Here is a 268,992-nt window from a genome sequence, read left to right on the forward strand (position 1 = left end):
GCAAACAACGTGGGCTACATAGATAATTGGCAATCTTTCTGGAGAAAACCTGGTCTGATGAGGAGAGACGGCATCCATCCCACTTTGGAAGGAGCAGCTCTCATTTCTAGAAATATGGATGAATTTATTTGCCACCCTAAAACATGACAACCCAGGGTTCAGACCAGGATGCAGAGTTGTAGTCTTACACACTTCTCTGCAGCTTCCCACCTGCTGCTACCCACCCAGTCAATTAACACAAAAGGAGCAAATCCTCTTGTGCAAAAAGAAATTATTAAAACAAAAACTTTAACTGAACAAAAACATCAAACTATTAAATGTGGTTTGCTGAATATCAGATCTCTCCTTTCGAAGTCTCTGTTAGTGAATGAGTTGATTTGTGATCATCATATTGATATATTTTGTCTTACAGAAACCTGGCTGCAGCAGGAGGATCATGTTAGCATCATGTTAGCATCATGTTAGCATCATGTTAGCATTAATGAAGCAACTCCCTCTGACTGTTTAAATGTTCACGTTCCTGGAACCACAGGCAGAGGAGGAGGAGTGGCAGCTATCTTCAGATCAGGGTTACTCATCAGTCCCAGACCCAAGATTAGTTTGAGCTCTTTTGAATCTCTGATTCTCAGTTTTTCCCACGCAAAGTGGAAATCCCAGAAACCTCTTGTGTTTGTTGTTGTGTGTCGTCCACCTGGCCCTTATTCTGAGTTTCTGTCTGAATTCTCAGAGTTTTTATCCCAGTTAGTGCTGAGTACAGATAAAGTCATTGTAGTGGGTGACTTTAATATTCATGTAGATGTTGAAAATGACAGCCTGAATATGAACTTTAATTCTATATTGGACTCTATTGGATTTTCTCTGAGTGTACACAGACCGACTCACTGCCTTAATCACACCCTTGATCTTGTGCTGACTTATGGCATTGAGAGTGAACAGTTAACAGTGTTCCCTCATAACCCTGTCTTATCTGACCATTTTCTGTTAACCTTTGAGTTTACATTACTTGACTATACAGTTTCTGAGAAGAAATTTACGTATAGAAGGTGTCTATCAGAGGATGCTGTAACCAGATTTAAAGAATTAATTCCATCATCCTTTTCTTCACTGCCATGTGCAGATATGACAGAGGACGACTACCTAAACTTTACTCCAGCAGCACTTGACTCTCTTGTTGACAGCACTATAGTTTCAATGCGTACAGCACTGGACAATGTTGCCCCTCTGAAAAGGAAGGTAATCAGTCAGAAGAGGCTGGCTCCTTGGTATAACTCACAGCTGCGTGCTTTAAAGCAGACTGCAAGAAAGCTGGAGAGACAGTGGCGTTCCTCTAATTTAGAAGAGTCTCAGTTAGTCTGGAAAGATAGTTTAATTAATAACATATAAGAAAGCCCTTCGTGAAGCTAGAACTGCTTATTATTCATCATTGATAGAAGAGAATAAGAATAATCCCAGGTTTCTTTTCAGCACTGTAGCCAGTCTGACTAAGAGTCCGAGCTCTGCTGAGCCAGGTATTCCTTTAACTCTCAGCAGTGATGATTTCATGAGCTTCTTTATTAATAAAATTGTTTCTATCAGAGAGAAGATTGATGGAGTCCTTCCCACTATTATCAGTGATGTATCATCAAGTACAGCAGCTTTAGAAGTATCTTTAGAACCTGATTTATATTTAGACGGCTTCTGCCCAGTTGATCTCTCTGAACTAACAACAGCAATAGTCTCTTTTAAACCATCAACTTGTGTTTTAGACCCAATCCCAACCAGACTGTTCAAGGAGGTTTTCCCATTAATTGACACTTCCATATTGGATTTGATCAATCTGTCTTTGTTGACAGGATATGTACCTCAGACTTTTAAGGTTGCTGTAATTAAACCTTTACTTAAAAAACCTACTCTTGATTCAGAAGTGTTGTCATTCCGCATCAGATGTGCCAGCCTCTGCTGATGTGACACCACAGGTGGCATTGTGTATGCTTTCTTCGTATGCTTTTCAGCTTGTTTCCTCAACAGTGATGCTCGCTGGTCTGGAGAGAACTGCAAATGTGATGCATTCTTGGCGCAAACTGCGCTTATGAGCTGAAGGAACTGTGAAGGGGCTGGCGCTTTCGATGACGTCATTAATGGTTCTCGAGCAGGAAGAGTTGCGCGGTTGCGCCGAATATGAATCAGCCTTAAAGAGCTCACTGCTGTCCTTGAAATGTTTGGTCTAACTCAGCATGTGACTGAGCCCACCCACAGCAGGGGGCACACTCTAGATGTGCTCATTTCAAGGGGTGTTGTTATTTCAAACGTGAATGTCGTTGATGTTGCTTTATCTGATCATTTCTGTGTTTTCTTCGACCTATCTACTTTACCCAAAACACCAGCCGGGTCTGCAGTTGTTCAGGGAAGACTCATAAATGACAGAACAGGGACACAGTTTATGGAAATGATTAGGTTTGAGAACACCCTGTGTTCTGATGTTGATGATCTGTTGAACTCTTACACATCAAGTCTCTTAAATGTTTTGGATACCATTGCTCCTGTCAAGGTTAGAATGGTTAAAAGTAGGCAAAGGGCGCCATGGAGGAAAGAAGAGTCGGTCAGGGCACAGAAAAAGGAGTGCCGGAGAGCCGAGTCAAAGCTCCAGGTTCATTATGAGACTTACAAAGAAAAGCTATGTGTGTTCAACCAGACTTTGCGTAGAACGAGGGAGAGTTATTTTTCTGAAATCATCAAAAACTGCAGTAACAACTCTCGTGTCCTGTTTGCTACAGTAAACAGATTAACAAACCCTCCAGTTTCACTGCCTTTAGAACTCATTTCTACATCCAAGTGTAATGAGTTTGCAATATTCTTTAATGACAAAGTTCAAGGCATTAAAAATGCAATAATTTCCACAACACAAATAACTACTCTGCAGCCAGCTAGACACCTAGAGCTGACACATTTCACACCTGTTACTGACAAAACAGTCGAAGAGACCATCTGCAGTCTGAGTTCATCAACGTGCTGCCTTGATGAGTTGCCCACTAGATTCCTAAAGTCTGTGCTGAGCAGTTTGTTACCACAACTCGCTCATCTAGTCAACATCTCACTCCAGACTGGAACATTTCCAAAGGCCTTAAAAACTGCTGTCATTAAGCCTCTTCTAAAGAAGAGCAATCTTGATGCCACAGTACTGAACAACTACCGGCCCATATCACACCTGCCATTCTTAGGCAAAGGCCTAGAAAAAGTTGTATACCAACAGCTTAGTGACTTTCTCCTGTCTAACAATGCTTTTGATACTTTCCAATCAGGCTTTAGGCCCCACCACAGCACTGAGACAGCTCTGATCAAGGTGACAAATGACATCCGCCTGAACACAGATGCAAGTAGAGTCACAGTCTTAGTTCTGCTGGACCTGAGTGCTGCCTTTGACACAGTTGACCATGCGATCTTATTACAGAGGTTAGAAGACTGGGTGGGAATCTCTGGTCGTGCTTTTAACTGGTTCCAGTCCTATCTGGAGGACAGGAAATATTTTGTTTAAATTGGTAACTGTGTCTCAGACCAAATAGTTATGACCTGTGGGGTTCCCCAGGGGTCAATCCAGGGACCCGTGTTGTTCAATCTGTACATGCTTCCACTAGGCCAGCTAATACACAGCTATAATGTGTCCTACCACAATTATGCAGATGACACTCAGATCTACGTGTCACTGACGGCAGGAGAACACGGGCCTGTAGATACACTGTGTCGCTGCATCGAACAGATCAGTGTGTGGATGCAAAACAATTTCCTCCAGCTAAACTCAGACAAAACTGAAATGATTGTCTGTGGCCCACAGAAACAAAGAAAGTGTTATCAGTCACCTTACACTTCATGCTGGAGGCTTTGCTGACGCTGTCCCGCTTTGCGGTAAGACGTGTTGCATCACTTCCTGTTACCTTGCTTGTGCACTGTGGAATTTCTTGCTCTGCTTGGAGTACTGATAATCACTTTATTTCGATCTATAATTTACACAATTTTGCATAGTTAAACTCTTTAGCTTACCGTTCTGTTCTAACACACTCCTACAGATCTTTATTGTCACTTTTTAGCGGTGTGTCTGGTTCTCTAGCGTAGCATGGCTACCGGTTCTCTTCCTCCTTCTCCTGCTTTCACCTGCTCCGTGTGTCAGATGTTTAGTTACTCCTCTGCCTCCTTTAGCAATAATGGTACATGTAACAAATGTAGTCTTTTTGTAGTTTTGGAGGCGAGGTTATCTGAATTGGAAGCTCGGCTCTGCACTGTTGAAAATCAACCGATAGCGAGCCAGGTCCCTTTAGCCAGTGTGGAGCCACCTAGCGTAGCTAGCTCAATTAGCCTCCCCCTAGCAGAACCTGAGCAGCCAGGATTACATCGTGGCTGGGTGACTGTCAGGAAGAGGCATAGCTCTAAAGTCAAGCCCGTTGTTCACCATCGACCTGTCCACGCTTCTAACAGATTTTCCCCATTCAGCGACACACCCGCTGAGGACAAAACCCTGGTAACTGGCAGCTCTATAGTCAGAAACGTGGCATTAGAGACACCAGCGGCCATAGTCAAATGCATTCCAGGGGCCAGAGCGGGCGACATGGAATCCTATTTAAAACTGCTGGCTAAGGATAAACGTAAATATGGTAAAATAGTTATTCACGTCGGCGTTAATGACACCCGGTTACGCCAATCGGAGGTCACTAAAATTAATGTTGCATCGGTGTGTGATTTTGCCAAAACAATGTCGGACTCCGTAGTTTTCTCTGGACCCCTGCCAAATCTGACCAGTGATGACATGTTTAGCCGCAAGTCGTCCTACAATCGCTGGTTGTCTAGATGGTGTCCAGCAAACAACGTGGGCTACATAGATAATTGGCAATCTTTCTGGAGAAAACCTGGTCTGATGAGGAGAGACGGCATCCATCCCACTTTGGAAGGAGCAGCTCTCATTTCTAGAAATATGGATGAATTTATTTGCCACCCTAAAACATGACAACCCAGGGTTCAGACCAGGATGCAGAGTTGTAGTCTTACACACTTCTCTGCAGCTTCCCACCTGCTGCTACCCACCCAGTCAATTAACACAAAAGGAGCAAATCCTCTTGTGCAAAAAGAAATTATTAAAACAAAAACTTTAACTGAACAAAAACATCAAACTATTAAATGTGGTTTGCTGAATATCAGATCTCTCCTTTCGAAGTCTCTGTTAGTGAATGAGTTGATTTGTGATCATCATATTGATATATTTTGTCTTACAGAAACCTGGCTGCAGCAGGAGGATCATGTTAGCATCATGTTAGCATCATGTTAGCATCATGTTAGCATTAATGAAGCAACTCCCTCTGACTGTTTAAATGTTCACGTTCCTGGAACCACAGGCAGAGGAGGAGGAGTGGCAGCTATCTTCAGATCAGGGTTACTCATCAGTCCCAGACCCAAGATTAGTTTGAGCTCTTTTGAATCTCTGATTCTCAGTTTTTCCCACGCAAAGTGGAAATCCCAGAAACCTCTTGTGTTTGTTGTTGTGTGTCGTCCACCTGGCCCTTATTCTGAGTTTCTGTCTGAATTCTCAGAGTTTTTATCCCAGTTAGTGCTGAGTACAGATAAAGTCATTGTAGTGGGTGACTTTAATATTCATGTAGATGTTGAAAATGACAGCCTGAATATGAACTTTAATTCTATATTGGACTCTATTGGATTTTCTCTGAGTGTACACAGACCGACTCACTGCCTTAATCACACCCTTGATCTTGTGCTGACTTATGGCATTGAGAGTGAACAGTTAACAGTGTTCCCTCATAACCCTGTCTTATCTGACCATTTTCTGTTAACCTTTGAGTTTACATTACTTGACTATACAGTTTCTGAGAAGAAATTTACGTATAGAAGGTGTCTATCAGAGGATGCTGTAACCAGATTTAAAGAATTAATTCCATCATCCTTTTCTTCACTGCCATGTGCAGATATGACAGAGGACGACTACCTAAACTTTACTCCAGCAGCACTTGACTCTCTTGTTGACAGCACTATAGTTTCAATGCGTACAGCACTGGACAATGTTGCCCCTCTGAAAAGGAAGGTAATCAGTCAGAAGAGGCTGGCTCCTTGGTATAACTCACAGCTGCGTGCTTTAAAGCAGACTGCAAGAAAGCTGGAGAGACAGTGGCGTTCCTCTAATTTAGAAGAGTCTCAGTTAGTCTGGAAAGATAGTTTAATTAATAACATATAAGAAAGCCCTTTGTGAAGCTAGAACTGCTTATTATTCATCATTGATAGAAGAGAATAAGAATAATCCCAGGTTTCTTTTCAGCACTGTAGCCAGTCTGACTAAGAGTCCGAGCTCTGCTGAGCCAGGTATTCCTTTAACTCTCAGCAGTGATGATTTCATGAGCTTCTTTATTAATAAAATTGTTTCTATCAGAGAGAAGATTGATGGAGTCCTTCCCACTATTATCAGTGATGTATCATCAAGTACAGCAGCTTTAGAAGTATCTTTAGAACCTGATTTATATTTAGACGGCTTCTGCCCAGTTGATCTCTCTGAACTAACAACAGCAATAGTCTCTTTTAAACCATCAACTTGTGTTTTAGACCCAATCCCAACCAGACTGTTCAAGGAGGTTTTCCCATTAATTGACACTTCCATATTGGATTTGATCAATCTGTCTTTGTTGACAGGATATGTACCTCAGACTTTTAAGGTTGCTGTAATTAAACCTTTACTTAAAAAACCTACTCTTGATTCAGAAGTGTTGGCTCATTATAGACCTATATCCAATCTCCCTTTTATGTCTAAAGTTCTTGGAAAAATAGTTGCAGCTCAGCTTTGTGATCATTTACACAGAAATAATCTGTTTGAAGAGTTTCAGTCAGGATTCAGAGTGCATCATAGCACAGAAACTGCACTGCTGAAAGTTACCAATGATCTCCTCTTAGCCTCTGATAGCGGACTTGTGTCTGTGCTTGTCCTGTTGGATCTCAGTGCTGCATTTGATACGGTCGATTACAGTATCTTATTACAGAGACTTTGAACATGTTATTGGGATTAAAGGAACTGCATTAGGCTGGTTTAAGTCATATTTATCTGATAGATTTCAGTTTGTTCTTGTAAATGAAGAATCTTCCTCACACACCACAGTAAGTCATGGAGTTCCCCAGGGTTCTGTGCTTGGACCGATTCTTTTTACTTTATACATGCTTCCATTAGGTAACATTATTAGACAGCATGGCATAAATTTCCATTGCTATGCTGATGATACTCAGCTGTACTTATCTATAAAACCAGATGAACCCAATAGGTTGGTCAGACTACAAGCATGTCTTAAAGACATAAAGACCTGGATGACTCAGAACTGTCTGCTGCTAAATTCAGACAAAACTGAAGTCGTTATCTTTGGACCTGAGCGCTTCAGGGGGAAACTGTCTAGCTATATAGTTACTCTCGATGGTATTTCCTTGGCTTCTAGTTCTACAGTGAGGAACCTTGGAGTTATTTTTGACCAGAATTTATCATTTGACTCGCATCTTGTCTCAGAGTGATGCAGAAAAACTAGTCCATGCATTTGTTACTTCAAGATTGGACTACTGTAATTCTTTATTATTGGGCTGTCCAACATATTCTCTGAAAAGCCTTCAGTTGATCCAAAATGCTGCAGCCAGAGTTCTGATGAGAACTAACAGGAGAGATCATATTTCTCCAGTTTTAGCTTCTCTTCATTGGCTCCCTGTTAAATTCAGAATAGAATTTAAGATTCTTCTCCTTACATATAAAGCTCTTAATGACCGAGCTCCATCATATCTTAAAGATCTCATTGTAAGATATTTTCCTAACAGAGCACTTCGTTCCCAAACTGCAGGTTTACTTGAGGTTCCCAGAGTTTCTAAAAGTAGAATGGGAGGCAGAGCCTTCAGTTATCAGGCCCCTCTATTGTGGAATAAGCTGCCAGTAAATGTCCGGGAAGCAGACACCCTTTCCACTTTTAAGACCAGGCTTAAAACTTTCCTTTTTGATAAAGCTTATAGTTAGGGATGGCTCAGGTGATCCTGAAACATCCCATAGTTAAGCTGCTATAGGCCCAGACTGCTGGGGGGCCTCATCTGACACACCTTTCCTCACTTTACTCTCTTTATGTATTTGTGATATTATTGTGGTCATTAACTCGTGTTTCTCTGTTCCAACAGATATCCTTTGAATGGTGTTACAGTGCCGCCGCTGCGCCCCCCCCCCCCCCTTCTGTCTTCTCAAACCCCAGCTGGTGGAGGCGGATGGCCACCCTTCCTGAGTCTGGTTCTGCCAGAGGTTTCTTCCTGTTAAAAGGGAGTCGTTTCTCTCCACAGTCGCCTCAGGCACGCCGCTCAGGCCGGGAGATTGGACCGAAAAACAAAAAGTTTTCAGTGCAGTCAGTTGGTTTTCTTAGCTAGGAAATTGTTTTTGAATTGGCTCTATATGAACGAATTGGATTATTTTATGAATTATGATTATTATTAATTAATTAATTGAATTCCAATTGGCTTGAATTGGACTTACTATCTAAGTGCCTTGAGATGACATTTGTTGTATTTGGCGCTATATAAATAAAAATGAATTGAATTGAATTGAACCTTGACACTCTCTCTCTGAAACCTAACTATCAAGTTAGAAATCTCGGGGTAATATTGGACTCAGACCTGAACTTTAACAGCCACATTAAATCTGTAACATCAGCAGCTTTTTACCATCTAAAAAACATTGCCAGAATCAAAGGAATAGTGTCTAAAGCAGACTTAGAGAGACTGATCCATGCGTTTGTCTCCAGCAGGTTAGACTACTGTAACGGCCTGCTCACTGGGCTCTAAACGGGCTGTAAGACAGCTGCAGTACATCCAGAACGCTGCTGCTCGAGTCCTGACTAGAACCAGGAAATACGACCATATTAGTCCAGTGCTCAGGTCTCTGCACTGGCTTCCTGTCGCTCAGAGAATAGACTTTAAAACAGCTCTGCTTGTGTACAAGTCTCTTCACGGTCAAGCGCCAAAGTACATCTCTGACATGTTAGAGCCATATGAACCAACTCGGGCTCTGAGAACCTCAGGGAGGGGTCTTCTGCTGGGGCCCAGAGTCAGGACTAAACAAGGTGAGGCTGCGTTTCAGTTTTATGCTCCTAAAATCTGGAACAGTCTTCCAGAAGATGTGAGACAGGCCTCAACTCTGACAATGTTTAAATCCAGGCTGAAAACAGTTCTATTTAGCTGTGCATATGACACCTGAAAGTATTTTATCTGCACTCTTCACTTTTTAATGAATTAATGATTATTTTAATGGGTTTTAAATTTCTTTCTTTTTTAATTTCTTTCTTTTATTTTTTTTATTCCTTTTTAATGGTTTTATTGCCTTCTTGTGATTTAATGTAGCTGTAAAGCACTTTGAATTGCCCTGTGTATGAATTGTGCTTTATAAATAAAATTGCCTTGCCTTGCCTGATCAGTGCGGGGCTCTCCCGTATGTGCAGAGGAAGACTGTTCCAGATGTGCGTGGCCCTCACAGAGAGAGTGTTCTGTCCAAAAGTGGTTTTCCTGTGGGGTACCTCATAGTCTCCTCTGGAGGAGGCCCTTGTTCTCAGGACACTTGAATTCCTAGCTTTGAACAAGGTAAACACTGGTGGTGGGGCTAGTCCATGTAGCGCTTTATAAATGAAGCATACATACTTAAAATTAATAAAATTTTCAAAATTTAAAAGATTGTACTTGTTTAAAACATTGCATACATGAAATGAATTGGGTTTTTGGTCAAAAACTTTAAGAGATATTTTGTACAGTGATTCAATTAATTTCAGATTGCTAGCTGTGGTGAGAGACCAACTTGGGATGCAGTATTCACTGTGAGATAAAATCATTGAATGGAGAAACATTCTGGCAGCACCAAGTGTTAAAGAAGACCTGATTTGTTTAAAATTTTTAAGGTTAAATTAGACAGTATTGGCCAGTTTTTTAATATGATTTTTGAAGGTCAAAGTGGAATCGAGTATCACGCCGAGGTACTTCTACTGCCTCCCATTCTACTTTTAGAAACTCTGGGAACCTCAAGTAAACCTGCAGTTTGGGAACGAAGTGCTCTGTTAGGAAAATATCTTACAATGAGATCTTTAAGATATGATGGAGCTCGGTCATTAAGAGCTTTATATGTAAGGAGAAGAATCTTAAATTCTATTCTGAATTTAACAGGGAGCCAATGAAGAGAAGCTAAAACTGGAGAAATATGATCTCTCCTGTTAGTTCTCATCAAAACTCTGGCTGCAGCATTTTGGATCAGCTGGAGGCTTTTTAGAGAATATGTGGGACAGCCCAATAATAAAGAATTACAGCAGTCCAATCCTGAAGTAACAAATGCATGAATTAGTTTTTCTGCATCACTCTGAGACAAGATGTTCCTGATTTTAACAATATTACGAAGGTGAAAGAAGGCAGTCCTAGAAACCTGTTTTATATGCGAGTCAAATGATAAGTTCTGGTCAAAAATAACTCCAAGGTTCCTCACTGTAGAACTAGAAGCCAAGGATATACCATCTAGATTAACTATATAGCTAGACAATTTCTCCCTGAAACGCTCAGGTCCAAAGATAACGACTTCACTTTTGTCTGAATTTAGAAGCAGACAGTTCTGAGTCATCCAGGTCTTTATGTCTTTACTCTTCACACAAATGTTCTTCTCTGTCTGCTGTTACGGTGGTAAATCCAGGTACATCCACATTAGCATTCAGCATATTGCCAGTGCACCAAGTCTCGGTAAAGCACAACCAACTAGACTCCTAAAATCTTAGATCTTCAGGTTCCTTACCAAGGCAGCCAATTTATCAGTCTTGCCAGTCGAGTTTACATTTCCTATCACGGCCTGTGACTAACAGCAGGTTTTACAATGAGGCAAATGGCGCTAACATGATAGGCAGTGTTTGTTAGTTAGTTAGTTACTGCAGTGTTAGCCGAGGACATGCTAACGTTGCTGGGTTCAGATTCACCAACGTTAATCATTCATTCATAGTTATTGCATGTTGGTAGTATTTCCTCCCTTTGGTGAAATATTCACTTTGCAAGTTGCCCTGTTGTCGTCTTTTTTAGAGATGTGTAATCAAACTTTTGAGCGTTTGTACCGCTCGGGCGCCATGTTTACTGTTGGCTGCTGGCTGCGCTGGACTCGCTGCGCAACGTTACGTGGTGATGTCATTCGTGCCCACTGGAATCGATAAGGGAATCGTTTGCAAAATGGCAAAACGATTCCAAGGAATTGAAACACTGGGAACCAGTTCTCAACAAGAACCGGTTTTCGATTCCTATCCCTAAATGATGAGGCCTTTATTACTCTTGAATTTCATGAAGCTGGCTGGTAACCAGTAACTTTATCTGCAGCAAAGAAAACCTTTGTGTTTTTTTTCCCAGTGGCAATCTTAATTAATACTAGTTCAACCAGGTGAATACATAATGAAACCAGTTGATAAATTACCAGAGTGAAAACCTGTCATCAATACAAACAGTAGCAACTTTGATTCATCTAAAATACAGAATGAAACTTTGTTTTAACCTTAACATACAGCTCCATATATTATGGCTTTATGTCATAGTAGTTTTATAGAAAAATCATTGGATTGGATCTTCTAACTTGTGTGAGATTAAAGAAAGCTTGCAACCATAAAAATTTTGAAATGTGTATGCAAAAGTACAGTAATGTTATCCATACAACTTTACTTTTTAATTCCTAATTACTCATTGCAAATTTTGTTAATAAGAAAATAAGTGAACATGAGATAACCAAGTTACACACCTTAAGAGTTTTAATTGTCACCCTCCCAAAAAAAATAAATAAATAAAAATCTGCTTTTGATTTTAACAGCTATTAGGATACAGAGCTCAGTCTTTTCAAGTTAAGCACAGACTTAGTTTTATTGTCCAAACAGAAATACGTTGTATACAGTTATACAGTTTCTACACAGACACAAATTGGTACAAAATATGACAAGAGTGATGCATATTTTTCTCTTTCCTAAAGTACAAGAGATACAAATCTGTGACAAGCTTTGTGGGTCCAAGTGCCACAATAAAAGATTAACCAAAGACTCAGCATCATATAGCGATGGGTTCACCTTCAACCATTTCCAGGGAACCTTAGTCTACCTTTGTTTTTTTGAAAACTGAAAATCAATTTATTTGTTGTCTACAAGTTATGACACAGATTCTAAAAAGCATTTATCATTTCCCCAAAGACAAAACATATATATATATATATATATATATATATATATATATATATATATACATACATACATACATACATACACACACACGCACATACATACACATGCTTAACATACATATAAAATGGATCGTATTGGAACATTTGAAGGTCTGCAAATCTCTTTAGTTGGTTTCCTTTTCAACAAAAAAAGAAATAGCTTTGTAGAAAGTTCTGTCAGTAGTGAATACTGTAATGGTCAGTCCGAAAAAACAAAACAAAACAAAAAAATAACACATTATCCCTCTTCCAATAGCAAACCGTTTCCTCTCCATGTTCTAAAAGACATTGAAGAACGCCACAGAGAACAGAATAGAGTTTGTTCCTACAGGTAACAGATCAGAACAACAGAGCAAAGATTCTCTGGAACAAGTGGGTGATTCCAAATGACCACCCTGTCTGATCCATCCAAAGGTGTTGCCTTACGGGTATGCGTATACTCTAAGCTGAGTCCTGTTGATCGCATGACTGGATTGTACTCAATCAATGCCCAGCAGCTTGCAGGCATCTGTGGTTTTAAGACTACAGAGCAATGTAAGAACTGTCCGCTGCACTGGGGGCTGCAGTTCAAAGCGGCCATATTCTCAGTGTGAACGCACCTTTTCCTTATTCAACATATTGTGGAATAAATTCCCCTTTGGAGACCATGCAACACTTTGCAGCAAGTGAGACCAATCAAATCCCAAAAATCTGTCCAATTCAACCGCTGATACGGTTAAGGCCACTGAACACCTCTGGTTTAAGTTTAGAATAAAAAAAGTTACAGATTTAACTGCTTTTCAGATGGAAACTTAAGTGAATTCTAAGCATCTCCAATATTGATTTCTTTAGACAAGAATAGCCAAATTCAAACAACAAAATCCACCATGAACGTTTTTAACTTAAGCGTTCGTATTACTCAAATAATCAACTGGTGCTGAGGATTTGCATTCTCTTCGTCATGTGATCAAAGAATTATCTGATTAGGTGTAAATGACAGTAGTGTCTGCCTGTTATCTTTTTAACCAAAGCACATCACAGACATCTAATGCAGAACCCAGCAAAATGTGGCAGCTTGGGAAAAGGGTACGTGTCTACTTTAAAGTTCAAATCATGCATCTTCTTTCCATCATGTGGTTCAGATGCAGATGTTTGAAACATGTGGATCGTGTCCATGGGCAGCCTCTGTCTGCCACTGCATTCTGCATTCTGCATTCTTTTAATTGTTGTTGGAACTTTATTTGGTCATTATAATACATAATTCCTGCTAATCAATATGTTCAGACATTGGTGGACAAAGTTTGTCCAAAAAGCATCATGTTACATAGTGAGATGAGGACCCACAGGTTACCACGGGTTCCCACGTCAGGGACAGAGCACGACACACACCTCACACCAGATGCACCACAGAACTGTTCTGTTGATCCATTTTCTGTCTGGAAAGCAGCTAATTCTCTACACTCACTGTGCAACCTGCTGAACTGATCTGCTACCGCCTACAAAAAGAAAGAAAGAGACGGAGAAAGGGAGAGGAACTACAAAAAGTTTTTTCTTTTTACAGGAGTCCTTTCGGGGTTGAAGTGAACCCCATTTCTGCCACACACACGTGCTCCTCTCCTCTGGCTTGTGTGCAGTTTTTGTGCAGAGGTGTAGCCGAGTTCATCCGTTTGCTTTCGGGTGGTGAGTGTCTGATGCGTGTGTGTGAACGAGTGTGTTCTTATCCAGCTTACTTGTGTTCTTTAGTGGGGGCAAAGTACAGCTCCATGGGTTTGTTGACCTTCCAATACTTTTCGCTGACCAGCTCCAGGGAGAATGAACCGTTCAAAACCTACGAACAGAGTTCAACAGTGGAATCAGATACTTCTACGTTATTCTTAGATTTTCTCATCATCATCAGTTTTGCTTTTTGCCGTTTCAAAGACTTTAAAGGATATACTACCTGTTCAGTCACATGGTAATACTAGTAGGAAAAGATTTTCTGCTGGAATGTTATCCTGCATATGATTCAGTGCATGAGTTGATGTAAGTAAATCAATATAAATATTAGGGGTGGGCGAAAAAAAAAAAAAAAATCGATTCATGTACATATCGCGATTTTTAATGGGATGATTTTAAAAATTGATTTTTCTCCCTGGAATCAATTATATTACGTCATATCCATGTCCAGAAACACTTCATCATTTCATTACATTAAGTTACGTTAAAACTAGCCCACATTTGTGCTGTGTGGATATTTCAATTCATTTTGTAACTGTAAACTTTAAGAAATGCTGTACATGTTAAGTAGCTCTTTTTGTCTGAGTTGAAATAAATGTCAGCTGCTGGACTGACTGACACAGACTGATGTGCGTTGTTTGTGGGAACGACATTCATTCTAGAAGTGTATGATTCAACTTGTTTGTTTTTTAAGAAGGAAAAGAAAATTGCAATTACTGATTATATCGAATTGCAATACTTGTAGAATCGCAATTATCAAGAATCGTGATACAATCGAATTGCGACCAAAGCATAGTAGTAAATATCAAACTTTGGTTTGTGTTTGGTAGTTTTCAGTCTTTTGTGCTTAGATTTAAATGTAACTAAAGCTTTTTGAGGACTTGTCTTCATATGACTGTCAGATATGGTGCACATTTCTCTCTTTAGCAAAGAGCAGGTGATTATTGTGGCTCTGTGGATACTCACGGTGAACTGGTTTCCAGCAGTAGGTATGTAGATGGTGTACTGTTTCTCCGATGCTGCCTCCACGTTAACAGGACTGGCCTCAGCATTTCTCCTGAGCTCCTCCAGAGCCAGTCGGACTGCCAAGTATTTAGACAAATGATCCACCGTAGCGTTACCCGATGTCTTAATGTAGCGGGGGACAAACTCCACACTGCATGGATAGAGTCCCGGAACAGGAGCGTAAATTAAAATACATACTAGCCAGATGTGGTTGCATGTTCACGGCTAATTTCAACAACTGTGTTTTAGCAAATGGTCTCCAAGCTTGCAATGTATTTTGAAGAATTGTATTTATTCAGGTGATGTAGAGCAGCAGAAGTGTTTAGTACTGATATTCGGTGTTGGAACTTGAAATAATACAGATGACTCAGGTGTGGTGTTAGATTTTAGCATTTTGTGGATACCTGTTGTGATCATCCTTCTCCATCAAGGTTGGATGAGGCCTAAACACCAGTTCTATTTCGCTGGCACCCACATCCATCATGGAGTCCCCACCCCCGTTCTCAGCAGCGTTATCCATGTCCAGACCGCTGTCATCGCTCATCTTGGTGCGCTTGATGCTGGGGCCTGCCTCCTGGGGAACCACAGCAAAGTATAGAACTGCTGGAGATCCTGAATGTCTTTGCTGTTCAGACTGCAATCATTATGCTACAGTACTCATCATCTTTCTATTCGTCAATCCAGGCGATTCCCGGGTGGAAACGTAAACTTTGCCTTTTGCTTTGCCACTTTTGTGTTCAGATTAAAAACATGTTAGAATAATTCGATTTAGAATGTAGTAACTGACAGGATGGGTAATATGACTGAATGGTAACAGAAGGTATATCCTGGTGTTCTGGTGCTGGTTATCCCCTCTGCCCCGTCCTCTCAGCCCCAGCTCATCCATCTGCGTCTGCCTGGGGTTTCTCCCTGTGAAAGGGAGTTTTTTTCTCTCCACAGTGCACGCTCAGGATGGAAGATTGGATCAAAAAGAAGTTTTGATGCAATGTGTTGGTTTTTGTAACTGGCTTTGTATTAAGGATAGTTTAAGTTGCTTTTAAGGATAGTCACTGAACAATAAGGAATCAAACAGTCGTTGAGATCTTGTTGCTATGGAGATACTGTGATTTAACCTGATGCGTTCCCACCACCACAAGGTGGCAGTAATGTGTTCCACCAGCTCTGCCAGGTTCCAGCACAACAGATCTGGCATAATATGAGCCGAGGCAGTAACGCTTCTCAAACAAAGCAAAACAACACTTCTGTGTACAACTCCATCCAAATTAAACAAGAATGATGAGCACAAACTCTACCATGTAAAGCTAGCAAGTCATCAGTGTACCATGAAAATGATTGAATAATTCCACTCATTTCAAACGGTACTTTTCTTTACATATATAGCTGCATAATATATTTACAGCATACATTTTTAAGTATTAAATGCCTGTACTAAATGTAAACAGCTGTGCAATAAACAAAAATAGAAAGAACATAAACAACAAGTCTTCCCTGTTTAAATAGCAAAATCGTAAAATAATTCAATGAAATTTATAGCGTCTGATGAGCAGTATGGATTTAAAAGGTCAGTGTACCGTCAGCTGGAGTCAGAACTTACCTGGTTACTGTGGACAGAAGCATTGCTACAGTGGGAGGAGTCTCCATTGTCCTCGGCTCCGCTGCCGTTCTCCACCGTGTGTCTCTTCCCACGCTGCAGTCTGACACAGAGAGGAGAAGTCATGTCTTCTGTCTTCTGTCATGTCTCAGCCACTTCCAACTGTGTGTTGGCAATGTTTGTGTCTGTGTGTGCGTGCTCACCTGGTCATAGCCTGGATCTTCAAGCCCTCTTCAATGCTATGGGAAAGGGCTTGCTGATTATTGTGTTTGCTAATACGGGCCAAAACTCTCTCCTGGTGGGCTTCATACTCGTCCCGGCTGGGATAAATTTTACCTGGAAGTGGATGAATGCATCATACGTCTTTACACATAGCAGTTCTCTGCTACTCTTTGCCTGCCAAAAAGTCACAATTTAACATGTGGGTGTTGTCTCACATTAAGGCGAGACACTACAGGTGAAAAGGGTAATATTTTATAGATATCACCATGAAACTTCCTCAGTTTCCTTCCTCAAAAATGTATTGAGAATTGAGAAATTTGTATGTTTAATTATGCAAATGAGGCATTATCTCATTAAATATGCAAACATTTGCATATATTTCCGGAAGATAGATCTGAACATATGATAAAGCCAGGTGCAAAATTCTTTTTTCATTTTGTTTAGACACAGAATGAAAAGAAAATTACAGAGGGATTTCAGGATATCTGCTTCCATTTCCTAGGAAATCAAAATATACTGTCCATAGCCTAAAAAACATCAATTTTCGCCATATTGTTTTTATTATAATGTCACATAAATCAGGCCAGGAATGTTTTATCAACAAGTCCTTCTGTAAATATCTTCAGAATACTGCTCAGTGTATAACTGGAACGTTTGGTGTTAGTAGATGCTCCATAGGCTGAGATATTGATACTGGAAAAATACAAAAAAACTGATTTTGAGAAAACGGCATTTAAAGATTTAAATAGGGGAATTCATTTTGGTACATTTGGGCGAAATGTACTGCCACAATTAAACAAAATGTGATGAAATAAACATTTTAATTTATGTTTTGAAATAACACATATTGAAGGAGTAGACTGGCCCAAAATCTAGAAATTGACCACTGCATGAAAAATCCCTGTTTTTGCCCGCCGTGTCTCGCCTTAAGGCACTAAACTGATGTATTTGCATTAAATCACACATGCTTTGAAATGGAGAGATTTCAGGTACAACTACAGGATGTTGCTCTAGCTGCTGCACCATGGAACTTATGCTGCGTGGTTAGAACAGCGTTTCAGTCAAAAGGCTTTGGGATTGTTTGGTATAACCAGCAGAAGTTTCACTGCCACAGAAGGAATAAATCCAGGCACTGCTCGTCATCTAAACTGCAGAGACGAGGCACAGCATGCCTCACAGCTGTGACACATGAAATGCATCGCTACAGCAACTCAGTCAGGCGGCTGGTGGCCATAAACAGTTAAAAAGTGAACTGCTGACAGACATCCAACAGTGCAGAAACCTCAGAAAGTAGCCAGAAGCTTTTACACTGAAATGTTGGAAAACCACAGTAAATACTGACTTCTTATTTTTTCAACATGTTTGTTTAGAATGCTCCAACATGAAATGTCAACATCAAATATTCAAACATATCAAATTTCAATCATAGAGAATTCCCTTAATAAAGGTCCAAAAAACAACTAAAGAAACCTCCTGTATATAACAATGCATTCTGAATGATTACAATTAAACAATTGTTCAATATTGATTCAGCATACTTTATCCCATTTGTAGTTACTTACTAATTAGAGCATCAAAATTTGGGTCTGGGCGCAGGGACCTCTTAGACACAAGCTTCTTACGACAGGTGGGACACTCTTTATTACTGCAAGGACAGGAAGGAGAACAGACAGTAAAACAATACAATCATCTCAAAGAAGAAGAAGAAGAAGAGTGATCCGACAGTCAAGTGTTGACAGGAAAGTCGCTGGATGAAAATGCTTTGATAGAAACAGGCACAGCTCTGTGTTCATGAACTGATGAGTAAGAAACACCCTGCAAAGAGCGTCAAATCCAGCCAGTTTAACAACAATCATCCACCAATCTCCATTTAAAGATCTCATTGTAGGATATTTTCCTAACAGAGCACTTCGTTCCCAAACTGCAGGTTTACTTGAGGTTCCCAGAGTTTCTAAAAGTAGAATGGGAGGCAGAGCCTTCAGTTATCAGGCCCCTCTCTTGTGGAATAAGCTGCCAGTAAATGTGCGGGAAGCAGACACCCTTTCCACTTTTAAGACCAGGCTTAAAACTTTCCTTTCTGATAAAGCTTATAGTTAGGGATGGCTCAGGTGATCCTGAAACATCCCATAGTTAAGCTGCTCTAGGCCCAGACTGCTGGGGGGCCTCATCTATCACACCTTTCCTCACTTTACTCTCTTTATGTATATGTGATATTATTGTGGTCATTAACTCGTGTTTCCCTGTTCCAACAGGTATCCTTTGAATGGTGTTAAAAAAAAACTCAGATACAGTATTAGGGGACCACTAAAGCCTATAAAAATATATAAAAGCCATAGCACCTTTAATGTTAAACATTCCAAATGCATTGTAAGCTCAGTATGGGAGGATTATAACAGCAACACAATCCGCTCCATTCTAATCCCTGAAAGCCTGACGCTTGGTGTATTCATCCTGTTGTGGCACAGCGCCTCACGCCATAATGGAGGTCCCAAAAGCTGGTGCTCTGTGGGCTTTGGTGTCTTTTGAAATTTTAGTAGCCTGGCAGATGCTGAGTAAGGGCTGGGTTTGGCAAACAGGGAAAGCTGCAGGGAAGAGTGTGATCAGATCCAAGCAGATCCACTGAAACCCAACAAGTTCAAACCATTATGACCAGAGGTCGACCTTTTAATCGGCGGCCCATTTTGGTCTCTTTTCACCTGATGGGCTGATTATTAGCACGCTAAGCAGAATAAAGCTGCTGGTCATGTTTACTGGACTCGCTGCAGCCTTTCACTGCAAAAACATTTCATCAACACAGGCTCTTAAAAAGTTCAAATGCTGGCCAGTTACAATGTCTGCAAACAAATGAGAAGAAAATGCAGAGAGGCCGTTTCCTGCAGCTTTAAACAGGGAGAGCCACCTGAAGATAAGGTGCACTTTATTTAGATTGTATTGTTTACAGATGGTAAAGACAGTTACCCAATGCTGCTGAGTCCAGTTACACAAAACTTTACATTTCTTGTTTATTCTTTTGGTTACTTGAGGTTTATTTTATTTCAAATCAGTCAAATGCAGACTAACAGCCAGTTTAACGTGAGAATGCACCCATAGCTGTGCAAATTCTGGGCTTATTTTCTACTCAGACAAAACAATACACAAAATGCTGCTTGATGCTGCTGCTCGACTATTGTTTATTTCATTCATGTAAGCGACAAAGCACTTTTTACATGTCAATTCCCGTATTTTCCAGAGTAGAAGTCGCACCGTTTTTTCATTTCGTTTGGCCGGCCATGCAACTTATTTATCAAAATACATATAATTTAACATGTCTTTAAAAGTAAAATTCATACGACTGACATGAACCAAGGAGTAAACTTTGCCATCATGAATAATTATGATTACGATGAATGGAATTCCAATTGGCTTGAATTGGACTTATTATCTAAGTGCCTTGAGATGACATTTGTTGTATTTGGCGCTATATAAATAAAAATGAATTGAATCGACAGCCGCGAGGGGACACTCTATGCAAACAAAGAAAGCTAACCGTGGGCTGAAATTATAGCTTGTAACACACACACAAAAAAAAGAAAAGCCAACTTGGGGTGAATACTTCTGCAAGCCCATAGAAGCATACAAGATGACACTCTGACTTTGGATTTTTAGCATGGCGCTCACAAAGATTGTGTTCCCAGACCCGAGCCTAAGCTTTTCTCTGCTCCAGCTTTGTAGTACTGAAGCCGCTATGGTGTAAAAAAAAAAAAAAAAAAAAAGAGACCACTTGGCCTCTTCTTCATGTGTAAAACTCACCCAGATCTCAAGGCTGTGATGATGCAATCAGCGCAGAAGCGGTGGAGACATTCTTTGGTTGTCATTGTGTTCTTCAACATGTCGAGACAGATGGGACACATAAGTTCGCTGTGCAAGGACCTGGGAGACACGGCTATTTCCAGTCCGTCCGTTATAGCTTCCTGTGAGCATGAAACAGATCAAGATGTGGGTTAGCACACGCTGAAGTATCTGTACGAAGGGTACATAAATGAACAAGAGCAGTTCACAGGTGTGGGTGACACAGTACGTTCCTAAAAATCATGTGGGAGCACAACAGTGGGAGAGCAGCAATTTTGGATATTGTTAATATTTATGTTACCTCATCAGTACACATAAGAGGCTAATAAACGTGTTTTGTGAAAAATGTGCCGATGGTCATCAAGTTTCAGAAAATTCAGCTTGGTAGTATTAATGTAATCTTGCAAACAAAGAGAGTTTATCCCTGCAGCTGATTTGACGGAGCTGTATCTCCACACCGTGCTGCTATTCAAAAATCACTTTTGTTCACCTTAAGTCAAAAATAAAAACTAGAAAGCTGCAAGCAGCTGTGAGCGGGACCGAGATGGAGTACGTTGGGATGTGCGTATGTTGGGGCATGCGCTGCATGCTGTAGCTGCAGCTCTGCCCACACGCACGATACCCTCTGCGTATGTACAAGCACATGATAACCCCAATGCGGAGGGGTTTTTGAAAATTTCTAGGGGGCACCAATGAGCCATTTATCTCCGCCCACACACGATACCCTTTACATACGTACGAGGTCGACAGGGTGGACGTGTGTGCCAAGTTTCATTACTTTGCGATGATGATAAGGCTTTCAAATCACAAACGCCATCACATGATTTTCACCGCCTGGCCACGCCCACACCGTTCAGAGTTTTCAAAAGTTTCTCAAGAGTTTTCTTTCCCCATAGCTTAAGAGTAACCTGGCCGAGTTTGAAGATTTTAGCATTAAATATGTAGGAGGAGTTTGATCAAATCCGAGGTGTGGAAAAAAAAAAAGACATTTCCGACCACCATTAGGTGGCGCTATAGGTGGATGTCACTATTTTATATGTGCGCGTTCAGGCTGGTTCCAGCATTCATCGTATGAAGTTTGGGACAGAGAGGATAATGTATGTGGGAGTTATAAGTGACTTAATTTTTTGTGGCGAGTGATGGCAAGTCATCAAACTTTGAGGCGTCGCCCCCCGTCTTAAGAGTAACCTGGCCAAGTTTGAAGTCTGTAGCAAAAAATCTGTCGGACGAGTTCGATGATATGCAGGCGTGAAATCGGGCAACTTCCATCCAAAATGGCCGCCTTCCTGTGAATGTGTGACCATGGCGACCTGAGACTTTTTTGTGCGTCTGGTCATGCTGAACGAGTGTACCAAATTTGGTTGTCCCACGCTAAACTATTCCTATTAAGGGCACAATTTTTAAGCATCGTAGGGGGCACTACAGAATCAATGAGCGACTCCCAAAAATATAAAATTTAGATTCTTTCATGTCGTCGACTGGCAGGTGGTGCTTGAGTTTTCGCATACCTTTTGCAAAGAATCAGAACAATAATAATAATAATAATAATAATAAACCTTACGGATACAATAGGGTCCTTGCAGTTTCACTGCTCGGTCCCTAATGACTCGTGTATTTGAGCTGATGATTATGAGTCTTATATTAGAAATTTGTGAGTGTTTAAATGTGTTTTACGAATGAATGAAATCACAGCGATGGTGGTAAGAGCCTGATGCGACCCAACTGTTACCTGTGGTGTTCTCTGGAGTTCATAGAGACTGAGTTCCCAGGTCTTACTGAGGGGCTGAACCCCGTTGGTCTGAACCGTCTGAGTCATCACTGCAATACTGAAACAGAAAAAACGAAACATTCTCACAGGAAGGGAAATAGAATGCAGTTATTACCTCGGCCAATTATTAGCAGAAATCTTTGGTTGAAAAGTACATTTTAAATGGGCTGCATTTTTGCACCTTTGCAGCCAAAGCACTTTACTATAAAGCTTCGTTCCCACTATGCAGTACGGTACGGGTCGGGTCTCTTTGGGGTCAGCTTGCGTTCCCACTGTACAAAGGGGACCCTCAGGGGTGGGCGGAGTGCGTGCCGAAGCGTAAATAGCAAATAACAGCAAATAACAAATAACATCCATAATTTGGAACCACCTCCCAGCTTCTTCAGCTTAATGCCACACTGGCTCGTGGTCCGGTTGAAACCACTCTCTGACATTTTTGCCATCAGCTGGAAAACTTTTTGGTTTGGCACAGCGCCATCGAGCTCCTGCTGCACAGCCTCCTCACCAACACCGGAGAGCAGAGCCTGGAACCGGTCCTGTGTGCTCGGTACCCCGAGCAGAAGGGTTACAGACATGGTAACGGGTTCCATGGTAACGGGTACCATGGGACCGGTACGCTTTGGTGGTAGTGGAAACACTGAAATAATGCCCCTTTTCCACCGCCAAGCTAGCCCTCCTCTACTCGGTTCGATATAGCGCGACACTACACTACACGACACGGCACCAGTAACATTTCCTTTTCCACCCAAACTGTGACTTGGAAGTGGGCGGAGTCGGCCCGGTCACCACTAACGTGACGTCGGTTTCAGGTGACTACAAAGTGTCACGCCGCGTTTAGTCAAAAGTAAACACAACGATGGAGTGTAATGTGTAATGCAGTTGACAATCCATATTGTTTAGTTAAACCAAGCTCTTTATTAAAAAAAGACAGCACAAAAGTAAACAGCAGGAGTTGTCTCAGATACAGGCGTTGACGCCAGTGTTGGTGCCGGTGGAATGCAGATAGCAGCTGATGCCTCAGCTGCAGATTGCGATGCCAGTGTCAGTTCTGAAGCCTGCAGGATTGAAGGATCTCTTCGCTGACCTCAGCAACCGAACACTCATCGGTTGCACAAACCGAGTCTTGAGGGAAAAAGAATAAAAAGTGTGAACATACGAAACGCATAGGTGAGACACTGTGCTAGCCTTCCAAAACAGCGTTGTTTGCTAGCTCACTCAGAACAACTTACATGAGACACCTGTGTAACTTTTTACACAAGTTAAAGACTGAACATGTTTTTGTTACGATATAAAACATGCATTTGTTAAGATATGAGCGTTGCATCAAGGGGATAAGAACAACACTTACCATTTTCCATCGCCTCCAACAAAGACGTCGCCGAATCCGTCCGAAATCCCGTCCATTTGGTCAAACCACTTCCATGTCTTTCGGTTTGACCCACTCCGGCTGTTGTGGTCCTTTACCTGCCGGTAATCACTCTTCAGCTTGTCTCAGCACTGCTGAGAATTCCGGTGATAGCCATGGTTAGCCATTAGCTGTTTACTCTCTGTTGCTCTCGCAGGTGTGTTTTCATACAGCGGGTGAATATTTAAAGCTCCCCGAGCTTCGTTGCGTGTATGACATAATTTCACCTGACCAATCAGTGGACAGCACCGATCACGTGACGTTTTAGCACCGACTAGACCCACCTCTGAAGCAGGTACTAGCCGGGGCTAAAAATTGTAACGGGTCCCACCTTCAACCCGCGGTGGAAAAGCTCCCAATCAGGGTAGAGTCGTACCGTGTAGAGCCGTACTGTTACGAAAATGTTCGGTGGAAAAGGGGCATTAGAGAACCGTTCTGACCCGACCCGTACCGGACTGCATAGTGGAAACACGCCAAATGTATCTCATTTATGCAAGTTACTGCATAAATAGACTAGCTGAACAACACATATACACAGACACACACATACATATGTATATATATATATATATATATACACATACATACATACATACATACACACACACACACACACACAAACATAGATACATACACACAGCTCAAAAACATAAAGTGAACGCCTAAACAACACAATGTAACACCATAATCCCAGTTGTGTGAAATCAACCTGTCCAGTTAGGAAGCTACATTTGTTGTTGTGCAAATGCATGGAGGAGTTACCAGGAGACCACCAGGAGGCGTGCAGGGGGCCATAGGAGGGCAACCACCCAGCAGCAGGACCCCTACCTCCTCCTTTGGGCGAGGGGCTTGTGCTCACAGCCCAACAGCGTGCAGGGAGATTAGCATTTACCAAAGAACTGAGCACATGTGACAGACGTGACAAGTCTGGAGACGGCGTGGAGAACGTCCTGCTGCCTGCAGCACCCTCCAGCAGGACCGGGTGGTGGGGGGTCAGTGATGGTGAGGGGAGGCATTTCTTTGGAGGGCCGCACAGCCCTCCATGTGCCAGCCAGAGGTACCCTGACTGCCATTAGGTTCCGAGATGAGACCCTCAGACCCAGTGTGAGACCACATGCTGGTGCAGTGGGCCCTGGGGTCCTTCTGATGCATGACAACGCTCGGCCTCATGTGGCTGAAGTGAGTCAGCAGCTCCCCTAACCCTAACCCTAACCCATGATGAAGGCATTGATGCTACGGACCGGCCCGCCCGCTCCCCAGACCTGAATCCCGCCCGTTCCCCAGACCTGAATCCCGCCCGTTCCCCAGACCTGAATCCCGCCCGCTCCCCAGACCACCTGAATCCTGCCCGCTCCCCAGACCTGAATCCTGCCCGCTCCCCAGACCTGAATCCTGCCCGCTCCCCAGACCTGAATCCTGCCCGCTCCCCAGATCTGAATCCTGCCCGCTCCCCAGATCTGAATCCAGTCCAGCACATCTGGGACATCGTGTCTGGTTCCATCCACCAACACCACGTTGCACCAGGAGCTGACTGAAGGTTTAATCCAGCTCTGAGAGGAGATCCCTCAGGAGAAGATCCGCCTCCTCATCAGGAGCCCAGGCAGGTGGAGGCCACACAGGCAGGTGGAGGCCACACAGGCAGGTGGAGGCCACACAGGCAGGTGGAGGCCACACAGGCAGGTGGAGGCCACACAGGCAGGAGGAGGCCACACAGGCAGGTGGAGGCCACACACACTGCTGAGCCTCGTTTTAACTTCATTTCCACTGAAGTTGGATCAGCCTGTCATGTGATTTTCCACTTTCATTTGGAGTAAGATTCCAAATCCAGAGCTCCATGGATAATACTTTAGATTCACATTGATCATTTTTATTTTATTTTGTTCTCAAAGCATTCCACTTATGTGATGAATAACGATTTTCAACTGGAATATTTCATTCATTGAGATCTAGGAAGTGTTCCCATTATGTTTGAGCAGTGTACATATATATACTCCATAATACAGCCCATTCCCAGCAACGATCACTCCAGTCTACCAATGGTACATTGTGTTTGCTAATCGCCTCAGAAGACTAACGGATGATTAGAAAACCCTCGTGCATTATGTTAGCACAACTGCAAACTGTTTTGCTGGTGAGAGAAGCTATAAAACTGGCCTTCCTCTGAGCTAGTTGAGTATCTGGAGCATCCCATTTGTGGGTTCGATTATACTCTCAAAATGGCCAGAAAAAGAGAACTTTCATGTGAAACTCACCAGTCTATGGTTGTTCTTAGAAATGAAGGCTATTCCATGCCAGAAATTGCGAAGAAACTGAAAATTTCCTAAAACAGTGTGTATTACTCCCTTCAGAGAACAGCACAAACAGGCTCTAACAAGAGTAGAAAGAGAAGTGGGAGGCCCCGGTGCACAACTCAGCAAGAAGACAAGGATATTAGAGTCTCTAATTTGAGAAACAGACGCCTCACAGGTCCTCAACAAGCTTCTTTAAATGGTACCGGCAAAACGTCAGTGTCAACGTCTACAATGAAGAGGCGACTCCGGGATGCTGGGCTTCTAGGCAGAGTGGCAAAGGAAAAGCCATATCTGAGACTGGCCAATAAAAAGAAAAGATTGATATGGGCAAAAGAACACAGACATTGGACAGAGGAAGATTGGAAAAAAGTGTTATGGACAGACGAAACAAAGTTTAGATCACACAGAAGAACATCTGTGAGACGCAGAACAGGTGAAAAGATGCTGGAAGAGTGCCTGATGCCATCTGTCAAGCATGGTGGAGGTAATGTGATGGTCTGGGGCTGCTCTGGTGCTTTGGTGCTGGTAAAGTGGGAGATTTGTACAAGTTAAAAGGGATTTTAAATAAGGAAGGCTATCACTCCATCCTGCTACGCCATGCCATACCCTGTGGACAGCGCTTTATTGGAGCAAATTTCCTCCTACAACAGGACAATGACCCAAAGCACACCTCCAAATTATGCAAGAACTATTTAGTGAAGCAGCAGGCAGCTGGTATGCTGTCTGTAATGGAGTGGGCAGCGCAGTCACCAGATCTCAACCCCATCGAGCTGCTGTGGGAGCAGCTTGGCCGTACGGTACGCAAGAAGAGCCCATCAAGCCAATCCAACTTGTGGGAGGTGCTTCAGGAAGGGTGGGGGGAAATTTCTACAGATTACCTCAACAAATTAACAGCTAGAATGCCAAAGGTCTGCAATGCTGTAATTGCTGCAAACGGAGCATTCTTTGACCAAAGCAAAGTTTGAAGAACAAAATTAATATTAAAAAAAAAAATCATTATATCTAACCATGTCAATGTGTTGACTATATTTTCTATTCATTTTGCAACTCATTTGATAAATAAAAGTGTGAGTTTTCATGGAAAACCAACACACACACACATATACACACATATATCAGGGTTGCCAACTCTCACACATCTGCCGTGACACTCACTCTTTCAGACTTAGTGTCACACTCTCGCACTTAACAAAGAAATCTCACGCTAGATCATTTCTGTGTTGATTTTTTTCGCTCTCGTTCTATAATTTCCAAATGCTTAAACTCATGATTGGACCACAGCAGAGTGTCTAATCCTTCTCTGATTGTTGATTTGCTGGAAACGGCTTGTCATTACGTCAGTCTGCCAAGGCGAAATCTGATTGGTAACAGCGCTGTCTCACTACAGCAATGTAGTGTTATTTGATTCATGTGAGCGCGGCCAGTTCAGTCTGAGTGGAAGGACAGAATTTGCCCCCGGCTCAGATAGTGAAATACGCAAAGTCTGCCACAACCCGCTAGATTAGATATGCACACAGATATCTTCTAGGGGTTTTTTGTGCCTGGTGGTGTCTGTCTGTCTGTCTGTCTGTGTCTGTGTGCCTGGTAGCCTTTTGGAGGGGACTGTACTGTATGAGTTGGAAATTGATGAGAGACACTTTGGATATGGACATTAAAGGCAAAAAAAAAAAAAAAGACCAAGAAAAGGCAAACATGAAAATGTTTGCCTTTTCTTGGTCTTTTTTTGAATGAATGAATCAGCAACCCTGATGAATGGTTATTTTTTGATGGTCGAAATTGTTACAGAATGTTAATGTTTATATTAATATTATTAATATTTTGATTTCTGATTTAAGTTTATATATTAATATTTGTAATATATTATATTGTATATATTAAGTTATTTTAAGAGGGGCCGTTAAATTCTGAATTGATCTATGACTATGGCATGAAACTTCCTGAAATTTGAAATTGAAATTTCCTTTAAATTTTTCCTAATTTTAAAAAATTTCCTTCGGGATCAATAAAATATCTATCCATCTATATACCATCTCACCTTTGCCTTGAAATTTGTTGAACCAGCCTAGACTACTTTCTCTCTGTTAAACAACATTGTCTTTTGAAGGGCAGCTGAGGATGTAGGCTATGAATGAGATGTGGATTTAGGATTTGTGGAACTAGTCACCCTTAAAAAAGACTAGAATGGAAGAAATTGCATTTTAGAAATGCAAATATTTCTACATCATATCTACACACACACACACATATATATATATATATATATATATATGTACTGTGTAACAACTTCTGAGATGCGTGTCACAAACCGACCCGCTGAAATCTCACTCCAAGGTTTTTGGGAAAAGTTGGCAACCCTGCATATACACACACACACACACACACACACACACACACACACACACACACACACACACACACATTTGTCCATCTTTGACAAATTTGCATATCTTTTTCAAAAGATTTACAATTGTCAATGACAACCAAAGCTGGAGTTATGAACATGTTTTCTTACTCTTTATCTAAATATATCAATAATCAACCAAAACAAAATGTGCTCTGAAGACGGATTCTAACTCCAACGTTCACTTCCACCCTTCACATCTAAATAGCTTCACTCACTCACAAAGACGGGTGTACAAACAGATCATTTCAGATAATGTTCCGGGCCATGGTATTAGTATTTGCTTTTTAACAGATTTTAAAGGGGAACCCTGTGGGTTTAAGCTAATGCTAATGCTACCTTTCTACCACAAATGCGACTGAAGCTATTCTTCTCAACGCTAACACTAAGGGCATAATAAGTCCGTGATATAACATGGAAGTAGCCAACAAAGAATGCAGAGACCAGGGAATTACGTGACTCGGTTCCAAGAAGATAGTACACATCAAGACACAATGACCAAAGGATCTTGAATAGTGTGAAGCAGACGTAAATGTACTTTGTTGCTAACAGGAAACAAACAACAACAGATAAAGAGCCGAAGCGCAGATCCTTCGACGGAAGCAACTGGCCTTTTCAGCCTTAATTTCTACATCTAAACGAATGTAATTAACTGTAAATGATAAAATTATTGAGGCACAAAAATAAAACCCGAAGCTTGCATCAAATATTATTGTATCTGTACTTACATGTTCAGTTGTTAGTAGTGGGCCCACCTAGCCAACGCGTTTAGGTGAAAGCAATATGGCTGACGCAATGAAAGCGATGCAATCTGGGACATTGAGGCGTAGGGTAGGGTGGGGAGATGCACCTAAAACATTGCACCAGTATAAATTACTTTTTAAAAATGACTAACTTGTTTTGATCAGCAAATTTGAGGAAGAAGAGGAGCGCTATAAAAAAACTATAAATGCATTGTTTTACATTGTTTTACAGTGATTTACAGTGATTTACATTGTTTTACATTGTTTTACAGTGATTTACATTGTTTTACATTGTTTTACATTGTTTCACATTGTGCCAAATACAGCACGTTTACATGTATGATAGTTTCTTTGAAGAAAAATTTGGAACAGGTTTTTAACATTTAATCGATAAAACAAACGGGAAGACAGTGTGTAGATTACGTTGATTGTTGTCCTGGCAACCACCCCCATCTTCCTATAAAAAGGACATGACATTGAGGGGCCTGGGAAATGCTGGTTATTACATATTGTTGTCAAGGAGCCAAGAGGAATAACGTTTTTTGGACTGTTTACAAGAGCCGGTCGTCTTTACACACTTCCACATGGTGTCAGAAGTCAGCCTCTGTGGAATATGGCTCAAGCACTTCGCGGATAGATCCCCTCGTTTTCGACGAAAATGTTGCCGACAACTGGATGAAGTATAAACGTGAGTGGCGCATATACAGCAATGCCGGTCTATCGACAGCCAGCAAGAAAGTGAAGGCATACACGTTCCTCAACCTGGCCGGACCCGATGCTCAAGATAAGTTTGACACTTTCATGTTCGAAGGGAACGAGGATGTGGAGGATCCCGACACACTGGTAAAGAAATTCGAAGAGATTTGCCTGCCCGTAAAAAATGTTATCATGGATAGCCACGCATTTAACTCTGCTAATCAGAACTGCACAAGACTGTACAATCATATGTTGCCACGTTGAAAACTCTCGCCAAGAAATGTGAATTTGGCACTTTGCATGATGAACTGATAAGAGATAGATTAGTGTGTGGTATCCAAAATGACACTCTCCGTGCACTGCTGCTAAAAGAAAAGGGACTGACATTGAACTTAGCAATTGAAATATGCATCCTTCACGAACAATCTGAAAAGAGTAACAGAGAACTGAGACAAGGTGCCAGCTCCAAAGACACAAGGAAGGATGAGGAGGTTTGTGTCATGCAGTATCGCCCCTGCTCTAACTGTGGTGGACAGCCCCGTCTGAACGCAGCAGTTGCCCGGCTTTTAACAAGCGTTGCAACACTTGTGGCAAATGGAACCATTTTTCAAAATGCTGCAGATCAGGCAAACCACGCACGTACAGCAGACCTGGACAAGGACCATCACAGGCAAGTGGACCTACTGCTTATCGCACGGGGGGAAACACACACAGGATAAATGAGCTCAACACACAATTTGCAGGAGAGCCAGCAGATTTGTTTTATTGTGAAAGTGTGGAAACATAAACTGAGAGGGGTGAGATATTTGCCGTCCTGTCAACATTGCACTCTGAAAAGCAACTCAATGTGAAGAGAGACACAGGTGCGCGTTGTAATGTACTATCCATGGCCACTCTCCTGCGCATCAACCCAAATGCCCACATTGACAGTAGCCATGTGATCAATCTCGTGGCCTATGGAGGTCAGGTCATAAAGACTGTTGGCATCACTAATGTTGATTTTATGTGTGGGACACTTCAGTTTCACGTTGTGGACAGCAATGTGAAACCATTATTAGGTCTCATTGACAGCGTAAAGTTTGGCTTCGTGCACCTGGGGTCAAAGGTACACTCTCTCCAACAGGAGGCGCCAGAGCTCACAGAATACAACGATCTGTTTGACTGTTGTACCGTAGGCAAGCTACCAGTAGTGTATCAAATGCGCCTGGACAGCTCTGTACACCCCACAATATGCGCCCCCAGACGGGTGCCACTGGCTATGAGAGACAAAATAATTGAAGAGCTTAACAGAATGACTAGATTGGGGGTCATAACGCCTGTTCAGGAGCCAACTGAGTGGGTATCCGCTATGGTCGCGGCATGCAAAAAAGATAATAGCATAAGGCTGTGTATTGATCCTGTTCACCTTAAAGTGATACTCCGGAGTAGATTCACCCTGGGGTCATTTGAATTGTCATATCCAGCCAAGTAGCCCACCCGCAGTTTTTTCGATATTGGCTGAACATCAGCTGAGTTACTGAGTTATCCCGAATAGCTTCGTACAAGGGTTAATGGATCCTGGTCCGTATCTCCAAAATTACCACACTAAAATCACATGCCATGACACCAAACTTCTACAGTAGTACAAATATGGTCTGTACTCACAAAACGATGCATTTGGAAGTTTGTACATAGTCCAGGAGTTTATTATTATCAACACAAGCCTGATAGCTTCTCTGCAGCTAAAGCTGCGTCGACGTCACTTCAGAGAGCTGGGAGCTTCAAAGTAAGATGAGGGTTGATCTACTACGAAGAAGTGGAGGTGGTTGAGGAATATAAATACCTTGGTGTTCATGTGGACAACAGACTGGACTGGAGACACAACAGTGAAGTCATCTACAAGAAAGGACATTGCAGACTGTACTTCTTGAGGAAGCTAAGGTCCTTCAAGGTTTGCAACAACATGTTGCAGATCTTCTACAAGTCTGTTGTTGAGAGCGTCATTTCCTCTTGCGTCATCTGTTGGGGCAGCAGCATCAGAACCAGGGACCTAAAAAGACTCAACAACCTGATAAGGAAGGCTGGTTCTCTTCTGGGCACGACTGTGGAACCTCTGGAGACAACAATGCAAAGAAGGATTTTGCATAAAATCAAGAGAATTATGGACAACCCTGAACATCCTCTCCATGAGACTGTTATCAGAAAACAGAGTCTCTTCAGTCAAAGGCTTCTTCAGTTTGGATGCAAAATGGACCGCGACAGGAAATCTTTCCTGCGCACAGCCATCAGCATCTATAATAACTCCTTGATTTAATTGAGCTACATCAACATTTAATTTCCCTCTGGGATAAATAAAGTATTTTTGAATTGAATTGAATTAAAGACATAAAGACCTGGATGACTCAGAACTGTCTGCTGCTAAATTCAGACAAAACTGAAGTCGTTATCTTTGGACCTGAGCGTTTCAGGGAGAAATTGTCTAGCTATATAGTTACTCTAGATGGTATTTCCTTGGCTTCTAGTTCTACAGTGAGGAACCTTGGAGTTATTTTTGACCAGAACTTATCATTTGACTCGCATATAAAACAGGTTTCTAGGACTGCCTTCTTTCACCTTCGTAATATTGTTAAAATCAGGAACATCTTGTCTCAGAGTGATGCAGAAAAACTAATTCATGCATTTGTTACTTCAGGATTGGACTACTGTAATTCTTTATTATTGGGCTGTCCCACATATTCTCTGAAAAGCCTTCAGTTGATCCAAAATGCTGCAGCCAGAGTTCTGATGAGAACTAACAGGAGAGATCATATTTCTCCAGTTTTAGCTTCTCTTCATTGGCTCCCTGTTAAATTCAGAATAGAATTTAAGATTCTTCTCCTTACATATAAAGCTTTTAATGACCGAGCTCCATCATATCTTAAAGATCTCATTATAAGATATTTTCCTAACAGAGCACTTCGTTCCCAAACTGCAGGTTTACTTGAGGTTCCCAGAGTTTCTAAAAGTAGAATGGGAGGCAGAGCCTTCAGTTATCAGGCCCCTCTATTGTGGAATAAGCTGCCAGTAAATGTCCGGGAAGCAGACACCCTTTCCACTTTTAAGAGCAGGATTAACCCCTTAATGCCTGAATTTATATAGCTGTATGAAAAAAAAAAACGTTTTGTGTGTGTTTTAGCCTTTAAGTAGATGGTAAATAATGCTGAGATTATTAATTTCACTTTTGCACAAAAAATATATAGAATTTTTGGTATGTTTGCAACAACAGGCATCCTGGTCAATTTGGAGTCAACGGTTACTCCGGCTACAGTTTGTAGCATATATGCGACAATAGGCGTTAAGGGGTTAAAACTTTCCTTTTTGTTAAAGCTTATAGTTAGGGATGGCTCAGGTGATCCTGAAACATCCCATAGTCAAGCTGCTATAGGCCTAGACTGCTGGGGGGCCTCATCTGTCACACCTTTCCTCACTTTACTCTCTTTATGTATATGTGACATTATTGTGGTCATTAACTCGTGTTTCCCTGTTCCAACAGATATACTTTAAATGGTGTTACTGTGTTTTTTCCCTCTTTTCTGTCTTCTCAAACCCCAGCTGGTCGAGACGGATGGCCACCCTTCCTGGTTCTGGTTCTGCCAGAGGTTTCTTCCTGTTAAAAGGGAGTCGTTTCTCTCCACAGTCGCCTCAGGCACGCTCAGGCCGGGAGATTGGACCGAAAAACAAAAAGTTTTCAGTGCAATCTATTGGTTTTCTTAGCTAGGAAATTGTTTTTGAATTGGCTCTATATGAACGAATTGGATTATTTTATGAATAATTATGATTACAATGAATTGAATTCCAATTGGCTTGAATTGGACTTTATTATCTAAGTGCCTTGAGATGACATTTGTTGTATTTGGCGCAATATAAATAAAAATGAATTGAATTGAATTTAATCAAACTGACTGAAGTCTGGACAGAGCCAATGAATGCAATATGTTTTGCATTGAACTAAACTCAGAATTATTCTCCCCTGATTCCAGCCACATAGACCTTATGTCCCCTGCACCCACAGTTTCCTTGTCACACCTTCAGCACCTCAGTCCTGGACCATAATACAAGCCTCACTAACAACTAAGGACACACTGAATTCTGCTCTTCTTTCCCCTTCAGCTTGCCTGTCAGGTAAAGAAGCTACTTGAGAGACTGATGGCTTGAACAATGTTCAACGTACAGATTTGTTCTTAAGTCGTGCGTACGAGTGATTTAAGAGAATTGGCGCATTCACCAATCTTTTCATATTTTCAATCTTTTCTATTCACATAGAAATACAGATCTTTATTCAAACTTAGCTGATGAGGAGTTGGACCGGATTGAAGTCCACATAAGTCATCCAAACTCCGAACACTAGATGATGGCCTACTGGAATTTCTGAAAGCAAGAGGTGTAACGTGTTCCTGGTGAGTAAATTATGGAGGGTTTAAAGCTTTACTGAACGAGCCTTGTTGTTTTTCAAAGCACTGTGGATGTCAATTAAGTAAACCCATTATTAGTTAGGGTATTGGGTTTTGATGTACGTTTCATAATTAAAATTTATTACACTGTCGGTGTTTAAGTTCCCCCTTTTAGAAATGTTTAAGTACCTATGTTACTTGAAGAGGTCTTTTCAATAAAGTGGCTATTTTTTATTATTTCCAACCCAGCATCAAGACAACGTGACGTGAGCATGGGCGCAGACGGCACTGGGGACGGGGGACATGACCGTCCCCCCCGTCCCGTCCGTATTTAAGGTACAGCGCCAATTAAAAACAGATGATTAATGTCCCGTTACTTTGACTAATTTACATTGCAGCGTGCATTGAAAGTCCAGCGTTTATGTGCTAAAACTGATGCGTTCCAGTTGTACACAGATGTCGGAATTTCCTAGCTCTAAGTTAGATTTTCAATCTGAACCCCATGTGAAGTCGGATCCGGCTCGGAAAGACCCCCAGAAATCTCTACTTCGAGCTCTGGAGGCAGCATCTCCCAACCCACCCAGAATGTCTGGAGCTGGACCAGTGTAGCCGATGAAGGTAAAGGCAAGAGGCATTAAAAAAAAAAAACTTTATTGGTTAAAATGCCGTATTACATCTGTTTAAATTGACATGCACGTAATTTGTTTATAGTTTAACTGTCATAATGGCTCTCAAAAGTCTAAAACTTTAAAATGCCAAGTTTTTGGGACTTAAAAAAAACCCATAATACATAATTTCCAAACTCTTTTCCCATCTTTAATGTGACTTATATTCTGTACAATTTAACTGAAAAACCCCAAATCTGTTACAGGGAAAATAAATAATAATAAAAATGAAAAAGATGCAATAACCAGGGGTCCGTTGCACAAAACTAGGATAAGGGATTAAGCCGGGATACCTAGGTTATCCTGGTTCAACTTATCCGAGATCCGGTTGAACAAAAGCGGGATAGGGGGCAGTAGGATATGTTCTGGTATAAGTTACCATGGAGATTTATTCTGTGGAGCTAGCCTGCTTCAGACCAGGCTAATTTCCAGGATCTATTTAATCTCATCCTTTATCTCAGTCAGCAGTCACCACAAACAGAAACCAATAGTTATTCCACTACCCACTGCACATTGTAATCACATATAACTAGACCCACTGTCATTATTTAAACGTTTGTGATCATTCATTTCAATCATTTTAGATAAATGATGATTTTAGATGATGTTGCAATCATTATATCAGTTACAGTTTCCCATAGACTATAAGGCTATATATAAATTGATGAAATATTAGGGCCACAGAGAGAAAAAAAAAAAATCACAGACTTCGAGAATAAAGTCCTAAATTTACGAGAATAAAGTCAGAGGAGGAGAGTTGTTCAAATTAGGACCGTGGAGCATTTTGTGGAATTGTACTTTAGGATAGGTTTCACAAACAAGGAGATACTTAATCTTTTGGCACATCAGCATCACATGGTCATAAGTATCAGGACTTTAAAAAGAATATGCATGAAAATGCATCTTTTCCGCCGGACTGGTTCTCAGCCGCGCTTTTTGTTTGAACTTTGTTATTTTTGTGAAATAAACCAAGTTTTCTTTTATAAGTCCGCATTCGTGTCCTACATCACCACCCCACCCTGACAAGCTGCACCTTCTGGGTACAGCTTGTGCGTTGTTAAGTATTACTCGGGCCCTTACCATTCTGCCGAATGTTCTTGTATTTGATTTTGACCTTCTGCCATGTCAGTTTTGGCCCGGTCACGTTAAATCTCCATCTCTCTCTCACACACACACACACACACACACACACACACACACACACACACACACACACACACACACACACACACACACACACACACACACACACACACACGTAGAGCAAACATAAGAAAAGAGAAACTTCCCTTTTTCCCAAAAGGAAATTCAAAGAGTCGCCTCACAGCGAGAAGGTTCCAGGTTCAACTCCCAGCTGGTCCTTTCTGTGTGGAGTCTGCATGTTCTCCCCGTGTATGGGTGGGTTCTCTCCGGTACTCCAGCTTCCTCCCACTGTCCAAAAACATGCATGTTAGGTTAACTGGTGTCTCTAAAATTGTCCCTAGGTGTGGTGGTTTGTCTCTGTGATGGACTGACGACTTGTCCAGGGTGTACCCCGCTCTGAGAGCAGAAAATGTATAGAAAAAGAAAATAACTGAACAGGAAATGCTGCTTTAACGTGGTGAACAGGAGACCAGGCAGAAGCAGAGATGGCCCTTCTAGGCATGAGAAGGGACCCCACTGCACAAATACAGCGAGGTTCTGGCAAGGAACACGGGACAACTGGGTGTAACCTACATGTACAAAGAGAAGTAATGGCTGAAGCGTTACAGGGGTAGTATTAAGAAACTTAGGGCGCATTCGCACTGTAGGAACCTTTGGCAGTTCCTATAACCTTTTCAGGAACGGGGCCGTTTTTTCCGCATACAGGAACTCGGGACCATCGCCCTCAGTTCCTGGAACCATTTCAGCTCCTTCTCCTCAGCTGGGTCTGTTCTGGGTTCTATAGGAACACATCTCAGGTGTTTTGTGGTCGGTAGCTCCGCCCCTTGTCAGATTTCTGCGTCTTCATGTTCCTAATGTTCATTAGGAACACAAACAGTAGAATAACAGCTGAAATGTTTCCTCATACGACACGGACACAACCTTGGCGTGTTTAATAAGTTAAACCTCCACGTGGTCTCCTTTGTCTGCGGCGCTCTGCTCTCCTTCCTTCATGAAACCAAGAAGTATGGCCTGCGCTCCATCCTGCGTCTCCTGACTCTCTCTGTGAGCTCTTCCAGCCTCCATGTTAGACGCCTGATGTGATCGTCCATGATTAATATCACCATCATGCAGACCATGAACACGGTGGCCTCCCCGCTCTCCATGTTAGCTTCTTTGTGGTGTTTTTTTTTCTTCTCTCCTTACCGGGTTCTGTTTTGTTGTTGAATGTGGCGCTAAAGTAACACGTCGCTGTTGCAGACTTTTCGCAGGTGCTTGTGTCCGTTGTTTTCTTTTCCTCCACAGATGCAGCAGCTGGTCGTCTGTTTTATGGTTCCATCTCATTTCAATTCAAATTGGAAAAAACCCTGCTCTGAATGCATGTGCAGAATTGAACTGTCAGCTGTGTGCTTTTCTCTTTTCACCTCCCCAGCTCTGATCTTCATCACCCTGCAGATTAGCACAGTTCCTCTTCCTTTTAGTTTTCATGTGAAAACAAACCTCAGGAACTCATCATTAAAGATCCAAAGTTTCTCTTCAGGATGGTTTTGCTTGTGTTCGTGATCAGTTTGTCTTAGTGATAATAAACTGCTTACCACAGCACAACGGTGGGACTAAAACACTGTACACGCAAATAAAAGAGAAGGCAACATTCTAGTCATGTAACAGTTTATTAAGCATACTTTAGTCTGTGGTTAAAAGTGTAACACAGTAAGACCAGACAGACGGATGGCAGGACATGGATATGACAGAACCAGTGTAGTGGAAGGTGCACCTGTGAGGCAGTATATCTTCTTTGTCCAGCGTTTCCAAGCAGTAACAATCACTCTTCCTCAGGAAACCGAACCGTTACTGCACTCTGAATAACACTGGCACCAGTTACGAGCACAAACATGATCATGAACACACAATAAAACTAGGAACTACATAACAAGGTTTGGAGGAGAACTGCAGCGATGTGGAAGACCCGTTTCTGGCAGGAAAACTACTTACTGACAGGTGTTTCGAGGCATGGGATAAAGAGTGAGCTACTTTATAGACCAGTCCCTGTGGCCTCAGATGAATCTACAAACACAAAACAACTGGAACTGGTGATGCGCATTAATGCTGTTACATCACAGTTCAGGATCACCCAATTAACCAGGCGACAGAAGGCCGTGACCGTCGGATTTAAATGCACAGAATCACAGAAAATTCTAAATCTATGTTGAATTAAAGAACACTAAGATACATCTACCTTTTCCCTTTTTTGTTAAATGACTTGTTCTTCAAAGCCCATTTGATCACATTTATTATGGATTCCGAAATAACCCCATGTGGCTGATTTCAAGTAAATAATAATTGAGTTACTTTAAAATATGAAGGCAGAGAACCAACCAGATGAACCCATCATTACATGGATCATTCAATTCAGACTTATCAATTATTGATTATTTTAATGTATATCAGAAATATATTGCTATATGACTTGCAGCATGTGCATGTTCAAGATGATTGACACCATATAAATCCGACTGTGTTCAAACAGATATAACAGGGTACCAGTGCAGGTATAGATTCAGACAAGTGTCAGCATGATTCGCCTAAATATCTCAAAAAATCCACAACACTCACTGAAGCTATACACTGTCAAAAGTAAAATACTTAAAGCTACAAACAATTCATTTGTCTAACAATACGTTGTTCCAAACAGCCATTGTTAGTTTGCAATTATGTTGCAATATTTACCAAATGATCAGGCCTCTAATGATTAAAAAAAAACAAAAAAACAGCCTGATAGTGTGCAAAGTGTTCCTAAGGACCAGTACTCTTATTTTGGCTTTACTCCATGACTGAGACCAAATATAATAATTGTAGTTTTTAATCCAGAGAGGCGAAATTAGACAAAATAAGCAGAAAAATATCAAAATGAGAGTAGCTTCCCTGGAAAGTTCCTCCACTGGTAGCATAGAAACGGTGAAGGATCCCTCACTTACTGGCCAGTGGTGGCACCTGCCACTGCAAGGAATATGTATCAGAACAAACAAATCTAGGTAGCACAGATTTAAGGGCTGAGTTTTAGGGGAACAGTACACCAACAAAGTGTAAAAATACGAGTTTTACCTTAGAAATGAGACAGTAGTGCTTCAGTGAGTGAAATTAGAAATTTTGTTTGACATGTTGGAAATATGCTGCATGTAGAACAATTAATACATTCAAATACTGTGATAGGACAAAGTGTTTTAACTGAGCTCCCAGTGCAAGGAGAAAACTGTAATTCAAATGGCACGTATGTTACTACTCTTTCCCTACTCAAAGAACATGACTAAATGGCATAGAGAGCACTGTGATCACAGGATAGGGTTACGGAGGTGGGCAGTGAGTGATTCAGTTTCACTGAGTTGCCCCTGTTCTTTCACCTCTACAGATCATAAAGAACCTCCAGCACAGTGGCCAGAGACCAGGCCTGAGTCTCACAGCTGAAATGGCAATGCTGGCCATTCTCATTGGTGAGCTCTGGCAAGCCCTTCCATGGAGACCTGAGGAGGCAGATGTTTAGAGTCATCAAAAATGATCTGAAGCACTAAAACTGGTCAATTCCATAATGTAGGCGACATTAGAGCATTTTTTTTTCAAAATAGAGATAGAAGGTAACAGTCCTACCTCTCCAGGTGAGTGTAATGTCGTGACAGAACATTTTTCACCAGCATGACTGTCTTGGCATAGGTCTCCTCCCCTAACTTCTTGGCAAAGTAGAGTTTAGCACGCAGGAAGTAGCCCACTGGCCACAGCCACTCCTTTTCACAAAGAAAGAAAAATAATTGGTTATTAAGATCAGATTTATTGTCATGCATACACAAGAAATTTGTCCTCCACTTTTAACCCATCCAGGTTGGCACCTGTTTGACACACACATGCAAAGGGTCACACACTCAGAGACAGCTGCCAACCTGGAGCGGTGGGCAGCCATTCACAGCGCCCAGGGAGCATGGGGGTACAGTGCCTTGCTCAAGGGCACCTCGGCCATGACACCCCTCCAGCTGTCAGTTCCACCAATCTTTTTGAGTGGCGAGATTATTGGATCCGATTATTGGACGACTGACTCTAACCACTGAGCCACGGCTCATGTATTTGGTGCCTCCGGAGGAATTTCATCCCCGGTAGAAAAACGAGTACTGTCATGTTTTTAGAATCGTGGCATCGACACCACCGCTATTTTAGCTTTTTACTTCAACTAATCGTTAAGCTAAAAGCTTAAGTGTTAGCCCTGCTTCAGGTCTCTGCAGCCTGATTAAGTTTTCACAACGTGATGATAACCACGACCATGCTTGACTTTTGGGTTTGTATTAGCAGGCGATTAGCTTTTTCTAAACAGAAAAGAGAATCTTTTGTTTGCGCTTTCAGTATTGTTTGATCATTTCCAACCTCTATGTTGTTTAGCTGTTACTCTGAACACCTTCTGCCATCCTCCAAACCAAATATTAATTTGCCCAGTTAATTGAATTTGGCTGGATGGCCAAGTCAAGGAAGAGTCCTGGTGTTTCCGAACCTATTCTTTCCAATGATCAAGGCCACCGTCTAAGAACACTTGAAGCTTCAGAGGTGGTTTCAAACCCTCATCCTAATCTAAGACTCACTTTGTTTCATCACAGAGGACTACATAGTTAGCTGAGCTTCACATTGTAGATTTAGACTGTGGGACATATATATACAAAGATGTATGCCATTTTTCAATTAATCACGACTTTAGACAACTTAGACAAGACAATTAAAGCAATTGCCACAGCAAAAAAGTAAATACTTCTGTAAGTGGGAGATAAGGGTTTTTCATATTGAGTGTAGCTCTATTAAAGACTAAAATTATTACACATTCAAGTGTACAAACTAATGCTGTGCAACCAAGTATCCCTTGAGCAGCATCATGGTCACTGGCACCATCCAAAGCTCATGGCATTGTAGCTTTGTAAGCAGGACGGTGGGACTCATCTGCACCATAACAGCAGTGCCAGAGGCCATGTGTGACTCACCGGTCCCTGGTGGTAGTTGAAGCCTTTTGCAAGGTTGTAGTTGTCGTTGTCCAGTGCATTATCATAGACACCGCAGTACACCATGTCACTAAGATAACAGAAAGACTATCAAATTCCATTTCTAATAGAAACACTGTACCTGTTTTTGTAGGTATCATATTTTACAACTATTCTATCTGCTAACTTCAACTAAAACAAATACAAAAATAAGCAATTCATTCACTGTCTTTCCAACTAAACGTGAGTATAGTTGAAAGCACAGATGCTAATTGTGTGTTTGAAAGCAGTGTGATGAAGCATTACTCAGGGTCGAGAGTTTTCATTCCCAGTGGTCCCAGTAGATTCTTCTCAGCCATCTCCAAAGCCTTCCAAGCTCTCTCCACTGTGAACAGCTCTGGAGCCTGTCATTCAAACACAGCTGACATTTATTCAACCCAGACTTCTGTTCATCCAGGGTTAAAAGCCAATAATCAGTAACATGTAGAAACTTTAAGTTGCTTTCTGCCTACCACCACCATGGCAACAGTAAAGTTGGGTCTCAGCTGGTAGTCACACCAGGGACTGGAAGCTCCATAGGTGTCTTTGTAAATGCCCTTTTTATGCACCAGATCAGGGTGTTTCTCGTTGGGATCATGTGGGTCCCCAGACACCCAGAATCCTGCTTCAAAGGACTGCTGGAGCTGCTGGTTCCACTGGGAATACGAGATAAACACTTCTTTACCTGAAACATTATAGAAGTGTTTTATTTTGGTCAGTCAGGGTAAACGTAAGACATTTTTAGGACATTTGTAATATCATGTGTGCTATTAATACCATCTCTCTGGAATTTAACACCATCATAAGGGAAAAGTCCTTCGGCATGTAGCTCCACAATCCAACGAAGAGTTGATTTACTGAGACCAACTATCTCCACTGCTGCTCCATCTCTAGACAGAAAAAATAATACACGAACAAAAACTTATTTTTATTGACTTGTCACTCAACTCAGTTTTCAATCTCTTGATGACAAAACATTTGAAATTTTATAAGCAATGTAATGCTGTGCTTTTTTGTAATGTTGCATAAAACTCAAAGATTGTCTATCAAAAAGAAGACATTCTCTGTCTTCTTGCATTTTCTAATAGCACAGCCCCCTAAAGTCAAAAGTAGCAAAGTACATTTTAGGAACTATAAGACCATTTTGAGGCCCTCCTGTTTTGTTCAAGAATTATTTATTATGCTATATACTTCTCTACATATGAGACTGACTTCCATCCATTCGTTAGGTTCTGCTTATCCAAGGTCAGATCGCAGAGGCAACAGGTCCAGGAGGGAACCCCAGACATCCCTCACCCAGCAACACTCTCTAGCCCCTGCTTGGGGATCCCCAGAAAAAACTTCCAAGGGTAGGCAACCAGGAGAAATCCTTATCAGATGTCCGCACCACCTCAGTTAGCTCCTTTCGATGTGGAGGAGCAGCGGTTCTACTGCAAGCTCCCTCTGTATGGCAGAGCCCCTCACCCTATGGCTATTCAATTTAATCAAATTCAATTCAGTTTGATCTATAAAGCCATGTGACAACAAATGTCAGCTCAAGGCACTTCAAAGATGCAGTCCACTTCAAGCAAATTACTAACCAGTTCATTGTAATACAATCAAATCCAATTCGTTAAATTCCAAATTAGTCCAATTTGTACATACAAAGCCAACCGGAAAAAAAAGTGGCCTCGCTGACGAAACCAACAGATTGATTTTCCCCAGAAAATGTGGAATGCTCTTTCTGGGTTGGGGATGAGTCCCTGCTTCAGGTGGAGGGGTTTAAGTATCTTGGGATCTTCTTCAAGATCGATCACAGGTTGGAGTGAGATGGACAGACGGATTGGGGCTTTGTCGGCTGTATTGAGGGCGCTGATCCAGTCCATTGTAGTAAAGAAAATTCTACTGGTCCATCCTTGTTTCTACCCTTACCTATGGTCACGAGATCCGGTTAGTGACTGAAAAAAAAACAAATTGTGAATACAAGCGGCTGAAACGGGTTTCCTTCGGAGGATGGTGGAGCTCAGCCTGAGAGATGAGGTAAGGAGCTCGGCCATCTGGAAGGAGCTCGGAATGGAGCTGCTGCTCCTCCACATCAAAAGGAGTCAGCTGAGGTGGTTCAAGCATCTGGTTCGGATGCCTCACCGGGGCAGACCCAGAACTCGCTGGAGGGATCATATGTCCTTTCTGGTCTGGGAACGCCTTGGGATCCCCCAGCAAGAGCTGGAGAGTGTCTCTGGGGAGAGGGATGATTGGGTTTCTCTCCTGAACCGTGAGGCGACTTCAGATAAGCGGAAGACAATGGATGGATGGATGGATGGATGGATGAATGGATGGATGGATGGATGGATGGATAGCTTTGTGGCTCAGCTCCCTCTTTTTAAAAAAATCTTTTTTCCCCCCTTTGTCCTGACCTGAATCATGGGAGCAGAATTGTAATCAGAATACCATGTTATGCCAAACAAATTTGTTTTGCTAAGCAAAGCTTTATGAATGTAAAGCTCCCCTTGATTCCCAAGTACTGCTTATTAACTTATTGTTACAATACTTCATGTATAATAGTGCCGAACCTGACAGGGGGACAGGGAAAGAGGGAGAGCAATGAAAAACAAGACAAAAACAGACAACTAGCTATATCTGTAGAAACCAAACAGAAAACATCCTAAAACAAAAAAACAATCACAAGCAGCAACAACACCAGGAGCAAGTACATATAACATAACTGTGGATACGGACGGTTTGAAACCACAGGACGACACAGCAACTGTATGATGAGCATGTGACTGGGTGAATGAATGTGTGTGTGTATGAACATGCTAAATATATGGTACATGTTTTACATGAATTGTGCTCAGTTATGAGTGCAGAGGGAATCAGAAGCAGGGAGAGAGGGTCCCAAGACCCAGGCCACCAGCAGTCCCCACAGAGCACAGAACCTGGGCAGCCCACCGCAGGGACAACAGCGCATCCACCCAGAAGACAGCAGAGGAAGCCCCCAGGCAAAGATGGTTTTATGGACATTATTGAAAACAAGTAGTTAACTTTTGCTGGCACCATCATTTTAATGGTTGCAACTCTCCCCATAAGTGATATTGAATGAATTGAATTGAATTGATACGGCTAAGGACTAAGAAGTTTTCAGTCCAAAAGTTTTAGTTATACTGATGTGTTTTAATTTTGTTGTATATACAAATATAGTAAATGCTATACTGTTGCCTTTTACTTAAGTAGAGGAACTGGATCATTTGCTCCAACACTGAAATCCTCATCTTGTAATCGGAGAATCTTTTTCTTTCTGTCTTGTTGAAAAACTTAAGAAATAATCAATCTTTCTAGTGACTGATATAGCAATCCCTTCAATACTAAATCTAATTAGTTTTAAACTAAAAAGTGAATTATGTTTTGATAGCTGCTTAAAAAGTGCCTAAATTTACAGGTATGATGAGTGTGGGCGTCTTACCTTGGAGTAGCTGGCATGCCTTTGTTTCTTGCTCTGTCGCTCTCCCCCATTTTGTCCATCCAAGTGCCACAATTAAAGCGGTTTCCTCCTGTCACAAATCCTGTGGCCGGGTCCACTTTAACAGCCACAATGAACCCTGGAAAGAAAAGCAAAGTTTCAGTGACTAAAAGACCACTATTAAAAGACAAGTTAACTGAAAACCTTCACAGCTATAAAGGCTGTACACGTATACTACAGGGAAAACGGAAGGTGACGTCACACTGAAGTGAATACTGTGAAATGCGTCATTTTAGAGGCCATGTGTTTTGTTCGGCCCATTCTTCATCTACATCTGTTTTATATGGAAATGTAGTTCTGGTAAGATTTTGTGTGGCGAGTGCAGCACTGCCTCACGGTGGTAACAGAAGAAACATTTACAGCTTTCCTGCCCGTGTGGAGCAAACGTGAAAGATTGCCCATCTCTAAGTCTCTGTGGAAAGAGTGATTACTAGGGTTGGGTGATGTCTTCTTAATTGGCAGAAGACGATGTTTACAGTGAAACATCGTGATGGACGATGATATCGTCGTCGGGGGGGGGGGGGGGGTTGGCTACGACTTATTAATAATAATAAAACGGTAGTATATAAGCTACATGGTGATGATTCTACACAGAATCCCCAGGCTTTAGCTGTAAGGGGGGAAAAAACATCCTTCCATTGCGTTTGAATGGCCCGTGCCAGAATGTCACTAACCCATAGATAGCCTACTTATTTAACCTACTTAATTGTAACAATAAATAAATATTTAGGCCATCATAAAATATATAATAATAATCTACTAACGGCAATTTAATGGTAATACATTTAAAACTATATATTTTGTTTTATTAATGCGCTTTGGCGCGCTGCGCGTTATAAAAAGCTGCCGTTCCATTCCTGAATTTTAACGGTTAAAAGCATCCGTTTTATTCCGTTAGAGAGGCTCATTTCATTTCAACAGCTGGCAACCTACCATGACGCAGGAGTTGGTTGGAAAGAAGGGCACCACTTCGCCTATTTGGAATTTCTTTGGTTTTGAACCAAATGAGCGTGGGCTGCCAAAAGATTTAAATAAATGTGTCTGTAAGATTTGCGCATCTATGGTCCGTGCCAAAGATGAACAGACAACAAATCTATGCGATCACCTGCGTGTTCACCATCCAGAAGAATATGCAACGATCAACGTGTCCGTGCGCTCAGGGCTTGCCAAAAAAACGCAAAAAAATCGTATAAGAATAAGCCAATTAGGCATATTTGTAGCATAGGCTATTTTAATTTTCATGCCTGACTAATTCATATTAGTTATATATATTCCTAAAAAAAAAAAAAAAAAAAAAAAGAAAAAGTGGGCGTGGCATCACGATGGTTACCATCCATGATGATGGACGATGATATCGTCCATCGGCACAACCCTAGTGATTACCATTTGTTTTTAGTTGCCTTTGTCTTTAATTTGAAAATCTGAATAATACTTTAGCTGCTGTTAAACCACTGATAGCCTGTCCACTAATATAAAATTAAAATGACCCATCACAGCTTTCACATACAGCCACAGCTTTCACATACAGCCTAACAGACGACCTTGTGCTTGTCAACTACAACCATATGGGCTTTCATGATGTCCTCGTATTCCCCATCTGTTCTCATCATGATATTACACATAATATGTGGTAGCCAGTCATGAGTCAAAATCATGTCTCAGGTTCCCTAAACCACTATTTCATAATTGGATTAATCCTGGTATTATTTAGGAATATGACCATACCATCAGCGATGGAAAAACCTGGTTTCAACACTGTACATTCAGCAAATTTTTGTGCACATGACATTCTTGAATCAAGAGGTGGCCAACTAAAGGAACCCTGGATCATAACGCTTCCACTATAGGCGTGTAAATTAAGCATGAGGTGTGATGGTTGCAGCATTTCACATGGCACGTTTTTTTTAATCCTGATCAGCCAATCACTGGAGAACAAAACAAATCTGAAATCATCTGACCAAATTTATTTTTTTCCCATTGCTTCAGAGTCCAATATTTATGCTCCCTTGCCAATAGCAGCCTTTTCTTTTGATTAGGTTCAATGATAAGTGAATTTATCAAGGCTGCACAGCTGTTTAGTCCTAATACGTTTTAGTTTTACTTCTTAGTTTAAATGGTGTGTGTTGAAATCCTTACTTTCATCATTAAGCATTGCAGTAAAAATAAATATCTCCAATCAAAGTCATTTAAGACTTTCTTCTGACCAAATGTCTTGCTTTGGTGATGGTGCACTACTTTCCTTCAAGGTTTAAATTAGAGGTTGGACAGTTGTTAACTCAATTTTAGTAGTTTATGCAATCTCCTTATTGCTTTTGCCTGTTGCAGACCAAAAATGTGACCCCTCTGAAGCAGAGTAACATCTTTCCAACAACCACAGGACGTGGACTCCAAAATGTTTATTTCAGGAATGAACAGTTACTCACTGTGTCACTTAGGGTTAGATAACAGCTGAAACTTTAGTCATGGCAGTACTAGGGCTGGGCGATTTTTTTTCGGTTTAAATATTAAACCGCAATTTTATTTTCCTACGTTTTTTTAAATGGTTGAACCGAAAAATCGCGATTTAAAAACATTTCTAGACTCCGCAGATTTGTTTTGCTTTAAGGGACTCCGTGGTAGCCTACTCTCTCCCTTTCCAGAATGCGCACAAAACTCAGCCACTACGATCACATTCCCCGCGGCACCGACAGACGTAGCATGCAATAAAAATGTCAACAAACAGAGCTGAAGAAGAACTTCTTCCTAAAAATGGTTCTACTTCAGTTGTATGGAAGTGGTTCGGGTACAAGCGGTCAGACATAGAACAAACAACTGTTCTGTGTAAAGTTTGTAGAAAGTCGATCGCTGCAAAACATGGGATAACAAACTTATTCCAGCACCTCCGACAGAGACGTGCAGTGGAATGGCAGGAGTGTGCAGCACTAAGAGATGCAGATGCTAGCTCAAGCCACAAAGTGCCTGCAAAAAAGCAGGTAACCATGGTAGCAGCATTTTCAACAGCCATTCCTTATGACAAGAAAGGGCCCCGGTGGCAGGCCATCACAGATGAGGTGACATATTACATAGCAAAGATATGGTCCCCATCTATACCGTAGAAAAAATGGATTCATTAAGATGCTGCAAACGCTAAACCCGAAGTATCAACTGCCCAGCCGCAAGCATTTCACCACAGTTGCATTAATTTATATAACAAAACTAGAGCTACAGTCGCAGAGCAGCTGCAAAACATAGTTTATTATTCCACCACTTTCAGGGATGGCCTACAAGAGATTTTTTTTTTCAGTTTGAAATTTTTGCACATTAATGGTGCTGTTTTTATTTCATTTTTTATTCTTGAACTGATTTGTTCACATAGGCCTAGACTACTTGGTAATCTCATTTGTCATTTGGTAATTCTCAATTGTGTCAAAGAAAATATGTATTTAAATTTTGCCTTAGTCTGGTTTCTTAAGAGAAAAACAGAAAAAAATCGAGGTTTAAATCGAAAATTGTCCATCAGTTTGAGAAAGGGGAAAAAAAAAAAAAAAAAAAAAAAATCAAGATTTTATTTTTAGGCCAAATCGCCCAGCCCTAGCCAGTACTTTCCTATGTTCACTTAGTTAAGTCCAGGTGGTTACTTTTCCTATGGCCTTGCTGTGTATTTCTTATACTGGGTGTTATCACTATGGATGCCTATTTACTTCCACACGACTGGGTAGGGACTGGATAGTGTAGTGGTAAGATTGCTGCCCTTAATGTGGGTGACTGGAATCATGCCCCCCATCACGCATGAAAGGTACTACCTCCAGCAGGGGTCCTTGGGAAAGAGCCCCTTACTCTACCTGCCTACCTGGGATATCAGTGTAAGTCGCTTTGGATAAAAGCGTCTGCCAAATGCATAAACATAAACACACAAACTTGTTTATCGATCTTAGCAAAGTCTTAAAGATCTTAGCAAAGTCCAATACCATAACCATCACAAGCATCACAACCATCATAACCCTAAACCTAACCACGACCTGTTGAATGTCTAAATATCCAACATAATTTCGAAGAGCAACACCATAACAACCCCCCAAAAGAAGAATAAAAATGAAAAAAATATCAAACCTTTTGGTTTAGAGCAAAAGACTTCCTCAAACCATTGTGTAACTACACCTATATCACCATGCTATCTATGCAGCCACACTGGTGAGCGCCTCAAACCTGGACAATGTGGTGAGAATTGAAAAACACCAACACGGAAGGGGGAACCTGACCATACCCCCAAACCTGCAAGATAGAAAAAACTCTTCCAAGAGCTACCTACAGAGACCAATGAAAAGCACTGTCTATACTTTCCTGAGAATGCAGTTTCCTACAAGAATCAATGAAAAACACAACAAGCAACTGGGCTAAACCTCAACAATCAGTTTTAACCTGTGATTTTGTATGCAACCGCCCATGTTACGCCTACAGAACATCACTGAGGAACCGGTGATTTAGGGCAGGGGTTCCCAACCCAACCACCGGGTTGCGGATCGGTACCGGTCATTCCAAACCGGGCCGTGAGATTGGGAAAAAAAAAAAAAAAAAAAAAAAAAAAAATAAAATATATATATATATATATATATATATATATATATATATATATATATATATATATATATATATATTTTATTTTTTTAAATTTTTTTTTAAAAAGACATGGAAATCGGGAATTCTTTCATGTCACTCGCTAGATTCTATACTTGGAAACTGCATAGTTTGCATTATAGGAGGCCGATTGTGCACGTTTATTTTTTTCAATGATGACTGTCTGTCTGTCATCATATCCTAATTATCCTAATTTGTAAAAGCGTCTGCTAAATGTAATGTCTGTTGAACGTAAATAAAAAATAAATTAATTAATTAACCCCCCCCCCGACCGGGCCGCAGGAACAAATTGCAGAACCAAACCGGTCCTTGGTGCTGAAAAGATTGGGGAACCCTGATTTAGGGCATCAGAATCCTAATTACAGCCCAGTCTCCTTAAAGGATTACACCCCAAACTTGATAAAAGCAGTCCACCTGAAAGCACACCAACAGGGACACAATTTTGCAACAATAAATAAAAATTTTCACCAATCCAAGCAATTGGACAATTTCTCATTGATGACCCTGAAGGCCTCCACAGGCAAAAATGTCTGGTGATCAAGGCCTGTTGATAGTGTGGTACGCCACTGGTGACTTGTTCTAAAATTTGAAACTTCTTTTTAGCTACGAAATAGTGTGCGGATGCTCCTGAGTTTTCCTCACATTTGCTAAGCAAAAATAAACTTGGGCACAAGTAAACAAAACCACAGGGCTAGAATGACTCCTCCACATTCTAAACCCTCAAAATGGCGAACACTTCCCTTTCTGATTGGAGCTGCCAGCAACAGAACTCCAACAACTAATGAAACATGTCCCCCACAAGCGCCTAGATTGGATCTTAGGATTCACTACCCATGATGTGTTGTCATCTCACAGTTGCAATTTCCATGGCATCACATGCGGCGCTGTGTCACCTGGAGCTACGGGACACTTATGTGAGGATGCTATTCATCGACTACAGCTCCACCTTCAGTACCATCCTGCCAGACATCTTGACCAACAAGCTGCACCTTTTTTGGAGCAGAGCCGGAAGGCAAAGCTTTCAATCTACAGGGCCATCTTTGTTCCAACCCTCACCTACGGTCACGAGATCTGGGTAGTGATCGAAAGAATGAGGTCACGGACAAGCAGCTGAAATGAGCTTCCTTTGGAGGTGGCAGGGCTCAGCCTTGGAAACGTGAAACAGCAGAGGTCTAAACTTTACTCCCACACAACTTGATTGTCTTGTTGGCAGCGCTACAACTTCAATGCGTGTAAGATTGGACAATGTTGCATGCTTTAAAGCAGACTGCAAGAAAGACGATTTTCCGTATCACCTCAGCCCTGGTTCCAAGCGGGCCGAAGCGTTACTAAAACGTGACGTCAGCCAACTGCCTTCCACTGATTGGGCGATGAGTGTCGTCACTGGAAGCCTAATAACGTGGGTAATAAAAGCTAGCGTTAACAGCTGTTAGCTTACCTCCAAACGTTGTCTTTTTGAAGCTCGTAACAAAACTCTACGGTACTTTTAAATACTGTTTTGTCTGGCGACCAGGAGTCTTCTCTGGCTCTCTTCTCTTGAGTTCTGTGCGATAAAAAGCCACAGGGTGAGCAGCAACACGTGCAGCCGTTTTATGACGACCCCACCCATGTCGAGGAGGCACAAAGTATACTCGTTTGTAATGGAAAAACGCAACCAAACCGAGCCGTGGCGAGCTAGTGGAAATGCGCCATTTGTCTGAAAAGGAGTTTGATAACATAGGAAAGCCCTTTGCATAGCTATCCATCCATCCATCCATCCATCCATCCATTGTCTTCCGCTTATCTGAAGTCGCCTCACGGTTCAGGAGAGAAACCCAATCATCCCTCTCCCCAGAGACACTCTCCAGCTCTTGCTGGGGGATCCCAAGGCGTTCCCAGACAAGAAAGGACATATGATCCCTCCAGCGAGTTCTGGGTCTGCCCCGGGAGGCATCCGAACCAGATGCTTGAACCACCTCAGCTGACTCCTTTTGATGCGGAGGAGCAGCAGCTCCATTCCGAGCTCCTTCCAGATGGCCGAGCTCCTTACCTCATCTCTCAGGCTGAGCTCCACCATCCTCCGAAGGAAACCCGTTTCAGCCGCTTTTATTCACAATTTGTTTTTTTTTCAGTCACTAACCGGATCTCGTGACCATAGGTAAGGGTAGAAACAAGGATGGACCAGTAGAATTTTCTTTGCTACAATGGACTAGAGCAGCGCCCTCAATATAGCCGACAAAGCCCCAATCCGTCTGTTTCCTCAGGCTGCTGAGGAGGAACAACCTGGAGGAGAAGCTGCTTAAGACCTTCTCCCGTTCAGCCATGAAAACATCTTTACATACAACATCACAGTTTGGTATGCAGGCAGCACAGCTGCAGATAAGAAATCTCTTCAGTGGATCACTCGCACTGCTGCTCACTTCAAGATATTGCCACTGCTTGCTATCTCAATTTCTTATGTTGTTTGTGGATGTGAGTGTGCGCAGTGAGTGTTTGCTTTTATGATTTTAGTTTTTATGCGGAATGTTGTTGTGCACCAAGAGGAGCAGCATCTCTAAAATATAAAGTGGTGGTGCACATAGCTGCCACTGGGCGAGATTCATTGTGAAGCAGAATTCACCAAGCGTTGGATTGTTCACCCACCAGTAGGGAACGTCAGCTGGGTTTATACCGTCATAAGACAGGTTAGTTTTACCCTTCTGATGATGTGTTGTGTAATGTAGGGAGTAGCAGGGCCTTGACACTGCTCGAGCCACATATTGTTTAGGACCAGAATGAACTCTGTGTACACAATGACGAAGGTGTAGTAGGCGCCAGATAGAGATTGGGTTTGGGCCACATACACACAGAATGATATCAAGAGGTATAAGAAGATCTCACAAACTAAGGTTATTGGGAATTTCCGTGCATGCTGCCATGTTCATGTCTCTATGTCGTTCTGATCAATAAATTCCACATAAGAGGCTGCAAAGGTGAGTCCGACTCTTTTCTCCACAACAGTAATATTAATCCTGCTCAGTACGAGAGGAAGCGCAGGTTCAGACATTTGGTGTATGTGCTTGGCTGAGGAGCCAATGGTGTGAAGCTACTGTGGGTTTATGATTGAACGCCTCTAAGTCAGAATCCCGCCTAGATGTAACTATACTGTAGCATTGCAAATCTTCCATTAGTCTTGGATAGTTGGCACTGGCCGGTGCAAAGAGCTATTTGGGAGGCAACTGGGGTGCATTATCACTGTCTTATTATCTTTGTAGAGAACCTGGTGCTAAATCCCTTGTAGACAACCTACTCCTCCTTCTTTCAACTCACAGAAAACCACCACGACATCCTTTTAAAAACCCTCTCAATCATACTGAGCACAATACTAATCCCCAATGTGAGAAGGTTATATAAAATGCATGTCCAACAATAGCAGCGTGAACTGAAATTGGCAATCTACTTCAAGGGTGACAACAACAACACAGCAAAACCATTGGCATTCAAACCCACCTGGGAACATTTACCCACAGACAACCACCCAGACATACCACATCCGATCGAAACCAAAAGACACAAGTTAACACAATCTGTCCCGTGAATGATCACCTCACCCCATGAGATAAAGACGCATATAGCAGTGGTTTTCAAAGTGGGGGCCAGGGGGCGCTAGGGGGGCCTCAGAAAATTGGAGTGAAGATAAGAAAAAAATCCAAAAATGCAAAAATAGAATTACATTTTTTTTTAAACATCATTATGAAAAATTTTCACATTTTTTTAATCAGTATTGTAAAATACAATTTATAATAATATATCATATTGAAATGTTATTTGCCATGCTTGTCTTTCTGATTGGCTGCCAGTCAAAACATCGTAGACCTGGCGGTTTGCGCCTGTTCTCAAGCTAGCGTGTAGGTAGCTTAGCCAAAATGGACGGATTTTGACTTGGAAGAGACCGAAAGAACTGGCCGACTAAAATCAGAAAGTATGAGGCAGCAGACATTAAGTTTGGCTTTACAGCCTTACAGAAAAATGGCCACGATTGCCCGAAATGCGTCCTCTGTCTGGAGACCCTCTCAAATGAGTGTTTAAAACCTTCGAAACTTCAGCGTCACTTGATACAAAAACATCCGTCAAAGTCCGAAAAAATGGTCGACTTCTTCAGACGTAAAGAAGAGCATTTAGTCAGGCTGCATTCACACAGTGAGCTGCTGTCCGTGAAGAAAAGAAAGAAAATGTAAAAGTTGAAGTTTCTTTACATATTTTGTAGCATTGTCTGTGATTTGCAAAGGGGGTCCCCAGCCAGAAGCTAATACTGTTTGGGGGGCCTTGGCATGGAAAAGTTTGGGAACCCCTGGCATAGAGGACAAACACTCTACTTAGTCATCAAATGGGCCAATAAGGGCTCCGTTGTGCTCATCATCAACAAGACTGACGACAATCTAGAAGCACAAAGACAACAAAGAATGAACCAATTTACTTCTGAATAATAATTAAAATTGAACATGTCTTCAAAAACATACAAAAACAAAACCTGCTCAAAATTGACAAGGATATAGATAAATTGAGTGTGGGGGAGACCACTGGGACTTTGTCTTGAACTGAGGCAGGGAATCTACAGACTGATTTTCACCTCAATCCATTCACCACCTTACACCCGAGCTACATTAAAGACATGAAAGATTCCCAACTCAAAGTTGCATTCCACACTGAACCCAAACTGCTCCCCGTCCACCATGGATGTTGAAAGCTTTTAAACATCCTTAAATTACCCTAATCCAAGTCACCACCTCCTTGGATCCAGTCCTTAATCGGTCTCCACTCCCACCTCATAAGTAAAGTGGGCTCTCAGCTTTGGACCCCAGTAATGCAGAAAAACAAGAACACACACACAGCTTACTTCAGCTTACCTTCATCTCTCATGTGCATGTCTATCTTGGGTCCAGCATTCCTCTCTCTGTAGGAAATTCCCACTAGGTGGCGTTGCAGAGCCTCCTGGATCACATCATGCAGAGGCTGCTCCTGCACATGTGCATACACACATTTTTAGTGCGTGTCAATGGACATATTTTAAACATTCGGGCGTGTGTGACAGTACTGTACGAAGCCTGTTGTCAACCCATCCCTTCCTGAGCTAACTTCCAGCCAATCTGCATTCAACCAACATGTAGCGTCATATCCAAAGCCTTGGCACTGTTTTTGAAGGACTGTGTTGTGTTGAAAGATACAGGGGATGAGATAAGAAAAGATAAGATAACCACTTAAGCTGTTTTCACATTTTGCAGCCCTGAAATATGCTGAGGATGTTCTGGAGAAATGGCATTTGAAGGCACAAATGTCCAGTGTGTCCCGTAGTAAAATATCTGATGATCAGCAGGTGTAACGATGTGTGAATGGAGCAGCAAATCTTCCTTTCTGATTAACTGCTGAATGAAAGCAGTGAGTGTGCAAGTCTGCACTGTTTTCTGCTGCTCTTTATGCTGCTCTTTATGCTGCTCTCCACTCAGTAGTCAATACTGTGGATATATTCAAATGCATGTGGTACTGATAAAAAAAAAAAAATGAAAGTAGCCACTTTCTCAAAGTGGTGTAAAGGAAACAGTAATTCCTAAGTTTTTGCATCCACCTCCTGTGTATTCTGCTCTGATTGCTAATTATCCTGAACATCTCTAGTGTTCCTCAGCGCAAACATCTTTATTATGTGTATATGTGTGATTGATGCACACACCTCTCCAGGGCTGCAGGGTTCGGAGTCATCAGTCGGGTACATGCGTGTGACGGGGTAGCGAAGGATTTCATGCCCCTGAGGAATGTGGTTAGTATAATCCTGTGGAGAGACAAAAAGAAGTGAAACATTATCAATGCATCAGTTGCAGAACTCTGCGACCATCAAAGGAACATATGGAAATAATCCCTTTTTCCTTTTCTTCAGAGCATATATATTAAGGTGTCTGAAGTAAGTACGTAAAAAGATTCCCCAAAAACACAACCATTTTCTTCAGAGGATATAAGTGGATAAACTCTATCTGAGGCTAATGTTCCAGCAGTTAGCTAAAGACTGTGGATGTGCAGCAACCACTTTTACCAGTTCCAACTCTCAGAGCCTGAACCTCAGAGCAGGGAAATGGAAGCATCTGAGAAATAATTCCTCATAGTTTATTTATTTATATTTTTTGTTAGCAGTAGCTAACGTTCCCGACTAAGATAATGTTGATGACGTACAACAACTTCTAAGCAATAATTGCTGTTACTTTTTGAAAGCGTAACATTGTTGTTACGACATTACGTTAATTTAATGCTTTCTAGCTGAATGGTTAAGTTCTGTAATTTGGACAAATGGTGTGCATAAGCTGTAGCTGTGTTTTTGGCACTACAACACTGAATGCGAGTGAGAAGCTGCAGACATCACCAGAAGGGAGGGCTCGAGCACTCACTCAACTCTAAAACCTAAAACCTCAAAACCTTCTTTACACATTCAAGCCCATCCATAACCTTGCTCCTCCATATCCTTCAGACCTTATCCACATTGCTCCCTGCTTCCTCAAACCCTCCTCCTTTCTTCACCTCACTGTCCTTTCTGCCGGCCTCGCCACCATGGGAAGCAGCGTCTTAAATTGTTCTGCTCCCCAACTCTGGAACTCCTTACCACTGGATGTCAGAAATATTAACCCTTGGGGTGGTCGGTGGCGTAGTGGGTACAGCAGCCACCCCATGTACAGAGGCTGCAGTCCTCGCTGCAGCTGGCCCTGGTTCGACTCCCGCACCGAGCGGCCCTGTGCTGCGTGTCTTTGCCCTCTCTCTGCCCCCTGCTTCCTGTCTCTCTCCAACTGTCCTAACATTAAAGGCATAAAAAGCCCCAAAAAATACTTTAAAAAACGAAATATGAACTCTTGCTTATTCTATTTTCAAGTCCAAACTAAAGATGCCTCTGTTCAAATGAGCATTCTCCACTTACATTCTACTGCACTGTCCCATTTCACATTGTTTTTAGTTTGTTGTAAATTGTTTTTATCTCGTTTGTTTCTCATTTGATTGGTTGCCGACCCCTGGTCTAATGCATCTGCAATCTGAATTAAAGATGTGGTCATGAAAAGCGTGAATTGGAATGAGTGGGCATTCTGTGGGATTGACTGGTAGGCATGGTATATATCTTATCACATCATATAACAATCTTAGATTTTCAGAAAAGGGCAAACCAAGGATAAGGGTTTCTCCTTTAAGAAAAGCCAGTTAGGGTCAAGGACCCTAATTATTACTCTGCTTAAACTAATGTACTGCCTTGTAACAGTACACCAAAATTCCTATCTCCTTTGCTTCAAAATAACTAACATTTATATGTACTCCATGTGCGGCTTTCAAAATTCTAGCTAATTTCTCAACCGTTTCTATTTTACAGTGTTCGTCTCCGACTACCTGGATACACTGCAGCCACCACCATACAGCATCCCGGCAGTTGTATCTGGCACAGCGACCCTCTCCAAGCAGATTGGGGATCAAACCATGGCGCAAAGTCCCCGCAAAAGCCAGAATGATGTTACTATGGATACCATGACAGAGAAAAACTCATTTCAGATATGTCCTTTCTTTAAATCAGCTGACAAATTTGATTAACACTGACACTAAATTAACCTAAAACAAACAACGACAGCATATGTTAGATAAAGTCCAGCGATCATACTGTCATGCACGCATACCGTGCATCATCGTATCTCCCTGTGATAAGCATCAGTCCTCTGAGCGCGATGAAAGTGTCTCTGCCCCAACATCGGAAAATCCCCGCGGAAAAATGAGGAAGACCTTAAGAAACCTCAGTCCATTAAAACAGCAAATAAGGGTAGTTCTAAATTCTTTTACATTGTCCATTTCTATGTTTATTTAGCGACATTTCCAAATCAAGACTAGGATAAGAAAAAAAACAGCTTACATTTATACACAGATACAGCATTAGGTTTTGATAACTAGGGTACCTGCAGCCAGTGACACACAGCACTGCTCTTTCTCGCCAGTGATTGGACTAATGCGGTATGGGACATTCTCAATTTTTGCTGAAATGGGAGAGAGCGCAGGGAAGCGTCCAACACCACACATCTGAACTGAGCCCAGTGCCAGATGATGAACAAAGGTAGAACCCTTCTGAATGAAACTGTTTTAAGGCAGACAGAAAGATGCTAGGTCAAGATTTCACGACAAACTCAATCAAAACTGAATTATAACTGAATTGACAAATCCATATAACTGAATTGTAAAAGTGCATAAAAAACATTAATTCATCCATCCAGCCACATAATGTCAAAGATAAACAGATCTTACCTTGACATGAGCTTGAAAGTTGCATCCAGGGCTGTGGTGTAGGCTGACACCATGATGGCATCAAAGTAACAAGGGATGAGGTAGCGTGGGATGTGTTTCAGGTAGTTGAACATAGCTCCCAACCACTCACCCACCTGCAAGCACAATTTTACAAAGTGCAGAGATGTCAGAACCTATATGTAGAAGTTACCCTGATGCAAGAGAGAAGGCAGGCTGTCGTTGTAAAGTTTTGTAACGTTATGAACTTCCTCTACAAAGCTGGTAAACCCTCACCTGTGCAAGTGGTCCCTCTCGATGTATCAGCCTGTTGGAGATGAAGTCCATGAGCCAGTCTCCATGTCTGAGATTAGCACAGAGGGGATGGCCCAGGTCATTGTTGGGACGGATATCAGCCAACACTGACATCAAACCTGAAGAGACAACACTTACTTTGTAGAAGCTTTTTTTCAGGTGATTATGTGCACTTGATAAACTACAATTGGAAAATGAAAAAAAAAAAACTGCACAGCTCCTTAGTAATAACCTTGTAGTCCAGCATATTTCAGGCTCTCCCACCCTGGGACACCAAAACAGCCTCCACCATCCTCTTGTTCCTCTGACTCGCAGCGAAACAACAAGGTATTCATATCTGTCAAAGTCAGCTTAGCCATCAATCTGTGAACAATTTTCAAACCAATAGGTCACTTCTGCAGCATCTCCAAATCATAGTGTACTGTATATTTGACAGTGTTTTCTCACTGCCTGGTTGAATTAGATTGCTGACTTTATAGGTGTTCTGAATGCAAGCCCAGACTAAAAACTCCTCTGACAGGTTTGCATATGACAAACTACGGAAGAGTATTAGGGCCAGGCATAAGAAAAAATAATAATATTTTGCCTGTCGAGATTAAAGTCCACATTTCGAGAATAAAGTCAAAATGTCGAGAATAAAGTCGAATTTTTGAGAAAAAAGTCAACTCCTCTGGTCCATCATCTAATTACTTTATTTTCGACATTTCGACTTTATTCTCAACATGTCGACTTTATTCTCGACAGGCAAAATATAAATATTTTTTCTTATGCCTGGCCATAATACTCTTCTGTAACAAACAACTTTAAAGAACTTGCCAGCAAAATATTTTAGTATTCCTCCATTAAATGTTAACACTCACTACTGATGGATATAAAGAATAAAAAAAAGAACATAAGAATTGTTACACAAATTGTCTGACATTTGCATGGACCAAACTAAAACACTTTCTTTAAAGAGATGCAGACTTTAGAACTAATTTACACAAACACAAGTGACAGGAGCAGAAAGAATTTAGCAGAATCTGTGCAGCTGCTTTAAAGCTTAACTGCTGAATGCAACTCTGTGCCAGTTCCAACACCTTCTAAAACTGGGGAATTCAATCACAATTTGTTGCATCCTTACATGTCCATTGTAGAGTAAAAAGACTTAACTGCAGTATACCTTAAGACTGACAACACTTCACTATAGTATGAGCAGTGGGTGAACAGGTGTACGTACTGTGCCAGGGGTTTCTGCAGAGCTTCTGGTGGGTTTTCATCTGGAACGCTGCCTCTGCGGTATTTAGGACTAAATTGGGACAGGTAAAATCTCAATGCCCCCACCACCTTCTGGGCTTTGGGGTCTAAACTAACTCTGTCAAGTGGAGAGAAAGCACATACTTACTGTCAACTGTGGACAAAAAACACTGATGGGACACAACACTGGTGTATAGCAATTTAATGCTGTTATGTGTATACACTTGTTTTCAGATGGGGACTAAACCTGACTGGATGCCAAAGGCATGGGGACTTCCTGTAAACATGGGGACCGCAATTCTGTTTCCATGGGTACAAAGGGATTTTTGAGGGTGAATACTTGGTTTTATGGTCAGGTTTACGATTAAGTTTTGGTTACATATTTATGGGTGCCAATGTCCCAGTTTAAGTTTTAGGAAAACTCACTCTGCTGTCCTGGGGTCTCACACTATTTTGACGAGCTTGAAATTAATACCAAAAATCACTCAAACAAATGCTTCTCACGTCCAAAATGTCTTCTGCCCCTAGACAAATTGTACTGCAAAACGTAGGTCACCTCACGTAGGTCACCGTCATTGTCACCTCACGGTTTTCGCTCAAATCACCTCTGAGCGCAGAGAGCGACCACTCGGGCTAGCCTTGACGGCCACTATAGCCAGGTCGCCTCATGTCCTTATCAAATCAATGTGAAGGTTGTTCTTAAAAATGCCATAAAAAAAATACCGTACAAAGTAGAAGAATAAAAATTACACCAGTGGCGCTCACGGTTCAAGAATTTTTCAGATATGACTTATCGTTTTCCAACAGCGACCATTTGTTCAAGGCATACGTATCAGTATTGAACACCAAGGCCATCTGTCAGCTGGCCTTAGTGAGGGTGTAGGTACCAGATCGGCTCGGGGTCCGTCGTCTGCTGATTACGTCACACAATATGGCTGTACGCTTGAATGGGAGTACATTGCGATTGGCAGTAGTAGCCATCGGAGAGTTTTTTCGCGGTGTTTCCGTGATCAGCAAAATCTAGTTTGTTTTGTTTAATTATTTTGGCCTTGGTTCACTCTGAAGAGAAGCTTCATTTTCAGTTTTGTGTATTGTTTGTGTGCTGAGCAGCAATAACCTCTTTGACTATGTGTGTGGACTCCTGCACATAAATGTACATAAAACTTGTAAAATTGTTCTGTTGGATATGTGTGTATATACAGTACATACACTACATATATATATATATATATATATACACCTACATACATACAGTCTAAGTAAATAAGACAAATACACACACTGAAAAATTAGCTTAAAGAAATGGCATCTATCCATCTATCTATCTATCTATCTATCTATCTATCTATCTATCTATCTATCTATCTATCTGTCGTGAAAGTCGAACACAACTTCATACTGCTCATACTGCTGATGAGACCCAAGATGGCTGACCTGTTATAACAGCTTTATGCCAGCCACTCACAACACACATACTCACATTTTCCCATTATTTGGAATTCATCAACTGGGCCATATGTGTTCTAACAGGTTTATGCCAGCCACTGTGTTATGTCTGCTACCAATACATTATGACTATATCATGACAGCCTCCGTCTGAGGATTTCACCTCTGATAGGTTAGTTAAGTACACTATGACCTCTGATTCTCTCCCACTGCTTATTTATGCCATTGAGCCAAGCAGCATGTGTCTAGTAAGGGACTTCTTTCTCAGTGAAGTCACAATATAATACAATATATATACAATATAACATGACAGCCCTCGTCTCTCAGCGGGCAGTAGCTCCATTGGCACCCATCAAAGTTTCTTTCTAGTCAGTTTTATTGTTTCAGGTTAGGGGAAGGAGCTCGGGAATGCACTGCATCAATGGAGAAACCCCACTGGCAATATAAACCAGATGTGTGTGTGTGTGTGTGTGTGTGTGTGGAGGGGGGTGGGGTGTTACCTGAAGGCAATGACACTGCCAGGTGTGAGCTTTTGGAACTGGATTTCCTGCACAAACTCTGATCGCTCTTTAGATGTTACTCCAGCATGTTTCACCACCGTACTCTCCTCCACCTGTTTTCATATCAGGGTCATTTCATTGATATGGTAACTTACGTTACCCATAGGCCAGTCACAGTAACTAGAGCTGTTAAAGAAATACCGTAATTATAATAAACAGTATACCAAATGTCTACCAAACAGGCCAAGTTGGAGGAGTTTGGTGAGGTTATGGAAACAAGACTTGACACCTGTCAGCAAGGCTGAGGTTGCTGAGGTGGCTAAAAAACTAACAATCGGATTTGGATGTGGAGGCTTCCAGCGAGCGCTGGGGCGGTTTCAAGCCAACTGCGAAGATATTAGGATGAGAATTGTCCTCATTCGAAAAAGGGATGGATTGCCCTCTCCAGGTTGGGAGTGAGTTGCTGCCCCAAGTGGGGCAGTTTAAGTTAGTCAGGGTCTTATTCACGTGTAGGGGGAGAATGAAGCAGGATTTTTATAGGCAGATTGGGCAAGCATCGGCAGCGATGCAGAAGCTGTACCAATCTGCTGTGGTGAAGAGAGCTAAAAGGCAAAGCTGTTGACTTCCCTTCACCTATGGTCATGGTCATGGTCATGGTCATGAGCTTTTAGTGACTCAAAGAAAAAGGTTGCACATACAAGCGTTTCTTGGCACACCCTTAGAGACAGGGTGGGAAGCCTAGTCCTATGGGAGGTGCTTAGTGTAGAGTTACTACTAATCTGCATCGAAAAGAGCCAGTTGAGGTGGTCGTGATGCCCTCAGGATGCCTCTCCATAGGAGGGGTTTAGACGTGTACTATTGGGAGGAGGCCTTGGGGCAGACCCAGGATTTGCCAGATTATATACCCTCAACAGGAGGATGTGGCTGGGGAGATGCAGGTAAGCAGCAAAGGGATCTTTGCTCAGACTGCTGTCCCCAGGATGCAGTCATACATACAACCAAATAAATCCACTGGTCCTCTACCTGAAATAAACTCCATATCATCAATGACTGATTCTGCAGGCCATCATCTTTGTATGTTTTAATGGACCTGCACCAAAAACAATCATTGAAAACCCCTTTCATCCAATCATCCACAGTCCACAACTGTTTCTTTATAGCCCACTGGATCCTTGTTTAGGTGTTATTGCTGGTATACATTTAGCTTTTCTAGTTATAAATCCCTTTTCCTTGAGCTGGTTTCTAATAGTTATTGTACAAAAATGTACTCCTGCCTATTTATTGAACATTTTTTCCTTATTATGATTGTTCTATTTTGAAACGTATTGCTTTGAAATGTCTGTCCTGATGCTTTGACATCTTCGTTGGTCTATCTGTATATTTCCTTTTTACAATCTTCCCATTTAGTACTTCCTTCAAATTCAGTCCCAAATGCCTGGAATAACTATCATTATTTGCCATTCTCCCTGGTGATTTACCATCTTAAAGAAGCTGATAATCTAGTCCACTGTTTTATCTGACGGTTCTCTTGTTGGGGACATGTTTTCTGTCAATTAGCCAGGTGCAACAGATTGTAAAGACTCATTTGCCTCATTTGTTCAGCTGTTTGTTTTAGAAATACAAATGAAGTAAGATGATTCTCTAACTTTTTAAAAATATTTCTTTATGAAATGATTTATTCATTTTCAAGTATGTTTTTAAAATCTTGAATTCTAAGCTGAGTTTTCTGTTACCTATGTGACTGGTTTATTCATTCCCAAAATAAAACAGCTAAATGAACATCCTCCGATAGTTCAGATACATTCTAAAAAACAGATGGCAGGAATATTGTGTAAAAATAATTAGAATTATTATGCCAGGCCTAGTCAACTAACACAAAAAATTCAAAAGCGATCATGACATTGTTTACCGGTATATGCTCTTTTATTTCCACTGTGTATTCTGGCATGCCGTTGATGTATTTATCATCCTTCTTATAACTTCCACCTTGCCTTTCCACTGTTCTTGCCTCCAGTAGAATTTCCTCTATCTTACCTGTAGAGAGAAACAGTGGCACAAAGGTTTACCAACACAGAGATATCTTCATTAGGACACCTATTTAACTCTTAAAAATCATGCAGAAAGAAAATGCAACAAAAACATTTAGAAACACACTATTTTGCCAAAAGTATTCACTCATCTGCTTTTACACGCATATGAACTTAAGTAACATCCCATTCTTAATTCATAGGGTTTAATATGACGTCAGCCCACCCTTTGCAGCTATAACAGCTTCAACTCTTCTGGCCAAGCTTTCCACAAGCTTTAGGAGTGTTTATGGGAGTTTTTGACCATTCTTCCTGAAGCTCATCTGTGAGGTCAGACACTGATGTTGGACAGAAGGCCTGGCTCACAGTCTCTGCTCTAATTCATCCCAAAGGTGTTCTATCGGGTTGAGGTCAGGACTCTGTGCAGGCCAGTCAAGTTCTTCCACACCAAACTGGCTCCTCCATGTCTTTATGGACCTTGCTTTGTGCACTGGTGCGCAGTCATGTTGGAACAGGAAGGGGCCGTCCCCAAACTGTTTCCACAAAGTTAGGAGCATGAAATGGTCCAAAATCTCTTGATCTGCTGAAGCATTCAGAGTTCCTTTCACTGGAACTAAGGGGCCAAGCCCAGCTCCTGGAGAACAACCCCACACCATAATCCCCCCTCCACCAAACTTTACACTTGAACGCGTCTCCACTGCTGTAGAGTCCAGCGGCGGCGTGCTTTACACCGCTGCATCCGACGCTTTGCATTGCACTTGGTGATGTATGGCTTGGATGCAGTTGCCATGGAAACCCATTCCATGAAGCTCTCTACGCACTGTTCCTGAGCTAATCTGAAGGCCACATGAAGGTTGGAGGTCTGTAGCGACTGACTGCAGAAAGTTGAGACCTCTGAGCACTATGAGCCTCAGCATCCTCTGACCCGCTCTGTCATTTTACCTGGCCGACCACTTCCTGGCTGAGCTGCTGTCGTTCCCAATCACTTCCACTTTGTTATAACACCACTGACAGCTGACTGTGGGATATTTAGCAGAGAGGAAACTTTACAACTGGACTTGTTGCACAGGTGGCATCCTATCATGGTACCATGGTGGAACTCACTGAGCTCCTGAGAGAGAAAATTCTTTCACAGATGTTTGTAGAAGCAGTCTGCATGCTGAGGTGTTTGACTTTATACACCTGTGGCCATGGAAGTGACTGGAACACCTGAATTTAATTATTTGGATGAGTGAGTGAATACTTTTGGCAGAAAAGTGTACATCTTTGAAATCTAACATAAAGTGATAACATTGTTTCCATACCAGGTATGAACATGGGTGGGATGTTGTTGTTATACTGGTGGGTTTTGGGGTTCCAGAAGGCCGTCCTGCTCACTGTTACCACAGACTGGTGCGTACTGGGACAATGACGAGTAACTGCAACAATATCTGCATCAACCTGGTCCACATAGACCTGAAGCCAGTGACAAGATATTAAAGTTGGACAAGCTTCACCTTTCCTGAGCCTCCACAGTTTTAACAGAGTGACAAGTATCTATTTCCCACCTCAAATGTCTTCAGAAACTAATTTTGCTCTATCGATAAGATGAAATCAGCAAAATATGGAAAAACTCATGCTCAAACTCGATTGTCTCAAAACAAAGTTGAAGGTAAAGCATTGAGAATAAAATAAACACATAAATGAAAAAAAGAATAAGGAAAAATAAAGTAGAAATATAAATTAATTACATGAAAAATAAAAAGAACTATTTAAACACAAGAAATAAAGACATTTATATTTAGATAAAAGCATACATACGTAAAGAAAAGCTTCATATTGTTCTTTTTTGTTTGACATTTGTCTTTATATTTTAACAACTATCTTTTTTTCAAATGTATATTTCCTTATTTCTTTACCAATGTATAGCTTTTTGTGGAACTCAGTCATTCTGACTCTACATAGTGACCCCCCCAAAGGCCTTTCCTTCACCCTGTGCAATACTCCAGTACCGTCCTGTTATGTGCAATATTCTGTTATGTGCAATTACCCACACTGGAATGCATATTCATTCATATATACATATATATATATATATACATATATATATATATATATATATATAGTAATATCTCTGTGCACCTACCCCCCACCACCCCTTTTGTACTATATTTTATTCTTTTATGTCTAAGATTGTTATATTTTTTATATGCTTATGTCTGCACTGAGAAAGGAGATGCTTTTAATCTCATTGTACTTGTATAGTGACAATAAAAGGCATTCTATTCTATTCTATTCTATTCTATTCGTGCTTCAGTAGCAATGGAGCAGAAACAAAACCATTAGCATGCAACATCTACAGAGATATAGCCCTTTCTGGGGCACAAACAGTGTGTCATGCATACACTTCACATTTCACCGTGGTGTTGTACCTGCATGAATCCCTGGGCAGCCAGTTCCTGGTGAAGTTTATTAAGTGACAGCTTCCCAGCTATGATGCCACTCTCCAATCCAACCTCACCAGTGGAGGATGGGGCAGCTGAGGGATTCCACTTGGGGTAAAATCGCTCCTCCTTCACCACAGATATCTGCTCTTACACACACACACACACACACACACACGTAAATAGGCAACTGAGCATACTGATGGATTTGTTAGAAACTTCTTCTTTTTTTTTGTATGAGCAGGGTACTGAATGTATCATGTGCTATAGTTATAAGTACATCAGTCAGACTTTACAGTTACAGCCACAGAATCCCACTTTAAATAAAGTAAAGCTTTTTAAATCGACTGTTTTACAGATAAAGGAGCATATCAGTAAAAATGATCATGAAACTTCAGATGTAAACATGTTCAGTGTTACAGGCCACAGAGCTTTTTCTCCATCACACGAACACTCTTCCTCCTGAGCAACAGCTGGCCTCTGGCTGCTCCTTCACAATATAATGTGGCTTGTAGAGTAAAAGAGCTTTGAGAGGCCAAATATAACCATTTATTCATTCATTCATCATTTAGGAACTAAATAAAAACACTGTCTGGCAAATGATCTAAAATAGAAGACACATCTTTCTTTTGTGTTCTTATAAATAACCTGATGTGGTACTAATTCATCGTATCCTCTGGTGGAGCCAGTAGCACAGCAGGCCATGGAAACCATAGCAGAACTGGGCAGAGAGTCCAGTGCTGAACGGAGCTGGAAAAATAGGAGTCCAACAAGCAGCAGTTAAAAACAGTTACAAACATCTCTCACATCCTCACTCGTGGTCTCATCTTAAAGTGAACACATAAACACCAACCTGAATGGGGCACTCGTTGTCATGGGTCACATCAAGGAACATGGCATGGGCAATGGAGGGCATCAGAGGGCGCAGACTGGACTGAACAAAGGCTCCGACTGGCTCACCCCCGTAACGATAGACCAGTCGACCCTCTTCGTGGCTGTCACCAGCTGACATGGCCTCTATGAATCAGGTGAAGGGGGTAAGCTTGTGAACCAGGGAAAGAGTTATCACAGTGTAAAAGGCATAAAGGCAGGGGAGAAAACACGTTTTAGCTTTGTGCACTTCGGGCTCATTCCAAACAAGCAAAGCAGGTTTTCCTCTGCAAGCAGTTGGACAACACAAATTCACCAACTTAAAAAAAAAAAAAAGATGCAAAAAGATTGATTACAGATTATTTCATAATGTGACAAACGATAAGGACAATATTTCAGGGTTACGGGGGAGCCTATCCCAGCTGTCATTGGGCGAGAGACGGGATACACCCTGGACAGGTCGCCAGTCCATCAGAGACAAGGGCGAGACAAACGACCATCCACACTCAGTCCTATGGTCAGTTCAGAGCCACCAATTAACCCAACATGCATGTTTTTGGATGGTGGGAGGGAGCTGGAGTACCCTGAGAGAACAACAGAAAGGCCACCGCTGGGATTCCAACAGTGCCGTTCACCACACCACCCAGCAACAATAAAAATACAGTTAAATTACACTGAATTCAATTCAGTCAGATTTTATTAATGCAGTCCTATTTATCATAATTGTATTTACTTAATGTATCAACTGTGATGGACTGGCAGCCTGTCCAGGGTGTAGCCAGCCTCATGCCCATGGGAGCTGGGATAAGCTTCAAGCCCTCTCAACTGTGAATTTGATTAAGGGAGTATAGAAAATGGATGAATGTAGGATGGATAATGTAATGCATAAAACGCTAGCATTAAAAACATCAGTATGACTTTTGATCTAGTGCAGAAATTGAAAATTTTCTTCATTTTTTTGTAAAAATATCTCACAGGTATTGTATGTCAGAGAGTAGGGCTGGGCGATGAAACGATAGTGATATCTATCGAAGGATACCTTTTCATCATCAGAGATGTGAAACATGGTCGATATACTTTTTGATAGATTACATTCGCCCATCTTTTGACAGACAGTACGAATAGCCAATGACAACGAGAGTTGCGCCGCACTGAACCAACCACGTGGCTGGAATAGAGCCATGCCAGCAGCTAAGTCTGTTTGTTTGTGCTGCTGCAGCCGTATAAAAAAAGAAAATGAGTGCTCCCTCGGAAGAAACGACGGAAGACACAGTCCTGCGCATTTGTGAATCTTATCCTGCGCATTTGTGAAACTTGTCCTGCGCATTTGTGAAACTTGTCCTGTGCATTTGTGAATCTTGTCCTGTACATTTGTGAATCTTATCCTGTGCATTTGTGAATCTTATCCTGTACATTTGTGAATCTTGTCCTGTACATTTGTGAATCTTATCCTGTGCATTTGTGAATCTTATCCTGTACATTTGTGAATCTTGTCCTGTACATTTGTGAATCTTATCCTGTGCATTTGTGAATCTTATCCTGTACATTTGTGAATCTTGTCCTGTACATTTGTGAATCTTATCCTGTGCATTTGTGAATCTTATCCTGTACATTTGTGAATCTTGTCCTGTACATTTGTGAATCTTGTCCTGTGCATTTGTGAAACTTGTCCTGCGCATTTGTGAATCTTATCCTGTACATTTGTGAATCTTATCCTGTGCATTTGTGAATCTTGTCCTGTGCATTTGTGAATCTTGTCCTGTGCATTTGTGAAACTTGTCCTGTGCATTTGTGAATCTTATCCTGTGCATTTGTGAATCTTGTCCTGTGCATTTGTGAATCTTGTCCTGCGCATTTGTGAATCTTGTCCTGTGCATTTGTGAAACTTGTCCTGTACATTTGTGAATCTTATCCTGTGCATTTGTGAATCTTGTCCTGTGAATTTGTGAATCTTGTCCTGTACATTTGTGAATCTTATCCTGTGCATTTGTGAATCTTGTCCTGTACATTTGTGAATCTTATCCTGTGCATTTGTGAAACTTGTCCTGCGCATTTGTGAATCTTGTTCTGTGCATTTGTGAAACTTGTCCTGTGCATTTGTGAATCTTATCCTGTGCATTTGTGAATCTTGTCCTGTGCATTTGTGAATCTTATCCTGTGCATTTGTGAAACTTGTCCTGTGCATTTGTGAATCTTATCCTGTGCATTTGTGAATCTTATCCTGCGCATTTGTGAATCTTATCCTGCGCATTTGTGAAACTTGTCCTGTGCATTTGTGAAACTTGTCCTGTGCATTTGTGAATCTTATCCTGTGCATTTGTGAATCTTATCCTGTGCATTTGTGAATCTTATCCTGTGCATTTGTGAAACTTGTCCTGTGCATTTATGAATCTTATCCTGTGCATTTGTGAATCTTGTCCTGCGCATTTATGATTCTTATCCTGCGCATTTGTGAATCTTATCCTGCGCATTTGTGAAACTTGTCCTGTGCATTTGTGAATCTTAGCCTGCGCATTTGTGAAACTTGTCCTGTGCATTTGTGAAACTTGTCCTGTGCATTTGTGAAACTTGTCCTGTGCATTTGTGAATCTTATCCTGTGCATTTGTGAATCTTGTCCTGTACATTTGTGAATCTTATCCTGTGCATTTGTGAAACTTGTCCTGTGCATTTGTGAATCTTGTCCTGTGCATTTGTGAATCTTATCCTGTGCATTTGTGAATCTTGTCCTGTGCATTTGTGAAACTTGTCCTGTGCATTTGTGAATCTTATCCTGCGCATTTGTGAATCTTGTCCTGTGCATTTGTGAATCTTATCCTGCGCATTTGTGAATCTTGTCCTGTGCATTTGTGAATCTTGTCCTCCGCATTTGTGAATCTTGTCCTGTGCATTTGTGAATCTTATCCTGCGCATTTGTGAATCTTATCCTGTGCATTTGTGAATCTTGTCCTGCGCATTTATGATTCTTATCCTGCGCATTTGTGAATCTTGTCCTGTGCATTTGTGAATCTTGTCCTGCGCATTTATGATTCTTATCCTGCGCATTTGTGAATCTTATCCTGTGCATTTGTGAATCTTGTCCTGCGCATTTATGATTCTTATCCTGCGCATTTGTGAATCTTGTCCTGCGCATTTGTGAATCTTGTCCTGTGCATTTGTGAATCTTGTCCTGCGCATTTGTGAATCTTGTCCTGTGCATTTGTGAATCTTGTCCTGCGCATTTGTGAATCTTGTCCTGTGAATTTGTGATAATTGAGACTGATTTAGCTCCATAGACACGGCCCAAGGAGTACGGGATGACATAGTTGATGACATTTTTGAAGAAGGGCCCGAAAGTTCAGTGATGTGGAGGTAAGTCCAACACGAAACAGAGTAGTGTGCACGGCAAATTATGTCGAGCACATGTTCCGACAAAGACAGAGAATACCACTAATCTGTTTCATCAGCTGAAGCAGCGCCACCCGTTTGAGCACGGAGAATGCAAACTTTTTTGATTAGTTGATGATAGAGCGCGATGTCTGTCACTATAGACAATCTTTACACGCACATGTGTCGTAGTTGTGTTCCCAGTCAATGTTTAATAAAGAGAGCGGCACCTCCTCACTGACGCAACAGAAAGCGCAGCGCACCGCGTTCAGAGCAACACGTTTCCTGTGTGTTTCTTACACGAGTAGCTGAGTGACTTTCCTACGTGTGAGGGATGTGTAGATCAGCTGAGACGTCAGGAGAGAGCTCCCGAACAGCAAGAGAGACCACCGCTGCTGGAGAGCAAACGGTTGACCGGTCAGTTATAGGATTTTTATTTAAAATACCTGTTCTGTATTTGTCTGAAACAGTCGTATATGTCACATTCAACTTTGACAGAAAATAAATATTTAATTAAAAATCAACCTTCTGATATCTTCAAATCTCAGTTAAGAGTAACAGGGAACATTTAAAATTCACAAAATAGTGATTTGTTTTATATTGTGATATATATCGATATTGACTGTAATATATGGTGATGTGACTTTAGCCATATCGCCCAGCCCTTTTAGAGAATTCTGATGAGTGCTTGTTGTGCTGTGTGGATGAATACCTGCTGATGCATGATTAGGGATATACTGTGTATGTAGATGTGTGTACTGAGAACATACCTCGTATAAGCGATGTAATCCCTAGCTTGGTAACAAAGATATTATCCAGCTCCTCACTGCCAGTAAACAGTTCAGCCACCACATACAGGTTAGGACATACTCTTCTGGCAACACCCAGCATGAACTGCTCAGCCACAGCATAACAAAGCATCACAGGAAGTGAATGAGGGAAAGGGAAGAGGAGAGTGGGGAGTGAATTTGAATGGGATACAGGGAGTTAGTGATATCAGGCCTCAAAGAAAGCACAACATGGAGTTAGAGGAGTTAAATAACACAGGGAGTGACAATAAAGAGAGAGAGGGGGGTGTTTGGGCATGGAAAGGGAAATTAAGAAAGATGCAGGGTAAACAAAAAGAAAGAGACAAATAAGAAAAAAAATTAGTTTCGAAATGCAAGTACCTCGTATAAGGCTGCTTATTCCCAGCCGGTTAACAAATACATTGTCTACGAGCTCGCTGCCAGTAAAGAGTTCAGCTATCACATACAGATTGGGTCTGACACCTCTGGCTGCGTCTAACATGGCCTTGAAAAGAAGATACAACAGCATCACAGACAGGAAGAGGCTGTTAACACGTCTGTAACACCAGGATGTACACATCACCAGCCAGCGTCTTCTCTTAAGGGACTATAGAAAATGATTCATCTAATTTGCCGTTTTGAGGATGGTGGTAAAAGTGCCATCGAACCTGTCCAAAAGCTCTGTGGCTGCATATAGTTTACATCATGTCCATGTGGCTATAACTGCATCTACAGTTTCCTCTAAATGTGTCTGTATTTCATTCTAAACTGTGTCACAAAACAAAGGTGGACAGTTTGGGCAAACACAACATGCACATTTTGATGAATTGATATGAGATGGTAACAAATTAAAAGGTTTATTTGACATCAGGTGGGGCTGTGGATGGACACCTGTGTACTATAGACTGTGAGGTCTACTTTTGGAGGACAAATTAATAAACTCCAACCAAAAAATGGTTGAAAGAAAAGCTCAGACGGCTTTAACAGTTTATTAACAGTGCCGGAGCCTGAGAAGAAGTTGAGCTCCACATTAAAGCAATACTATGTAACATTTCTACCTTAAAATAACAGCTTGAAAAAAATTGTGCGGCTAGAATGAGTTTTAATATTATGATTGGCCTGTCTCCTATGCCCTTCGGGGGTCTGAGTTGGAAAAACTGCACTATGTAACTTTGCTGGATCGGCCCGGGAGCTGAGCGGAAGTACTTCGACTTGCTTCCTGGCACACCTACCGCAAAAACAAATAGACCCCTCTCACGCTCCCAGGTACATTTGATTACTCTTACCTTCTCGGTCAACATAGCTTGTACCTTCTCACTCCTTGCCGGTTCGTCAACAAACGTGAAACGTGAAAGCGAAAGGGTGTTGTATTTACGACAGTGTAACCGTACATTACCTCCAAGCCTGTAGGGAGAGCTCCATAGTGGGCTTTTTGAGAAGTTACATTGTATTGCTTTAAGGTTTCACTTCTGGTCCTCCTCTTTATCCGACACACAGAGAGGACAGATAACGGACAGCAGAGAGACAGAAATGGATACAACTACGCATGGGTCTAAGGGTGCCTAAGAGGCACCTTTTTCAACTAAATTAGAGATGTTGAAAACAGACGCCTGGATGTTTTTGCTTGAATAAAAAAAACGAGTTTTCATTAGAAGTTGTGTTTACCAAGCTTGACTGGAAAGATCTGGCATATTTTGAAATCACACACAAACCAAAAAAGGTTTTAAAAGTAAAATAAAAAATGAATTCATACATGTTTATAATGACATGGGACAAAGTAATGTAACAAATATTATTCAGGACATTTCTGTATTCCTACATGTTTATTTAGTGAAATATTGATGTTTTTAGAAGTATGTAGAAAGAGGGTCCTAGCTTTGCTTAAAGCCACTGTGTGGGGGTTTTGAAAGGGTTGCTACAGAGAGCATTTGTCCCAGCTTACCTAGCCTGCTTTGGTCCCAGTTTGCTTTTACCTCAGTAATGTCTTTGGTGACCAAGTTAAGTGTCCTCACACTGCAAATGAGAGTGGCTTGGAGGTAGTATAACAAAGTAATGTGATTACTTTGCCTGGTTGCCGTTTTCCATCAGTCTGTGGGTGCAAAAAGCTCCACTCCTGGTAACTCATTTCTTGAAGATAAGGACATAATAATAGCAATTTTGTCAGTGAAAAAACACGTTTCACATTACGAGAGTGTGGGCGCAACACACGGGGACTCACAAGGATTTATGAGGCGATTAAGAATGGCTCACGACTATTACTGGACACCGGGTTAGAGATGGTTAGATATTGTGTTTTTGCACATTTCACAGCTCTGTGATAATTGAATAGACAGTCCCTCAGAATCCGCAGAGAGACTTGAAGTCCATCTTTTTTCCACTTTCTCTCAGTGCGCCTACACAGCTGTGTGATGGAGTCATCCTGCCATGGTTCATGCCCAGGTTTAGAGCGTCTGAACGTAGATGGAGAAATAAGAGTCCAAAATGCCTGTGCATGTATGATTAAAGAACTGACAGAACAACTAACAATCAGGCTGAGAAGTGCAGAGTCAGTAACAGCAGCAGAAAACTGTAACACTGCTGGAGGCTTTACTGTGTGCCGGGTAACCCGAACCCTTTCTGTTAGGGACGGAAGCCATAAGACAACCCAAGAGCTAATGTATGTCCCTTTTCATAAGTACTACCAGTTATAGATTGGGAAGTTAAAAGACTCAATAAAGGGTTTAGAGTCACAACAAACATGAATATTAAAATCCCCAACAATTAAATTAAATTAAATTAACAATTGCATTAAAAACAAGTCCAGCCAAGGTCTGAAAAGACTTGAATAAACGGTAAATCAATGCCCATCATACAGCTTGTGGAGCTGGAGTTCCAGGAGCTGCGATTCAAAACTGGGGTACATGAAGCCAAGTCTGTAAGAAACAGAAAATCCAACTCCCAGGACTCAAAGAAGTCTTTGACCAGGAAAGGTTTGCTTGTCAGCAACCTGGCTTTGACAAGTGACTGAGAGTCAGTCCCCCGTCGCTCCAGTACCCCATCATCATTCCTAACCAACCATTGAAAAAAAAAAAATATATATATATATATACACACATAAATTATGTATATTCATTTGTACTGTTGCACTTGTTTTTTCAATATGCTTTCTGTTACAAACAAGACTAAACTCACAAAAGTGAGGCAAAGGCAACACAGCTGCAGAAAAAAATATGTCTTCCCACACCAAACCTCTCTGAACTCAGTAACTCCAGAGAACGGGACTCCACTCATCCACTCATCCACTCAACGAACACCTCAGGGCACTGGTCCAGAGCCATGAGGTGCAGTGAGTCCAAACTGTTTTGTGTGCGTTTCTGTTGTTGCGCAGTGCTGTGAAAGAGAAGTTCCCCTTGGGAAAGTCGAAAGTGCGAGGTAGGGAATGAGCTCCTTTCTCTCTAATAAATTCACACAATCCAGTTCACAAAGGTTGGAAAGATCAACTTCACGCTTGCCAGGGCTGGCGGGGAGACAGGAGCCTCCATGGAAGGAGGCAGATGACTCACTGGCAGAGAATCAGGAACAAGAAGCAGGATCTAACCCGTCCAAGCTCATCTGGCCCAGAGGTGAGGTAGATATCATAAAACCGCCACGGGAGGACCGCAGGTAAGCCCCGAGGCTCACTAAAACACCACCCCCCGCTTTCCCCTTTTCCTGGAGCGCTTTCTGCGGGGAATGATGAAAAGTATGTGCTGCAGGTATGCAAGTACAGCTGATAGGAATGGAGGAGGAGTGGCTTGCAGTCATAGACCAGTCGAGCAGGGACACTATGACAACAAACAGACCAATAAGATGACCAATAGGCAAGAGAGAGAGTCTCATACTAATCAGGTCCTGTGGGCCATAGAAATCTCAGAACATCTCCGTCCTCTTCTACAATTAATATTAGTTGGAGAGCCTTAGTGATGTCAGCCATGAATGCAACTGGAGGCAACCTGAATTTTATGAAGACGGTTAGAAGATCAGGACAGTTGCTGAGAGGGGGACTTGGTTGTTGATTTGTCATCTCTGATTACAGCGTGGTAAGGCCAGCAGCACTTAATACTGCAGTCATAAACTCCATCTGTTTGAACTCACATGCCCTTTCACATATTCCTTGTTAGAGAGTCACAGCCTGGGTTAAATGACTTGTTCACAATGCTCACCTCAGGTCAAAGAGGCACGGATAGCTTACTGCAGAGGAAAAAGCAGAAGCTGAATGACATTAGATTGTAGGTGTGCAGGAGCAAACTTAAAGCTATGGTAGGTAATCCTAGAGAGCTAGCAAGAGAGCTAGCAAGATTCGAAAGTGTCCCCTCCTCTAAGCTCCAACCCCCCCTCCCCATTCCGTCAGTGCTTCATCCAAAGCCGGTAGAACCGCGTGCGCACACGGAGCAGGGAGCCGACAGAGGGGGGCGTAGGCAGAAAGCAGAGGCATCTGATTGTTTTTTTGTAGGCGCTCAGCTTTTTCTCAGTCCTGCAGCTGCCACAGAGGTCTGATTATTTTCGTCCCTTTTTCTAAATACATCTTGTATAGATTTCTCTCAGGATACACGGACCATTTCACCCAGTATACAAAATGTGTTTCTGAACAGGATTACCAACCATGTCTTTAACACAGAGAGATAATGGAAACTAAATTCACAGCTCCTCAAAGATCATAGGTCTTAAGCCATGGCTTGCTTTGTGTAGGGGGAAGGCTCCCACATTCAAACAGGAGTTTTAGTGAACAGCCTTATAATCCCAGACTGTCCGAGATCCTCATTCAACACAGTCATGAACAAGTTATGCATTCAGAAAATCTGAGAGACATCCAACTGCAACTGAGAGAAAAGTATTGGATTCCTCGAGCTGAACAAATGACAAAAAGAACTAGAAAGCTGCAAGCAGCTGTATGCGGGACCGAGATGTGCGCACGTTGGGGCATGCGCTGGACGCCGTAGTCACGCAGCTCTGCCCACACGCACGATACCCTCTGCGTACGTACGAGGTCGACAGGGTGGACGTGTGTGCCAAGTTTCATTACTTTGCGATGATGAGAAGGCTTTCATATCACAAACACCATCACACGATTTTTATAGCCTGGCCACGGCCACACCCTTTGAGGTTTGAAAAAGTTTCCCCATGATTTTTTCCTCCCATGTCTTAAGAGTAACCTGGCCAAGTTTGGAACTGTTACCATTAAATCTGTAGGACGAGTTTGTTCAAATGTGAGGTGTGGAAAAAACAAGACGTTCCAGCCCCCAGCAGGTGGCGCTATAGGTGGATGTCACTATGATAATATGTACACGTTCAGGCTGGGTCCAGCATTCACCGTATGAAGTTTGGGACAGATTGGATAATGTATGTGGAAGTTATAAGTGACTTAATTTTTTGTGGCAAGTGATGGCGAGTCATCGAACTTTGAGGCGTCGCCACGGCCACGCCCTTTAAGTTTTGAAAAAGTTGCCCAACGATTTTTTCCCCACATGTCTTAAGAGTAACCTGGCCAAGTTTGACGTCTGTAGCATTAAATCTGTAGGACAAGTTCGATCATATGCAAGGCGTGGAATCGTTCAAAAACGGCACGAAAATTCACTTTCCATCCAAAATGGCCGCCTTCCTGTGGGCGTGGGATCATAGCGGCAAGAGACTTTTTTGTGCGTCTGGGCAGTGTACCGAATTTCGTCATCCCACACGAAACTAATCCTATTGCGGGGACCATTTTTAAGCATCATAGGGGGCGCTACAGAGTCAATGAGCGACTCCCAAAAATATAAAGTTTAGAGTTTTTCATGTCGTCGACTGGCAGGTGGCGCTCACAAAAGTTTTCGAGTACCTTTTACAAAGAATAAGAAGACGGAAGACGGCGGAATAATAATAAACCTTACAGATACAATAGGGTCCACTGATCGGTCCCTATTAACTGCTGCTTTCCCTATACGCAAGAGCTAAACTGACACAAAGAAATAATATTTGAGTTTATGGAATGCCTGAAGACACTGAAAGGAACAACCTACGGGAGTTTTTACAAACTTTTACTAAACCGGAGTTGTTCCTAAGTGACACTGAGCTGGAAATACAAAGTTGTCACAATTCAGTGGAAAAGAAAGGCTTACACCACCATCAGGAAAGTTCTTCAGGAAAAAGGAACTCGCTTCCAGACCGCGCCACCAGCCAAACTCCATGTCTTCCTCAGTGACGGCACGGGAACTTTTAACAGTGCAACGGAGCCCATGGAGGATCTGAAGAAGATGAAGTTTTCTAAGCTTCACAGGAGAATCTACGGAATCAATGCGGGGAAAGCTAAACAGCTTCTCCTGGAAGGCAGCCGGGACCGCGACACGGAGCTGTGACGCAAATCAAAAGAGAGCAAGGCTAATGCTCCTGGGATGTCGTCATGAACCTGGAGACCTGAACACCCTCCAAACTCAGTTTTTCTGTCCATTTGACTGTCCTTGGGTGAGGATCGATATTTAAGTTTAACACTAAACAATAAGATAAGTTTTAAATATACACTGGAAGCTAAAATTTCTGCCTTAGAGAAGTTGAAAAAAGCAGCCACGGCTCAGGGAGCTTATTTTCTCCTTTATTTTGACTACGGCTACTACTTCTTTTGTACTACTTTGCCCATGCATTACTACTTTAGGAGACCTCCCTTTGCACAGGAGAGAGCCCTCGGAATCTGAGAGCTTTCCTCTCCAAAAGGTTTTTGGGACATTTTGTTTTTGAGTAGAAGCCATAGTTTCCTATTTTTTTCTGTTCCAGTTGAAGTTACAATGTAAATCCTGTGATTTACACAAGACAAGTCCTTTCAACTGTAAAGTTTAGTAATGCCAACGGGTTACAAACCACAGCTAAGAGGTAAAGTTATTAAAACGATAAAGGAAAACTATCAGATCATTTTCTTTGGCAGGAGAACCACTTATCTAAAAAAAAAGAGCATGAAAAATTGAAACACCTGGGATTTAAAAATGCATTTTTTCCCTCAAATGCAAAAGGACCCAATAGGGGAGTTGCAATTTTAATTTCAAATAAAGTTTGATTCCAATTGTCCTCTCAAATTGCAGATAAGGAAGGACGATATATTCTGACAAAAGGAATTATGAACTCTAAAGTAGTGACGCTACTTAACATTTACAGATATTGGACAAGACAAACCATTAATAAGGACCATATTTGACTTAATTGCTACAGAGACATCAGGTGTCCTGATATGTGGTGGAGACTGAAAAGTACAATTATACCCTACTTCGGACTCCTCAAAGCTGGATCCTGAATCTCTTTATGTAAGAAAGATGCTTAATGAGGCTGGTTTGATTGATGTGTGGAGGAACTCCATCCTCCTCTGAAAGCAAATCCATTCTTTTCCCATCCCCACACTGTCTACTCAAGAACTGACTATCTTTTATGTGCAAAGCACATATTATTATTATTATATATTATCTAGGATAATAGAATGTAACATCGGACCTAGAGATGTTTCTGATCACTCAGAGGTATATCTAAGGATGCACATGGATATCAAGCCTGAAGACACTGCATGGAGACTTAACACAATCACTAGAAATGTGAAGAATTTATTTAAAAAGAGGTTAAAGAATTTCTGGAGATTAACGATTATGGCAAAGTGTCACCGAGTATCCTGTGGGAGTGCTCAGAGGAAAATTATACTGTGGTCAGCCAGAAAGAACAGGGAAGGACTTTGCTGTCCCACAAGCTGAAAGCATTGGAACAAGCTCATATGGAATCAAATGACCGGGAAATTTCAGAACAAATTAAACATACTAAGGAGGAGCTAAACAACAAACAGAAGTCCAGCTTAGATACCTCAGACCGAACTACTAGGAAAATGGTCCCAAAGCTAAGAAAATGTTAGCATGGAAACTGTTCCCAACCCTAAGATAAAGCTTTATACCCAACCCAAAACTATTGATTCAATAATAGTAAAAGGATTTCTGGAGTCTCTAGATTTATAGATCTATAGGGCAGGAACAAAACTAAATACTAATTCAAAGATTACTAAGGCAGAAGTTGATAAAGCTGAAGACAAACAACGTGCCAGGAGGATATGGCTTTCTGCACAATGCTTTAAGCTGGATGGGGACAGCTTAAACCTGTTCAAATGCTGTTCAAATGTTGAATTATATCTCAAAGGGAGGAGAGACACCAGTATCCTGAAAACAAGCCATCAGAGCTCATAAAGGATCTCAGTTTTAATAGAATCTTCATCTCAGAATATTCACCTCAATCATTGCAAGAAGACTAGAAAATATTATTCCTGATAACAAGTTTAATTAAAAATAGACATGTAAGAGGAGCACTATACCTAATAAATATTATGAGTCAAAATCCATTTAAATCAGTTGCTTTGAGCCTTTGATATGGTGCAATGTACAGTCTTCCACCTGCCTGGATGAATCTTTGTAGGCCTATCACACTGGAGAGAGGATGTGGTCATGGGCGTCCCCTAAGCCCTACTTTGTTTGCACTCTTTATAGGGCCCCTGGCTCAGTGGGTTAGAGAAGACAAGGAAATGGAGGGCATTCAAGTTGAAGGAGTTCTATGCAGATGACATCCTTCTGACTTAATCCAGCCCAATCCAGACTCTAGCCTCCCCAAAGTGACGGCTCGTCTGGAACACGTCAGCCAATACTCGGGTTACGAATTAAACTCAAACTCTAACTTACAATTATGTAGCAAAGGAAAATATACGTAAAACTTCGGGGTTTCTTCAAGTACTGGATTGGATTTATTTTGGATTTAAATGATTCTATAAAAAAAATGTTAAATTCTTTTTTACTAACTGGTTGTTGATTTGTATCGACGGATTGTTCTGCATCTTCTGCAAAAAGAGGGTCACCCTACAACAACGTGCCCGTGTGTAAATGAGTGTGTTCACCAGATTCATGTGTGCTGAAAGGCAAAAACAGTTCAGGGCAGCAAATAGATACACACCAAGGCATACACTGGAAGAAAATAAACATTTAGTTACGGAAAATACTACCAAAGTTGAATAAATGCAGTAGGATTCAGTATTTGTAGTATTAGAGAGCTGCTGTACTGGATTGCATTGCATTTTTCTTCTCAGCTTTATGCTCACATAATAATGTGCAACTGTACCTCTGCAACATGTAATGGTGTAGAATGGCAGTTGTCCAGCCTCACTCCATGGAAATATTTGGCTGTAATTTCAGTGTATTTCTGCATGTGCTCCCACAGGTAGGGACAGTCTTCGGGTCCGTTACCATAACGGAGTTTGACACTGTCCCCCCAGCAGATCAGCTCCCGACGCATGTACACGTTGGAGCCTATCAGGAGAATAAAGCCACACACCAACACTGGTACAGTACACAAATCCTGCAGAAAACAAACTAAAGACCTTATACTGCAGCAGTAGATAGTGCATGTATCCCTCCGTTTATGCTGTTTCTGTTCTACCTGGCTCAGCAAAGTTGCGCAGTGGATCATCACTCATCACCCATCCATTATGAGCCAAGAAGTGGCATATCTTCTCTGGTTGGTTCAGCAGCTGCATCTCCTGCTCTAAAGTAATCTCCTCATAAGGGAAGGTAAAATACCTGAAACAGAAGGCAGAAAAGAAGGTGATGGACCAACCCCCAGCCTCCCTGGCATTAACGTCCTACAGTGTGTGCACATGGTGGAGCTTCACCACTTTTAGCTGTCATTACTGGATGTGCCGTCTTTGCATCTCACAAAGAAGAAACGGACAGTTAATACTAGATACATTACTTGTTTTTATGTTAATATTTTTAATAGCGCTGGGCAAGTTAATTAGTTATTATCGCATTAATGCATTAATTATTTAACGCCGATAAATATTTTATCGCGCATTAACGCATGTTATTTTTATTTTATTTTTTATTTTTTAAATTTGAGGGCTATTGTGCCTTTAATGGATAGGAAAGTTTAGAGAGACAGGAAGCAGGGGGCAGAGAGAGGGGGAACAACACGCAGCACAGGGCCGTCCGATGTGGGACTCGAACCGGGGCCAGCTGCATCGAGGACTATAGCCTCTGTACATGGGGCGCATGCTCAACCCACTACACCACGGACCACCCCTGTTTTATTATTTATTTATTTTTGTAAAAGTCGTTGCTCACAGGATTTTATTTTGTAAAAGTCTCTCGCTATCTGCTGCAGAACCGGAAAAGAAAGTAATCGGTGGATCCACCAAACATGGAGAAGGGTACAAAACTTTTATTCGGCCATTTTCATTATAAAGTTCTTCCAGACGGCGGAGTCGACAGAACCAAAGTCACACTGCCAAGTTGAATTGTCTTCTCAGCGTAGTAGTTCCAGTCTAAAATATCACTAAAAGGCAAAACACACAACTGATAGCAGCAAGTCATTCAAGGAAACAGACAGTGGAGCGAGGCTTCTACATAAAAACTACAGAAAGATGCTGATGTTAAAAGTGTGTTTGCATAACAAATGTTATGGCACTTTCATTCATATGGCAGCACATTTAAATTAAAGCTAAATGCTAAAAGCTATACACTACTTTAGGATTCATTTTTGGATTTTGCGTACAAATGTGATTCATTGCGATTAATCAGGGAAATCATGTCATTAATTAGATTAAACATTTTAATCGTTGCCCAGCCCTAATTTTTAACAATTGGAATGATTGGAATTCAGTTGAAAAAAATAAAACCAGAATTCCAGAATGATCTATTTTAACCACCATAAAGCTACATTTCAACTGCACAAGATATGCACATTGTTGTGAAATAAGGAGAGAAAATACAGGAAGTTGCTTGGATTTGGTGTATTTACTTTATGTCCATCTAGACCCACGATATTTGACATTTCAATGTTAATGTAACACTCTTCTTCTTCCGCTCCACCTTTCTCCTTTGTCTGCCAATAGATGGACAGACAGATGGATCCTTTGTTGTCATTGTGTTTAATAATTAAATGCAGTAAATGCATCATCTAGTAAGTTTTTTTTTTTGTTTGTTTGTTTTTTTTTAAGACAGCTATATAAAATAGAAATGATTAACATCTACTCTATTCATGCCCCTTCCCTTTTAATCCACCTCTTTAAAATGCATTACCTTGTGACAAGTGGATTCTTCCTGGTAACAGGACCCAGTTTGGGACCATGGTCAGCCAAACGTTCGTACACCACGTTTCCCACAACGCAGTTGATTGCCTGGTGGAAAAAACAAGAACATGATCAGAAAGGATGTCCCCTGGTTGTATGTTAACTGCACGATATTCAGCAAGTTACTGTAAAAGGACTAAATGATGAGCCAAAGGTATTTGGACATGTGAAGTAATCCCAGTATCCTCTTCCCCTCCAATAAGGGAGAAAAAAAGAGACACAAAACAAGAACCAGGTTGTTCCAAAACTGGTATATTTGGATACTGATCCTATTAACGTGTTTGTGAAAAAAACCTGAAAAGTTCACCATGGCTGGTTTGCGATGTCTCGTGGCCTCTGTAATTTGTAGGACTTCATGCTGTCATGTGCCAGACATAACACAGAAACAACTCTCTCCTCGTCTCCAACCCCATTCATTGTAAATCCAAGAGCAAGATGTATGTTGTCAAATTTTGTTGTCTTGAATTTTGGCTGGACATCCAGATTTGAATGTTTTTCCATGTCCCGCTTTAGTCTACATTCACGCACCCCACATGCAAAACCAATCCACAGAATCACCGCCTCCCCAGATTAACAAGAAGCAGACCCAGCTGCCCACGTTAAAGCTCTAAAAAAGCACCTTTCCTGGTCCCCCCCTGTTTTGACCAAAGGGACCAGGGCCTTAAGAGTTCAGGGGTAGAAATTTCAACACCATAAAGGCCCTGGTAGGGAGGAAGTACATCTGAGACGAGCCTGAGCCTTTGGGACAGGGGTGGCAGAGCTGAACATTTCTGTTTGGTTGAGTATTTCCAGCATGTTGTTTTCACCTTTCTCATCTCAGGTTTAATAACCACAATAGATCATAAAGTCAATTTCAAGTGGTATGGCAGGAATAGTTTACATTTGTAAACGCGACATTTAAACTCCAGAATGAATGAGTAGACAGAGCTCAGGTCGCATAAATCAGAGCAATTAGACAAAATTCTTTCACAGAACTTCTGCTGTGCATTCTGTTTGGTAAACGAAAATTAAATCCAATTAATTCCATTCAAAATGAATCCAATTCATTCATACAGAGCCGATTCACAAACTATTCACTAGCTAAGGAAACCAGCAGATTGCACTGAAACTTGTCCAATCTCCCATCCTGAGTGCGCATGAGGCGTCTGTGGAGAGAAACGACTCCCTTTCACTCAAAGTTTCTGTCTTCTAACAGATTTTGATGTATACTTCTTCTTCTATCCACTGCTGAGTGGGAGACGGCAAACAAGTGACGGCTGCAGCGCGAGCTGTGGTGCTGTCACAAGAAAAAAATGTAGGGCACCACTGTAGGGCACCCCTGTAGGGAACCACTGTAGGGCACCCCTGTAGGGAACCACTGTAGGGCACCACTGTAGGGCACCCCTGTAGGGCACCACTGTAGGGCACCACTGTAGGGCACCACTGTAGGGCACCCCTGTAGGGCACCACTGTAGGGCACCCCTGTAGGGAACCACTGTAGGGCACCCCTGTAGGGCACCACTGTAGGGCACCACTGTAGGATACCACTGCATTTGCAGCAGGCAATCAAGGCAGCTGCGCTTGTGAGAACAAATATGTGATTTAAAGAAGTAACAGGTTATTTATTCTTTCTTTTACACCTTTTTATGATAGTCAGTATCAAGTTTTTTAGCGGCATTTCTACCTCATCCTCATCAATGAGCTTTGTGTGCCCATGACCCTGTAACCAACCGTATCAGTAGGTTCCAATGTTATTCACTTCACCCGTAACTGATGCTGTGTCACACTAAGTCCTATCTGCTCCTGATGCTGTGTCACACTAAGTCCTACCTGCTCCTGATGCTGTGTCACACTAAGTCCTACCTGCTCCTGATGCTGTGTAACACTAAGTCCTACCTGCTCCTGATGCTGTCACACTAAGTCCTACCTGCTCCTGATGCTGTGTCACACTAAGTCCTACCTGCTCCTGATGCTGTGTCACACTAAGTCCTACCTGCTCCTGATGCTGTCACACTAAGTCCTACCTGCTCCTGATGCTGTGTCACACTAAGTCCTACCTGCTCCTGATGCTGTGTCACACTAAGTCCTACCTGCTCCTGATGCTGTGTCACACTAAGTCCTACCTGCTCCTGATGCTGTGTCACACTAAGTCCTACCTGCTCCTGATGCTGTGTCACACTAAGTCCTACCTGCTCCTGATGCTGTGTCACACTAAGTCCTACCTGCTCCTGATGCTGTTTCACACTAAGTCCTACCTGCTCCTGATGCTGTGTCACACTAAGTCCTACCTGCTCCTGATGCTGTGTCACACTAAGTCCTACCTGCTCCTGATGCTGTGTCACACTAAGTCCTACCTGCTCCTGATGCTGTGTCACAGTAAGTCCTACCTGCTCCTGATGCTGTGTCACACTAAGTCCTACCTGCTCCTGATGCTGTGTCACACTAAGTCCTACCTGCTCCTGATGCTGTTTCACACTAAGTCCTACCTGCTCCTGATGCTGTCACACTAAGTCCTACCTGCTCCTGATGCTGTGTCACACTAAGTCCTACCTGCTCCTGATGCTGTGTCACACTAAGTCCTACCTGCTCCTGATGCTGTTTCACACTAAGTCCTACCTGCTCCTGATGCTGTTTCACAGTAAGTCCTACCTGCTCCTGATGCTGTGTCACACTAAGTCCTACCTGCTCCTGATGCTGTGTCACACTAAGTCCTACCTGCTCCTGATGCTGTGTCACACTAAGTCCTACCTGCTCCTGATGCTGTGTCACACTAAGTCCTACCTGCTCCTGATGCTGTGTCACACTAAGTCCTACCTGCTCCTGATGCTGTGTCACACTAAGTCCTACCTGCTCCTGATGCTGTGTCACACTAAGTCCTACCTGCTCCTGATGCTGTCACACTAAGTCCTACCTGCTCCTGATGCTGTGTCACAGTAAGTCCTACCTGCTCCTGATGCTGTGTCACACTAAGTCCTACCTGCTCCTGATGCTGTGTCACACTAAGTCCTACCTGCTCCTGATGCTGTGTCACAGTAAGTCCTACCTGCTCCTGATGCTGTGTAACACTAAGTCCTACCTGCTCCTGATGCTGTGTCACACTAAGTCCTACCTGCTCCTGATGCTGTGTCACACTAAGTCCTACCTGCTCCTGATGCTGTGTCACACTAAGTCCTACCTGCTCCTGATGCTGTGTCACACTAAGTCCTACCTGCTCCTGATGCTGTGTCACACTAAGTCCTACCTGCTCCTGATGCTGTGTAACACTAAGTCCTACCTGCTCCTGATGCTGTGTCACACTAAGTCCTACCTGCTCCTGATGCTGTGTCACACTAAGTCCTACCTGCTCCTGATGCTGTCACACTAAGTCCTACCTGCTCCTGATGCTGTGTCACACTAAGTCCTACCTGCTCCTGATGCTGTGTCACACTAAGTCCTACCTGCTCCTGATGCTGTGTCACATTAAGTCCTACCTGCTCCTGATGCTGTGTCACATTAAGTCCTACCTGCTCCTGATGCTGGTCTGCAATGTGTCGCTGTTCATCGTTCAGCTTGTTCAGGCTCTGTTCCAGCCAACCACAGCACTCTTCAACATGCTGTGGGGAGGAGCTGGAGAAAAGGCAAAGTGAAGAAAGAAAAAACTGCTGTGAATGCTGTCAAGAGGAAAAAAAAATTGTCGGCAACATACCCGTCACGATTCTGATGAGTAATGAACTTTTAAACTCAACATTTACTGTGGAAAAATAAAGCAGAAGCTTCCATTCAGGTTGTATGGATTTGACACTGGATCTCATTATTACAGAAAAACAAAAAGCTTTGATACGCATCTATCTGTGAGAGCGCTCTCAGACCTTTCCATGCATGTGTGTGCAGCCCAAAACCTGGGTTATATGCACTAAAGGTGCAGTGACAGAGTTCAAAGCAGGAAAACAGAAGAAGTAGTTTTAGATGTGAAGCCCAAAGTCTTTCCTCACGTGCATCTGCAGAACATGCTGCTGACTTCAGCAGATTTTCTCTTTAATGGAAACACGAGCACATCCACTGTCTATGTGCCCAATGTCTGCACGTCTTCTTTATTCTGTCAAAGCACTCTACTGAGATTACACCGTTTCAGTACTAACATACCAAACATACTGGTCCATTTGTGTCAAAGCTTAATACATGTGAAGATAAAGTAATATATTGTTGTTCACTCCCTCTGTGTTCTCATGAAATGGTCCGACAGCTTATAAAACCCCTCAGAGTGAGCAGAGTTCTGGGTTTTTTCTCCATTTAGCGGTTAAAGACTCGCAGCAGAGCAGGGATGCGACCCGGGTCTGAGATGGGAGGTTGATGAGCTGTGTTAAGGGTTAGGTTTCACCTTCAGACTGAGCTGTGTTTCCTCTGGTCTGAGCTGCTGGCGTTAAAAGTATTCACCTGCAGTCGTATCATACATACAATCAAAATGTTGAGTTTCACTGAATGACAACATGTGGAAGAAATGCAAGCTTAGCAGCGGGGCCACAAACAGGGAATGGCACTCGCTGGCCACTCCTTCCTGGTCTTACTGTTACAGTGGAACCCTTTTTTTTCCTCCATACATTGATGACCTCAAAGTGTCACTTCTGAAATGATGACACAAAGCTTTTACAGGATGCGGTTTTGGGCCCGACCTCTGAGGTGAAAATGTCTCCAAAGCAGAATCCATGTCCACCGTGTTGCCATAACGACGGTACAATGGGTCTTGTGTGATCTTCAGGCCCTTCTTCCGTCCAGTCTTATTATGGTCTGCCTTGGTGCCTATAAGCACAGCATAATAATCATTTGAAGTCTGTTAAACAGCAGATAAAGGCAGCCACAGTAATAACTTTTCATTCCTTTGATGAAAAATAAACAAACACATTTTTCAATTAACTAAAGAAAGAAAGAGAGAGAGAGAGAGGAAGAGAGAGGAGGAGATAAAGAGACAGAAGACCGATAGAGGGAGGGAGCAGACAGAGACAGGCAGATATGATCTGTATGATACGCAGTTGTTAAACATTTCAGATATCAGTCTGCTTTCCGTCATCGTGCCACAGATGCATCTCTATAGAAATCAGTCCAGATGTTAACAGAGGAGCACATGCTCAGCTGTAATGCACAGGCCTGTGCACTCAGTGCAGCTGCTCGGTTGGACAGACGCTTTGTGCCTTTCAAACATTTAAATCAGAATATTTATACTGTTGAGACCATTCAACTTTGATGAATTACACACCATTCTGTAGTAGGGTTCTGAACTGCTCCACGGCGCTTTCCACTTTGACCTGGAAGAACTCCCACAGTCTGATTTGAGGAAAAACATCCTCCCGAAGCACACTGCGGATCGCCTGACACGCAAAAGGGGAAAGATCAGTTTATTTCCCCGTGCCTGCAAAAAGCTGAAGAAGAACATTCACTCTTTCATCAGAGCGCGTGTCATTGGGATGATGTTGAGTGGAATCCAACAGGAGACTAATGATAAAAAGATGAACTGAGCTACACGCTCACACTTGTGTTTTTGGGAATTGGGATGGTATACCAGAACCAGCAGTGCTCTGGTCTCTGGGCACATGACAATGTTAAAAATAATGAATATCGTCCATGATCTCCAAATTCCACCGGATGTGAAATATACTCTGAAATGCCAGCCACGGCATGGGTCATATCCACTTCTCTATAGTATATATAGTGTGCAGCAGTGGAATGTGTGTGTGTTCAGCACTAACATTCAGATGGCTCTCATTGGTAATCTCAGCAGGAAGTCCTTTGTCCTTGTAGCGTCCCTCTGCGACTCTGGTGGTTAAATGCCAGATGGCTCTGTCTAAGACCCAGGCAGGGCGCAGATGAGGAGAGTTGACCAAGTTATAACCACACTCGGGATGTTCTCTTATCCAGGGACTGTTTGCAGCTGGAAGGGAAAACAGAGGCAGAATAAGCGGTGATTCCACTGCATCAGGGAGCTTTAATGCTGGGACACAGCGTTACAAACATCATCAGAAGACTTTTTGGACCTGCTGGGAGTCTGAACAGTAAATCACACACTCAGTCTGTATTTAGTCTTTCTGCCTGACTCATTTTACATCCTGACCTTTTCCACGAGAGAGGGGGAAGAAGATTCCAGAAGGGAAGAAAGGTTACATTCAAGAAGGCTGGAGGGTACACACTGTTAATACAGGGCACATACAACACTTACAGGAAGGGCACAGAAGGGCACAGCTTAACTTCACTTAGGACTATAAAAATGATGATGACAAAGACGTGATGATTGCAGCAACTAAAATATCAGGATAGACTCTAAATCAATGCTAGAAAAAGTAGACTTCCCGCTCACACTCCTCTCTTTGCCAGAAAGCATATCAGGTACATGTGAACAGACATGAAGGTCTTAAGGCTGATTTATGGTCGCCTACGGAGACCCTCCCGGAGACGGAGACCCTCCCAGAGACGCTCTCCGTGGCTTGCGTGCATCGGTAAAGTTCCTATCTCTCCGTCGAGGCGACGGAGACCGCAAAGGTTGTGATTGGTCGGCTAACAGCATCATTTCCTGAATCACTTTTCCGGTTTAGCTCCTTCCTCTCACAAAAACAACACAGCTATTTTTGAAAGAATTTACTGTGTGCCAATCAACATTTGGTCAAAATGATTTGCATTTCAACATCAACAAGCTCCAACTCCAACAACAGTCTTTCTCTCTCGGTCGGCATCGTTCACGTGAGGAGTGGAACGGAGCCGGAAGGTGAACAATCAATCAACCACTTTCACCATAGACGTCGCCAGATTGGGTCGTCTAACGTAGCGACACCTACTGATCGGGAGGTGAACTGCCTTGGGTATCCGACAGCCCGACGGAGACCTGACGGAGAGCTGACGGGGAAGCATACTGAGGCCTTTTAGGTGTTTCAGGTGTGATTAGATCAGCAGTTTCACCACATTCCTTCTCCATCACACCACAGGCCCAGGCCTGCTTTCCCTGAGTTTGGAGGCAAATTCTGAAAGCTCATGGGTATATATACATCTATACGTGTGTGTGTGTGTGTGTGTGTGTGTGTGTGTGTAAATATATATCTACACACACACACACACACAAATATATATTATACACATTGTGTATTGCTTTTTATGCATTTTTATAAATGTATTGATTTTAGTTCATTTTAATGTTGTTCAAGTTTTATTGTAATAAAAATTAAATTTTCTTATTTCATCACAATAGTTATTAAGTAAATAAGTAAGTTCATTTTTTCCACTCTGGCTTCCTGCTTGCTGGACTGACTGAGAGGGAAATCAGAATTCTACCTGTTGGAATGAACTAATAGTGTGTTTGTGTTGCATGCACTCACCAGTATGATTATACACCACATCGGTGATAGACAACATATTCCATTCAGTCCTTAGTTTCTCCACCAGAGCGCCCACATCTTCCCAGGTGTAGCTCTGGCTCTCTGGGCTGAACTCAGGGCTGAAGGTCAGCTGGTCAGCTAAGGAGTAACAGGACCTGGACTCCCCTAAAGTCTGCAGGGGAGTGAAGTGGATCATGTTGTATCCTGAAAGAGAAACCCATCAAAGTAAGGGTAAAGATTCTTCTGACTTTAACACAAGAGCTAAAGAATGCAGCGTCTGTGCCATCCAGTGGACTTCAGAAGCTCATGCAGGCTCACTTATATTTCCTCTTATCCAAAACTTTCAAAGGATCTCATTTCTGCCCTAACCAGTCTTATTCTGAAAGCAACAAGTTAATAATTATTCAAGAAGTATAGAAGTGAACTAAATAGCTAAACTTACTTAGAAAGTAACAGTGGGATTTATACTAAAGAATCAAACATACTTCAAAAGGTTCTCCGTGTTTAAAAGTTGACGTGGTGTGGCTTTCTGAGGTCCGTTTCACGTAGCAGGTTTAGTGAAAACTCTGAGTTGATTAACCCTGAAATGAGGGAAACTCTGAGTTTTCCGTTTCACAAAGGGAGGTAACTCAACCCCGAGAAAGAGGGGTAACTCTAGCCTGTTTCACAAAGAGAGTTAAGTTAACCTCTCGGTCAGTTACCGTAGTAACAGACTCTCTGAACCTAACTTGGTCGGGACCAGGTTTTCCTGAAGAAACCTCGAGTTTCTCTCTGTCTCCGCCCTCTTTCAGCCACACACGATATTTGATTTCCTCATTCATTCATTCAGTCAGCAGAGCGAGTTCTTCTACTTCTAGAAGTCCATTAGGCACATCAGGAGGCAACTTGTCCTTTTGACAACGATCCCGTGGATGAAGGTGCAGCATTATTGCGCAGAGAAATAAATTTTCGTCGGAGATGGTTATCAGACCGCGCATAGATTTTTGCATTTACAGACAATTATCTCTTTGAGCGGCACCATCAGAATGTGTTGGGACAAAAGAAAAAAAAGACATAAAAGACAAATAAATATTTGTATGAATAGGCTTAAAAAAGACATATATAGGCCTATTATATTTTATAAAGGCACTCGTGTCTTGGGGGTGGATTCCTTCAGCCACTGGCCTTCCGTTAGAGGTGGCGGTGCTGGCCACCACCCGTTTTACGGCTCAGTAGAAGTCTGTGTTAGTTTAAATAGGCTTAATTATTTAACAGAACATGATATAGATGAGAAGACATAGTTTATGTGTGTGAAAACAGCATTATGTTGGGAATAAAATAACTGCATAGTCAAATAGCCACTTAATATTTACTTTACAGTGTAAAACATGATCAAAATGAGCCTCCATGCCGAAGTCTCACCTGTTTGAACAATGTTTTTATATTTCATCTTAAATTGCTGCCAAGTGCACTTCTCCCCTGCGGGATTGCACCTAAATGAAATAAATGAATGGGCTACCATTCATGCAGTTTCCCTGTAATATTATTGTGATTGCAAAGGACTACATTTAAACTTACACTTTTGCTGCTGCAGCGGTGTTGCACTTATTTCTAAAAACGTATTGAAACTCGCCGTATGAGCGCATTAAGATTTCCAATTCCAGGTTGGTGAAAAAAGTAGCCCCTCCTCTTCCCTGTTGCCATGGTGACTCGTCGAATCGGGGCTCCATTGATGCTGGCTTTTTAAAGTTGTGGTGCACGCGCTAAACTCAAGGTGAACCTACTCAGAGTTGATTAACCTCACTCAAATCAGCGTTTCTGGAACCGAAAACTCAGAGTTTTCTGTCTAAGAGTAGATCAACTCAGAGATCAGGAATAGACTCAGAGTTGGTTGAACCTGCTTTGTGAAACGGACCCCTGCTCTCCTCTTTTGGCCTTACTTTTTTGGGAATATTTAGTGTTTTTATGTCTTTTTTCCGGTGTACTCTGCCATACAAGGATAACTAACAGCAGGCTTAGAAAGTAGCTCAGCCATTCCAAGCCACTTCCAACAGAAGCTTAGCGTGCCGGTCGACATAGCGAGGGCTCCAGGTCCCCCTGGATCGCTGTTCCCAAAGGAAACCAGCGCTCCCCACCCTCTTTCTGCCCAACACCAGATACATGACAAACAAGAGGATCCACCTGAAGCTGCGGATAACTTCCAACAATTCTGTCCGTGATCCTCACAGAAACCTGGCTTCATCCCGCGGCCTTGGACCGAGCTGTGCAGCTGGTGGGCCGCAGCTGGTGGGCCGCAGCGCATGTCTGCAGGATCGAAGTGGAGACTCGGGAAGAGCAGAGGAGGAGAGGTGCTCATCATAATTTCACCAGTTTGAAAAATGTGCCACCAGGGCAAAGCAGGCTTACAGAGCAGTGCCACCGCCTCATGTGGGACAGTCGGACCACCTTTCACCCCAGCCTAAATGCCCCTCAGTAAGAGATCTAAACCTCTCACAAAAAGATCGACACCTAGCCAGAGCAAGCTGCCTCTCAGTTACAGGACTGTTTTACGAGCACTGAGAGTGAGAAGGTTGAGGAATATGCACAAACCGTGCTGTCCTACACCTCTGCCACTGAAACCCTGGATGAGCAGCAACCTGTGACACCGCATACAGGTCAAAGGTCAAAGGTTAAAGTGCAGTACGGCAGTGCCAAAGCCAACCTGAATAGGGGCATCCCACAGACAGTAGCCCACAGCAGGAGTGGCAGGGTATCCAACATCTCCACCGCCAGCGCCAAAGCCTCGTGGGGGGAAGAACTTCACAACTTCTTTGCTTGTTTGGAGGCACACAGGCTAACAGCAGCACCTCACCGACTCTCCAACAACACGAGGTCGAGCGAGTACTACGTCAGGTGAGTCAGAGAAAAGCTGCTGGACCAGACGGAGTATCTGAAAAAGGACTTGCTCCTTCCTGCTATTTTTCATCTCTCCCTGACACAAGCCACCATTCCAACCTGCCTTAAATCAGCCACCATCATCCCCATGACCAAGATACCCGGCACCAGAGAACCCGGCAACTCCAGGCCCATCGTCCTCACATCAGTGGTGAACTGCTTCCAGAGGCTGGTCCAGCAGCATATCAAGGCCTGCCTCCCAGCAGCACTCGACCCCACGCAGAGCCACCTGGAACACCCCGGTAACTATGGATGGGAATCGAAAACAGGTTCTTGTTGAGAACCGGTTCCCAGTGTTTCAATTCCTTGGAATTGTTTGGCCATTTTGCAAACGATTCTGGATACTGGACCTAAAGCTCCCACCTTCAACTTGTGCCTGGATTAAAGAATTCCTTCTGAACAGATGAGCCCCCCCCCTCAGTCCCCTCCTATAGGCCCTGTACACCTCTTTCATTGTGCACCACAGTTCCAGGGCTTAAATCTGAGGGCAATGAGACTCCCTACAGGGCGGAGGTCCAGTTCCTGACAGACCAGCAAATTACTCCTGAACATCCCAAAGACTAAAGAGGCCGTCATCGCCTTCAGGAGGACCAGGGAGTACTGCGCCCTGCTGCACATCATCATGCACATCAGTGAAGGCCGGTCATCCTTCAGGTTCCTGTTATCACAGCTGTGATGACGAAGGCCCAGCAGCGGCGTCACTTCCTGAGCATCCTGAGGAAGAAGACTGGAGCAGAAGCTGCAGTCTTCTCCAGTCAGGAAGTTCAGCTGCCTACAGGAAGGCTCTGCAGGGAGTGATCAGCATGCTGCCCCCTGCCCCACCTGAGGGGATCACCACCTCACGCTGCCTCAATAAAGTCAGAGCCATCTTTCTGACCCCTCCCCTCCCCCACCACCTGTTCCACCTGCTCCCCTCTGATGGGAGATACAGGCCAATCACAGCCCGCTCAGCCAGGATGACCATCAGAACACGCATGAACTGCCTTTCGTTAATCCATCTGAAAATTCCATCACAACACATGCAATATTCTGTCTTCACAAGGTCAATACTCTGAAGCTGTGCATCTGTGTTTCTTTGTATGCACTTCAGGCCTCACATCATTTATTTGTTATTTCCATCTATATATCAGACCAATTTGAAGATGCACCTTCATTTCGTCATACTTCCGAGCAATGACAATAAAGCTTTCTATTCTATTGTATGCTTGGCCTTTGCAAACGCACATCCACATGTTCTGCATATTCTAAAATTCAGCTGCCTATTGGGCACAGTATTTGAAATGTGTGGGACAAAAGCACAAAAGCCCTGGATGTCTCAGATGCCTCAGGGGCAAAACGTGGTTGACAGTCATAGGATTGTAATCCATTTCTTTAAATCATTTTAAAGAGACTTTTGTTGTACCTGAATGATAAGACGAATGTCCTTGCTCAGAGTTTTAATGTAGACATGTGCGAACTGTGAGCTGGCAATGCTTCTGAATTGGCTTACCTGGTTTTCCAACACTGGCTGCATTTTTGCTCTCCTTATTTGTCAATGTCAGCAGGTTAGTGCTAATTTAGTTTGACTGAGCTTTGCAAAAAAACCTCAAAGCCCTGACCTGTAGGACAAGTGTCAGGGCAGGGCTCCAGACTAACTTTCTGCACCGGTTGCACTGGTGCGCACCAGCACAGCAGTTAGGTGCAGCCACGTTTTGGACCACATCGTGTTCAACACAAGTTTTACAGGTTCACTCTTTTTTAAAAATAGCTGCCTGTCTTTTTATTGACTGGTAAATGATTAACTAACAATCTGGCCAACATTAAGTTCTTTATTTGAAGCACAATTCCACAAGACGGGTAACGAACTGAAAAGTGCTTCACTGAGCTGAAATTTAAACTTAAAACGTCTCAAGATAAATTAAATGAAAACATCTCAATGTGTTTTAAGGACTCCAGCCAGTTACTACACTGGTTACCAAGAGCAGCTTATGCTTTCTTTGAGGCAGCAGACATTCCTAAAACACATCAAAAGATAAAAGCATTTACTTCCCACATTAAGAGTTTAGAATGGAATCCACTTTGGAAGTCTGTTGCTGTCAGGGCCTCCAGGCATGAGTCAGTTTTCAGCCCACAAGCATTCAATGTGCAGTAGCTCTCCTAAGTGCTGTTAGCTTTTTGGAAGACTGCACATCTGTCTGAATGTGTTGATAAAGTACATGTCTGAATAGGCTGAGAGCGATGCAAAAAAAACCAGTCATAAATCAACATACTCACCGGACTCCGAGGCTACTCTCAATCTATCTGGCCAGTCATCCAGGTGTCCCAAACATTTGGAGAGGTAGGTCTGGATGGTGATGCAGTCTAATGGGAGGACATGGTTGTCTGTTCCAACACGAAGGACTGGGTCAACGACGATGTAGCCTCCTCCTAACCTCTCTGTGCCTCTGTAGGAGGAACAGCAATGTTAGCACAGATACCCACTCCATAGTGTTAACTTTTATTCCAAACAAAAAGACTTCGAAAACTGTTGGAAACTGGGAGCTTGAACTATACGGTGGAATCTTGCATGAAATAAGTTTTCAGTTGCTGAAACCTTTTTACACCTGGAATGAAAATGCAAGGTGGAAACAAATAATGGATGTGGATTTTACAAAAAGCATGTTAACCTGCTGAGCCTGATCGGCCCGTCTGAAAAAACCACATACGTACTACATACCTGCTATAAAACAAATAAGGAAACATGTTTATTTTCAGATGTCCCTCGACACCAGGAACATACATGTGAACCTTCTTGTTGGGGAGTGTCTTTTCAGGCGTTTGTAGCTCATTAGATTAAGGGATAGTGTCTCCATTGAGCTTTTGGTTTTTCTAAAGCATCAGTGCCTTTTTTAAATTGTTCCCAATTACTAGTGAATATATACGGCCTACTTAAACCGAATAAAGCTCCAACCCGCACACAGATTTAAAAGTCTTTCAGCGGTTCAGAAAACCCCCGGTATCGTCACAGTTGCCTATTTCTCAGGCAAATAATAAAAGCCCCCGCTGTGGTGGACGTGACGCCAGCCATATCCAGTTAATACTACTCCATCTCACACATCGTTCAGCCTCCTTCCCTGCCAGTCAGGTGACATTCCACATCCAGAGCCAGTTTGTGACACCAGGGATCGGCACGGCCAGAACCACCTTTGCCCATCAACCAGCTTGCACTGCCCCTAACTTCAATAGGCGCATTCGCACTGTAGGAACCTTTGGCAGTTCCTATAACCTTTTCAGGAACGGGGCCGTTTTTTCCCGCATTCGCACATACAGGAACTCGGGACCATCGCCCTCAGTTCCTATAACCATTTTAGCTCCTTCTCCGAGGCTGGGTCTGTTCTGGGTTCTATAGGAACACATCTGAGGTGTTTGGTAGCTCCGTCCCTTGGTGGTCGGTAGCTCCGCCCCTTGGTGGTCGGTAGCTCCGTCCCTTGTCATGTTGTCAGGCTGAAATGTTTCCTCATACGACATGGACACGCGTGTTTAATAAGTTAAACCTCCACGTGGTCTCCTTTGTCTGCGGCGCTCTGCTCTCCTTCCTTCATGAAACCAAGAAGTATGGCCTGCGCTCCATCCTTCGTCTCCTGACTCTCTCTGTGAGCTCTTCCAGCCTCCGTGTTAGACGCCCCATGTGATCGTCCATGATTAATCTCACCATCATGCAGACCATGAACATGGTTTTGTTTTGTTGTTGAATGTGGCGCTAAAGTAACACGTCGCTGTTGCAGACGGTTGCGTCGCATCAGTCTCTATCAAGGTCCCGACTCATGTGGGAATGCAAACTGAAACAGTTCCACTGGGGAGGGGCAGTTTTTAGTTATTAGAACAAAATTCGAGGAGGACCGTTCTTAGAATGGCGTTCTTAGAACTGCTCTGTCCGAATTCGGCTACTGTCTCTCCCTGCAGGTGGTGTGCCCACAGGGAGGCCACCAGCCAGTTGCCTGTGACGCATAGTGGTTCCCCGGTTTCCCTATTCCAGTAAGGAATCTTCCCCTGCCTGGATTTGTCTCACAGAGGTCTTAGAACCGCCCTTTGTCTGAGCCCAATCCGTCCCAGGGGCTAATGCTGTAACCAACGCAGAAAACCTGACAAAACCAAACATGACATTCCAGTGCACTTCAAACCCAAGAACACCCACAGACAGAGGCTGCTTCACCCAAAGGACAGAACACCCAAACACAAACTGAGGCTTCATTTACACTGCAATTCTTGATGCCTAGATCCGATTTTTTTTGCCTAAATCCGATTTTTTTTAACGTGTGGTTACACGTACTTTAATAATGTGACTCATATCTGATTCACGCGATTACACTTGCCTATCACCTGAAACATCGCGCATGCCTACTTAAGTGTTCACCAAACTCTACTGCTGAGGCAAATGGACGACGTTGACATAGGTGTGATGCTAGTGTTGTGGTACATGAGAAGTTCGCCCAACATTTGCAGGATTTTAAGGCAGAGAAGGAGGAAAAGGGCCATTATTGCATCCTGTGCACACGCTGCAATTATTGCCTCCTCAGCTGTTCAGAGGAGTGTCTGGGTGCGAGACCGATCCCAGGACTGGTGGGAGAATGTTGTGGCGGGCTTTGATGAAGAGCAGTGGGTCAGCAATTTTAGAATGAGCCGACAAACTTTTGATATGCTGTGCGAGAGTTTGTCCCCATTCTTTGCCTACCAAGACACCACATTTCGTCGGGCGATTCCACTGAAAATGCGTGTCGGTGTCGCTCTTTGGTGGCTCGCAACAGGTGCAGACTGTCGCACATTAGCTCACCTATTTGGCATTAGCAACGCATCAGTGTGCCTGATTGTAAACAACTTCTGCCAAGTCGTGCAACCCGAGCTGTGGCTTTTTTTTTTCCAAAAAATCTAAATCGTCGCATATTTAATGACGTGTGGAACGCAATGTGTAAGAATATCCGATCTGCCTGTTTACACGGCGGTCGCATTGTCACATATCCGATTTGTATCTCATAAATTTCCACATATGAAGGAGGCCTGTATCCAATCTCAAAATATCCGAATGCATGCGTCCTTGTCCTATTTACATGGTCGAAAAACATATTCGATCTGTGTCACATGAGAGCAAAAAATCGGAATTGGGTAACATTTAACTGACAGTGTAAATGTAGCCTGAGTGGCGTCATGTCTGCACCACAGTGCAGCGAGGAGGGCGCAGGCATGGCACAACATAGGAGAGCCAGCTCTTCAGGTCCAGACTCAGCAGTGCACCCACATCTGAAGGCAAAGGGACACTCTGAGGACAGTCAAGTCCACATTCTGGACAGAGAAGATAGATGGTTTGAGAGAGGAGCCGAGGAAGCCATCTATGTTAAACTGGAGAAACCATCTCTGAACAGAGGTGGTCTCAGGTATCACCTTCCAGCACCTATAGTGCAGCATTATCTCTCCTCCCCAGCAGTTTCACAACAATTCACACCTTGGAAGCTGTGACTAAAGCTCGCTCTTTCATACAGGTAGACAATTTAAAAGTGTATGCGAGTGCTTTGCTGAACCGCTGCATCACTACTGCATCGCTGCTGCATCATGCTGCATCGTGACTGCGTCGCTGCTGCATCGCTGCTGCATCGTGACTGCATCGCTGCTGCATCGCTGCTGCATCGCGGCTGCATCGCGGCTGCATCGCGGCTGCATCACGGCTGCATCACGGCTGCATCACGGCTGCATCACGGCTGCATCTCTGTATCCACATCTCCGACCCTCTGTCGTAGTGCTGCTGCTACAGCACAACTGTTTATATACACAGGACTGCCTCGGATATTGAGCAGAAATTCACATTTTGTGTATCCACGGTTTATATGACTCAAAAAGAGAAGACATAAAAGTTGTCAAGCTTTAATGTGAGAACAGTCACATTCAGCTGCTGAAATGAACTGAAAATAATTACGATGACCGATCAGCATCATCAAAGGCAAGCTGTATTTGGATGTCTGTCACATGTTAACAACACACTGAAAGTACAGTGGACGGTGTGTTGTTGCTGGTATGAAGTCAATATCATGAGCAATAAATCTATTTAGCTGAGAACGTAAAGTTACGTATGTAACTACGGTTCTATGAATCCCGGATGACCGCCAGAGGGTGGTGCTGAAAGCACTGAATGTCCCTTCACGCATGCGCCATTCGAGTAGTAATACCAACAGAGTCACACCTGTGACATGTCGGATGATCAGTCAGAGGCTATATAGCCTGACGTCATCCGTCACTCTGCTCCTACAGAATCTTCTCGCGGAATTGCAAGGATTCTGACAGTGACAGAGAAGCTCTGGCGGTCATCCGGGATTCATAGAACCGTAGTTACATACGTAACTTTACGTTCTATTTCATCCCTACTGACCGCCAGAGGGCGGTGCTGAAAGCACTGAATGACTAATACCAGCGGCGTCACGAGGAATCCAGAGCGAATACCTCATTGAGAAGGCTCAGAGGACCCTCGCCACAGATCCCGATCCAGAGGATGAGGGGAGGCCACATTAACCCTGTAGAACCGGGTGAACGTGCTCGGGGAAGCCCACGATGCAGCAGCACATAGTGCTTCCATCGGAACCCTTCTTAAGGCAGCCCAGGAAGCGGAGACGCTCCTGGTAGAGTGCGCCTTCACATCAACGGGTGGGGAGCGGCGTCCCGTAGCGTAGGCGTGAGAGATGACATCCACGATCCAGTGGGAGAGGCGCTGTTTGGAAAGGGGACAACCCAACCTAGGGCCTCCATAACAAAGGAAGAGCTAGTCCGAGCGTCGAATAGCAGCAGTGGCTGCAATGTATGCCTCCAGTGCCCTCACTGGGCACAACGACCGAGACCCATCAGCAGTTCCTTCCGACACAGGTTGAAATCGTGCCAACCTCAACGGCCGGTAGCAATGTGAACGAGACAACACCTTAGGCAGGAATGTAGGGTTTGGCCACAGAGTAACTCCAGAGTCATCAGTACCCCATCTGAGACAGGCAGGGCTGACAGAAAGAGCATGTAGCTCGCTGACCCTCCTGGCTGAGACAATAGCCAACAAAAAGGCAGTCTTACACGACAGCCACCTGAGGTCCGCCAGCTCCAAAGGCTCGAATGGAGAGTGGCACAGAGCTTCAAGCACCAATGGCAGGTCCCAAACTGGTGCCCGTGGGGCCATCGGCGGGTGCAGCCGACGAGCGCCCCGCATAATAAGAGGGAGACCAGTTCATGGCTCCCCACAGAACAGCCCTCAAAGCCAGCATGGCTAGATGAAATGGCTGCGACATACACCTTAAAGCGGAACTCACCCTTTAAACAACATCGTGCCCAATCACTATATTTGACCATAATATAATAGTGAATTGTGCTGCCACTGGGTATTATGTCTTCATATTAAATATAAAACCTTTGCATTTTTTAGAAATGGTGATTTGACGCGTCATGAAATCACCGGAAGAAAAAATAACAAACTACAACAATTCTAATAGAAGGGTTTCACTTGACGTCACTTCCGTATTTTTCTAAGCGCGCTAACCTAGGTGGTGGGCAACTGTGTTTTGTCTGCCACTTTTTGCCCAAAATGCCTCAGTTTTGTACCGTTTTTGGATGTAGCAATCGGTCTAACCGAGAGAAGGGAAAGGGTTACTATCGAGTACCGAAGGTAATCGCCCATAGAGGTGAGAAATGGAAAAAAACTCACAGAACAACGCCGCAAAAAGTGGATAGTTAACCTACGTTTACAGACTGGAGGAGCTCAATCTGCAAATGCTCGTGTCTGCGGTGACCACTTCGTCAAAGGTATGCGCGAAATCTAACTGTTTTGTAGTAGTGCAGTAAAGTATTATGTTGTTAAATGCCAATCAACAGTAATGTAATACGGGCTACGTTTGGGCTTTGTTTTGAAGGCTTCCCCAGCGCGTTGTTAGCTACTGAGTCAGTGGACTGGGCTCCGACGGTCAAGCTGGGTTACCCAGACACAGAGCTAAGACACCGTCATCGGTGTTTCATGCGATCTCTGAGAGTGGTTGATCTAAACAAAACAAATTTGTCACGTCGTCACAATCTTCACGTTTCTGTAGTATCCACGAAGTGCTTAAGTGCTAACAGCGCACATTAGCTCCCAAGTTCTTGACAACAGAATCACTCTCCCTCTCTCTGCCTTTTGCATTAGGCTAGCGACGCCAAGTTCCAGGATATTACTTGGTTGTTATAGCAGCTAGAACTACGTGCATGAAGTAGAACTATAACTAATTGGAATTGTTGTAGTTTGTTATTTTTTCTTCCGGTGATTTCATGACGCGTCAAATCACCATTTCTAAAAAATGCAAAGGTTTTATATTTAATATGAAGACATAATACCCAGTGGCAGCACAATTCACTATTATATTATGGTCAAATATAGTGATTGGGCACGATGTTGTTTAAAGGGTGAGTTCCGCTTTAAGTGTTGAGGGAGAGCGGCCCTTGTCAAGGAGAGACTGGAGAAACTCCAGCACAGTGGACACTGCACAGGTGACTGGGTCATCATTGCGGGCAAGGCACCACTGGGAAAAAAGCCGCCACCTGTTTTCATATTGCAGGCGAGTAGAGGGTGCCCTGGCACTCAAAAGGGTGCGTCTGACAGGATCTGAATACCGGTCATCAGTTGCTCAAGCCGCCCAGTGGCCATACCTACAGTCGGAGGCGTTGGGGATTGGGGTGCCACAGCAGTCCCCCCAACTGGGACAGCAAATCCCTCCTGGTCGGAAGACGCCATGGGATGTCGCGACACAGCCTCCGTAGAAGCGGGAACCACGGCCGTGCTGGCCAACACGGAGCCACCAGCAACAGTTTGTGGCCCTCCTCGGCAACCCGCCGAAGAGTAGGCCAAATCAGAGACAGGGGTGGAAACGCATACAGGAGGACCCTTGGCCAGGGATGAGCCAATGCGTCCTGGCCCAGTGCACCCGATGCACCCGTAATGGAAAACCATCGAGGGCATCGAGTCGACTCCTCTGTGGCGAAAAGATCTATCTCCGCCTGACCAAAAAGGTCCCAGATCCTGAGCACCACGTCGCCATGAAGGGACCACTCTCCCGGAGTAGTCGCCTGACAGGAAAGAGAGTCCGCGACATGGTTGTGCCGCCCTGGCAAGTACACTGCTTGCAGGGTGGACAGGCAAGGCGAGGCCCATTCTAGGAGGTCTGTGGACACTTCCAGCAGCTGCACTGACCTGGTGCCACCTTGATGGTTGATGTGGTAGACCGCGGAGGTGCTGTCCGACCGGATCAGAACATGTTTCCCCTCCAGATGAGGCATAAAGTGTCTGAGAGCCAAATGCACCGCACGCAGCTCCAGCACATTTATGTGCCTGGAGCGATCCCTTCGGCCCCAGCGGCCCTGAGCCGCTCTGTGTTGCCATACTGCACCCCATCCAGTAGAGCTGGCATCTGTCGTTACCACCTCTCTGCGACACACAACTATCCCCATGGGGACACCCGTGGACAAGTAGCTCCTGTCTCTCCATGGCCTCAGGGCACAAAGACAGGACCCCGTTACCATGAGTTGGCGATGCCTGTGCCGCCTGGAATCCAGGCGGAAGCTGTTGAGCCACCTCTGAAAGGGGCGCAGAGACAGCAGACCTAAGGGCACAACCCGGGTGACTGATGTCAGTTTGCCCAGCAGCCGCAGGAAGGTGACGTAAGACAACCGCTGGCTACGCCTGAATCGGCTGACCAACCGGAGTATGTCGTCCACCCGTTGAGCAGACTGGGTTGCTGCAGAGGATCCACTGCCTCGATCGCACCTTTGGCCAGGAGGGTGGAAAGCTCCTGGTCCAGTGCATGGGCTTTCACCGGGTCGGTGATCACGGTCACCCTGACCCGGCGTGACATGTGAGGCCGCCGTCGGAATTGTATCCGGTAACCATGGGTCAGGGTTGCAACCACCCATGGGTCCCCAGTATGAGCAGCCCAATGACTGAGCTGCTGATGTGAAAAACATCCAACGGTCGGCCTGGTGGCCTCACCGACCATCCCCACGACCCCTAGGGGCCCTGGTGGGGCGGCGGCCAGAGTTTGCGGCACGGGCCTGACTGGCTGGTTGGCGGACTGACTGACGAAAGTCCCTGCTTGGTCCCTGTCGTGCGACCTGGGGAACAAACCCACTAGGCCGAGCATAATCCCGAGGTGGCGGCCAAGTACTGCGGCCAGACGGCGGGTGCCATGGACACTGAGGAGGGGGCATACCCCTGCTCAGGCTTGAAAGCTGCCGCCTAGTGTCCCGCGCCTGAGCAGTCCGTTCCAGCGCTTCCAAGGCAGCCGGACCAAACAGTTCCCCTGGTACCACAGGAACCCCGCGGAGGGTCCGACGCCCTGTTTCAGCCAACGGAGACTGCGCCAGCCAGACCTGTCGACGAGCCTGCACAAGAAAAGAAATCACGCGCCCAAGCTCTCTAGTCATCAGCGCAAAAGCCTGAAGCGCTGCATCGCTAAAGCCACTTGCCGTAGAGGCCCCATCAGAGTATTGTAGGCACGAAGAGAGGGCAAACATGAGGTGCACCAAAGAATTGCCAAGCCGGCCAGCACGCGCCCCGGCGTTATATGCTTTACAGAGGAAGCCATCTGTAACACGGCATTGAGCCCGTGGGCACCGAACATCACGATGCATAGCCTCATCCAGTGACTCAATGAGTGAGGCTACAGCAGGCTCAACAGCAGGCATGCAATCCAAGCCTGCCTTAGCTGGCTCATGCATAGCTGCCAACACGCGACCATCTGGGGAGAGGCGTGAAAAGGCTCTAGGGTCCCGCCAACAAGTATGCAACTCCTTCAGGTACTCCTCTGATGGAGGGACAGAGAATGGAGAAGGGGCCTGGCTATGCCTGAAAAAGGCGCTACAAGGAGCGGACTCCTGCGCCTGCGGGACGGTCAACTGCAGCTGCCTCAAGGCCATCTGCATGATGTCCCGCATAGAGCCGTCGCTTGACCCACTAGCGGCATCCTGAGACGAAGAAAGTGAGCCAGACTCTGCACGAGACAACTGCGCCCCCTCCTCACTCCTAAAGTGAGAGGCAAAGGCAGCCAAGGACAACGCGTCCTCCTCGGGTGCCAATTCAGGCATGGGTGGAGAAGAGAAACCAGCCAACACGGGATCCAGCTGGCGAGCCTGAAAAAGTGATTTCATTTCCGCCAGCTCTGCAGACAAACATTCGACTCTCGTGGAAAGGCCCAGATCAGACTTGGCTCGACTCTTCTTAGGAGGAGCCACAGAGGCTGTGGTCTCATTCCGGCGCTTCGAACGCCTAGGGAGGGTCATATGCCCAGAAAGCGGAAGGTCATTGCTAACCTCGTGGCGCAATCGGGCCAGCCGAGTCACCCTCACAGCATGGGGCATGTAGCTGCAGTTCATGCAGGGATTTTCTGACAGGGCCTCCACCAGGTGATCATGCCCAAGGCAGGCAGGGCACCAATCGTGGCCATCATCTGCCTGAAGCACGGTCCCACAATCCGCACAACAGTGGGAGCCCTCCATGCTCGGAACTCACCCGAGTCCCATCGTGGGCAGAAAACCAGATAGGCGGCTGGCCAAAATTGGGAGAGGGGGCGAAAACGCTGCCTTCACCAATTAAAGCTCAGCCCAAGATAGCGTGAGACGTCAGCTAAGATCGGGAAAGGGGGCGAAAACGCAGCCGTCACCAATCAAAGCAAAACGGAATAAGCGGCTAGCAAAAACTGGGAGAGGGGGCGAAAACGCTGCCGTCACCAATTAAAGCAATTCAACGCAACCGAACTCAGATGCTACTGTAGATAGCTTAGTTCAAAACCAAACAGTCAGCTGTTTAATATAGGGAGAGGGGGCGAAACGCAACCGTCACCAATTAAAGAAATCAAACTGAGAAGCTACAACAGGTAGCTCAGCTCAGAACCAAACAAGCAGCTGTTCAATATAGGGAGAGGGGGCGAAATGCAACCGTCACCAATAAAATAAATCAAACTGAGAAGTAGGGATGGGCATTCGATGAAAATTTCTTCGTCGATCGTCGGGAGAATTAATGATTAATAATCGATTAATCATTAACATTTTTATATTAAAAAATAGCATAATTCGGCCCATGTTAACTTACTAGCCAGCTCCTGCGTCCGCTGTTTGTAATGAGTTTCGATCCGCCTCGTCACGGTGCGTCTTGACGGCATGGTGTATTCGGGTTCCAGAAACTGTACTAAGTCCTGAAAACCTTTGCCCTCCACGGCACCGATGGGGAGCATGTCAGTTTCAATCATCTTCGCCATCAGTTCGGTGATCTTCTCTGCTCGATGTGCGCTGCAGCTCCTTCTGCTCTGTGCTAACACCGAGTCAATGCTAGGCTGAGATAAAGATGAACCACCACCGTCTATCACAAGGCTTGGATGCGCATTGTTTAAGTGATACATCATTGTAGTAGTCGATGAATTGTATTTGTAATATGCATTGCAGTGAACTATGTCATTTTCCAAACGAAAATGTTCCCATGCCACACTTCGCCGCGACCTCTTCATGATTAGAACTAGATGATGATGTACGGAAGCTCGCATGTAACAATTAAAAAAAAAACAACAAAAAAAAAAACATTCGGTTCGTCGAACAAAGTGAATTTCGTCGACCAAATTCTTAATGATCAATCATCGATTAATCGATTAATTATGCCCATCCCTACTGAGAAGCTACAACAGGTAGCTCAGCTCAGAACCAAATAAGCAGCTGTTTAACTCTTTCGGTGCCATTGACGTCTATAGACGTCAATTAAAAAAAAAACGTTCACTGCCAAAGACGTCTATAGACGTCAATTGCGTTTTTTAACGGAGCAGGCTGGGGGACAATCTAGCGGAGTTCGTCACTAAATCTTAGGCTTGTAAACACTAAACAGAGAATATACTGGCAAAATTACCCGCTAGGTGGCAGCAGTGCCACTATGCACAAAAAAAAAAGAGCTGTTTTTGGTGAAACCAACCTATGTTCTACTGTCTATTACTAAAAGACTGAAAATGGAAGAAACAAACTTTTTTTTTCCTGATCAAAGAAGAGAGTCTACTCTTTCTTTTGGTAATTTCGGTGTGTACATAGTCATAAGACACACTTTTCTGTGGGTCTTGGAAAATCAGTAAAAATATTGAAAAACACTTGGCAGTATGGGTGGCTCTGAACTGAAAATGGCTGGCAGCCAATGAGTTAATATAGGGAGAGGGGGCGAAATGCAACCGTCACCAAAATAAGGAAATCAAACTGAGGAGCTACAGCAGGTAGCTCAGTTCAGGACCAAATGAGCAGCTGTTTAATATAGGGAGAGGGGGCGAAATGCAACCGTCACCAATTAAAGAAATCAAACTGAGAAGCTACAACAGGTAGCTCAGCTCAGAACCAAATAAGCAGCTGTTTAATATAGGGAGAGGGGGCGAAATGCAACCGTCACCAAAATAAGGAAATCAAACTGAGAAGCCACAGCAGGTAGCTCAGTTCAGAACCAAATAATCAGCTGTTCAGTATTGGGAGAGGGGGCGAAATGCAACCGTCACCAAAATAAGGAATTCAAACTGAGAAGCTACAGCAGGTAGCTCACTTCAGACAACAGTTAGCTCAGTCCGGAACTGAACTCAGGTAAAAGAAACTGAAAAGGCGGTAGGTTAAGTCGCTACCGTCACAAATCAAAGTGCAACAACAGCCGGAGAGGCTAAGCTTAAGTAGCCAAGCTGAAGTGTGCGTATCATACCACCAACCTGAAGGGGGGGGTGCAAACGCGACCAACACCAGCACACAGAAGATCGATCAGAGAATAACCCGTCGCAGCCCCTAGGAGGGCGAAATATCGCTGCTCCAGCCAGCAGGCAAATGGGGCGTCAAACGACGGTGAAATGAGCACGAAAGGTTGATGCTATGCAAGCGAACTGCACACGAGAAGAAAAAGGAGCAGAGTGACGGATGACGTCAGGCTATATAGCCTCTGACTGATCATCCGACATGTCACAGGTGTGACATTCAGTGCTTTCAGCACCGCCCTCTGGCGGTCAGTAGGGATGAAATAGAACCATCACTAACTCCAACCTGAGGTGTAAAGACATCACGGCCATACTCTGAGACGCCATGTGCACAGCTCAGCCACGGCTGAGAAATGCATCTCACACTGCAGATGTGGATGCTTTCATCTGTTAACGGAAAATCATCACGCTCTGCACACACCATGTCGTTGTGGATGTAAAAGTGCCATCAAATAACTAGAAGAAGGTGCTGGTTTGGAAGCAAAGCTAAAATCAAAACTTGGCACATGACGTTTAACTGTAATTGCCTCAGGCTGTGATATACATATGTATTATGGAAAGTATCCATTGTTTGATAAAAATACGAAATGTATCTGTTTCAGAATTTAATAAACACAATTAAGTGAGGAGTAAATTACTGGAAAAAAAACTTGCAGAATCCAGCATATATTTCCCTCCATCATTTAAAGCTGTCAAAATTTAAATTTCAGCAATTCTACTCTCAATTCCTCAATTGTAGATGACCAATATAAAAGGGCTCTTACGCATAGCCAAAGTAGTACTGATAGGATCCAGCAATCTTGAGATCTAGGGAGCAGTACTTGTCAGAGTCATCCTCCCTTCCTGTTGGGTAGTTCCATGCCAGAGCACGAAAGTTCTTTCGATTGAACTCTTGTTGTTCCAGTGGGTAGTTGGTGTGCACAATGACCCTCCTCCCTTGAAGGCTCGGACCCAGGCGGAACTGCAGCTCAAAACCTGAGGATACAAAAATGCTTTTACTATGACAAGTCCTTATGTCGTGCAATTCACTGTTTTAAGTGTTGAAATCTACTTTGTCCAAACATGTTTGCAGATGTTCTTTCACTCTGCAGATCTAAAATGTCTCAAGCACAAAAGCTGATATAGTGTTAATTCTGGAAAAAATAACAGTGCAATCCCACAAACTACTAAACCAAGTGCGCGCGCACACACACACACACACACACACACACACACACAGGGTGTCAGTAACAGAAAAAACGTGCTCATTCAGAGTCAGAACTATGGCAGGATCATCTATATATAGTCCAGTTTTGCAGAGAGCTCACGAGCCCCTATCATGTTCAGAGCAGTGCAAATGTCAAGTGGCACACTCTTCTCCTGACCTCCTTCAGCCAGCATATATATCTCACTGCATCATCACTGTATACTCCAGCTCTGAAGATGAGCATGTTTCAGATGGCGTTTCAGTTCAGAACATATCATCCCATTTGGAAGGTTTTCTTCTGAAAGTTGCACCATTTGACCAGAAGAATGTACCTCCCACTTTGATGTTACAAATATTAGAATAATGAAAAAATGATTTTAACCAGTAGAAGGTTATTGGGAAAATGGGGATTTTATTGTATCTCATGTATTGGTAGAATGTGACGCCCCAGTTAAAATTTGTTATTAATCTAATGAGCCCTCACAAACTGTAAAGACCATGACAACTGATGTTATCGAGAACAGTTGTGGGTCCAACCTAAATCAGTTCTGAAATAAAAGAGGAAGTCCTGCAGCTTCAACCCAACTCGTGTGAAATATTACTGCTGCAACGCCCATCTTCATGTTTTAAGAAGCTGTCGCAGGTGACTGCCCTCTGAGCATCATTCTCATTATTGTCGAAGTGTCTGCTCCTTTTTGTTAAGAACAAATTGTACTTCAGTTTCAACTTATCATATCCAAGTAGGGCTGGGCTATATGGGAAAAAGCCATATCACGATAAATTTTTTTTTTTTTCCTTCAGTCGATGTTGATATATATCACAATATAAAACAAAGCACTATTTTGTGAATTTTAAATGTTCTATGTTACTCTTAATTGAAATTTGAAGATATCAGAAGGTTAATTGCTCGACATAATTTGCAGTGCACACTACTCTGTTTCGTGTCAGACTTCAAAAAAACAAGATAGCTCCACACTCCCAAACTTTCTGGGCCCTTCTTATCAACAATGTCATCAACAATGTCGTCAACAATGTCATCAACAGTGTCGTCAACAATGTCGTCAACAGTGTCGTCAACAGTGTCGCCAACAATGTCGCCAACAGTTTCGTCACAGTGTCGTCACAGTGTCGTCAACGTGTCGTCAACAGTGTCACCAACAGTGTCGTCACAGTGTCGTCAACGTGTCGTCACAGTGTCGTCAACAGTGTCACCAACAGTGTCGTCAACAATGTCGTCAACAGTGTCGTCAACAGTGTCGTCAACAGTGTCGTCAACAATGTCGTCAACAGTGTCGCCAACAATGTCGCCAACAGTTTCGTCACAGTGTCGTCACAGTGTCGTCAACAGTGTCGCCAACAGTGTCACCAACAGTGTCGTCACAGTGTCGTCAACGTGTCGTCACAGTGTCGTCAACAGTGTCACCAACAGTGTCGCCAACAGTGTCGCCAACAGTGTCGTCACAGTGTCGCCAACAGTGTCGTCACAGTGTCGTCAACGTGTCGCCAACAGTGTCGTCAACAGTGTCGTCAACAGTGTCGCCAACAGTGTCGCCAACAACGTCATCCTTTCAGCTTGAGCTGTATCTTCTGTCGTTTCTTCCGAGGGAGCACTCATTTTCTTTTTTTATACGGCTGCAGCAGCACAAACAAACACGCTATGACTAGCTGCTGGCATGGCTCTATTCCAGCCACGTGATTGGTTCAGCACCGTAGAACTCTCGTTGTCATTGGCTATTCGTACTGTCTGTCAAAGATGGGCGAATGTAATCTATCGAAAAGTATATGGACCATGTTTCATTTCACTGTCGAGGAGAAGTTATTTCTCAGTAGCTAGCGTTATCATTTTATTGCCCAGCCGTATCATCCAAGTAATCATTTTATGTCTAACAAGTTAACAAGAAGTTAATCGGTAGTACCATAAATACACACCAACTCCCCACTGACTCCCTCGAGCTGGATTTACAGTTGATGCATCGCTCACAGCGCAGCCAAACCATGACGTCAAAATGACGTTTTAGACCTGGCGCTTGCCTTGAAAAGACGGCGCAGCGTGTTGTCGTGCACCAGTCGATTTTTGTAACTTGGTTGCGTCGAGAACGACGAACCGGATGGACCGATGTGAGACCAGGCTCAGTCAGGAGGTGCGTTTGTACAGGCACCTGTACGAAACTGCAGTGAAACAGCACAGGGACCACGTAAACTCCCAAAAGTGGTGGACAGAGGCGGGCGGCTATGGCTCATTGGTTAGAGTCGGTCGTCCAATAACCGGAACGTTGGCGGTTTGATTCCCACTCTCGCTTGGTGGAACTGATAGCTGGAGGGGTGTCAGTCCACCTCCTTGTCACGGCTGAGGTGCCCTTGAGCAAGGCACCGTACCCCCATGCTCCCCAGGCGCTTTCATGGCTGCCCACCGCTCAAGGTTGGCATCTGTCTCTGAGTGTGTGACCCTGTGTGTGTGTGTGTCAACAGGTGCCAACCTGGATGGGTTAAAAGCGGAGGACCAAATCTACCTTCGGGTATAAATAAAGTCACTTAACTTAACTAAGAGATTGGCAGAACTTTGGGGAAAGAGGGAGAGTTCTGTAAGAATGTGTGGAAGAAGCTACGGGACAGATACGTGAAGGCAAAGAAGAGGGTAGAGACTCCAAGTGGTGATGCCGGGGGCTTCAGACCTTCACCTCTATTGACTGAATTGTCTTGGCTCACGAACTTTGTGAAACACAGAAACACACAAATCATTTAATCTCTCAGATACTGCAACAGTATCATTGATGGCAGTGTTCCTGCTCTTGACAGTTGCATTGTTTTCTTCTCCACTTTCGTGGTTGTAGAGTAGCGGTAACCTTCACGGAGCAGCGACACCTCTGTGACGGAGAAAATTGCAACTACTGGCGCATCGACTTGCGCCACTGTATAAAGCCGGCACGAAATCGTGACGTCATCAACACTAAATGCAGCTGATGAAAATGAGTGCAGGTGACGTGAATGAAACTAATGACCTGAGTGAGGGGGAAAAACAATGACAAGACTGAAAAGCAAAACCTGGACATAAACTGAACATCAAAACGTAACCTAAAACAAAACTCAAGACATGAGTCCATGGCATGACAGAGCCCCCCCCTCAAGGGGCGGATCCCAGACGCCCCTAAAAAGTCTAAGGGTGGGAGGGAGGGGCTCGAAGCCGGTCAGACGGGGGACCAGAACCCCGTGGCGTGGCTGCAGCGGCCGACCAGGCACGCGGCCGACCAGGCACGCGGCAAGGGCACCGGCCTCGGGCGGCAGGAGACGGTGGTCTGGCGGACGCCCAGACCTCTGACGGCGTGGCAGGAAGAGGCAGTGGTCTGGTGGACGCCCAGACTTCCGTCGGTGTGGCGGCAGGAGACGATGGTCTGGTTGGCACCCAGACTTCCAATGGCATGGCGGCAGGAGACGATGGTCTGGCGGGCACCCAGACCCCCGACGACGTGGCAGCAGGAGGCGGTGGTCTGGCTGGCACCCAGACCCCCGACGACGTGGCAGCAGGAGGAGGTGGTCTGGCAGGCGGCCAGACATCCGTTCGATGGCGGCAGAAGCCGGACACGGTCCGGCAGGCGGCCGGACATCCGGCGACGTGGCAGGAGAAGGCGGTGGTCCAGACCTCCGACAGCGAGGGGGGAGCCGCCCCCCCCTTAAGGGATGGATCCCAGAAAATGTCCCTCTTTAGCCACCTTCAAGAGCCAGATTAAAACGTGGCTTCGAGCTCAACAAACATGTACACACCACTAGTTTGAACCCGCACACACGCACATCACTAATACATAACCCTATTTTGGGGTCTCTTTGTTTCTATTAACATGCTTATTGGTTTTGTATTTGTACCATTTCTTTTGTTACTAACAGTGTTCTTGTTTGTAATGCTTGTCTTTGATTTTAATTTCTTTGCTCCACCTAGCCTGTCTATTTGGACACCAGATGGAAATTAGCATTTGTGCTAAAATCTGGCACATTTACATGTACGTACACTATGTATATGTTCATTAATGTGCAATGTCCTGAAAATAAACAAACAAACAAACAAACAAAACAGGAGTCCATGGGCTGGGGCCCCATGGGCTCTGTGGCTTGGTCTGGCCCTGTGGCCTCTTGGTCTGGCCCTGTGGCCTCTTGGTCTGGCCCTGTGGCTGTGGTCTGCTCTGAAGCTGTGGCTGTGGTCTGCTCTGAAGCTGTGGCTGTGGTCTGGTCTGAGGCTGTGGTCTGCTCTAAGGCTGTGTCTGGGGCTGTAGTCTGCTCTGAGGCTGTGGTCTGCTCTAAGGCTGTGGCTGGGGCTGTAGTCTGCTCTGAGGCTGTGGCTGTGGTCTGCTCTAAGGCTGTGGCTGGGGCTGGGGCTGGGGCTGAGGCTGTGGTCTGCTCTTAGGCTGTGGTCTGCTCTTAGGCTGTGGTCTGCTCTTAGGCTGTGGTCTGCTCTAAGGCTGTGGCTGGGGCTGGGGCTGTGGCTGTGGTCTGCTCTTAGGCTGTGGTCTGCTCTTAGGCTGTGGTCTGCTCTAAGGCTGTGGCTGGGGCTGTGGCTGAGGCTGTGGTCTGCTCTTAGGCTGTGGTCTGCTCTGAGGCTTTGGCTGGGGCTGTGGTCTGCTCTGAGGCTGTGGCTGAGGCTGACGCAGGGGCCTGCTCTGTGGCAGGGGGCTCCCTGGACTCCTGGGTTGCTGGAGAGATGAGGGAGGAAGTGTACGGCACGCTTACCTCTTCTGGCTCCATGCCAAAAATGTCCAGCTCAGCAGCGCGCCGTACACTCCTCGCCTCTTCCCAGATGTGTGAAGTGGGCACAACCCAAGTCTCGCGAACTTGTTTTTTAACAAAAAATTCCAGGAGTTCCTTGGACACCAGCAATTTTTTTCATGAGCTGCAGTCCCCTGACGAGCAGCCCCAGAGCTTCATGGTTAAATCCCTTCAAGGCTTCAATGTCCGCTGTGTCCATTATTGGTGAGATCCTTCTGTCAGTAAGGTTGGTGTGAAAGGACACGGATGCGGAAATTCAAAAAAGGCAAACTAGATATATTTTTACAAAAAAACAAAGTAGCAACACAAAGCACGGCTGAGCCAGTTTCAAACCTAAACTGTGACAAAAACAAAAAAACATTAACAAGACTATGAGAAAACAAAGAACTTGGCATGGCGTGGATAAATACTTATCTTTGACTTGACGTGGCGTGAAGGTGTACGGTGCAAGGATCTCACAAAAACTGAAAGCAAACAGGGAACTTAAATACTGAAACTGAACATCAAAACGTAACCTAAAACAAAACTCAAGACATGAGTCCATGGCATGACAATAAGCAGTAAACATCCTCTTTCAAGCTCAGGTGCCCCACCAGAGGCTTGAGGGTTCTACGTGGGATCTTAGCTGTTCGTAGGACTGCTTTCTTCTGAACAGTGATCTCTGATGTTGTTCCTGAAAGTCAATCTGGTAGGACCACAGTTGCCTTAATTTCCGCATCTTTTCAACTTCCTCTTTCAGCCTTAGGTATTTGTCAAGCTTCTGGTGTTCCATCTTCTTGATATGCTGTCACTTGGTTTTGCAATATCCGTCAATACTGCCTTCTTTGCCTTCTTCTGGAATTTGTCAACCACCAGGTGAACATCTGCAGGTAGGGAGCTTTTTTGTTTTGTTTTTTTTTCTTTCCACCATTGCCTTGTGCATTCTCAGGATGGGGAACTGAATTAAAGAGCAGTTTTAATGTGATCTGCTGGTTTCCTTATCAGCCTACTTTGTTTGAAAGGGCATTGTATGAATCGGACCTATTTAAATTTTAAATAATTTAATTTGATTGGATTATGACTGGCTTGAATTGGACTGTGTCTTGGACTAGGTAAGACTTCAGTCCCTATGCTAAAGTCACTTTTAAGACACATATTTGGGAAGAAAAATTAGGGAGACATAAAAATCCATCTCTTTCAACGTATTCAAGCTCATATTACTCTGTGACAGTAGCACTTACAGATATTCTGGCTGTTGTGGGTGAAAATTCAGAGTGTTCCTGTCAAGTTGTGGAGTAGAAGGGGAGGACACGGATGCGGACTTATAAAGAAAAGGGTGATTTATTAACAAAAAACAAAGTACAACATAAAACGCGGCAGAGCCGGAGAAAAACTGAGCTATAAACAAAAACAAAAGAACAAGGACATGGCATGGAATAAATACTTAGCTTTGATGAAAACGTGGCGTGGAAACGTGGCATCACAATTAACAGCAACAACATGCAACAGTAACAAAGATCCAGCAAAACTGAAAGGGGAGGCAGGAAACTAAATAGGGAGTGAGTGATTAAGTGAGTGGGTGCAGCTGGTGGGGAATGAACAGGTGAGGGGAATGAACTAATGGCAAAACCTAAAACTCAAAACCTGGACATGAACTGAACACAAAAACATAACCTAAACATGAAAACTAAAAACATGAGTCTCGGGGCGTGACAGAGCCCCCCCCTCAAGGGGTGGATCCCAGACATCCCACAAAAGTCCAAGGGTGGGAGGGAGGGGCTCGAAGCCGGTCGGGGAACCAGAAACGGGCGTGGTACCGGCTTCGGGCAGCAGGAGGCAGTGGTCTGGCAGACGCCCAGACCGCAGACGGCGTAGCCGGAACAGGCGGTGGTCTGGCGGACGCCCAGACCGCAGACGGCGTAGCCGGAACAGGCGGTGGTCTGGCGGACGCCCAGACCGCAGACGGCGTAGCCGGAACAGGCGGTGGTCTGGCGGACGCCCAGACCGCAGACGGCGTAGCCGGAACAGGCGGTGGTCTGGCAGACGCCCAGACCGCAGACGGCGTAGCCGGAACAGGCGGTGGTCTGGCGGACGCCCAGACTTCCGTCGGCGTGGCGGCAGGAGACGGCGGTGGTCTGGCGGACGCCCAGACTTCCGTCGGCGTGGCGGCAGGAGACGGCGGTGGTCTGGCGGACGCCCAGACTTCCGTCGGCGTGGCGGCAGGAGACGGCGGTGGTCTGGCGGACGCCCAGACTTCCGTCGGCGTGGCGGCAGGAGACGGCGGTGGTCTGGCGGACGCCCAGACCCCCGATGACGTGGCAGCAGGAAGCGGTGGTCTGGCGGGCGGTCAGACATCTCGTGGCGTGGCAGCAGGAAGCGGTGGTCTGGCGGGCGGCCAGACATCCCGTGGCGTGGCAGCAGGAGGCGGTGGTCTGGCGGGCGGCCAGACATCCCGTGGCGTGGCAGCAGGAGGCGGTGGTCTGGCGGGCGGCCAGACATCCCGTGGCGTGGCAGCAGGAGGCGGTGGTCTGGCGGGCGGCCAGACATCCCGTGGCGTGGGATCAGGAGGCGGTGGTCTGGCGGGCGGCCAGACATCCCGTGGCGTGGCAGCAGGAGGCGGTGGTCTGGCGGGCGGCCAGACTTCCCTCTGCGTGGCGGCAGGAGACGGCCCGGCGGACGCCCGGACCCCCGATGACGTGGCTGGAGGAGGAGCCGGGGACCGTCCCACGGTCGGACGGACCTCCGACGGGGGGGGAGCCCCCCCTTTAAGGGATGGATCCCAGACATCCCCAAAGTCTGGGGGTGGGAGGGAGGGGCTCGAACTAGTGAGTCCATGTCGGGCTCTGCCGCCTTATGGTCAGGCCCTGTGGCCTCTTGGTCAGGCCCTGTGGCCTCGTGGACAGGCCCTAAAGCCTCGTGGACAGGCCCTAAAGCCTCGTGGTCAGGCCCTGTGGCCTCGTGGTCGTGGTCAGGCTCTAAAGCCTCGTGGTCAGGCTCTAAAGCCTCGTGGTCGTGGTCAGGCTCTAAAGCCTCGTGGTCAGGCTCTAAAGCCTCGTGGTCAGGCCCTGTGGCCTCGTGGTCAGGCCCTGTGGCCTCGTGGTCAGGCCCTGTGGCCTCGTGGTCAGGCCCTAAAGCCTCGTGGTCAGGCCCTAAAGCCTCGTGGTCAGGCCCTGTGGCCTCTTGGTCAGGCCCTGTGGCCTCTTGGTCAGGCCCTGTGGCCTCTTGGTCGTGGTCAGGCTCTGTGGCCTCTTGGTCGTGGTCAGGCTCTAAAGCCTCGTGGTCAGGCTCTAAAGCCTCGATAACGGCTGGGGCCGGGGCCAGCTCTGGAACCGCTGGGGCCGGGGCCAGCTCTGGAACCGCTGGGGCCGGGGCCAGCTCTGGAACCGCTGGGGCCGGGGCCAGCTCGGGAACCGCTGGGGCCGGGGCCAGCTCGGGAACCGCTGGGGCCGGGGCCAGCTCGGGAACGGCTGAGTCTCTGGTGACTGTGGCTGAGGAGAAGCTGTACAGCATGGTTACCTCGTGTGGCTCCAAGCCAAAAATGTCCTGGGTTGCTGAGCGCTGCACGCTCATGACCTCCACCCAGATGTCCGCCACATCCGGCAAGTGTCGGAGAACCTGTTTTTTTAAAAAGAAGTCCACCAGGTCATCAGCCACGTTTAATTGCTGCCAGGCGGTGCCGTCCCGGGCCAAGCAGCACCAGAATTTTGTGACCAGCCTCCAGAATGCGTTCTCGTCCGCCGCGTCCATTTCTGGCTGGATCTTTCTGTCAAGTTGTGGAGTAGAAGGGGAGGACACGGATGCGGACTTATAAAGAAAAGGGTGATTTATTAACAAAAAACAAAGTACAACATAAAACGCGGCAGAGCCGGAGAAAAACTGAGCTATAAACAAAAACAAAAGAACAAGGACATGGCATGGAATAAATACTTAGCTTTGATGAAAACGTGGCGTGGAAACGTGGCATCACAATTAACAGCAACAACATGCAACAGTAACAAAGATCCAGCAAAACTGAAAGGGGAGGCAGGAAACTAAATAGGGAGTGAGTGATTAAGTGAGTGGGTGCAGCTGGTGGGGAATGAACAGGTGAGGGGAATGAACTAATGGCAAAACCTAAAACTCAAAACCTGGACATGAACTGAACACAAAAACATAACCTAAACATGAAAACTAAAAACATGAGTCTCGGGGCGTGACAGTTCCCCTTCAAAAGAGACCTCAACCAGGCCTCTACTCAAAGTGGTTCAAGAACAGCTTTCAATTTACTTTGGGTATGCTTTTTTTTAGAAGTTCCAGGCAAAAATTGCCCAACTGTTAAGGGGTTAAACCACTTTTAAGCTGCAGTCTTTTGAAATGTTTGGAAGAGGTTACTCTAATCTTCTGCATGACTTTGTTCATGACATGTTTGGAAATGATTTCCTTACTTAGCTTTCACAACAACAGAGAGATTACATAACACTCCGATAGAGCCACAGATTTGAACTGACAACGGGCTCAGTATTTATGTGCATACTATTCAGTTTTAGATTCTCAAGACTTTTTTAAATAATAATTTCACTTCACCAATTTAGAATGTTCTAACATAAAACCTAAAAATTACAGGCCGTAATGCAAACTGTGTATACGTTTTATATTATTAAACTGTATACTACTTCTAACCATTTAAGCACCATGGTCGTACAATTGTGACGGATAAAATAAATAAAGTGGATTAAATGAAACAATCTATCATAACAGCCATAATGTCATGCGGTTATGTGGAAGTGTTTATATTGAAGATGTCTGGGTGAGATTTTGAGAAAATAAATACAAAACAATTAACAAGAAAATATGTTTTAATTCAAATATCTCCCGATGGAGACTAAGAGGGTAAGAATTTGCCTTTAGAGAGTGGCAGTTTGCTGTCAGAGTTAGAGTGAGAAGATGGATCAGAGGGCGGCAAGGGCTACAGGGGTGGGCTAAATGGCGCTGGAAACAAGTTAGAGATGGATGAAGTGTACCGGGGTGGAATAGGCACTTTGATGAGCCAGCTGGCTATTGAGTAAAGAAAAAAATTGACAAATAGTGAGCCCACTGAGTTTTTTGTTCCTCATCCTAAGTTTGGATTTCTGGACACTGAACACAAACCAAACAAACAGATATGAACCCCAGTTCTTGGCCACCCAAACACTGAAGCCAAAATTAAGATCTGATTGTAAAACATTCTACTGATTCTTACTGACATGCATTTAACCAATTTTCCAGCTGTTTTTATGTGGATAAAATGACCCAAAATAAGGAAGGATGTTTCATTCAGCATTCACTAAAAGTTGTATAATCCAAGACACTGAAACATACTGATGCAAATTTAAGGGATTACATTTATTATCTTCCTGAACTTTGGGTCACATTCAGTCTTTTCTATTTCTAACCACTTAAGCTGCAATCTTGCCGTCAAAATATAGTTTTCTTAAAAAATATTTAAAATCCCTGGAGCTTAAAGAGCTTAATTTTCTTAAATAAATACAATATGTTCAGTCATGCAGTAAAGTGGAAGACATTGAATTGAAAAAAGTCTTACCTTGTTCAAGTCTGAACAGGGTTCGATCTAAATTCTCCTTGTCGTTCAGCATAAGGACTCTGATCTGCTTCAGGTGCTGAGGTAACATCATGAGAAGATCTTCTCAAATTGAAGTGATACCTGGTCTCCTGTCAATAGAAAAAATGACAAGATGATACATAGATACTACATATAATAAAACCAACCATGCAAAAGGACTTGTTTTGTTGTCAGTGAATTTCCCCCCTGAAGTGGAGCAAAGCATTGGCACTGCGTTTTCAATATACAGTATGGATCTGCAGCACACCACCACTGGTGGCTCAATACTTCCAGAAGTCTCTTACTAACTACACAATATCTTAATGACAGATGGTAGGGTTAGAAATGATGTATACTAAAAATAAGCAAGTTAAATTTTACAACAGAGAGCTCTGAAAAATAACAGGACAGCAGCCCATGGTAGTTAGCTTTACTGTTACTATTGCTAAGTTACAAACGATAAGTGTTTTTGCAGCAATCTACAACACAAGAGTTATCTCCTCGGTCGGTGGTAACATCCTTAAGATACTATAAGCTACGTTTATTTCCACCATGTGAGCTGCCTTGTAACTGACCTTTTAAGATTTTTGTAGGTGTGAAAGCAGATCTCAAAACTCAGACTTAACCTACTTGATTTCCTCCTGCAACAAAACAGCTGATACCCTTGCAAGGTATTGAGATGACTGAGCATCAGCAATAATTTACCTTAGTGAAAACTGCCTTTTGTCCAGCTAGTTGTTACTTCAGTGATTAAACATGAGATAAGACGAGATTCGAATCAAGTTTGCTTGACTAATGGATTGTATATTTAATTACTTTGAAGCAAACAAATATACATATACATTTTTGTACCCCATAATGAGGCTGACATTCTGTTTGACTGAAATTATGCACTAATTGAAGGTTAATTTGACTCCGTATATAACAAGGTCAATGGGAAGCGTAACCAGCAGCTGACTTTCTGCTTTTGGATGTCTTAGCACGTCAGGTTCTTGGAAGAGAGCATGTGTTCCGAGACGTGTAGATATCCTTGCGGAGACAGACAAATGGCTGACATCGCGATTTGGATTCCCAAGGACTGTGCTGCTGCAAATATGCAGCTTGCTAGAGCCACAATTCTAGAGAGAAATACGCCGATCAAACCCAATTCCACTACACGTCCAGGTCCTCACCACCCTTGGATTTTTGGCCACGGGAACCTTTCAGCGGGAGATTGGAGACAGATCGGGGGTGTCCCAGTCCTCTGTGAGTCGTGCGCTCCCCTTGGTCATCAAAGCTTTTATCAGTTTATCACCCATGGTACATCAGATTCCCAAACACTGCTGTCCAACAAGTTCAAATTAGGAGGCTTTCATGCTGTGGCTGCCAAACATAATCAGAGCAATAGACTGCACACATATACGCATCAAAGCACCCGTGCTGTTGTGGAGCGCACTAATGACTTGAAGGCCAGGTGGGTGTGTCTCGATACAGCGGGGGGCTAACTGCTCTGTAGCCCAGAGAAGGCACGCAAGATTTGCACAATATTGCCATGAACGAGGGTCTCCTACTACCTGAACCAGCCCAGGCAGACCAGAAGGTCTGGTGCTAGGAGACCCCCCTCATGGACAGCCCTATCAAAGTGCCATCATGATGAGGCAACAACTGATTGCACGGCTTTAGTTGCAGTCATCGAGCGCCTGCCCATGCCGAGCCGTTTTTTTATTTCCTTTTATCAGGTGCAGTCATATACATTCATACATTCAGAGGTACATCACAGGTAGAGGTAGTCCATGGATTTTGGCATCCCAACAATGTCCAGATAGAGTCCGTATTTGAAGGTGGGCAATTTGAATGGCAGGGGTGGGGGGGGAATAAATAAATCAGACAAAAACACATGCATATAGAACACTGCAGTCACATCAAAGGTCATATCAATTAATAAAATGAGAGATAATTGGGGACCATTTAGTCAGGAATACATCAGTTTTCAAGTGCAACCTTGCAGTTATATTTTCCATATAGTAAACATCTTTAACTTTCTCTCTCCATTGTGCTACTGTGGGGGGCTGTGGTCTCAGCCAGGAAATTGTAATCATCTTCTTAGCAATTAGAAGAAGAATTCTCAGCAGTATTCTCTGATTATTATTTTCTAGATCTTCTGGCAATATTCCTAATACAAAACACACTGGATCTAATGGAAGATCTACATTTAAACACTTCTTTATTTCATTTTGTATGTTTAACCAGTATCTTAACAGTTTCGGGCAGTCCCAAAATATATGCGTGTGGTCTCCTATAATGCCACAGCCCCTCCAGCACTGATCTGAGATGTCCATAAATTTTGATGTGACAAGAGGAGTCCTGAAGAACCTCATCTTAATTTTCCATTCAAATTCCTTCCAGATGGGGCTATTTGTAGTTTTGTGTCCCTCTCTGCATGACAATTCCCAGTTACTATCTGGAATAATGGTGTTCATTTCCAGTTCCCATTTTTCTTTAATGTCGAAACTGTTATCTGTCAATTCTTCTTGTAGTATCTTATATAAGTGTGACATAATTTTCTTCTTAATAGTCCCTTTAATTATTAAAATAAAGAAGTGTTCTAGATTAGAGGGTGAAGTGCATATTTTTTCCCATTCTTTGTGCTTCTGTAAATAGTGTCTCAGTTGAAGATATTTAAAAAGATCATGGGCTGGAAGGTTATATTTGTGTCTAAGCTGCTCATAGGACATCAGGACTCCTCCGTCAAATAATTGGTCTAGCATAACTAAGCCATTCTGCTCCTATTTCTTAAACCCTGTTCTTAATTCGGATGGAAGAAAGTCTATATTATGCGCAATCTTCATTGCTCTGGATATTGATGCCGGGAGTCTTAATTTCTTTCTCACATTGGACCATATTTTTAAAGTGGTTTTCACCCACTGGTTATTAATTTTATTTATTTTCCAGGTGTCATGACTCATAAATGGGATAGTGTCTAGGGGTAAGTTTAGGCAGTCACTTTGCTCCATCTTAACCCAAATAGTATCATTGTCTTGAGAGATCCATGCAACCAATGATCTGAGCTGGGCCGCCCAGTAATATTTTTTCAAGTTAGGTAAATCGAGGCCCCCCCTTTCTTTTGTACATAGCATTTTTTTCAATCTAATTCTGGGCCTTTTGTTCTGCCAAATAAATTTAGATAGCCAATTATCGATTGTTTTGAATGTGGAAGTGGGGACCTCTATGGGTAGAGATTGGAACATAAAAAGCAACCTTGGTAATATATTCATTCTTATTGTTTCCACTCGTCCTATTAGGGATAAGGGGAGAACTTCCCATCTCGTGAGGTCATTTTTTATTTCGCCCACCAATTTACCATAGTTGGCCTTGTACAGCTGTGATGTATCAGGTGTTATAATGATACCCAAGTATCTGAACCCTTGATTAGACCAGTGGAATTTAATACTTCCTGTTAGTTGTACAGGCCAGTGCCCTACCAGCATCATTGCCTCTGACTTTGATTGATTAATTTGGTAGCCTGAGAGTTCTCCATATTCCTTTAAGTTTCTCATTAATGCTGGGACAGAGGAGACCGGATCACTAATATATGTCAGTATGTCATCTGCATAAAGAGAAATTTTGTGTTCTACTTGGCCTTGATCTTTTATGCCCTTAATGTCTTCATTTTGCCTGATTAATGCAGCTAGAGGTTCTATATTTATGGCGAAAAGCAAAGGGCTAAGACAGTCACCTTGTCGAACCCCCCTCTCCAAATAGAAAAATTGTGAACAACATCCATTCACTCTGACACGTGATTTTGGTTTTGTGTAAATAACCTTTATCCAGTCTAAAAATGTAGGATGGAACCCCATAGCAGCCAGTGTTTTATATAAAAATTGCCACTTCACTGTGTCAAAGGCTTTCCGAGCATCAAAACTAATAAGCATAGAGTTTTGTGTATTTTTTTTCTTGGCACATGTTATGATGTTTAATGTTCTTCTTATATTATTAGCTCCTTGTCGCCCAGGAATGAATCCTGTCTGGTCTGGATTAATCAATTTTCCTATAATTTTTTGCATTCTCTTCGCCAGGATATATGTCAGCAGCTTTTGGTCATTACATAGCAGGCTAATGGGTCTATATCCCTCACAAAATGCAGGGTCCTAACCCTCTTTATGGATCACTGATATAATAGCTTCCGACCATGTATTCGGTGGGTCGCCTTTAGTAAGAACATAGTTAAAAACTTTAGTTAGCACAGGTATTAAATCATCTATGAAGCATTTATAAAACTCTCCAGGTAGTCCGTCTGTTCCCGGAGATTTGTTGTTTTTCAGTGTTTTTATGGCTTCTCGTATTTCAAGTTCGGTAATATCTGATATCATTTGTAATGCTTCATCTTCAGACAATGAGGGAAGATGCAGGCTGGAGATGAAGGCCTCAGGATCGCCGTTTTTAGTTTTTGATCCAGTGTCCCCATACAGTTTTTCATAGAATGTTTCAAAAGCATCTGCTATTTCTTTTGGATGCGAGACTATTGTTTTAAATGTGGGGTGTACAACCTTAGAAACCACACGACTAGCCTGGGCCTTCCGAAGTTGAAAAGCTATCACGCGACTTGCTCTGTTTCCCATCTCATAATATCGTTGTTTGGAGAATCTTAAGGCTCCTTCTGCTTTATATGTAAGGAGTTTGTCCAGAGCTTTCCTAGTTTCTTTTAATTCTAACAAAATGTTATGTATTCCTGCAGATTTATATTCTGATTCCAACTGCTTTATCTTATTTTCTAATTGGTCACTCAGAGTTATTGGTTCAATATGGCAATCTGTTACTTTGTATGTATGCTGTTGAGATAGACAAAATAAGTCAATTCTAGAGTAGCTGCTGTGTACACTAGAGAAAAAACTAAAGTCTTTTCCTGAGGGGTTTCTAGATCTCCAGGGGTCAACAAGTCCTAATTCTGAAATCATACTGTTAAGTGTTTTGGTTTTTATAGTTTGGGGTCCTCCCTCTGCTGGCATTCTGTCTAGCCTTCCATCCTGTACAGCATTGAAATCTCCCCCAACTATTATGATGCCCTTAGCATTATCAGCAATAACATTTGCAATTTCCTTAAAGAAATTCTGGTCCGTTTTGTTTGGAGCATACAAATTCAATATAGACATTTCCACGTCTCCTATTGTACCAATGACCATAATAAACCTCCCCAACTTATCCTGAATAACGTTTTCAGAGGAGAAGGCCAATGTCCTGCTAATTAGGGTTGCAACTCCCCTTTTTTTACCAAACGATGCACTTAATACTTGACCCACCCATTCCCTCTTTAGTTTTTTATGTTCTCCTTCTGGTAAGTGGGTTTCCTGTAATAGGGCAATTGAACAATGTAATTTTTTTAATTGACTATATATTTTTTTCTTTTAATGGGATGATTCAGTCCACGGACATTATACGTAATTATGGTCAAATTATTCATACATGTAAAGCAAAAGCTTCATCTTGTCCTCAAACCCAGACCTCTGTTTCACTGTAATGCACCTGTTAAGTACCTGAGACATAACACATGACTGCACAACTGTCAGAATGATATGAACAAGTATTGAACGTGATGAGAAGAAAAAACTTCTACATAGGAACAAAGAACTAACTTCCAAGACCTGAGCTGGTTGCCCGAACATCTTACTAACCAGCTTCTGGAAAAACGGAGAGTTGTGACAAAAATCTCTCAGGGGGAGACACTTAGTGCTATGGCGACTATCAAGAGTCGCCCATAAGTGAAATAAAATACAATCAAAGAAATAAAAATAACCAAATAAAAATTACCTAACTAAAACCCTTCATCCTCTGAAGGAGAAACCCTGTTATTTTTCGTGTTTTTTTTTTTTTTAAATAAACCAGCCAAATTGGATTAAGTACAGATCAAGGAAACATTTAAGTCTGATCTCTTGGCAACGCTATTTAGCGACTTATTATCAGTCTATTTACCTCTCACGGTTGTTTAGTGTTCATTCATCACCTCGAACAAAAGTCTGCAAGTCCGCGTTGGTCATCGTTAAAAGTCCCGATCTGTTTGATGCCGATGCCGTGACCAGGGGGTTGTGTAGCAGCTCCTTCTGGAGGTCCTCCCGCTCATCAGCCTTCACGTTAATTCCCATCTTCTTGAGCGTGGGGGCCGCCTCCGAAAGGGTCGCAAAAGTCTTCACGCCAGATTCCAGGTGGATTCTCAGCTGGGCAGGGAACAGTTTTCGGCTTTCACTTTTTTCTCTTTAAGTTGTTTTATCACCTCCCGTACCTGTTTGCGTTTCTTCTGCACCTCCGATGTGCAGTCCTGGTCGAAAAAGATCCTCTGTCCTTGATGTGTCATTTCCCGTTTTTTCCAGGCTTGCTGGAGTATCCTGTCCTTTACTCTGTAGTTGGAGAACCGGACTATGATGGATCTAGGCGGGGCGGGTTCCTTCGGTTTCATAGTTAGTGAGCGGTGGGCTCTCTCCACGCACAGGTCCAAGTCATCCGGTAAGTCAAACGAGTTGCGCATTAAATTGGATATGAACTTAATCATATCGTTCATTTCCTCTCCCTCTTTTACCCCGTATATGCGCAGATTCTTCCGTCTCGCCCTGGACTCCAGATCTTCACACTTAGCGGATAGTTTAACTTCTCTCTGAAGTAGATAGCGAATGGCTCTCTCATGTCGGAGCGTTTTGTCTTCCGTGTCACTCACTCTCTGTTCCACGTTCGTTACTTGTTGTTCCAGTCTTGTCGTGCGACTCAGCACATCGTCGAGGGTGGATTCAACCCTCGACAGGGTAGCCTTCGTATCTTGAGAGGCCTCTGAATGTTCCCTCCGCAGGTCACGTAGCTCGGCGAGCACCGCCGCCATTTCTTCCACATCGCCCGCTTCAGTTTCTGTTCGTTTCTCGTCTTTTTTAGCCGTCTTTCCTTTTTTGTCTGTCTCCTTTCTTAGAGTGGACATTCTGACCTCAGTACGGAGCGACAAATTTTAATTAAACATGAATTTGGCTAGTTTTTAAGGGTTTCTTCCCGCAGCCGGAGAATCAGCCTGTTGCTCCTACCATGACGTCACCGGAAGTGAGCCGTTTTTTTAAAGCCATTTTCATATCAAACCATTTCTTTTTTACTTCGGTGACATTAGGAACTACAGGTGACACGGAATTAACAGCACTCATAATTGCGTCCCATTTCTTGGCTTTAGCAGGTCCCGTAATTCTGGATCTCTGAAAGCAGAACTTCAATCTCAGAGCCCGTAAAGTTCTTCTTTTTGCGCCCTGATGCCATTCTCGTGACTCAACACTTCCTGGCACAGGAGAGAGGAAGCGCAGCCTCATATGGTATTATTTAGGTCATGGAGAATGCAAATTTACTATCCTGCACTTAAATACGCACGGGTGGCATTCATCATTTACGCAGGTTGTTTACACACTTTTTCTGAAGTTAAGAGCGTTTGTTGAATCTGACGTACGAAAAAGGTACGAGAAATTTAGAATAAAAATACGAAAATGTTCTTGCATGAGGCCCATTGTGTCCAGTATGCTAGATTGGTAGTTACAGTCATTATTGTGTAGGAAAACAGAATTAGGCTATTTTGCATCTCGATTTGGAATCTCTATTTTTCATTTGATGGAAATAAAATATCTCAAAAATCTAATCCGTGCATACAGTTTTCATTTAAAAAGTTTGAATAAAATAAGAAGTTCGTATGAACCAGCAACCTTTAATCTAAGATGATATTCACTTGTTGTACACCCATACCTTAGAACTGGAGTTCCGTTGAGTTTGTCTACCATCACTCATTACATCAGTCACTCAATCATATATAAATTAAGTATGGGCATTTTAAGTGATTTTTGAGGTCGACTAATCAAGCCAACTGAAGCTGATTCATCATTAAACTAACATTAATCACCAAAGCAGTTATTTGTTCCTGTCGTCTGCTGCCAGCGCATACGACAAGATATGGTGGCCGACATGTGCAAAAGCGATGCAAACGGCTAACAAATCCAACAGTAAAACGCTGCAAGAGAAAAATGTGGCAATCACAAAAACGACCGGAGCACACGCGACTCAAACGGCAAACCGACTGCAAGAGAGAAACTCACTGCAAAATTCAAAACACATGCAAGAAAGAAACGTGCTGCACACTCCAAAACACATGCAAGAGAGAAAAACACAACGGAAGTTCGCGAGACCACTAGGGGGTCTCGACCTTTGGGAAAGGGGAAATGGGAGATGGGAGATGGGAGATCGGAGGAGTAACGAAGGAGAAGAAAGTATAAAGGTACTGTGGAGGGGGGCGTGGTGCATCAGCTGCAGAGGAGAGGTGGGAAGGGCTCAGAGGACAGTGGGAGGGGAGATGATTGGCACACCTGTACATCATCGGCTAATCATTCTCCCCTTTATCAGTAGCGTGCTGGTCCAGGCAGGGAAGGGGATGACAAGATCGAGAACCAGAGCCAGAGACGGAAGGACGAACCGAGCACAAGGAGAAGCTGGAGATCATCTTCTGCCGTTCTGGCTGTTAACCTCGATCAGTATAAAATAAACAAGTATAAGTCAACCACGGTCTCTGCTTGTGTGTTGGGTGAACCCACGGTGGCAACAGGATTTGCTACACTGGCGCCCAACTGATCCCAACAACACAGCAGGATGACAGAGCCACAACAACCAGTGAACGTGTTGGCAGGAATGCTGAACGAGATCGCTAAGATGAGCCAGGACCAAGCCGCCGCGAACAGGCAGCACCTGGCAGCGCTGCACACTCAGGCAGAGAAGCAGACGCGGCTGCTGGAGGCGATGCTGTCCCAGGCGGGGGCAAGCACACTGGGTCCCTCTTTTCCAGGAATGACTGTCCACAAAATGACGACAGAGGACGATCCGCAGTCATTCCTGGAAATGTTTGAGGCGACAGCGACGGTATGTGGCTGGCCCGCGGCGGAGTGGGCGGTACGGCTGCTGCCACTGCTGTCAGGGGAGGCGCAGACGGCGGCGCTCTGCCTACCGGCCTCCAGCCGAGGGCAGTACTGGGACGTGAGGCGGGCTGTCCTGGATCGCCTCGGCTTCTCCACGGAGGACCACCGACGGAGGTTCCGGGAGACAAAGCTGGGACCCAACGACCGCCCGTTTGTATACGCTCAGCAGCTGAAAGACGCTGCAACCAGGTGGCTGCAATCTGAGGGGTCGGCGGGGGAGGAGCGGATGCTGGAGACGGTGGTCATGGAACAGTTCACCGAGGGGCTCCCAAGCAGCACCTCGGCCTGGGTGCGGTGCCTGGCGACGGCCATCACGCTGGCGGAGGACCACCTGGCTGTCCACTCCCGTGACCTAGCGCCGGAGGTTCGGCCGACGCCGTTTGCCCGTCCCACACCGGCACCCCGCAGGAGGCCTCCACAGTCACCCGGTCCTCCGATCAGCACGGCCACCCGACCCACCCCGCTTCCCCGGTCTAACCAACTGTCTCTTTTTTCCCCGCCACAGGGCCTGCGCGCTGCGGACACTGTCCTCAGCCCACAGACGGTCCCTCAAGCGGCACTGCAGGAGTGCTGGAGGTGTGGACGGCCCGGACACTTTCGCCGGGAGTGCCCTCTCATGGAGGTCGGTCAGGTGATCAGCACCCTCCGCCGGTCCGGGAGGGACGTACAGCGTTCCGGTAAAGATTCAGGGGGGTACACATCAGGCGATGGTGGACTCGGGGTGCATGCAGTCCATGGTTCACCAGAATCTGATTCGACCCGGGGCTTTGATAGAAGCGAGCTGGGTGGATATTAAATGTGTGCACGGGGATATCCACAGATACCCTATTGCGTCAGTGGAAATTCGTTATAAGGGGAAAAAGCATAGTGTGAAGGCTGCGATTAGCTCCCGCCTGGCGCACCCTCTTATTCTGGGTACTGATTGGCCGGGGTTTGATAAACTAGTGGGGCAGTGTGTGGGGGTGCGCTCACGACCAACAGGGACATGGGATATGTGCGCTGTGCTCAGCGGTGACGCGAGGTTGTCCGACACTGATGACGGGGAGGGGGAGCCGGCAGCGCCTCCTCAGGAGGCTCCGCAGGTTCCCGCGTTTGACTCCATGGAAGATTTTCCACTTGAACAGTCTCGTGATGATACTCTACGCTTTGCCTTTGACCAATTGATACGAATTGATGGTCATATGGTGCGCCCTGACGCAGCGTTAACATATCCACACTTTTCATTACGGAGGGACAGGTTGTACCGAGTGAGTCGTGACACTCAGACGGAGGAGATAATTACCCAGTTGCTGGTACCGAAAAGCCGCCGGGAAATGGTTTTCCAGGCGGCTCACTACAACCCAATGGCTGGGCATATGGGGTACGAAAAAACACTGAACCGGGTAATGGCCCGTTTCTATTGGCCTGGCATTAGAGCGGACGTTCGCCGCTGGTGTGTGTCCTGCGCTGAATGCCAGTTGGTTAACCAACCAGCCATCCCGAGAGCACCGTTGCGCCCGTTACCACTGATCGAGGTCCTGTTTGAACGGATCGGGATGGACCTCATCGGGCCATTTCACCGGAGCACACGTGGATACCTTGGCAAGGGCCCTTTGTGGTCACACGGCAAGTGGGTGACGTTGACTATGAGCTTGTGCGATCTGACAGGGGAGGTGCGACACAGATTTACCACCTCAACCTCCTTAAAGCATGGAGGGAGGCGGCGTCTGTTTCACTGGTGACGACAATTGCAGAGAGAGATGAGTTGGGGCCCGAGGTACCAAAATCGACCAATCCCGCCTCGCTCCTTTGTGAGAACCACCTCTCTCCGTCACAGAAAGCAGATGTAGCCAAGTTGCAGCAGCGTTACGCGGATGTGTTCTCCCCCCTGCCAGGACGCACAAGCCTTATTCAACACCACGTGGAGACTCACCCGGGCGTGACAGTGCGTTCACGACCCTATCGGTTGCCTGAACACAAAAGAAAAGTGGTACAGGCAGAATTGAAGGCCATGTTGGAAATGGGTGTGATAGAAGAGTCCAACAGTGCCTGGTGTAGTCCCATTGTTCTTGTAGTCAAGAAGGATGGGTCTATCTGGTTCTGTGTGGACTATCGCAAGGTGAATGATGTTTCACGGTTTGATGCCTATCCCATGCCCCGGGTCGACGAGCTCCTGGATCGCCTGGGCACAGCTCGATTTTTTACGACGCTGGATTTGACCATTGGCTACTGGCAAATTCCTCTATCTCCAGAGTCTAAGGAAAAATCGGCCTTCTCCACTCCGTACGGTTTGTACCAATTTGTTACACTTCCATTCGGGTTGTTCGGGGCCCCAGCCACGTTCCAACGCCTCATGGACCGGGTGCTGAGGCCGCACGTTGCATATGCTGCCGCCTATCTGGATGACGTGATCATCCATAGCAACAGCTGGGCGGAGCATGTGTGGCAGGTGGCCGCGGTGCTCGAGTCACTGAGGCAGGCGGGGCTCACGGCCAACCCGAAGAAGTGTGCAGTTGGACGGAGGGAGGTACGGTATCTGGGGTACCACTTGGGCGGCGGGCAGGTGCGTCCACAGGTCAACAAGACAGCAGCGATTGCAGCCTGCCAGAGGCCCAAGACAAAAAAGGAGGTGAGGCGGTTTTTGGGGCTGGCCGGTTACTACCGGCTTTTTACCTCACTCGAAAGGGTGCCTCACATCCGGTCCAGTGGACGGAGCAGTGCCAGGTGTCGCTTGAGAGGGTAAAACAGACCCTCTGTGGGGAGCCTCTTCTTCACACTCCTAACTTCTCTCTCCCGTTTACTCTGCAGACTGATGCATCGAACAGAGGGCTGGGGGCCGTTCTGTCCCAGCAGGTGCGGGGTGTCGACCGCCCAGTGCTCTACATCAGCAGGAAACTGTCCGAGAGGGAGGCCAGGTACAGCACCGTGGAGAAGGAGTGCCTGGCCATCCGGTGGGCGGTCGATGCTCTGCGGTACTACCTGTTGGGACGTCCATTCACCCTCTGTTCGGACCATGCTCCCCTCCAGTGGCTCCACCGCATGAAAGATACTAATGGCCGGATCACCCGATGGTATCTGGCCATGCAGCCTTTCAAGTTCAAGGTGGTCAGATCGTCGTGGCCGACTTCCTTTACCGCTCCCACAAGGAGGGGGAGGGGCCAGCTCCCTGGCCTGGGTCGGGCGGTGGAGGTATGTGGAGGGGGGCGTGGTGCATCAGCTGCAGAGGAGAGGTGGGAAGGGCTCAGAGGACAGTGGGAGGGGAGATGATTGGCACACCTGTACATCGTCGGCTAATCATTCTCCCCTTTATCAGTAGCGTGCTGGTCCAGGCAGGGAAGGGGATGACAAGATCGAGAACCAGAGCTAGAGACGGAAGGACGAACCGAGCACACGGAGAAGCTGGAGATCATCTTCTGCCATTCTGGCTGTTAACCTCGATCAGTATAAAATAAACAAGTATAAGTCAACCACGGTCTCTGGTTGTGTGTTGGGTGAACCCACAGTGGCAACGGGATTTGCTACAGCTACGTTGTCTTGTATGTTTTTTTTAAACACTTGGTATAAAACCATAAAGGACAATGTACCTTTTGACTCTCTTCTCCTTCGTTACTTTAGTCGATTTCCCATAGTCGATCCCCTATCGGATAAGGCCTATCCCACACAGCTTGAGACCCTAAAGTGGCCTGGCCAACTTCCATTGTGTTTTTCTCTCTTGCATGTGTTTTGGAGTTTGCAGCGCATTTCTCTCTTGCATGTGTTTTGGAGTTTGCAGCGCATTTCTCTCTTGCATGTTTTTTTTTAAGTTTGCAGCGCGTTTCTCTCTTGCAAGTTTTTTTTTTAAGTTTGCAGCGCGTTTCTCTCTTGCATGTTTTTTTTAAGTTTGCAGCGCGTTTCTCTCTTGCATGTGTTTTGGAGTTTGCAGCACGTTTCTCTCTTGCATGTGTTTTGGGGTTTGCAGCATGTTTCTCTCTTGCATGTGTTTTGAAGTTTGCAGCGCGTTTCTCCCTTGCATGTGTTTTGGGGTTTGCAGCGCGTTTCTCTCTTGCATGTGTTTTGAAGTTTGCAGCACGTTTCTCTCTTGCATCTGTTTTGGAATTTGCGTCGCATGTGCTCAGGTCGTTTTTGCGATTGCCGCATTTTTCTCTTGCAGCGTTTTACTGTTGGATTTGTTTTGCCTTTTGCACGTGTCAGCCACCGTAACAAGAGGCTCAGTGCAGGAATCAATCATCTCATCTTGTATACATACATCACAAAGGAGTAGCCTGACGACGCCATCCTACGTACTTCTGCCCAAAGATTTTGGCTCCACACATAGTCTGGCCAAATCCATTGAGTCCATTGTAGTCCATGTAATTGTAGTTCAACCGCAGCGGAAATAAACATGGCGACGGAATAACGCTAGAAGCTATCCATGAAGTTGTCTCAACTCTGGAGAGCATTACATAATTAAAACAAGAGCAAGAGGAATGCCTCGTCAATTTTGGTACCGGTATAATGAAAGCAGATGTGGGAAGCGTGATTCGCGAGCTAGAGCCTCGCAAGAGTAAGCATGAACCTCGGCGCATAAGCTACGTCCTTTCTAAACATTACTGATTGGTTAAGGGAACTCCAATGAATTTAAGTTGCTGATTCAGGTCCCACCCTCCATGGAAACGGATTCCTCTTGGGTTTTTCCAGACTGTTTGACGGAGTCAACAGTCGGCTTTCGCCCAGGCTAACAAAGGAGATGACTTTAGAAGAAGTAGGAATTTCCATCCTGGGAGAAGAAGAGGCGAGTTCACCCAGACTACACTGAGAATGTAAGCGCAGACTCTACTTCTAGAAGATTATTAGGAACATTGTAGCAGGAAGTATTTGGTGAAGAGTGCAATTTCTTTTGCAGCCACCTGTCGCAGTAAAAGTGAGAGAAGAAGCTGCAGCATGACCTGAACAAGGTGGTGCTTCCATTTAATTTGAAAAACAAAAATAGAAAGAAATAAGTAAGTAAGTAGCATCAAAGAGTTGAAGGTGCCCTGTATGATGGAACATGCTAGAATTCTCTTAATGTTTAACTTGTATATGCTCCCTTTGGGTCAGATATTGCAGAATTTTAACATCAATTATCACAGTTATGCAGACGATACACAACTTTATGTGTCTCTGTCACCGGACGACTGCAGCCCAGCAGACGTACTGTGTCAGTGTCTGGAGGAAGTAAACACCTGGATGAGAGAGAATTTTCTACAATTAAATGAAGACAAAACTGAGATCATTCTGTTTGGTAGCAAAAAGAAGAGGGTCAGCATTGGTAAATATCTTGAGACTCGGGACCTTACAATCACTGACCAAGTTGGTAACCTCGGAGTGTTGATAGACTCAGATCTGACTTTCAGCAGCCACATCAAAGCTGTCACCAAGGCAGCTTTTTACCATCTCAGAAACATCAACAGAATTAAAGGTTTCCTCTCCCAAAAAGACCAGGAGAAACTCATCCATGCATTCATCTCCAGTAGACTCCATTACTGTAATGCTCTTTTAACTGGACTTCCCAAAAAGAGCATTAAACATCTGCAGCTCATCCAGAACGCTGCTGCTGGAGTTTTAACCCGGACTAAGAGATCTGAACACATCCCAGCAGCTTTAAAATCTTTACTCTGGCTTCCAGTCAGTCACAGAATAGATTTTAAAAGCCTGCTGATGGTTTACAAATCCAAGAATGGTTTAGGCACCAAAAAATACATCTGTGATATGTTCAGAGAATATAAACCCAGCAGAGCTCTTAGATCCAAGGACTCAGGTCAGCTGGTCCAGTCCAGAGTCCAGACTAAACATGGAGAAGCAGCATTTAGCTGTTCTGCTGCAAACAAGTGGAACAAACTGCCAGTGGAGATTAAACTTTCACCAAATGGAGACATTTTTAAATCCAGGTTAAAAACATTTCTTTTCTCATGTGTCTATGCATGAAATATCTTTTAACTTATCTAGACTGTTGCCTGATTTTAAATTCATTTAAATGATTTTATTTGTTTCTCTTTATATTATTTTATATATTTTTAATGCTTCTTGCACTCCCTGCTGCAATGCTTTTATTTTATGTAAAGCACTTTGAACTGTTTGTACATGAAATGTGCTATACAAATAAATTTGATTTGATGATTTGATTCCTCCAAGTGCAGAACTGGTTGGCAGTTACCCAGAAGTGTATATCCCATACTGTAACCAGGGGTACAAATACTTCTGGAAAGCACAGATATGTGGAGGCATGGCATTTTATTAAATAAATAAATGACCAAGTAGTAAAATTGTGTCTCATTTGTTTTCTTAATCTACTGAGGTCTGATATGAAAATAAGTTATTATTGTAAGAAATATTTAGGCAGAAATAATTCAACTTCCAAGCACCGTTGCAGGCATTCAGCCAAGTTGTCACCTCAGCTACAGTCACGTGATCATCATTCTAATCACACCATTTAGTTTCCCCTCATGTCCTATGGATGGGGGCATCGTCATGCTGGAAGAGACCACTTATGTTTGGTCAGAAGAGGGGAGGCAACTGCTCTAAGCAGCTCTGCACTGATTTCCTGTGACAGCCCCCCCGCCCCCAGGAGACCAACTGGATCCCGTCACTGTGGGTGTCAAGGGTTCAGCGTTGTTGCTGATGTCTTGCAAGTCTGTCTGTACATACATAAATAACAGATAGTAGGTGCTGGTAACAGGTAGAAAGATAAGAACCAGTCAAATAAACAAAAAAATTGATTGAGACATGCTTTGTGTAACCTATTACAACATGAGGAAGTCAGTCCTAACAAAGTATTTTAGTTAGTTAGTTACTGCTCAGACTTTCCTCACTGACGTCGTGCTCTAGTACAATTTATTTTGCAATATTTGTTGTAATATACTTTTGACACATCTTCAGTACACATTTAACACTAATGTCTGAGACAAGTCATTCCAATATTCAATGACAACCTTAAACTACAACCACTGCTTTATAAAAGGTTATACTACTGGGTGCTGTATGTTACGGAGCCCCAAAAGGGATATGGAGGGATTTTTTTTTTTTTTTTGCGAAATCTCGCAAAAGTATTACGGGATCTCGCAAAAAGTAATGCAAGATCTCGCAAAAGTTTTTTTCCCACGTCAGTGAACCAGAAGTAAAACAGACAGCGATTTCAGATGTCTCTCACTTATGTCAAAGCCATGTCTACGTGCAAGAACGGATCTGATGTCTTTACATGTTAGGCCAATAAAATGGAAATCAATAAACTTCTCCCACGGATGATGGGTAGGCTCCTCCATCGCTGTGTCTGTTTTACTTCCGGTTCACCGACGTGGGAAAAAAACTTTTGCGAGATCTCGCAAAAAAAAATCCCTCCATGTCCCTTTAGGGGCTCCGTAGTATGTCAGCACTACAAATTAAAGAAATCCATCCTATGCATGCACACACACACACACACACACACACACACACATACTGTATACATTCTGTACATACACAGTTCAGTGGGACTGAGAGCAGGTTAAGGCATCACATGTCACTGAACCCATTTGAGCCCTCCCTCCGAGGCTGCGCACTGCCTTGCTGTGATCAGGAAGGTCACGAATTTCAGCGCTGATGTTGTGTAATCCGCTAATAAAAGTGGCATCACTGTTCAAGTCGTTGGGCACATCGCAGCCTCGGATGAACAACCCCACAGAGATGAGCACTGATATCTTTGACAGGGGTGACAGGTCCCTGCAAAGCTAGCGTCCACTTTGTGTTTGCCTCCTAAACTGCTCACCATGGACGCTTTGGTTAATGTTGCCTTGTTCACAAGAAGACTAACATTCCGCAGAACCAAATATCAGTTTTCAGTTTTCATTTCATTTACCAGTTTAGCATTCCTTCAATCACTCACATGCGAATCCCTTTTAGGGGCAGGTGGTGTCGTCAAGTTAGAGTTTCTGTGGCAACCATATAGGTCGCATTCTAAAAGTGTCAATTTCACTCAAGTGCTTTAGTCGTCGGGCAAAGTAATGCCATACCCTGACATAAAACAAATGACAAGCTGTTTTCCCATCTAAGGTGTTGGTCCAAATAACCGAGCGCAACGCAAAAAAGGTGTCAGGTTACAGTTCAGACTGTGACAGTTAGCTTAACTGCTGTCAGGCAGCTAACAGAAAAAAAAGCTCAAAACAACAAGCAACCACGAGCATGGGGCAAAACTCCGCGTCATAATAACTGAGACTTCTACAAGACAATGCAAAGACATGTCTGCTTGTTCATTTTCATTTTACCTGTCAGTCGTGTCCGTCACAGCTACAGGAGAACAGTGAGCAGTGGGGGAGTCTGTGTCGGGTGGGCAGCTGCAGAACTGAGGGGGCGTGTCCTCCACCGAAGCGCTGGCCCATTACCGTAATACCATATGCAAGTAAAAAGCGCAGAGACATTCCTTTTCTGGCAAAATAAAAATGTTCACACTGTATCTCATAATTATGAGATTTAAAGTCCTAGTTAAGATATAAAGTCATGATTATAAGATTTAAAGAAATAATTATAAGATATAAAGTCATGATTACAAGATTTAAAGTCATGATTATAAGATTTAAAGTCATGATTACAAGATTTAAAGTCATGATTATAAGATTTAAAGTCATGATTACAAGATTTAAAGTCATGATTATAAGATTTAAATAAATAATTATAAGATATAAAGTCATGATTACAAGATTTAAAGTCATGATTACAAGATTTAAAGTCATAATTATAAGATTTAAAGAAATAATTATAAGATATGAAGTCATGATTACAAGATTTAAAGTCATGATTATAAGATTTAAAGTCATAATTATGAGAAAAAAGTCATTATGACAATAGCAACAACACAGCAGCTCTGAGCTAACAGTGCAATAGTACGCATTCATTCATTCATTGGTCTTAAAGTATTGGTGAAATAAAGACAGATAATGCCTTATTCAGAGGCTATATTGTCTCTGCCCTGTTCTCTCCCGTTATATGAATATACGCTGATCTCGAGTGATCTAAATATCTTCCGAAGGATGCTGACTTTCACACAACTGTTATCGGTAAGTAGAAGAATGTATTGGACCAGAAATAAGGTCCAGGTTTTAAAAAAACAAACTTCCCCTTTAACATGTGACACGTGAGTATAAAAACAAGCGGCGACAGTTTTTAGTTTTTTGCATCCACATTAATGCAATAAAGGTAATGCCTCTCTAAAGTGCAGTCAGTAGGTCTACATGATGAGATTAATTCAATTATAGCCATAATTGGGTTATGCTCCTTATTTGAGCAAGGGTAATTCTCCTTGGATATATGTTGGTAAAATAATGGAATCAGAGGCACAAAGCATGTCATACTCCGGTATGATAGGTGGCGCTGTACCCATTTCAGCTCTTGCTAATGGAGCCACTTCCTGTTGACCTCTTCACCACCAACAACAACAACAAACTCAGGCATTGGAGAAAGATGGAGAACGCAGAGCAAGATGAAGCTACGTCCCTCTACATTTGCTCTGTGATGAGCTGCTTGTTGCACAAACTCGATGCCCAACGGAGCATTCTCCATCGCGTTGTTTGTTTCTTTCTGACGGCGACAACAACAGGAATATCGTCTCCTTTGACTTCCGGGTCACGACCCCGGGAAAACATCTGGAGCATGCGCAGAACGCAAAGTCTGATTCACCACGTGCTTCACCGTCTACAAGCAGGTTTAGAGTGACTTTCAACCCAGTTATCTTGGGATCTTAATCCGATCGCAAGTAATCCGATACAATTTCTTGTCAGATTAAGGTGTATACATGAACTTAATAACTTCTTAAGTTCACAGAATGTTTAAGAGGAAATCATACAGCGCCAGGAAAAGGATGAGGTAGTTAGCTTGTTAGGGGATTAGCCAAAATATTCATTGTGCACCAATATCACAGAGATATGGCAAAGACAAATATATGTCTTATCTTTTGATTTGTCGCATTCAGCACTGACTTTTTTTTTTTAATTATTTGCACTGATAGACTAAAACTTTGACAAATATTTTTTCTCCACTTTAGATTGATTCCAGTCTCACACTGCTCATGACAAACGAGCAGCTCAAAGGGTATCTGCCATCATATGAGGACCGCCTGGCAGTTCTTGGATATTGCAGACGGAAGGAGGATAACCTTGTTGGCCGCAAATCAAAACTTTTTGAGTGACTGAAAGCCAAGATATCAGGAAACCAAAGTAACGATCGTGAGCACATGTCAGAGAAGAAAACCCCTTTGGAATGCACAGAGTGTGAGAAAAGTTGAGTTCGGGGGGCTGAATTTTTGGGATGCAAAGTTTTTGCAAGTTAGAACCAAGAAAGGTGGAGGAGCTAGAAAAATCTGTGTGTCAAAGGACAGTTGCAAAAAAGAGCAGACTGAAAAGGCAGTAGAGTTGTTTGGAACAGTGGAGGAACAGGAACTCAGTGAACACAGAAAGTTACACCAGATACGCTCTGCTATAACCACATGTCTGACTGAGTCTGAAGCAACAAGTCCCATAGATGGCATATATGTGGGAACCAGCAGTGTTCTTTCAAACTCAAGCAGTGCTGATCTTCCCTTAGTTTACTCCACTGTTGACATGACTGATTTGTCCAGTGTGTAAAAGCTTGATGCTGCCATTAGTGTGGAAGTTTTAAAAGATAGTGTCACTGTTACCTTGAGTCTAGTTGATACCCTACCCCCGTCTCCACCATCTCCCCTGTCTTTGCGGTCTCCACAGTCATCTGGCCCTGTGCCTTCTGCCCCACTCCTTAATGTCCCACAGGAACCCACTGTTCAGAGGGAAAGAATGCAGAAAATTCTTGTTCTTCACCGTGGCCAGATCCTTAAAGAACTTACTTCAGATTTTTGTGATGAAAGTGTCATGCAGGATAACATTTCCATCCAAGTGATCCTGCCTGATGGAAGGCTGGAAAAGGCTGTTGATGCTGGGGGAGTTTGAGGGATGTGCTCTGAGTTTTGTCAGGAATTTTATGAGCAGTGCACGTTGGGAAATAACTTAAAAATAAGATGCCTTACCTACGTCATGATTTTGGTCAGCAACAGTGGGAAAGCATTGGCCGAATCATTGCCTCTGGTTGGATTCAGTTCAATTCAATTCAATTAATTTTTATTTATATAGCGCCAAATACAACAAATGTCATCTCAAGGCACTTAGATAATAATGACCACAATAATGTCACATGTACAGAATATCATTGGAGAAATTAAACAGGGGAAAAAGAGAGTAAAGTGAGGAAAGGTGTGACAGATGAGCTTCCCCAGCAGTCTGGGCCTATAGCAGCTTAACTATGGGATGTTTCAGGATCACCTGAGCCATCCCTAACTATAAGCTTTATCAAAAAGGAAAGTTTTAAGCCTGGTCTTAAAAGTGGAAAGGGTGTCTGCTTCCCGGACATTTACTGGCAGCTTATTCCACAAGAGAGGGGCCTGATAACTGAAGGCTCTGCCTCCCATTCTACTTTTAGAATCTCTGGGAACCTCAAGTAAACCTGCAGTTTGGGAACGAAGTGCTCTGTTAGGAAAATATCTTACAATGAGATCTTTAAGATATGATGGAGCTCGGTCATTAAGAGAGCTTGGATTTACCTGCCTATAAAACCTGGGGCTGTAATATTGGAGCAAGCAGTTCTGGGCTGTCCTCTTGTTAACAGCTTCCTTAGGTATGTTACACAGTCAGATGGAATGATCTTTGCAGCTTGCCGTTCAGATTTTGAAAGTGTGGACCAAGAAGAATTGGTGGAAGTATCTCCACAGCTGCAGAAGAGTGCCAACTGCCGATAATATTGAGCAACTTTTGGAGGAACTTGCCACCAAAGGTTGATTCAGGAACCTGCTTTTGTTGTTGAACAGTGGAGCAACGTCCTTTCACCCCTGAGGTCAGAGCTGGAAGGCCATAAGATGGGTTATATGCCCCACCACCATGAGTGAGCAGCAGAAATACATCAGCAGGTATCTCACATAGCTCATATCTCAGCCACTCAGACAGCACCTGTCCCTTTTTCTCCGGTTTTGCACTGGATCTGAGGTGTTTCTTGGAAAAAGCATCAGTGTCAGCTTCACACAAATGCAAAGATTTCACAGACGCCCAGTTGCCCTCACATGTGGGCTACTTGGAGTTGCCAGTTAATTACGAAAAGTACCCAGATTTCCCACATGAAATGAACAAAGTTCTGGAAAGCAGTGTGTGGGTAATGGACTTGGTGTAACAGATTCCATTAACATCAACGGAACATGTGGGTTTCAGGTTTATAACTATATGTCACACCGGGGTGAGGTCAAGGTTTTTTTTTGTCTCGTCTCCATGTCATGTCTCCTCACTTCCTGTTTTATTTTGAAAGATTAACTCTCCTCTCGTTTCAGCTCACTTGCCCTTCCTCTCGTGTTCCAGTCTGATTGTGGTGTGAATGATTCCACCTGTTCCCTGTTAACCCTGTGTGCATAAGAGTCTGCGTCTCCCTGGTCTTGTGCCAGTGTGTCGTATTTGTTGGTCTCAAACGTGCGTTCACTCTTGCCTTTCCAAGCCACAGCTCAAGCCGTGGATTGGAATGGCAGATTGGATCGAAAAAAAGTTTCAGTGCAATCTGTTGGTTTCCTTAGCTAGGAAATTGTTTTTGAATTGGCTCTATATGAACGAATTGGATTATTTTATGAATAATTATGATTACAATTAATTGAATTCCAATTGGCTTGAATTGTACTTTATTATCTAAGTGCCTTGAGATGACATTTGTTGTATTTGGCGCTATGTAAATTTAAAAAAATGGAAAAAAAATGAAAAAAGCCTTGATCCAAGCCACCGTTTTGGTTGAATCCTCTTTAAGAGAGTTTTTCGTTCTTGTTAAATTTTGATATCATAGCTTTGCTAAAGATTAAGTCTAAGTTTCATAGCTTCCTTGTTTTTTCTCCAAGTGGAGTGATCTTTTGTTTGATTAATATTCTATAGCATCGTGCCTCCGATTTTCCAGGAGAGATTTTTGTTTTTCTCCGTAGCAGGAGGGATTTTTGCTTAAAAATAATCTTTTGATAGTCCTTTACATTTTCTCCTCCCTTTTAGTGGAGTTACTATTATTTTGATAAGTTTCATAGATATACCTCTCTCACTTTCGAAGAAGTATTTATTTATATATGTGTGTGTATATATATATGGGCCTGACATATATGGGCCTGACACGATTGAAAGTTCAGAGTTTTTGTGTAAATACTGGTACTCTATGATTTTATTAGGTACATTGGACATGTTTGTACTATTTTTCTTCATCTCTACTATATTTTGTCTTTCGTTCTCTGATGACATAAGGTTGGTGGTCTGTGCGAGTCTCTGCACAATGTGTGTGACTATAAGACACCCGTTATAAATCCTGTTTTATAAAAACGGAGTCGTTTAACTACTCATGGTTATTATGATTCGGACTGCTTTAACCTTGATCAGAGAGTAGACTGAATGTTTTTTTTTTGTTTTTCTTCCTTTTTGCACTGATCACTTTATTTTAGTGCTCATCATGCAGATTATTTACATTTTATAAAGAAGATGCTCCCTTTATAATGGTTTACATTTACTAAGCTAAATAAAATAAGACTATGCATTGAGGCATTTTATTTTTTGTTTTATACTGCTAAAAAAAAAGAAATGGGTGTCTCAAAAATAACTTCTTTTGAGTGTTTCAGTATCTCACACAATGTAATGGATCAAAGCTTCTGTGTGGGTTGTTTTGTTGTGATATAATCACATAAAGATAAAGTCTGAATTCAGTAGTATGCAACTAGTTGTGTCTCATATGCATAGTGCAGAATTAATAGAGCTGGATACTAGTGTACATTAAAAAAAAACACTCAGAGCAATAAAGAGGTGTCTCTCTGAGATGTCACTGTGGTTTTAGAAGGAGATGAACATTTTTCCTTTTCTTTTTTGTCCTAATTTCCAACAACAGACATTTAAGGCTGTAAGCATCCCTTTTCTTACTGGACCGCGGTTGAGATTCTGGAAAGTTCTTGTGAGTACTCTGTTTGTTTCAGTTTTTTTCAACAAGCTGGTGATTGAGACCATCCAGAACGCAGAGGTCTATCTTGGGACCAGTTCTTGTAGTCACCATGGGTGTCCCGATCTGGGAATTTGTTGAGTTGCTGGGAGAGAGCTTACCTCAGTGAGGGTTCAAAGGGGACTTGTGGTATTCACACCCGGAGGGGTTTATTCCTTATTAGGCCAACAATGTTTTTACCTGATGGGATTGCTGAGACAATCCAATCAACATAGCTAATCCTATATGTTATGTTATGTTCATTTCATTTCATTTCATTTCAATTCAATTCAATTCAATTCAATTCAATTCAGTTCATTTCATTTCATTTCATTTCATTTCAATTCAATTCAATTCAATTCAATTCATTTCATTTCATTTCAATTCAATTCAATTCAATTCAATTCAATTAATTTAATTTAATTTAATTTAATTTAATTTAATTTAATTTAATTTAATTTCAATTCAATTCAATTCAATTCATCCATCCATCCATTATCTTCTGCTGGTCCGGGGATCGGGTCGCGGGGGCAGCAGCTTGAGCAAAGAGACCCAGACGTCCCTGTCCCCGGCCACTTCCTCCAGCTCTTCTTGGGGGACCCCGAGGCGTTCCCAGGCCAGCCGAGAAACATAGTCTCTCCAACGTGTCCTGGGTCTCCCCCGGGGCCTCCTCCCAGTGGGACGGGCCCGGAACACCTCACCAGGGAGGCGTTTAGGAGGCATCCTAACCAGATGCCCGAGCCACCTCATCTGACACCTCTGGATGCGGAGGAGCAGCGGTTCTACTCCGAGCCCCTCCCGGATGACCGAGCTTCTCACCCTATCTCTAAGGGAGAGCCCAGACACCCTGCGGAGGAAACTCATTTCGGCCGCTTGTATTCGCGATCTCGTTCTTTCGGTCACTACCCACAGCTCGTGACCATAGGTGAGGGTAGGAACATAGATTGACCGGTAAATCGAGAGCTTCGCCTTCTGGCTCAGCTCCTTCTTCACCACGACGGGCCGGTGCAGAGCCCGCATCACTGCAGACGCCGCACCGATCCGTCTGTCAATCTCCTGCTCCATTCGTCCCTCACTCGTGAACAAGACCCCGAGATACTTGGGGAAGGATCTCATTCCCGACCCGGAGAGAGCATTCCACCCTTTTTTTCAATTCAATTCAATTCAATTCAATTCATTTCATTTCATTTCATTTCATTTCATTTCATTTCAATTCAATTCAATTCATTTCATTTCATTTCATTTCATTTCATTTCATTTCAATTCAATTCAATTCAATTCATTTAATTTAATTTAATTTAATTTAATTTAATTTAATTTAATTTCAATTCAATTCAATTCAATTCAATTCAATTCAATTCATTTAATTTAATTTAATTTCAATTCAATTCAATTCAATTAATTTCAATTCAATTAATTTCAATTCAATTAATTTCATTTAAATCCAATTCAATTAAATTCATTTCATTTCATTTAATTTAAATTCAATTCAATTCAATTCATTTAATTACATTTCATTTAAATTCAATTCAATTCAATTCAATTCATTTCATTTCAATTCAATTCAATTCAATTCAATTCAATTAATTTAAATTCAATTCATTTGATTTAAATTCAATTCAATTCAATTCAATTCATTTAATTACATTTCATTAAAATTCAATTCAAATCAATTCAATTCAATTCAATTCAATTAATTTAATTTCATTTAATTTCATTTCAATTCAATTCAATTCAATTCAATTCAAGTCCAAATTACAACAAGGCAATAAAATTATTCAGTCCAATTCAAGCCAATTAGAGTTCAATTCAAATGCAGAAACAATTTCCTGGAAAGGAAACTAACAGATTGCACCCAAACTTGTCTTCGGTCCAATCCCCCGTCCTGAGCGTGCTTGAGGCAACTGTGGAGAGAAACGACTCCCTTTTAACAGGAAGAAACCTCTGGCAGAACCAGAACCAGGAAGGGTGGCCATCCGCCTCGACCAGCTGGGGTTTGGGACCCCGAAAAACCCGGGACCCTAGGCTGGCTGAGTGACAGTCAGGAAGAGGAGGCATAGCCGGAAAGTCGAACCTGTGGTTTTACTACCGACCTGTTCACATGTAAAATCATTTTCCCCACTCAGCGACACACCCGCTGACATTAGAGACACCAGCGACCATAGTCTAATGTATTCCAGGGGCGAGAACCGGCATTGTAGAATAATCATTAAAACCCTGGCTAAAAATTAGACGTAAATACAGTAAAACTGTTATTCACGTCGGCGGTAATGACACCCGGTTACACTAATTGGAAGTCACTGAAATTAGTGTTGCATTGGTGTGTAATTTTGGTAAAACAATGTTGAACTCCTGCTTCTATTTCGACCCCTGCCAAATCTAACCAGCAGTGACATTTTAGCCTCCAATTGCTAGCTGTCTAGGTGGTGTCCAGCAAACAAGGTGGGATTTTTCTGGGGTAAGCCTTGTCTGATTAGGAGAGACGGCATCCATCTTATTTTGGAAGGGACAGCTCTCATATCTCAAAATATGGCCGAATTTATTAGTCATCCAAAAACATGACAACACAGGACTGAGACCCTTACACACTTCCCTACAGCGTTGTTATGTCTTGTCAAATATGTTGAAGTTTTCATGTCAAAGTGTATGTCATTTGTAGTATGAGTAGTCTTGATTTATTTTGTTCTCACCTTTTTCCCTTTAAATTTCAGACCATGATTTACTCCCTTTGTGTGATTGTGTTTGCCGCCCAGAATGTTTCCACCTGTTTCCCTCCTCATGTATAAATAGTCCTGTCTCCCTTGTCTCATCTCCAGTTCGCCTTACAAGCGCCCCCCCCCCCCCCCCCCCCCCCCCCCACCCCCGCTCCCAAACCACCCAAATGAAATAAATCAATAAATAAACACAAGAGGAGCAAATCCAGAAAACCTAAAAAAAAATTCAAACAAAAACTTTAACTGAAAAAAACATCAAACTATTAAATGTGGTTTGCTGAATATCAGATCTCTCCTTTCCAAGTCTCTGTTAGTGAATGAGTTGATGTGTCCTTGATTAAAAAAATGCAAAAATATTAACGTTAACGCCCCAAATTAGATTCAATTGTATTTTTGGTCTTAATCATATCCTGTAATCTTGTACTGACTTATGACATTGATACTGAATAATGAACTATATTTCCTCATAACCCTGTCTTATCTGACAATTTTTTTAGTTTACATTATTTTACTACACAGCAACACAGCAAATGTATTTATGGTAGGCGTCTATTAGAGAATGCTGTAACCAAATTGTAAGCATCAGTTGCATTATTATTCTTCGCTGCCTTGTGCAAACACAACAGTTGGCAGGCACCTAAATTTTACTCCAGCAACACTTGACTCTCTTGTTGACAGCACTATAGTTTCAATGCTTACAGCACTGGACAATGTTGCCCCTCTGAAAAGGAAGGTAATCAGTCAGAAGAGGCTGGCTCCTTGGTATAATTCACAGCTGCATACCTTAAAGGAGACCAAAAGAAAGCTGGAAAGAAAATGACATTTCACAAACTTAGAGGAGTCTCAATTAGTCTGGAAAAATAGTTTAATAATATCTGAGAAAGCCCTTCGCAAAGCGAGAACTGTTAACGCTTCATCACTGATAGAAGAGAACAAGAACAATCCCAGGTTGCTTTTCAACGCTGTAGCTTGTTTTAAAAGGTTTATTGTACAATGAAAGAGATAGGAAGTGGGCGTAGGAGTCCTGATGAAGGTCTCCTGGAAGTTTTGGACTGGGCACCGACAGAACAGGCGGAGACGAATTCCTTAATGTCCTGACAGAGAGTTGGCCACCACAATCGCTGCTGAACCAAGAAGCGGGTGCGGGCAATCCCACGGTGGCAAGCAAGTTGGGAGGAGTAGCACAAATCCAGGACTCTGGACCTGAGGTGGTCTGGAGCATAGAGACGGTCAGTGGGGCAGACTAAGAGAGCAGGAGCAGGAGCATCCTTGCTTAACTGCCATAGAGGTGCTTAAACAAGACATGGACAACTCATTTGAAAACTCTTTTTCCAGTGTTTGTCAGAGAAGTTTGTAGTCATTCCATATAATAAGATTGGAGTTCAATGAATCTACCTACCTTGTAGCTTGATGTTAGCAATATCAGATAGATCTTGTTGCTAGCAGAAACAATTGGGAAACTTTGCAGATAGAAGCTGATGGTGTTCAAGTAAGATCGAGTGTCTTGTGGTCCACCGGGAGTGGGTTCAAACCTTGGTACATTGAGAGCGATTTTATCAAGCTCCTGATCGGTGGGACCCGGTTGGATGTCGGGCCCCAACGGAACAGGTGATTGGTCCGATCTAACTGGATCAGAGATTGTTCATGGGTTCTGAAAGGATTTGGTGTGGCTAAGGCTGTAGACATAGGGTAAGGAGCTTGCCAATCTTGAGGAAGCTTGGGGTAGAGGCAGCACTCCTCAAAATCATTAGATGGCAAAGGTTAGGTCATTACTCTCTGGGAACAGAAAATGATCATGCTTTTTTTTGTTGTTGTTGTTGCTGCTGTAGGGAATATAGTGCATTCAAGACCATCGTGTAAAGGTAAGGCATGTTTATGTAACTCCTAGAAAGAATTCACAAGCCCCTTACTTGTGGAATGTTTGTTTGAGTATTGCTTAGAAAGTAACAAGTTAAAACACTTGTTTGGCAAGTTTGTATTTTACAACCAGTGGTGTCAAAAGTACGCACCTTTGTTACTTAAGTAGAAGTATAGATACTGCAGTTTAAAAACACTCTGGTAAAAGTTGAAGCATCAACTTGACCTCTTTACTCAAGTAAAAGTGAAAAAGTATGTGCTCCAAAACCTACTTAAAGTATAAAAGTATAAAGTAACCTTAAAATAAAAATAAAAAAATTTTAAATTTAAAAAAAACCCACACACAAAAAAGGTAGATGCCACTATATGAATTGCAAGCTTAATTTGAAAACTGGTTAGTTCTACATGTGGCCCAAGGCAACAATCATAAAACCATTACTGTCAAAGACAAAGTCACTCAAGGAGCATGTTCTTTCTCAAACTTGGAATTGGAATTTAATTACACGTGAAGTAGTATTCAAGTGGTAGGTCGTGAGGCATTCATGTTCGTCCCATCAAAAAAACAAAAAAAAAGTCTTACTGCCTGAAAAATCCAAAGTAAAAAGATATACACACACACGTTCCAAGACAAAAACTGAAACGAAAATGAGCTCTTTATCACTACATACAGAGCACCTAAAACGGTCTGAAAATGGCACAGAGTAGGAGAGTGCAACAATTTTGCATACACACTAAGATTATGTTAGACGCTTCGCGTTTGCAGTTTGTAGAACACCTGCTTGCTTCTGACGAATGACGATTTCCTTGTGTGTCAAATTTGACGAATAGCCTAACCGATGAGTGTTTGCGTTATATGGTTCATCCAATTACACTCATTCTCACTAGGTGTGGATGGCGCCACTGATCTGTATTGGATGGCGCACATGACGTGAAATACATAAACATTAAACTGAAGCCAAGAGTTAAAAAAAAAAAAAAAAAAAGTGAAGCCAAGAGTAACAAGGCTGTTTGTTTTGAAAATGTAAGGACTAGAAAGTACAGATACTTGTGTGAAAATGTAATGAGTAGAAGTCAGAAATAGGCAGAAAAAAAAAGGCTACGGCGACACGAAAACGTTTTTCACTGTAAACGATACTTTTTCTTATCGTTTGGCTGTCGCGGCCACACGGAGCCGGCGTTCCCACTACCCCAAAACGATAATTTTGGAGAACGGGTTCCAGAGTGGGAAGATCTGAGAACGGCCTCGTTTCGTTTCCATTGTTACAGCCAAAACGGATTTGTTTACATCTGCATCACAACCACATGGCCAACGCCAGTGACGTATACACATACGTCAGTGACCAGAACAAAAAGCGGCTTCCATTCAAAATCCGGAAGAAGAAGACAACACAACAAGGACAGACAGCGATCATCATGGACCCCACAACATTGATAGCAGCACTGCTGCAGACACTGCTAACTACAGCGGCGTTGTTGAAGGAACAACTTGAGCTTTGTGTTGGTAGAAGTAGGGGCGTACACGCATGCGCATTGCTTCTTCTATTGTTCTGGTGTAACCGGTGGGGGTGGCTTACAGCGCACATCGAGGTGTTTCGTGTGTACTGTATTGTTTTCATCGTTTTCATCGTTTCCATGAGGACACAGAAGCTTCCCCGTGTGGTCGCAATAATTTTCGTACCCGTTTTAAAAAAAAAAACTTGTTTCGTTTTCGTGTAGCCGTAGCCTAAAAGGCGGATTATAGTTCTGCGTCTATCGTCTTGACGTGTTGCTTTGCTCTGGTCACGAACCACTTTTCATGTTATGGTTCTGCAACCTCAGTCTGGAATTTCTCGGGACGCACAGCAGTTTCCCCTCGCGAGAATTTCGGTGGGCGATGACGAGAACTTCGGGGGCGCCGGCGGGAGTGTTTATTTTTCAAAAAAAAAAAAAAGTGTATGCAAGATATGGATTTGGAGTTGCTCCACATCGAAGAAGAACAGCTTCTTTTATTGGAGTTGGCGAAAATGCAAAGGAGGAAGCCACACAGACAACCGGAAAGGCACACCGAGGACCAATCACAGCCGCTTTTGTCTGCGCACTTCTGTTGGTGGTCTGCGTGCGTCTGTGGCGTAGTCAGGATTTTTCCGAGGTGCACGACAACGCGCACAGAGCCTCTGCGTGGGGGAGTGGTCAAGATTTTGAAGCTCGCAGAGGCTCTGCGTCCGAGCGTCAGAGGCTTTGCGTCTGAAGCATAAATCAGCCTTAAGTAATGGAGTAAAGTACAGATACCTAAAAAGTGTACTTAAGTACAGTAACGAAGTATTTGTACTTTGTTACTTGACACCTCTGTTTACAACTATAATGGAGCTGCCACATATAACGCGTATTCACAACATGCACATAGTTACTGACTTAAAGATGAGCAGTCAAGCACTAAACCTTACAGGATTACATCTTCTTCGAGTCATATATCCCAGCAATAAAGTTGCCCCACTGATAAGAAACATTTAAAACATTTGCTCTGCTTGGTAATAGCACACCTGGAAGACTTAACCGTTACAGCAAATGTGGTAGTTGTACAAACTATTGGGTACACCTGTAAAATGTAATGCATTCCAATACAACATCTTAAACACAAATTATACCTTTACAACCTTATGTTGCTTAAAGATTGTGTTTTCTCATAAGTCTAAAGACCAGTAAACGGTTGCATAATAAGAGGATACTTCCGGAATGACAGACAGTAAATGTTATTATTATTCCTATTGTTGTTGTTGCTTTCATCATAGCATCCAGAAGAAAAGACAATAAAGAAAATCTTAAAGATGTAGAAATTATGATGAATTTAGCAAATAAAGCATTTTAATGTTTTTTTATTTATTTCATTTCATCTTTGCATCATTTGCTGCAAATACTTTTTTTAATGATGATACTTGAAAAACAAAATGTTGATGTTAAGTCCCTGGGCTGCACGTTGGTGTGGTGGTTAGCACAGTTCCAGGTTCAACTCCGGGCTGCAACTCCTCTCTGTGTGGAGTTTGCATGTTGCATGGGTTCTCTCCGAGTACTCCGGCTTCCTCCCACCGTCTAAAGCCTGATTTAAGACTTGAGACTTACTTGAGACTTGCACATGTGTGACTTGGTCCCATCTCTGGAATTTTTACATGTACTGGAATCATCAAATGTTTCCAAAGTTATGTGTATTCATCGTACACAAGACGAACTTTTTCGTTCTTTTTTCCAAATTATTTTTTACAACCCACCATATCTAGCTGTGTGATGTAGCGAATGCTATTTGTCCGATTCTTAGCGGAACCCTAAGAACCTTGTCGTTCTTGGCTCATGTTTTTCACCGGAGATAAATATAGTGCTGGTGTCATATCCGGTCAGATGGAGGCAACCGTTTTCTATGCGAGCTTGCAGTGTGTTGCTCTTTCTGTCGGGAAGCTTAAAGAATGAGTGTTGAAAAACGCGCCTTTAGTTAGCTGGAGTCGAGTCTAAAAGACGTTTCTTAGTTTAAGGGGAAAGAGTTTTACTTCGTCACAATGAGTTCTGCGCCACTGAAGAGGGTCTACAGGAAGCTCCCAGTGTGGATTGTGGAGGACCACCACAACGTAAGGCTGTTGTTTTTGTATTGTTGTGAAGTTAGTTATTAGTTAGATGTTCGACATTCAAAAGCGTTGAGTGTTGGCCCAATTAATGTCTTACAGGGGAAGTTTTTTAAACCTAGACCTTATTTCTGGCATAAAATACGTTCATCTGCTCACCGATAACAGTTTGATGAAAGTCTGCGTCCTTCTGAAGATATTTAGATCAATGGAGATCAGCGTATATTCACATAACGGGAGAGAACAGGGCAGAGACAATATAGCCTCTGAATAAGGCATTATCTGTCTTTATTTCACCAATACTTTAAGACCAATGAATGAATGAACGCGTAACTATTGCACTGTTAGCTCAGAGCTGCACTTTTGTTATTGGGTGCTACCACGGCCCTTTTACAGACAGCCGTTCCACTTCCTATTCGCCCCATTATAAAAAAATTGGCTGCAGTTCAGTAGATTTTCTCTGGGGGCGCTGGTGAGCGAGTGCAGAATGACCATTTTCCATAGGGCTGGCGCTAATAACTCAAAAAATGTCCCCGCTAGTGGCTGAAACCTGAAAATAATACTGTGATGTCTGACAGAGGGATGTGGATTTATATCGAAAGTACAATAACCTGGGAGTTATATCTTTCTGTTTTCTTACAGGTCTGGCATTTGCGAGTCAGTCTCCGCTAGCATCTAGCTAACGGAATCTGAAGAACGCACGGCTGATTACGACCGGTTGCTTTACGGCACTCGTCCACTGTGCCAGAGTGCTAACCTGGTGCCGCTAACAACAACCAAAGCTAAACCAGAGGCTAGTCAGAGAGTATGTAAAAGGGCTGTGCTGAAATCTGTAACTATTTGAGCTAACACCTCTCTGCTAGCTCAGCGCTAGGACTGACCATGCCGTAAAGTGATGCCACATGCGTGACGTCACTCGGGATGCAATACTGACAATAAATCCGTATTTTAAACAAATCTAGTGAGTCAAAAAAATCAAACCAAGTGCCGTTTGAAAGGATAATTTATCCTGCCTTTAGGAAAATTAAAATGAAAAAATATAAAAAATTCTATCCAAAGCAATGGCTGCATCTAAGGTGGATCTCATCGTACCACGAGAGAGTTCTGCCTGCTCTGCACTGCTTCGTTGGCGCCCCCTAGAGTGCAGTACCACCTGGAAAAAGCCGCCAGCTTTCCCTCCTCATAATAGAGACTCTCTGGTGCTACATACTACATACGTCTATTGGGATGACGTCATCGCCGCGCGCCGCTGCAGCACAGCTCAAAACAGTAAGGACGTCCATCGTACTCGAAGTTGGCGTCAAAATCTGCTAAATATTCTGCCATGTTGCACATAACTAGCAGCACCAAACTCCGTGTGAAGTTAGCCCACCGTCACAGAGCACGGAGTGAATGAGAGCTGAGGGTGGGTTTCCATGGCCGAGCTGCTGCATCTAACCCTCACATCACCAAGTGCAACGCAAAGCACGCCGCCACTGGACTCCAGAGAGGTGGAGACGCCTTCTCTGGAGGGACCAGTCACGATTCTCCATCTGTCAATCTGATGGAGGAGTCTGGGTTTGGCGGTTGCCAGGGGAACGGTGCTTGTCTGACTGCATTGTGCCAAGTGTAAAGTTTGGTGAAGGGGGGATTATGGTGTGGGGTTGTTCTCCAGGAGCTGGGCTTGGCCCCTTAGTTCCAGTGAAAGGAACTCTGAATGCTTCAGCAGATCAAGAGATTTTGGACCATTCCATGCTCCCAACTTTGTGGAAACAGTTTGGGGACGGCCCCTTCCTGTTCCAACATGACTGCGCACCAGTGCACAAAGCAAGGTCCATAAAGAGATGGAGGAGCCAGTTTGGTGTGGAAGAACCTGACTGGCCTGCACAGAGTCCTGACCTCAACCCGATAGAACACCTTTGGGATGAATTAGAGCAGAGACTGTGAGCCAGGCCTTCTGTCCAACATCAGTGTCTGACCTCACAGATGTGCTTCTGGAAGAATGGTCAAAAACTCCCATAAACACTCCTAAAGTTTGTGGAAAGCTTGCCCAGAAGAGTTGAAGTTGTTAAAGCTGCAAAGTGTGGGCCGACGTCATATTAAACATGGGGCATTTATGCAGCCCCATGTTGCACAACCCGACCGGGATAAAGCCATCATAAACGCTATTGGTGTGTTTATAGGTGCAGACATGAGGCCATATACGGTTGTGCAAAACGGGGGCTTTAAACATGCTGAAAGTGCTTGAGCCACGTTACGACATCCCATCAGTTCATCCCACTTCAGCGGAAAGATTGTGCCAGATCTTTGACTTTTTTACTCATGGTCATTGGTCCGTGTTTAAAGGAAGGAGATATGCCTTTTTATGTTGCACTTTGTTTTTCATTAATTATGTTAAAAAGACGATATTATGCCTTGTGCACTTTAAGCTGATTTTATATATTTAATTTTAATAATTTAAAAGTGTTTATAAAGGAAAAGACAAAAATTTGATTTATTTGTCCTTTTTTTTTTGCTGATCCTAGAAACGATCCGAACAGTGAGTTTTTTGATCCGTTGCACCCCTCATATTAAACCCTCTGGATTAAGAATGGGAGGTCACTTCAGTTCATATGTGTGTAAAGGCAGATGAGCCAATACTTTTGGCAATATAAGTGTATTTATATTGTGTTGAAGACTATTAAGTGTCTTGTGTTCTTGGATTTGGAGGCAGTGTGGGGTTCAGTGCCTTTCATGAGGATATTTCAACATGTGGTCCAGGAAGGCCAGGGATCAAAGCACTGACCTTTCTATTGGCAGACTTGTGTATTCTCTCGTATAAATTGTGTGATTCAGTGATAAATATAGACAATTCTTAAGAACAAATATTTTCCTAAGTCCTCCTCAAGCACTTTTTAATAAGATTGTGGCATTCCCCAATGTTTTCTCATCCAGGACACTCGGGAGTGGCTGACATGTTTGAAAAATGGAAAATAAGCATTTGTGTTGTCTTCTGTTGTGCAGTTCATTAGAATACCATAGTGGAATAACAGAAATATTTCTTATATTTGTTTGAGTAACGTTTGGACATTTAAAAGCATTTTATTATTATGAAATATATTTAGTACACAAACACTTTAATTTACACTGTGCCATCAGTTTGTGTTTCCACCCTTTCCATCCAACAAACATGGCCTTTCTTACAAGCTTACAGAATGGTGAACTGTTGCTGCAAGGTACATCGTGCCCGACAGAGGTACCAAATCTTTCATGACCGGGCAGATTTATGGATACCTATTTGGACCCTTTGAGCTACCAAGAGCTGTTCTCATGGACCTCTGCAATCATTTGGAGCCAGCATTGTGGAACCGTGCACCACCACACCCTGTTCCACCACATGAGCAGGCTCTCTCGACCTTGGGATTTTTGGCCACTGGAACCCTTCAGCTGGGAGACGGGGCGTCAGTCAGCCTTGCTCTCCTGTGAATCATGGATGCGGTTACATAAACTGGCCACAGGATACATAAAGTTTCCATATAAAGCTAAAGAACAAGTCGCAGTCAAAAGGGGATTTCATTTTATTGCTGGTCTTTCTCACACCATCGGCACACACGTGTGTATTAAAGCCCCCTCCCATGATCCCGTAGCTCAACTGCAAGCTGTATCCCTCCATAATTATCCACTTCTCCACTTCAGATCTCCCAGGATGCATGTTCGCACCAAGTCTGAACAGCCCTATACAATCATTTTTTATTAAAGGGATAGTTCGCCTCTTTTCACATGAAGCTGTGTGACATCCCATACTAGCAATATCATTTATGAACATTTTCTTACCCGCTGCCGACAGCCGCGCCTGTTACGGTGTTTGCTGCTCGGAAGCAGGCGACTGCTCGGTCTGCACTTCGGTCTGCACGGTCTGCACAGCAGGCAGTGATACGAAGGGAGAGAAAATAGGGCCAAGCGATTGTGAGGTCTGACTTTTTCCTGGAGAACGATTTTGTGATGCAAATGTATTACTCTTTTTAACGCATATTGTTTTGAGAAGCAAGACGCTTTATTTTTTTTAGCCCCAGCCAACTAGCCGGACTACCTTCATCAACACCAAAACGAGGCCGGAACTCTGCTCACTTATATTGGGCTCTCGATATTGCTAATATTGGGGTGTCATACATCTTCATGTCAAAAGAGGCGAACTATCCCTTTAATGATGCTATGTATGTGATGAATGCTAACAGATTAGTGTGAAAAGTTTTGAGGGCTTTGGCATCATATTTTAGTTTTTTGTACATATAGTATTAAAATTGAAATTGAAAATTCTTTTCCGTCCTGTGCAGGTGGTGTGTCACATCTACCGGGCTATTGCATCAAGACATCTTCCACTCCAGGATATCAAGATGGTTCATTTGGACTCCCATCCGGACCTGCTTATCCCTGTTAACATGCCTGCTGACACAGTCTTTGATAAGGAGGAACTCCTCAGGTAGGATGTGCGTCAAACAGGCAGCATTTCCTTTGATCTACTACAGAAAGCTGCTGGAGTTTAATAATTTATCTAAAGCTTGTGATTCAGATAAAAGAAGTAACAACATTGTGTTAGTAAAAAGTAAAAAGAAAGGAATAAACAGACACAAACATATGAAAACTTAACTCTGGTCACTGAATATTATTAAATATTGTAGAGTGAGCTTGCTCACTGTAGAAAGAAGTGAGTAGGTGAGCATGCATGTATGCGTGCCTGTGTGTGCATGTGCGTGCAAAATATATGACAAAGGTTTTATATGAATTGTGGTTAATGATGGAGGAAGGGTGCCGACACCACCCCCCACTCCAGAGATCAGGGGCAGACAGGAAGTGCCCCTCAGACCCAGGCAACCAGCAGCCCCCATGGAGCAATGAAGAGAGAAACCAGGCAGCACATCACAGGAAAGCCATGCACCAGCCCCAGGAAGGCCCCAGGAAGGCCCCAGGAAGGCCCCAGGAAGGCCCCAGGAAGGCCCCAGGAAGGCCCCAGGAAACCTGGGGCGACGGGCCGGGGCCCTGCCAGGCATCGAACCCAGCATGAGCCGAGTGTGGGACCACACCTCCACCCGGCAGAGGGCCCGCTAGAGAGGACCAGGCCACCCCAGACAACCGCCCGCAGTGGGGCAGCACCCATTCAAATGCCCCAGGCGAAGCACCACAGGACCCGAGATGTGCCCATCCACGAGAGCAGCAGGGGAGGGGAAGGGGCGAGGAGGAGTTACCCCGACAAGGAGCAGCACAGGAGAGCCAGATGACCCCAGGCCCAACAGTGCACACAACACACTCACACAGATGCAAAGACACGGACATCCAACCACACACTCACTTACTCAGAGGCCCCCAGGGGCCACGCAGCAGCTGGCACGACAGACAGGCCAGTGGCCAACCCCTCCCCTGCCCAAGGTGCAGCACAGCAGACACACAGCGAGCCCAGACGCAGACCCAGACCCAGAGCTGGACTATCAATTCCTCCTCCTGACCACCCTGCCCCAGACTGAGCCCAGGAAGTATGGGTGCAGGCCTGCTCCCTGATGGTCGTTGTTTGTGGCTGTGTTGAGTGTAGTGAGGCTCGACTGGATGTGAACTTTAAGTGCAATTAAAATGGGGGTGGGGCAAATGTGGAGGAGGCAGTTGACAGTGTTCCTTTTCATTTGAAGCTCTTTCTTTTTTCACAAGCTTTTTTTTTTTTTTAATTGGCATTGTATGAATTAGATTAATTGTTTTTTTTTTTTATTAATTTGATTTTATTGGAGTTGTGATTGCATTACAATGAATTTGACTATATTTAGCTACAACTGGACTCTTTGAAGTGTCTTGAGATGACATTTGTTGGGATATGGTGCTATTTAAATAAAACTTAACTGAATTGCTTTTTGTGCCCTGCTTTTGTTTTAGTACTCTTACAGACTTAGTGCTGTCTGCAGTAGGAATGATACTGCATACTTTTATTCATCTAGAACTATAGACGTCTGTAACTACATGGCGGTTTTGTCCTGCAGGTGCAATAGTACTATTCTTATAACAGTGTCATCTTTTTGGCTTGCTAAAATGAAGGCAGGTAAAGGCTGATAACTAAAAATAAGTACACATCTATGGGGTACGTGCAGACATTATTCAGCATCAGACACTTTCACTGTTGATGAGAATGTCACTCAACGTTGCAAGAAAGAGCTGCACACACTTCACTTTCGTAAGACAGACACCTTCCGTTCAAAGTCAGTTCATATGAACACTGCTTATGAACATGCTCAATTTAGGCATCAATACACAATGTCGGACTGAAGCCGAGTATAACAAGTTAGCAAATCTGAAAGCACGCAAATACTAACTTGGATTCAATATCTTTTTGTATCATTTACTTTCCATCATACAAATTAAAAGGAATTGCATGTCAACAACATGTCATTAATTTTAATTTGTATGGGCTCTTTGGTTCCACAGAGAGGGGCCTGATAACCGAAGGCTCTGCCTCCCAAACTGGCAGCTGGTTCACAGAGAGGGGCCTGATAACTGAAGGCTCTGCCTCCCAAACTGGCAGCTGGTTCACAGAGAGGGGCCTGATAACAGAAGGCTCTGCCTCCCAAACTGGCAGCTGGTTCACAGAGAGGGGCCTGATAACTGAAGGCTCTGCCTCCCATTCTACTTTTAGAAACTCTGGGAACCTCAAGTAAACCTGCCGTCTGAGAGCAAAGTGCTCTGTTGGGAAAATATCCAACTATGAGATCTTTTAAGATATGATGGAGTTCGGTGATTAAGAGCTTTATTGTGCAACTTGTGACAGATGTATCAAAAGAAATCATATGTAGTTATAAAAACCAAAACGTAAGCAACTGAACCTTTTATTTTGAAGCAATATCAAGATAATTCCAATTCAAAATGACCTTTTGTCCAGCATGCTCTGTTCTGTGTGCTCAGGCTGCTGCCTTCTCACATTGTACAACTTGGGAGGAATGGATGGATGTTCTAAATTCAGACTGGATTGTGTTGCATCTTCTTTTTTTCAGCAAATTGAGTATAGAAAACTGGATAATGCCCATGGTGTATGCTGGTCACGTATCTTGTGTGGCATGGTTGCATCCATACTGGGCCCAGCAAATCAGAGAAGGAGAGCACACTATGACTGTAGGCAGAGACTCTTCTACCACCACCATCAGGTAGGACATAAACTAAAACAGAGAAAAACCGTCACAAGGCTGACTTCATTTCAAATTGAATCTTTAGGGTTGCTACCCTTTAGTATGTCACTTCATCACATTGTCAGTGTATCTCTTACTCTCCTTTTTCTTTCTTTACAGGGTGACCAGTACGGACAGCTATTTCCTCAGTGATGGTCTGTATGTTTGTGAGGACCAGCTCGAGAACTCCAAACCTCTCAGACTGAGCGTGGTCAGGGTCAATCCTGTCAAACCACCTGACCGGTCACGTACAGGTACCCACTTTGACTCGAACAGACATGTTTAGCAGAAATGAGCTCCATTTGCACTGGATTTAAATATTACTGGCTCTGGCTAGTCATTTGCCTTTAGATGCTCAGAAACAGTTTTGCTAATCTGATGGAAACCACTTAACACCAATTCAAAGGCTAATTTTGAAACTAATACAGAAACTCAGCGTCCATGCTAGTTTCATACCAAACCTTGCAAATTTACAAATGTCATCTATGTATTTTAAGTTAAGGAAATATTGTATTCCTCTACTTCCTCCATGATTGTGCTCTCAGGGGATGTCCCAATCAAGATTTGTTGTTCCAATGCAGATCTGAGTCATTTAAGGATGAGTATCTGCCAGTATTGTTTCTCACTACAAATCTGTCCATCATCTACATTTGGATGGGTTTTGGGGTGTTTGTATTTGCCAAACAATTTAGAAAAATATGTTGATGTCTAGATTTGGTGTGTAAACACACGATTTCTTGGGCAATTCAGGACTTTCAACCGGTTTTATTCATTATGGTTGCTTGTTGCAATTCTTAGGCCGTTAAAGATTTGTCATAGCAGCACTAAAGTCCAAGGTAGCACCATCTAGAAGAAATACATATCCAGGTAATATCCAGCTCCAAAGACATTTAGACTCTGTCTTTTCTAAATGTAAAAGCGGGTAATTAAGAATGATCTACTTCTTGATGAGAGTGTGAGCATGCATGGTTGTTTCTCACTTGTCACTATGTGGCCCTGTGATGGATGGGCGACCTGTCCAGGTTGTTACGGTTACAGTTTGAAGGCTGACAACTTCAAAGTAATTTCTCATTTATAACAGTGAATTCTCCCAACACCACCGGTACCGTCTGAAAAGGAGAAAAAGGACGGAGGAATTGATTTTGATGGACACTGGGGTCGTTAAATCATCTGTGAACACATCAGGTCGATCACACAACGGTATCCAAATGGGTCTCTCTCTTGTGTCCACCGTCTCTGGGCCTTTCTCGTAGTCAGGTGTTGGCAGAATGATTTCTCTGCCTGGCGAGTTGTGGGTCTCTTTTCTCCACTGGGGCTTCTCGTTACCAAGGAGGAGACACTACCTCTATTTCCAATAACCTTTGTCCTTTGGAGAGGATTTTAGGGATTCTGTCCCACCCGACCTGTGCCATGATTATCTGGAGGACATTAACATACCAGCTAACAAAAGCTATCAGTGAATAAACAAAACCTCTTTCTGTGAAAAACGTCACAGTAGCTTTCAGTGCTTTATGATATAACACAGGGAATCAAGGAATCAGCTGTTACAAATTGCTTTATTTTCCACTACAGTTCCTCAGAACATGGAAAGGTTTACTTTAGTCAATAAAGTAGTAGAGATCATTTCCTCCTTCTCCTTGCCTAAAGTTAATCCAGTAGTAGTGAAACCAGACAACAAATCACTTTGATCAGAGTACCACAAACTAGCTAGTAAAACCATTCCAGGAAACATCAGTAAAGTATTGTAACTGGCAGTATCACAAGAGGCCTTTTCACACCACTTTCAAACAGGAAGTGATGCGCTTTGATGTGGAGTGTGAAAGTACAGAGGTGGAATGAGGGTTGTAAAGCCTCGTTCCCACTATGCAGTCCGGTACGGTACGGGTCGGGTCTCTTTGGGGTCAGCTTGCGTTCCCACTGTACAAAGGGGACCCTCAGGGGTGGGTGGAGTGCGTGCCGAAGCGTAAATAGCAAATAACAGCAAATAACAAATAACATCCATAATTTGGAACCACCTCCAAGCTTCTTCAGCTTAATGGGACACTGACTCGCGGTCAATCAGCTGGAAAACTATTTGGTTTGGCACAGCGCCATCGAGCTCCCGCTGCACAGCCTCCTCACCAACAACGAAGAGCAGAGCCTGAAACCGGTCCTGTGTGCTGGGTACCCCAAGCAGAAGGGTTACAGACATGGTAACCTGACATTCCGTTGTCCGGTAATTACCGGACATTGGCCGGAGAAAAAAATAAATGTCCGAGAAAATGAAATCTCACCGGTCAAAGTGTCCGTTTGAAATTGACTAAATAGGGTTGCCACCCGTCCCTTGAAATACGGAATCGTCCCTTATTTGGCAACAAAATGTTGCATTTGTTCCGTATTTTCACACTTGTCTGTCCCACACACATCCACACAAAGCCCCGCCTCCCCGGCTGCGCTCCTCTGTGAGTCTGCCTGGCTCCCTGCGCGCGGTGCTGTCACTCACAGTTGCTTAGAGACACACACACCAGCGCGGCACAAAACCCGCGAATTTTTAATAATGTCCTACTAATAATCCCTCTATCTAACTCAATTTGATTTTCAGAATAATACTACCATTTAGGCTAAGTCTAATGTAGTAACACAGTAGCCTATTAGAATAAAATAATTTACCCTAATACAAACACATCGAAAGGTGTATGGCGTGTGATTGGCCGAGCGTTTGCGCGTGCAGCAAAGATTCTACCGCGAAAAGTGTAAAAACACCCCTTTGTTTATTGAATGCGGCTTCGTCTTCTGCTAACAAACAAATAGGTTACGTCGGCTATTGTTAAAATATGGCCGGTCCCAGGCAGAATAGCCTTAAAAGTTTTTTTCTGAAAGATGTGACGACTCCAGATGCGACTCACAAGAGAGGTCCTGCTGCTGCTGCTGCTGCTGATGACCGGTCTGTACCTGTGCCAGATGTGCCGCCTCCGCCTCCAGAGAAAAGGCAAAAGTCTCGGGTGTTTCGTTCCGATTGGGGTGAAAAGTTCACATGGCTGAGGTGTGAGGTTGTTAGCGGTAAAGAAATAATGTTCTGTTCGCATTGCGAAATGGCCGGACGACGCAATGGTTTTACAAAAGGATCGACTAATTTGAGAATGTCCGCTCTAATTGAACACAGCCAAAGCAATGACCATGTCTCCGCGCTCCATTTAAAGCCACAGCAGGTTGTCATGAAAAGCCACTGCGAGAAGGCCACGGAAAGTTCAAAGAAAAAGTTGTCATCGCAGCTCAAAATTGTCTTCCATATGGCCAAACATGTCATTCCTTCAAACCAGTTTGTTGCGCAGACAGAGCTTCTGCGAGCTCTCGAGGCTCCAGACTTCGTCACTACCGATGGTATTTATCACCACAGTGACTCTGTTGATGACATGGAGAAGGCATTAGAAGATGTGGTGATGAATCAGATACAGGAAAAAATAAAAAGGAGTGACTTTGTTGGACTGATCATCGACGAAACAGTAAACATCACAGTTAACAAAAAGTTGATCGTTTATCTAAAGCTGGAAATGGAAGGAAAGGTGGAGACATGCTTTCTTGGAAATTACGATGTGGACTGCGGGACCGCAAGATCCATTTATGATCGCCTAGTCGCTGTGCTTCGGGAAATGGATGTTGAACTGTCTCGTGTCATTGGCCTGGGTTCAGATGGTGCAAGCGTAATGATGGGGAGGCATGGTGGGGTTGGTGCTTTGCTTAAGCAGGCGAATCCCTTCTCCATACAAGTGCACTGCGTGGCCCACAGAGCGGCTCTTGCTGCCCTGGACGCAGAAAAGTCCGTCAACAACATCACATCTTACAAAAACACAATCTCATCAGTGTACTCCTTCTACAAGCACTCAGCAACAAGAACAAACCGGCTGCGCCAACTTACAGCTGAACTCCACGACGAGGACATGGTCAGCGTCAAGCAGCCTTGCGCAGTGCGCTGGCTATCCCTACACAGGGCGGTGAAGGCCATGAAACACAACTGGCCAGCTGTGGTCATGGAGCTAACTGAAGAGGCCTTGAGAGGAAATGCAAAAGCGCAAGGACTGCTAGGTCAAATCCAGAGCTACAGCTTCATAGCCCTGACTCACGCATTGGCCGATATGCTACCTGTGATGACCAAGCTGAATTTAGTGTTTCAGAAAGACGACGTCAATCTCTCCAGTATCCGACCAGTAGTGCAAGCATCTGTCGCGGCATTCACACAGTTCCGAGATGCCCCGGGTCCAGAAGAGGAAAATTTCCTGGCAGGCTATGAAGACGGCAAGTACATGGATATAAAAGTGACCAACGCAAGCGAGCGCTCAATCCAAGCTTTCAGAAAAGTCAGAGAACGGTTTGTTCAACATCTGATAGATGCCTTTCAAGACAGATTCCCCGAAGACTGCTTGGATCTACTTCACTGCTTCGACACCCTCCTCAATCCTCGTAGATATCCTCCATCACAGAATGGTAAGAAGGAGCTATTCATTATTATATTATATTATATTATATATTATTATTATATTATATTATATATTATTATTATATTATATTATATTATATTATATATTATTATTATATTATTTTATATTATATTTTATTACATATTATTATTATTATTATAATATTATCATTATTTATGTCTGTGGCATGCGCTCACTTAACATAGGCCTACCCAGTCCTACAATAACAAGATATTTACAGTTGGTTTATTAAAAATACTTTTCAGTAAAAGTTAACAACAATAACTCTCATAACAAATGATAGTTTTATTAAAAATGTATTCATTCAAAATGCTTAAGTTAACAATTCCTGTAATGAATGAATAGCACAATGAAAGAAATAATGTCTCATCTTAACATTCCTCACTTAACAACAAAAGTTCTAATAACTCATCATTGTCTCCTATTTGCTTCTTATTCTTTCTTTTTTCTTTCTTTTTTTTAGCTCTTCAAGAATATGCAGAACCAGCGATCAGAACGGTTGTTTCCCATTTTACAACTGTTGAGTCTGCAGACACCACTCCTCTTATTAATACCATTGCCCTGCGACGAGATGCCCTCGCTGTGATGACAGCGCTCCGTGGCTATGGGGGATTGCAATTCGCCACAGCCTGTGAAGTCCTCATTCGGGACTTCATCGAAATCTATCCAGAGTGGGCCAAGCTCGCCAAAATAGCTTGTGTGATCCCAGTTTCCAGTGTTCCCGCAGAGAGGGGGTTTTCGCTGCAGAACCGAATCAAGACCAAGCAGTGAAGTCGCCTCGCAGAGCACAAAGTTACGCGCCTTATGCGCATCGCCAGCTGCGGAGAGACACTACAAACTTTCAATTTCTTGTCGGCAGCTGATAATTTCAACATGGCCAAAAAACGTAAAAGGTAGTGATGTAAACCAATGAATAATTTGATGGCCTCATGCCTATTCATTTTAAATTTAGGCTACCTTAAACCGCACCATATCAGGTGCACGTCAAGACCGTTACTATAACTGTTAAAAGTCTTAATTGTATGTGGGTAAGGGGGGTTAGTTCATTAAACCACAAAAAAGTTTATTTTTTATTTTTTTGATATATGGAAGAATGATTGGTTCATCAGATACGTCTCTTAATATTAACTGCACGGGGTCGTTTGCGCAACAGGGGTCGTAAGGCCAATAAATGTGTTGAATTATTTTTTTTGTGTCAAATTGTCATTTTTAAGCTATTAGTCACTTCAAATTTTTCTACACTAGCCTAATTAGGAACGATGGAATATTTGACCGTGGTGTTATCAAAATGTCCGGAAGGTGAAACCTCGGACGGTCACTTTGACCGGCAGGTTTTTTTTCTAACGGAAACCCTGATGGTAACGGGTTCCATGGGACCGGTACGCTTTGGTGGTAGTGGAAACACTGAAATAAGCGAACCGTTCCAACCCGACCCGTACCGGACTGCATAGTGGAAACACACATGGCGTATTTCCACTATGAGTACCACAACTGACTAGAGATCCACTACTGATGAGGGCGGTAGTGACAGAGGTGAGATGGTCAGCATAGCAGAGCATGCTGCTGTTGTCAGTCAGCTGATTCAGTGACACTTCTGTTTGGTGTGTGTGAGAGAAACGGTGTTGGCTAAACGAGGACCTCACTTTTATGTATTCATTTCTTTCTTTATTGAGCCTGGTAAGATTTAACCCATGTGTGAAAATGCCTTCAACCAAACAGTAAGCTATTTCAGCATTTGGTAACATGAATGGGAGTTTTTTTTTTTTTTTTTTGTACTTAAATTTAAAAAGTGTGAAATGTAATTTAAAGAATGAAAAGCTAATTCAAATGAAACCCTATTTAAGGACATGATGAAAAGTATTGAAGGGTATATAGAATACATATGCTGTGCTTGGGCAACGTCATCAAAGGAAAACATCTACTAGAATCCAACCTTCAGACACAGGCTGATACATCAGTTCAGGTCTACGTGTATTCCTGGATACTCCTGGACCCCTTGCATGTTCACACTCAGTGCCCAGGAATATTTGCACTTTGGTTTTACATTTTTCTGCAAATGATAGACCAAAGAGCTCATATATTTTGCAGATGCAATACAGAAACTGATAATTACTAAACAACTGCATTGTGTATCATTGATAGACAATCATTGTAAGCTTTCTTACAAGGAACACATCTAGAATCAATATTCTGTCATGCATACACATGATAAAATGTTTTAGTTGGTGGCTGTCGGCATCAAAAAGGCACATATTAAAAACGACAGCAATAAACACACTATAAATATGTACAAATGATAAAGTGATGTATCCAATAGTGTAGTAGCAGGGAGATGCAAACAGAAAAAATAAGGCAAGGCATCTTTATTTATATAGCGCATTTCATACCACAGGCAACTCGATGTGCTTTACATAAAGACAAGGCATTTAAAAGAACAGCATAAAGCAAAATACAAACAAGCAGTTTAAAGAGAAAAAAAGAATAAAAATTAAAACACACAGTTAAAAGCAATCAAAGAAGAGGGGGTAAAAAGAAAAATATAAAACAATTAAGAGGATTTATAGCATTATGCTTTAAAATTGTTTAAAGGAACTCAGCCATAAGCACACCGAAAGAGAAATGTTTTTAACCTTGATTTAAAAGTGCTTACAGTTGGGGCTGATTTCAGTTCTGCTGGTAGTTTGTTCCAGTTGTGTGCAGCATAACAGCTAAAAGCTGCTTCACCGGGTCCAGTTTGAACTCTGGCCTCCACTATCTGACCTGAGTCAGCAGATCTCAGAGCTCTACTGGGTTTATACTCTACCAGCATGTCATTCATGTATTCTGGACCTAAACCATTCCGTGATTTGTAGACGAGTAGTATGCTGCTTTGCGCGCGATTTCATTCTCACTGCAAAGTCAGCCTGGAAACCACCGCCCTTATTTTTGCCTGAGTTTGGGAACCAATCACAGAACGGGGGGGCCAGCAAGACGATGACGACGTCTATGCGCTACACCGAAGCTTGTAGACTGTTAATCCAAAATGGCAGCGGACACAACGTTACCGTTCGATGCAGCCTTAGAAAGTGTTTTAAGTAGCTTAGAGCGCAAGTTTACTTTTGTTTTACTTTTTTTTTCTTCTTCTTCCTCGTCGAATTTCTGTTGTCATCTGGTACAAGTGATACAATTGGCCATGAATCGCGCACAAAGCAGCATGGGAAGACCCAGACGCCATTTGATAGACATTCTTAGCGCCCAATAAACGGCTCTAGGCATTCGTAAACCACGCCTCAAATACGAGAAAATGCACACCTAGTTCCCAGACCACCATCTCATCGAGATTGTGGACACGTCAGCCAGGCTAGACGAGTAGCAGAACTTTAAAATCTATTCTGGATCTGACCGGGAGCCGATGTAAAGACTTGAGAACTGGGGTGATGGGATCTGATCTCTTTGTTCTGGTTAAAACTCGGGCTGCAGCGTTCTGAATGAGCTGCAGCTGTTTGAGACTCTTTTGGGGGAGTCCAGTCAGAAGACCGTTACAGTAGTCAAGTCTGTTGGAGATGAAAGCATGAATCAGCTTCTCCTGATCTGTTTGGGACATGAAACCCTTCATTCTGGATATGTTTGTAAGTTGATAAAAGGCTGATTTGGTGACTGATTTGATATGATTGTTGAAGGTCAGGTCTGAGTCTATCAGCACGCTGAGGTTCCGGACTTGGTCTTTAGTTTCTAGAGACCGTGACAGTGACGGTGTTTACTGACAGCAAACAGCTGTCAGTAAAAAAGACAGCAAAAAAAATGAGGTCATTGTGTTTGGCAACAAAGAGACGAGCCTTTGTTGCCAAACACAATGACCTCAGTTTTTTCTTGATTTAACTGAAGGAAATTTTGGTTCATCCACTTTTTGACTTGCTCTAAGCAGTCGCACAATGACTCTATGGGACTGCAGTCATCTGGAGACAGTGTGAGATATATCTGTGTGTCATCTGCAAAGCTGTGGTAGTTGACTTTAGAGTTCTTCAGAATTTGACCCAGAGGCAGCATGTATATACTGAACAGAAGGGGTCCAAGAACTGACCCCTGAGGAACTCCACGTCATAGCCACTCGATCAGATTGATTACTTCCAATAGTAACAAAATAACTCCGCTCCTCCAAGTAGGACGTGAACCACTCTATGACTGTCCCGCTGAGTCCTGCCCAGGTTTCCAACCTGTTCAGCAGTATACTGTGATCCACAGTGTCAAATGCAGCACTGAGATCCAACAGGACCAGAACTGAAACCTTGCCTGAGTCAGTGTTCAACCTTATGTCATTTAACACTTTAATAAGAGCCGTTTCTGTACTGTGGTGAGGTCGGAAGTCTGATTGAAATTTGTCAAGGAGTCCACTGGAGTTCAAGAAGTTACTGAGTTGATTAAAAATCACTTTCTCAACAATCTTGGCTATAAAAGGAAGATTTGAGATGGATCTGTAGTTGATCCCCTGTGCTGTTCTCACCACCTGGGCCCAGTCTTTTCTGTCCTGGGCTCAGTCTTTTCTGTCCTGGGCTCAGTCAAATATCTTACAATGAGATCTTTAAGATATGATGGAGCTCGGTCATTAAGAGCTTTATATGTGAGGAGAAGAATCTTAAATTCTATTCTGAATTTAACAGGGAGCCAATGAAGAGAAGCTAAAAAACCTAAGCTAAAAAAAAAACTAAAAAATATAAAGGTCTGTGCACTCCTCGGTGCACTGTAAAGTATATACAGCGCTACTCAGTGGGACTCTGATGACCCACCATGTGTGAATGATTTTTCAACTACTTGTAAGCCAAAACAACCAACCAACTAGTTTAGACCTGGAGATCATTCCAGCTGAGGAGTGAAAAGTCTTCAAGAAAAAGATCAGTTGCCCTTACTCGAGCCCTTTGGATGACCATGACCACCATGGCTTAGAATCTACACCAACATAGAGCTGATCGATAAGATTTTCATGAGCAAGTTGAGAGGAGCAGGACGTGCCGAGGGCCAAAATGATAATTTTGCAGTACATTAAGTTAATATACGTGTGCAGTAAATATGAGTGCAGTACATTACATGTGTAGATGAAGTTAAGCATACATGTGCAAAATAAACACTATATCACAAAGTCATTTTGAAAAATGAATGACACTGTTTATTGTGCTTCACATTTATGTCAGTAAAATGACAGAACATCGATCTGGCTTCTTTAAATTAGAAAAATAACTGAAGCACTATGAAATATTTGTGGACAGGTATAGAACATTACCAGGCCTTGGGCCTATCATACTCCCAGGTGACACAATGGGGGCCTAGGGCAGGCCTACACATTCTGCCTGAAGGCCAATCAGTGGGAAACATGAAGCCTGTTCTTGGTTTTTAAAAGCCTCTCAATATCAAGTTCAAGCTGACTAACTGACAAAGTGAGAATGTCATGTAGGTGAGAGTCAGATAAAGCATTCCGCAATTTGGACTTGTTAAGATTCATAAGGCTGAAAGCCTGCTCACAGACGTAAGTACTTCCAAAGAGGGATAACATAACCTGAGCATGTTTGCGGATCTTGCCATATCTGAGTGCGGGAATACATCTGTAAAAGTCCTGTAAGGACAGCTCTCTGAACCTGCTATGGTGGTCTGAATCAGACTGAAGTTCCAAAAGTTCCATTTGAAGCTCCTCACTGACTGCATCCACATTTGCAGAAAAAGGTTGAGAAAACAGCTCAAATGCTGTTGTATTTCCACGAAAATCTTCAAAGCGATGGTCAAACTCCACCTCCAGATTGCTATTGTACCTCCTGGTGGTACAATACATCACCATACTGGGCATCCATCTCATCAAGCAGAGCTTTGAATTGACGGTGTGAGAGGGCCTTTGAGCGAATATTGTTGACAATGGCGACAACATCCTGCATTACGTTTTTCAAGCCCATGTTTTTAAATATACAATGGTACTTAAAAATCGAGCCACCAAACTCGGAGACCTTGTCCGACACAAGTGCAGTTAGGCCTGCTCGCTTACCGACCATGGCGGGGGCTCCATCAGTCGTGATGCCAGATAGGGTTTCCCGCTTCAAACCGTTCTTGTCCAGAACTTGCTCGACTGCCATAAAAATGTCGACACCTTTTGTTGTCCCTTTCAATGTTTCAAGGCCCGCTAGTTCTTGGCACACTTCAAAGTCCTCATTGACGCCTCGCAAAAACACCGGCAACTGTGCTGAGTCGGACACGTCGGTGCTTTCATCGCACGCAATGGAGAAGGCAGAAAACCGACTTGCTCTTTGGGCTATCTGACCCCGAACGTCTCTTCGGCCATGTCCTCAACGCGACGGGTGACAGTGTTCCGTGACAGGCTTATTTGAGAAAATACACGGATCTGATTTGGACACACATCTTGGGCAGCAATTGTCAAACACTCCTTGACGAAATCACCCGCTGCAAAAGCTCGCCCACTTCTCACAATTACATTGCTAATGCGATAACTAGCCCGAGTGGCATTTTCTTGTGCAGTAGACGGCTGAAGTAAAGTTCGCTGCTGGGTGGTTAGCTTCGTTAGCAAGTCTGCTAACTTGACCTTGCGATGTTCTCCAGTGTACTTTGCGAACTCAGCCGCATGCTTAGTTAGTGACGGCGAATGTTGTATTCCTTTGAAACAGCGACCCTCTGCATACATACCAGACACACTGCAGTGGAATCGACCTCGGTTAAAAAATAGTCCTGTTCAAAGTTTTTTTTAATTTTCGTTTGTCTTTGTGCCACAGCCTACCTCGCGCCATCCTTGAATCCTCTCACTCACTGGTCTTGGGCGTTATCGGATAGCTAGGAGCTGACTGGAGCTCAACAGCGCCACCCTATGGCATTCTTTGGAAGTACGCCAATAAATAATTTTCAATGAGAGCTTCCGAGCGCTGATGGCGGGACAGTGGGCAAGGCGCGGGCCAAATATAATCGGTCGCGGGCCCCAATTTGGGCAGCCATGCCCTGGAGAGTCCGGCCGGGAAAAGCACGTGTCCCTTCAACTGGAAAGTGTGGCGGGAAATAGTGTGCCCGTTTGTTGGCGAGAACGCAGCAAAAGCGAGTGCAGGCACACCTGGAGGTTTCACTCTTTAAGTTGGGGGTGAAGCTAACACTTCTGAGGCTAAACTGACTCAATTCTTAATTGAAGCCACTGAAAAGGTGAAAAACACAGTGGAGTGACAGGGACGTCTGGTGATGGAGCTGACATGATGTCATGATGCCTCCCGCTCCGTGTCATCTCTTGTTGCTCTCCACACGCACTGACGTCGCACCGCTCATACGCGATGGTCATGAGACGCTCTCACAAACAAAATCTCCGCTTAGTAACGCAGCCTGCTTGCGGGAAAGTAACAGTAATCTAATTACTGTTTTTGCAATTGTAATCCCTTCCTTTACTCGTTACTTAAAAAACAAATAAGTGCTGAGTGGAGTAGAGGGGGTTCCCCCAGGCCACCGAAATGATTTGCTTGTATACAGGTGTAAATAAATGGCTGAAAAGGGAGCTGCTGTACTGTCGCTTTGTGTTATTTTGACCAAATCATGTCACATTCATCATTGCCTCTGGAAATGGTGTCGGCTTTTGAAAAAATGGCGTAGTGCGTCTCCAGTAATATTCACGCTCTCTTTCTGCTGTTCTTAATCATCTGACTGTTATATTATCTTTTATTTGTGCATCTAATTGTTACTGATGGGTAATTCTTTTTTATCTAACCTTTAATATCAGGGCAGAACACTCGTAAGGACACGGAGAGACGTTTAGCCAAGAGATCTCGGCGAGAGAGGAGTAAAGATGGAGAAGCCAGTCGCTCACACTCCTCAGCAGCCACTGACGCACTGCAGCCCGCTGAGGATGGAAGCAGCAAAGGCCCAAACATGAGAGATGGAGATGATGATGATGATGATGATGAAGGATCACCCAGTTATGTTGTGGAAAGAATAGCCTCATTTCTATGTGAAACAGACCCATATGTACTGGACATTGATTTGGATTTCTTCACCTGTAAAAACCCCTTCAAGGAATTATACACACAGGTACCTTTCTCCATGTCTTAAATTAAAACCTCACAAACAGTTTAAATCTAAAATTGATTGTTGAATAGATCTAGACAAAGTCTGAAGTACAATGAGTAAATGGATGTTAATGGAACTAATAAACATTTTAGTCAACGGGTCTAAAACTAAATCACAAACCGCTTCATATGAATGCAAAAGTAGTCCCTTTTTTCACTTTTTATGGAACTTTAAAACAAAGTGCAACGCTGGCTTCCACGGTGAAATGTTTCCGTGAGCATAAAGTGCACGGTAGCCAAGATGCAGGGGTTGGGTTGATTGAGCTGAGCTCTGCGTTGGCCCCCTACAGGAGGAATTCTCCATTCTTAAGGACCTCTACAACTTCAGAGGGCCCAGGCTGAATGCTGATAAGGTAAGATATTTTTCTTTTTACAGAAAGTTGACATCTAACATAGCACAGCCTGTCCCACTCCACCAGCCACCCTCTCATGCACTGATCAACTACTACATTGAAAGCAGTGACCGGTGAAGTGAGTAACCACACGCATCTTGTTGCAGTGCAATGTTCTGCTGGGAGAACCTGCGTGCTGGCATTCGTGTGGCTATTGCTTTAACATTTGCACCATATCTAAAAAATGTGCAGTCTAGAATACAATAGAAAAATACTTTAATCATCCCCCAATGGGGAAAATTCAAATTAGTCAAGTAGCTCAAAACATTATTTATATTTACAATGATTGTATATTAACAACAATAATAATAATACCAATTCTAATAAAAATACTACTACTAACTAATAATAATAATTAGGGGTGGGACGATATGCTTTGGTCATGATTTGATTGTATCCCAATTTTTGATAATTGCGATTCTACAAATATTGCGATTCGATATAATCAGTAATTGCAATTTTCTTCCTCCTTAAAAAAAACAAACAAGTTGAATCATAAACTTCTAGAATGAATGTCGTTCCCATAAACAGTCTGTGTCAGTCAGTCCAGCAACGGACATTTATTTCAACTGAGACAAAAAGAGGTACTTAACATGTACAGCATTTCTTAAAGTTTACAGTTACAAAATGAATTCAAATGTCCACACAGCACAAATGTGGGCTAGTTTTAACATAACTTAATGTAATGAAATGATGAAGTGTTTCTGTACACGGATATGACGTAATATAATCAATTCAGGAAAAATCGATTTTTAAAATCATCCCATTAAAAATCGCGATATGTACATGAATAGATTTTTTTCGCCCACCCCTAATAATAATAATAATAATAATAAATGACTAAATAAATAATAATAAAAAAAAAGAGGATGTTGTTCTCCAAAACAGAATCTAACTTCCTCCTCATCCGTTTCTCCACCACAGCACAGAGAGGCTCCAGCCCTCTGCCTACAGCAGAACCAGCCTTTTTCACCAGTTTGTCCAGGCGCCTACAGTTTGTGTCTGTAGTGCAACTCCCCCAGCAGACAGCAGCGTAGAACAGTGCACTCTCAGTGATAGTGTGATAAAACATGCACATCATGTCACTGCAGACACTGAAGGACCTGAGCCGTCTCTGGCCCCTCCTGTACACTGCTTCTATGTTGGCAGACCACTCCAGTTTATTATCCAGCACCACCCCCAGGTACTGGATAATAAAGGCCCACCCAGGTCCCCCCTGCCCCCCTGTAGGGCGGTGGTATGGGTCATGTTGTCATAATGTTGTGGCTGATCAGTGTATGCACACCTCCACATAAATTAGATTAAAGTAGACCCTGCTCGGTCTGCAGACATGATTGCATTTACCTTCTTTTGTTTTTTTACTCAAAATGATTACTTCATAAGTGATGTGGTGAATCTTTTTTAGTTATTTTGTTGTATTTTGGAAGCATTGTGAGGATTACTCAATTCAGAAGAATGTGTTGAATAAATGTTGCCAGTTCTGCTGCTGTGGTGCTTATTGTTCAATGTTTGCATCTAAAGGAGGAGCTTGTTGATTGTGTGGACCGTCGTATTCATCAGTTAGAAGACCTGGAAGCAGCGTTTGCTGATCTCCTGGAGGACGATGGAGAAGAGACAGTTACACGCTTGGCCAGCAACGCTGGGTAAGGTTTTTATTCTTTATGTATTTTCAACATGAACAGACATTTAAACAAACTATCTTCTCAGGGGATTTTTCTTGACTTATTTTATTTTATTTATTTATTTATTTTTTTTACCCCTTGTCCTGTCCAGCATTATGGCAGCAGAATTGTAATCTGAATACCGTTAATGCCAAACACATTTGCTATGCCAAGGGAAGCTTTATGAATGTAAAGCTCCCGTTGATGCCCATCAACTCCTTATTTTTATTTATTTATTTTTGTTACAATACTTAACATGATGTGATAGTAGGAGACAGAGAGAGAGGGAGAGCGAAGAAGGGAAAAAAAGGAACAGAAATATGAAGAGACAAACATAAAAAACAATGAAAAATCAGACAAGCAGCTGTTACACCTGTGAAAACAAACTGAAGACAATTCACGGCTTTTGTGGGGAATCCAGCCTTAGAGGCACCAGGAGCACCTGGAAGCAGACAAGCAGAGAACAAACACACAAACAAACAAACAAAAAATTTCTTGACTTTAAAACACTGCACTCGTTTGTGTACTCTACATCCTTAAAGAATTCAGTTTCTTGTAGTTCCCTTTTCTTTTTTTTTTCGTTTAAAATCTGCTTGATCACTTTTGTGTTTACTTTTCATCTTTACACCTTTGCCAGTCATTGTTTTTTATCTTTCTTTTTCAACAATATTGAAATAATTTCTGTGAGTTTCTGTAGTCTAATAGATCTATTTAATACACAGTGACTCGATGCAAATTCTAAATGAAATGACATAATCACATCAGTTATCAGTGAATACAAACCTGTGTTCCCTCTCAGATGTTGCCATACAATGATTACCATTTTATTAAAGTGAAAGTAAGGGAGAAATAAATATGTTCTGAGTTTAATAGATTACAGAAAAATGACCACCCAGACAAAATGAATTAAAACTCTAATCAATTTTCTAAAATTGGATTTTCAAAGCCACACAGAAATGAGCAGCTGCTCAGAGATTTTGGGGCATTTCTGCTCAGTATGCTGGCTGACCAATCTCTGATCAGCTTAAATAAAGCACATTAACAAGGCAGACAGGTCCGTTCATCTGAACTGAGCCAAAAAGCTTTTCTGTGAAATTACAAATTAAACTGGAAATGAAATAGTTGTGCAGCAAAAAGAGTTCTGCGTCCTATAAAGAGCCATTGTGTAGTTATTGCTGTGGGCAGGAATGACCTGGAACATTCTTTGCTGCAGCAGAACTGAAGAAGCCTCTCACAGAATTTATCCCTGTTACGTCAGGAGGTTTTAGCATTGTCCATTTCTCTTTGCATTATCGATTTTTTTATTTTTATTTTATCGACGCCTTATTATTATTATTTTTTTTTTTTATTTGTTAAATATTTTATTTATTTTTTTGTCACCCCCTTTTGTGTTTTTATTTTCTTTGTGATTCCATTTTCTTGCTCTTCTTTTAATGTACCGCTCTGCGCCCTTCTAATTGCCCTTCGGGGATAAATACTAGCCTATAAAATATAGTATACTATAAATACTATAAAAAAAGTTTTTTCAGATTCTGATTTAACGCTCCACGAGCTCCATGAGCTCCACAGCTGTCCCCAGCACTTTGTCTGTTTTTTTTTTTTCATTTTCTTTAAGTCACTAAGCACATTTCTATCCATCCATCCATTTTCTGCACCCGCTGAATCCAACTCAGGGTCACGGGGGGGCTGGAGCCTATCCCAGCAGTCATTGGGTGAGAGGCGGGGGACACCCTTGACAGGCTGCCAGTCCATCACAGGGCCACACACCGCCGGAGTACCCGGAGAGAACCCACGCACACACGGGGAGAACATGCAGACTCCACACAAAAAGAACCAGCCGGGAGTTGAACCTAGAACCCTCTGCTGTGAGGCGACGGTGCTACACCACCCTGCAGCCCTCATTTATATGACACTTTAAATTAAATCAATGAATACCGACCAAAATGTATACTGTTGCAAACCAAACAAGGGAACTCTAGTCCACCAAACATGGGTCTCAGTTGGCTTGCAGGTGAGCCCTGGTGGGACAATCCAGCGACGCACAGACAGGAAGTGGCCCACCTCGCTGGGCGTGTCCACAGCAGCACGTGGCCGTCTCTTTGGGTACTGCTCCGTCTGTCTGCTGTACAGAGCAACATGCTGTACAGAGCAACATGCTGGACAGAGCAACATGCTGGACAGAGCAACATGCTGGACAGAGCAACATGCTGTACAGAGCAACATGCTGGACAGAGCAACATGCTGGACAGAGCAACATGCTGTACAGAGCAACATGCTGGACAGAGCAACATGCTGGACAGGGCAACATGCTGGACAGAGCAACATGCTGGACAGAGCAACATGCTGGACAGGGCAACATGCTGGACAGAGCAACATGCTGGACAGAGCAACATGCTGGACAGAGCAACATGCTGGACAGAGCAACATGCTGGACAGCTCGCTGCCTCCCCTGCTGCTCGTACCTACAGCTTCTTGGGGAAAAGCTGTTGGGTTTGAACACCAAAGTAAGGGGATGGCATCGTTTTCAGGCTTGGCCAATCGATGAGCCGGGGTTTTCATTTTTTTTTTTTTTTTCAATTCATTTTATTTATATAGCCCCAAATACAACAAATGTCATCTCAAGGGATAATAAAGTCCAATTCAAGCCAATTGGAATTCAATTAATTGTAATCATAATTATTCATAAAATAATCCAATTCGTTCATATAGAGCCAATTCAAAAACAATTTCCTAGCTAAGGAAACCAACAGATTGCACTGAAACTTTTTTTCTTTTTCGGTCCAATCTCCCGTCCTGAGCGTGCCTGAGGCGACTGTGGAGAGAAACGACTCCCTTTTTCTTCTTTATTGCATGAGGGTTTCTTCTTCCTCATGCAATACCACCTTAAACAATGAGCTGTTGTAACTGCGTGATGCTGTAACTGCGTGATGTTGTCCAGGCGGTTTGGTCCGTTTTTTAAAAGTGGAGAATCAAGCCAATCAAACTATCCTGGTATGAAAGCACCCTGAAGCTCCGTAACTTTGGGACTGTCCACATCGCTGTGTTACTGGATCAGGGACTTTGTCACCAACGGGTCTCAGGTAGTGAGAACAGGAGACTGCACATGGTCCACACTGACCGCGGGAGCACTGTAACACCATTCAAAGGATACCTGTTGGAACAGGGAAAGAGTTAATGACCACAATAATATCACATATACATAAAGAGAGTAAAGTGAGGAAAGGTGTGACAGATGAGGCCCCCCAGCAGTCTAGGCCTATAGCAGCTTAACTATGGGATGTTTCAGGATTACCTGAGCCATCCCTATTCAAGGTAAACTTGTGCTAACGAAAAAATAAATAAATAAAGGACCAGACTCAGTGAGTAATTCCCTATACTCCCTATATAGATCTGCTCCACACACCACAACAACCATCTTTTTACAGCCACAAGCTACCTCAGCCTCTCACCAACTGCACACCAGTCACAGCGGGGTGGGGATGCAAACCCTGGTTCGGGTAGGGGGAGAAATAAAAGAGGTAAGATAAGCGGGAATGGGTTTCAAACCCTGGTTCGGGTAGGGGGTAATGAAAGTATAGAGGGTGCCAGAGGTGGAGGCAGGACAAGACACACTAGCAGACACACTATCAGATTCAACAGACCTAACTATAAGCTTTATCAAAAAGGAAAGTTTTAAGCCTGGTCTTAAAGGTGGAAAGGGTGTCTGCTTCCCGGACATTTACTGGCAGCTTATTCCACAATAGAGGGGCCTGATAACTGAAGGCTCTGCCTCCCATTCTACTTTTAGAAACTCTGGGAACCTCAAGTAAACCTGCAGTTTGGGAACGAAGTGCTCTGTTAGGAAAATATCTTATAATGAGATCTTTAAGATATGATGGAGCTCGGTCATTAAGAGCTTTATATGTAAGGAGAAGAATCTTAAATTCTATTCTGAATTTAACAGGGAGCCAATGAAGAGAAGCTAAAACTGGAGAAATATGATCTCTCCTGTTAGTTCTCATCAAAACTCTGGCTGCAGCATTTTGGATCAACTGAAGGCTTTTCAGAGAATATGTGGGACAGCCCAATAATAAAGAATTACAGTAGTCCAATCTTGAAGTAACAAATGCATGAATTAGTTTTTCTGCATCACTCTATGAGACAAGATGTTCCTGATTTTAACAATATTACGAAGGTGAAAGAAGGCAGTCCTAGAAACCTGTTTTATATGCGAGTCAAATGATAAGTTCTGGTCAAAAATAACTCCAAGGTTCCTCACTGTAGAACTAGAAGCCAAGGAAATACCATCTAGAGTAACTACATAGCTAGACAATTTCTCCCTGAAGCGCTCAGGTCCAAAGATAACAACTTCAGTTTTGTCTGAATTTAGAAGCAGACAGTTCTGAGTCATCCAGGTCTTTATGTCTTTAAGACATGCTTGTAGTCTGACCAACCTATTGTGTTCATCTGGTTTTATAGATAAGTACAGCTGAGTATCATCAGCATAGCAATGGAAATTTATGCCATGCTGTCTAATAATGTTACCTAATGGAAGCATGTATAAAGTAAAAAGAATCGGTCCAAGCACAGAACCCTGGGGAACTCCATGACTTACTCTGGTGTGTGAGGAAGATTCTTCATTTACAAGAACAAACTGAAATCTATCAGATAAATATGACTTAAACCAGCCTAATGCAGTTCCTTTAATCCCAATAACATGTTCAAGTCTGTGTAATAAGATACTGTGATCGACCGTATCAAATGCAGCACTGAGATCCAACAGGACAAGCACAGACACAAGTCCGCTATCAGAGCCTAAGAGGAGATCATTGGTAACTTTCAGCAGTGCAGTTTCTGTGCTATGATGCACTCTGAATCCTGACTGAAACTCTTCAAACAGATTATTTCTGTGCAAGTGATCACAAAGCTGAGCTGCAACTATTTTTTCAAGAACTTTAGACATAAAAGGGAGATTGGATATAGGTCTATAATGAGCCAACAGTTCTGAATCAAGAGTAGGTTTTTTAAGTAAAGGTTTAATTACAGCAACCTTAAAAGTCTGAGGTACATATCCTGTCAACAAAGACAGATTGATCAAATCCAATATGGAAGTGTCAATTAATGGGAAAACCTCCTTGAACAGTCTGGTTGGGATTGGGTCTAAAACACAAGTTGATGGTTTAGAAGAGACTATTGCTGTTGTTAGTTCAGAGAGATCAACTGGGCAGAAGCCGTCTGAATATAAATCAGGTTCTAAAGATACTTCTAAAGCTGCTGTACTTGATGATACATCACTGATAATAGTGGGAAGGACTCCATCAATCTTCTCTCTGATAGAAACAATTTTATTAATAAAGAAGCTCATGAAATCATCACTGCTGAGAGTTAAAGGAATAACTGGCTCAGCAGAGCTCGGACTCTTAGTCAGACTGGCTACAGTGCTGAAAAGAAACCTGGGATTATTCTTATTCTCTTCTATCAATGATGAATAATAAGCAGTTCTAGCTTTACGAAGGGCTTTCTTATACATTGTTAAACTATCTTTCCAGACTAAGTGAGACTCTTCTAAATTAGAGGAACGCCACTGTCTCTCCAGCTTTCTTGCAGTCTGCTTTAAAGCACGCAGCTGTGAATTATACCAAGGAGCCAATCTCTTCTGACTGATTACCTTCCTTTTCAGAGGGGCAACATTGTCCAGTGCTGTACGCATTGAAACTATGGTGCTGTCAACAAGAGAGTCAAGTGTTGCTGGAGTAAAGTTTAGGTAGTCGTCCTCTGTCATATCTGCACATGGCAGTGAAGAAAAGGATGATGGAATTAATTCTTTAAATCTGGTTACAGCATCCTCTGATAGACACCTTCTATACGTAAATTTCTTCTCAGAAACTGTATAGTCAAGTAATGTAAACTCAAAGGTTATCAGAAAATGGTCAGATAAGACAGGTCCATTGCATGTTGATGCATAGTTTGCATTAAATGGGGCTGGGGTGGGTTGAATGAATGAGTTGCATCAGACACGGTGGTGATAAATCAGCAATAATTCATCTTATTTTTTGTTTTCAATGTTTTTCAGCATGGCTTCATTAGCCCAACTGGTTTCCAGTTTGAAGTCCAAAAATCCATGTCCTGACTATGAAATGGTAAGAATGATAAGGTCGCTGGTAATTGGACTGCTGGTTCCACGCAGTATTTAAACGTAGATAAATCTCACGGTCTGATCTGGGATACACATTTAGCTGGAATAGTCTGCCAGTTTTCTCCTCACCCATCAGTGTTGTTCCAATTTGTTTCATCTACCTCTCAGGTTCATCAGGCAGGGTTAACCTGTGACTCAGTTGAGCTTCCTCACCACATCAGCACTGACGAGGAGATTGACAGAATCATTTCAGCCGTGCAGCTTTTCCTGAAGGCTCTGCCCAAACCCACACTGGTGACCATGTCCAGGTGAGTGAGCTCCATCTGCAGTCACATCTGCAGGTCTGGTTGTACCGCGTGATAAAGACAGAGGCCTTAAATGTATTGATGTGTGTTTACAGGTCCAGTCTTGATGAATACTGCCCTATTGAACAGGTGGAATCAGTCCAAAGCAGAGTTTTGGCCATACTTGAGGGCTTGTATGGAGCACTGGACTTGCACAAAGACTACGAAAGCAACAACACCGACACTTTGGACTGCCAAACAAAGGCCTCTTAAGAGACACAAAGTACATGTCATTTGAGATGTAGTGAATGTTTTTATCAGTTCAAACACCACATACTAGATGCTATTGCTGGGAATTGTCGGTAAAGAGCAGGTTTGTTGTGATAATTGTGTGCAGTGATATGACATGGCCATACAGAATGTCAGTCCTGGATTTAGTTTTTGAAGATGACATTGTTACTCAAATTCAACAAATCCAATATGAAGACTAAAACCATGAATGTATTGTATTATCTAGTGCTGCGTGTCCATCCAAACCGGGTGTATCTTGCTCCTCTTTGCCAGAAGGTTCCATTGCTGTCCAAAACCTATATTTAAAGAAATAAAGGGAAATCAAGAAAGTATTTTTTTGTTTCATTAAAAATCATTTTGAATAAAGCTTAATAGTAAATGGACTGTATTTATATTACTGTCTCGTAATGTAAGAGTATTACCGTATGTTACCTGTAAGTTTTGTGGTTCTTGGGGAACATCCCTTAGAACATTTTTTCTACAGCAAATGTTAATGGAACGGTCCCCGAACCTCAGCAAAAAATAATTTTCACTAGTCAAGGAGCAGACGGATACTGATGATTGATTGACCTGAGAACAGAAAAGGCTTGAAGGTGGAATCAATAAGTATCTCAAGAAAACTCTAAAAAAAAATGATCCCAGTTCTATAGGGGCATGTTTTAATATGTGTTTACATAATTTTATATCTGCTAAAACTCTTTGGAGTTATCTTAGACCTCAGTATAGAAAATATTTTAAGAAGAGAATTCAAATTGGATCATGAATTGGCCACAGGAGATATTAAAAGGCAAGTTTATCTGTACAGCACAATTCAACAACAAGGCGATTCAAAGTGCTTTACAGAGACATTAAAACAGTAGAAATAAAAAGCATGATTTAAATGTTAAACAAAAAAGAAAGAAAGAAGAACAATAGATAAAACCAGGAGTTAAAATATGATTAAGTTTTGAAACTCAAGCTTCAGATTTGGAGCTTTATTCAAACGCAGCTGAAAATAGGTGTGTCTTCAACCTGGACTTAAATCCACTGAGTATTTCAGCTGATCTGAGGCTTTCTGGGAGTTTGTTCCAGACATGTGGAGCATAGAAGGTGAATGCAGCTTCTCCATGTCTGGTTCTGACTCTGAGAACTGATTGAAGACCGGACCCAGATGACCTGAGAGGTCTGGAAGGTTCATACTGGGTCAGGAGGTCACTGATGTATTCTGGTCCTGGACCATTCAGAGCTTTATAGACCAGCATCAGAACTTTAAAGTCTATCCTCTGATGGACAGGCAGCCGGTGTAAAGACCTCAGAGCTGGACTGATGTGGTCCACTTTTTTGGTCTTAGTGAGGACTCGAGCAGCAGAGTTCTGAATAAGCTGCAGGTGTCTAACTGACTTTTTAGGTAGACCTGTAAAGATGCTGTTACAGTAATCAAGCCTACTAAAGATGAATGCATGGACTAGTTTTTCCAGGTCCTGCTGACACATCAGATCCTTTAACCTTGATATATTCTTATGGTGATAGTAGGCTGACTTTGTTACTGTCTAAATGTGGTTTTCCAAATCTAGGTCTGAGTCCATCACTACACCCAGATTTCTGGCCTGGTTGGTAGTTTCTAGGTGTATAGATTGAAGTTCTGTGGTGACCTGTAATCGTTTCTCTTTGGCTCCAAAGACAATTACCTCAGTTTTGTTTTTGTTTAGCTGGAGAAAGTTGTGGCACATCCAGTCATTAATCTCCTAAATGCATTTATCAAGAGCCTGTACAGGGCCTCGGTCTCCTGGTGAAAGTAAAGTACAGGAACATATTTCAGAGTGGTAAGTAGCCTTTGAAGAAATGTGTTTGTCCAATCAAGAGAGCACCAAACTAGATATGGAATACAAGAAACTGAAAATAAAAAAGATCAAGCTAGAGATTATGAAACTGGAGAGGGACGTTAGTATGAAATCAGATAAAGGAGAAGGTCGTGGTGTGAACTGTATTTAATTCTGTTTTCTCTCCACATCTTGAGAAACATGTAATAATAATTAAACAATTCAACAGAACTTGAACTCAAACTTGTCATTATTGTACGGTTCATGCAACGTGTTAGAAATTTGTTTTTTATATTTATATTCACAGTGGGGTGCCATGACCTAACATGTGGAAAGTTATAAATCATCTCTATCCATTTAGCCTTCTTACACTTGCTCTGACTTAAACTGCTACTGTGTCCATGCTAAATTATGAAAAGAAGTTCTAACTCAAAGGTCACAACAATAAGGATCAAAGGAAATATGTGTCCCTGTATAGGTCCCTCACTGTGTCAGGAGAAACTGAGTCCTTTCAGGCACTGGAACCTGCAGGGACTCAAGGAAGAAAAGACTTGAGCCTGAAAAGTTGTCCACAAGACCAAATGTATAAAATATGAAGTATACTATCAAATTTAAGATGGCTCTGTCAGAAGTCAGCCATGGTGCCTGAAAACTTTAAGCAATGAACCTGGATTTAATTTGGCCAAAGGTCATTTCTATCCGTGCCCTTGTTTTAGCATGTGCATGGTGGAATGCCCTCTCCGCCCTTGTTCCTGGATCAGGATATGGCGTGAGGAGGTACGGCCAGCATGCATAGCCTCTGTCCCCAAGCAGGACACCATTGACCTCTCCTGCAGAATAAGAGAAATGTTGGATGGATATACATGTGTTAAGACTTGGCAACTTGATGCAATATGTGCCTTATATGGCTGTCTATAATAAAGTATGACGAGCAACTCGATCAACTCGTCATCAAGCTCTGCAGTGGCTGGATCAGGAGCCATTCATTTGAATCAGGTGTGCTGGAGGAGGGAAACATCGAAAACATGCAGGGCAGTGGGTCCCGAGGACCGGATTTGAGAAACACTGTACTAGTGTGTGTCCTGGGAATTAGACACACCTGGCCTTAATTACCCACTACCCCTGTCACATCAAGAAAATCTTCCCCTCTACATTTAGGAGAGACTCAGGTCCGAGGACTCTTTTTCCTTTGGAATAAGAACGCCTCCTGCCCTACGCCATGCCAAGAGTATTAAAAACCTGATCAGTTGTTATGGCAACAAAAGTCAGCAGCCTGAATAGTCTTTTGTGTCAGAAAAAATGCCAGACAGTTCAACCACAAAGTCCGACCAGTTACATTGTAGCTGCAACCAAAGACAATGAACACAGTCACCTACTTCAGATATGCCCTTAAAGTAGAGGGGTGACACGCTAGCATCCATCATCTTAAGAGCAGGTGTTATACTGATGCTAAATTTATTTAAATCGGTTAAATACAAACAGTTATAGCAATGCTATGTATTGTCATTTTCAGCTCTTCACCGTATATATCCTTTGTTCTCTATACTCCAAGGGATGGCTCGGGTGATCCTGAAACATACCTTAGTTAAACTGCTATATGCCTAGACTGCTGGGGGATGATGCACATTTCTTCAATATGTTCTCTTAACTCCCAATGTACATGAGACATTATTGTCATTGACTCACATTTCTTTTTCTCAGCAGGTGTTCCTGGCCTGGCGCTATAGTGCTTATTGACCCCTCTGCCCTGTCCTCTAAAACTCCAACTGGTCGAGGCAGATGGCCACCCCCCCAGAGTCCGGTTCTACTGGACGTTTCTTCCTGTTCAAAGGAGTTTTTTCTCCCAATTGTTGTCTCGTCCATGCTCAGGAAGGGAGATTGAATCAAAGAGATGTTTTGATGCAATCGGTTGGTTTCCGTAGCTGGCTTTTCATTTTGTGCAAACAAGCCATCTTGAACTGGAGACTTCTTCACTTCCTTCACAAATGTAGCAGGGTTATCAAAGATTTCTCAAAAAGCAGCCTCATCAGGTCACCAATCTATCCTGCAAAATTTAGTAGTATTTATATTTTTCATAATTTATTATTTTGTATTATACAAAATATATATATATATATATATATATATATGTATTTATATATAATTTATTATTTATAATTTTTTATTTTTGGGGGGTCTTTGCACCCACTCCTTTACTACAAACTGTTCTAAAGTTTTATAAGTAATAAATTACATTTTTTATCTGGTTACTTGTTATTGGCTCTGTTTTCACAGGCCTAGCTGAAAGCTGTCCTTTCTTGGGAAAGCCATGCATACAGACTGTAGATGCAAACCTGGTTGTAACCATTTATCTGGCTCTCTGGACACTGTGAGGAAGAAGGCATTTGGGGAGCAGAGAATATATATAACTGTAGATATTCTGAAAATGGTTAATGAGAGTCTTGACATTTTTTTCTGGGCCTTCTTTGGAAAATTTGACTGTCCAGTAGATGTGTTGTTTTGTTTTTATAATGGGAAACCAGTTTCACAGTACCTTGTTCAGTTTACTTATCAAATCATCTGGTGTCATTTTTGGTTTAATTAATGACGGAAGGTTAGGGAAATCCATTTGGAAAGTTTAATAAATGCATAATGTTAAGCTATTTATTATGCATCAATGCTTGATTCAGTGTAATGTTACCATTAAAGTAAAGAGAAACAGAAAGCTTAATTGTTTTGCAGCCCTGATTCATGGTTATTACATTAAACTCCTTCAAGTGTTTCCAGGTAATCATTTTACCTCTTGATGTTTGGCTTAATATAATATTAGCATGAAATGAAATAGAATCAGGCACTTCATCCCTTTGCAGCCCTGAATCATGATTATTACATAACTACCACAAGTTTTTCCAGGTATTTGGCAGCAGCAACAAAAACTCAATTTCTTTAGTGTTATCACACTCTAATATGTTAATTACCAGCTTTGACCTCTTTCATGCCATCTTAGGTAGGTTGATTGTAACCTATATACTATGGGAACATGATTCTACATTACCCCATCATAATTAGGTTATTACTACATTTATACCCTTTTTCTTATTAAAACATCCTATTTTATCTTTGGAAGGTTACCATACTATTACCAGATAGCTTTGCCTTGTTATGATCTTTAAATTTGTTTCCCCATGACTGCTCTTGTTTTCAGGACTTTATTATCCTGTAAGTTCAATTCTGGTCTGTTATTACTTGAACTGACCTTGTTCATTTATAGAAGAATTGCTTACAGTACAAAGTTACATAGCAAATTAGTTGTTAATTACATTAAAATCCAAATTAGAGATGTCACTGTCACAAATTAACTTAGAATTGTTGGAGATGCTTTTTGAAGAGCACTTTAAGCTCAAACCATATGTAAGCTTTCACATCAACCAGACTTATTGTGTGTGTGCCTTGGACTTAACTTCAACTTAATTGTTAAATCATAGTACTGCCAGGCTCTTTAAATCATTAAAAAAAAAAAAAAAAAGTCTGTATACAGTTCATGCAATCCGCAAATAATGAAAAAGCTTAAATATACACCAAATGATGAATAAGCCACGTCCCCATGCATCAGTTAATATGGTATTATTTTATTTTGGTACACTTTGGAAGACTTGATTATGTGACACATACACATACACCTTGATTATGTGTACCAAAATGGAACCATACAGCAGATCTTCCAGTATACAGTGAAACCTCGAGATCAACCTTGAAATGATTTGGCCCATCTGTTTCTACACATGCTAAACACATTGGCAAAAATCTATGACCTAATGTTAGTCAACTATTGAGTTGTAGTTTTTGTTAATGGTAGCCAGATGGTTTGACTCATCTTGATCAATTAAAATACAATTTTGTATCCAAATCCCATAATACCGTTTACCTAAAGCAATGTGGATACATTGAAAACCAAAAAAGCAGATTATCAGTCACATTATTGTTGTTCAGTGTATGCAAATTAGATCAGAATCAGTATGGTAGAAAAAGTGGGCAGAGGCTTTTTTTTTTTTTTTTTTACCTGTGACTGGATCTATGGTGTGTAGTTTTTCTGAGATTAGGTGACTTTGATCTTTAATTACAGCGTATAGATTATAACAGCACTGACATGTGGCCAGATGTGCTGTGCCTTAGAAGAACAGATTGCACGTGCACTTTTAGCTGCTGGGGTAAGTTTTTGTATATCTAGCTCATTCCAGCGCAGAGCAATTTTAGCCAAAGCATAATAACACGATTAAATTACTGGAAACAAATTTCATCCAAACAGGAAACAATAATGTTTCGGTCTTCATTTATTTTATTTTTTTATATAATAAGTTGTCATTGTGTACGGTTATTGAATATCGATCACATAATTATGAAGCACATCGTGTTCAAGTAGAGTCCAAAATACATCTGCAGCCTTATGCCCCTTTGCCCTTTGTGATTCCTCTTTATAGTTTGTACGGTATAGCAGGTGAAAGTGAAAGTGAATGAGCCTTTGTGTCAAGTATCTACAATGATGAAACACACCTTAAAAGACTCGATTCATTATGTCAATGAAGAAAAAGAATGAGGGAATTTTTTTTCATAGAATTGTGCAAGAGCATTGGCTGCCAGAAGTATCCCTAAGAACACATTCTCATGGCATTATTGAAAGTTTTTTTTTTTTTTTTTTTTAAAAGGGCATTTTCTGCCGATCTGCTGTTTTTTAATAAGCAATTTATTTTTTGTCAAAAGTAAGATATTTTTACTAATGATGATAGAATGTAAGAACAAATATATCAGGGGAAGTCATATGATATGAGCTACAGAGAAAAGTCAAAGCACTTCACTGGATGGTTTTAATATATCCCTCCACTTCAGTCATGATTCGGATTCTCCTCCTTTTCACTCCAGTTTTTTGGAGCGTCCCCTAAAGTCGTCCATGAGGCTGAATGCTCCCAAGTATTGGCCCAGCAGAATGCCCTGCTTCATTGGTAGGATGCTGGAAAGAGAAATGCAAAGAAAGATGCTGCTTATTAACACAGAATCACAGAGTAGAAAATAACATTCACACAGTTGAAAGAACACATTTCTAACTTAAAATTCTACTCCAGACAAAGTTTGGGGCTTGTTCAGACATCATTGTAAAAAATAGTGTCTGATGGCCTCTGTGGGTGTTCCATCTCACTGCGGTGCCTGCATTAAACTACAAAGGCCCCAGTGGTAACACACATGAATGGATTCCACGTCAAATACACTGGGTCTGGTTGGTCTGTGGAGCAGAAATCCTCCGTCCACTTCACATACGTCAATGTGGAAAGATCAGGTGGAGGTGCAGCTGGGCAGTGTGGAGGCAGCAGCAGCAGAGGTGGAGGTGCAGCTGGGCAGTGTGGAGGCAGCAGCAGCAGAGGTGGAGGTGCAGCAGCAGAGGTGGAGGTGCAGCTGGGCAGTGTGGAGGCAGCAGCAGCAGAGGTGGAGGTGCAGCTGGGCAGTGTGGAGGCAGCAGCAGCAGAGGTAGAGGTGGAGGTGCAGCTGGGCAGTATGGAGGCAGCAGCAGCAGAGGTGGAGGTGCAGAGGTGGAGGTGCAGCTGGGCAGTGTGGAGGCAGCAGCAGCAGAGGTGGAGGTGCAGCTGGGCAGTATGGAGGCAGCAGCAGCAGAGGTGGAGGTGCAGCTGGGCAGTATGGAGGCAGCAGCAGCAGAGGTGGAGGTGCAGCTGGGCAGTATGGAGGCAGCAGCAGCAGAGGTGGAGGTGCAGCTGGGCAGTATGGAGGCAGCAGCAGCAGAGGTGGAGGTGCAGCTGGGCAGTATGGAGGCAGCAGCAGCAGAGGTGGAGGTGCAGCTGGGCAGTGTGGAGGCAGCAGCAGCAGAGGTGGAGGTGCAGAGGTGGAGGTGCAGCTGGGCAGTATGGAGGCAGCAGCAGCAGAGGTGGAGGTGCAGCTGGGCAGTGTGGAGGCAGCAGCAGCAGAGGTAGAGGTGGAGGTGCAGCTGGGCAGTGTGGAGGCAGCAGCAGCAGAGGTGGAGGTGCAGCTGGGCAGTGTGGAGGCAGCAGCAGCAGAGGTGGAGGTGCAGCTGGGCAGTATGGAGGCAGCAGCAGCAGAGGTGGAGGTGCAGCTGGGCAGTGTGGAGGCAGCAGCAGCAGAGGTAGAGGTGGAGGTGCAGCTGGGCAGTATGGAGGCAGCAGCAGCAGAGGTGGAGGTGCAGCTGGGCAGTATGGAGGCAGCAGCAGCAGAGGTGGAGGTGCAGCTGGGCAGTATGGAGGCAGCAGCAGCAGAGGTGGAGGTGCAGCTGGGCAGTATGGAGGCAGCAGCAGCAGAGGTGGAGGTGCAGCTGGGCAGTGTGGAGGCAGCAGCAGCAGAGGTGGAGCTACACTCCGTACCATACTCGCTGGGCCGCTGGTTTACTCAGGATGTCCTGGCTGGTGCCTTTGCTGGATTCTGGGCTGGTCCTTTTTCCTGTTGCCCCTGGGGTTGGGGGGGCTCATGCCCTGGCTGGCTCTATTGCTGGCAGGGTCCTGCTGGGACTGGGGGGCAATCCAGAGCACTGGATGAGGTGCATGGCACTGGCCCAACACACCAGCACCAGCTGTGATATATAGCCTATCTATATATTTATTCTCATTATTTATTTTATCAGAACTATAATATTTCAAAACAAATGGGAAAAAATAACAGCTTAGTATTTCCTGTTATGTGGTGGTACAGAGTCAGACCGGCTCAACCATAGACTGACGCTGCCGATTGGAGCTGACGTATCAGCGCGGCCCCCACATTGCATTTATTTAGACTGAGGAAGGTGTATATCCCCAACTACAATAATCAGAACTCGCCAAATTTTTATGTCTCTGGTCTCAGCTCCACACAGAAACATGCGGCGTGACGTCACTTTGCTGCCGTAAAGTGAAGCAGAACACAGCTTGAAGCTGGGGGCCGAATGTCCGCGGTGTGGAGGTATTTTAAAGTGGATGATAAAAACGTTGCGATTGCAAACTGTGACATATGCAAACTTGGGATTTCAAGAGGTGGTAAAGGCATGTCTAACATGCTTGATGAGAACAGGAACAGGCTCAAACCTGACAAGGTAGAGATGTTGGTTTTCATCAAGAAAAACGTACATTTCCTTCTGTGAAGCCAGAGGAGGAGAGGAAGAATTAGGAGTGCAGTTAAAGCCCATTACTGCCTTATTTTATAACATCTCATCCTGACTAAAAGCGAGCGAAACGGACACGATACGATGACGAAATTTCGCGAGGGAGTCCTGATATGCAGCGGGACGATTTTGTGGGGAGTGATTCTATTGGTTCAGACAGTACCACTTGAAACACGAGTTCTCTGGCGAATGCCGCCCATACTTTGCCCTTCGGTTCAGATCTTTGTTGTACGGGTGTTTGGGGTCATAAACCATTGGGTGCTGTTCCACGGTAAAGATCAGCTTCTCCTCGTCCATTATTCCCTGAGTGATGCTGACCTGTTGCTAACTAGCCTGTCAACAGGAAGCAGCGTGTTCATTTCAACCAATAAGAAGTGTTTAGGGGCGGGACAGGGACAGGGGCAAAATGACGTCCAGATAGAGGCAGAGCGGGCGATTTTATCAGGGTTGATCGACATCGCCCGCGGCATGTCAGGACAGGCTGATTGAAAAGTAAACATTCTAATCACTTTTTATCAATCGCTCGCTTTCAGTCAGGATGAGGAGCAACACTGTGGCACTTTTATTTGCTTATTTGTTTACATGCCTGCCAGCTAAGTTGAGCTGCTGCTCGTTTTTATATCAGACATTGTTGCACTAAACTACAACGTGAAGAATTTGTTTATTACTTGATTACTTTTTTTGTTCAAGCTATCTCACAGAAGTGCTGTGTTTATAAGTGTCAAATGATAAAATAAGTTAATAAAAAAAAAATCAGGGACATCCTGGATCTGTTTCTTTGCCGTTCTTCATTTTTTTAATGTCCTGGAGAAGTATCGGATCGGGACTCGGCATCGGCAGATACTCAAAATCAAATGACTCGGGGGGCAAAAAACCTGATCGGGACATCCCTACTTAGATTAGAGGGTCAAAGAGGGCTGGTGAAGGACACACTCACCATCACTTGGACCTATGCACAAGAAAAAAATGCAAGATTAAATTGCATATATAAGAAAAAGGCTTTGCATATTGGCCCTGTAATGGACTGGTGACCCGTCCAGTTTGCACCCCAACCTGTTGCCTAATGGTAGCAGAAATAGGCCCCAGTGGAGCGAGGCTTCTATATGAAAACTACAGAAAGATGCTGATGTTAAAAGTGTGTTTGCACAACAAATCTTATGGCACTTTCATTCATATGGCAGCACATTTAAAATAATGCTAAAAGCTATACGCTACTTTTGGATTCATTTTTGGATTCTGTGTACAAATGCGATTAATCGTGATTAATCAGGGAAATCATGTGATTAATTACATTAAACATTTTAATCGTTGCCCAGTCCTAAAAATAAATATAGCTGCAAGCAGCGATGTGGGGGTCCTAGCAGAATGGCACAATAGGGAAGGCTTGGGCCGCTCAGGAAGGCGTCGTGAGTCCATGCACCAAGTTTGGCATCGATACATCAATGCATCGCAGAGATACGGCCAAATGTCCCATTTGCTCGTTGGCATGGAGTTTGATTGGCTGCCGCGGTTACACGGAAGTGAAATAAAAAAATCCACATAATAACTTATGTGCGGCTTGGTCTGAAGATTCTATGTGCCAAGTTCCGTCGAGATTGGACAATCTTAGTGGCCTGAAATGCGTTTTGAAGGTTTTTGATTAAATTCAAAATGGCGGACAATCCAAGATTGCACAAATGACGTCATTAAGTGTGTTGACCTCGTCCTTATCCAGGGACTCTAGTGTTACCTCATTTGTGAAATGTGGACCAAGGGGTCCAAAGATATGAGCAAAAATGCATTTTTGCTACATATAGCGCCACCTATAGGCCGAACGTCACCAAACTTCTTGGGCCTCTTACCTTAGCAATCTTGAGTCTGTGTTATAAGTTTGACGTCATGATATCAAATGGTTGCCAAGATATGACCTCACTTCCGGTTTGGGGGCGTCAACCTTGAGTTTGATTGGCTTTTATGGAAAAATGGAAGCCTAATTAAAAATTCCACATGATAACTTTTTGGATAATCTCTGTGACCTGAAATGCTTTTTTAAGCTTTTTGATAAAATTCAAAATGGCGGAAAATCTAAGTATACGCAAATTGACGACATAGTTGGACTCGTCATGATCCAAGAATTCCAATGATGCCTCATTTGTGAAATTTGGACCAAGTAGTCCAAAGTTATGAGGCTGAATGCACTTTGAACTTTGGCGTGTTGGTGGCGCTAGAGAGTAAGGTCTTGGGGCATGAAATTTCTTGACTTTGGCTTTGGCACTTGGCTGATTACGTGTGCCAAATTTCACAACTTTTTACCATAGCGTTCATGGGGCTGCCATAGACTTCAATTGCAGCGGAAAGTAGAGGAATAAATATAGCTGCAAGCAGCAATGTGGGGGTCCTAGCAGAATGGCCCAATAGGCAAGGCTTGGGCTGCTCAGGAAGGCGTCTTGAGTCCATGCAACAAGTTTGGCATCGATACATCAATGCATCGCAGAGATACGGCCAAATGTCCCGTTTACGCATCGGCGTAGAGTTTGATTGGCTGTCGCGGTTACACGGAAGTGAAGTAAAAAAATCCACATGATAACTTATGTGCGGCTTGGTCTGAAGATTGTATTTGCCAAGTTCCGTCGAGATTGGACAATCTCAGTGGCCTGAAATGCTTTTTGAAGGTTTTCGATTAAATTCAAAATGGCGGACAATCCAAGATGGCGCTCATGACGTCATGACGTGCATTGACCTCGGCTGCATCCAGGGATTCCATTGGTACCTCATTTGTGACATTTGGACCAAGGGGTCCAAAGTTATGAGCAAAAATGCATTTTGGCTACATATAGCGCCACCTATAGGCCGAACGTCACCAAACTTCTTGGGCCTCTTACCATCTTGGTCGTAAGTCTGTGTTATAAGTTTGACATCATAACATCAAATGGTTACCAAGATATGGCCTCACTTCCGGTTTGGGGGCGTCAACGTCGAATTTGATTGGCTTTTATGGAAAAATGGAAGCCTAATTAAAAATTCCCTTGGATAACTTTTGTGCGGCTTGGTCTTAAGAGTCTATGTGCCAAGTTTCGTGTAAATTGGACAATCTCTGTGACCTGAAATGCTTTTTTAAGCTTTTTGATAAAATTCAAAATGGCGGAAAATCTAGGCATACGCAAATTGACGTCGTAGGGTGCGTTGGACTCGTCATGATCCAAGGATTCCAACGATGCCTCATTTGTGAAATTTGGACCAAGTAGTCCAAAGTTATTAGGCTTAATGCACTTTGAACTTTGACGTGTTGGTGGCGCTAGAGAGTAAGCTCTTGGGGCATGAAAATTCTTGACTTTGGTTTTGGCACTTGGCTGATTAGGTGTGCCAAATTTCACAACTTTTTACCATAGCGTTCATGGGGCTGCCATAGACTTCAATTGCAGCGGAAACGGATTAATAATAATAATAAATATAGCTGCAAGCAGCGATGTGGGGGTCCTAGCAGAATGGCACAATAGGGAAGGCTTGGGCTGCTCAGGAAGGCGTCGTGAGTCCATGTACCAAGTTTGGCATCGATACATCAATGCATCGCAGAGATACGGCCAAATGTCCCATTTGCGCGTCGGCATGGAGTTTGATTGGCTGCCGCGGTTACATGGAAGTGAAATAAAAAAAATCCACATGACAACTTATGTGCGGCTTCGTCTGAAGATCCTATTTGCCAAGTTCCGTTGAGATTGGACAATCTCAGTGGCCTGAAATGCTTTTTGGAGGTTTTTGATTAAATTCAAAATGGCGGACAATTCAAGATGGCGCTCATGACGTCATGATGTGCCTTGACCTTGGCTTCATCCAGGGATTCTACTGATACCTCATTTGTGACATTTGGACCAAGTGGTCCAAAGATATGGGCAAAAATGCATTTTTGCTACATATAGCGCCACCTATAGGCCGAACGTCACCAAACTTCTTGGGCATCTTACCTTAGCAGTCTTGAGTCTGTGTCATAAGTTTGACGTCATGATATCAAATGGTTGCCAAGATATGACCTCACTTCCGGTTTGGGGGCGTCAACCTCGAGTTTGATTGGCTTTTATGGAAAAATGGAAGCCTAATTAAAAATTCCACACGATAACTTTTGTGCGGCTTGGTCTTAAGAGTCTATGTGCCAAGTTTCGTGAAAATTGGACAATCTCTGTGACCTGAAATGCTTTTTCAAGCTTTTTGATAAAATTCAAAATGGCGGAAAATCTAGGTATACGCAAATTGACGTCATAGGGTGCGTTGGACTCGTCATGATCCAAGGATTCCAAGGATGCCTTATTTGTGAAATTTGGACCATGGAGTCCAAAGTTATTAGGCTTAATAGACTTTGAACTTTGACGTGTTGGTGGCGCTAGAGAGTAAGCTCTTGGGGCATGAAAATTCTTGACTTTGGCTTTGGCACTTGGCTAATTAAGTGTGCCAAATTTCACAACTTTTTACCATAGCGTTCATGGGGCTGCCATAGACTTCAATTGCAGCAGAAATTGAAGAATAATAATAATAAATATAGCTGCAAGCAGCGATGTGGGGGTCCTAGCAGAATGGCACAATAGGCAAGGCTTGGAACGCTCAGGAAGGCGTCGTGAGTTCATGCACCAAGTTTGGCATCGATACATCCATGCATCGCAGAGATACGGCCAAATGTCCCATTTGCGCGTCGGGATGGAGTTTGATTGGCTGCCGCGGTTACACGGAAGTGAAATAAAAAAATCCACATGATAACTTATGTGCGGCTTGGTCTGAAGATTCTATTTGCCAAGTTCCGTCGAGATTGGACACTCTCAGAGGCCTGAAATGCTTTTTGAAGGTTTTCGATTAAATTCAACATGGCGGACATTCCAAGATGGAGCTGATGACGTCATGATGTGCATTGACCTCGGCTGCATCCAGGGATTCCACTGGTACCTCATTTGTGACATTTGGACCAAGTGGTCCAAAGATATGGGCAAAAATGCATTTTGGCTACATATAGCGCCACCTATAGGCCGAACGTCACCAAACTTCTTGGGCCTCTTACCTTTGCAGTCTTGAGTCTGTGTTGTAAGTTTGACGTCATAACATCAAATGGTTGCCAAGATATGACCTCACTTCCGGTTTGGGGGCGTCAACCTCGAGTTTGATTGGCTTTTATGGAAAAATGGAAGCCTAATTAAAAATTCCACATGATAACTTTTGTGCGGCTTGTTCCTAAGAGTCTATGTGCCAAGTTTCGTGAAGATTTGACAATCTGTGTGACCTGAAATGCTTTTTTAAGCTTTTTGATAAAATTCAAAATGGCGGAAAATCTAGGCATACGCAAATTGACGTCATAGGGTGCGTTGGACTCGTCATAATCCAAGGATTCCAATGATGTCTTGTTTATGAAATTTGGGCCAAGTATTCAAAAGTTATTAGGCTGAATGCACTTTGAACTTTGGCGTGTTGGTGGCGCTAGAGAGTAAGCTCTTGGGCCATGAAAATTCTTGAGTTTCATTTTGGCCCTTGGCTGATTAAGTGTGCCAAATTTCACAACTTTTTACCATAGCGTTCATGGGGCTGCCATAGACTTCAATTGCAGCAGAAACGGATTAATAATAATAATAGGAAAAGCTACTAACTCAATGGGTTCCTGCAGCTTCGCTGCTAGGACCCCCAAATATAGCTGCAAGCAGCGATGTGGGGGTCCTAGCAGAATGGCACAATGGGGAAGGCTTGGGCTGCTCAGGAAGGCGTCGTGAGTCCATGCACCAAGTTTGGCATCGATACATCAATGCATCGCAGAGATACGGCCAAATGTCCCATTTGCGCGTCGGCGTGGAGTTTGATTGGCTGCCGCGGTTACGCGGAAGTGAAGTAAAAAAAATCCACATGATAACTTATGTGCGGCTTGGTCTGAAGATTCTATGTGCCAAGTTCCGTTGAGATTGGACAATCTCAGTGGCCTGAAATGCTTTTTGGAGGTTTTTGATTAAATTCAAAATGGCGGACAATTCAAGATGGCGCTCATGACGTCATGATGTGCACTGACCTTGACTTCATCGAGGGATTCCATTGGTACCTCATTTGTGACATTTGGACCAAGTGGTCCAAAGATATGGGCAAAAATGCATTTTTGCTACATATAGCGCCACCTATAGGCCGAACGTAACCAAACTTCTTGGGCCTCTTACCTTAGCAGTCTTGAGTCTGTGGCATAAGTTTGACGTCATGATATCAAATGGTTGCCAAGATATGACCTCACTTCCGGTTTGGGGGCGTCAACCTCGAGTTTGATTGAATTTTATGGAAAATTGGAAGCCTAATTAAAAATTCCACACGATAACTTTTGTGCGGCTTCGTCTTAAGAGTCTATGTGCCAAGTTTCGTGAAAATTGGACAATCTCTGTGACCTGAAATGCTTTTTTAAGCTTTTTGATAAAATTCAAAATGGCGGAAAATCTAGGTATACGCAAATTGACGTCATAGGGTGCGTTGGACTCGTCATGATCCAAGGATTCCAATGATGTCTTGTTTGTGAAATTTGGACCAAGTAGTCAAAAGTTATTAGGCTGAATGCACTTTGAACTTTGGCGTGTTGGTGGCGCTAGAGAGTAAGCTCTTGGGCCATGAAAATTCTTGAGTTTGTGATTGGCACTTGGCTAATTAAGTGTGCCAAATTTCACAACTTTTTACCATAGCGTTCATGGGGCTGCCATAGACTTCAATTGCAGCAGAAACGGATTAATAATAATAATAGGAAAAGCTACTAACTCAATGGGTTCCTGCAGCTTCGCTGCTAGGACCCCCAATAATAGGAAAAGCTACTAACTCAATGGGTTCCTGCAGCTTCGCTGCTAGGACCCCCAATAATAAATATAGCTGCAAGCAGCAATGTGGGGGTCCTAGCAGAATGGCCCAATAGGCAAGGCTTGGGCTGCTCAGGAAGGCGTCTTGAGTCCATGCAACAAGTTTGGCATCGATACATCAATGCATCGCAGAGATACGGCCAAATGTCCCGTTTACGCATCGGCGTAGAGTTTGATTGGCTGTCGCGGTTACACGGAAGTGAAGTAAAAAAATCCACATGATAACTTATGTGCGGCTTGGTCTGAAGATTGTATTTGCCAAGTTCCGTCGAGATTGGACAATCTCAGTGGCCTGAAATGCTTTTTGAAGGTTTTCGATTAAATTCAAAATGGCGGACAATCCAAGATGGCGCTCATGACGTCATGACGTGCATTGACCTCGGCTGCATCCAGGGATTCCATTGGTACCTCATTTGTGACATTTGGACCAAGGGGTCCAAAGTTATGAGCAAAAATGCATTTTGGCTACATATAGCGCCACCTATAGGCCGAACGTCACCAAACTTCTTGGGCCTCTTACCATCTTGGTCGTAAGTCTGTGTTATAAGTTTGACATCATAACATCAAATGGTTACCAAGATATGGCCTCACTTCCGGTTTGGGGGCGTCAACGTCGAATTTGATTGGCTTTTATGGAAAAATGGAAGCCTAATTAAAAATTCCCTTGGATAACTTTTGTGCGGCTTGGTCTTAAGAGTCTATGTGCCAAGTTTCGTGTAAATTGGACAATCTCTGTGACCTGAAATGCTTTTTTAAGCTTTTTGATAAAATTCAAAATGGCGGAAAATCTAGGCATACGCAAATTGACGTCGTAGGGTGCGTTGGACTCGTCATGATCCAAGGATTCCAACGATGCCTCATTTGTGAAATTTGGACCAAGTAGTCCAAAGTTATTAGGCTTAATGCACTTTGAACTTTGACGTGTTGGTGGCGCTAGAGAGTAAGCTCTTGGGGCATGAAAATTCTTGACTTTGGTTTTGGCACTTGGCTGATTAGGTGTGCCAAATTTCACAACTTTTTACCATAGCGTTCATGGGGCTGCCATAGACTTCAATTGCAGCGGAAACGGATTAATAATAATAATAAATATAGCTGCAAGCAGCGATGTGGGGGTCCTAGCAGAATGGCACAATAGGCAAGGCTTGGGCTGCTCAGGAAGGCGGCGTGAGTCCATGCACCAAGTTTGGCATCGATACATCAATGCATCGCAGAGATACGGCCAAATGTCCCATTTGCGCGTCGGCGTGGAGTTTGATTGGCTGCCGCGGTTACACGGAAGTGAAATAAAAAAATCCACATGATACCTTATGTGCTGCTTGGTCTGAAGATTCTATTTGCCAAGTTCCGTCGAGATTGGACACTCTCAGAGGCCTGAAATGCTTTTTGAAGGTTTTCGATTAAATTCAAAATGGCGGACAATCCAAGATGGCGCTCATGACGTCATGACGTGCATTGACCTCGGCTGCATCCAGGGATTCCATTGGTACCTCATTTGTGACATTTGGACCAAATGGTCCAAAGATATGGGCAAAAATGCATTTTGGCTACATATAGCGCCACCTATAGGCCAAACATCACCAAACTTCCTCGGCCTCTTACCATCTTGGTCTTGAGTCTGTGTTATAAGTTTGACGTCATAATATCAAATGGTTGCCAAGATATGGCCTCACTTCCGGTTTGGGGGCGTCAACCTCGAGTTTGATTGGGTTTTATGGAAAATCGGAAGCCTAATTAAAAATTCCACACGATAACTTTTGTGCGGCTTGGTCTGAAGAGTCTATATGCCAAGTTTCGTGACGATTTGACAATTTGTGTGATCTGAAATGCTTTTTTAAGCTTTTTGATAAAATTCAAAATGGCGGAAAATCTAAGTATACGCAAATTGACGTCATAGGGTGCGTTGGACTCGTCATGATCCAAGGATTCCAACGATGCCTTATTTGTGAAATTTGGACAAAGTAGTCCAAAGTTATTAGGCTGAATGCACTTTGAACTTTGGCATGTTGGTGGCGCTAGAGAGTAAGCTCTTGGGGCATGAAAATTCTTGACTTTGGCTTTGGCACTTGGCTGATTACGTGTGCCAAATTTCACAAATTTCTCGCATAGCGTTCATGGGGCTGCCATAGACTTCAATTGCAGCAGAAACGGATCAATAATAATAAGAAAAGCTACTAACACAATGGGTTCCTGCAGCTTCGCTGCTAGGACCCCCAAATATAGCTGCAAGCAGCGATATGGGGGCCTAGCAGAATGGCACAATAGGGAAGGCTTGGGCTGCTCAGGAAGGCTTCGTGAGACCATGCACCAAGTTTGGCCTCGATACATCAATGCATTGCAGAGATATGGCCAAATGTCCCGTTTGCGTGTCGGCGTAGAGTTTGATTGGCTGCCGCGGGTAAACGGAAGTGTAATAAAAAAATCCACGTAATAACTTATGTGCGGCTTGGTCTGAAGATTCTATGTACCAAGTCCTGTGATGATTAGGCAATCTGCGTGGCCTGAAATGCTTTTTTAAGGTTTTCGATTAAATTCAAAATGGCGGTAAATCCAAGATGGCGCTGATGACGTCATGAGGTGCGTTGACCTCGACTATATCGAGGGATTAAAATGATACCTCATTTGTGACATTTGGACCAAGGGCTCCAAAGATATGAGCAAAAATGCATTTTAGCTGCTTATAGCGCCACCTATTGGCCAAACGTCATCAAACTTCTTGGGCCTCTTACCTTAGTGGTCTTGAGTCTGTGTTAGAAGTTTGACGTCATAATATCAAATGGTTGCCAAGATATGACCTCACTTCCGGTTTGGGGGCGTCAACCTCGAGTTTGATTGGCTTTTATGAAAAAATGGAAGCCTAATTAAAAATTCCACACGATAACTTTTGTGCGGCTTGGTCTTAAGAGTCTATGTGCCAAGTTTCGTGATAATTGGACAATCTCTGTGACCTGAAATGCTTTTTTAAGCTTTTTGATCAAATTCAAAATGGCGGAAAATCTAAGTATACGCAAATTGACGTCATAGGGTGCGTTGGACTCGTCATGATCCAAGGATTCCAACGATGCCTCATTTGTGAAATTTGGACCAAGTAGTCCAAAGTTATTAGGCTGAATGCACTTTGAACTTTGGCGTGTTGGTGGCGCTAGAGAGTAAGCTCTTGGGTCATGAAAATTCTTGACTTTGGCTTTGGCACTTGGCTGATTACGTGTGCAAAATTTCACAACTTTTTACCATAGCGTTCATGGGGCTGCCATAGACTTCAATTGCAGAAGAAAGTAGATCGATAATAATAATAAGAAAAGCTACTAACACAATGGGTGCCTTCGCAGCTTCGCTGCTAGGCCCCCAAATATAGCTGCAAGCAGCGATGTGGGGGTCCTAGCAGAATGGCACAATAGGGAAGGCTTGGGCCGCTCAGGAAGGCGTCGTGAGTCCATGCACCAAGTTTAGCATCTATATATCAATGCATCGCAGAGATACGGCCAAATGTCCCATTTGCGCGTCGGCATGGAGTTTGATTGGCTGCCGCGGTTACACGGAAGTGAAATAAAAAAATCCACATAATAACTTATTTGCGGCTTGGTCTGAAGATTCTATGTGCCAAGTCTCGTGGAGATTGGACAATTTTAGTGGCCTGAAATGCGTTTTGAAGGTTTTTGATTAAATTCAAAATGGCGGACAATCCAAGATGGCGCAAATGACGTCATTAAGTGTGTTGACCTCGTCCTTATCCAGGGATTCTACTGGTACCTCATTTGTGAAATGTGGACCAAGGGGTCCAAAGATATGAGCAAAAATGCATTTTTGCTACATATAGCGCCACCTATAGGCCGAACGTCACCAAACTTCTTGGGCCTCTTACCTTACCAGTCTTGAGTCTGTGTTATAAGTTTGACGTCATGATATCAAATGGTTGCCAAGATATGACCTCACTTCCGGTTTGGGGGCGTCAACCTCGAGTTTGATTGGCTTTTATGGAAAAATTGAAGCCTAATTAAAAATTCCACACGATAACTTTTGTGCGGCTTGGTCTTAAGAGTCTATGTGCCAAGTTTCGTGATAATTGGACAATCTCTGTGACCTGAAATGCTTTTTTAAGCTTTTTGATAAAATTCAAAATGGCGGAAAATCTAAGTATACGCAAATTGACGTCATAGGGTGCGTTGGACTCGACATGATCCAAGGATTCCAACGATGCCTCATTTGTGAAATTTGGACCAAGTAGTCCAAAGTTATTAGGCTGAATGCACTTTGAACTTTGGCGTGTTGGTGGCGCTAGAGAGTAAGCTCTTGGGGCATGAAAATTCTTGATATTGGCTTTGGCACTTGGCTGATTACGTGTGCCAAATTTCACAACTTTTTACCATAGCGTTCATGGGGCTGCCATAGACTTCAATTGCAGCGGAAACGGATTAATAATAATAATAATAATAATAGGAAAAGCTACTAACTCAATGGGTTCCTGCAGCTTCGCTGCTAGGACCCCCAAATATAGCTGCAAGCAGCGATGTGGGGGTCCTAGCAGTATGGCACAATAGGCAAGGCTTGGGCTGCTCAGGAAGGCGTCTTGAGTCCATGCAACAAGTTTGGCATCGATACATCAATGCATCGCAGAGATACGGCCAAATGTCCCGTTTACGCATCGGCGTAGAGTTTGATTGGCTGTCGCGGTTAAACGGAAGTGAAATAAAAAAATCCACATGATAACTTATGTGCGGCTTGGTCTGAAGATTCTATTTGCCAAGTTCCGTCGAGATTGGACAATCTCAGTGGCCTGAAATGCTTTTTGAAGGTTTTCGATTAAATTCAAAATGGCGGACAATCCAAGATGGCGCTCATGACGTCATGACGTGCATTGACCTCGGCTGCATCCAGGGATTCCATTGGTACCTCATTTGTGACATTTGGACCAAATGGTCCAAAGATATGGGCAAAAATGCATTTTGGCTACATATAGCGCCACCTATAGGCCAAACATCACCAAACTTCCTCGGCCTCTTACCATCTTGGTCTTGAGTCTGTGTTATAAGTTTGACGTCATAATATCAAATGGTTGCCAAGATATGGCCTCACTTCCGGTTTGGGGGCGTCAACCTCGAGTTTGATTGGGTTTTATGGAAAATCGGAAGCCTAATTAAAAATTCCACACGATAACTTTTGTGCGGCTTGGTCTGAAGAGTCTATATGCCAAGTTTCGTGACGATTTGACAATTTGTGTGATCTGAAATGCTTTTTTAAGCTTTTTGATAAAATTCAAAATGGCGGAAAATCTAAGTATACGCAAATTGACGTCATAGGGTGCGTTGGACTCGTCATGATCCAAGGATTCCAACGATGCCTTATTTGTGAAATTTGGACAAAGTAGTCCAAAGTTATTAGGCTGAATGCACTTTGAACTTTGGCATGTTGGTGGCGCTAGAGAGTAAGCTCTTGGGGCATGAAAATTCTTGACTTTGGCTTTGGCACTTGGCTGATTACGTGTGCCAAATTTCACAAATTTCTCGCATAGCGTTCATGGGGCTGCCATAGACTTCAATTGCAGCAGAAACGGATCAATAATAATAATAAGAAAAGCTACTAACACAATGGGTTCCTGCAGCTTCGCTGCTAGGACCCCCAAATATAGCTGCAAGCAGCAATGTGGGGGTCCTAGCAGAATGGCATAATAGGGAAGGCTTGGGCAGCTCAGGAAGGCGTCGTGAGTCCATGCACTAAGTTTGGCATCGATACATCAATGCATCACAGAGATACGGCCAAATGTCCCATTTGCGCTTCGGCATGGAGTTTGATTGTCTGCCGCGGTTACACGGAAGTGAAATAAAAAAATCCACCTAATATCTTATGTGCGGCTTGGTCTGAAGATTCTATATGCCAAGTCTCGTGGAGATTGGACAATCTTAGTGGCCTGAAATAAGTTTTGAAGGTTTTTGATTAAATTCAAAATGGCGGACAATCCAAGATGGCGCAGATGACGTCATTAAGTGTGTTGACCTCGTCCTCATCCAGGGATTCCACCGGTACCTCATTTGTGAAATGTGGACAAAGGAGTTCAAAGATATGAGCAAAAATGCATTTTTGCTACATATAGCGCCACCTATAGGCCGAACGTCACCAAACTTCTTGGGCCTCTTACCTTAGCAGTCTTGAGTCTGTGTTATAAGTTTGACGTCATGATATCAAATGGTTGCCAAGATATGACCTCACTTCCGGTTTGGGGGCGTCAACCTTGAGTTTGATTGGCTTTTATGGAAAAATGGAAGCCTAATTAAAAATTCCCTTGGATAACTTTTGTGCGGCTTGGTCTTAAGAGTCTATGTGCCAAGTTTCTTGAAAATTGGACAATCTCTGTGACCTGAAATGCTTTTTTAAGCTTTTTAATTAAATTCAAAATGGCGGAAAATCTAGGCATACGCAAATTGACGTCATAGGGTGCATTGGACTCGTCATGATCCAAGGATTCCAAAGATGCCTCATTTGTGAAATTTGGACCATGGAGTCCAAAGTTATTAGGCTTAATAGACTTTGAACTTTGACGTGTTGGTGGCGCTAGAGAGTAAGCTCTTGGGGCATGAAAATTCTTGACTTTGGATTTGGCACTTGGCTGATTACGTGTGCCAAATTTCACAACTTTTTACCATAGCGTTCATGGGGCTGCCATAGACTTACATTGCAGCAGAAATTGAAGAATAAATATAGCTGCAAGCAGCGATGTGGGGGTCCTAGCAGAATGACACAATAGGGAAGGCTTGGGCCGCTCAGGAAGGCGTCGTGAGTCCATGCACCAAGTTTGGCATCGATACATCAATGCATCGCAGAGATACGGCCAAATGTCCCATTTGCGCGTCGGCGTGGAGTTTGATTGGCTGCCGCGGTTACACGGAAGTGAAATAAAAAAATCCACATGATAACTTATGTGCGGCTTGGTCTGAAGATTCTATTTGCCAAGTTCCGTCGAGATTGGACACTCTCAGAGGCCTGAAATGCTTTTTGAAGGTTTTCGATTAAATTCAAAATGGCGGACATTCCAAGATGGCGCTGATGACGTCATGATATGCATTGACCTCGACCTTATCCAGGGATTCCATTGGTACCTCATTTGTGACATTTAGACCAAGTGGTCCAAAGATATGGGCAAAAGTGCGTTTTGGCTACATATAGCGCCACCTATAGGCCGAACGTCACCAAACTTCTTGGGCCTCTTACCTTAGCAGTCTTGAGTCTGTGTTATAAGTTTGACGTCATGATATCAAATGGTTGCCAAGATATGGCCTCACTTCCGGTTTGGGGGCGTCAACCTCGAGTTTGATTGGCTTTTATGGAAAAATGGAAGCCTAATTAAAAATTCCACACGATAACTTTTGTGCGGCTTGGTCTTAAGACTCTATGTGCCAAGTTTCGTGAAAATTGGACAATCTCTGTGACCTGAAATGCTTTTTTAAGCTTTTTGATAAAATTCAAAATGGCGGAAAATCTAAGCATACGCAAATTGACGTCATAGGGTGCGTTGGACTCGTCATGATCCAAGGATTCCAACGATACCTCATTTTTGAAATTTGAACCAAGTAGTCCAAAGTTATTAGGCTTAATGTACTTTGAACTTTGACGTGTTGGTGGCGCTAGAGAGTAAGCTCTTGGGGCATGAAATTTCTTGACTTTGGTTTTGGCACTTGGCTGATTACGTGTGCCAAATTTCACAACTTTTTACCATAGCGTTCATGGGGCTGCCATAGACTTCAATTGCAGAAGAAAGTAGATCAATAATAAGAAAAGCTACTAACACAATGGGTTCCTGCAGCTTCGCTGCTAGGACCCCCAATAATAATAGGAAAAGCTACTAACTCAATGGGTTCCTGCAGCTTCGCTGCTAGGACCCCCAATAATAGGAAAAGCTACTAACTCAATGGGTTCCTGCAGCTTCGCTGCTAGGACCCCCAAATATAGCTGCAAGCAGCGATGTGGGGGTCCTAGCAGAATGGCCCAATAGGGAAGGCTTGGGCCACTCAGGAAGGCGTCGTGAGTCCATGCACCAAGTTTGGCATCGATACATCAATGCATCGCAGAGATACGGCCAAATGTCCCATTTGCGCGTCGGCATGGAGTTTGATTGGCTGCCGCGGTTACACGGAAGTTAAATAAAAAAATCCACCTAATAACTTATGTGCGGCTTGGTCTGAAGATTCTATGTGCCAAGTTTCGTGGAGATTGGACAATCTTAGTTGCCTGAAATGCGTTTTGAAGGTTTTTAATTAAATTCAAAATGGCGGACAATCCAAGATGGCGCAAATAACGTCATTGAGTGTGTTGACCTCGACCTTATCCAGGGATTCCATTGGTACCTCATTTATGAAATTTAGACCAAGGGGTCCAAAGATATGGGCAAAAATGCATTTTGGCTACATATAGCGCCATCTATAGGCCGAACGTCACCAAACTTCTTGGGCCTCTTACCTTAGCAGTCTTGAGTCTGTGTTATAAGTTTGACGTCATAACATCAAATGGTCGCCAAGATATGACCTCACTTCCGGTTTGGGGGCGTCAACCTCGAGTTTGATTGGCTTTTATGGAAAAATGGAAGCCTAATTAAAAATTCCACACGATAACTTTTGTGCGGCTTGGTCTTAAGAGTCTATGTGCCAAGTTTCGTGATACTTGGACAATCTGTGTGACCTGAAATGCTTTTTTAAGCTTTTTGATAAAATTCAAAATGGCGGAAAATCTAAGCATACGCAAATTGACGTCATAGGGTGCGTTGGACTCGTTATGATCCAAGGATTCCAACGATGCCTCATTTGTGAAATTTGGACCAAGTAGTCCAAAGTTATTAGGCTGAATGCACTTTGAACTTTGGCGTGTTTGTGGCGCTAGAGAGTAAGCTCTTGGGGCATGAAAATTCTTGATATTGGCTTTGGCACTTAGCTGATTACGTGTGCCAAATTTCACAACTTTTTACCATTGCGTTCATGGGGCTGCCATAGACTTCAATTGCAGCAGAAACGGATTAATAATAATAGGAAAAGCTACTAACTCAATGGGTTCCTGCAGCTTCGCTGCTAGGACCCCCAATAATAGGAAAAGCTACTAACTCAATGGGTTCCTGCAGCTTCGCTGCTAGGACCCCCAATAATAATAGGAAAAGCTACTAACACAATGGGTTCCTGCAGCTTCGCTGCTAGGACCCCCAATAAATTTTTTGACTGGTCAAACGTCACTATTCAATTGTTGATTCTATATCTGCAAAGAAACATGGTGTTACTTATACAAGCAACCACCGTTTAGACTTACCAAAGCCCAACTTCACACATGGTGTCTACACAGAAGCCATTAGCAACTTTGACTTGGATACCGAGGGAGTGTGCAAGCATAATTACATTTCTAGATCTTTGCAGCAGATGTTTTCTTCCTCAATTGGCATTTTGCCACATTTGCACATATTAAAATGGGAGTGTACAGAGGAACTAAAAGATGATAATTCATTGCACAACTGCAGGTGTTGTCATGACCTGACGCATGGTCCATGACAAAAACTTAAACGAGGCAGGATTAAACCAGAAATACCCTTTGTTTTATTAGCAAACTTAGGAAATGCACAACTAAACAGGAAAAACATATTGAATATGTAAATCATTGTGTCATCAGTGGGATTAGTATCAGATGATGTCAGCAGAACACTGCAAAGTGTCAAACTCAAACTTACATGGCCCTATGCCAACCAAACAAAATATGATGCCTGGAGATGAGAGAAGAGAAAATGAACAGCTGACTCAATCAGCTGATTTTAAAGGCTGTTTGGTGAACTGGCCAGGTGCTCCCAATCACACTAAATAGCTCCACCCACAAATGACTGCAAGACAAAACAAAACACAAGATCAGAGACATCCGACTCTAAAACACTGGTTTATAGAGGGATTCATGGTCGACTCAATGACTCCAAGGTGTCCAGGTGCTACGGAGTAAAATGTTCCTGTTTGCTTTTAGTGTGATAGTGATATCCCAACATGATAGTGTGCATTATGGCCAAACATCTCCACTTTGTTCTAATTTGTAAAAAAAAAAAAAGACATCAGACCAGAATAATTGTGATTTGTTCAAATGCAACTTTGCTTAAGTAGGCTGTGTTGCCATGTTTGTTGGAACTTGCTGGATGTTAAAATTAGAGAGGTTAACTCTTCCAAATGCGATGATGTAAAGGGTTTTGATTTTACGTCTATAGAATCATGTATATGCAGTTCATTGGATACAGATGTTTTTATGAAGCATCTTATTTTTCAAATGCAGAAGTTTCAGACTTCTTGAAAAATATATACACATAGAGATATTCATGGACGACCAAAGTTATCCGTTGTCACCGACTTTAAACAGTTCTTAGGTGCATTTTTACTTTAGCTTTGAATACTTTTATGCTATGCTTCACACTTTTACTCCACTTACATCTCATGAACAAATATTCCACACCAAATCTACAACATAATGTTTAACATAATGTAATATTATAACATTTAGATAACAAAATATGAAAAAGGATGAGATTAAGCATCCATCAGTAGACAGGCAATAAACCATCATTATGATTTTTGTTAAGTGATAGTTTTGCCAGTTTAGTATCAGTTAAAGAGGAATTCAAACTGTAACGGTTTAGTCTTTTTTAAAAACAATCCATTTATGATCCTTGTTGGAAACTAATACAGTTTTTTGACAAAAACCTGAATTATGGGGCTCTTCCGCCCATTAGCCAATCAAGAGCCCAGAAAAATACACATTGTGTGAATATTAATGAGCTGGTGCATTACAGGGACCCACCTCCAACATACATGCACACATACATACGTACGTACGTACATACATATATACATATATTGCCAAAAGTATTCACTCACCCATCCAAATAATTAAATTCAGGTGTTCCAGTCACTTCCATGGCCACAGGTGTATAAAGTCAAACACCTCAGCATGCAGACTGCTTCTACAAACATCTGTGAAAGAATTTTCTCTCTCAGGAGCTCAGTGAGTTCCACCATGGTACCATGATAGGATGCCACCTGTGCAACAAGTCCAGTTGTAAAGTTTCCTCTCTGCTAAATGTTCCACAGTCAGCTGTCAGTGGTGTTATAACAAAGTGGAAGTGATTGGGAACGACAGCAGCTCAGCCAGGAAGTGGTCGGCCAGGTAAAATGACAGAGCGGGTCAGAGGATGCTGAGGCTCATAGTGCTCAGAGGTCACCAACTTTCTGCAGTCAGTCGCTACAGACCTCCAACCTTCATGTGCCCTTCAGATTAGCTCAAGAACAGTGCGTAGAGAGCTTCATGGAATGGGTTTCCATGGCAACTGCATCCAAGCCATACATCACCAAGTGCAATGCAAAGCGTCGGATGCAGCGGTGTAAAGCACGCCGCCGCTGGACTCTACAGCAGTGGAGACGCCTTCTCTGGAGGGGCCAATCACACTTCTCCATCTGGCAACCTGATGGACGAGTCTGGGTTTGTCTTCACTTTTAAAAAGTTGATATTTTGTAATATTTTCAAAAAATTGTAACTTCTGGGTTTTTGATGAGATGTACAGATGCCTAAAGAGACAGAGCTGTTCACACACCCATTCCTCCAGCTCCTCCTGGTGTGCTAGGTGTAATGTCAATTTTAGCACTCGTGCTGTTCATGAACAAAGCTTCAGTAGCCACAACCCAAATTTTAAGTGAGGTGTAATGGTATAGTTGCAATTAAAACCAAACAAATACCCCCTGCCTCACTCTCTCCATCCAAGTAAAGCTAAACGTGTTTTAAAGGCAGTGTTTATTTAGTTCTGTTCTGGGATTACTGTAAAACAAAAATGATGTGCAACTATTGGGAAAACTGTGATTTTATTGTATCACATGTAATTCCTGCAGTGTAACTCCCTAAGGTGATATATAGCTGAAGCAAAACCCCTGTTCATGTTATAAGAAGCTGCATCAGAGGACTGCCCTCTGAGCATCATTTTTATCTTTGTTGAAGTGTGTGTTTCTTCTTTTTAACAAGAATTAAAGCGTTTCAGTGTTTCAATTTCAACTCTGAAACCATTATGTTGCGGAGAAAAGAGTAGTCGGACTCGTCTCGGTCAGCCTCTTATGGGGAATTTATTGATCAGTACAACATAGAGCCATACACATGGCAGCATGCACGGAGATTCACGGAACTCCCCATGTGGTATTGATTTCAATCCTACCACATCCTCCAGCCTCCCCTGAACTGGGGTGTTCAGTTGTTCAGAGCCACTAGAATGGAGTCTCTGAACAATGGGCCTCATGCAAGAACATTTTCGTATTTTTAAATTCTAAATCTCTCTCACTGTTTTCATACGAAGGTCTCGTACGAACACGCCACGTCAGATTCAACAAACGCTCTTAACTTCGGAAAAAGTGTGTAAACAACCTGCGTAAATGATGAATGCCACCCGTGCGTATTTACATGAATGAGGATATTAAATTTGCATACTCCACGCCCAAAATAATACCATATAAGGCTACGCATCCTCTCTCCTGTGTCAAGAAGTCATGAGAATGGCATCAAGGCGCAAAAAAAGAACAGCTTTATGGGCACTGAGAAGTTCTGCTTTCAAGAAACTCCAATGACAGGTCTGGATCACTTGTAAATTCTGTTGATGAAAAAATTGGTGAATGCGCAAATTCTCTTAAATCACTTGTACGCATGACTTAAAGGGATAGTTCGCCTCTTTTGACATGAAGCTGCTATCGGCAGGCGGCAGCACGCATTGATATGAAGGGAGGCAAAAATAGCGCCAAGCGATGTGAGGTCTGACTTTTTCCTGGAGAACGATTTTGTGACGCAAATGTATTACTCTTTTGAACGCATATTGTTTTGAGAAGCAAAACGCTTTATTTTTCGTCAACGTCAAAATGAGGCTGGAACTCTGCTCACAGGACGCAGCTGGGGGTGAGAAAATTTTCATAAATGATGTTGCTGATATGGGATGTAATACAGCTTCCTGTCAAAAGAGGCAAACTATCCCTTTAAGAAGAAATCTGTGCGTATGAACGGTTGTTGCATCTGGCCCAATGTCTTCAAAACTGGGGTTTTTTCAATTTCTTCCTCTGTCTCATTTCCATTTTCTCAATTGCCGTGCCACATACACAGCGGGACTCTCTGTTTCTGACAGTGGTTGCCCCTTCAATGCTTTGGGGTCCACTCTTGCAGGATACTCAGCTCATAATGCTCTCCAGATTGCAGCTCGATATGCATTAAACTCAGTTCCATCTGCTCTGTGGTTTAACATCCAATCATTAGCACTGAACCTCAAAATGTTCTCCATGGTGGGAGCTCCAAAACACTGAGCCCATACCGCCTTTATGTCTCCCAATGCTAACAACTTGCCCACAGTCTCTTCTTCAAAAGCTCTTATCCATTTGCTTGCACCTTCATGAACATCAGGAAATCTAGCAACCAGCCTTGCAAGGTCGAGAGTCTGCCATGGCACATAATGTCCTTGGGTCCCTTTTATCAAAATTGGGTACTGACCTGGATCAGTATATCTGTCTGGCAGGTGAATATAGGGTCTGTATCTGAGGTCATAAGCTTTATCTTTACTGGTGCTGCCATCTTCAGGCAGAATCATCATTGGCCCAGGATTGATTTTATTCTTATTACTATCTTTTATCATTTCTGCCTGTGCTTTTTCCTAAGTTACCTGCGTCGCCATGGGAGCTTACTGTTTCAGATCTTGCATCTCTGTTTGGTTTATTTCTTGTTGTAAATCAACCCTAGAATGCTCAAGCTCTAACCAGTATGATTCTCCTCCCAGCTTATCGTTAAGTCCTGCGTAGCAGTCTAAAACTTAGGGTGTCTTTCTGCCTGCACTACAATATCTGGGAACCATGTCTTGTAATATAGTTTTGCCTACAGGGGGAATAACGGTACAATCTTGATTTTGTGATTTTTGGTAATCTGGGGGATGTGCTGTTGCTGAAGCTGCGAAATCCTAGGATATTCAAGAGGTGCCTTGTGAGCTGGGGATTTTTGATAATGTGGGGGTTGTCTCTCTGCACCCTGATTTAAATTAAGGACAGCCTCTGGCTCAGGACATCCTGGGTCATTATGTTTGCTTGATGTGGCCCCTGGGGTACCAGGATGTTCATGTCTGCTTGATAAAGCTGCTTGTGCCTCCGGACGTTCATGTGGTGTCAGTGATGGATAGAGTCCTGCAGGATCATGCTGATTGATCACTTCTACCTGTTGCCTCCTCAGTATTACTACACCCTCTCTCAAATTCCTTCTGTAGCGAAGAACTTCACTTTGAAACAAGTTTAAAATTTTTCATTCAAGCTCTCTCTTTTTCTTTCTCTTTTTGCTTTTATCTCTTGGTTTGCGATTGTTGATTCTTCGTTCCATATCTTCACAGGCAACCACATCAAAATGGCTTTTTTTGGCCACGGTGAAGGCAGTCTTTTTGTTTGTTTTTCCCATTTTTGAGAAATTATTTCAATTTCTTTTAAATACTCTGGGTATTTAGCACTGATGATTATTATTGGTGTTAATTTCATTGCTTCACCTAGTTACTTCCTCCCTTTTTTTTTTTTTTCTCAAAACAAACCCTCGGATGTTTAAACTAAGCTAAAGCTCCCGGTAATGCTACCTCGATACTCTGCAAAGTTAACTTAGATGCAGCCAACTGTGCTAAGATAGAGACAACTAGGCTACTGCCGGTGCTAATGTTAATGTTAACCTATGTTAGTTTAGGAGGCATATGCTAGAGGCTGAGTTTGAGGCCAATGCTAATTTAAAGCTAGGCTAATTTAGCTTGTTGATACTGTTATTGCTAGTTGGGAATTGGGTTAATATTAGCTTTATTGCTAATGCTAATAAATGCTCAACCTGTTTTGATCTGACTCAAGTTAAGGGCATTGCCCTAACTTGTGCCCTACCCAGATGCTTCCAATGGGATCTATGCACAATGATCTTTCACCAATCCAAACAGACAACCATGCACATCGCAGCTCTGTAAATTCTGAACAATTAAATATATACACACCTCTAAGCCTACCTCACAGGGTCTTATTAACTCCTCCCAATCTGTTCTAGTAGGCAAAATACAACAACCGAACCACACCCTCTTTAACTCAAATGGCGTTTGTAACACACTTGTAACAAATTAAGAAAGGGGCCAAAATACAATTTTACAAGCTGGAGACAGGGAGACATACAGTTGAAACAAGGTTTAATTATTGTATTCTAGAAACTTTTAAATGCTAAAACAATATGGTTAAAAATGTGATTATAACAAGGATATTTGCGGGTATTGGTCACAGAATAAAAAGTGTGATAGCATTCAAGGACACCGATGCAATATTACTCGAACCAGCAACATGAACCAGAAACAAGCCTAACTAGGCTGTTAAAAAAGAACACCGATACACAAATACAGATCACGCAACAACCCAGCAAAAATACTAAAATAAAAACAATAAAACCTCAGTAAAACTTACCAGATGTTACAAAGAAATCAGGAAAACTAAATACATTCATCAAATACTCACAGACCCATCACTGTAAAAACACCCTATTCCATCATTTTAGCCACACAGCTCTGTTATACCAGTTTTTTACTTTCAGAATCCTTCTTTTACCTCTGAACTTCAGCAGACTGTCAATTTAAGTACAGCTTTAACTTTTCAGACCCACTCAGCAGACTGACAACAACTTACACTTACCTTTATTTTACTTACACAGACCTTCTTTTAAATTCTCATTCAAAACCCCACTTTCCATTTAGAAAATCCTCCTTGTAACTTTTGCACTTCGCTGCTCAAACAACTCCTTTCTCTCGTCTTGCTCACAAACCCTACACACACACGTCAGCCAAAACAAGCTCTAACTCTGACCTTCATTCACTTATATCAGCTCCCATTTTTTCTTCCAACATTAGCTTCTCTTTTTATTCAGTCCAAGACCATAGGTACAAAAGTTGTGTAAATGGTGATTTTATGTGTGTGTGAATGTGGATTTACTAAATCTATGTGTGTGCTTAAGTCATATAAGAAGCAGTAAAAAAAAAATGAAGAGAGTCAAGGGTTGGACTGAGTTGGAACCTTGATTTTTCACACAAAATACCTTTTTTTTTCAGATCCACACACAACAGCAAATAACACAGTTAAATTAGTTTACACACACATCAAGTCAGTCAGTCATTATTCAATTCTTCACAATTTTAAATTGTTTGGTTCCTTTTCTTTTGTTTACTTTTCAGGAGATATCATCATAGACTATATCTGAAATTTAAAATATTTCTAATATTTCTTTCTAAAATATCTCCTGTGGCCAATTCATGATCGGATTTAAATTTTCTTCTTAAAATATTTTCTATACCGAGGTCAAAGATAACTCCAAAGAGTTTTAAGCAGATATAAAATTATATAAACACATTTATTAAAACATGCCCCCTATAGAACTGGAATATTTTTTCAGTTTTCTTGGGATACTTATTGATTCCACCTCCAAGCCTTTTCTGTTCTCAGGTCAATCAATCATCAGTATCCGTCTACTCCTTGACTAGTGAAAATAATTTCCACATTTAATTAATAACTAGTGTGTGCCTTGACCCGTGGGTAATCGCCCTTCTGTGCACTAAAGTTTGGCCTTTGGCACCAAGACATCACCATGATCAGATGCTTTACTTCCTCTGACTACACCCTGCTTGCTATGAAAGCATGTCCACAATTCCACTTTAAAATCATCGACTTAACATCCGGCCGGGCCCAATCCTTCATTCACGATACGTGAATGTGAGACGATAAGTGCACTCACATCGTCTCACATTACAGCACTGCTGGCTTCCTTCACAGCCACCTGCTTCACTGACATCTCACAAGCTGCTGGTTGCCCAATTATTGTCCTAATTGCCATAATCAGCACCTCTGTGCTAAACAATTTTCTTGAATAATTTCAGCAGCCCCCCTGCGCAGAGGAAATGAGAGGCTACGAGGGCGAGCCCACCACTTTCTCCTGTGTTCTTAAATTTGGGGGAAAACCCTGAAGGCTGTAACATTGGACACCAACCAGCAAACATCTGCCGCTTTAATGGTTAGGAAAAAAATATCCTACCTGCCGGCTTTGACAACTGATCTCGGCTTTAGATTATGTTGTGGAGAAAAGCGTAGTCGGACTCGTCTCGGTCAGCCTCTTATGGGGAATTTATCGATCAGTACAACATAGAGCCATACACATGGCAGCATGCACGGAGATTCCCAATAACCTTAGTTTGTGAGATCCTTTAATACTTCCTGATATCATTGTGTGCGTATATGGCCCAAACCCAATCTCTGTCGGGCGCCACTGTATCTGAGGTTGCTGCTACATCTTGGTCATGGTCTAGATCAGGGGTCTCAAACTGATCCATGAAAGGGCCGGTGTGGCTGCAGGTTTCTGTTCCAACCCTGCAGCAGCACAGCTGACTCTGCACTGAAGGTCTTAACCAGTTCAGTTGATTGAATGAAGTAATAAAGGAATATTACTTCTATATTACTCAGTAATAAAAATATATTCCTCCATTCCAAGTCCGAGAATGGGTAGTAAAATCTTACATCTTCTTGAACCTCCCGAAGATGAAAAATATGATATAATGTTAAAGAAATATGGGCCAGAAAGTGTCCAATGGAAACGATATTTGATTGAAAACTGGGGTTTTCCCCCAGAAGGTTCATTCAGTAGAGCAGAAGTTAGAAGTTTAGAAGAAAAGGTTAGCAAATATGAAGACAGAAAAGGAAAGATAACTCTTCACTGACTAAGCCTGAGACAAAACCCTTTCCTCGACCATACTCTAACTCTGCTTCTTCTTTTACTCCATCTCCAGCTGCACCACTCTACCCCACCCTGAGTGCTTTCACCGTGCTGAACCCGGACCTTGATTCCTGTCCTCCTCGGCAACCTCAATCACATGCAGAACTCGCAGATCCACTAATGCTGCCTGCAGCCGCACCGTACGTCCATACGACCACGGGGTGGTCTACGTCCGCTGTATGATCCTAATGTGCGTTTCATCTGCGGACGAAGTGGACACTGGAGAAATGACTGTCCCCAATGACACCAGGAGCAAATACAGAAGGCCGATTGAGGGCAGGGGTCGGGTTCTGTCAACCGGCACCAGTGTAACCTCCGTGGAAGGGTGACAGCACCACATACATGCACACACACCGCATTGAAGAAGCACTTACTGAACTTACTGCTTACAATAAAAATGTGCATACTGACTGTGACTTGTGACAAAGTTTTATTTTCCATATCTGTCTTAGAAGAGAAGTTTCCACCTCAGGTAACAGGCACTTATGCTCATTTGATATCAGAGGCTTATAAAGCATTTCCTACCTCTCAGTTTACTGTTTTTGGAAAACAAGTTACCTAAATTATGGTAGATTCAGGGACCACATCATCTGTTGTAAAATCAGAAATGAAGTAGCCTGGGAATTCCCATGCTGCTTTGTGAGCGATTTCATTCACACTGCAAAGGCAGCCTGGAAACCACCGCCCTTATTTTTGCCTGAGTTAGGGAACCAATCACAGAACGGGGGGGGGGCAGCAAGACGATGATGACGTCTATGCGCGACACCGAAGCTTGTAGACTGTTAATCCAAAATGGCAGCGGACACAACGTTACCGTTCGATGCAGCCTTAGAAAGTGTTTTAAGTAGCTTAGAACGCAAGTTTACTTTTAAAAAAGAGCAACGTTTGGCGTTGAAAGATTTCATTGCCAAGAAGGATGTATTTCCTCGTCGAATTTCTGTCGCTCTACATACGTCATCTGGTATAAGTGATACAATTGGCTATGAATCGCGCGCAAAGCAGCATGGGAAGAACCAGACGCCATTTGATAGACATTCGTAGCGCCCAATAAACGGCTCTAGGCATTCGTAAACCACGCCTCAAATACGAGAAAATGCACACCTAGTTCCCAGACCACCATCTCATCGAGATTGTGGACGCGTCAGCCAGGCTAAAAATGAAGTGGAAATCACGTCTACTCCATGTCTGCATCAGGCCAAGTGGTGAAGGAGAAAATGAGCACACTCATTGCGTGTCACTTCTGATGGGTCCTCCTTTAAACATTCATTTTTGCTGTCAGAACTGTGTCCCAGAAATCTTATGGGCCGTGAACTAATGTGTAAGTTAGGCATTAGTCTCACTTCCACACCAGAGGGTGTTAAGGTCACCCCACTGTCTGACTCTGTTCTTTCAGCGGTGCAGTTTGACTCATCAGCTCTCACGTATGCTTATGACTGGAAACTTCCCACTTCCCCTTTCTCGCAGCAACTTGTAGAGGAGGCTAAATTGTTGGTTTCACCCTCTTCTGGTTTCACGCAGCCAGCTGATCTGCACTGCACATCACACGTTTTACTGGGGCCTGATAACGATTATGAGTGGAGGTGGTTTCGCACTCCCTTTGAAAAACTTTCTACATCTACTTTGTTATTAGAACTCTGTCTTTAACCACCTCACAGCAAGACTTTTTGGACGTTCGCTCCTATCCCCATGTCTCCTTAGCGAAACCTAAACATTGGCTTTGGCAGGGAGTGGGTAGCAACATGCAAGAAAGAAACCGATTGAGCTACTGTGCAAGGAAATTTGAATTTTATGTTTTCCAAGCGATTGTCTGCATACAGAAAACCATTTTTGAGTACAATTTTTGACTGTCAAAGAACTGTGAAACTAGTTCCGACCACAAGGTCCCATTTTGAGAGATACAGGAGATACAGGACCTCCAAGCCGTGAACGCTGCAGTTCAGCCACGTGCTCCAACTGTGCCATTTTGTCCCAGATTTCCAGTTTTTCTCAGATTGGCTTGTTGTCCAATGCATTTTTTTCTGTCCCTGTGCATCTTGACAGACAGTTTTGGTTTGCATTTGAATTTGAGGGGATGTCTTGGCCTTTCACCTGTTTATGTCAGGGTTATTGTGAGAGTCCCACAATTTACAATGCAGAACTTAAGGCTAGCCTGGACCCCCTCAAATTAACTCTGGGATCTTGCAGTATGTCGACGACCTGCTGTTGTGACAGCAGTGTAAAAAGGACACAGTAACCTTGTTAAAACATCCCCATGCTTGTGAGCATAAAGCTAGCCTCACTAAGTTGCAGTTTGTCCAGGATAACGTTACATTTTTGGGCCATGTCATTTCAAGAGAGTGGCGTTCCCTTTCCCAAAATGTGTTGCTGCAGTCCAAAACGTTCCTAAACCTGTCACAAAGAAACAACTCATGTGATTTTTGGGCATCGATTCCTATTGCGGGAATTTCATTCCAAACTACTCATTCTTGGAAGCCATGATGGGTGCTCTCATCCACGGCAAAGGTCTCCAGTCAGCTGACCATGTTCAATGGACGTCTGACTTTCACTCAACTTAAGTTAGTGCTTAAATCTGCTCCTACCCTAACCCTAACCCTGCTCCAACGAAACCTTTCACTCAGGCTGTGGATGAAAAGCACGGTTGCAAGACAATTGTTTTGTTGCAGGAACACGGAGGGAAACAGCGCCCAGTTGCCCATTTCTCTGCAAAACTAGATCCTGTGGCTACTGGTCTCCAAGCCGTAGCAGAACAGGCTGTTTTAGCCACAAGAGATATTGTGGGCTATGCTGATTTGACTATTTTGGTTCCTCATTCTGTTGCCATTATTCTTGTTGAACAGAAAACCTCTCATCTGCTCGAAGGCTCAGATACTCTGAATCTCTGAAAAGCCTCCAGCTGATCCAAAATGCTGCAGCCAGAGTTCTGATGAGAACTAACAGCAGAGATCATATTTCTACAGTTTTAGCTTCTCTTCATTGGCTATTGGAAAATGGAAAATTTGAAGGTGTGTGAGTTATTTTTTTCAGAGCTGCACCCAGAACCCTTGAAATAACATTCTGCCTCATTAGGATGGGGCCGTGGTCCAAATGGAGACTACTGGGACCAACAAGTAATGTTACAAAAAGGTCCTAATGAGGTAGCAAAAACAAGACAACACACACACACCACACATAACCAAATGTCATCATTCATTGTGATATTTCAATGTAAAAATCATCATGTCAGAGTGGCAGACATCCCACAAAGCCCTTTGAAGAACAAAAATATATTTCACAAATAGCTCCAAATAGAGAAAGCTATTGTAAATAGGCTTTGTTAATCTATTTGTTAGAGTCAGGATGATGTCTCCTCTGTCTCTAAATGACTGAATACTAACTGCCTTTGAATGCTTGTGAATCTCAAACAATGAATGCCTTCAAAGAGAGACCAAAGAAATGGTGGATTATACAACACATCATTAAAATCTTGAACACAATAGCTTTTATGTGAAATGAAGAGAGGTGACAGGCAAAGAAGTGCATTCATTTGTGCAAGCTGTGCTCAAGAAACAAAAATCTTTCTAATGGAGAATAATGGCTTCAATCTTCAAATGAATGACTAGAGAATGAAGAAGGGAGGAACAAGAATTTCTTTGAACAATCTTTTTTTTTTAAAGACATCGAGGGGTAAAACAGCTTAGCTGAAGAGCACTTGACTTGAGCACTGATTTATTCTTTGTGTCTTCTCTGAAATGATTTAATTCTTAGACTTAGTCTTAGAATTGACTCTAGGTGCAGTTACTTATGTCAAACAAAAAAAAGTCATATGAGCAATGTACGGTAAATAAGCATTATTAAATTCTCATATAAACTTCTCGGATTCAAGACCTTTCAAAATAGTGACTTTTTTCATTACTAAAAGCCCTGGTTCACCACTGACAAAGCATCCTGTACAAGAGTATCAGTTTAGAAATACAGATGGCAAACCCTGTGAGTTGAACCTTTGTTGAGCAACATTATCATTCAGCCCTAAACTGTCCATACTGACCCTGTAAATACACCTCCAAACTGCTGACCAAGTGAGGAAGCATCAAAACAAAGAGAGTCAAGAAACTGATTAAGAAGGCATTTCCAAGTATTTCCATTTTGTTTTTTATTTTTTCTGTTTTGGGTGCAGGTGTACTGTTATTCTAACAATGACTGCCAGATTCAGGTATCTTTTTGGATTTACCCACCTTTGCTTCTAAAGACTAAGGGTGGCTCCATTAGTGTTGGGAGTAACAGCGTTTAAGTATAACGGCGTTACTAACGGCGTTATTTTTCCAGTAACGGAGTAATCTAATTAATTACTTTCCCAATCGTTACAACGCCGTTATCATTACTGAGAGTATAAAGTGGCGCATTACTATTTATACAATTTGGTTGTAGGCTTTCGGCTACACATCAGTTGCACGCTGCCTGGAGAGAGCAGGGGTGGGGATGATGACACCGTTGCAAATGCGAATGCGATGATGATTGGCTGTGTGGGCGGATGTACTCCTCACGCTGTCTCACTGCACTCGCTGACTACTACGACTAATCACACACAGAAGACAGTGAGAATGGCGACGAGCCAGGGAAGTTCAAAGGTAGCGTTCTCTAACTGGAAGTACCGGCACTACTTCTCACTCGTGGAGATAAAAGGCAAGAATGTGTATGTAACATGCACGCTATGCCCAGGGAAAAAAACCTTATCCACGTCTGCCTCAAGTAACTCAAATCTAATGAAGCACCTTACATCAACCCATGCGAATATGAAGCACTTGATGCTTCTGCAGCTAACCCAAGCCCAGGCCCAAATGCAGCTAGCTAACCCAACCCCAAGCCCAAATGCAGCTAGCTAACCCAAGCCCAAGCCCAAATGCAGCTAGCTAACCCAACCCCAAGCCCAAATACAGCTACCTAACCCAACCCCAAGCCCAAATGCAGCTAGCTAACCTAAGCCCAGGCCCAAATGCAGCTAGCTAACCCAAGCCCAGGCCCAAGTGCAGCTAGCTAACCCAACCCCAAGCCCAAATACAGCTAACTAACCCAACCCCAAGCCCAAATGCAGCTAGCGTGAGCCCCAGCGAAGGAGGCGGAGCCACTCGAAAACAAACAACACTCCATTTTTCAGGTCAGAAACGGGTGACCACCATCACCATTTTATATTTATGTTTTTATTTCTATGCATCATATGGCAGGCTGCAATCTATTGAGTTCAAATAAATACCGAATGTTCTAAATGACTGTATATAGTGTTTTTATTCTTCAATCAGTTAATATAAACATATTTGATGTTAAAGATGTTATAAAACGTAACAGCATAATAGAACATAAAAAATAACGCCACAGTTACTTTGCTGAGTAACTAATTACTTTTACAATGTGGTAACTGAGTTACTAACTCAATTACTTTTTGGGAGCAGTAACTAGTAACTGTAACTAATTACTTTTTTAAAGTAACTTGACCAACACTGGGCTCCATGTACATGTCAGTCTGCCCTAATGCTGCCCCACACAGAGTGAAGGAGTTTGGGTATCCAACCAATACAGATGGACTTGATTGAAGTCCTCTAGCATGCTAACAGCATGTGGCCATCAGCGCTGACATTATGCGACAGTCGATTGGCTAAAAGTAAGGTTGAACAAGAAGAGAAACTCTCACAACTGAATCACAATGCCGAGGAACAGCATTTGGACAAACCCCACATGATGCAAAAAAGAAAAAGTAACTAACACGCTACACTGGATTACTGACTGAATTATTAGTCACTAATCATTATTAATAGTGAGTGTACCCACATTTAAAGTCTTGCATAAACACTTTACTTTTGGTGAAAAAAGTAGTGTTACACATATGTGACGTGCAATGGTGTGTTCACCTGTTACATAGAGGTGAGCTGTTGTACAATGATTAAGTGAAATGAATGAATGACTTTCTCAAGCATTCTCACAGTGGAACTTAAAGAGGCTGTTGGTCAACCAGTTGTTCAAGGACAGTGGAGGTGTCAAGATTGGTGGAGAGTGGGATGGGCCAGCAGTGGGTCCAATGCTGAACCTGTTTAATAACCAATGCTGATGGTCTTTTTTAGAGTAGCCTGGGATTTGCTTCATCCCAAGTCCACAGATCTCTGATGTTATTTGCTGGAGTTTGTTGTGCAACTTTTGCATGTATGTGTTTTTACACTTCTTCAGTGTCTTGTTGAACTCTTCCTTGTCATCAGACATAAAGGCCTTTTCATAAAGCTTTTTAGTAAGCAGAAACATCATGTTACTGATGGTCCAAGGTTGGTTATTGGACAGCACACAGGCTGGCTGGGACAGTGAAGTGGATGGAGTTCACGATGCAGTTCGAGACGCTATTATGGCATTGTTTCATTACCTGGTGCAGTGTGGTTCAACTCAGTGCGGCTCTTCAATGCTTAATTTTCTATTACATACAGGGGCTGTGGGCACGATCAGCTGCTTATCATTGCAGTGTTTGTGAAGCTGCAGTGACACAAATGAGACTTTTGTTGTGTGTATTTTTTTCAACGTAACTTACAAGTGAGTAGTATAGGCAATTATTGCACGGAATGAGTTTCTGACAGGGGGCTGCACCATGGTTAGCACCATTAGCGCCTCACTGCCAGAGGGTTCAGAGGCTCGAATCCCGACTGGGGCTATGTGGATGTTTGGGCTTGTGGCTATGGGAAGTTTGCCTGTTGTCCCTCTGCATGCGTTGGTTCTGTTGGCGTATGTTCCAAAGTGTACCCTGCCTATCAGCCAATAACAGCTGGGATGGAATCCAGCCACCCAACAGCCCTAAATTGGTTGAAGTGGGTATAGGAAATGGATGGATGGAGTTTCTCACAGGCTTTTATTTCAGAAGGCTTTACAATGTTTAGGGAGAGATCATGATGACTGAGTCAAAGCTCAGCTCCATTCAGTGGAAAAACAAAAATCAATATGTAAATCCATACCCATGTTAACAGACATGCTCTTGTATTCAATACATGCACACAGTATGCAATCCGTGCACACAAATATGATATCTGTGACTTAAATTGTGGATTGTGAAATGGTCTTTCATGGAACAAGGAAGTGTGTCGATGCTGCAGAGAGTTGTTCACACCCACAGATGATGATTCTCACTGACCAATCAGCACTCTGCATTGTTTCAACATCACTGTATGATATCAGCTTGGCTGCTTTGAACTTCAGCTGAGTTAGTACCAAAAAACTATCAGAAAGCATCAGTTACATGATACTACCTACAGAAGTTACATGGCAATCGGGGTTCAGTGGGGTTTGTTGAGCTTAAACAATTGGAAGCTGGCGAATGAACCACCAATGTTCCAATTGGCAGACAACAGTTCTCCGTTCTGAGCTTCAAATAGGACTTGAGAGCTTAGTAAATCCTGGTTGTAAAACACAATTTGGTTGTAAATAGATTTAGTTAACACCAATGAGCTGTGTCAGTTTTTCTGAGTCAAAAAGAAGAAACAAAACAGAAAAGGTAGAAACTTACTTCTTGAGAGCAGAAATGAGGTATATGCTCTTTGGCAGCATCAGGTAGACCTGGTCTGTGAGTACAGCATGGATAATCTTCTTGCATACATACTCTGGATTCAGAATTGGCATCAGCTTCGGCCAACTGACAAAAAGAAGGGGGGGGGGGGGGGGGGGTTAAGAAGGATTAGGAGATAATGCCATGCTGATTCATGTGATCTGAAGTGTACATTAACCCAAGAGTTGCTCCTTTCACTTTTACATTTCCCTTTCCCACAATGGTAACAAAGTTGCAGTGTCCTTCGTCATCTCTCTCCTTCCCTGGAGCATGGAAGTAGATACATTTTTTTTGTCTTTTAGAGGGGGGTAATTGGAGAGGTTTCAGTTCACTTCAATTCAGTTTTATTTATATAGCACCAACTCACAACAAATGTAATCTCAAGGGGCATTAAAGAAAATGTCTAAATAAGCCATAGTGAAAGTTACCAATGAGCTCATTATTTTTATTGATATTGGACATGTGTGTGCGCGTGTCCTATTGGGTCTCAATGCAACATTTGATACGATCGATCACAACATTCTACTACAGATGCTTATACATGTTATTGGTATTAAACTAACCACATTAAGCTGGTTGAAATCATTTTCGTCTGACAGATTTCAGCTTGTTCATGTAAACAATAAGTCTTCCTTACAAAGTTTCCACAGGGTTCTGTGCTTGGACCAATACTTTTCACTTAATACATGCATCCATTCGATTTTGTTATGGCATAGCATTGGATGAATTGCCATTTCTACACAGATGATACTCAGCTGTAATTATTCATGAAGCCAGATTAAACCAATCAGTTTTATTTATAAAGCTTTCCAATTCAAGCAAATTAGAGTCCAATTCATTGTAATCCAATCGTAATCCAATTATATCACATTAATTAAATCGCAAATTGGTCCAAGTCATATAGAGCCAATTCAAGAAAAAGTTGCTTAGCTAAGGAAACCAACAGATTGCAATGAAAGCCATCCTGAACGTGCACGACGCGCAGTGGAGAAGGATTTTCCATTTTAACAGGAAGAACCCTCTGGCAGAATCAGGCTCAGCGAGGGCGGCCATCTGCTTAAATGTTGCCAAAATTAGGAACATCCTGTCTCAGAATGATGCAGAAGAACTAATCCATGATTTTTTACTTCATGATATGACTTTTCTTCACTGCCATGTGCAGATATGACAGAGGACAACTACCTAAACTTTACTCCAGCAACACTTGACTCTTGTTGACAGCACTATAGTTTCAATGCGTACAGCACTGGACAGTGTTGCCCCTCTGAAAAGGAAGGTAATCAGTCAGAAGAGATTGGCTCCTTGGTATAATTCACAGCTGCGTGCTTTAAAGCAGACTGCAAGAAAGCTGGAGAGACAGTGGCGTTCCTCTAATTTAGAAGAGTCTCAGTTAGTCTGGAAAGATAGTTTAATAACATATAAGAAAGCCCTTCGTGAAGCTAGAACTGCTTATTATTCATCATTGATAGAAGAGAATAAGAATAATCCCAGGTTTCTTTTCAGCACTGTAGCCAGTCTGACTAAGAGTCCGAGCTCTGCTGAGCCAGTTATTCCTTTAACTCTCAGCAGTGATGATTTCATGAGCTTCTTCATCAATAAAATTGTTTCTATCAGATAGAAGATTGATGGAGTCCTTCCCACTATTATCAGTGATGTATCATCAAGTACAGCAGCTTTAGAAGTATCTTTAGAACCTGATTTGTATTTAGACGGCTTCTGCCCAGTTGATCTCTCTGAACTAACAACAGCAATAGTCTCTTCTAAACCATCAACTTGTGTTTTAGACCCAATCCCAACCAGACTGTTCAAGGAGGTTTTCCCATTAATTGACACTTCCATATTGGATTTGATCAATCTGTCTTTGTTGACAGGATATGTACCTCAGACTTTTAAGGTTGCTGTAATTAAACCTTTACTTAAAAAACCTACTCTTGATTCAGAAGTGTTAGCTCATTATAGACCTATATCCAATCTCCCTTTTATGTCTAAAGTTCTTGAAAAAATAGTTGCAGCTCAGCTTTGTGATCACTTACACAGAAATAATCTGTTTGAAGAGTTTCAGTCAGGATTCAGAGTGCATCATAGCACAGAAACTGCACTGCTGAAAGTTACCAATGATCTCCTCTTAGGCTCTGATAGCGGACTTGTGTCTGTGCTTGTCCTGTTGGATCTCAGTGCTGCATTTGATACGGTCGATCACAGTATCTTATTACAGAGACTTGAACATGTTATCGGGATTAAAGGAACTGCATTAGGCTGGTTTAAGTCATATTTATCTGATAGATTTCAGTTTGTTCTTGTAAATGAAGAATCTTCCTCACACACCAGAGTAAGTCATGGAGTTCCCCAGGGTTCTGTGCTTGGACCGATTCTTTTTACTTTATACATGCTTCCATTAGGTAACATTATTAGACAGCATGGCATAAATTTCCATTGCTATGCTGATGATACTCAGCTGTACTTATCTATAAAACCAGATGAACCCAATAGGTTGGTCAGACTACAAGCATGTCTTAAAGACATAAAGACCTGGATGACTCAGAACTGTCTGCTTCTAAATTCAGACAAAACTGAAGTCGTTATCTTTGGACCTGAGCGTTTCAGGGAGAAATTGTCTAGCTATATAGTTACTCTAGATGGTATTTCCTTGGCTTCTAGTTCTACAGTGAGGAACCTTGGAGTTATTTTTGACCAGAACTTATCATTTGACTCGCATATAAAACAGGTTTCTAGGACTGCCTTCTTTCACCTTCGTAATATTGTTAAAATCAGGAACATCTTGTCTCAGAGTGATGCAGAAAAACTAATTCATGCATTTGTTACTTCAAGATTGGACTACTGTAATTCTTTATTATTGGGCTGTCCCACATATTCTCTGAAAAGCCTTCAGTTGATCCAAAATGCTGCAGCCAGAGTTTTGATGAGAACTAACAGGAGAGATCATATTTCTCCAGTTTTAGCTTCTCTTCATTGGCTCCCTGTTAAATTCAGAATAGAATTTAAGATTCTTCTCCTTACATATAAAGCTCTTAATGACCGAGCTCCATCATATCTTAAAGATCTCATTATAAGATATTTTCCTAACAGAGCACTTCGTTCCCAAACTGCAGGTTTACTTGAGGTTCCCAGAGTTTCTAAAAGTAGAATGGGAGGCAGAGCCTTCAGTTATCAGGCCCCTCTATTGTGGAATAAGCTGCCAGTAAATGTCCGGGAAGCAGACACCCTTTCCACTTTTAAGACCAGGCTTAAAACTTTCCTTTTTTATAAAGCTTATAGTTAGGGATGGCTCAGGTGATCCTGAAACATCCCATAGTTAAGCTGCTATAGGCCTAGACTGCTGGGGGAGCTCATCTGTCACACCTTTCCTCACTTTACTCTCTTTATGTATATGTGATATTATTGTGGTCATTAACTCGTGTTTCCCTGTTCCAACAGATATCCTTTGAATGGTGTTACAGTGCCAGAGGTTTCTTCCTGTTAAAAGGGAGTCGTTTCTCTCCACAGTCGCCTCAGGCACGCTCAGGACGGGAGATTGGACCGAAAAAGAAAAAGTTTTCAGTGCAATCTGTTGGTTTTCTTAGCTAGGAAATTGTTTTTGAATTGGCTCTATATGAACGAATTGGATTATTTTATGAATTATGATTATTATTAATTAATTGAATTCCAATTGGCTTGAATTGGACTTACTATCTAAGTGCCTTGAGATGACATTTGTTGTATTTGGCGCTATATAAATAAAAATGAATTGAATTGAATTGACTACTGTAACTGCGTATTATTGGACTGTCCCAAAAATGATCTGATCCAGAATGTGTAACACTGACTGTAGTGTTGGTACTTTTAAGGATTTTTTTTTATTTGGTCACTGCTCATTCTTCATAGCTGTTGTTTGTACAAGGGTATGAGTAAATGGATGAGGTTGCTGGAGATCTCCCCAAGACAGCTGCCAATAAGGCCACTTAGTTGGTGCTTGTTTTCAAAAACCTGATTGATTATTTCTGTCAAGGAATCAGGCAAAAGTGACTGGTTGCAAGAGTAGTCAATTCTGGAAGGTCAAAAGTGTTCCATCTCCAAAGAGCTCTCTTTCTGCCACTGTAACACTGGACAAATCTTGCCTCAAATACCTATGCCAGCACTATGCCCCCAATAGTTTCCCAACCTCTGTCCATCCCTTTCTCCTATCCTGGTCAGTCATTTGTGTGCATACTGATAGTACCAGGATATACTGTAAGGATTATATGTAAATGCACACAAATTACTATGAATGCTAGTTAAATTGAATTTACAATTTAAAAAGAACGAAAAAAGCTACCTGGTTTGACATCCATCGAACATCCCAGTGTTGATAAAATAGGGGCACACAATGGTGGTCTTGACCCCATCTTTTCCTGTTGCCAGTAACTCCAGACCTACTGACTCTGCAAAGCCCACTGCAGCAAACTTACTGGCACAATAGTCTGCAAGAAGAGCAATCATCATTTAACATACAAGCAGATAAGTTCAGAAATGAGTGCTCTCAAACTCAAGACAAGTTTGACAAGCAAGCATGTTACAATATTTGAAACAATGGCTTTTAGTAAAGGCATACTATACATACTATTCTGGCAATTAAAAAAAAAAGAATCACTGAATATGACTTTCATCCAATCATCACAGTCCATGACTGCTTCTCTTTAGCCCACAGTGAGTAAATCCCATTTCCGCCAGCAGATTTCTGCCAGATCCGTCACAAACACAGACTCCTGTTTTTTGAAATTCTTTTGTTTTATGGTTTATAGTTTGAAATCATATTGCTTTAAGCTGTCTATCCTGACACTTTGATGTCTGTTGTGTCTCCCTTCTCCAACCTTTCCATTTTGCTTGTACTTGCTGACACACCTGACTGGGAACGAGCATCATCTTTTGCCGCACTCCATGTTGAATTACCTTCTGGAAGAAGTTTAATAATATTTTCCATTGTTTTGATCATTTGGCCAACAGCTCTCTCTCTCCTTTCCGTTTTTTCTTGTCTCTTTTTTTGTGTGTGTGCTATAAATCGATGGACAGTTGTCACTTTTCCATTTGGAAACGTAAACTTTATTTGTGGTATTGTAGCCATTTTAGAAGAAAGAGATTGTAATATTTTTCAACTTTTTCTTTATTACAGGTGCTCAGACTTGGTAATGATCAATCTATCAATTGCATTTAGCAGCATATGGGTGCTAATACCCTCTTAATTCAAATGGAAGCTTAATTCGTTTTCCCACTGCTTCTGGGTTAATTTTGTATAAATGATCTTACTTGTACTTAGTGACATGAATTGTATGATTAAAAGAAGACCCACCTGCCAATCCATTTACTCCTATAAGACCGGCAGAGCTGGCAATGCTGACTAGATGGCCATGATTGTTGGCAATCATTGCAGGAAGGAAGGCCTTGTAGGTCTGTAAAGAAAGAGATGGGAAGCAAGTAAACTGTGAAACAAAAATACACTGCTGTTTGGATAGTACAGTCAATCTTAACGCCACACGAGCAACAAAAAACTAAATGGTGGAACAGCTGCGTTTGGAGGAGCCCATAGTTAAAAGTTCTTTATCTGATAGGACTAATATTATCATTTAATCTGCACATTCTATTTAAACAGCATATTTCTCTGGCCTAATACACAACAAGTACAACCCTGGATTTCTGTTAAATATTCTTCATTGTCTTATGAATCAGTCTCATCTGGTGTTTGCAACCAGGTCTGCTGAAGACTAATAAACCCTTCAATTTCTTTGTCAACATGATCATCGATTGAAGTGCAAAGTTCACACCGAAGCAGAGTTTCATATCCTGGTCTACCATCAGATTTCAATCAAAGTAAATTAAGAAAATAGTTAAGAGCCTCACTTTGAAAAAGCACTGCAGTGATTAATATGTTTAAGCTGGCAACAACCCTTACTGTAAATACCTTATCATTTCATTACAACCATTTCCAGTGATCATTGACAATATGTTACTGTGTTTCAGAGAAGTTGAATTATTGGTCTGCATAAAGCAAATTAAACAAAAAAAGGACTATCCTAAAACTACTCAAATTGGGTTCGAACTGTCCAATGCAAACCTAGAAGTCTATTGGCCACATTCCAACGTCTAATCAATACTGTTCTGTCCGGATTAACAAATTGCAATGCGTACCTCGACGACCTTGTTGTATACACCGCTACTTGGGATGAGCACATGAATGTTTTAAAACAGGTATTCACACGGTTAGCGGAGGCGTCGCTAACATTGAACTTAGCCAAGTGTGATTTTGGGAAGGCTACTGTCACCTACTTAGGTAGAATAGTAGGACAAGGACAAGTACGCCCTCTGGAGGCAAAAATAACACCCATCACAGAGTTTCCTATCCCCACTACTAGGAAAGCACTTCGACGTTTCCTTGGAATGGCCGGCTACTATAGGAACTTCTGTAGAAACTTTTCTACAGTTGCCCATCCTCTTACCTCTCTGCTGAGCCCAAAGGTAGTTTTCGTCTGGACCCCCGAAAGTCAGTATGCATTTGAAAGTGTGAAAACACTGCTGTCTCATGCACCTGTCCTTTCCCCTCCAGACATATCTAAACACTTCAAACTAGAAGTGGACACTAGTGCTGTAGGAGCTGGAGCCGTGCTGCTTCAGGAAGGTACTGATGGAGCTGATCATCCCATCTGCTATTTTTCCAGGAAGTTCAACAGGGCCCAGCTGAACTACTCCATCATTGAGAAGGAAACCCTGGCCTTGCTTTTGGCCCTTCAGCACTTCGAAGTATACTTGGGATCTAGTCCTGTGCCCATCACTGTATACACTGTATATACGTTTTTCTGTCCCGTATGTACAATCATAACCAACGCCTTATGCGCTGGGCTTTATTAGTTCAGGATTACAATTTGCATATCGTACATAAACGTGGTTCAGTCAACTTCATCGCTGACGCTTTGTCAAGGGTTTAGGTTTTCATTGACACCAATTTAATAGTTTGTTTTCTTTGAGAAACATTCTCCCTAATCCTCTGGTTTGGGGAAAAGTTGTTTTTTTTTAAGGGGGGAGGTGTTACGGCCAGTGGCCTTGTGGTGTGTGTGTTTCTCTTCTTTCCCCCCTCTTCGTCATGCAGTCCCCCTGAGTCGCCAGCAGGCTCCATTGGATGCAGTCCTTCCCGTCTCTCCTTCCTTGGTGTTGCCCACGGACTTCGTCACTGGCTGGGCAATTGAGTGCTCCACCTATCCCTGAGGAGGACCGGGATATTTAAACCCTCACTTCCTTTTGCTCGCTGCAGCTGTTCCTCTGGTTTGGAACAGTTTGCCCACTTGTGTGTTGTGAGGACTCTGATCCTAAGCTTTGTTGCGTGTGTTGAGACTGATAAAAGCTGGTGTAGCTTTTGCTAGTACCCTTTTGGGTATCCTGATTTTGTGTTGCACTTAGATTTTCTCCTTTTTAGTTTGTTTTGTGTTCCAGAGCCATTTTGGCCTCGCTTTAAGTTGAGTCCCAGTTTTGTTTTGTATGGAGTTTGTTTTTCATTAGTTTTTGTTTCTCATGTGCCACACTCCTGTTTGGAGGATGTTATCTTTGTTTTTGGACCAATTTTAATCCAACAAAATAAACCCTTTTTTCTTTTTCAACATCAAACTTGTCTGGGATTATTAATGTTGCATCTCTCACCCGCTGGCCGAGCCGGGATGTAACACATCATCTTAGAGGAAGAAATGTGGTTGGAAGTCTTAAATTATCACGATCAGAAGTAACTTCAATGTTTGGTAAGATCAAAATGAAGAAAGTCATCAGCTGAATTCCAAACCATGCTTGATTGTAAAAGCAAGAGCATTTCCACAAAGAAACAACTTATTGGAGCAGCTAATTGGAAGAAGGCTGTAATTTGTAAAACAGACTTGAATCTGAACCATTAGGAAAAGGTCATTTGGTCTCATGAGTCCAGATTACAGAGTAATGTGCTCATCGGTGTAAGAAGAAAGGAAGATGAAGTGAAGGATTGAGGGAGAAATATACTTCATTTTCACATATTGATTGACCACCCCAGAGTCCTTAATCCATTGAGAATCCATTGAATATTTAGGATGAGCTGGAGAAAACTTTAAGTAGCGTTCAATAGAAGATCAAGACAAAAAAAAAGTATGCTACTCTGGATGAAAATAAGCATTTTGACTAAGCTTATCAAAACAATACTAAAGGGAATGCATGTCATGAAAAAATATAAGTGGGACTTTGTAATGTCCAGACTATACTTTCACAGACATCTTTCTTCCTGCCCTGTTGACATAACTCTTAAAAAAGGCTCTAAACTCTAAACACTTAGGCTACGGCTACACGAAAACGAAACGAGGTTTTTTTTGAAAACGGGTACGAAAATTCTTGCGACCACACGGCAACGCGCTGCTGTATAGACTCAGGTCCAGACGAAAACGGATGAAAACGATGAAACGATGCAGTACACACGCCACTGTGTCACGCCACACTGTGAGACAATAGAGAAGTGTTAAAATTGGCTCACAGCGTCAACGTTTGACTGACGCAAAAACGTTTTAGCTGTAACAATGGAAACGAAACGAGGCCGTTTTCAAACTTTCCCACTCTGGCACCCGTTCTCAAAAACTATCGTTTTGGGGTAGTGGGAACGCCGGCTCCGTGTGGCCGCGACAGCGAAACGATAAGAAAAAGTATCGTTTACAGTGAAAAACGTTTTCGTGTAGCCGCAGCCTTATATTCAACACTAGTATATACATACTGTATATGTTTATTCATTATAATAATTAGATGCCATCTTCTTCTCCTGTCACATCCTTTGACCTATCTTGAGTGCCACTTGGCTTTCTGATGTGTTTCACTCTGTTAACTCACATTCGACCCTTTATTTTACAAATTGCTTCATAGATGTGCCGAAATGTCTTAATTCTAAGATACATCTCGATGTGGATGTGAAAGGTTCAGCCCAATGCAGTGAGAGACCATAATGGTTTGCAACAACAATTATTCCATACATTGGCAACTGGTGATTTTCCTGCCAAAATGGAACAATACAGTTGGATTTCAATGAAACATTATGGTCAATTTCCTAAAACACCAAAAAGGAGAAGAAGTTACCTCCAATGTTATGCTAGCATTACATTGATGCGGAAATATAGTGAATGAATAAAATAAAATAAAAAGTAATAAAGATGCATTCAGTGTTTTGAAAGTAAATACCTGTACACGTATTGGACTGAATTTATCAGAAAGTACAAATTTGACAAGCAAAGTGAATACTTTGACAAAACATATATGAGGAACCAAATGAGCCATTTTCACTGTGATCGGGGATCCTGGAATCACTACCATCACAAAACAGACTTTACAAAATAGATATAGATGCATTATACAGCCAAAAATAAAGCCCAGGTAAAGGATTACATGGGATTCATGGACATCAGAGGTAACCGACTTGTATGTATGTAGTGTGTAGCGTACTGAGGTTGGTAGCTCAGATACTGAAAGAGGCAGTTTTTTATGATTCCCAAAACCACAAATAAAAAACTGATTTCACATTAGATTGCATTCATGAAAAAGTAGCCAAAAGCAACAATATAGTCATTTAAAGATGCAATAGATTAGTTTGCTACTTTAAATGTATAGTTAACAGAAGAATCCTAATCAAATTGAATTGTGCTGTCTGACTGACCCAGAAGTGAGCCATGATGTTGACCTCCATAGTCTTCTCAATCAGGGAATCTGGAGCGTCAATGAATTTCTTTCCCGTTACAATGCCAGCGTTGTTCACCAGAATGGTGATATCCCCCACTTCACGCTTTACCTGCATGAAAAAGAAAAAGAAAGTCATGAATGATCAATCTCTTTTTGTGTAAGCTCTTATGTTACAGATAAAAAACATGTCAGCGCAGATTTTCCTGCACACTGGAAACTCATGCAGAAAGCAGGATGTGATCTAAGGTATGATCAGGTCAAACATATGGTTCTTAAGTATTTAACATACAAAGTCTCTTCTTTCAATTTAAAAAAAAAAATTAAAAATATTCAGGGAAATATAAGAAATATTTGTACATTGTATTGTATATATTACATTTGTATTTTTACATTGGTAAAATGGCTTTTCCATAATGGTGAGGATGCTTCTGGTATTCCTGGCACTTTAAACGTCTGTAATGCTAGGCCACCAAGCAAATGACAAAGGTGCTTACATAAGAGACAGGCTGACTTAACATTATTTACACAATAACTTGTAACAACAAATCAGTGGTTCAAATACCACATAGAATCCTCCAGCAACCTAAAAATCTATGGCTGATAAATATAACGTGTGCCATGCCAGCTCGGACATTACCTGGGTCGGGGACCCAGATATAGAAGAAGATGTATGAGAAGTGGGCAACTGGATAAATACTTTTGTGGGCAAGAATAATATACATCACACTGTAGGTATGCTACTATGCAAGCAAGCCCAATGAGAGGGGGTGTATGTAAGGATATGCAACCAATGCAAGCTTAAAAACCAACATTAAGCGAACTACTTCTCGATCAGTGTTTGAGAAAGAAAATCTGTTGACACATCTGGAGGGGATTGAGGGAAAGCAAAAATGCAAATAGGAGCCAGAATAAATAAAAATGAATGAATAAATGACGCTTAAACTAACAAATATATTTAGTCAAAAGACTAAGTCTAAACTGAACTAAGTCTAAGAAAATGTATGTCATATGCAAAACCAATACTTTTTTACTTTTGGAAACTTACAAAGAAACCAACAGCCAGTGCAAATGACAGCTAAACGTCTTCTGCATGCAAGATGGCAGTAAAAGAAGTACTGCCTCTAGCCTCAAACCAGGCTGAGTTTGCCCCACAGCATTTGGCAGGCTTTACAACATAGCTGGTATTCTGGAAACCAAACTAAACTAAGCTAAATGAGCTGCATAGGTTTAAATGCTGACAAATCTCTACGATGCACCAGTGTCTTTGCACTTATTCATTTTTTTAAATGCATTTTCTAATTATTTTAGTGTAAAGCACTTTGGTCAACTATTGCTGTTTTTAAATGTGCTTTATAAATAAATTTGAATTTGGATTGATTGGGATTACATCCGATGGTGCTTATCACTCCTCCTACCTGTTACTTTTTAGTCCTTTTTTACTTTTACCGTTTGAGAGAACCAGTAAAAAATGGAGTGCTCCCTCCAGATCAGGGATGAGTCTCTGTCTCAAGCAGAGGAGTTTAAATATTTCAGCATCTTGTTCATGAGTGACCGCAAATTGGACAGAGAAGTGGACAGGCGGATTGGGGCTTCATCAGCATTTATGAGGGCGCTGCTCCAGTCTGTTGGAGTAAAGGGGGAGCAGAGCTGAAAGGCAAAGCTTTCGACTTACTGCTTCATCTTTGTTTCAACCCTCACCTATGGTCATGAGATCTGGGCTGCGACAGAAAGAATGAGGTTACAAATAAAAGTTGCTGAAATGAGTCTCCTTCGAGTGGTTGGCTGGCTGAGCCGCAGAGACAGGGTGAGGAGCTCAACGATCTGGAAGGAGCTGGAAGTAGAGCTGCTGCTCCATCACAGCAGCTTTAAAATCTTTACTCTGGCTTCCAGTCAGTCACAGAATAGATTTTAAAAGCCTGCTGATGGTTTACAAATCCCAGAACGGTTTATGCCCAAAATACATCTGTGATATGTTCAGAGAATATAAACCCAGCAGAGCTCTGAGATCCAAGGCCTCAGGTCAGCTGGTCCAGTCCAGAGTCCAGACTAAACATGGAGAAGCAGCATTTAGCTGTTATGCTGCAAACAAGTGGAACAAACTGCAAGTGGAGATTAAACTTTCACCAGATGGAGACATTTTTAAATCCAGGTTAAAGACATTTCTTTTCTCATGTGTCTATGCATGAAATCTGCACGATATCTTTTAACTTATCTAGACTGTTGCTTGTTTTTAAATTAATTTAAATTATTTTATTTGTTTCTCTTTATATTATCTTATGTATTTTAATGCTTCTTCCACTCCCTGCTGCAATGCTTTTATTCTATGTGAAGCACTTTGAATTGTTTGTACATGAAATGTGCTATATAAATAAATTTGATTTGATTTGATTTGATTTGCACTGAAAAGAGTCAGCTGAGGTGTTTTGGACATCTGATCATGATGCCTCCTGGTTGCCTCCCTTTGAAGGACAGACAAGGCAGAGAGTGACCGGGCTTTGTGAACCAAAAGGACCTCTGGTGAGTCAAACTAATCATAATATTGTGCAAAATTCTAATTTGGATAAAAGTGGCTAGAGTTGTTGTGGAGAAGTTAGTGCACCAAGAAAAACAACAAACAGAGAGACACAGCTGGGGACAGAACTGAAATCCTGTTTGGAACAGGTTGATCTTACTTATCGTAAAGTAGGAACTTCAGACCAAAAATTATAAGTACCGGTAGGCTAATGACCCTTTTCAGAAAAGGGAGGAAATAAATGCAAGACTCGTCATTTGTATAGGCTGATAACCTTTATCACAAAAAGGGAAAAGAAAATAACAACAATAACTTGAAGCCACCAATAAATGGGTGCTTGTTCAACCAATTCTGGGTCTAATAATCCAACAGATAATGCAGATTTTGAATTTATGAAGAATCAAGATAGGACACATGTCTGGGTTTCGTAATTGTATGGGTTTAAAAGAACTTTGAATGTTGGTGAATGCAATATGTCGGTTGGAAAAATGTGTGAGAAGGCCAAAGAGAAGAAAAAAGACAGATAGGTATGGTTTTAGAGAAGTGAGAGCATGGTTATTGGAGGCGAGAAAGGTCAGTATGACCAAACATCCAGACTCACCAAAGAGAAATCACCGGGTCAGATCAGAGATATAATCCTCCTGGTGTTAGTAAATTCCAACCAAAAGAATGCAGTTAAAGACAACATTCCTGAATCATTTCAAACCAGAGATCAGGGGTTTACTTGAAAAATAAAAAAATGAATTCTACATTTTTTTAAAAACATCTGATTAGTTAATAAATAGCAAAGTTGCCACTGATCAAAGATTATGGAAGACATGCAGAGAAAATGCAGCAAGATAAACATAATAAGAAGCTTGGTAAAAAATTGGGCTCATTTGCTGTGTTTCTAAATGAAGACTGTGATAAAAAAGAATTGAGTTCCTCGTCTTTGGTCTTTTTCTGAGGGGAGCGATTTGGAAACTGGTGGTGTGTGCTGGTAGCTGCTGGTTGTTACATTTGTGGGGAAAAGGGGACTGAGGGGGGGGGGGGGGGGGGTGTTACTTGAGGAGAAAGGCAGTAACTACGCAGAGTGCAGAACTGAGAAAAAGGACTTTAAAGTTAGTTCACTAGAGCTTTTTGCAGTTACTGTACAAACGACTACCATTTTTCTCCAAAACAACACACATTTGAGATAAGATCTTTTGTCACATGACAAAGGATGCCTTGAATGTCATGAAAATGATAATAACTCATTTGCGTCCAAAAATGCAGTTACTGCCTTTTTGCTTTGTAGGGCAGCATGGATGTCCAGAGAGGGCAGAGCACCCACAACTACATGACTGGACTGAGAAGCAGGAAACCCCAAACAGACATGATATCAAGCTGTTTCTGAACAAACAAAATCTAATCTGAAGAAGTGCTAAATGAGCTAAATACAGTTGATAGAAAAATTCTTATCCTTTATGCCCACATAATCATTTCTACTTCTGTGTAACTGTGCATGACAATAACAGCTGCACTCGGAGAAATCACAAGTGCCTGCTGCCAGAGGGGAATATCCCAAGGCTCGTATCAGCAAAAATGCAAGCCTCCATCCCCACTACCCTAGAAAGGTTTCCTGAGAGCTCTGGATCTTTGAACTTTTGCATCACAGCCTCTGTGTGTAAAGTGTTCGCTTGCTGCAAGATAATTAAATATCCTATGCTTGTGAATTTCAGACGGTGTTCCTGAGTATTAATTTTCCTAACAACTTGGTCCTTCGAGCCGGTTGTTAACTGCCGCTTCGTGACCAACTGGGCCTGACAATCGTGCACGCGGGGTGGGGGGGGGGGGTGTCTGAGACTCCTGAATGAAAGACCTCCAGCACGACGTTTGCTGACAAAAAGAGGCCGGGACCCGCTGGACTGCGGAGGGGTGACGAGATCCACGAATGTTGATAACTGACAACTTAGCAGGATGTCCGATTCATAAGGTAGGACAAAAGATTTCTACTCATTTTCTCCTACTGCAATAGATTTAAAGTCGAGACTTTAGAAACAAGATCCGGGTTAAGTCTGGGACTTGAATTTAGAAATAAGATCAGGGATCCTAAAAAGGTCAAGGACTTCAGAAAACCTTATAAAAGATTTAAAGTCGCAACTTTAATTTTAAAATGAAATAACATTTTATTGGGACTTAAAAAATATATATGAATAAATAAAAAATTAAAAATCTGGATTAAATCTGGGACTTTAATGAAAATCATTAAAAATTAAAAAGGAAAAAGAAAGAAGTACAGAAAAAAGGTCAGGGACCTTACATCCTTAAATCCTAGGGATATAAAGTCAGGGAATTCAAATAAAAAATGTAAAAGATTTAAAAAGAAAAAACAAAATGTGAAAAAAAAGGTCAGGGAGCTGATCAGTTCATAGTCTGTGTGAGAAGAGGACAGAGGACTCCGTGCACACGTTACAAAGATCAAAATAACAATGGGGAGAAAATGATGAAATGCAATGAAGATGCAAAATGAATGTTTTGTAGAAATAAAGATAATATAAAATACTTTTGAAAAATGGGAAAAGAAATACAGGTTTTCAGGAAGGTTAGTAGTGATTAAGAGAGAGAGAGATTGGAGACTGTAGAAGAAAAGACCTAAGAAATAAACCTAAGAGAAAAAGGCAAAGAAGGTGGAAAGATGGATACAAAGACAGAAGTGATGACTCTGACTGACAGAGAAGATGACAACGTAGATGCTCCACTTGGACCTATGCCGAACCCTCCACCTGACCCAGACCCACGTCAAACACCACAGTCCACCCGGACTTAAGAATATTAGCACAGATTGGACCAATGATTTTCAAGCAGAGCGTGGCAGAGAGCGTGGCCGGAGGAGAGGAGCTGGTGGATGAGGGGGAGGATGTGGCAGACCACATGGTGACAGAAGCCCCTTTCACACTGCGACCCGCTATCTTAGCGGGTCCAAATTGCACCTTCGACCCGCGTCGAGCAATGTGAACGCTTGGCGTGTCAGGGTGACCCGTGTCGCCTGAAGCCGAGTTCAGGGGGCGTTGCCTAGTGGCAGAGCGTCACACGAAACACATAAAATGCTGGGCGTGTACAATGACGTAGGCACAAGCCATGAGTCGGAGGTAGGGTGAAATACACCTGTCTGCATCAAATTTTTCAAACAAACGATGGCGGGACACCTTGAGAACTCATTTTTGCAATGCAGTTCATGGAGATGTTACTTTACGGTGCGTCTTGCTGCGTGGGAAACCGCGCTCTCCCATCTTTCTCGCCAGCCCTTACAGCAGAGGTCCATCCTTCACCGTCCCCGAAATGTGGCGGAAAATAACGTCCTCTGTTCGGGGGCTGAGGAGCTCGCGGACCTCCTTGTCTCCCCAGTTGGCCATATTAAAAAATGTCTCCAACTTGATGTAGGCTAAAACAGAGTAAAACTTGTCCTCACCTGTCGCTGTTGTTCTGAATCAGCTGTACATTCTGTCTTTTAAACTCCTCACGCCACGCCCACGTCCGACCCGCGTCGATTGTGTTCACATCAAACTCGGCTCGGCAAAAAGACTAGGGTCCGACGCGGGTCGAAAGGCGAGTCGAGTTGACGCGGCAGCCCGGGTCGGCAGTGTGAACACAACACGATCTGTGATACACCCTGATGATGATGTACCAGATGTCGCAAAGTCTCCTGATGTTAAGCTTTTTACTAGAGCCATTTTTATTCATTAATTTATTATTTTATTAATGTATTTGATTGGGAGAGATACCACTAGATAAACTTAGATACGTACTTAGATAAACTGAAAACAACGTTTCAATGCAAGCATCACAGTGAAGAGATAAGAAGCATAAAATGTCCAAAATAAATCCAGTTCAGAACACAATGTTTAAAAGTAGACATTAGTACAAGTTTGTTGCTAAATTAAGATTTAACAGCTCTCTTTGAGAGTTAAAGTTCAGAAGATTTCAGATGAACAAGCAGAGCATTTCAAATCTTTGCTCCTTTCATTGGAAAACTGTCGAAAGAAAAGATGTCGTTTAAACTGAGATTTCATAATTACATCCTGAAGCAGGTCCGAGACCAGACAGCCAGACCAAGTGACACATGTGAAATATCAGGATTTAACAGCAAGGCCAGGCAGTCAGACCATGTGACACATGTGAAATATCAGGATTTAACAGCAAGGCCAGGCAGTCAGACCATGTGACACATGTGAAATATCAGGATTTAACAGCAAGGCCAGACAGTCAGACCATGTGACACATGTGAAATATCAGGATTTAACAGCAAGGCCAGACAGTCAGACCATGTGACACATGTGAAATATCAGGATTTAACAGCAAGGCCAGGCAGTCAGACCATGTGACACATGTGAAATATCAGGATTTAACAGCAAGGCCAGGCAGTCAGGTGTCAGACAGTTTCTCATCATCTTAAAGCAGTAAAGGTTAGCCTTTATTGTGTCAGAGCTGAACTGAATATTTCTCCTCTGCTTCTTGCTCAGTGAGATCACCTTTCATTCTAACATTCAGGTGCAGATGCTTCTTAATCACCAAGTTAGGCTAATACTTTTTCTAAAGTTGGGTTTAGCTCTTCTGCAACAACATCACAAGTTTTACCAGAAACATGGGCAGAAAATGTAGAATTTAACTTATTGTTTGCTTTCATTACATATGATTGATTAACTTCCTTAATCTTAAAGGGATTAATATCATATTCATCAGAGATTATATCATAAAATTTAATCGTCAGATCCTTAACAGCTTAAATAAAGAAGTCATTAAATCTGTTGACAACCTGTAAAGGACAGAGATGCTTTCACCAATTCTGAGTTGATATTTATCATCAGTATTTATATTTGATCTCATTAAAGCATTTAACTATTAAACTGCAGCAGATATATGAAGCAGTTTATATGTTTGCTTTCCAGAAAGGTTTAAAGGGAGTTAGATTATCAGGATATTAACAAAAACAGCAATGAAATGAGTGATATGCGAGTCAGATATCCCCAATGGCTTTCTTAACAAGTTAAGTCGAGGTTTATTTCTATAGCACATTTAAAAACAGCCACAGTGGACCAGAGAGCTGTACAAGCTGAACAAAATATGAATATTATTAGCAACTTCAAAGCTTGCTTATAAATATGACTTCAATTAAATAGCAAAGGCATCTATGAATGGCCACAAGGAAAACCTGTCCTACCATAGAACAGGCATTCACAACATATGGATTCTTAAATAAGTCAAAAAAACGTTTGTTCAATGTGTACAATCTGTGCAAAACACAACCCACAAGGCAATCTAAGACCAAAAAGAGGACAATTTCAACAACCAGAGAATCCATGCCAACATATTGGCATGGATTTTATTGAACTTAAAGGACAAGACCGTTTTTTTTACATTGGGCCCTTGATTTCACATTATAACATGATGTTCTACTCACCCCTGCTTGTTGTTGGTAATTTGGAGCTGTTCCGAAGATATTCGAGAGGCGTCTGGCTGCTCTCTTGAGATATTCGGCCATGAAACGGTTTGCTATGGGCAACGTTATACAGGCACAAACTATGCTGTTTATAATTTATTAATTACTGTACACTAGCACTGATAACGTGGAGGTGCGTCGCTTACTTAAAAAAATCCAAGAGGCACACGCAAGCGACACCAACCTAACATTACGTATTTCATCAGATCGAGCAGGTGAAGCACATCATAAAAATAAGAGGGCCAGCGGATCCCAACCCAACAAGGGTGACAAGGTAAAAATGAATTTGTGTGAGGGAGACAGCACTACCTTCCTCATTGGCTTATGTGCCACTGGCAGCTGCAATGGTAATGATGAATATGATTATGCAAATGAGAAGTATTTCTGTACTGGATTTCCCTGGCCTACTAGGGACAGGTTTTCCTTTCCACTGATGTGAATTATTGGACAAACCCACACAGTAAAAGGAGACAAAGATGGAGTATGGTAAGGGGAATAACCACTTTCCCATGTACTGATAACTGCAATCCAGTGTATATAACAATCCATAATCCACAAGTGCAAAAGAACTATGAGACATACACCCTAGGGTGTGATAACTCCAGTAGAGATGTCCAGGTACACTTAAACATCTCTGTGAACCGCTGTCCAAGAAGTACAACTAAAAACACATCTGTAGCTACATACTATCATTGTATGGTAGTATGTAGCTACCAATGTAGCAAACAATGAAACTGCACCACCCCTGCACTACCTGTTTCCCCTGGCAGCTGTGGTTCATCCACTCTACTTTTCCCCGTATGCTGGCAATTACACCAGCATCCACCGAATTGGAAATGGGCCAAACGTGGGAAATCGTCCTGGTGTAATATCACTATAACACCAGTCTCATTCAGGATGTGCGAGTTACCAATCACACCACCGCTAGCACTGGCATTTGGTGGTTCTGCGGAGCAAAAACACTCAAACCTGTGTTGCCTGCAAACTGGATGGGAACACGTGCCCTGGTTCAACTAGTTATACTATTCTATGTTTTACCATAATGTGCGGAGAGATGTGTTGCACACTCATTCCAAATGACACAGCTTCAGATGGAAGCGTTACACGGGCCATACAAGAGCTGACTGCACTCTCCCAAGAATTGGCTGAAAACTCTGATGTGGACGATCCTTTCACCAGAATACTTGAATCATGGATTGTTAGATCATTTTTACTCTTTTCATAACTTTTTGGATTTTGAAGTTTCCAGTAAGCATAAAGTATAAACAGGATATCATTTTTTCTATCAAAAGTGAAGTCAATTGTAAGCCTGTAAAAACAATGGGCCTCATGCAAGAACATTTTCGTATTTTTAATTCTAAATTTATCTCACTTTGTTCGTACGAAGGACTCGTACGAACACGCCATGTCAGATTAAAAAAACGCTCTTAACTTCGGAAAAAGTGTGTAAACGACCTGCGTAAATGATGAATCACACCTGTGCGTATTTAAGGGGCACATGCACGAGGATAGTAAATTTGCATACTCCACGCCCTAAATTATATAAGGCAGTGCTTCCTCGCTCCTGTGCCAGGAAAAGTTGAGTGTTGAGTCATGAAAATGGCATCAAGGCGCATGAAGAACAACTTTACGGGCTCTGAGACTGAAGTTCTGCTTTCAGAGGCCCAAAAAGGAAAATCTGTCATTTTTAGCAGTGTCAGCAGTGGAATTACGGGACCTGCTAAAGCCAAGAAATGGGAAGCAATTAGGAGTGCTGTTTATTCAATGTCACCTGTAGTTCGTAATGTCACCAAAATAAAAAAAAAAAAAGAAACAGTTTAACATGAAAATAGCTTTAAAAAAAAAAAAACGTCTCGCCATGGGCAGGAACTCAATGACTGCAACTAAAGCCGTGCAATCAGTTGTTGCCTCATCATGATGGCACTTTGATGGGGCGGTCCATGAGGGGGGTCTTCTGGCACCACACCTTCTGGTCTGCCTCGGCTGGTTCAGGTTGTAGGAGACCCTCGTTCATGGCAATATTGTGCAAATCTGGCATGCCTTCTCTTGGCTATAGAGCAGTTTGCCCCCCCGCTGTATCGAGACACACCTACTTGGCCTTCAGCTCAGTGCGCTCCACGACAGAGGCATGGGTGCTTTGACGCGTATATGTGTTTCGTGCTCCAATTATGATTGGCAGTCAAGCCACGGCATGAAAGTCCCTCTTAATTCGTACTTGTTGGACAGCGGTGTATGGGAATCTGATGTATCATGGGTGATAAATTGATGAGAGCTTTGATGACCAAGGGGAGCGCACGACTCACAGAGGACTGGGACACCCCCGATCTGTCTCCAATCTCCCTCTGAAAGGTTCCAGTGGCCAAAAATGGCCGCTTTGGATAAAAGCGTCTGCAAAATGACCGTAATGTAATGTGTTACTGTGTTTTTTCCCCTCTTTTATGTCTTCTCAAACCCCAGCTGGTCGAGGCGGATGGTCACCCTTCCTGGTTCTGCCAGAGGTTTCTTCCTGTTCAAAGGGAGTCGTTTCTCTCCACAGTCGCCTCAGGCACGCTCAGGACGGGAGATTGGACTGAAGACAAGTTTCAGTGGAAATTTGTTGGTTTCCTTAGCTAGAGAATGGTTTTTGAATTGGCTTTGTATGTATGAATTTGACTCATTTTGAATGTAATTAATTGGATTTGATTATGATTACAATCAATTGAACTACGATTGGCTTGAATTGAACTGTATAATTGAAGTGCCTTTAGATGACATTTGTTGTAATTTGGCGCTATATAAATAAAACTGAATTGAACTGAATTGAATGAGTCCTTACCCAAGCTCTAAGGAATGTGATGGTTGGTGATAAATCAAGAAGAGCTGAGGGTATAATCTAAATCAGTTCTAAGATAAGAAGGAATACCTGATTTAAAATCCCTTCTCAAAGGTACTTAGAAGTGACAGTCAAGCACCAGCTGTCAATTAAAAGCACAGTCATTCAGAGACTTAAAGATTTTTTCCATTGTCAATTCACTATATGTACAAGATATACAGGGGAATCGAAATGCTGTTTCTCTCTTGGCTTGGTAATAAAAAAAAAGTATCAAAGAAGGATAAAATTGTACAAGAAAGTACAAATAAATTAAAATAAATATCGGGCCTATGTACAGTATGGCAATAGTGTAAATACAGTAATGGTAATGTAGAGAGAGGATGTGCAAAATAGAGTAGCTTGTGATTCTGCATAGATAGTCATGCAAATGATCAAGAGCAGATATGACAATGTCTGACAATTGGCAACAACAGGAGTGACAACAGGCAAATGGTGTAGTAAAGTGCAGGAGTATGAAGGTTTCAGCATGATGGCGATGTGATCAGAGAGACCAAGGTGGGGGAGGGGAGAGGCCTTGTCTGCTCCCTTGCAGGATGTGTACACCAAGTCCAGTAATTTGTACTCTCTTGTTGGAAAGTTCACATGTTGATGTAGTTTGGGTGATTAAGTCTTCAAATCCGCATGATTGAAGTCTGCTGTGATGAGGAACCCGTCTGGCTGTGGTGTCTGTTGTTCACTGATAGCCTGGTAGAGTTAATTAATTTCCTCGCTCCTATGGCTAGTGTTACCAAGAGGGATGTAAACAGCTACGAGTAGAATAGATGTAAATTCCCTTTGTTGATAGGGTCAGCACTTGATGAAGATGAACTCTGCCAGCGGAAAACAGTGTTTGTAGCATTCTGGCACCAGGTGTTGCTGATATAAACACACACTGCCCCACGCGAGTCTTACCTCCTTCCAAAAGGTTTGGGTTGTTGTGGTAGCAGGGAGTAGCAGCAGCTCTACTCCCAATTCCCTCTGGATGGCCGAGCTCCTCACCCTATCTCTAAGGCTGAACCCAGACACGGTCCGAAGGAAATCCATTTCAGCCACTTGTATCCGTGATCTTGTTCTCTTGGCCCCTATCCAGATCATAGGTGAGGGTTGGACAAAGTTAGATAAGTAAATCGAAAGCTTCACCTTCTGGCTCAGCTCCCCCTTTACCACGAAAGACCAGAGCAGTGCCCTCATTACCGCTAATGAAACCCCATTCCGTCTGTCCATCTCTCGCTCCAACCTACCATCACTCATGAACAAGATACCCAGATACTTAAACTCCTCCGCCTGAGGCAAGGACTCATCCCCAACCCGGAGAGAGCATCCAACCTTTTTCTGGTTGAGAACCCTGGCCTTGGATTTGGAAGAGCTGACACTCATCCCGGCCGCTCCACACTCAGCTACGAAAAGCTCCAGTGTGTGGAGGTCCAGGCTTGAAGAAGCCAACAGAACCACATCAACCACAAAAAACAGAGATGTGATCCTGAGTTTCCCAAACAGACACCCTCCTCTCCACGACTACGTCTTGAGATCCTGTCCATGAAAATCACAAACAGGATCAGTGACAAAGGGGCAGCCCTGGTGGAGTCCAACATGCACTGTAAACGAGTTCGACTTAGTGTCAAGGATACGGACACAGCTCTTGCTTTGGTTATAAAGGGACCAGATAGCTCAGACAACCGGTTCTGGTACCCTATACTCTCTCAGCACCCCCCACCGAATCCCTCGGGGAACATGATCGTAAGCCTTTTCCAAGTCTACAAAACACATGTAGACTGGATGGTCAAACTCCCATGATTCTCTCAGTAACTTTGTAAGGGTAAAGATCAGGTCCACTGTTCCATGACCTGGGCGAAAGCCACACTGCTCCTCCTAAACCCGAGGTCCGACAATCGGTCGGAGCCTCCTCTCCAAAACCCTGGAGTAAACTTTCCCAGGGACGCTGAGTAGTGTGATCCCCCTGCATTTGAAACACACTCTCCGGCCCCCTTTCTTCTAAATGGGAACCACCGCCCCAGTCTGCCACTCCATAGGTGTTGACCTAGCAGCTTCCTCTTCCATCACCTTCTCTTGCCACTGAACTGGCTCAGTGTATTCCCCCAAAAATTAACTCCAGAGCTAAATTGTGCTTACCATACACCAGCACTTAAGCAGATTTAGAAACTGCAGGGCAACATAAAACACCAGGATATTCAAATTCACATCTTCAAGGACTATTGCTGTTAAGTACTGGAACAATGTTCTACATACCAAGACATCATAAAGGAGCTTTACAACTTAGGCTTCAGGACTGCTCTCCAATATCTGGCCATGCTGTTTGTCCAAAGACGAGGAGAGATAATTTGATAGGAAAAATGATATCACTATATCATAAGTGCAGGGGACTTGCATCGTATGATAGATGGCCTTAACTTTGACTGCTTAAAGAACAGTAAAAGGTTTGGAACTGCTGTCTGGGATTAAAGAGATACAAGTTTGGCAAAGTTAAATTTAAACTCAGCTTTAATCAACTTGCTAAATTAGAGGGAAAAAGAAAAGAATAAGAAACTTTGGGAAAAGAAGCACAAAGAAAATACAGAAAAAAACCTCAACAAAGACCTGAGAAAATGGAAAAATAAAATAAAAGGAAAAGGTGGATAGAAAGAAAACAGAAACAGACAAATCTTCTAAAAAAAAAAAAAAAAAAAAAAAAAAAAAAAAAAAAATAAATCTCTTTTAATCCTGTTTTGCAGTTGGTGTGGACTGTGGACCCTGACACCTGCTTGCTACCTCCATCAATCTACAACCAGAGATAGCAGGAACAATCTGACTGACAAGATAAAACCACAGGTGTTGCACCAGCACCACCATCGGTGCCATTAATGCGTACCAGTGAGATTTGGTGAAATCACAGTTACTGTTGCAGCAGAAAAAACCCACAAAAGCAAAAAAGGAAGAAAGAAAGCATCTAAATTAACACATTGACTGCCCATACGTTTTTTTTTATGGATTCTGAATCTATACATTCTAATGCACATTCTGTGTGATTTTTGTAATTATGTGATGAACAGAACAGACATAGTTGGCAGTCAAAAACTGCTGTCATCATCTGGACATTTTGATCATTACGCCAATGGCTTTGCGTCAACTCAAGAACAATTGTGATAACGCTGCATTGATTGTTGTGCATTTCCGCATTTTGTCCAATCGCACGTGTCGGTTTCCAGAGGGTGACGGTAAAGTAACCTAAACAAACAACAAGAAGGAGAAGAAGACACGCGACAAGTCTAAGGAGGCGGTCTTATGAACAGGTTAGCTTTGCAACATGCGACACGACACAAATCCTCTGACCCGGATATGTAAGTATCTAAAGTGCGACAGGCTGAAAGAGCGCACCTTTCACAAAAGCCCCGATCTCAGTTTGTTGTTGATTTTGGTGGATACCCGCCTTGGTTTAGCTAAGGATAGCTCGCTAATGGCGGCACCTAGAGACACGCAGTTTTGACCCACAAAGAGTTTAAAGTCTCAGCTTTCAAACGAGCCATAACATGTTTCAGTGGCCCTATCACATAATATGCTGTGACTGTACAAAGAACGTCAAAAAATGGTTTAGAACGCTGGGAGTCTACGACATAATTCTGTAAAAACCGCTGGTAGTCAATGTGTTAAAAAAGAAAAAATATCATCAGTGGAAAGATTGGAGGCCCTTTTTGATACCATGCTTGACTGAAAATGACGGAACTTTAACTTTGACTGATGGTTTGTCCTTTTATGACAGTATACAGAAAACATTTTCTGCAGTTCAAACAACCGAAAGGACTTCTGAACTTGTTTTTGATTACTTTTATTTAACTTTTACTAAACTCACATGTATGTCACTTGAGGAAGAAAAGACACAACCCCTTTTGTCTCCAGAGCAAAAGTACCTGTGGGTTATTCATAAATATGATGTTGGTCCAGTGAAAAGTATTGAACCAGAGGTGATCGCACCAAAATCCTCAGCAACAACAGTATCCTCTCGAAAACTAAGTCATTAATGGCAATTATATTTATTTAGCACATTGACTGGAAGGTATCTGGCCCCACTTAAACCTATTGCGTCTTAAGATCATTGACTTAGTTTTTTGTCCAGCTATAGGTTAATTATCGGCGTCTGAGTGGGTGGTTCCTTTGGCTTGAGCACCTTGGCCCAGTGCATCCAGGCTATAAAAGGTCCAGCCCTCAGAAAGCTCTCCCTCTCGTCCAGGATGCAGATAGAGTCCCATCTGTCCAGCAACAACACACGGGAGGTATGGCAGGGAATAGATGACATCACCAACTTCCGAGGTCGTGATGCGTCAACAGCAGACCTGAGTGCACCACTGGCAGAGGAGCTAAACAGCTTCTTTGCCCGGTTTGGATCATCCCAGCAGCACTCATCTGTTCCTGCCCTGCTCCCACCTCCACCTCCACCTGGCTCCTGCATCACTCCACTCACTGTCCAGGAGCACAATGTCAGAAGTGTGCTCCTCGCTGTGAACCCCAGGAAAGCTGCTGGCCCAGATGGAGTTCCTGGAAAGGTGCTCAGAGCGTGTGCCAACCAACTCGCCCCCAACTTCACCAGGATTTTCAACCTCTCCCTGAACCAGGCAGTCATCCCATCCTGTCTGAAAGCATCAACAATAATTCCGGTGCCGAAGAAGTCTCTCATCACTAGCCTGAACGATTACGGTCCGGTGGCCCTCAATCCAGTAATCATGAAGTGCTTCGAGAGACTGGTCCTTCAGCACATCACGGACCACCTCCCCCCAGACCTCGACCCCCATCAGTTCGCATACCGGGCGAACAGATCCACAGAGAATGCCATCGCCGTAGCTCTCCACTCTGCACTAAACCACCTGGATCAGCAGCAGAGCTATGTTCGGATGCTCTTTGTGGATTACAGTTCTGCCTTTAACACCATAATCCCGGATAGACTCACCACAAAACTGGAAACCCTTGGCCTCCCCCCTTTCACATGTGCCTGGATCAATAACTTTTTGTCTGACCGACCCCAGACTGTGCGACTGGGGCCCCATCTCTCATCCACCCGCACGCTGAGCATCGGCTCCCCACAGGGCTGTGTGCTGAGCCCCCTCCTCTACTGCCTCTACACCCACGACTGCAGACCGGCCCACAAGGACAACCTTATCGTTAAGTTTGCTGACGATACTACGGTGGTCTGTCTCATCTCCAGGGGTGATGAGGCTGCTTACAGGGAGGAGGTCCTGATGCTGGCAGAGTGGTGCTCAGAGAACAACCTTTCTCTGAACAGCAAGAAAACCAGAGAGGTCATCATCGACTTCAGGAGGCACAGCACTGATACAGCCCCCCTTCACATCAATGGCGAGCGAGTGGAACAGGTCCACACGTTCAAGTACCTCGGCGTACTCATCTCTGACAACATTTCCTGGTCAGAGAACATCACAGCCATCATCAAGAGGGCTCGGCAGCGGCTACACTTCCTGAGAGTTCTCAGGAAGCACAACCTCAACTCCAACCTGCTGCTGACCTTCTACCGCTCATCCATCGAGAGCCTGCTGACATACTGCATCACAGTATGGTTCGGCAGCTCCACCGCCACTGACAGGGAGAGGCTGCAGAGAGTCGTCAAGGCAGCACAGAAGATCATCGGCTGCCCTCTCCCCTCCCTGATGGATATTTACACCTCCCGCTGCCTCAGCAGAGCCAAGGCAATCTCCAAAGACAGCTCCCACCCTGGCTCTGCCCTGTTTGACCTGCTGCCCTCAGGGCAGCGCTACAGGTGCATCAGGACAAGGACAAGCAGACTTAAAAACAGCTTTTTCCCCAAAGCCATAACCAGTCTCAACTCTGACACTCACTGATCATCCCTTTGGACAATTCCCTACTCTTGTGCAATATCCAAAAATAATGCCAAAAACTGTTGTGTGCAATATATCCTTTAACTTGAATTTACTTACACCTTATTTATCTATCACCACTAACACCATATTTTATTCTATTTATTTTATTTACCGTAACTAAAACTGTTGCATCTTACACCCTTCCCTTATTGTACATACTTATATATATTTTTTAACATTTTTATTTTCTCTTTGCACTGTTTTGGTGGCTTTAAATCTCGCTGTACCATGTACAATGACAAATAAAGGCATTCTGATTCTTTTGTTTGCTGTAGGGTTTGTTTCACACTTTACCAACATCACATTCTCTCACGCATCCACACTTACACTATTGAGCTTCTCATGCTCAGATTTTAACGGACATAGCTTCTATGTTTTATAGAAATAAAATGATCTTGCAGGCATTTAGCATGTTGTTTCCCGTGTGAGCAGCATAGGGGATGCCTCTAAAATCAACTTCCTAATTTCAGAAACTGATTTCTGCAACAAAGTAATAGAACGGTTCTGAGAGGCTGAACATAAACAAAGAAGAACTTGCGCTGCTGTGTGAACACTTCAAATGTAGGCTCTGACAATTTTACCAAGGACAAGTTGCAATTGACTTAACCAAAGTCTCTTCAGTGAGTGCAGACCGACAGCTAACAATAATGAATGAGAGTCAGGGAATATGAAAGCATTCTGTTCATTATGATAAACATGTGAAAGCAACAGTAAATGCACATAGTTGAAAATGTTGCTTGACAAATAAAAAAAATGATGGTCAAGATAAAGATTGCTAAATGTAGAAATGACGCTAACATTTTTGCCCTTTCAGACAGTTCTATTTGTGGTGCTAAAACCCTTGACAACATTTGCTGCATCATCACAGAACTAATTTGAGGATGAGAAGCCCAAACAATGGAAATCATAGACTAAACTTTTGCCATTATTGTAGGCTGGAACTTGAAGCTATGCACTCCTTACCTGGTCAGCCACTCTATAAACCTCAGTCTTGTCGCTGCAGTCACACAAAAAATAGTGGACTCTCTTGGCTCCTGCATTTTTGGCAAGTCTTGCTGTTTCCTTCATCCCCTCCTGGTTAATGTCCCATAGCACCAGAACAGTGTCAAGAGCTGCAAACTCTTGAGCCATGAGGCGACCTATCCCACTGCCTGCCCCCGTAATGAGCACGACTTCACCAGCTATGTTCTTCTTCTTCTTCGGAACCAAGAGGTGTATGAAAGATTCCACATTGTACCAGATGGACAGAAGGATGACTTGGATTGTTTGCAGGAAGAAATTCATGATGACTCTAAGACAAAAAAAGAGAGAATTCAAAATTATTCATCGAAAAAAGAAAAGTTTTACATTTGGTACATTTCCAGTATTTGTTTAACTTTGGAGCTATTTTGTAAACAAATCAATGGGAATGTCTGGGACTGTTTGAGGCCGGGACAGAAAACTGGAAGGAAGCAATAGGTCTTGACCCAGCAGTCCCAGATGGAATAATGACTTATATTTGCTAATAATAGTTGAAATACATGAAGTTGTTGTAAGGATCCATGGTACTTAATATCTAATAGCTAAATATTTGGCTTAAAGTTAGAAATTGACCAGAAGTACACCCCAGGCCAGCTCCCTGGACAACCCCTGCCAGCAAGCAGAATGAATGCCCAACCCTCCAATCGCTTACTATTATCAATAATGCAGAACCCACACTGGCTAATGTTCAAAGGGAATCTTTGCCAAGCCCAGCTATCTATGTGTGTATATATATATATATATATATATATATATATATATATATGTGTGTGTGTGTGTGTACATAGAGGCTGGGATCTACCATATCAGACAGGACCGCAGGTGTAGGTTATGCAAAGAGGTCTCTGAGACTGTCCAGCACATGGTAGCAGGGTGTAATATGTAGGCAGCTACAGCATACATGGAATACATGGAAGACATGGAAGACATGGAATAGTGTACAGGAACATCTGTGATGAGTATGGGTTGGAAGAACTAAAGTCAAAATGGGAGACACCCCCAGGTAGCGGAAAATGACAGAGCTAAGATCCTGTGGAACTTCCAGATCCAGACTGATAAACAGGTGATGGCTGACCAATTGGACATTGCAGTGGTCGACAAACTACAGAAGAAGTCAGTCGTGACAGCAACATCAAGAAGAAGGAACACGAGAAGCTTGAAAAAAGTCCAAGGACCGAAGGATCTCATCCATACACAGAACTGGAGTGTTTGTGGTGTGACTAGAGGAATAGCTTCATTAGGTTGGTGTTTGCTGCATCAAATCAAATTGCACATCTGATGCCTAGTTGTTGATGACAAATAATGTACACAAACACACCATATGATATTAACATAAAAAGCATGGCAGCATGCCCTAAACCAACTTCTAAACATCCATAAACTAACCCCTCATCGACGTCCTGTTGAAGTCTTGATGGTTGAATCTCTCTGGGGTCTCCCTCTTGTTCAGGGTCTGACCACTGATGACATTTCCTGGTACTGTAACAGTAACTTTAAGTTGGAAAATATTTCCTCCCCAGCAGCCGGCTAAGCTGTTGACATAATAAAGAGCAGGTGTAGCCTTCTTTCAACAAGGAACCCATGAGGGAGGGGGTGGGCGCTGTGAGTGGCTCTGAGTGGGGGGGGGGGGGTGTCCCTGGAGATGCGTTTCAGAGAAGGGCCACTATCCTTAAACCACCAGCTGTTTGAGCTGTCCCATACAAGATCTCAGTAAATCATGTCAAATTGTTTAACAAGAAAAAGGCTACAGAATGACAGCTTTCAGGTACCCTTGAGGGTATGTTCCCCAATTTAATGTCGGGTGCGTACATGTACAATCACTGAAATAAAAAACGAAATGAATGTAGAAGAATAGAAAATGCAAGAAAAAAAAAAAACAAATATAAATACAGGGATTGAAAAAGAGATCAACAAAGAGGTAACAGAGAACAAAGAGCCACCCACCAATGTAAAGGAAAGCTTGTTTTTCCCTTTAGACAGAGCAAAAAGTCGAGCTAATTTTCTCCCCAAGACCAAAAACAAAGACATGATACCCAAATACACACAGTCATATATGTATGTATGTATGTATATATATATATAGGCCTATACATACTAAAGTCTATCTATAGCTTGGCTTCGCTTATCGCCTTTGCACAACAAAAAAAACAAAAATTAGTTTATCGTTTTTTTTCCAATAATTAATGGAATGACCCAAAACATGCATCTATTTAATGAAAATACATTTTTGGTAACTTACCAAACACAAGTCCCGCTGTGTAGTAAACGGTTATCCCGTTGTGGACCTCGCTGGCAACTATTGTATCAGCTGCAGATGCAACCTTTGCTCTCCACGTCGAGTACCGTTATGACTCAAGGACCCAAGTCTGGGCAAACTGCAGTTGATAAGAATAGTTTACAGCTCAAAGAGTCCGTTAACGTAACCGTGGTGTTAGTCCTGGGTGAGCTCGGTATAGTCAGGATAGTTTCTCAGCAGTTTTTACAGCCTGGGGGCGTGAAAAAGGTAGGATGTCACATCAAACCCCAGCGAGAGCAACAGGGAGATGCCGGATGTGTGACGTCACTTGTTATCAAAGGGACCGAGCTCCATTCGTCACTCCTACTGAGCGAGGCACTGTGGGAATTTGAGTGCACGGGCATTAAATAATTCAAATAATGTCTATCGAAGTCTGACTGAAATTATCCGAATGTTTCATACGAGTGCAAGTTACTCAGTCTCCCACATTAATGAAGGTTTTGTTACCGTGAAGAGTGCAACGCCCTTCTCTCACCTCTCACCTAAAATGGCAACTAGAGCACGAGCGACCCCTCACCAACACATTATCATAGGCTGATAAGATCCGGGGTGTGTCCTGTTATAGTATTACTAAATGTAATAAAGGGTTGGATGGAGAGAAGAACACGGAAAGAGTTTGTCATTAAATTTATATAAAAAAGTGTCACTTGGGGAAAAGTTCCCTGGTGCAGAACACACAGTCCTATTTTCCCTGATAACAGAGGAATAGGAGAGAGTGCCTGATAAGAAAAGGATTATTTAAATAAACTGTGTCAAAAGAAGAGTAGATAATGGAAGGTGTGTGTGCGTGCGTGCGTGTGCGTGCGTGCTTGTGTGTGTGTGTGCATGTGTGTGTGTGTGTGTGTGTGGAGAGAGAGTATTTATGGGTTCAGGGTAAATGACCATTTGGCTGCTCAGGTCATAAAAGCCCTGATGGAGGAGTTTGGACTTACAGTACATGACCCCCAACGGTGGCTGCCTGTTTATGTAATGTGTTTTTGCTGCTGTGGACAGTTTTTTCCTTGTGTGACAGCAGTTGCTTTTTAAAGTATTATTTAAAAAAAAAATGTAATTAAGATAAGAAATTGAACAATTCCCTGAGAATAAACAAAACCTAAATATTTTCTCGTAAATTATTGCACTACTCCCACAATCTGACTGGTGTGAGTTTGCTTTGTGCCGCAGACAGGAGTTACATTTACTCTCGTTACTGTAACTGAGTAGTTTTTTGTGTACTTGTACTTTTTTGAGTAATTTTTAAAATCAGTAATTTTACTTTTACTTAAAGGAGAATTCCGGCTATTTTACAAACATATCCCATCTCTTGGAGACCCAGGAAAGTTGGCCAAAGGGAAAAATGCGAGAAATTTTCATGCCCGCTGCGCAAAGTTTTCCAACTGCGCTGATTTCCATGAAAGCGGGCTCTATCGGGCAAGCTTTTAACCTTTCCTGAGGCTCTTAACGTGTATCAAAATACTTGTGGCAGGTTTAGTGCCACCGGGGTTCTCCCCAACACACACACGGACCACTCGTGGAAGTTTTGACTTTTTATTGCAAGACACCCGGCTCACTCGCCGGCACGCAGGTGACGATCCCGTCTTTTCTGTCAGTTGCTGGCTCTCCTGTCTTCCGACGTCTCTCACCAGGTCATATCACCCTCCTTCCACCTCTCGCCTGGGCCAGCACGCTACTGATAAAGGGGAGAATGATTAGCCGATGATGTGCAGGTGTGCCCATCATCTCCCCTCCCACGGTCCTCTGAGCCCTTTCCACCTCTCCTCTGCATCCGATGCACCACGCCCCCCTCCACATGCCTCCACCGCCCGATTTAGGCCGGGGAGCCATCCGGCCTAACCTACTCCCCCCCCCCCTCCTTGTGGGAGCGGGAAAGGAAGTCGGCCACAACCATCTGCGTCCCCGGCCTATGGACCACCTGGAATTTAAAGGGCTGCAAAGCCAAATACCAGTGGGTGATCCGGGCATTTGTGTCCTTCATACGGTGGAGCCACTGGAGGGGAGCATGGTCCGAACAGAGGGTGAATGGCCGCCCCAACAGGTAGTACCGCAGAGCATCGACCGCCCACCGGATGGCCAGGCACTCCTTCTCCACCGTGCTGTACCTGGCCTCCCTCTCGGACAGCTTCCGGCTGATGTACAGCACCGGGCGGTCGACACCCTGCACCTGCTGGGACAGAACGGCCCCCAGCCCTCTGTTCGATGCATCGGTCTGCAGGATGAACGGAAGAGAGAAGTTAGGGGTGTGGAGAAGAGGCTCCCCACAGAGGGTCTGTTTTACCCTCTCAAGCGACACCTGGCACCGCTCCGTCCACTGGACCGGATCTGAGGCACCCTTTCGGGTGAGGTCGGTCAAGGGGCTGGTCAGCTCAGCGAAGTTGGGGATAAACCGCCGGTAGTACCCAGCCAGCCCCAAAAACCGCCTCACCTCCTTTTTCGTCTTGGGCCTCGGGCAGGCTGCAATTGCTGCTGTCTTATCTACCTGAGGACGCACCTGCCCGCCACCCAAGTGGTACCCCAGATACCGTACCTCCCTCCGTCCAACTGCACACTTCTTCGGGTTGGCCGTGAGCCCCGCCTGCCTCAGGGACTCGAGCACCGCAGCCACCTGCCGCACATGCTCCGCCCAGCTGTTGCTGTGGATGATCACATCATCCAGGTAGGCGGCAGCATATGCAGCATGCGGCCGCAGCACCCGGTCCATGAGGCGTTGAAATGTGGCTGGGGCCCCGAACAACCCGAACGGAAGTGTAACAAACTGGTACAACCCGTACGGAGTGGAGAAGGCCGTTTTTTCCCTGGACTCTGGAGACAAGGGAATCTGCCAGTAGCCTTTGGTCAGATCCAGTGTCGTAAAAAATTGAGCAGTGCCCAGGCGATCCAGGAGCTCGTCGACCCGGGGCATGGGATAGGCGTCAAACCGTGACACATCATTCACCTTGCGATAGTCCACACAGAACCGGATCGACCCATCCTTCTTGACTACAAGAACGATGGGGCTACACCAGGCGCTGTTGGACTCTTCTATTACCCCCATTTCCAGCATAGCTTTCAATTCCGCCTGAACCACTTTTCTCTTGTGCTCAGGTAACCGATAGGGCCGTGAACGCACCGTCACGCCCGGGTGAGTCTCAACATGGTGTTGAATAAGGCTTGTGCGTCCTGGCAGGGGGGAGAACACATCGGCAAACCGCTGTTGCAACTGGGCTATGTCGGCTCCCTGGGACGGTGAGAGGTGGCTTTCACAACGGAGCGAGGCTGGATTGGTTGATTTTGGTACCTCAGGCCCCAGCTCATCTCTCTCTGCAATTGTCGTCACCAGAGAGACAGACTCCGCCTCCCTCCATGCCTTAAGGAGGTTGAGGTGATAAATCTGTGTTGCACCTCCCCTGTCAGAACGCCCAAGCTCATAGTCAACGTCACCTACTCGCCGTGTGACCACAAAGGGCCCTTGCCACTTGGCGAGTAATTTTGAGCTGGAAGTTGGGAGCAATACAAGCACTTTATCTCCCGGTGAAAATTGTCTCAGCCTCGATCCTCTGTTGTACAGCCGCTGCTGACGTTCCTGGGCCCGGAGCAAATTCTCACGTGATAATCGACCCAGTGTGTGGAGTTTTGCTCTCAGGTCCAGGACGTACTGAACTTCGTTTTTGCTGGGGCTTGGACCTTCCTCCCAGCTTTCTTTAACCAGGTCCAAAACCCCCCGTGGTTTCCTGCCAAACAGCAGTTCAAAGGGAGAAAATCCCGTGGAGGCCTGGGGAACCTCGCGCACTGCAAACAGCAGAGGATCTAGCCACTTGTCCCAATTTGGTTTATCATCGTGCACAAACTTACGGATCATGGACTTCAAAGTCTTATTCAGGCGCTCGACGAGGCCATCCGTTTGTGGGTGGTACACGCTGGTCCGAATCGACTTGATGCCCAATAATCCGTAAAGTTCCCTCAGTGTTCGTGACATAAACTGTGTGCCCTGGTCAGTCAGGATCTCTTTCGGGATCCCGACTCGGGAGATAACTTGAAACAGCGCATGCGCCACACTCTTTGCAGATATGCTGCGCAGTGGCACTGCCTCTGGATATCGTGTTGCGTAATCCACCAGGACTAACACAAAACGATATCCACGTGTGCTCCGGTAAAATGGCCCGATGAGGTCCATCCCGATCCGTTCAAACGGGACCTCGATCAGTGGTAGCGGGCGCAACGGCGCTCTCGGGACGGCCGGTTGATTAACCAACTGGCATTCCGCGCAGGACGCACACCAGCGGCGCACGTCTGCTCTAATGCCAGGCCAATAGAATCGGGCCATTACACGGTTCAGTGTTTTTTCGTACCCCATATGCCCAGCCATCGGGTTGTAGTGAGCCGCCTGGAAAACCATTTCCCGGCGGCTTTTCGGTACCAGCAACTGGGTAATTATCTCCTCAGTCTGAGTGTCACGACTCACTCGGTATAACCTGTCCCTCCGTAATGAAAAGTGTGGATATGATACCGCTGCGTCAGGGCGCACCATGTGACCATCAATTAGTATCACTTGGTCAAAGGCAAAGCGTAGAGTATCATCACGAGACTGTTCAAGTGGAAAATCTTCCATGGAGTCAAACACGGGAACCTGCGGCGCCTCCTGAGGAGGCGCTGCCGGCTCCCCCTCCCCGTCATCAGTGTCGGACAACCTCGCGTCACCGCTGAGCACAGCGCACATATCCCATGTCCCTGTTGGTCGTGAGCGCACCCCCACACACTGCCCCACTAGCTTGTCAAACCCCGGCCAATCAGTACCCAGAATAAGAGGGTGCGCCAGGCGGGAGCTAACCGCAGCCTTTACACTATGCTTTTTCCCCTTATATCGAATTTCCACTGACGCAATAGGGTATCTGTGAATATCCCCATGCACACACTTAATATCCACCCATCTCGCCTCTATCAAAGCCCCGGGTCGAATCAGATTCTGGTGGACCATGGACTGCATGCAGCCCGAGTCCACCATCGCCTGATGTGTACCCCCCTGGATCCTTACCGGAACGCTGTACGTCCCTCCTGGACCGGCGGAGGGTGCTGGAGGGCCGACAACCCGGATCACCTGGCCGACCTCCATGAGGGGGCACTCCCATCGGAAGTGTCCGGGCCGTCCACACCTCCAGCAGTCCTGCACTGCCGCTTGAGGGACCGTCTGTGGGCTGAGGTCCGTGTCCGCAGCGCGCTGGCCCTGTGGCAGGAGGAAAAGAGAAGACTGGTTAGCCCGGGGAAGCGGGGTGGGTCGAGGGGCTGAGTTGACTGGAGGTCCAGGCGCCTGAGGAGGTCTCCTGCGGGGTGCCGGTATGGGACGGGCCCCAGGCGCTGGCCGAACCTCCGGCGCTCGGTCCTGTGAGTGGACGGCCAGGTGGTCCTCTGCCAGGGTGATGGCCGTCGCCAGGTCCTCCGGGCGATGGCATCGCACCCAAGCGGAGGTGCCCCTCGGAAGCCCCTCCATGAACTGCTCCACCACCAGTGTCTCCAGCATCCGTTCTTCTCCCGCCGACCCCCCAGGCTGCAGCCACCTGGTTGCTGCATCCTTCAGCTGCTGCGCGTACACGAAGGGTCGGTCGTTCAGCTCCATTCTTGTCCCCCGGAACCTCCGCCGATGGTCCTCTTTGGAGCAGCCCAGCCTATCCAGGACCGCCCGCTTCACCTCCTGATATCGTCCCCGGCCAGAGGCCGGCAGGCAGAGCGCAGCCGTCTGCGCCTCTCCTGACAGCAGCGGCAGTAAGCGCACCGCCCATTCCGCCGCGGGCCAGCCACACGCCGTCGCCGTTGCCTCAAACATTTCGAGAAATGATTGTGGGTCATCTCCCGTTGTCATCTTCTGTATTGTCATCCCAGCCAGCGAAGGTCCCGATGCGCCTGTACCTGCGCCTGCCTCCGCCTGGGACAACATTGCCTCCAGCAGCCGTGTTTGTTTTTCTGCTTGCGTATGCAGAGCCGCCAGATGCTGTCGGTTTGTGGCGGCCTGGTCGTGGCTCATCTTCGCCACTTCTCTTAGCATTTCTGCCAAGGTGTTCACCGTCTGGTGTGGATCCGTCATGCTGTGTGTTGGGCCAAAGTTGGGCGCCAGTTGTGGCAGGTTTAGTGCCACCGGGGTTCTCCCCAACACACACACGGACCACTCGTGGAAGTTTTGACTTTTTATTGCAAGACACCCGGCTCACTCGCCGGCACGCAGGTGACGATCCCGTCTTTTCTGTCAGTTGCTGGCTCTCCTGTCTTCCGACGTCTCTCACCAGGTCATATCACCCTCCTTCCACCTCTCGCCCGGGCCAGCACGCTACTGATAAAGGGGAGAATGATTAGCCGATGATGTGCAGGTGTGCCCATCATCTCCCCTCCCACGGTCCTCTGAGCCCTTTCCACCTCTCCTCTGCATCCGATGCACCACGCCCCCCTCCACAATACTTTTTACCAAATTGGCCGTGGTGTCAGTAGCAATACAATTCAACCCAGGGGCTAACCATACCATTAGCTAGTACAGACATTATACATTTTGAGATTTCAAAAACAGCGCACTTACCTTTCTCAGCTTCCGTGTTCCACAGGCATGCGCACAAATTAATCGATCGCCGAAGTCATACACTATAGTATTCCAAAATTGTCTTTTTGTCCACCAAAAACGTAGCCTGGCGACGCCATCCTACATACATCCGCCCAAAGATTTTGGCTCCGCACATAGTCTGGCCCTATCCCCCTACCTCGGTTCGCTCAGTGTTTTGCCAATCAGCAGAACTCACGCGCGGAGTCCATTGTAGTTCATGTAATTGTAGTTCAACCGCAGCGGAAATAAACATGGCAACGGAAGAAGAGACGCTAGAAGCTATCCATGAAGTTGTCTCAACTCTGGAGAGCATTACACAATTAAAACAAGAGCAAGAGGAATGCCTCGTCAATTTTGTTAGTGGCAAGGATGTCGTAGCTCTCCTTCCAACTGGCTTTGGGAAAAGTTTGATTTATCAAATGGTAATGAAAGCGGATGTGGGAAGCGTGATTCGCGAGCTAGAGCCTAGCGAGAGTAAGCATGAACCTCGGTGCATAACCTACGTCATTTCTAAACATTACTGATTGGTTAAGGGAACTCCAATGAATTTAAGTTGCTGAGTAAGGTCCCACCCTCCATGGAAACGGATTCCTCTTGGGTTTTCCCAGACTGTTTGACGGAGTCAACAGTCGGCTTTCGCCCAGGCTAACAAAAACGACCCTCGGGAACCGAACTACACATTGCCATGTTTGTTATTGTTTCCTATCGAACAGCTGACTCGTTTCAACACCCATATTAGCCGTGATGTCATGACGTGTCACATGACTGCTTGAAGGAGCGCACCTTCGCCCATTATTCAGCTGCGGGAGATAAGAACCCTCGGGATTTTTTTGTTAGCAATTTAGAGATGGATAGTTCGTCAGATTCTGATGTTGGAAAGGAAGAGTTTCACAAGTTTGATGGTCGGGGTTATCTTTTTGAACCAGAATACACTGATGAAGAGTTGTTGGCACAAGATGCAGAAACGGGAGCTGCTGCTAGGTCACGCATTGGGGAGACATGGTGGTGCAGATGTGGACATTGTATTGCACTGACCACAGAGGAAGACTGTACTTTGGAATACTATAGTGTATGACTTCGGCGATCGATTAATTTGTGCGCACGCCTGTGGAACACGGAAGCTGAGAAAGGTAAGTGCGCTGTTTTTGAAATCTCAAAATGTATAATGTCTGTGCTAGCTAATGGTATGGTTAGCCCCTGGGTTGAATTGTATTGCTACAGACACCACGGCCAATTCGGTAAAAAGTATTTTGATACACGTTAAGAGCCTCAGGAAAGGTTAAAAGCTTGTCACACCCATGGACTCACGTTTTTAGTTTCATTTTTTAGGTCATGTTTGTGTGTCACTCCATGTTTAGTTTTTGCCATTTTACCACCGCCTGCTGCCACGTCATCGGGGGTCCGGGCGTCCGCCGGGCCGTCTCCTGCCGCCACGCAGAGGGAAGTCTGGGTGCCAACCAGACCACCGCCTGCTGCCACGTCATCGGGGGTCCGGGCGTCCGCCGGGCCGTCTCCTGCCGCCACGCAGAGGGAAGTCTGGGTGCCAACCAGACCGCCTGCTGCCACGTCATCGGGGGTCCGGGCGTCCGCCAGACCGCCGTCTCCTGCCGCCACGCCGACGGAGATCTGGGCGTCCGCCAGACCACCGCCTGTTCCTGCTATGCCGTCTGCGGTCTGGGCGTCCGCCAGACCACCGCCTGTTCCTGCTATGCCGTCTGCGGTCTGGGCGTCCGCCAGACCACTGCCTCCTGCTGCCCGAAGCCGGTACCACATACCCGTTTCTGGTCCCCAGCCTGACCGGCTTCGAGCCCCTCCCTCCCACCCTCGGATTTCTTAAGGGTTGTCTGGGATCCACCCCTTGAAGGGGGGGCTCTGTCACACCCATGGACTCACGTTTTTAGTTTCATGTTTTAGGTCATGTTTGTGTGTCACTCCATGTTTAGTTTTTGCCATTTTAGTTTCCCTGCACTTTGGTTATCAGTTTCACTCACTTCACCTGTGTTTTTTCCCTCAGCTGCACTCACTCCCCAATCACTCTCACTCCCTATTTAGTTTCCTGCCTCCCCTTTCAGTTTTGCAGGATCTTTGTTTAGTGTCAAGTTTCAAATCCACGCTAAGGTTCCTACGTCCCATGAGTTCCACGTTTTTTCTAAAGATAAGTATTTATTCCATGCCATGTTCTTTTGTTTTGTGTATAGCTCCGTTTTTCTCCGTTTTATGTTGTTACTTTGTTTTTTGTTAATAAATCTTCCTTTTTTTTTTGAAAGTCCGCATCCGTGTCCTCCCTCCACACCTCAATTTGACAAAGCTTGCCCGATAGAGCGCAATTGGACAACTTTGCGCAGTGGGCATGAAAATTTCTCGCGTTTTTCCCTTTGGCCAACTTTCCTGGGTCTCCAACAGATGGGATATGTTTGTAAAATAGCCGGAATTCTCCTTTAAGTAAATATTGTTGGACATATTTTACTTCACTACATTAAATAACTTCCGTTACAAAGTAAAAAAAAAAAAAAAACAATAGACACACAACTGTCCATCTGATTAGTTCTGGACAACTGCAGCGCCAGAAAGTCCGAAACTCCGAGACGTTAGTGCCACAGAGGAGCTAGCTAAAAGATGATGGAGACATGTTTATCGATGGCGAGGGGTCAAATTTGGAACACAGAGACATGTACGGAGAACGTGAGGCCAATCGCTGGCCATACTTAAAGGACTTATTTGAGTTCAAATGACTACAAATTCATCATGCAGTGTAAACTTTTTATGCCGAAAGAGAAGGAGCTATCCACTTACAAAAACTCTACTTCCAACCTGCGCAAGCATGTACAGGTCGGATAACCTCACATGAAGCTAAATAACATTACATGCAATTAATCATTGATCTGTGCAATTAATAACTTTGCTCATGGTATGCTAACGTCAGTGTTAGCAGCCATATTTATGGTGCTAGTTAACGTTAGCTAACTTGGTAGTAAGCTAGTAAGCTTCATTTTAAACAATCAAATTTGACTTATTCCTTAATTTCACACAAAATTATGCTAATATTGCTATTGACAATTGCTTATGAGTGTATTATAACACATTGAAAATGCACCAAAAAGCTATTAATTCTTGGCTACTGAAAAATCTTCTAGTGTTGTTCTAATGTTGGGTCTCTTTAAAATGAAATGAAAGAGTATGATCTAGACTTGCTCTATGTGTAAAGTGCCTTGAGATGACTGTTGTTGTGATTTGGCGCTATGTAAATAAAGATTGATTGATTGATATACTGGTGAATGTTTTTCATTCAGTAATCTTATATGCAGGATAAAACCAGGTGATCTGGGACAGACAAAAAGTCAAAAGGCACAAGTGAGCTAGATGGGTTCCGTGCCTGTGTCTCAGACCAAATGGACCTAGTGATTTCTTTTCCTCTCACAAAAAGCTCTCTTTCAAACTCAACACTGGCCTGCCTGCTTCTGCTGCTTGTGAGCGCCTCTTCAGCTGTGCTGGACTGCTGTTCACTGCAAACTGAGCTAGAATGAACTCTAATAACTTTGAAAACCAGCTCCTGCTCAAACTAAATAGCAAGTTCATTGAGTAATTAAGGAGGAACTGTAATCTGGATCTATCTGTGATCTATGTGTTTTCTTTAATAAAAAGAAGTAACTAAGTAACTTTTACTCTGAGTACATTTTAAATGAGCTACTTTTTACTTTTACTTGAGTAGATTTTTACACCAGTACTTTTACTTATGTAAAATTTAATCAAGGTAACAGTACTTTTACTTGAGTAGATTTTTTTGGTACTCTTTCGACCCCTGGTCGCAGATCTTCTCAAATCAGCTGCGAGACTGCCATCCTTAGCTCATTGTCAATGTCCAGTTTTGGTCTGTATTTTGTCTTGATTGAGGGAGAATGTTAGCCTGGCTGACGCGTCCACATCTCGATGAGATGGTGGTCTGGGGAACTAGGTGTGCATTTTCTCGTATTTGAGGCGTGGTTTACGAATGCCTAGAGCCGTTTATTGGGCGCTACGAATGTCTATCAAATGGCGTCTGGTTCTTCCCATGCTGCTTTGCGCGCGATTCATAGCCATATCACTTATACCAGATGACGTATGTAGAGCGACAGAAATTCGACGAGGAAGAAGAAGACGCTTTACTGTGTATGAGAAGACGATGGCGATTTTTAAAAGTAAACTTGCGTTCTAAGCTACTTAAAACACTTTCTAAGGCTGCATCGAACGGTAACGTTGTGTCCGCTGCCATATTGGATTGACACTCTACAAGCTTCGGTGTCGCGCATAGACGTCGTCATCGTCTTGCTGCCACCCCCCGTTCTGTGATTGGTTCCCTAACTAAAAATAAAAATAAGGGCAGGGATTTCCAGGCAGCCTTTGCAGCGTGAATGAAATCGCGCGCAAAGGAGTATGGGAATTCCCAGGATAGGAGAATGTGGCAAAAGGAAAAAATATTGCAAGAACTCTTCTACCTACCAATGAGAAGTCCGATCCAAAATGCAGCCAGGGTCTTCGACTTAAACTGCAGCCTCAGTGGTGAATCTGAAGTATCAATGAAATATTCCTCTTCTGCAGTCCTGATGTCCGGAGAAGGTGTTGCATTGAAGTGGAGGTGATGTTGCTAAACTTGTGGGCCAGTTTATGACCCTGTTCCTCCAAAAATGTTCTGATCTGGGGCGGCTGTAGCTCAGGAGGAAGAGCAGTCACCAACTGGACGTCGTGGTTTAACTCCCAGCTTCTCCGGGTCACATGTTGAAGTGTCCTTGGGCCAGACACTGGACCATCCATGTATAAATTTGTGTGAATGCTTAGAAGAAAAGCACTGTGTAGCCTATATGGACTAAGATTTGCTGTATGAGTGTGTGAGTGAATGGGTGAATGTGGCATGTGGTGTGAAAGCACTTTGAGTGGCCATTGACTGCAACTGTGATCTTTCAACATAGATGCTTTGGGAACAATGGTTTGACTGGAGAGAGACCCTCCTACCCTCAGTTTGTTTCTGGCCTGTTTGGACTATGGTACTCACATTATTATGATTTTTTGAGACTAGAAAAGTTCTATGCGTTTTGAAACAAACCAGCCCTTTGCCGACATCTTTACCATCAAAGATGAAGACTACACACACCAGCTTAGTCCAGCACAAAAAGGACACTGGTGGGTCACACTCCATTTGTCTACACCCCTATTGCTTGCCATTCACCAAGTGGGCTGCAGTCGAACAAAAAAAATCAGAGATTCGCTTGATCATCATGTCTCTGGCTGTCTCTGATTCGGAGAATGACTCTCACTCCTTAAAGGGGCATTATTCTCAAAATCTAGACTGAACCTGCTGATGTGCGTCCTGAGCATGACACCTCACTTCATTGGTGCAATGCCTACAAACATAAACAGCTCAGTGGATGGTTGTGCACCGCTTTCTGGATGGACCTTATACTTGGTACATTCCGGTACCAACAGGCCTTAGAGGAGGGGTGTCATACTGATCCTTGAAAAGGCCGGTGTGGCTGCAGGTTTTTGTTCCAACCCTGCAGCAGCACAGCTGACTTATTTTATTCAATCAACTGAACTGTCTTAACCATTTGAATGGTTTCGGCCATCTGAAATTCTGACTCTGGACTACTAAATCTACAGCCCTTTTTGAGATTTACTCTATTGTTCTAGCGCTTACGCTTTATAGGGTAGCGGACGGTCCAGGAAACAAACGGTAGTATTCTGCAACATGCAACTACAGTGAGTAATAAGGCTGCTTAAAGATGGTAGTAATAAAGTCTCATCTCTGAAGTTCTAAATCTTCACTTCTGACGAAACCTTCAGCACCCTTGTTCATCACTGATGGTTGCAAGCCCATGTCGAGATCATGGTTCACGAAAAAGAAAAGAATAAATTCACAACTTTGCTATAGTTGCAGCCCATCTCCTGAACTCGACTCTTCTCATTCATTGAGTATTGGCACAGCAAGAACTGCTGCTCTTTCCATGCCCACTGCAATGCTTAAAGGTGATAGAGAATGGTTGAATGGGGCATTAATCCTTGTTCTGTGATGTGATATGTAGCCCCAAAAAAATTGGTTGGGTCTGTAATGGCTCAGAACCTCCCTAAAAGGCTCTCTGAAACAGCTATGTTACTATGCTGGGTTTAGAATGCGTCGTTTGCCCTTATTGGCGTCATTTCAGAGCTTATCTGGCAACCTCAGTATGAAATGCAGGTAGGTGTTGGCGCTATTCGGTTGCCGTTGCTTGATTGGCTGCCCTTGCTCTCACTGAAAACAGAGCTATAGAGTAATACACTGACTGAAAAGAAAGCTCATCAGAATCAGAATTTGTTTTATTGCCATTGTTAGTGAACAGTGTTCACTATTGCTGAAAAAGTGACATCACTTTTTCACAAAAACGGATTGGCACTTTTTCTGGGGGATATTCAAAAAAGGGGAGTACTTGAAACAGAGGTTCTGACACTTGCTGACACTTCGTGTGTACTCCCCACAGCGGGGAGACTCAGAACTAACACCAAAAACGTGAAAAAGATGATTTTGATTCTCTATCCCCTTTAAATTCCTCAGCTGTTGGTCAGCTTACCATGACCGAAATCATGTCTGCTCAAAAACTCACAAGTTCTCTATTTTAAGTATTTAATGTAAATGTGCAACTAACCTTGTTTATTCTGTTCTTGTATTTCAGGTGGTTTGCTGAGTTATTCTGCAAAGCCATGCTACAGCGCAGTTCTCATTCCCCTCAAAGCCGAGGTGCTTGCGAGGAATGGCCACTAGGCAGTTGGTGCCAAGGCCCACACATAAGCCTCGTTCCCACTATGCAGTCCGGTACGGGTCGGTTCAGAACGGCTCGCTGATTTCAGTGTTTCCACTACCACGAAAGCGTACCGGTCCCATGGTACCCGTTACCATTTTTGTAAACCTTCTACTTGGGGTACTTAGCACTAGGGATGGGAATCGAAAACCGGTTCTTGTTGAGAACCGGTTCCCAGTGTTTCAATTCCTTGGAATCGTTTGGCCATTTTGCAAACGATTCCCTTATCGATTCCAGTGGGCGTGAATGACGTCACCACGCAACGTTGCGTGGCGAGTCCAGCGCAGCCAGCATCCAATAGTAAACATGGCGCCCAAGCGGAACAAACGCTCGAAAGTTTGGTTACACATCCCTAAAAAAGACGACAACAGGGCAACTTGTAAAGTGAATATTTCACCAAAGGGAGGAAATACTACCAACAAGCAATAACTATGAATGAATGTCGCGTTTTCGATCTGCTCCGGACTAACGTTGGTGAATCTGAACCCAGCAACGTTAGCAACGTTAGCATGTCCTCGGCTAACACTGCAGATAACTAACTAACTAACTAACAAACACTGCCGATCATGTTAGCGCCATTTGCCTCATTGTAAAACCTGCTGTTGGTAACGGTTAAGGTTAAATGAATGCCTTCTCAGGCATTACATTTAGATGAAATCATGAGAGACAGAGCCTGACTGGCTCAGAGCCAGAGGCTGGTGGTACTACCCCCAGTTCACGTCTACCTCCAGCTTCTCCTTTCACCAGAGCAGGGAAGAGTTAAATTATCCAGGCCATGATAGACCAATGTGGACCTCACCGTTGTTGGGTTTGTAAGGTCATGACTCGTGTTACTTCTAAACTAAACAAAGTCTAATCGATGCTAATCGACCGGTTTGTTGTCCTTTTTCTCCAAATGAGAATTGATAAGGGAACTGATAAAGAACCGAATCATTAAGCAGAATCGAAAATGGAATTGGAATCGTAAAAATCTTATCAATTCCCAACCCTAATTAGCACACAGGACCGGTTCCAGGCTCTGCTCTCCGTTGTTGGTGAGGAGGCTGTGCAGCGGGAGCTCGATGGCGCTGTGCGAAACGAAAAAGTTTTCCAGCTGATTGCCACAAAAATGGCAGAGAGTGGTTACAACTGGACCGCGAGCCAGTGTCGCATTAAGCTGAAGAAGCTTGGAGGTGGTTCCAAATTATGGATATTATATGTTATTTCCTGTCATTTGCTATTTACGCTTTGGCACGCACTCCGCCCACCCCTGAGGGTCCCCTTTGTACAGTGGGAACGCAAGCTGACCCCAAAGCGACCCGACCCGTACAGTAACGATACAAAGAGACCTGAACCGTACTGACAGTGGAAACTAGGCTATACAGTAGCAGTTTCACTAAGTAGTATATTCCCCTCAGGCTGAGGTGTGTACAGGGAATGGCCACACAGCAGCTCGGCTCTGAATCTTAAAAAATATTTCACTTGTCATTCCAAAATAAAATTGAATAAAAAGTATGCACAAGGACTGATGAGGCCAGAGCCAAGAAGCCAAACTTGGATCATGTACTTTAATAAAGGTTTATAAACATTCACACACGAGCTGTCTGACTGAATTACTTTTCCGATAGCAAACAATCACACCATGAATAAAAGTGAGTGATCACCTGAACTTGTTCTGTGCTCAGTGAAAAACTGTGGTATGCAATAAAGCAGTACTTTATTTAGTACTGCAAATGTAATGAAGAAAGGTTTGAGCATAGCAACAATGCTAAACTTGACAAGTGATTTAAGTTTACACTGAAATTCTGAATGACTAGTGTGAGATATTTTCAAAACTATGGGGCCCAAAACAAAATTTTGGGGTTGTGTTTTTGGTAGTGACTTCAGACACCCAAATGTATGCTTTTAAGCACAGAAAAAAGGGATTTTCCATAATCTATCCCCTTTGTTTTATTACCTTTGTCCAGATCTATGTTGAATTTATTTTGTTGGCTACTGTTGCTATTTGAATTGTTTTACTTTTCACACATCAAAGCCTGTGTGCCATCCTTTTATCAGTACTGAAATGTTTGTATTTCAGAGCACGAGTCAACAGTTATGGCTATTTGTCTTTAAATCTACTCTGCTTGTCATCACAAAAAGACATTAGACCTGAGCATCAGTTTCTTTTTTGATGTTCACTGTGTAACCTATCAAAAATAGTAATCATATCTGACTTTCTAATTATCCTATAATGTTGAAATGGTTTGTTGTGAATTGTTTCAACACAATATTATGTATATTATTATGTATTCAAAGTCTGGAAAATATTTTCTGTTTCATTAATCCCTGTTATTCCTGGCAGTTTTGTTGGTTTATTGTTATCTGATGTTATACCAACAACTACAGCGTGGAAGGGGAGACTACACACAACATAATAGTCTGAAACAGTTTATTCAAAGACAGTGAACATGACAGTAGAAAGTCATTTTTTTATGCAAATGAACTGCCATCTTTATTGTTCCATTGTATAGGTTTAATTATGAAGATTTAAACCTAACTTAATATCTGCTTACCACATTTCCTTAACAGTCTATTATTGGTTCTCACAACATGCAAAAAAAGTAGCTAATTGATCTTTATATTGCATCGGACATTAAGTGTTTTAAAGCTAAAAGCAAGGCTTTTGCATTTGAAATTTTGACATTTCCATAAGGAATTTGTTTGTTTAAACCACAAGCCCAAGATGGCGGCGGAGAGAAGAAACTGCTGTGCCATTGTTCTCACTGAAACGTGGCTCAGTGAATCGGTCCCAGAGAGCGCAGTTAGCCTGGATGGGCTAACAACATTCCGAGCCGACAGGAGCTACGCTCTCACAGGTAAAACCTGAGGGGGGGGCATCTGCATCTACACTAAAAACAACTGGTGTAACAACGCGACCCGGGTCTCCAATCATTGCTCTGAGGACATTGAACTTTTGACTGTAAAATGCCGACCCTTTTACCTGCCACGGGAATTCACCAGCGTCACCATTGTTGCTGTCTACATTCCACCCAGCGCCAACACGAAGCAAGCTCTGAGTGTTCTCTACAACAACATCACGGACATGCAAACCACACACCCGGAAGGCAGAATCCTGAAAGACTGCCATCACCCATCCTTCAGACTGTTCACCATGCTGCCTACTGGTAGGCGGTACAGAAGCATCCGGTCTCGCACCCGCAGAATGGAGAACAGTTTCTATCCTAAGGCCATCAGGCTCCTAAATAGACTATAATGCACTCTCATCACTTACACACTCAACACTTACACTTATACTTTACACACTTTATACTTTACATACGCCTACCTCCACTGCTGTTTGCACTGCAACCTGCAATATTGCACAACATTGTACTTTTTATTTTTCCTTATGTTATAGGTTAGCATAGGTCTTAGATTAGCATAGGCTATAATGTGTATTGTATGTTCAGTACAGCTCTTGTAATTAGCATTAAAATGTATATTGTATATTGTAGTATCCACATTGCCTATCTATCTATTGTTACTGTCTTGTAAATATTTTTGGCAGAGTACTTATGACATGACATGTTACGGCATGTTATGTCTTGTTATGGTAGCTGCTGTACGGTAGCCTGGGCGAAAGCCGACTGTTGACTCCGTCAAACAGTCTGGGAAAACCCAAGAGGAATCCGTTTCCATGGAGGGTGGGACCTTACTCAGCAACTTAAATTCATTGGAGTTCCCTTAACCAATCAGTAATGTTTAGAAAGGGCGTAGGTTATGCGCCGAGGTTCATGCTTACTCTCGCGAGGCTCTAGCTCGCGAATTACGCTTCCCACATCCGCTTTCATTATACCGGTACCATTTGATAAATCAAACTTTTCCCAAAGTCAGTTGGAAGGAGAGCTATGACATCCTTGCCACTAACAAAATTGACGAGGCATTCCTCTTGCTCTTGTTTTAATTGTGTAATGCTCTCCAGAGTTGAGACAACTTCATGGATAGCTTCTAGCGTCTCTTCTTCCGTCGCCATGTTTATTTCCGCTGCGGTTGAACTACAATTATATGGACTACAATGGACTCCGCGCGTGAGTTCTGCGTCACCACTCGCAACTGTTTGCTGATCGGCAAAACACTGAGCGAACCGAGGTAGGGGGATTTGGCCAGACTATGTGCGGAGCCAAAATCTTTGGGCGGAAGTTCGTAGGATGGCGTCGCCAGGCTAGCTGTACGGTGTCCTGTCCTAAGAATTTCAGTGCCCAGTCCGACTCTGTTGTTCTGTGTATCTGACAATAAAAGACTTGACTTGACTTTATTGTTGCTGGGGATTTCAACCAGGGGTCCGTTTCACGTAGCAGGTTCAACCAACTCTGAGTCTATTCCTGATCTCTGAGTTGATCTACTCTGAGATAGAAAACTCTGAGTTTTCGGTTCCAGAAACGCTGATTTGAGTGAGGTTAATCAACTCTGAGTAGGTTCACCTTGAGTTTTGCGTGTGCACCACAACTTTAAAAAGTCAATGGAGCCCCGATTCGACGAGTCACCATGGCAACGGGAAAGAGGAGGGGCTACGTTTTTCACCAACCTCGAATTGGAAATCTTAATGCGCTCATACGGCGAGTTTCAATACGTTTTTAGAAATAAGTGCAACACGGCTGCAGCAGCAAAAGTGTAAGTTTAAATGTAGTCCTTTGCAATCACAATAATATTACAGGGAAACTGCTTGAATGGTAGCCCATTCATTTATTTCATTTAGGTGCAATCCCGCAGGGGAGAAGCACTCTTGGCAGCAGTTTAAGATGAAATATAAAAACATTGTTCAAACAGGTGAGACCTCGGCATGGAGGTACCTCATGTTGATCATGTTTTACACTGTAAAATAAATATTAAGTGGCTATTTGACTGTGCAGTTATTTTATTCCCAACATAATGCTGTTTTCACACACATAAACTATGTCTTCTCATCTATACCATCCATCCATCCATTATCTATACCGCTGAATCCGTCAGTCGGGTCGCTGGGGGGCTGGAGCCTATCCCAGCGGTCAATGGGCAAGAGGCGGGGTACACCCTGCGCCGCCAGTCCATCACAGGGCCACATAGAGACAAACGAGACAAACAACCATACACACTCACAGTCACTCCGAAGGACAATTTAGAGTCATCATCTATATCATGTTCTGTTAAATAATTAAGCCTATTTAAACTAACACAGACTTCTACTGAGCCAACAGAAAGAAGGCAGATGCCCGTAAAACCGGTGCTGCCCAGCACCGCCACCTCTAACGGGAGGGCAGTGGCTGAGGGAATCCCCGGAGGGAATCCACGCCCAAGACACGAGTGCCTTTATAAAATATAATAGGCCTATATATGTCTTTTTTAAGCCTATTCATACAAATATTTATTTGTCTTTTATGTCTTTTTTATCTTTTGTCCCAACACATTCTGATGGTGCCGCTCAAAAAGATAATTGTCTGTAATGCAAAAATCTATGCACGGTCTGATAACCATCTCCGACCATTTCTCTGCGCAATAATGCTGCACCTTCATCCACGGGATCGTTGTCAAAAGGACATGTTCGTGAAAAAAGTTGCCTCCTGATGTGCCTATTGGACTTCTAGAAGTAGAAGAACTCGCTCTGCTGACTGAATGAATGAGGAAATCAAATGGCATGTGTGGCTGAAAGAGGGCGGAGACAGAAAGAAACTCGAGGTTTCTTGAATAAAACCTGGTCCCGACCAGGTTAGGTTCAGAGAGTCTGTTACTCCGGTAACTGACCGAGAGGTTAAGTTACCTCTCTTTGTGAAACAGGCTAGAGTTACCCCTATTTCTTGGGGTTGAGTTACCTCCCTTTGTGAAACGGAAAACTCAGGGTTTCCCTCATTTCAGGGTTAACCTACTCAGAGTTTTCACTAAACCTGCTACGTGAAACAGACCTCAGGCCAACATGAAGACTGTGCTTCCCAATTTTTGAATCATGTGGACTTTGCTACCAGGCAAGGCAATTTTATTTATAGAGCACAATTCGTACACAAGGTAATTCAAAGTGCCAGAGGGGAGAACACTTTGGACCTTGTTTACACCAACATAAAGAAGGCCTACAGAGCAGCCCCCCCGCCCCCACCTGGGCTCCTCAGACCATCTCTCTGTGATGCTAATTCCTGCATACCAGCCCCGGCTCACCACAGACAAACCTGCGGTGAAGAAGGTGAGAGTATGGCCTGAGGGAGCCATGTCTGCACTGCAGGACTGTTTTGAGTGCACTGAATGGAGCATATTCAAAGAGGCTGCAACAGACAACCAGCACACCAACGTGGAGGAGTATGCTGCGTCTGTGTCGGACTATATTAGTTGGTGTATGGAGAAAGAGACTGTAACAAAAACAATGGTCACACGGGCCAACCAGAAACCCTGGATGACCAAAGTGGTGCGAGCGCAGCTGAAAGAACGCAATGCTGCGTTCAAATCTGGTGATGCGGTAGCTCTCAGATCGGCGAGGGCCAATCTGAACCGTGCCATCAGAGACGGCAAGCGAGCCCACAGCCGGAAAATCCAAGGTCTCTACCAAGACTCCAGCAACACAAGACAACTGTGGCAGGGCATCCAGACCGTCACGGATTATCAACCCACAACCCCATCCTGTCAGAACGATACCGGCTTCCTCAATGAGCTCAACAACTTCTTCGGGAAGATTCGAAGAGCTGAACAACACCCCTGCGAGGAAAGCGACTCCACACCCCGACCAACAGGCACTCAGACTGGAAACCACGGCTGTGCGGAGAGCTCTGAGGAAGGTTAGCGCACGGAAAGCTGCAGGCCCTGACAAAACGATGAAGGAATGTTCAGACCAGCTGGCCCACGTGCTCACGGACATCTTCAACACGTCCCTGGACAGTATGGAGACACGATATTTTACTTTTTTTTTTATACAGATTCTTTCATTCTTTTTTCTATTTCACTCTATTTTATTTTGAGCTAAATCATGGTTCTTGCAAATTTGGTCAGTCAATTTCAGAGAGCTTTGGGGAAAAAGGAGCTCAGTCATTTCTTGGATATCTCTAAATGTTGTCTGCCTGTTCACATTGACATGCTGGGTCACACCCCCCGTGCACCTGTTTGAAACTTTTGTCTTTCTTGCTAAAATTCATTCACAGTAATGTACCAAGAAACTCATCTGTGGGGCAGATGTAGCTCAGGAGGAAGAGCTGCCAATTGGAAGGCTGGCGGTTCAATTCCTGGCTTCCCTGGACACATGTTCAAGTGCAAGATTGTGTCTATGAGTGTGGGAATGTTTGTGATTGGGAAAAAGGCCCTTGTAGCTCATAACTCTGTATAGACTCATACATGCTGTATGAGTGTGTATGTGTGTGAATGGGTGACTATGGCTTCTAGTATAAAAGCGCATTGAGTGGAAAAGTGCCGTATAAGTACAGTCCCTTTAACTTTCTTTCCTGTTTTAGTTTCCCTTTAATTGAGCCAAAGTGTGCTGTCTTTTGGTTGCCTTACCATCTGGAAGAAAGCACTTTTATTTTGCATCGAAGCTTAGCTGGTTTCGATGCTACAGAATCTCTGCAGTGACTTGTGACAAATGTGCTAATTTACACCAGTAACAAACTGAGCATATATTCTATATTCAGCAAATTTTTTGTCAAATTCAAAAACAACCCTTACCAGATTTGGAGGGTTATTAGTATGACCACTTATCATTCTTATTCCTATCTTTTGATAAGTCTTGATAATAATTATTCTAGAGGTAAGCACGTTATATGCTCTACATTAGCTAGCCTTTGGGAATTCCCTACTCTCTCTGTATATGTAGATTCTTTATTATATAGATGACATCTAATAATTTCAGAAAAAGATTAGGTACCATTTCTGAGAATTGATCCTCAAGCTTCTAGATAGATAGATAGATAGATAGATAGATCTTTATTAATCCCTTTAGGAGGTTCCCTCAGGGAAATTGAAATCTCCATCTCACTCGCACTCAGCCCTGTTATATACAGAAATGTACAAAAGAGACAAAAATGGAAAACACCCAACATCAGAACCCGTAGAAAGATAATAATAATGATAATAATTATAATAATGTTATAATAGTAGTATACTAGTAATAGTAATGAAAATAGTAATAATAATAATAGTAATAATGATAATAATGAAGCTAATGAATAATAATATGTATATAAATTTAAGTATAAAGTTAGGTTAAAATTATTAAAGGAAGATTATTGCACACCACAGAGATTATTGCAGGTT

General features: G+C 43.2%; 7 protein-coding genes and 1 long non-coding RNA gene across 10 annotated transcripts in view; 5 read left to right on the forward strand and 3 right to left on the reverse strand.

Moving 5' to 3' along the window:
- LOC142399559 (uncharacterized) overlaps nucleotides 1–147 on the forward strand; it is a 960-nt gene extending 813 nt beyond the window's left edge. The window contains exon 1 of the mRNA XM_075484282.1: nucleotides 1–147. This exon is cut by the window's left edge and continues 813 nt beyond it. Within this exon, the coding sequence (XP_075340397.1) occupies nucleotides 1–147 (147 nt within the window).
- A 3,865-nt stretch (nucleotides 148–4,012) lies between these two features.
- Nucleotides 4,013–4,972, forward strand: LOC142399560 (uncharacterized). Its single transcript, XM_075484283.1, has one exon. The coding sequence runs from the start codon at nucleotides 4,088–4,090 to the stop codon at nucleotides 4,970–4,972; it is 885 nt and encodes a 294-aa protein (XP_075340398.1). The 5' UTR covers nucleotides 4,013–4,087.
- Nucleotides 4,973–11,862: 6,890 nt separating this feature from the next.
- Nucleotides 11,863–29,238, reverse strand: rnf2 (ring finger protein 2). Its single transcript, XM_075484182.1, has 9 exons — nucleotides 29,173–29,238; nucleotides 22,309–22,405; nucleotides 20,541–20,701; nucleotides 18,314–18,396; nucleotides 16,733–16,865; nucleotides 16,533–16,632; nucleotides 15,343–15,512; nucleotides 14,900–15,089; nucleotides 11,863–14,045 (listed from the first exon to the last, which is right to left on the reverse strand). Exons 2-9 carry the CDS (start codon nucleotides 22,393–22,395, stop codon nucleotides 13,944–13,946), a joined length of 1,026 nt encoding a protein of 341 aa, XP_075340297.1. The 5' UTR covers nucleotides 22,396–22,405; nucleotides 29,173–29,238; the 3' UTR covers nucleotides 11,863–13,943.
- Nucleotides 29,239–34,226: 4,988 nt separating this feature from the next.
- Nucleotides 34,227–34,871, forward strand: LOC142398588 (uncharacterized). Its single transcript, XR_012772811.1, has 3 exons — nucleotides 34,227–34,298; nucleotides 34,542–34,628; nucleotides 34,803–34,871. It is a non-coding gene; the product is annotated as an uncharacterized LOC142398588 (long non-coding RNA).
- Nucleotides 34,872–37,730: 2,859 nt separating this feature from the next.
- LOC142399480 (glycogen debranching enzyme-like) lies at nucleotides 37,731–134,313 on the reverse strand. 2 transcript variants are annotated; one of them, XM_075484189.1, is made up of 35 exons: nucleotides 134,221–134,313; nucleotides 117,021–117,148; nucleotides 106,308–106,518; nucleotides 94,046–94,215; nucleotides 88,880–89,083; nucleotides 87,266–87,447; nucleotides 86,776–86,887; nucleotides 86,195–86,321; nucleotides 85,049–85,151; nucleotides 81,517–81,614; nucleotides 79,877–80,016; nucleotides 79,559–79,746; nucleotides 70,424–70,547; nucleotides 66,273–66,436; nucleotides 66,068–66,169; nucleotides 65,408–65,563; nucleotides 64,301–64,451; nucleotides 62,879–63,003; nucleotides 60,970–61,082; nucleotides 59,007–59,141; nucleotides 58,020–58,150; nucleotides 57,770–57,906; nucleotides 57,497–57,630; nucleotides 57,154–57,329; nucleotides 56,881–56,983; nucleotides 56,600–56,723; nucleotides 54,915–55,013; nucleotides 54,097–54,208; nucleotides 44,561–44,696; nucleotides 41,899–42,011; nucleotides 41,595–41,806; nucleotides 41,389–41,486; nucleotides 41,086–41,173; nucleotides 39,722–39,855; nucleotides 37,731–39,597 (listed from the first exon to the last, which is right to left on the reverse strand). In XM_075484189.1, the coding sequence occupies exons 2-35, from the start codon at nucleotides 117,109–117,111 to the stop codon at nucleotides 39,480–39,482; spliced, it is 4,611 nt and encodes a 1,536-aa protein (XP_075340304.1). In that variant the 5' UTR covers nucleotides 117,112–117,148; nucleotides 134,221–134,313; the 3' UTR covers nucleotides 37,731–39,479. The 2 variants fall into 2 exon arrangements, with proteins under 2 accessions (XP_075340304.1, XP_075340303.1); XM_075484188.1 differs by lacking the exon at nucleotides 70,424–70,547 and adding an exon at nucleotides 70,823–70,946.
- Nucleotides 134,314–147,912: 13,599 nt separating this feature from the next.
- c14h5orf22 (chromosome 14 C5orf22 homolog) lies at nucleotides 147,913–176,918 on the forward strand. 2 transcript variants are annotated; one of them, XM_075484183.1, is made up of 10 exons: nucleotides 147,913–148,151; nucleotides 152,438–152,583; nucleotides 155,129–155,278; nucleotides 155,420–155,553; nucleotides 167,498–167,805; nucleotides 168,134–168,196; nucleotides 169,757–169,878; nucleotides 175,949–176,015; nucleotides 176,180–176,319; nucleotides 176,412–176,918. In XM_075484183.1, exons 1-10 carry the CDS (start codon nucleotides 148,083–148,085, stop codon nucleotides 176,566–176,568), a joined length of 1,356 nt encoding a protein of 451 aa, XP_075340298.1. In that variant the 5' UTR covers nucleotides 147,913–148,082; the 3' UTR covers nucleotides 176,569–176,918. The 2 variants fall into 2 exon arrangements, with proteins under 2 accessions (XP_075340298.1, XP_075340300.1); XM_075484185.1 differs by lacking the exon at nucleotides 147,913–148,151 and adding an exon at nucleotides 148,742–148,950.
- LOC142399478 (zinc finger protein 862-like) lies at nucleotides 158,969–160,548 on the forward strand. The gene is made up of 2 exons (XM_075484186.1): nucleotides 158,969–159,760; nucleotides 160,238–160,548. Exons 1-2 carry the CDS (start codon nucleotides 158,983–158,985, stop codon nucleotides 160,543–160,545), a joined length of 1,086 nt encoding a protein of 361 aa, XP_075340301.1. The 5' UTR covers nucleotides 158,969–158,982; the 3' UTR covers nucleotides 160,546–160,548.
- A 5,054-nt stretch (nucleotides 176,919–181,972) lies between the features above and the next one.
- LOC142399479 (epidermal retinol dehydrogenase 2-like) lies at nucleotides 181,973–247,672 on the reverse strand. Its single transcript, XM_075484187.1, has 7 exons — nucleotides 247,357–247,672; nucleotides 245,061–245,388; nucleotides 227,375–227,506; nucleotides 223,028–223,127; nucleotides 222,017–222,161; nucleotides 217,666–217,791; nucleotides 181,973–183,369 (listed from the first exon to the last, which is right to left on the reverse strand). Exons 2-7 carry the CDS (start codon nucleotides 245,379–245,381, stop codon nucleotides 183,273–183,275), a joined length of 921 nt encoding a protein of 306 aa, XP_075340302.1. The 5' UTR covers nucleotides 245,382–245,388; nucleotides 247,357–247,672; the 3' UTR covers nucleotides 181,973–183,272.
- Between the last annotated feature and the right edge of the window lie 21,320 nt (nucleotides 247,673–268,992).

This window comes from Odontesthes bonariensis, chromosome 14, assembly GCF_027942865.1.
Source record: "Odontesthes bonariensis isolate fOdoBon6 chromosome 14, fOdoBon6.hap1, whole genome shotgun sequence".
NCBI lineage: Eukaryota > Metazoa > Chordata > Actinopteri > Atheriniformes > Atherinopsidae > Odontesthes > Odontesthes bonariensis.

Coding starts and splice junctions, on each gene's coding strand:
- LOC142399479 (XM_075484187.1), bottom strand. CDS start 245,381: ATGAATTTCTTCCTGCAAACAATCCAAGTCATCCTTCTGTCCATCTGG. Junction 227,507..245,060: donor TTTATAGAGTGGCTGACCAG/GTAAGGAGTGCA, acceptor TTTTTCATGCAG/GTAAAGCGTGAAGTGGGGGA. Junction 217,792..222,016: donor TTCGATGGATGTCAAACCAG/GTAGCTTTTTTC, acceptor TCTTTTTGTCAG/TTGGCCGAAGCTGATGCCAA.
- c14h5orf22 (XM_075484183.1), top strand. CDS start 148,083: ATGAGTTCTGCGCCACTGAAGAGGGTCTACAGGAAGCTCCCAGTGTGG. Junction 155,279..155,419: donor TCTTCTACCACCACCATCAG/GTAGGACATAAA, acceptor CTTTCTTTACAG/GGTGACCAGTACGGACAGCT. Junction 155,554..167,497: donor ACCTGACCGGTCACGTACAG/GTACCCACTTTG, acceptor CTTTAATATCAG/GGCAGAACACTCGTAAGGAC.
- LOC142399480 (XM_075484189.1), bottom strand. CDS start 117,111: ATGATGTTACCTCAGCACCTGAAGCAGATCAGAGTCCTTATGCTGAAC. Junction 66,170..66,272: donor ACAACGAGTGCCCCATTCAG/GTTGGTGTTTAT, acceptor CTATTTTTCCAG/CTCCGTTCAGCACTGGACTC. Junction 57,330..57,496: donor ACTTTCAAGCTCATGTCAAG/GTAAGATCTGTT, acceptor GCCTTAAAACAG/TTTCATTCAGAAGGGTTCTA.
- rnf2 (XM_075484182.1), bottom strand. CDS start 22,395: ATGACTCAGACGGTTCAGACCAACGGGGTTCAGCCCCTCAGTAAGACC. Junction 16,866..18,313: donor AAATTTTGATGCTCTAATTA/GTAAGTAACTAC, acceptor ATCCACTTCCAG/GTAAAATTTATCCCAGCCGG. Junction 14,046..14,899: donor CTGCTGGAAACCAGTTCACC/GTGAGTATCCAC, acceptor CTCTGTTCGTAG/GTTTTGAACGGTTCATTCTC.
- LOC142399478 (XM_075484186.1), top strand. CDS start 158,983: ATGATGGGGAGGCATGGTGGGGTTGGTGCTTTGCTTAAGCAGGCGAAT. Junction 159,761..160,237: donor ATATCCTCCATCACAGAATG/GTAAGAAGGAGC, acceptor TCTTTTTTTTAG/CTCTTCAAGAATATGCAGAA.
- LOC142399560 (XM_075484283.1), top strand. CDS start 4,088: ATGGCTACCGGTTCTCTTCCTCCTTCTCCTGCTTTCACCTGCTCCGTG.